Here is a 282,803-nt window from a genome sequence, read left to right as displayed (position 1 = left end):
CCCCACATCCACCTTGGGTAAACTTGCCCAGTTGAGCGGATAAAATCTCAGCAAAGGCAGAACTGCAACAAAGCAGGGGCACTGACTGAGTTTTGCTGCCAATCTCCATCATGACTGTCACAGGGGCAGTCACTGTCCTGAATATCACCTCTTGATTCTGTTCTATCAAGAGAATACGATGAGCTGGAGGCAGAAGGAGTTCTCTACTCGTTCCCGTGGGGGGCTAATACCGTTCCCTGCACTACCCTACTAGAGGAGCACAAGCTGCAAATGAGAGGCTGTCCAGAGAGGACTCCCCAGCCCCACAGTGTGGGCATCTGTACCGCAGGGAGGCTGTTCCTCTTGAACAACAACCACAAAAAAAAAAAAAAACAAAAAGGGTCATTTTTCTTCTTCTTCTCCCCCCTCTTCTCCCTCCTTCCAGAAAGTCTTGGTTTCATCCCACTGTGGAACAAAAACAAATGTTCTAAACCACAACATTTTTCATAAACCGGAATTTCTTGCAGTCTGGCCAGCCTTGGTGGATCAATACCAGGCATTTCTTTCCTCCTCTGCTCTGTCCTTTCCCTTCCAGCCTCCTCCCTGCCACCCCACTCACCAGAGGGAATAAGGGAGCCAGAGGTGTCGAACAGAGGAGTCGAGAACACTTCAGCTTGGTTTTAAAAAAAAACAGAAAAAATACTGGCATCAGCTGGAGCACCAGGGCAGGCACTGAGACCTTGTTTTGGATTTTGCAGAGACTGTCCCTGGGGAGAGCTGTCTTTTTTTTTTTTTTTTAATGCATGGTTTTGTTTGTAAGTTAAAAATCTCAGGATTTGCAGTCTTTGAAGCATGGTCAGCCTGCCAGATGGAATTAGTCAGTGCCTTTCTGTCAGAAATCCCAGGCAGATGAAGCAGGATGGAAGGACAGTGTTTTTCTCATTTACCTGAAAACCCCCTGTGTCAACCCCTACAAATTCAGCCAGAGAGCTCTCCAGGACCCCAAAAGCAGGCAGGACTGAAGGCAAGGAAGCAAGCAGAAGCCCAAATCTTTCACATACATAGATCAGTGTGGCACCACTGGAGTCAGTGGCCCCCAAGCAGATTTATACTGCTCAAGATCCAGCCCAGATGTTTTTGCTGGTCCTTGCCTGAAGCTATAAGATGTCAACAGAGTTTCCTCTGCTTAAAAGTGGTGCTGAATTTGGCTCTCCTTGCTTCTGACTCATACCATCTTTCCATCTCTTCCCACTATAGCCTGTTTCAAATCTTCCTATTTGTGGATGCCTCATGGTGAGCACTCCCACTCCCAGGTGAGCGGTCTTCTTCTCCCATATTAATGAGTAAGCTTTTGCCTTCCTTCACACATACCTTCATCTCGTCTCTAAGCCCAAGAACCCAAGTGCCATCTTTGAAGGTTTACCAGTCTATTTTCTGCTCTTCTCTTTGTCTTTGTCTCTTTCCTGACCCCACTATTCACTGCTTCCCATGTCTCTTTTAAAAGTTTCAGGTCGTTCCTCAGGCAGTCCCCTGACAAAATTGGAGTACATCCACTTATTTCCACATCATCCAAAACACCACCCAAGAGGAGAGTTAGTACTGCCTGTTCCAAACATGAAATGTACGTATGACAGCCCATCATAAAAACATAGAATGGCATGGGGAGAGTTCATGAGTGTTAGGCTGGAACTGACAGTCTCTTCACAAGAGGCTAGAGCTAATCACTCACCAGCAGAGACCTCAGCTTCATTTCTCACAAGGGATGGAAGGGGCAGAGAGACTTGCTACGAAGTTGGTGCACAGTGGCACTATCAAAGCAACCATGCAAAAAAATGCAAACCTTCAAAATTTCCAAATCTTTCAGCACCTCAATGGTTACAGCAACTGGGAGGTCCAAGAAGCACCTCACTTAAGTGACCACAGTGCTCAAATACTTGAGGAACAGATGGAACTCTGCGAGTGAGGGACGGATTTCAGTGATGGATCTCTGAGCGAGGTCTTTTTTAACAAGGCAAGAGGCAACATCTCAAGAGCAACAAGCATGAGGCATATGCAATTTATTACTGGTATTGCATTAATAACTGAACAACCTAAATCAAGGCCAGAATCTGAAACACCTTTTCAAATGTAGCTTTGCAGTCAGCAAAGCTGAAGGTGGATGGAGAAGTGGAGATTGAACAGTCATTCTGCAGGTAGGTCCTAGCACCAAGAACTCAGGCTGGGCTCTATTGTCCCAGGAGGCTGCATACTCAAGGGGCTGATGGCACAAGTTTGGGGGAGCATTGAAACAATGGGCGTGAGCCCCAAGACTTGGCCTGACAAACAGGTGGAAATGACTGCTTCAGGATTCTGGCTGAGTCGTTATAGTGTAAAATGAGCCCAAAAGGATTAGCACTCCAGTTAACAGGAGTACAAGGAGAGATACATGAAGCACAGCCATCACCTGTGAAAATTGCAGAGGCCAGTTTCCAACCAGACTGAGAAGTGCATATGCACATGTAAGATTGAGCAGTACCAGTTGCATCAGACTACAGGATACTTTGACTCCAGCTGAAGCTTAAGAGGGATCCTCCTTTCTAATGCGACATAACTGAGCAGTGCACTGGGTGTTCCCTTCCTAGATAGCAACATTACTCCTTACAGAAGAGACACGCCATGGACCTGCCCTGCCACAAAATCTTCCACAGTCCTAAGCAGATGGGCAGAGGGTAAATAGGCACATGACAGCCCAGAAATGCTGAGGCAAATGTTCCCTTCCCTCACCTCCTAATGGTGATCACTGTACAAAAGACAGAACAGCATTTGGCCTCCACCCACCTCACACCTTCACTCCACCCAGCAGCCTCCCAAACAGCCTGGCCCTACCCACACAAGGAATCACAGAAGGGACCACAGTGGCTCATCTGGTCCCTCCTCCCTGCTGAAGCAGGGTCATCCCAGAGCACATTGCACAGAATTGCATCCAGATGGCTCTTGAATATCTCCAGTGATGGAGATTCCATAACCTCTCTGGGCAATCTGTTTCAGTGCACAGTCACTCACACAGTGAAGTTCTTCCTCATATTCAGGTGGAATTTCCTGTGCATCAGCTCCTGTCTGCTGCCTCTTGTCCTATTGCTTGGCACCACCAAGAAGAGCCTGGCTCCATCCTCTTTACACCTTCCCTCTAGATACTTATACACATTGATGGGGTCCCCTCTCAGTCACCTCTTCTCAAGGCTGAACAGGTCCAGCTCCCTCAGCCTTTCCTCGTAAGAGAGATGCTCCAGTCCTTTAATCATCTTTGTAGCCCTCCGCTGGACCTGCTCCAGGAGCTCCATGTCTCTCTTGTACTGAGGAGCCCAGAACTTGACACGGGATCCCAGGCAAGCCCTTACCAGGGCTCAATAGAGGAAGAGGATCACATCCCTTGACCTGCTGGCAACGCTCTTCCTAAGGCACCCCGGGACACCACTGGCCTTCTTGGCCACAAGGGCACGCTGCTGGCTCATGGACAATTTGTTGTCTACCGGGACCCCCAGGTTCATGTGCCTACACCAAGGAAAACTACATCTGGGCAGGGGCTGCCCTTACCAGCCTGTAGAGGGGCCCACATGGGCTATGTTTCATTGCTGCAAATAGAAGGGGACCATGAAGACCAGTGGTGATTTAATTTAGTGGAGGTCTGGCCCCATTATGTACTACTTTTTGCATATTTAAGGGGTGCTATGAAGCTGCCAGCATGGCCCACAGCTGGGCAGAACATGAGTAACCCTGTTTTAGAGGAAGAGGCCACAAAAGAACCTAAGAGAGGTCTGAAACCAGGAAAACAGGCTTGTTTATGAAGCCAAAAAGAGAGTGCAGCATATTCCAAGGCCAGGGAATTTTTCTCGCAGCATTACTTTGCCTTGGCTACCTGGCCACTCTCACATAAACAATGGAGACGCACCAAGAAAGCAAGGAGACTTCACAGAGGTTATAAAAATATCACTTGTGTAATTAGACTGAATCAAAACTCATGACTTTCTGGTTGGAAGGAATGCGTGTGTTTCCCCTCTCATTTCTTTTTCTCCTCTTTTTAGTTTTTTTCCTCATAAAAATCTAGATAAACAAAAGCCCTAGGATATTGGATGGTTCCTTGCATATTGTTTTAAAGCAGAAACAACAACAACCACCGTGGTGAGGAGGAGCATCTGTGACTGATGCTGTGCAGCCCCTGTTTTCCTCCGTTTGCAGGAGCTGCTCTTGCCTTTCTCTGCCCTGCATGATGTTCATCCACATCTCCTGTCCCCAGACATGATGGGGTGCCCTCCTGTTGTTACGTGCCTTCCCACTCCTCCCACAGCCATGGCACCACTTTGTCAGTGGGTCACATAACTAACTGAGGCAAATTGGATTTACATTCCTCCCTCTCTCCTTGGCTTCATGGGCGATTTGCTTGCTGCCTCCTTATAGACGGATAACTGGAAACAGAAGAGGGGAAAACAGCACTTTAGATGCCCTTGCCTACCGTGACTAGTTCATGAACTCTGCAAGTCAGGGACTGCCTGCTGCCATGCACGAGGAGCCCACAGGCCTGCAAGATGCTGCTTGCAAGATCACCCACACACACTCCTATTCATGATAGCCACTAACATTCACCCACTTTCTAAAATGCTTTGGATAAAAATCATGAGTGTTGCCAGCTTTCGGCTTTCAAAAATGTTGTGTGTGGCCCTAGAACAGAATGATATAGGCTTCAAAATAATAAGACTTAACCAACCCAAAAGTATTTGGAGTATTTTTCATCTGTTTTCTTATTTGGACCCTCGAGGCTTCATATTTTCAAGTGAAGTTGTTTTCTTCCAGGATCAAGAGAGCTGGAAATGTTAGTTTGAAAAAATAAAAATAAATAGAAAGCTGAGAATCTCATTCAGCCTCTTGATTCCAAAAGCTCAAATAAAGACCACAAGTCTCAAATAAAATCCACAAACATCATAAGCTTCATGATGATATTCAACAAGAGATGCCAATATTCAGAAGCATGAAATGATTATTTCCATCTCATTGGATCTGGTTTTATTTTCTTTTTCTCACCTCAGATTCAATGAGTGTTTTTTCTCTTCCTATAGGGATTTCCATCTCATTGGATCTGGTTTTATTTTCTTTTTCTCACCTCAGATTCAATGAGTGTTTTTCTCTTCCTATAGGGACTCTATTTCTGGACAAACAAATCAATTTCTTACCAGACAGCAGAGGTTTCAATCCTATCTATCTGCTAATTGCTTTTGAAATTCTTTAGTCCGTGATGCTTCATGAAAATCAACAATTCAACAGAAGAAAAAGAAACAAGTAATGGTCCTAATGAGAAAAGCTGCATCAAAAGTCCAACATTTATCCTTTATGTTAGTTTACTACTGCTCAGTCAGCTCTTGTGTGCCCCTAAGTTGCTCTCTCATGAGCCAACAGATGATGGATATAGGGACAGGGGACTGGAGAGCAAACTCCTAGGAAATAGAGACCTTGAGAGGGAGAAACTGCAGGCTCTTCTGAGACCTCCAACCTTTGGGGGCTCAGAACAAGACAGTAGGTTTAGCAGGAAGCTTCAGGGCTCCCGGCCCTGCACAGGAGATCTTTTCATATTTTGTCTTTTAGTTTTTTGCCCAACTATCATAGGTTCGGGGGGGGGGGGGGGGAACATTTAGATCAATGAACTTCCTTTGTTTCTGTCATCAGAGTAGCAAAAATTCTTCTCTCTTAGAAAACAGTTTAGAAAAATGGCAATTCTTGCCTCCCTTATAGCTTTGCCCTAAACACACTCTAAAGTCATGCTGTGTTACTTTGGGGCACATTTAGCAGTACACAGAGGCTCACATGTAAAGTACCCCCATTGAGAGGTACATCAAGACACACACTTCAGCTGGGTGACTGTATATAGACACATCATCACTGCCTTCTAGAGGTGAAACCAAGAAAAGATAGCAGGGTGGCATACTTTCTCCAACTATTCAAACTCAAGCAGCTTTAACTGCTCTCAAAAGGTGTTGATCCAAAGAAAACATGAAATAGAAGTCAATGGATCTGAGTGGAAAATATTATAGCAGTCAAACAGGCTGCTCCAATAACACTACCTCTACCCACAGGTATGTTTGAAGGGGATGGAGAGTGAAGGGGAAAAGAGAGAAGGTTCTGTACTGAAGATCTGAGAAGTTTGGGCTTGTTTGGGGACGAGGTTTTTTTCTGCAGAAATCCCTACCACTACTAGGGAGCTGTGCGAGTCCCAGAATGCCAGAGGCTGACGGGTGATGGAAATATCCATGAACTGCTACAAGCAGCCACAGGGCCTTCCCATAAATCACTGCAAACTTAAATTAGGATCATTAACATATAACAAGGTCATGGCCCAACCATTTCTGAATACTGATGGCAGAGCTGTGATGAGTAAAGTTACGCAGCATCACACTCCACTACAGGTTATCTATGCCCACCAAGCCCCAGCCTCCTGCCAAGGGCTATTACTCTGGGTAAAACAGGCATGTGCAAAAATGTGTTCCACAAACAAATCAGTACAAGTTTTAGGCCTAAACATTTAGTTTACAGGCTCTCTCATTCCAGAGAGCAATAAAACTAGTTTTGCAACCAGTAGAAGTCATCCTCTAATATCCTCACACACACTCATACACAGACATCCACAACAAGCTAGACACTCTCCAGCACATGCCATGTGTTTGCCTGAAAATGGTCAGAGAACAGCTCTGCAACAGCCTCCCAGATCCATCAGCCAGCAGAGATGGCTAAGAGATGCTTCACAAGAGAAGTTCTGCTTGTGCAGCCAGGAAGCACAGCTGCTGCGGCCACAGCATTTTAGCAGGTCAAATCTGAGTCTGAAAAATAACACTGCGTCTTCATCCATCCTTGCCTGGAGGGTTAGCAGTTCACGAGAGACCTTGTAGTATGAGGCTGCAATAGTTGTGCAGCACATCTGCTCTGTTATCTCAACACATGCACAGTGCCCACTAGTATAATCCATCCCTTATTTTCGCATGCACCAAAATACATGGAATTCCTCCCTTCCCCCTTAGAAATCCAGCGCTGGCCTAGCTCACCACCTCCTTGTTGGACAGCTCAGTCACTCCAAATTTATCCCGCCAATGCTGGTGAGAGATGAAAGCAGATCCCAAGGCTCCACAGCTGAAAGCTGGTCCCCCTCCAGGTCCCTGAGAAATCCTTTGCGGTCGCAGGGACGTCACTGCTGAGGTGGGATCTACCTCAGACTGAGGAGGCTGCCTCTGGTTGTTATTAGCTGTACTGAGGATTCAAAGGACAAGGAGGCATCAAGCCAGCATCTACTCCAAAATGCAGTGATCCTACATTTGCAGAACATGCATCTGGCCTTCATTAATTCTTAAATGGTCCAACATGGAATCAATGTCAGGGGCAGGGAGGGAGCTAACACACTGCACACTGAACAGGGTGGTCATAGGGGACAGTCAGGCAACAGGTTGTTTTGTTTTGAAGGTGTTTCTGATCAGGGAGTCTTATTCAATATGTGCACACTGTAGCATCAGGAGGACTATGCATGGTCCTAGATGCTTGTGTGGGACAGATAGCCTCCAGTAAGGGCTTGGCCTCAAAATTTATCATCACAAATCTTAGGGTGGTAACCTGGGAGTGCAGGCCAAGCAAGGAGACTGGAAATTCATCCATGAAATGCTGATGAGGTGGTCTTTTACTCTGCCAAAAGGAGGCACTGGACTTAAACATGTTCCAACCCTTCAAGAGCAAATCTCAGAGCATGGACAGACTGGAGAAATGAGGTGTCAGCATTCCTCCTTTCCCTCCACATGGCTGGAGTCACGCCCATCTTTTCCCCATGTCCCTGAGAGTAAGCAGGTGGGTAAACAAACACGCTCCAAAGATCTACATTTCCTCCAAGAGGGAAGAGCATCCCCTGCCTTGAAGGCACAGGGGTGACAGATTGAATGAGAATTCCAGTCTGGCTCACGAGAATCAGAGTCCATCTGCAAGCGTGGCTATGAGTGTACATTGAAGGGTGATTCAGCATGTGTGAATATCTAGATAGGTGGGTCGCTGAGCACGCAGCTGAGTGTGCCTGTGTGGGCAGCAAAGCACATGGCAGAACATCAGGACACAGGCAATCTGTGGATAAACAAGTGTGTCAGAAGTGAAAGGACACAGCACAGCAGGGGATTTGCTTGGAGGAACAAGTCAAGAACTGTGCCAACTTCTAACGTCCATTAAATGTGGAACATCCCATCGGTTTGCTGTGGCACAGCAGAGTACAGCTAATGGAAAGAGAAGGAGCCCTTCTACACTGGGACAGTTCTGTGTCCCTTTGGTGGCATCAGTACAGACACTTGTACTGATCTGGTGCTCAGAAATGGGGCAGACCTTGGGTTGACCTGATCTGTAAATGAGCAGAATGGGAGTTGCAGGAAATGACACTGTAAACAGGAAGGCATGAGATAAATAAGAGATGGGGAGGAAAGAGATCTAATTAAAGTGGCAGTTGCTTTTCAGCTCCATTTCCCTTCTTCCTCTCAGCTAGATAGTAAGGCCTCCACCCTTTTCTGCTCATCTGTCAAAACAGCATATACTTACCACTTACAATTCTTTCCTATCTGATGCAAAGCTTGCTGCACACCACTGTTAACACCACGGCTGAGGTTGTCCAGGAAACTGGGGAGAATATGTCTACATGCTCCAACAACTTGAAGGAGAAGACTGGGTACAAGGTTTCCTGCTAGCTCCTGTCTTAGGTGACCCAAAGCTGTTATATGGAACATGATAACACCCAGGGATCTCCCCTCCACCTCCTCAGATGGAGGTCCTGAAGAATTACGTGATGTAAGATGGTGCCTCCTTCTAAGCATTCAAGGATGTCAGAGGCAACAAAATACATCAGGGAGAGGTGACCAACTCCAAGTGATGTAGTGGAACAGAGGGAAGAAGAGGGAACAAGTCCTTTTCTAGCTCCATCCAGGGCTCAGTGTCTCTAGGAACTGAACCTTGGTCAGCATCAGTCCAACCTCAACTTCTGTAAGCTGCAATCTCTGCCTTTTAGGGACAGTACTCTGCCTCAGTGCTCTCAGAAGAGAGATCAGTCTTTGGCTTCTGCAGCCTGATGCAGCTCTAATTTTAAGCCACTTTAAACATAGCAAATCTACGTTTAGGTATTAGACATCCACAGTTCTGTGCTCCCACTTGCAGGCCAAAAACACACACTTTTCTCATTCTGATGATTTAACAACCAGTAAAAAAAGATGGTGAATCTTTTGGTCAGCCTAAGCATTTTTGTTTCATCCTCAGAACTGGATGTTCCTTGCCTAGAATGAGATTTTATCCCTGACATTTCTGATGATTCCTGCTGTCAACTGTCTTTCCTTTTACTCAGCTCTCCCCTTATCTCTTCCATTAGGGAAGTGGCAGAATGCTGTGCCCAATTTTTCCAGGGCAAACTACAAAACTGTCCCAGTGTAGAAGGGAGAAAAAAGAAAGAAAAAGAAAAAAAAATAGCCAAACCCAACCAACTCAGTCCTGTTACAGAAACCCAGTTAAGTACACAAGCTAAACAAAATACAATTAGGTTTCCTTTGGCCAGCCTGGAACATATGGTATTCGTCAGCCAGTCGTGTTCCTCTCTCGATTCTGGCAGGAGATAGCTAACTTGTTCCAAGCACTAAGAAAGCTCCTGGAAAGTCAGCATGCTGAGCAAACTTTTGGAGGGGGGCTAGCTGGGGATATAATAGCTCACACAGACACAGATTTGACAGCATTTCTTCCACATTGTTCAGCGCAGCTCTAGGCTACAATGCCTCTGGCTTTAGTACATTCCTGCTTCACATTGTTCTCAGTGGTGTTGCATCTGTAAGTCCTTGTTTGCTATGCACACACACAGTTCTGGAGTTGAAGGCTCCTACCAAGTAGGAAGACAAAGGTGTGGAAGGAAGAGAGGTTCCTGCGGATTTGGGCACATAATGAAACCTTAAAATGGCAAATTGCATCAATGAGCAGCATAGCAAGACCTTTTTTTATAATACCTTTCCAATGTAGGCTGAAAACGGCTGCTGCCATCCCAGATTGGATTGGTGAGCAGTTCCCCAGTAAGAAAATGGCAATAAGTACCGTGATGTCACAGAGACTGGTGGCTGCAGAAAGGAATAACCTCTGAATTTGGTCATCAACCAGAAAATTGCTTGAGGAGTTTGGGTCTGTGCTATGAATAGTCTGTTCTGCTGCAGTTTACGAAGCAGTTAGCAAAGAGGTGATTCACAGAGAAATGAGCCTATGTTTTAGTACAGGGAACTGGAAACCATGCTGTGGTGCAATAATATCTGCAAAACAACTGTCCCAGCAAAATCAGTTGTGTCTATGGGAAAAGGACGCTGATAGAGGACTATTGACTGATAGAGGACTATTGATTTATTCCAGTTTCAGACTGGAAGTGAGCAGTGTTTCCCACTATGCACTCTAGGCCTGCATGAGAGTTTCAGCTGCTTTTTGAGTCCACATAGTTCAGCCTTATCATTTCAAGGGTTGGTCTACCATCTCTTGCATAGGTTTACTTGGTCTGCTATAGGCCTTTGTTAGCAAGGAAGCCAATTTTTTTCACTTCAACACAATTACAAGCCAGCCAAGCCAAGTTTCTGCACTGCCTTTTTTCTTCCCATATACAGTTGGCCTTATTGCATATCTGTTTCTCCCCTGTCTCTGTTGATGGACAGCCTGGCTGGCTCAGGCCACTACAGCCTCAGACTAGTTTTCCTTGTGCAGTGAAAAAATGGGAAATATGGTTGTAGGGTAGAGCAAAAGGATTTCTTCTGATTGTTTCTGTGCTCTTTGGCCCACCTGTTTACTGCCAGAGTCTGGCTCCCTCCTTCACTTACCTGCTAGGCACAGTCATTCTTGTGCCTTCCTTGCAGAAGATTGGGGTATTTCAATCTCTGTAACACATGGCAGTGGGACATTTTTGCCACAAATCAGTAACACCTCAAAATTACTTGACCATTTTTACCCCCTTCTTGTAATCCTGTACTCTTTGTAGCAGGAGGTATTCCCTCACTTCCATTTCCAGCTTTTTGGCATCCAAGATCCAACTTAGGCAATAAGTTAGTACATGTCCTCACTGCATCCACCACAGTCCCATTTGTCAGGTTTACCAGGACTAAGCGCACTGGGAAAGCTATTACAAACTTCTGGGTTGCTATTACAAACCAGCAACACTTGCTGTGATCACCGTTTATGTGCTGGAGCACATCAAGCACATCAGGGACTGAGGTGCTTGCAAAAAACATTCACATCTGTTTCTCTTAGTAGACTGCTTAGCCCATCACGTTCAGAACCTTTGCTGCAATGCACAGCTCCGATGTGGCATTTCTTTGGGACTATCTGTGTGCCCTCAGTCAGCTCATCTCTTCCACGCTCTGGCCTATCAGATGCGTTGCTCTTGCTCTACCTTAAGAATAACAGGACCAATTCTCCACCGAGGTTAATGAGCATAGCACACCACTCACAATCGCTTTTGGCACGAGCTTCACCAACGCAGCCAGACAAGCCACCTGCCCTTTGCAGGGAGGGACCAGCTGAGTTTTGCTTTCAGGAACTGAAGAATCAACTGCAGCTTCATCCGTCGAGAACACCATCCATCATCCACTCAGGAGCTCTGTGGAGTGAAGCAAGAGTGCGTCACCATCCCCTCCCCACGACAAGGAGATGAGTGTGGATGGCTTTTGTTCTTATCCACATCACAGACTTCAGTGGAGCGCAGTCACTGAGGGCCATTCATCTCTTTTGCTCTAGGTCCTGCTCTGCAGTACCCTACTGGGCTTTCCTCATCCATCATTACTGGCAATTCCATCTCTGCCTCTTGCTGGGCACTTCCTCCCCTTGCCTTTGAATTGGAGGGGCTTTTTTCCCCTCCCTCAAAGGAGTTTATAACATTTACAGTTGAGAGGTATGGAAACCTCTCAACTGAACTCAGTCACATTTCAGCAAACTTAGACTGGTTTGATCTTCCTCACAGTAAGAAATTGGTCATACTGCAGCTGTCTTCCTGTTTAAACCATCCCATCTTCCTAAGACTCTGTCCTCAGTGGCAGAGTAGCTGAGGCCCGTGGCTTCTGAAACAGGATATAAAATGGCTATTGCCAAAGGTTGTTTGCAAAACCTTTCAAAGCAAGAGGGGACTTCACAATGTTTCCAATCAGTAAGCAGAGTTATAGCACTTGGCTCCTTCCTGCAGTCTCCCAGTATCTCTCATTAACACCGGTTTACTACTGCTCTTCTGGGAGACAGTGAAATTTCACTGGCTTCCAGGCTGGAGCTTTCTAATGCAAACCTGGTGTAATGTCCCTGCATGCCCTATTCCAGGCTATGTGACTTCACCAGAGTCATAGCAGACCACTGCACCCCCTTGGTGTGCTGCTTTTAGCACCATAGGACTTCTTGCATTATTTAGGTTATCTAACATGTTGGAAAGTATCACTCAGTATTTTAAAACTGTTCAATGATTAAACAATGAAACCGCACATACCCAGAGATCTCAAAGGGCACCGTTATGTTGCCTAAGCCTGTGCCGATAATTTTCAACCTGCTGTGCATCCAGGGTTCCTCCCCTTCCCTGTTAGTTCATTGAAGCCACACAATTTTACATGAAAGAGCAGAGTGCCAAATATTCAGGGCTGCCCAGCATGGATTGCTCTCTGGCACGATCCAGAAAGGCACACTATACAAGCTGCTCTTTCACACAGAGATCCACATTTCTCTGCAGCAGTGAGGGGGAGCTTTCAAAGATGGACATGAGCAAACATATGCCATGTTTGTTTGTTTTCTTGTATTGGCATTACTCAGTAGCATCTGCTACAGGGAAAGCACTTATATTCTGTGAAAACACCTAAGTACAAACATTACTTTTATGTATATGAACAGAAGAATTTGAGAGCCTGTGTTAGCCACTTGCAAATGACTGTGCCCACCTCACTTTAAAAACAGGCGCAGCATGCAAGTAAACGTAAGCATAATAAAAAATAATAGGAAACAGACAGGCAATAGAATTAAGAGCAGCAGCCAGCTGGGATCTTCTAACCAGTGACATCAAGGGATTGCTGAGGTAATACACTGATGGGTTTTAAATTAACTGTAACCACTCAGGAAAAAGATCTAGGCGTCACTGTGGACAGCTCAATGAAAACATCTGGTCTATGCACAGAGGCCATCAAAAAAAAAAAGGAACCAAAAAATGTTAGGTTGAATAGGATAAAGAACAATACCAAAAACATTATAAATGCCACCACATAAATCAATGACAAATTCACACTTTGAGAAGCGAGCTGAAGCCTGCTCGCCCACTTCAGAGCAGGGGTAGCAGGAACAGAGGCCAGAGAAGGATGCCAAAAAATCGTTAGAGGCACAGAAAGGTTTCCGAGGTCGTCAGGAGGAAAGATTAAGGTCCAAATTGTTCAAAATAGCTTGCACTAGAAGTGTATAAAATGATGAGACAGTGAAGGTTTTCCCGTTTACCATTTTTTATGCTAAAGAAATAGTGGCCACCTAAAACACTTCAAAAATATTATTACAACATGAAAAAGAAAGCTCGTCAACATTTTGCAGATTGCCAAGTTAACACATGGATCTTGATGCCACAAGGTGCTAAACTGAGAGTTAAGTTCTAACTACACTGCCATCACAAAACAATGAATGAAACGTATATGATATAAATATGCCTGAGCAGCCACTGAACTGCTAGAGCTGGGAAGGGACACAGAGAAACCTATGGCAATGAAGAAAGCCAGCAAGGAACCTGATGCTGGCAGAACTGCAATGAGCAGCTGAAGGAGAAAAAGGTGCCTGGAAAAGGAAAATGGGAGACAAAACACTTGTAACAATCTGGAAAAAGGTAAGGGAGGGGTTTTGTGGGATTCCCTCCTTCACTCTTCTAGTAAGACAGAGGAAATTTTTTTAAGATGCTGCTGGGCTGTGCCAGAGCATTGCCCCAGTCCTCTGACAAAAGGCAAAATGGCAAATGCTGACTACAGGTGAATGTTTACAACTGTAGCCAGCTGAGCTCTGGACAGATCAGCCAAGCCATGAGGAATGGCCCCATTCAATCCTGTTGCGCCTTGCTCCAAACATTAACATCCTGGTCCATCCCCAAGCACTGCATTCCCTTTGCATCCTGGTTCACCATTCAAACTTCCAAAATAAACAGGCAACATCTGAATATCCTACAGATGGGGAATTTCAGGCAGTGTTGAGTATTTTCAGTCTATGGTTTGATTTAGATTGGCATAGAGAGACCAGCTTCAGTGCACACATTCTGAGCAGCATGTGGAAAAATTATTTTTTCTAGCTTACCCACGGAGCCATTCTAAAGCCTCATGGTCTTCAAGTGTATCTGACAGGTGTGGAACAGGGCTTTTCTCCACCATGCAGGGACCTACGACAACACAGAACCTCATCAAGTGCCTGCAACTCAGCAATTACCTCTGTTATGGCAAAGCTTGCACATCAGCATGCACAGTCCTAGCAGGTGCTTAACTACAAAAGCCAGCAAACCTCTTCAGACAATTGGCGCTATGTTTGTTAGAAGAGCTGCACATGGCTCTGACTTTCTTTTCAAGAATGAGTGTATGGATAAGGACAGCAGAAATGGACCCATATGGCCACTGAAATAGAGCAATTCTTCCTTCATATTCAGGGATTTCACTCAAGTTCTCCCTAGATGCAGTAACAAGACAAGTTGGGATGATAATAGGAATACATGGGAAGTATTAACATGACACCACAGAGCACTTGGCCCCATCAATGCTACCTGTGTATTACAGAGCAGAAGATCATCTGCTTCTCTGTCCATCACTGTGACCATGGGATGTCCACTGCAGGGCTTTCCTCTCCTTATGAAGGCCTGGCAGTGGGCTTTTCTGCTCCACTGTGCATGGCTGGTGGCATGGATACCCACTCAGGCACACTACCAATGTCCTTGATGCCTTAAGGTCCTTTTAGTTTTTTGATTTTTCTAATTTTTTTAAGTTTTATAAGTAGTTATATAGCAGAAGTAGATTTAGAAGCAGCAGCATTTCATTCCTTTACCCTTAACACAGAAGCTACATAGATTACCAACCCTCTAACCCCATTCTATGCTCCCCATATCAATTCTACCCCTGGATTCTATTAGAACGTGTTTAGTCTCACTCTAAGATAGGCCTGTTCTGTTTGGAGAATGCTTGTATCTTAGCCTAAACCGCAGAACACAGTCAGAAACTGGGTGACCGTGTACCCATTGTACTCTGAGAAAGATGAAGATGATAAAGAAAGGGTCTTGAAAAGCCCCCAGCCCCAATTCCCAGGGGGCGGGATGGGAGTGGACCAGGGCAAGGGCCAGAGGATGAACGAAACCAGGGACTGGACAGAGAATACTATAAATTGTAATATCTGTAACACATACACGTATCTTGTAACCAAATTAAATCCTTTTCTTATCTCATCTCCAGTTAAATTGCTTTGGAGTTTTTTTTCCTCAGCTCCTTTAGGCGTCAGCCTGAACTGGAAATGAGTCACCAAGCAAGCCATCACAGAGACTTATGGTAGTGGATCTACAAGCACATGCACATCAAGCAGCAGTCCTGGTCCTTGAATTAGACCATCCATCCCCAAAGGCATGGCTCTTGCCAATTTTTTCCCTTGGAAAGAGCAGATGGATAAGAACTTGCCCTATGGTCCTGGGACAGTGGGACTTTTTTTCATCCTTCCCCTCCCATGCGTTCACCTCCTTCTACCCTTCTCCCAGGAAGCACAGAGCACCACAACCAGAAGAAAAACCAACAGTGATGCAAAACACCCAAATAATCCCATGGCTACTTGCACAGCCTTTGACATCAAGTTGCCTGCTCCTGGCTTCCCCTCCCAGCCTGGGAAGCTGGAGCCCCAGTGCAGCGACCCACAGCACGTATCGCCAATTGCCCAAGCTGCTTCCCACCTCCTACTACTAATCCTGCCTGCCCTCCATCCCCACCACTGGTCTGCCAGTGGGGAACTCCACCACCAACACACCGTGCACACAACATAATAAAGCAACAGAGTCCAGTGTTAAGCAAGGCTTTTATGTGCAGCCAGCATTTCAAAAGGCACAGTACATACTGTATGCTCAGTGCCATCAGACTCCAAGACTGAATTCTCCAGTGTTTTAGGAAAAAGGTAGGGCAGGAGGAGAGTGTGAGAGGGGGGAACAGACCATGCTTTGTGGAATTCTTTTTAAGAGTGTATGCATGACTGTATAAAAGGACATTTTTTTCCTGACCTCAAAGAGACAATATTATTTCACACAGACCTGTTTCCAAGAGCAGCCAAGCTATTTCTACATGAACCAGTGCCTGGTTGAGGCAGTGACTGTGAAGGGGAAACCCTCTCTCCAAGTACGACATGGAAATTCCTTGACCTCAGCCGTGAATCCAATCAATGTGTGTGCAATGAGCCAATGAAAAAGAAATTAGAATACCAGAGTTGCCAACGCAGATGAGGGCAGGTGTGTAAGGGAGAAGGCACAGTCTGCTTTTTCCAGTCAAAAGGACAGACAAAAAAAAAAAAAAAAAACAAAAAAACAGAGACATGCCAGGCTGGGAAGAAGAGGAAAGCAGAGCAAAACCAAGGGCCCTGAGACATTGGTTAGAAAAGCAAAGAATTAAAATGCCAGGCAAACAGGTTCTGAATCATATTCTACAGCCTGAAGGCAGAAAGACAGGGTGAACAGGCATGGAAGGCAGAAATAAATATTTATTTTAGGCCATGCTATCATTTGCTGTGCTTCATGGAAAAGTTTGGGTGTTCACGATGAGCCCAGACAGAGCCAAATAAGTTCATCATCAGTCTAGACCTGGTCACACCAAGTAGTGACTACACCACAGACCTGTACCCTACTCTAAAGCTGTGTTTGCTTCCTCCAGGCCACTGGAGAAAACAGCTCCAAAGTGAAACTATTTTTCCTGATTGACATTGAGGACACACCAACATACTGCCTCCAACAAGAGTCACGCAAACAAGTCACCACTGGATAAAGAGTTGCACAGAAACAACTGACCTGCATTAACTTTGTTAACTTCATTAACTTCCAAGTGAAGGGAGACAGAGCCCTTTTGTTTCCTTCTTGGAGAACTGGATATCTAGAATTAAAGCATCTGAACCCTAAAACCCACCTGTGATCAGGGCTGAACCCTCTAGGATAGGTAAAGCAGCATTCTCCCCATGGCAGAAAACCGATGTGTACCACAACCACTCCATGGCTCTGCAATGGGATTAAATATGCTACGCAGTCAGGCCACTCGCTGTGTACATGAACTCATGGCACTTCTGTAACACACTAGACGCAGAGTCTGTTCTCTCCATGAGATAGATGTCAGTCAGAAGGGATCTCCCACTGCCAGAATGATTTGTCTTTTTCATTGCCTGCTCCCAAGTTAACAGCAGGAAAGATGTCCATAAGGTTTGGGCCACAGGCCTTCCAAGCAACCTGCATGAAGCAGAACAGCAAATACAAGAAGTACTAGTGGCATCCATAGGTCAGTTAGGTATGCACACAGGGACAGGGATGCACAGTTTTTTCAGGGGCATGAGCCTCTTCTAAGATCCCCTGTGGATGCAAGCCACAGCTACAAGCCTTATTACAACTGTGCCCATTTCTAAGAGAAGTAAGAGAAGTCCATATACTCTCACCCCTTGCAGAGTCCCAAAAAATATCCAGTCCTTACAGTAAGAGTGACGTGCACCACAGGCAACAAGTTTGCTGGTACTTAGATACTCTGCATTAAATACAAAAGCCACCAGGTCCAGCCAACGAGGTCTGTGCTCCAAGACACAAAAGTGGGTCAAAACCCAGTCCATCTTCAATGAATTCTCAGAAACCCCACCAAACTGCTCATCGGCTGTAGTTTCAGTACCTCCTGGGTTTTTCAGTGAAAGACAAGCCTTTCAAAAACAACAGTGACATACAAGGAACTTGATTTTTACTGAATCTCCAACATGGGCTTCTTTGAGTGCAACACCTGTTTGGTATATATGGCCTTTCCTTTTAGGCATCCAGAGGAATCATGGACCAACCCAGTTTCTCCTCTTCTCCCCTGGTCACCTGCTCCTCTTCTGCTAATGTCAAACTTTCCAAGGTCCCCCAGTGCTCCTGGTCTAGGACAGAAATGTATTTATTAGGACAAAATGAACAGAGTGTGCATGAATTGGAAAATGAGTCCAGTCTGTTCAGCCAGGGTTGGGCAAGCTTGTTTTGCCTAATTTAGAGGCCATTCAAACATTGTGGGTTTGAACACTACTGCATTAGTGTTTCACTTAGGAAAAACTGTGAAAAAAAAGAAAGGTGAAGAGAAGGGGAAAAAATCCAATGGAAACATAAATAGCATATAACGTATATGGGGCACCCACTTGTGCCAGCACAGATCTTCTAAGCCCCAACAGATTGCACAGGCTTCCCATCAGCTAGAAGTTCCTTTAATATAGTTTTAAAAAAATTAAATTCTGAATTACCATAAAGAGGTGGAACAGACCAAAAGAGATGGATACAAATGCCAAGGACAGCTGGTCCTATGCTCTGGCCTGTCTTCAATTAGACTTCAAAATCAAGGTTATGAAGAACAAGAACAGAGAGCTAATTTGCAAAGCTCCAAGTCCCTCAGACCACCTCAGGTGAATCAGAGCCGCCCTCTGCACCAACAGGACAAGGTGCAAGGTCTCCAACAGATCTTACAGTTGGTTCATTACCTTTCTCCATCCCTCAGCTGCACGTGGCTGCATGTAGGACTCCCAAGAGCCCAGCTCTCTGAGGACATATCTCTGAGGACAGGGCCCCAGATAGGTGACATTATATCAGTGCCCATCAACGAAAGAATAAGGCCTCTAGGTTCAACAGCTAACCCTATATGAGAGGACAGCTCGTCTCTTCCCAATCTTTACCTCAACAGCAGCAGCGGGTAAAGGTGTGAGACATCCTTAAGACAAGGGGTAAAAACAAGCAGAGGGCACATCATGAAAGAGTAAAGTAGGCACCAGGGAAGAAACTTCAGGTACTGAGGGAAAAAGGCAGCAAGGCTCTCCTCACCAATCTGATCACTTTAAACCATCTCCATTTCAAAAGCAAAAAACCCACAAGAAATCAAGTGGAAACCAAACTGAGAGTAGCCCACCTCCAGAGGCATTTTCTCTATATCCTAAAGGTTGATTTAGGTGAAAACAGAGACAAGAAACAGAGAGATGGGAGGCTAGCAATGCTTACCTGCTTGCGAGCAAGATCCAGTGGCAGAGAGCATGGCCTGACTGAGCAGCTCTCCCATCGCCAGCATCCTGCAACCCTCATAGTGAGTTCTGCCAGCCCAAGAGAGATCTCACTCAAGGGATTAACTCCACCTAAAATACCACTCTTTCTGCCTTCCCCTTCTCCACCAAGGCCTTTAAAGCTCCACCACCTGAGTGGGTTCATCCTCTGCTCCCATTTACACCTGGGCTACATGCATTCTCATCAGCAGGTCCCATAAGGTGCAGGTTGTGTTTTCACCAAGAAACTGCAGATGAGATACCACCATCATGTTAGATCACCTTTTCACCCTGGCTCTGGGCCCCTCGTGCCCAGAGGATACTGTCAAGACTGAAGCGCAGTCACATAGATGTCAACAGAGCTGCCCCAGCCCTGCCCTTGCCTGCAGTGCAGAGGAAGGTGCTGTGAGCCTTGTATGGCGATGACCCCACACAGGAGGAATCCCTTTTCTTCTCCATAACATCTCTGACTTCCCCCCCACCTAATCTATATTTTTTTTCCAGCCCATGTATACTTTCCAGCTCGTTTCCTCTTGCGGTTCTCATTTCCCGCTCCTAGGAGGTGAGCTCATGCGTTTCTCAATTACCAGCCAAAGAAAGAGAGAGGGAGAAAGCAATCTTATGGAAACAGATGAAGTCATGCCTGTGTAAGGCCACATTACGGCTTGTGCTCACGGAGCCATGATGCTGACATTGCTGCCCCCCAACCCTGGCAGGGCAGCCTGGCTTCCCAGTCCCCAGCTCAAGTTGTTCTCCTTGTGCCGAAGGAAGGTGCTCCACCAGCATGCAGGGAGAGCAGAGCATGTTTGCCTCGCTGGCTTTTCCCTCTCATCCCCCTTCCACCCCTGCTCTCGATCCTACCGCCCTTTTGTCCACCCCCAGTGATCCCCATGGATCTTTGACTCATTCACAGCACGCCACTGAGTCAATAGCGAGCCCACAGACCGTGTGCAAGGCTCCCGGCACTGCACGCTCTGCCTACGGCTATGCGGACGCTGGAGAAGTTACACAAGGGAAATCTAAAGGCAATTAAAAGCATAATACAAGTGGTTGTTTAGAAAAGGTGGTGGGGAGGAGAGAATAAAATTAAAATAAATAAAGGAATGTTTTAATGAGTGCAGCAGTGAAAGCAGGATTAGAGGTGCCTGAATGGCATCTCTATATTTCCCGTATGGAAGGGAGGGCCGCCCAGCACAACCAGAGCTGACAAAAAAAATTAGCTGGGCCTCAGGCTCAGAGAAACATTTGGCTAGAAAGGAAAGAAGGTAATTGCTGCAAATGTAGACTAATTCAGGAAGCAGCCAACCCTACATGGGGCTGGTTCTTGTACTATTCGAGTGCTATGGACTCTCCATGACTGCTGGCTTGAGAGGTGGAAAAAAACACAAGGAAATATTAGGAAAAAAACAAAACAAAACAAGATAGAAAACAACAAATCTCTCCTTCTCACAGTTCACACATGCCTAGTGTTTCTCCTCCCTCCTCTCTCGCTCCCCAAGGACTCTGAGGAAGCAGCCAGTGGGCTGGGTGTCCCACTCAGCCTTGCCTTCACCAGTCTATCCGATGGCCATGAAGGGAGCGATCTCAGCAGCTCCCAAAGTGTGGACCCTTCCCCCTGCCCCAGGAGAGGAACAGGCTGGAAGGTGAGGCGCAGGGCACGGAGGATGTGTTTACTCTCATAACACCCCTGTGAGGTGGGGAAGTCATAGCCTCATCTGACAGATGAGGAACAGAGGCAAAGTGCGATTAAAGGATTAGCCCAAGGTCACACAGGAAAAGTTTGTGGCAGAAGTGGAAATTAAACCCAGGTCTCTAGGTCCAAAATCAGTGCCTTAAACTCAAGACCAGACTTTCTTAGAGCTGGTCAACCTTTTATATTTGATAGTTTAATTTCAAACAGAAAAACAGTTTATTTTCTAAATACATATTTTCATAGAAAAGGGAGATGGAGGAGCTCATTTCCTGGAGGCAGGAGCTGCTTAAGATCTTATTTATTTCTGTTTAGCTTAATTTCTTTTAGGTTTTAGCATTTCTGATGGAGAAAAAAGTGCTGCAGAAATTTCAAAGCACAGGAACACATTTCTTTTCATTTATAATTCATCATGGGAAATACTGCTTTCCAGCCAGTTCTGTCCTGCCTCTCTTTGCCTTACCAGGTTTTTAATACCTTTTTATAATTATTTTTTCAAGTCTCCACTTGCTTAGAAAGCCCACATCTAAACAGGGGCCTTTGTTGGACAATACCTTCACTAAAACCCCATTGATCAGAAAGATACTTTACAAATTAATACAGGCAACAGGTCCATGCCTTGACTTATGTAAGCTACAGGGACATATCTGAGACCTCAGCTGCTGCTGACTCTGCTCATCCAGTCCCTGCCCAGACCATGCCTCCCTCTGCTTCTGGCTCTAAAACTCCCTATTTTCTTCCCTTTATTGTGCCGCCAAGCCCAGTACTTCCCAAAACACATCCTCCTCTTGGCTCTGAAAGCCCCTTGGCAGGGGAAGGCAGTTCCACGCCTCTTCACACACAGGCCAGCTGAGGTCCATGGAGGAGCAACTACTTGTCCATGATCAACTAGGAGACCATCAGTAAAGCTGTGGAAAGTAGACGGGTTTCACTCATACAGAGCCTCTCTCCATTTAGACATGATAAATTCAGCCCTCACAGAGGCCCCTAGGAATTTACCATCACTATCCAAAATCGGAGGTTTTTCACCCTGACATACTAAGCAGCAAGAAAGCCATATGAAGTAAACACGACCTGAGGCTGGCATATTTAAAGGTGACTTAAGGATCCAGACATTCAATCCCCGTGAAAACAAGTGAGAATCAGTAGGCAGAAAAGGGCTGTCTTATATTCATGCCAACCAAATGGTTAAAATTAGTTACAATTGGTGAAGCATTTTGAAGAAAATGTGGAGCACTTATATAAAAGCTGAGTGTTGCTCAGAAACAAAGATCTCTTTTCCCATAATTGTGTTTAATGATCTTTGAAGAACAAGAGGACAATCCACAAGGATGACTACCACCATCACATATGTTCTTCTGACAATAAGGGAATTAGGCTGTAACAAAGACTAATACACTATCCTTACAAGGCAGTTTTCACTTCTGGTTTCCTTCTCCCTTAAATACTTAATTCCACAAGTAGGCAAACTTCACGTATCAATGACGAAGTGTTTCACGAGCAGAAAACATATTACAAACTTAAAATCAATCCAGTTTCTCCTGAAGATATCTAAACACTCACGTACCACACACAAAGGGATTTCAGTCCCCTCCTAACTCCCAGCTAGGCGGTATCTGGTCCACAGTATGTACCCACCACTCTCCTCTGAGCTGAGGAAGGCTAACCTAAGAGCAGAGCTTCGGCAGCATTGCAAGGGCAGGTCCTGGATTATTTAACTGACCTTCATACACTGAAAAGTCAGCTATGAGCTCTTTTTTGACTTGTCTCAGTCCCAAGGGAGAGCAGTTTGTCCCCTATGGAACCAGCTCCTTGAAGTTGGCTGACTTCTGCAGCAGTCCAGAGCACTTTGCACCGCCAAATGAAGAGCTCGCTCACAAATTTTGACTCACAAGAGCCAGTGCAGATAACAAGAGCACAGTACACCATCATGTGCTACCCAAAACATGTTCAAGGCCACCTGGAGATTTTTGCATCTGGGCTGTGACTGCACCCTCTCTCTTTTTTGCTGCTTCTCCTACTATCATTTTAGTTAACAGTGGGTGAGAAACTCAATTTACCTGTATGTCCATGTGCTCACACACAGGTAGCACAAGGGCAGGGCCCTTCATCAGCTCAGTTGATTTGTTGTGGTCTGTCCCTCATGGTCAATTTGTTTGTTTTCTTTCTGAGGATACACCCACAGGGAAGAGGTGCAGAGGTCTGAACACCCTCACAGGGCTGCCTGGAAGCTTTGGGTGCAGCTGGTCCAGAGAGAGACAGGCTGGTACTAATGCACTAGTCTTCATCCTGTTTTGCAGACCAGGTCTGGATCTAGGACAGAAATACCCAGAGGAAAACTTCTCTAGACTGGAGCTAGCACTATACAGGCAGAATGTCGTTTTCACTTCTTTGTCCCAAGTTCTGGGTAAGGTGAAGCGAATTCCTGGAAACTGAAGGGTTTGGACACTAGAGTTGTAGACTTGGAAAAATACTACTTCTGGCTATGCTGATTTATTTATAGTTGCAATTAAAGACAAAAAGCCTCTTCAGAGAGGGAGGGTGAAGTGGAAACAAGGCCAGGCCTAGAAACCTAAGACTACAGGGATTCCCAGAGCAAAATTAATCAGGGAACTGAGTTGTTTTCTTTTTTTTTTTTCCTAAAGGGTCATCTCTTTATTTTGTTTATCTGGCCCATAACTTTGCAACAACTACATTTCTGGACCCTCTCCATGAGCTTTGGAGCCAGGCCAAAAACTAGAATTGAGCTTGGGGATGGGTCTCAAACTCACAAGAAAGACTTGTGAGACTTCAGCCGGAAAGGCCATCCTACACCTTACCCCTGGAGCTGTTTTCCACTTGGCCACAGCAAAGGTAGTGATGGCTTTGGGATGTGGCAGTGGAGCAAAAGAGGAGAACCTGAAATCAACAACTGCATGGAAGAGTAAGAGAGTATAAGAAGGCAAGAAAGAGGACAAAAGATCTTACATTTACAAAAAGAAATGTGTTTGGTAGGATTTTCTCTGTGCTGGCCTTTGATTTACAGCCTGCCAGGGTATATATTATTCCAGCTTCTAAAAGAGTGGGTGTGGTGCAAACTCCCAGACAACCTTTTGAGATTGAGCTCTGTAGATGTCTCTTCATTCCTTTTAGATCCAGTTTTTGGCCCTGCAAATATACACCCTGTTGAATAAAAGATCTGGCTTCAGCCACCATGGCTTGGGTAACAAATGAGGTGGGGAATTGCAGACCAATTCAAACAGTGAGACAAGTCAAAGGAGGTGCTTCTTCGCTGTCTCGGTGGTTAACAACCCCCTCTCACCAGAGGCTCCAATCAAGATCTCCAGGCTAGAGAGGACCTCTGACCTCTGCAGCAATCAGAAAACTGCCCAGGCAGACCGAAACTAGGGACAATCTTTCACACAGAAAATCCAGGGCTGCTTTACTACAAGAGACACTGAAGTCACCTCCATTTGTCCATCCCTCATTCTGGACTCTCAGGCCTCGACTTCCCTCTCTGGACCGGAGTAGGAGCCCTAGACAGCCTGCCATGTGTAAGCATGTGTAATTACCATGTGTAAGCACCTTCAGCTAAAAGGTGCTTCCCCTTCAACCTGCATCTCCCTGTTTACTTAGTGCATTCCATCCTGGAAGAGGAGGCCGCTACTGTCTGTTTATATACACTTTGCTCCAAGACAGGTTTTTCAGTCTGTTATAACTGCCTGACTTCCACACTGTGACAAGAAGTTGCATTGCACCACCTCTGTGCTACTTTTGATGCAACTTTCTCCCTGTGCTGCATCCACTGAAACATGAGTGGACTACTAGCAGCAGTTACCTCTGAACAGCTACAAGAAACACAGGTAAAACCAATAGCAGGTTTTAGATAGGGAAGAAGCAGGACTGGATGAACTCACAGGATTTAGAGAACTGGCTGAAACAATCAGCAAAGCATCTCTTATCAAGCATGGCTAAGGTGAACAAAAGAGAGAACAACGCAAACTTTATGCCTAAAATTAAGTAAGCTTGTGGATTGCAGAAGGAAGAAGTCAGGTTAGCTATGATTCCCAGAAGAAAGTCTGAAACATAAATAAATAATGAATAAATGCCAGAAAGTATTCGTAAGCACAGACGATAACAAAGCAAAGTCTTAGGCTAATATGGATTTAATCATAAATAATTTGCATTCAACCAAGCTTATTTCCCTCTATGACAGGCCGTGTGGATAGCAGAGGCCATTGACATAACATGTCTTGACTTATAAAGCTTCAGATATATAACATCCTTATGAGAGATGAAATAAATGGTCTCAAATAAACTTTCACAGAGCAGATGCAAAAGTGATTGGAAATATGATACTTGGACGCTAACTATCAAAGGGTCACTGTCAAAACGGAGGGATTAACCCAGCAGAGCTGTATTGTGTTTGTTGTGAGTCCAGATTTCTTCAAAGTTTTCTCTAACAACTTGGGCCATTAGATAGATTGCATGCTTGTAAAATACACAGCTGCTATGTAGCTGGGAAGGACTGCCTGAAGACAGGCTTGAATTCTGATCTTGGCAGTGGGGAAAATGTCTGAAAAAATATTGGATCCTATTCAGTACAGATAAGGATAGGGAAAAACTGTCCACAATTCCTCATAAAATTATGGAGAGCATTGAGATGGACTGCAAGCTTAATAGGAGTCAGCTATGTCTCATGGCTACAGACAAAAGACAAGTGTTGGCCTGGGTTGTACAAATGTGAGTCCAGCCTGTAAACCATGTGGAGTAACCCTTCTGCTCTGGTCTACATGGCATGGCCTTAGCCAGAACATTCCATCTAGTCTCAGGACCGCAAACTCCAAGGTGTACAATGACTGTAAACAGCCTGGATGAAAGCAACAGGAACAATCAAAGATTTCAAATAACCTCACCTGCAAGGAGAGCTTTGAACAAACTGGGGTTGTCCATTATAAAAGAGAAACCCATCAGAAGATAATATACAACAAAAGTTTTCAGATTCCTGTAAGTCTCACATGCCTGTCTAAGCCCTGGCACTGAACACCCTCCACCTCAGAAACACAGAGCAGATAATCAGTACACGCTTTAGGAAAATATGCCATGTGGTGGAGGGTGGTCCAGTGAAGACCACGGTGTAAGCAAGAGCTTTTGGCTATTGCTCACAAAGAGCAGGATCTGCTGATAGCCTTTGCTTCCAATAGCCCACCCAAAAGACGTCACAATGGAAGGCAGATTCTGCATCCTGCAAGAGCAGCTGGGCCAGAGTGCGTGAGACCTTGATTGAAAACAGGCCACTCTTCATATTTCAGCTCTGCTTCTGGCAATGTGTGAGAACTTCCTCATTCCTAGAGGGTCTCCTCATCCCAGATGAGGGAGCTGGTGTCTGGGGAAGACCTTTAGTATTCATTACAAAAATGTTTCCACCCTCTCATTGGTCTCTCTTCGCTTCACCAAAGCATGCAGACAATCTTATTTTTCAGAAGCACCCACCAACTCTCCCTTGACTGGCTCTGGCACTGCTACTCGAATGTCTGACTCACTCCTACTGCTGTCAATGGAAAATGATTTCATTGATGTAAAGTGCTCCGCTGGTTTCAGTGGGACCTGTACAGGACCCCAAAGCAATGGTACCAAAACATGAAGGAACCCACAGCTTCCACAAGTGACTCATGAGATTGAAGAGTAGGGGTAAAACTCTGAAATACAAGTGGAAGACCGTTATGCTGGACCACAGTCATGCAGAAGGCACAGAAAGACCAAGCTGCATAGCTCTGTGGGTTTGGGAGTAATCTCCCCTCCCCAGGCAGACTAAAATGCAGCAGCTACATGGATTCTCTCCAGGGGAAAGGATGAAATGCCAGTCCCTGGTGAAGCTGCAGGTTCCCAGCCCTAATTGCAGCGGATGGAACATGCCACGCTCCAGCTGGAGGGAGAGAAGCATCTCCAAGCGCCAAGGGAGGGGTGTCCCCAGTGCTTACAAAGCCTAGAGGAAGGTCCAGTCAACAAGAACAACAAAGAGCAATCAAAACTTTGTGGAATATGAAAGGAAGAAATAAGTAAAAGCAGATGGACTTGTACCACAGGGGGCTTTTCCCTTGCATCTCTGGCATACCAAGAATGGTCACCTCCCCTGCCCAGATCGTCTCTGTCCTCACTGAACTGGACAACTCTGCTCTCAGTTTTGTCTGGTAGCCCTTGTTCACAGAGCCCCATCACAAACATTGCAGACAAATTTTTAACCACCTCACTTGCTCCAAAGCGAAGCCAACCAACCTGGAGTCCCAGCACAATGAATGCACAACACAGTTACAATGCTGAACAGGTCAAAAATCTTTGAAATTTCATATAATACTTTGTTATCTCCATTGTTTTTCCAGGTAGGTTTAAACATGGTCATATGCATTCTGGTCTAGCCATTAATTTAAATATTACTTAATGCAGAAGTTCACGTCGATTCCATTATATCAGGGCAAAGACATGAGAGCAGGGTCAATTTGGCCTGAGCCACTTTCTGATTGATGCACAGTGTGTTACTTGGGGATGTAACTTTGTTCTTTAATAACAACTTCCTCTTAACAAATGCAAGTTTTTGTATAGGTCAATTCTATGGGTCAGTGCTTGGTCTGGACTGGGAAGACCTCCATATGTTGCATACTCTGCTGTAGATGTGTTTATAGTACAAAGACAGCATCCTGAGCACACATAGACCACGCCTGTACTCTCAGTGAAATCCTGGTGTTACTTCATCATGACAAGAAGTTACATTGCTTCAAAGGCAGCAGCCTGGAGCAGTATAAGTTTTTTGCACAAACTCTCGGACCTTTCCCTGAAAGCAGGGGACAGCAGTTACGCCTGAGCCAAGACAACCATGCATCAGTGGCACTGAATAACTTGATTTGGTTTTTGGAAAATTCTGTGTTCAAGCCAGGCCACTAAAAGCCACCCAGTATCTAAGGTATTTTTGCCATTTGTTAAAAATGCTGAATAGTCCTTCCAGCTAATTTACTAGCATAAAATCCAGCACATTTTAATTGCTGACTAATTAGCAGAGGTCTTACTGGGCCTGTGTCTTAGGTCTGCTCTGAAGAAGGAAAATAACAAAAGTGCCTGGGGAAGACCAGCATGGCCTGCAGCCATCAAGAAAAGACCTCACCAGCATAAGAAGTTTGGCTATATCTCGTTGGCAGTCAATGGAAGCCCATGAAGAAGCAAGTGCACTCATAAATATAACTCCACACAAGACACTGGCTAGCGGAAGGTGAGGACACTGCTTTATATTGCAGAGCTGAGGATCTTCAAAGAGATCATTCCCAGTTGAGTGTTTTACATGCACACATAGCATTGCAAAGGTCTACCATTACTATTTATTTTAAGCAAAAAGAATGGCTTTTGAGTGATAAAGATGTGGGCTCAACAAAAAGCACTAAAAACTCCTACTTGTCTATTAATCATCTTGCATGGATATCATGAAAATAGAGGCAAAGTAATTTTTAGTCGATTTTAGGTAACAGCAGCTATGCTTCTTCTGATCATGATTTAACACATCCCTTCTACCAAATGTCTGGCTGGAACCAATTGATGTTGTTCCACTGTCTTTGGTGCTGATCTCCACTAATCATCAATACCAGCCAATGTTTTTATGTTGCCGTCTGTATCCTATGCCAGTAGATGCCCTAGATTTAAACAAAGTTTACGAAGTAGGCATACAGAGAAAGTTCAGGTAGGATTTATGGTTATCGTGAGGGTAAAGGAAATTGACACTCCCTTTCAACGTTGCTCTCTGCTATGCAGTTGTTGTAAAGACCAATCCAGGTGCATCAAGTTTAGTATTTGCATGTGTTTGGAAGACTGAGCCAAGAAATGGACAGCCCAGGAGAATCACCTACCACCTTCTGGCCGCCCAGGATTCACATGCTCAAGTTACAGGAGCAACAGAGATTCCTCGAGCTGACTCCAAACAAGCTGGGACATCCAGCCAGAGTGATGGAGGCCTGTACGGAGAGATCAGATTATTCTGAAGAGCAAGGAGAGCCACACCAGCATGGCCCATGGCCAAGCCCAGGCAGCCTCCCAAGCTGCTTGGCTCAGCTGTGACACGACTGCATCCTTGCAAGTGAGCAAGGAGCTACCTGGAGCATCTCCACAGGGCACTGCATCACACAGGGTAGAGGCACTCACAGTCTAACAGACAAAGGACAGGAAAGGGAACAGAGACTTAGAGTCACTTACCTGAAGTTACAGAGCTGGTTGCAGAGCCACAGTGACAGGAACTGCCCTCAGCTCAAGCCTGCTGTCCACTTAACCACACTGTCAGTCTGCCAGCAGAGAGTTCAACATACAGTTTAAGCTACTTGCACACATATGGTTGCTGCCACGTGGCTCAGGAGGAGGAAGATGGTAACAGACCATCTAAGGATAACATAATACTGTATATCAGAGAATTCTGAAAGGGGCCCAAGCCAAGTAAGCTTTTTTCGCCTCTTCAATGGAATTTTCTCGTGCATGCATGTTTTATTCTGAAGATGATATTTGTTTGCCTAGAAGAGGAGATTATTCTGCAGACTATCTTCTTCAAAGAAGAAAAAAAGAAGAATCTTCCAGGTCACTAGAAAAATGTACAAGTTTTGTGGGTTTTTTTTAAAGGAGAGATCAAATGCAAGAAAGGCACACAATGAGAATATATATAATATATGTAATATATATGTATATAAAATAAAGTGAAATAATGGAAATAATGGGAAGAAAATAATCCTTTAGGTTTTCAGATTAAGCCTGCATTTTCTCAGCCATGCTTAATTCAAGCATATTTTAATATCCTGGTTCTCTTCTGCATCCAGGTCACCTGGCTCTGCCAGGGAAGTTCCTTCCACACTTCACCACTGTTAAGGTGACACCTGAACAAAAACACGGATGAGCAGTTTTCATGGGTTTTATATTTCCAGGCAAGAGTATGCCTTATACTTTTTCATCGGTACTACCTATCCCCACAGTCAAATCACAAACTCACCAGGGAGAGACATGCTAATGGAAAATAAAAAAGGACCTTTTCTCTTCTGTGTATAAGAACAATAAGCCCCACAACACTTTACCAACGTCATTTGGTATAACCATGCTCACTGCTTCCCAGCCTGAAGATTCCTACTCTATTTTTCAGCCCTTTTTTACTGCTAAAGGTTCTTCCAGTAGACACATCTTCTGCACAGTAAATGGAAACTCACAGACAATATATTTACTTTTCTTATCAGCCTTTCACCCCTAGACTGTAGGTTTTTCAAACATAGGTCAAAAACTGCTTATCTAGTTTCTCTCCCTCCCATCCTTCCAGCACTCAAGCAAATTTAAGCCTATTTATCATGCTTGTCAACCATATCTGAATTTTTTATAACTTTGCAATTATTATTTTTAGTATCATCACGTTCTTCTCCTATACCCCAAAAAGTGGTACACCTTAGCATCAGAGACAATTTCAAGTCACAAAGGACCTCCTGAACTCACCTAGTCCTACATCCTGCTTGAAGCAGGGCCAACTAAGAGCAGTTTGCACTAGACCTTGTCCATTCAAGTTCTGAATATCCCCAAGGATATTGATCCCACAACATCTGTGGGCTCCTATTCATGTATCCTACTCACAAGTCTCAAAGTGATTGGCTTTTTTTAACTAATATCTAATAGAAATTGCCCTTTTTGGAACTTGTATCCCTTGTCAAGCACTGTCCGTCTCTGAATCAAACAGTCTGGTTCTCCAGCATCCTGTTGGGTACTTCTAAAGAGTATAACTGCTCACGCAGCAATTTCAGTCTCAACTGAAGGCAAAAGTTGGACTTCATCTAGGAAATGAGAGCAGTTCCTTCTACATCAATATTTTCATTACTTTCAGCGAAGTAAAGCTGAATGCTAAAAGGACAATGCAAAAGAATTCCAAACCAAAAGCTAGTGAAGTAACTGGGAGTCTTCCCATCACTTTCATTAAGCTTTGAGTTAAATCCAGGAAGTGGACAGATACCACAATGAGAAGAAGTTTAGGGATGCATTTTCTTAGTGGCTTAAGGCAAACTGTTTTTAAAAATTGTCCCTGCATTCATGGATTGCATAGCAGAACCCTTTTTAATTCCTACTTGAAAAAGCAACAACAAAAAAATTTCTTACAAAATTGTCATTTGGTACTCAAAGAATGCTTGGCATAAGTTGAGGAGGATATGGTATAATTTTTCATGAGTAATAAATGTTTAAGTCATGCTTGAAGTGCAAAATTCAATTCAACTTTAATTAGGGAGGCGTCACTAAAGCTGTTATTATGATTTTATAGGCCACAGAGGAGATCAGATCAAATTCTCAAGTTACGATGAACAGGGCAGAAAAGGCAAAGAACAGATCACATACAGGATGATTCAGTTCATCAAAACTCCGCTAATTTGTGTTACTATTCTAATCTACCTGATCCAGAGATGACTACTTTTTAAGGATCTCTGGTACAGGCTGTAATGTTACTACACAGGAGGGCTTCATAAGCACTGTTGCCTGGCCTACACCATGCCATGGACTAAATCTTTGGGAGGAGCTGGAGCATGCTGAGCAAGCTCTGCTAGGCTATTAGCCCAAGCATGACCAGATACCTTTCCAGCTGCAGCAGCATCAGCTTTGCCATAGTCTAAAGCTGTTGGTACATGTGCCTGTTTTTTTTTTTTCCCTCTCCTCAAAATAAAAAGGATACACCTGCACTAGTATCAGTATGCCAAATATGCATACATTGTCCTGCACAGGCATCATAAGATGCCAGCTCTCCATGATGATACAGCAGATCAACTGGCAGAGAACAATCACATGAATGCAAAAAATCAAGCTGGTCCTCCAATGCACAGAGCCAGAACTCCAGCAACTGCTGTCAAGGGAAAGATACAGAAAATATATCACAATACACTACCTGGATTGTTTGCTGAGATAAGGAAATAATATTTCTGCTTAAAAATAAAGAACTGGGACCACAGGGAGACAGCCACATGTATGACATCACTGCTGACCCTCAGAACATATGTTAGAGGGAGACAAGGTTCCACCATTTTTTTATTTCTTCTGCCACTTAAGGCAATAATTAATCTCTTAACTCTGGCTGAAGACACAATTTTATGGGAAATGCAAATCAAGACACTGCGTGACTGAAAAGCTGAGAGGATGACTTTTTTTTTAATTAAATACTTTAATTTTCAAAATATTTTGCAGAAAAATGGACGTGTAGTCAAAGCAAGTACTACAATAATGCTTGACAATTGTTCAGTTTTTTGCATGTGCTGCAAGAATAGCTATAAGGAAAAAAGAAAAAGAAAGTAAAGAAACATACAGTAAACCATAGAAAACAGAAGAAAAACGGTGTTACAGAAAATACATCAGTAGGTGTAACAATGATCCAGCTAGGCCAGATCATGATAGGAAAGCATACTTTGGACAGGTCCCATTAAAAATAGAGAGGTTCATGTTGCACAAGCCTATTCTGCAATTCTTAAGAAGCTGAGCAGTGAAGCAGGCTCTCCCTGGCTTCTGGGCTCTAAGAGGCGCTGAACAACGTAGGGCAGGACAGCTGAAACAAAACGAAGATTTATGGAAGGGAAGACTGGAGGAGAAAAAACAAACTCTCTTTGCTATTAATGCCTTACAAGACAGGACATTAAGAGGTGGAATTGTCCACAGGTAAAATCAGAGAACGACAGATAAAAATCCTTCCCTTCATGGTAAGTAAGGGCAAACTCCTAGTAGAAGCAGTAGTATCAGCTATGGATTCTAGAGAGCAAGCTGTGGGAGGGGATATAAGTAACTTATTTTGTATATAGGTCCAACCTGCACAATTATGTCTGCCATCTTTACTTTGAAGGAGCCATTTAGAAGGTGAAGACACTGAAGAGCATTACCATACCAGGAAGGACATAGGCTGCTGAATGTTTCCTTTTAGTTATTCCTCCTTTTTCATCACATGCCTTTGCAGTTACTGTTTGCTCAGTGACAGAATTCCTAGCAAGTATTGGCAGCAACATAGATTAGGAAGGTTATTCCCACAAAGGCTTACCTTGAAAGAAGCTGGTCCCCATGCTGGAATTGCCCTGTCCCATTCCACACACAGAAGAATGTATGCGTGTTCAGCACATTTCTCGGCAAACTAAAGTCTGCAAATTTTGCCACCAAAACAGATAAGGCACCAGATGTTATCATGCACCAGAGCCAGGACAAGAACTCAGTGCTTTGATTCATCTCAGCATCTAGATCCCATTGCAACTTACCAATCTTCATGATGCCTTCCTCCTCCCACCACACATTCCATTTTCCACTTGGTTAAGTGTGCTGTGCTACTACAACCCCTCTCTGTTGCTTAGACAAGGACCCAATCAGTTAATGCAATGCACTGAAACAATTGGACAACTTGTTCACCTAACCCAGGAGACCTGGCTAGTAAAAGAGAATTAACTGAAAACTCTGCAGACAGATAGATATGTAAAAAAGATCAGTGTTTCTTACCCAATCTGTCTCCTGGGATCAGAGAGTACAGTTGTGAAATATATCAGAATTCTGTTTTCTTCTTTCTTTTCCTAAGTTTGTGTCTGAGGGCTTAATTTTTATTGGGATGGTGTTGCAAACAAGCCAGCCAGGGGTTTCAGAAAATGTCTCTATCCCTGATCCTTCACAAGCAAGTCCAAACATTCTCCAATTGATCTTTGGAAATTATCTGAAGAAAAGGGGCTCTAACTCTGATGTGGACATGGTTAAAAGCTGTAAGAAGCTCCCTGGGCTGGAATGGCACCTACAGGCTTAATGTATTTACATTAATCAAGATTCAATCAAAGGCTTATTGGCACTCTCAGTCTGTGTGCCTGCATTACAAATAGCAATACAGATTTCTGGGAAGGTTTAGTCAGGACCTTAGCATAACTTGCAGCTACAGTACAAAAATACATAAACCATATAAGGTTACACAGTTCATTAAATGTTAGCAATATGCTTAAAACTAAAACTAAGGCATGCACTTTATATACAATTTTGATTGTCTATAATCCATGTCAACACAGCTGTGCTACAGACCTCCTAAGTCACTGTTAGCAAGTCCATCTGCTTCACTGAACTGTGTGTAGTTTTCAAATAATGGCAATTTCTTTAACATTTTATGATTCCTGACTGTGAAAACTGCCTTTTGCGTGAGCCCATGTCAAAATCTGACTAATGTTGCAAACTGTGTGGTGCAATGAGATTTTGTTGGCAGTTGGAGAAACATAAAAATGTTAAGACACTTCACAAAAGTTTCACAAAGGAGTCACTGACTAAATCTTTTAATCTCAAGTAGCACGTACTTCATTACATCAGCATTTTTCAAGGAATGTTCCTATTGTCAATGAAAATTAGCTCCAAGAATTTGAAGGCAGGAGGACTTAACAAGGGAATCAGAATCCCAGAATTATGGCTTGTGTGTCAAGCACTCTGTAAAAAAATAGACTTCTGAAAAACTGGCTCTTCCGCTTTACAAACACAGGCCTTTACTACCCCAGTAAGACCAAAGCAGATAATCTTTACAGGAAGATTTTTGAGAGTTCTCAGTTAGAGAAATGTCATCATGCCCATCTGTTCTGCTGTGTACTATATCCACAGAAACTTCCCATCATCGGTGACAGGATTAGGTCAGGGACCTTAACTCCCAGGCTAGACTCCCTACATCCTGTACAGCAGTGAGTGTTTATAATGGTGCTCAGGTTTTTTGTATTTTCAATAACAGTCTCTATCCAAGCGATCAAGGAGATTTAACTATGCAAAAGCTTAGAAGAGCTGGTGGCAAGTTTCTGAGTAGAATGGACACAAATATCAAATTCTTAAATCAAAATAATTTTTTTCTAACATAGTGACTGAGGAGCTATTTTTTCCTCCTCTGACTTCATTCAGGTGTTGTCATTTGCCTTCAGAATGGTCTGGCAAGTCTAAAATCAAACTTGGCTCTCCCAAGGATGGAGAAAAGCTGTAATGGAACATTGCACAGAAGCAAGTTGCAACTTGCCTTATAGGAAAGACAGCATTTCTCCCTAACAACTATGTCTTTGAATAACTCGGTCACATAAGACAAGAGGCCATGCAGCTGCTACCTCTTAAAAGTATCCTTTATGTGGCAAACTAAACAATAAATCCAATCTATTTGCAGACTCAGCAATGGCTGTGGACGTTTGTCTTGCCTGATGTATGGGCCCTAGTCAGTGCTGTAGGTGAGCTCTCAGAGACAGTCTGTTGCACAATTACTGTATGCTTTTTGGACTTCATCTGTTCATTACAGGAAGCATAGACATACCTTCAGTAGACATCTCAGTTATTATTTCAAATAAAATGAATAATATCTGGCCAGCTCACTGCTCAAGCGAGAGAACCAAGAAAAGTGATGCAAGTGAGTCAGCAGTAGAGCTATTGCTCATATGTGGATATTGAGTCTATGCCTAAGACCAGTGCAACACATGCATGGAGGTCTGTCTCTCTGTGCCATGTGCACAGTGGGCTGATCATTACTAAAAAGGCCTTTCTCCTTGCCAAGGACTAACTTGCAGGGTGACATAAGTTCTCCTCTTGGTGTAAAGGCCAAGATGATGCTACAAGAACTTCACAGCTTAGGAGGAGGTACCATCAAACACAGAGCAACTCTGGGGAGAGAGTGTTTCAGTCACCTCATCACTCTCCCCCCATTTCTGTGTCCTAAAGAGAAAGACTCCATTGCTTCACCCTTTCGTGCAAAGCAATTCCCCCCAACATTGCCCTCTATTTTTCTCTTTGGAAAAAGAGGGGCAGAGCAGCCAAAGCAGAGGCCCTCTTCTCTCCTCCACCCACCTGACTCACCGCAGGGAGACGGGCAATCTGTGACTAGTGAGCTCCATCTTAGGCCCTGTGCTCTTCAACATCTTCATAAATTACTTGGACGCAGGACTGGAAGGGACACCAAGCAAGTTTGCAGATGACACAATATTCAGAGGAGCTGTTGACTCCCTCAAAGGCAGGGAGGCCCCGCAGAGAGACCCCGACAAATTAGAGGACTGGGCAATCACCAACCATTACGAAGTTCAACAATGGAAAGTGCTGAATTCTGCACCTGGAATGGGGCAACCTGGAGGTACATACAGACTGGGGAATGAGATGCTGGGAAGGAGTGCCATGGAAAGGGACTTGAGGGCCCTGGTCGACAGCAAGTTGAATATGAATCAGCAATGCCCTGGCAGCCAGGAGGGCCAACTGTGTCCTGGGGGAGCATCAGGCAAAGCATCTCCAGCCAGTCAGGGGAGGGGATTGTCCCGCTCTGCTCTGCACTGTGCGGCCTCACCTTGAATATTGTGTGCAGTTTTGGGCACCACAGTATAAGATATTAAGCTATTGAAGAGTGCCCAAAGGAGGGCAATGAAGATGGTGAAGAGCCTTGAGGGGAAGCTGTATGGGGAGTAGCTGAGATCACTTGGTCTGTTCAGCCTGGAGAAGAGGAGACTGAGGGGAGACCTCATTGTAGTTACAGCTTCCTTGTGAGGGGAGGAAGAGGGGCAGACGCTGATCTCTTCACTGTGGTGACCAGTGACAGGACCCAAGGGAATGGCTTGAAGTTGTGTCAGGGGAGGTTTAGGTTGAATATCAGAAAAAGACTTTTCACCCAGAGGGTGGCTGGGCACTGGAACAGGCTCCCCAGGGAAATGGTCACAGCACAAGCCTGACAAAGTTCAAGAAGCGTTTGGACAACACTCTCGGACACACGGTGTGATTCTTGGGGATGGTTCTATGCAGGGTCAGAGTGCATCTGCAGAGAGTGTGCTGAGACTGTTGGACTTGACGATCTTTGTGGGTCCCTCCCAACTCAGCATATTCTGTGATGACTTTCCAGCTGTGCTGTGACCAACCTTGTGCTCAGAGCAGGAGAGCATGCTTACTTCATGGCACAGCTGTCAGGTGTGCCAACACAGCCCTTCACTACATCTGCCTTGTGGCACCCTAATTGCTTCCCTGAAGGCACAGAAAGACAAGCTAAACCATTAAAAAGGGATAATTCAGGGAATTAATTATTTAAATGTCCACCTCTGTTCTGCTCTTCTACTTTCTCCACCCTTCTCCCTTGTGAATAAATCCATCTATAACTTCCCCTACACTGACACTTTGGATACCCTAGACAAGCATCCTGGGAGATCCCAGCATGCCTGGGTGCTGGGAAAACATCAAGCACCCAACTCTGTCACAAGCCATAAAACCACCTCACCAAAATGCTTTTGCAGTTCTCAGAAAGGGGATGTACTTGGAGTAACTGGAAAGACCTTGACCTGGATGCAACGGCCCAGTGGTACTGCTCAGGCTGGGATCAGAGAGAGGCGGAGGCAGCGCTCCAAGAGGACTGTGCTGTGAGCCAAGATACACACTGAGACTTGGGACCTGTTTTAATTATTGTTTCATTTCTTTCACTGCTCAGGAACATGTAACAAGCTGAAATGTGCGTTGTGCCTGTAAACATTTACTTTCTTTTGGTCTTGTGCAATGCTATGTCTCATTCTCTTGGATGGTGCCTGGAATGCAGGAATAGCCATAACACATTGGCTGAGTGACTGTCGACTCAATCGTCCATCCCGACAGTGACCAGCACAAGCTGCTTTGAAGGAAGTTGCTAGGAACCCCACATCAGACAGTTGAGGATTAGGTTGCCTCCAAGGGAAGTTTCTCTTTTCTGCCGTGCAATTTGTGTTTGACTCATGCCCTAAAAAAATCAGGGAAATCTGCCTGCCCATCCAATAACTATTTTTCCCCGTGCCAACTCATGCACTCAGGGTGCTTTTCACACGTGTGCTTACCAGTTCCTCTTGGTGGTGCCTGACACGGGGTCATGCAGGTTAATCATGCCCTGTGCAGAGAACGACGTACCACGCACAGTCAGGCACGTGGGGCTGCAGTTGCCGTAAGCCTGATGGCACACAGACACAGAAATCTGAGTCAGTCTCAGCACACTCTCTGCAGATGCACTCTGGCCCTTTGTACTCACAGCCTGCGAGCACAAGGCATTTGGGGATCCTGCCCCTCTTGCTTGCAAGAGTGGTTGTTTTTGAACGGCGCAAGAGAAGGGGCATTCACGCCATCAACAACTTGTGATCTTCTCCAGGCCTTTGGCAGAGAAATTATCTCGCAATTTGGCAAACCTCACCAGATGCACAAGAGGCCGGCTGGGGCCACAGTAAAGAGTAGGCTAGTCCAGGAGCGCCAGCCTCCCCCACCCCTCCGGCAAGGCTGTCTGCCTCACACTGAAAGGAAAAGAACCTTTGCCCCTTCTTCTGGGTTTGAAGGAGCATCTGCAGGACTGAAACCAATCAAAGCCAGCTGTGAAAAATGAAGGGGAGAAGGCAGGGAAAAGCTGATTATTATGACTAGGAAAAACGCTATTAAAAAAATAAAGAAAAGGGAAAAACTGATCCCATATGGGAGGTAAATGAAATACAAATTCAAAACAGGCCATTACGCAGTGTCTGTTGTAAGGCTGCCGCGCTGGGGGCTGCGTTCATGTGTCAAGATGCAGTGCCCCCGGGACCTCTAGAGACACTCCTCCACTCTGCGGCAGGGTTAGTGTTACCTTGGAGCATCCTGGGCTGCAACTGGCACAGGACCATTGATTAGACAGTCTCTGCAGACTGACCAAGAAGTTATTCAACTCCTCCGCAGACACACACACAGAATAACCTCAGGTTTGCCAGACCTAATCATTGCACCAACCCTTTTTTGCCTCAGCGTCTTACTCCAGGCAATTTCGTCGCTGGCCTCTTGCTCCTTTTGAGATGAGTTATTGCCCTCCTCAACTCCAACAGGGTCAACCACGTGTCTGCCCTTTTATCACTCCTCTTCTCACTCCACACTTCCCCTTCTTCAGCAGATCATCTCCATCACCCACTCCATCTGCCTTCCCAACATATGCCCTTCAAGCTGTTCCTGAGCTACAGCCAAGTCCACGAAGCCAGGCTCTCTGGGGCAAAACATCTTCAACAACAAGGAGGCTTCTGGGGTGCAAGCAGCAAGCACAGTCCAAGCTCAATACCCTTTAACACTCCTAGGAAGGAGGGAAATGGCCACCCTGTACCAGCCATACCATGAGGCTCGTTCACAATGTTACTGGACCAACAGGGCCAAAAGCCACCTGTCTTTTTCTTTTCAGGTGTTTCTTCCACTGCTGTTGAAGCACAAGGAGATTCAGCACAATGGGGGCTCATTTTTGGTAGTGGTGGTGAAGACTGTACATCCACAAAAAGAAAAACTGGGGGACAGCAATATGACTTCCCATCTCTGTAGCCTATGCTCCTCAGAGATAAAAAACTCTCCAGATCTCAAAGGGACAGATGGCTAAAGGGTGGGTGGCTCAGTCTGCCTTGCTCTTGTGATTCTGTCAAAGACTCACAATATTTGGTACTTACTTTTTTTTTTCCAAGAGGCCCCTGCTCATATGTAAGTCTCAGTCTATTTAAAAGACAAAGAAAGTAATTTCTTTCATACTATAATGGAGAGAAAACATACAAAAATGTGAACTTCAGAGTTCAAACCGCAGAAAGAGAAATTAATCCCTTTAAGAAAATTCATAGGAAGTCCTCCCACTATAAGTCAATCTCACATTTTTGGAGTCCAGCTCATATGGAGTAAAATCCCTCTATCTGCTAATGTGAGGATAGGAGGCCATTCAGAGGCACAGCTCTACAGACCTCCTCAAGCCTGGCTTCCTCACACACCCTGTGCCAGGGACAACATGGACCTGCTTTTTGAGAACCATCTCTCTGGTGTCTGGATCTGGGGGAGAAGTGGGAAGAGAGGGGGCCCTGAAGACACACAATTTCTCAGTACTAGAGTGTTCCACAACATACCCAGGGCCACAGCCAAATGCATTAGACCACAGTACTCCCAGATCCTACTCAAGAGTCTTCCTAATTCCTCTTCTCAAGCCAAGAAAAACAGCAAGCAGAAAACAAATAACAGTGGGCAAGCAGGAGTATTTGTCCCTTACTACAATGACCTTAAGCAATCAGAGAGGTAGGGCTGATGAACCTTTAATTACTTGTGCAATAACGACCTCTGTTTCCAGCATTCCTTGGCAGGCAGGAAGTGGCTGGAGCAGTCAGGGACCTGTTATGCTCTCTTCTCCACAGGCTTGAAATTGATATGAAGGCCCCTCACCCAGCTGGTCACAAGTTTCAAGACAGGCTCCACACAGAGGTTGTTTATAGCTATTGAATCCAGTGAAACCAAAATACAATAAAAATAAAACAGCTCTTTTACTAAGGAGGTGTTACTGCACGGCATGGCTCTACAGCTAAGGTGTTCAAAGCTCCTCTGCTACTTTTCACAGATAGTTAAGAGTGATTAAAAAAAAAAAAGGTAAATTATGAAACCAGCCTTCAACCTCAGTATATTAATATTTTGTGTAGCGTATCATACTCCACCACAGAGGGACTGGAAAGGGAACTTTTCACTAAGGGCCCCTAGATATTAGTCAGAAAGACAAGCAGGGTCCAGAGGAGAGTGATCATCCCTAGATAATTTCTGTGACACAAAATTAAAGTAGAAAGAGATGTTAAGGAATTGAGGAATTGATCTGAGCTCAACTGAATACAGTTTGGAAGTTAAGTTCAATTAGTGATTTCAAGGCCACTGAAATGAGCTTTCTTTGGGGGGCAGGGGGGCATCTTGACATTCACAACTGGCAGCTGAAGAATGCAGAACGTGCTCCACTTTCCCACAAGGTCTACCACACAACTAGATGTACTGTAGCTGAGACAGCTGCCAAACTTGCTGTCTGTCCCAAGCTCCATCTCGGATGGGATTCTGCAACACAACAAAGGCTGATCCAGAGGTCAGAAAAAGAAACCCTGCAAGAGACAGCTCACAGGCTATTTCACTTCCGAAATAAGTAAGTCTCTTCCTATCCCCATCTCTGTCTGCTGGAGTCAGCCTGTGCCTTGACGCATGTGGCACTGACAACTTCCCAAAACTCTTGTTCTTTTAATATTACCACTAGCTTTCTGATATCTTGGTTATCCACAGAAACAGTCAGAGTGTGTCTACATCCAGCAAAGTTCTTGGCCCTGATATTTTGTGGCAAAGAATTGCACAACACTAATCTAACCCAGTGTTGAGGGAAAATATTTTTATGTCAGTTTCTATCTTGCCTTCTTTTTTTGTTTCTCTGACAGTCCCCACTCCCATATAATGAAAAGGGAGGTACTTCTGGATAGTCCATCTCTAATCATGTTGCTTCTCACTTCTCCATCCTCTAGAATTAATATTTACAGGTTTTTCAATGTCTTTGCACAAAGGGTCTTTTTCTGTTTCCTTGACTACAATCACAGCTGGCTCCCAAACTCCCCCTCCTCTTGGAGACAAAGTGGCCAAAACAATATGGTGTGTCCTGGTATTTAAGGGAACCTTTACAACACAGAAAGATGTCCTAAGATTACTGAGCAGCTTTCCTGTCAATTAAAACAGGGAACATAGACATAAAAGGAGTCAACTTCCTCTGCCAATTGAAACTTCTCTGCTCTCCCATGCATTAGGGCAATACAGAACTAACTCGGGTTAGAAAATAACGGCTTTGAACACAAGACTGAAGTTATAGGCAGACCCATCAGTTCCTGTCCTATTTTCACCAGTCAAAAAGGATAAGAAAACTCCAAATGGCAGAAGAGAACATCACATAGTCCAAAGTCTGCTCCACTGGAATTACCCATTGCTTTAATTAGCTGTTCCCTTGACCTGCCTCATTCTGCAGTAGGCTCACTGCCCGCCACATGCCACTGCTCTCACTGCCCATAACCTAGAAGAACGCACATGCAAAAGGTATTCCCAGGCATGTGCCCATCTCTTAACCTAAAGACATTCACCCTGTTTGTGCAGCACCCTTAGTTTTCTCACCACTGTCCTTTCCTAGTTGTTACAGCACCATAAGACATGAGGAAGAACCAGCTGGACAAAGCTGCCTCATCCACTGAGATGTCAGCAAGAAAAAGCGACACAGATCTCCACTTCCCCTCCTCTGTTGGATCTCCAGTCAGGTCACAATCACTATTAAGCCCATCTGGAGAAACTGAAGCATTCAAAAGTTGACTGAGTCATCGAAAGCAACAAAGAGCAGCAGCAGTGGGCTGCCACACAGTTCTGGAAAAGTCCCCTTCAAAACACTAAATCCCTGGACTGAAGGGCTGCATTGGCTCATCCATTAGAGTACTTAATGGCACGTTCAGGAATTAATCCCAAGCTCCATTCACAAGAGTCAACGGGGAGGTGGTAAGAGAGAGGACCATCAACTCCAGTTTGAAAGCAACCTTCAGGAGAGACCTCGTGGGCAGAGTAGGGGGCACCATGGTGTTAGACAGCTACTCAGAGTTTCAACATCAAGTTTTAGGGCTTATTAGGCCTCTTTACACTCACTCTGTAGAGATTTGCCTGACAGGCCCTTAACAGCAGGACCCATCTTTAAGTCCAGGGCCCAGCTATGCCTGCACAAGCAGTAGCAGCATCAGGCCCAACATGCATTGGGCAAAGAAGCAAAAGAAACAGCCCACAAACTCTTTCACCTCTGTTTCAAAAGGCTTGAAAGTTCCTCTCCTTCTTTTCCTCTAACCCTTCCATAAAAACTTTGCATGCAGAGCAGTGTCTCTTGGGTCCCTCATTCTCTTGAGCAAAGTAAACAGACCTCCCGTGCAGCAACAAATGAACAACAAACAGAGGGGGAAGAAAAAAAAATCTCGCTGCCAACTTGAAGATAATTTTTTTCTGGCATGTTTAATTAAAGAAAAAATAAAATGCGCAAGCTATACCCCAAGGGTGACCCTGCATAAATCTTTCTGGCAGCTCCAATGTCCTCCATTTTCCCATCACATCACCACAGTCACCCCATCTTTCCCTGTGCTCTTCCCCTGATGCACACGCACACATACAGAGCCCTAAGAATCCTGGCACCCAGACGGCTTTTTCTTTTTCAAGCACGCCAAAACAAGCTTAGCTCCCAAATCCCTTTTAGAATCTGGACTTGTGTGGAAATGTGTTTGCCTCGATCCTATGTTTATTTTCTTTTGTTTTCAGGTTTGTTAGCCCAAGGGCAAATGTTGTTCCTAGCACCAGTTTTGGGGTTGGGTTTTGTTTTGTTTTGTTTTGTTTTTTTTTTTTTTTTTTTTTTTTTTGGTATTTATCTTTCAATCAAGTGTTCCTCCTTGCAAGGATAAACAGGATGTTTAGAGACTCTGGGTATGACGACCAGTCTTTGACAGCTGTTGTGACACACCACACACTGGGTTTGCCATGTGTGCAAGCGCTGGCACAGCTCAATCTGCAGCAGGCTCTCTTCATTTGAGGAGATGGACTACATGACCTAAGAGGTCTTCAACAGCTCTATGTTTTCAGCGCAGGCTCACAAGAAATGCACCACATAGACGGGATCCAGAACAATTCCCTGGCCTCTCCCTTCACTTAGGAGGATATCACCTGCCCACCCCTACAGCCATTCCCTTTCTAGTCAGCTTATTTCACTTGTTTTGCTACGCTAAACTATTCTCTGCCTCTGAGAATTTTTTCTTTTCCAGGTACATACAGATAGGCAACAATCAAAATACTTCTAAATTACAATTTGACAGAGGGGATTTCCCAAGCCTTTTTTTTAGGAAAGGAAGTTTTTCAAGCCTTGAGTCACTGACACTGGTCTGACTCCCAAACCAAGAACTTTGGAAATGAAGCATAGATAGCACTAAGGGCCAGATCCCAAGCAAGACCTACCTACCTAGAATACCATGTGTGACCTCTCTAAAGTCCCAGTCACCACAGAAGAAAATGTGGTGCCTAATTCTGCACTACATAAATTCTCCAAAATTTTAATCACTTTTTATTTGCAGCGTTTTCTAACAGCTAAAGGTGGGAAAGGTTGAGACTGATAATTAGTCCCATTTTGTAATTAAAACCAATTAGTTTTGCATCAGGCCCTAATCACTGTGTTCTCGAGCCACAGAACAAGTGACTGTGATATATTTCCTGAATTCTGCAAGTTGGGTGTGTCCACAACAGCAGCACACACTTTGATAAGCCGTACTATACACAAAGAGCAAAATGCTGTCTAAACAGCCATAAATCACTCCAAAAGAAAGGGCTCAGCCACTACGTCATCTTAGCTAGTCCAAAACGTTTTGCATTTAAAAATTACCCCTCTTCTCTACAAACACGACTTCTAAGCAGCAACAACGTTCAGTTTTCCCCGTTACAACCACTTTACCTAACACACAGGACAAATGACAACATGTTGGTGGCTTTCATGCTGTTTGGGGCCAGTTTATTCAAGGAAACTGACTTGGTCCTACAATGCTTGTCAAGTTCAACCCTTGAAATCTATTCCAGGTAACATTCCACCGCAAGCTTCTGGCCTACGTACAGAAAGTACAGCACGAAATTTTATGGTCTGTGTTATTCAGGAGATCAAAAGGGATTATCACAATGTTCCTTTTTAGACATGGTACCTATGAGCCTTGGCATATAAGTAACCCTGGAAAGCCATTCTCAGACAACTGTTTTAAATTGGACTCTGAGCAGTCCTTGAACTCTACTTCGGGAGAAAGCAGCATTGTCAAGATAACGGTTTTACAGCTTTCAGTCCTCCCAGGAAAAATAGTGCTTGCTTTGTGTACCTTGCCCTGTTGCACATACACTAAGCAGACGTCCTCTATCCAACCCTTACCGCACTCTAAAAGCCGTTCCACAAACAGGTCGGAGCAGAAGAAGCAATAGTCTGTCCCACAACCTGAAAATTCAAATAAGTAAAATAGTTTTTCTGAAATAAAAACCCCAACTTTGATGTAATTGGGATAACCCGGATGGAGCAGGAATTCCCCAGCCATGAAGACATTTTCCACAGCAAGATAGCATTGGATAAAGTAAGCAAAATTTTCCTACTGCTTCATTTATTCGTTCAGCACTGTTAATGACAGTGGGTCAACAGTGGGTCAAATCACTGAATACATCTTTCTGTCACCTGATGCATAATTTGGGGGGGGCCTAGTATGGGAGAAGATATCAGAAACTCTGATTACCCATTCTCAGGCATGTTCAGCCATGAAGGTGAGCCATCTACCCTCCCTGTACCTTGACTTCCCTTTGCCCAGAACAAGGATATTTGTTAAACAGTTTAGCATATACCTTTTCTGGAATCCACCACAAGGTCGTACTTACTTCTTTCCTGCAATTTAGCCTTTTGTCTTTTAACCACCAGTAGCCTGACAAACAGGGAATGATGGACAGAACTGTAAAACTGGCCACTGATATTGCAGGCTACACTTAACCTTTAACATGGTGATGACCCTCAGGGGTCCATATTGGGACCAGTTTAGTTTGACATCTTCATCAGTAAGATGAACAGCGGGATCAAGTGCACCCACAGCAAGTTTCCAGACAACATCAAGCTGAGAGATGCAGTTGACACACCCAGGGGATGGGATGCCATTCAGAGAGACCTCTAGACAAGCTCAAGAAGTGGGCCCCATGAGAACTTCATGAGATTCAGTGAGGCCAAGTGCAACCCTTAGTTGGATAGTATTTATTAATACAGGCTAGAGGATGAAGGGACTGAGAACAGTGGAGAAGGACTTAGGGGTGCTGGTGGATGAAAGGCTCGATATGAGCCGGCAATGTGCACATGTAGCCCAGAAAGCCAAATGTGTCCTCGGCTGCATCAAAACCAGCACGGTCAGCAGGTCGAGGGAGATTCCACCTGGAGTCCTGCATCCAGCTCTGGGGCCCCCAGCACAGGAAGAACATGGACCTGTTAGAGTGAGTCCAGAGGAGGGGCATGAAGATGATGAGAGAGATGGAACACATCTCCTGTGAGGAAAGGCTGGGAGATTTAAGGTTGTTCAGCCTGGCGAAGAGAAGACTCCATGAAGACCTTATCGTGCCCTTTCATTACTGAAAGGGAGCCTATAAGAAAGACGGGGACGGATTTTGAAGCAGGGTCTGTTACAATAGGACAAAGGATAATGGTTTCAAACTAAAAGAGAGTTGATGTAGATTAGATATAATGAAGAAGGTTTTTACAGTGCAGATGGTAAAACACTGGAATAGGTCTCCCAGAGAGGAGGTGGATGCCCCATCACTAAAAACATTCAAGGTCAGGTTGGGCAGGGCTCTGAGCAACCTGATCTAGTTGAAGATGTCCCTGCTAATTGCAGGGGAGTTGGACTAGATGATTTTTGAAGGTCCCTTCCAACCCAAATATTCTATGATTCTGTAGTTTGGGTAACACACAGTAGATAAAGCTACCACAGCTTTGTGTCTAACCACCTACCAGCTGTGCTGTACCCTCTTGAGGTCACATAGCAAGGCTCGGGTGACAAGTGGTGACAAGACACAGTGATTTTGTTACCTGCAGGAACCTGTCCCTAGCACCCAACTGAGCATGATCTACAACACAAAACTCATTTCAAAGCTGTAATGTTAGGAGAGTCACTTAGATAGTCACCTCACTGTCTCTGTAATTAATTTGGGTTTGTTTCTAATAAAATACAAGTAAAACAAAAAAGCAATTGTGTGTTCCCCCTGAAGTGTCCTGGTATTGCTGGGACAGCACTCATCATAGCTGGATGGTATTGCCAGGATAGCACTCATCACAGCCTTCCTCCACCAGAGTGGCCAACACAGTCAGCTGCGCATCTGCCAACTGTTCCACATTCCTCTCTTTGGGGGGTTGCACACGTTCAGAGGGGAAAGAAGTTGTGTTCAGCATCTCCCTCGCACGTCAGAGAAACCAGCAGCTGCAGAGCTGCGTGCGCCAAGTGCAAGACGTGGCTTCTCCTGCACCACAGTGAACATCAGTCTCTTCAACCAAGTCATTACTTTGGTCCTTGGAGAAGTTATTCACGTGTATATCCATATCCTTGGCCCACAGGTAGGGCCACTGACATAGCCAAGGACAGCTCGACACCTCAGACAGCAGGGCTAGATGTGACTTCATAGGATCTACTGATCCGTTACATCACCCAAAACAAACATCAAGATGTGCTGGAAGGAGCACAGTACATTGAACAAAACTCAGAAAAAACTCTGAGCGCCTGTCCTAGTTTCACAACTCCTTTGCTGTACTTCACTCTGGTACACGATGCAATCTCTGCCTTCATATTAAAGTATAATCTCTGTTACCTTTTAGCCCACCTGTACATCTTGGGGAATAGGATTTGTGAAGCATTAAAATACCAGATCATAATAATCACTGGCACTTCCTCAAAACCACTGATCAACAAGGGACTGGGAAGGACTTAAGATCTTCTTAATCCCACTTCCATGGCAATCAGGAGCATTTAAGCAAAATAATGTTGGGTCAGGGACTTTTTCTTTTTTTTTAATCTTTCCATAATTTTACACAAATACTGTTTTAGAGTAACATGTAACTGGTAACATTGAGGAAAGAGTCTCTGCCCATGACAGGGGCTAGAACCAGGTGATCTTTTAGGTCTCTTCCAACTTAAACCCTTCTGTGACTCCATGACTGCTCTCTTAAGCAGCTTGAGTATCTGCCAGAATTTGGTTGCAGCAACTTCATAACAAATATGGGTATATTTGTATCTCTGTTTCTTCCCTTTTATGCCTTTCTAGAAAGAAACCTGCCTTGAACATGAGCTAGAAATTTATCACCCATGGAGAAATCACAGAATAGCAAAGCATGGTAAACCTACACAGGGGTTTTTGATACTCGCTCAGCCTAGAGCATATTTGGGACTGCAAATAAATTCCACTCAGCTTGGGTCCCCAATGCCAGTACAGAAGCTGGAGACTCCAATGTCTCCTGAGGACCATTTACAGAGAGGCTGATGGTTACACCTAGCACATGGAATACAGCCTCATTTGTCCAGAACTATCACATACCTGACTGTTTGCTTGCTCAAGGCTGACCAACCAGTTAGGAAGACACATGGCAGCACTAGATCAGTTCTTTTTATCTTCACCATGGTGAAAAAGACAGTTACCTATATTGGAGGTAACCACAAAGGAAAGTGGAGAAAAAATAGCAGGCTCCATAACATTATATTGTAGGAACAAAGTCCCAGTCCCAATATAGATCATCTCCATCCTGATCTGTGAGTTTGAAAAACAGCCCCTGTAAGAAAATGTATTAAAAAAAGGAGGGGGGGAGTGGGAGATTGGGTACAGCAGAGGTGAGACCTTTGAGCCCAGACAAATTCAGCCATCCTACTTTAAAACTGCAGGCCAGCTCCTGATCTAACCTGAAGTTTCACATGTCACTACAAAACTCTGGAAGTGTTGCCTTTGCAGATATGCCAAACATATGAACTGTTTTCAGTGAAGTCAGTATTTTTCCACATCTACTATTGTAAGTCTGCTGGCAGGCTGGGAGTAGCAAATCCTCCCTTATCTCCCTCCTCTCTGAGAGCATCTCTCTGTTTAAACACTGGCTAACTTAGATCATACACGATCCCCCCCCTTGGATTCCCCCTTGGAAAGTGGACAAAGAGGAGGGTGGGAGAGTCACTGGGGTTGTAAGCAACAAACCACAGAAGATGGACTGTCGTGCAGGAGGGAAGTAGCAGGGGGAAAGAGGTGACTAATGAACAGAAGGGGGTGCGTAAAATCCTACTTGGATTGCCTCTCTGGAGAACAGCTGTTTCCTTGTAAACATCTTGCTAGCTGTCCAAACAAGAAGTTCAGACACAGAACAATAAACGAGAGCACCCGGGTAGAAGCACTGAAGGCATGGGCTCATTCACTACCCTGCCAATTGCTCCAAGTGGCAGAATTCAAAAGCCAGGGAAACATTAGCTATACATTTAACCCTGTGTATGCTGTGTTGTAGCAAACGGTCTGAAGAAATATCCTTCTCCATCTGTGGTGAAACCCTTCCTAGCCCTCCTTTTCTCCCATTGTTCCTGACACAACACCAGAGCACATTATTTGACAAAGGAAAAGAGGAAATATCCTCAACAGATTGAGGAGAAAGAGCCACAGAGCCAAGAAATGAAAAAAACTTAATGTGGCAGCCCTGAAGGCCTTGAAAAGTACTACCACTGCACTGGCATCAGCAACTTGGAAGTAGAGGGAGTTATACCAGAAAAAGCAAAAAGAGTCTTTTTATTAGTCCTCAGCACAAAACAGCCTACACTGGTAGAAGCTCTTCTATGCCAGTACAACTGTGTCCACACAGGGCCCTTGCCAGCACTGCAAGGTAGCTGCGGATAGGGGAAGGAATACCAGGATAGGGGAAGGAATACCAGCGCAACCAATCCAGTAAACATTCCTAGGGCAGGCAGCCACAGAAGGCAACTACCTGCACTGCACAACAGCGAGCAGAGACATGCACCACCTTTGTCTGTTCCTTGATGCTTCTGGGGATCAAACACATACGTGCCCAATCATAAGCCTGTCCTATAAATCCTGTCCCCAAAATGCCACACAACTGTTACAGGACTGCAATAACACTTCTCCAGGAAAGAAGGGACCAATGCAAGGAAGGCAATACACAGGATAGTATAACACAACAACTAACAATAAGGGAACCCTATGTCCTGAGCCTACAGTCCAGTTATCTACACTTCCATGTTTACCTCTGACTAACCTATCTTGACTTTTATACGTTCTATTCAGTGCAAACTGCACGCATCCTAGGAAATGAAATGCCTTCTATTTCTACTCAGAAAAACCTGTAGAAGCAGAAAGAAAGTAAACACAATGATACTCTCAAAGTCAGAAATGACAAGAAGGAATTCCACACTTTAGAAATAGTCCACAGCAAGTCCAAGTTCACAGAAAAGTCCTGATGCAGTCAGATTTATTTTACCTTTTTATTTCTTCAGGGCCATTTTGTTGTAGTCATGCACACATAGCCAGGAAAAAAGACCCGCTAACAAGAATAAACATTCAGTCATTACAAGGAGAGAAGAGTGCAAGTTGTGCTAATCAAAATCCCTCTGAGCCTAAAGGAAGGCAGCTGGCTTGTTGCATCAAAGTCCAAACCAATCGGGGACTCCACCTCGTCTGGGGTCACCTTCCTGCTTCTGCTTCTCTTTCTCCATATATTTACTCCTGAAGTCATCAAAAGAGCGAGTTTCTGTATCTTGTTCTTTCTCTGGAAATAAGTTGGGAAACTGAAAGGTTTGTCCTTGGCCCTAAAGAGAAAAAAATGGTCAGAGAGACATTCCAGCCTTTCTGCAATAGCTATGATGCATATACTTATAATGAAAGACCACCCTGAAGTTTCAGCTAGTGCAAAACGGTACCTTGTAACCTCCCGAGATCTCCTTCCACCCATCTCCCCAAGATACTTGTATATCCCTTCCCCCCAAAAGCTAACTTGCAGCCTCTCCTCTTTTGTGTGCTCTTAAGACACTGACATCTTTTTTTTTTACAGATGAATGATCAGGAGATGGACACCTCTTCAAAGACTTTGAACCAGCTCAGAGATGATATGTGAGTCATACAGTAAAAGCAAGATAAGCAAAATAAGTGATTTTGTTAAAGTAACTCCACTGGGAAAATACACAGTGGATCAGGCATTCGTTATGTTAACACTCAGGATATGAGAACTGATTGCAGTTGTTTAGATCCTAGCTAAGACAGAACATTCCTAGCAGCTGTTATTGTAGGGTGTAATGTGGGCATACAGAATAACAGATATCAGAGGTCTCTTATCAACAGACATAAAGACTACAGTGTAAAACAATTAACAGTGAGAACAATATGCCTAATATATCACTAATGAGATTAAAGTGATTACATCTGCATTGTCGTTCTGCTTAACAGACAAGTCATTTAGTGAAACATCATCATCAGATCTATGTCTCCCACTTGGAAAATAAACATTTGCTTGGTCTCTGACTTTTATCTAACAGCAGGAAATCATTATTGGGTGGAAATGTACTATCCCATTAACATTACCTACTTGCTTTTTAGTGGCAAGCACAACTTCATTAAATTCAACATCACTGGCACTTCCATTCTGTATGGGCCCTTGCATAATAAAACTTGCAACTGATCACTCATAACTCTAAAATTACTCTCCAAAAGACTTAAAAACGTTACCATACGTTAACTTCTTTGGCAGCATATTGCATACAGAATTCTCAAGAAAAGCTTTTAATTGCTTCAGATCAAAACAGGTGGGTTTGGTTTTTTTAGATCAGCCATTCTTTACATTTGTGCAATGAATATAACCAAACAAGAGGCCCAGTTATTAAACAGTTCCACAAAGGACATGAAAGGAGCCTTCCACAACACAGCTACCTACTCTGCATTTTGGGATCAGAAATATGGCATAATTAAATCCAACAGAACCGTCACCACGTCCCTGACCCATCTGAATGTGTGCTATGTTTCATTTACTCAGATATATTCAACCTGGTAAATAACAGGTGTGAAAAAAATCTAAACCTCAAGCATACGCTTTGGAGAGAAAAAACATGACTTATCCCAGATGAGATTATCCAGACTGGAATCTACAAAATACCAACTCATACCCAGCAATGCTTCGGTTGTTTTTGTAGTGCATACTTCTTGGGGGTTTCCTAAGAGTCTGACCATACTACAAAAACAACAAAGGAGCTGCTGTGTACATAGCTTGATTCCAGCCTGGACAAGCTCAACTGGAACATATCAAGGTTTTCCTTTCCACTGGTGTACACTCTGAGGTTTCAACTCTTTTGTACCTTTAAATTACCAACAGGTATGCTTTTAATAGCTGTCCTATGACAACTAAAGCATAGTTCCATTTCACGGCACAGAAACTGGCCTTGAGCAATCCCCTCAGTGTCCTTGAGCAATCCCAAAGCTGCAGCCTACTGAAACTCTTCCTTTAGCTGGATCAGCAACAAACACCCTTGAGGCCAAGCACTGCCCAAGATTTTAGCACACTGAAGCATTTGGGAAAGAATTTGTTTATATTACAAAAACTAGTGTGTTTTAACACAGTGCCACTCAGCCCTGTGGTACCTATAGAACAGACAGGGCCAATACTGAAGACTTGTCTGCCCTGAAGAGGAAGCCATTTTAGTCAAACAAGACAGAAAACAATTCAGGCTAACATGGTAGGCATACCACCTACACTGAAAATCTGAGAACTATTTATATTGGTAACACTGTAGTAAGGGACTGTTCTTGTTATGGAGCACTTTCATTCTGGTATGCTTCCAGGACCAATGCATTTCCCTCACTGGAGAATGAAGGAAAGCTGTCCCTAAAGCATACTAACAACATCCACGGTAATTCACTAAGCATTGCAAAACAGTTATTATTTTAAAAAGAGGGAAGAAAACAAAAAAGATACACACAGAGTCTGTAGCAAAACCAGACAAACCTTTAAGCTGTTTATCAAAGTGCTCAGACTTCCCATTTCAAAGCTGGTGAAAGTCAAATATTGAGCTGAAAATGTCAATCTGTATCTGGAGTCTTTTAATAAATCAAAATCAGCAGAGACAAGTTGGTTCTTTCCAGCTCTTGTTTTGTGAAGAAATTCTGATTTTGGCTGGCAGCCAAACACGATTCGAAACAGCCAAGACATTACACCCTGAGAACTGAAGGTTGATAAATCTTAAGTAACAATACTCTGCAGTAATACTGCACTGTAAGGCTCTGGAGCGATGAAAGCTGTATGAAAAATAGCTGTTGTGCATGCTCAGTAGCTAGTTTTCAGAAGATGCCTGCATCTTGGGTATTTCAAAATTTCAAAAATACCAAAAGGTATCAACTTACATAAAGGACTGTGAGTCTGTCCAGGCATATTTATACTCAGTGCATCCTCCACAAGATGCCAGAGGCTACCGAGGTTCAAGCTCATATGCCACATCCTCAAAAATAAATGCCTACCAAAGGAACAGAGGGGTTGGCACTTCTTTACACAGTGCTGCTTTTTCTTACACTTTTTCTTTGTAAAAGTTTTCCCTTCTATAACAGCAACCATTTGACAACCCCATGATAAATGCATCCTCAGAATAAAATCCTCACTGGAGTAAAGTGAACAATTTTTACTAAATTCATGAGGGTTTATCTGGTTTGCAACTGCTGGAACATGAAATGCTGGCATACTCAAGCAGAAAGCAAAATTTTGGCTTACTCAAAAACCTTGCATTTGTTTACAGTTTTACCTTTTGCAAGCTCTTTATCCGCAGTCTTCCTTTTAATTGCTGAATTATTGGAATTCACACAAGCTGAAGTAATCTCTAAAAAGGCTAGGGCTTTAGAACTTTAGAACTTCTGCCAGCACAATTACCTTCGTTAGAAGCACAGAGACAGGGGGAGAAAATAAGCACACCTTTCTACCCAATATAGCTGTGCTAAGAGAAGATCCTGTAAGAAAGGACAGACACTGGAAAAAAAATAATTTTGCTCAGATAATTTAGTCTGTCTTGGAACTGGGTGCTGCACTGCCACCAAAAGAACTTTTTCACCAATGTGAGGTGATGCACTGATATTCTGTCAGGATAAGCTCTGCCACCACAGGCTCTTATATGTAAGGAAGCCTTACAGTGCTAAAAAAGGAACAAAAACCCAAACAAAGCAAGTCAGGGAGGCAGTATTGAAACACCTAAAAAAATAAAGACAATATGATGATTTTATGCATTGCTATTCTCAATTTAAGGTCTTCACAGAGACCTCCCTCTTTCCTACAAATTTTAAGGATATGTACAAGTAAGATGTGTGGTCCAGTGTTCAGATAACAGAAATGGGAGGCATTAAACTTCTTGTCCTGCACAACTCTAATCCTCAATTCAGCATTACCCAAATATACAAGGCCTCATGAGAATTCATTTGTTAAATGCCAGTAACATCTTTCACAATAAATAGTGACCTAAGCATCAATTATGTATTTTCCCTTTAGATTTCAAGCCTTTGTCATTAGAAAGGGTGAAAACACACCTTCTTCTCAGAGTCTGTCTAAGGAGTTATCACATGGAGTGGTACAAATTGCCTCCATTCATTTTTTAATGAGAGGTTAAGTGACCATAATTGGGCCTATGAAGTCAAGTGTTAGCCTTTCCACTGCTGAGCCTCACGTCACAAAATTGCTGGAAGGATTATCCAGCACAAACTCAGCACAAACTCGCTTATACTTCTCTGACCTTTGCGTCCCTTGAAAAGTTTATTAATGGAAGGTCAGCACAGATATTACTGTGCAGAAATGATGCAGCAAACACTGATCATGTAAACAGCTGTGAGATCTTCTGGTTATTTAGATAATTGAAGCACTTACTACTGTCCTTCAGAATTAGCAGAAAAGTGATGTTTACAATATCATTAAATAAAAAAAAAGTTGGATTCCCAACAGCACGGAATTCAGTCCAGCAGTAGCAGCAAATGCAGCTAAGTTTAATAATACAGTGCATTTGAACAATTCTTCTACTATTGTGGTGGTAATGTCTGATGTTAAAATGTATAGCAAAACAGCCCAGAAAGCAACTTCAAAAATCCATTCAGGAATGACACTGCACATGGAGCATCCAAGTTTTCTCTGAATTCAAAAGAAAACTGCTCTCACATCTGATGTGCAAATAGGTTAATTACTGTGAAAGTACAGGACACTCTAAACAGGGTTTGAGGAGAAAGCCTTTGCAAAAATGTTCCCACTGGTGCCATCATTCAAACAGCTAAATAGGTGTTAGTCCTAATGTTGACAAGGTCAGACTCCTTTTTACAGCCATCTCTGTTAGATTTCTCAAAACAGGTTTAATTAAAAATAGGTCTGGATTCCAGAGGCTTGTCTACAGTTGTGGTCCCACGAGTGCTAGCACCTGTTAAGCTAAAGCAGTGAGAATACTGAAGGAGGAGGAGGAGGAGGAGGAGGAGGGGATGTTGTCGGGTTTTTTCAATTTTGCTGATGTTAATGCAACTGTAAAGTTTCCTCCTGGCTTTCTTTCCTTCTTTTTTTTTTTCATTATCACAATCATAGCTGTATTGGAGTAAGGAGACAAGTTGCTGTATTACATTTTTTCATATCTACTCTGCAAAGATATATAGCTTTGGCTTTCATTTAAAAAATAAAACTATGTAGAAAAGTAGCATTTGATATCTGAGGCCATAAGTCTCTAACTTAAACCTTTCTCACTGCATTCCAAAAGGGGAAAACACGCAGGCAGGCTTTGGAATGGCAAGATATTGTTGATCCACAGCCTTCTATGATTTGAGGTATTTTTTAGTGTGAAAATATTATGCTTGGACAGATCACATATTTGTCCAGTTACCGCCTGAGAATAAAGTAAACAGCTCTGAATCTCCAAGAAATAGTATTTGGAAAAGAAAGGACAACAATTCTTACATGTGGAACAGCTGGGGTACTAGTCTGACACCTAAGGGTATGTTGACTATGACTTCATACACCTTCCACCTTTGAGACACTTGAAGTAAATTAATGGATATGTATCATGTGCTGGATTACGTAAGGTGATGCTTTATGAAGCAGGGAAACATAACTAGTCATGAGAATATACTCAGTTTCATTCAGGTAAACTGCACCACAGCTGCCACCAACTCACACTGGAAAGAGCAATACTTCCACCTAGTGGGCAACAGAAAGATCAATGCAAGACCTACCAAAAACTCATCCATATTTTTCCAGTCATAAGCAGTTTTAACTTCAAACTGGATTAATGAGAGAAAACACAGCTGGTAAAAATGGTGGGAAAGCCCAGCTATTCTGACTCACGGCAGATGCAAACTAATTCTCATGAAAATAAGGATTTTACAGTGGTTACCAAAGACTTTCCTAAATTAGGCAGATATTAACAATGGACTGCATGGGGCCTGTTACAGCCTGAATCACACCATGAATGAGAATGAAGGCAAACTCTTCAGATTCAGAAATGACACTGAGTTCCTGGCTTCGCCCACTGTTTAAAGCCAGTGTGAACACAGGACTGGGAGCTCATTGTCTGAGACATGAGAGCTAGTGATGAAAAGCTACGAACAAAAGGAAAAAGGGGGAGGAATAAAGAAAAAGGGGGACAGACAAACCCAAATGTTAAAGGAATTAACAGAAAACAACAACAATAGGAAAAGCAAAAGAGCAAAAGAGAAAAAGAAAAGAGCAAAGAGACCAGGAATGAGGTGAGGAAACAAGCAGACCAAGCTTCACTGACAAGAGTTTAGTAAATGGCCAGGATTCCCTCCCTTGAGATGAAATACAACACCAAAAGGTGGTCCCCTGATCCTGTTCATGGGACGGATGGAAAACATGGCCTTAAGAACTTATTATGGTAACTATATCATAGGGCAGTGCAGTGAGGGACTCTTGGCTGCCCCCATGTACTAAGAGCAGTCCTCAGCCAAAGCGCAACAGGGCTACATGCGTTGCCCAGAAGACAAAATGGGAGGCTGAAGGACTGACTAGAGATCCTGCTGTGCACCTGCCTTCAATACCAAACTAGTTTGGGTACATCTCCATTCCTCTGCCAAGCCACCCTTAAGGTAATGGCAACTATCCTAGGTCAAGAGGTTTGATGTGAAAGAAATGCACACAGGTATTGCCTTAAATAAATGTCTTGCTCCACAGAGGAGCAGCATTCTGCTTCCCACTCAGTCCCCCCAAGTATCCATGGGTTGCAGACTACCTCCTCCTCAACTCAGCAGACAAGAGAAAAAAAGACTGCATTAAATACAACTAAATAAAATTTGAGAACTGACTACAGTTTGCTAGAGACCCGTGTCTACTTCAGTTTTGGGAAATGAGTTTGTAAAAGCAAAGACACTAGCGGGAGGCTGTGATAATGGAAAGTGCCTGTAATTACCTGCTAAGGAACACCTCTCAGAGAAAGCAACTTGTGAGATAAAACTTCACTCCAGGCATTCAATTCCTCAGCTGTGTTCTTAACGAATCATACAATCCAGATCTCTAGCAGACAAAAACCTAACACAGACAATCCAGTTGGGAGAATGTGCCCACCAAAGCAAAGACTCTTCCTTGAAAAAAGAATGTGCTTTTTAGCCATTGTAATGCAAAATCCTCACAGAGATAAGGTTGCCTCTAACTTCAGCACAGTAAATCAACCTTAGTCCTTATCTAAATACAACTCTGTTACTTTCTAGCAACATTGTATGCATACTGTTCTTTTAAAGGTAAGGGCTGTCTAGAAAAACAGACTCTCCTCACTTTTCTTTCCACTCTCTTTCTCGGAAAAGGCTTAGAGGAAAACTTCTAAACACATATAAACTTTACAAAATTAAACAAAAAAATATCAGAATTCCCATTGTCTGTGCATCTTGACTTTGACCCCAATGCCACATGAAATCTTTGGTGGTCTTTAAGATCATACGGTGCTCCCACAACACTGAATCCTTCCCCAGGATGGAATAACACTGAGGTTGTGTTGTCAACAGCAATTTTGAGCTTATGGTTTTACAACCATAAGTAGCATTCCTTTAATGTAATTTTGGTATGTGAAGGGGTTTTCTGTCACTGATTGCACTTCTTTTTTGCGTAAAGACAGGTAAGCCCAAGAGAAGTCGAAACTATAATATGACCCTGTTGTGAAAGAAACTTAGAAGCACACGAAGCTCCTTTTCCACTGGGCAAACAACACATGTTTCAGAACCTGGTTCAGCCACAAAGCATGCTTGTTAGACATGACTAAAGGCTCTCCAAGGATTATGCCTTAGTCTTCTCTGAAACCTTTAATAAGAAGTTCCCTAACCTCACAATATATTCTTTCACTTACTGGATGTTTCAGCAATCAACCACACAAGTCATGAACCTTCCAGCACACAGAGTACAGGGTCAGCATGAAACTCACTGGCAAAGCAGCACCATATGACATCAGACCACAACCTACACACAGACCTCAAACCAATACGGGACTTGAAAACTAACCACTTGTTTGAATTTGATCTTCAGACTGAGTCATTTAAGTCTCTTTATATTCTGGAATGTATTAAAGAAACTGTCATTATTAAAGAATTGGCAGAAATATTCAGCCAACCAGGACAATTCACTGGACATTACTTCTAGCTTGGCTGGTTAACAGTCCTTTTCTCTTTCCTCACGAGCAACTATGTTAACTCACCAGCTGTACATAGGCAACCTTGTAATCTGGTTTCTTCTCTCTCTGATTCCTGTGATTCCTCTTGTTGTTTGCACCTGCAGAAATGAAGAGAATCCCACCTTTTACTTCCCAGGACTTCTGAGTTCTCCAAAGCAAGGCCAGGCTGACTTCATTAGCTCTGATTTATTGTTAAGAGGAATATGCTTCCTTCAGTACCAGCATAGCATCGCAATTACTAAAGCGTACGAAACTGAGGGACACTACTCTCCTTATTTACAAGCAGGGAACTGAAGTATCACCAGCCTGCTGACAGCCACTGTGCCTTCACCTCACACACGAAGTCTGCAAAGAAGCAAGAAGCTAAGTCTCTTGAGTAGGGGGCTAGGAGTGGTAAACTGTCCTCCCAACATCAACAGCTTCAGGAAGACAAGGAGAAAATTACCACTAAACAGTTTTAAGCTTGACAATTTTTCCTACCTAGCTAATGTGCTAGGTATACTGTTTATACACCAGGAAATTATACTCCACATCCAAACAGTTCAAAGCACCCCAACCTTCTCCAAGTATGCTGGTCAAAACTGAGTGGGAAGTACAATTTATTCCCTGCATGTTAGGCAGACATTAAACCTCTCAAATTATTAGATATTCTAACCCTCTTTTATCTCTGACTATATACATTCTACCATGACCTAAAATTCGCAAAGAGGGACACAATAGTTATAAGGACAAGCATGACTATTTTTCAGTGCTGTTTGAAATCACATGTGTTAGGTGTTTAAGACTTTACTTAATTCTGTTTTGCACATAAGCATATTACAGATGGTATTTCCAGGTTTTTTTCTTGTTTTATATGTTCTGAGTTTTACAATCTTATTTTGAAGCTTTTTTTTCATTCTCCATTTTTTACTACTACCGCTTTTTTTTCCTATTCTTTTTAAATCTTACATTACAAACACATAATCTATTAGACCATTATCTACTGGTCTAATAGAATATTTTTCTTTGCTCTGCAAATTTTGCCTTTTGTTAGATCATAACACCTCCTCTGTGTGCATGCAAGGTAATCTCAATTAACATTATTTTTTAAAAAAGGCTATGGCTGAAATTAAGTTTAACTACTAATTGTATCAAAACACAAGAAGTAGTTCCTTCTGAAGGGAGACACCCACTGGTCTTCAAAGAGAAATAGTACCAACTACAAAAGCACAAGCTAGATAACTGACAGGATGATAAGGCTTTTTAAATTCAGATTTTTCTTTTTAGAACTAAACTTACATCATAATTTAATCAACGCATTCAAATATGAAGTGGTGCATATCCATCCGAAGGAATGAATAAACAACTAAGCTGACTGACGTCACCAGCTAAGCCCTGGAACTAAAGTTTGCTGAAATCTAACAGACCTTTTGATAGCTGTAAGTCCATTCTGGCTGCACAAGGATGCTGTATTCATCCCTTTGGATTACTCAACTGCACTTACCATACTGTATCCTGGTCCTCACAGCAGCTACCGGCACATTGTATAATCTTTCAAGGTAATTCCTGATATCCACTTTTGTCATTCTAGGCAATGCAAAAACATTTTGGGGAAAGAAAGAAGAAAAAGTGTAAATATTTTTAAAAAATAAACCAGAGACTGGTTGATACTCTGGAATAAATATGTTTTCTTCTTCTTTTAACCAGGGTAGCTTTACTGCACAAAAGTATAAACTCAACAGAGATCACACACTGCTACAGCAATTCATTATCCATAAACTGTAACAACTGGTAAATATGTTATCCTCTGTAGCCTCAACAGTCAAAGTGCCAGATATATTCTGTGTTCAGCAGGCTTTTTCACTGCCTGAGCTGAGAGCCCTTTCTTTATCTTCTGAGTAGCAGTTTCTGGAATTACCAGAACCTGCCACAGGCTTGTGGGCTCTACTGTGTGCAATCAGACCGGTCAGGTTGGAAGAGTCCTGACAAACACCTGGACATCACCTTGCTTCCTCTGGATCAAACTCACATGCACTTCCTTCCTCTAAGCCCGTCCCTGGGAAGGCTGAGCCTCGCTAACCCTCGGTGAGAGGAGCCACGCAAGGCTCGGCACAGTGAGTGCCCTCGCTGCCTTCCGCAAGGTCTCCGCGGCGCAGAAGCCCCTTCCCGCTGCCCACAGGGGCACTCCGCCCTCCCGCCCCTCCGCCGCCACCACCAGCTGCCGTGCCCGCACTCACTCCATGGAGACGCGGAACTGGACGGTGTCCTCGGGCTGCGGGACGCCGGGCCGCACCGCCAGCATGAAGAAGTTGGGACGGAAGATCCGCAGCTGCGGGCCGCCCCTCTGGAACAGCGGGTACCTGCAGGGACACGGCGCCGCGCACTGACCGCCTCACTGACCGGCCCCACACGCCGCTGCCCCGGCCTGAGCCCGCCCGGCCCCCCATCCCATCCCATCCCACCCCATCCCACCGCATCCCCCCGCCGCCCGTCCCGTCCCGCTCACACGACCCTCCTGGCGCGCGCCGCCATGGCCGAGCCCGGCTGGAAGCGGCGGCGCCAGAGCGGCTCCCGGCGGCGGCAGCTGCGCCCCCTGCTGGAGCGGAGGAGCGCGGAGGGCCGTGTGAGCTGCGGGTGCGGCCGCGGGTCCGACCCTTCGCCGCGGGGAGCGGGACACAGCCTTGGGGCGAGGAGGGTCCTCTAGAGGAGCCGCAAGGCCGGGGCAGGAGGTGGGAAGTGTCTGCAAAAGGCCGCATCTGGAGTACTGTGTCCAGTTCTGGGCTCCTCAGTGCAAGAAAGACAAGGAGCTACTGGAGAGGATTTAGGGGAGAGCAACAATGATGAGGAGGGGTCTGGAGCATCTCCCTTATGCGGAGAAACTGTGAGAGACAGAGGGGATCTCATTAGTATGTATAAATATCTTAAAGTTGGGTGCCAAGGGGATGGTGCCAGACTCTTTTCAGTGGTGCCCAGCGACAGGACAAGCAGCAATGGCCATAAACTAAAACACAAGAAGTTTCACCTCAACATGAGGAAGAACTTTTTACATCGAGGGTGGCAGAGCACTGGAACAGGCTGCCCAAGGAGATCGTGGAGTCTCCTTCTCTGGAGTCATTCAAAACCCACCTGGACATGTTCCTGTGTCACCTGCTCTAGGGAACCCTGCTTTGGCAGCGGGGCTGGACTAGATGATGTCCAAAGGTCTCTTCCAACCCTAACAATTCTGTGATTTTGTGAAAATGTCACCTCTGTGGGAGGTGCCGCCTGCATTCCACGGAATCTTGAGGACAGGCTACTTCCTCCTGTCCTTTGCACTGGTGACACCCCAGTGGTGGTACAGTCCAGCCTGGGGGCCCTCAGCACAGCAAGCATGGAGCTGTGGGAGAGCATCCAGAGGAGGCTGTGGAGATGCTGGGAGGGCTGGAACACCTGCCATGAGAGGACAGGCTGGGGTTGTGCTGCCCAGAGAAGAAAAGGCTCCAGGAAGCCCTCATTGTGGCTTATAATACTAAGGTCTGTCATGACAGGACAAGGGGCAACTGTTTTAAATGGAAAGAGGACAGGTTTAGATTAGATATTAGGAAGAAATTCTTTACTGTAAGGGTGATAAGACACTGTAACAGATTGCCCGGAGAAGTTGTGGATGCTTCATCCCTGGAAGTGCTCAAGGCCAGGCTGGATGGGGCTCTGAGCAACCTGGTCTAGTGAAAGGTGTCCCTGTCCATGGCAGGGAGTTTGGAACTAGATGATCTCTAAGGTCTCTTCTTACCTAAACCACTCTTACAAATCCATGATGCCACAGCATGTGCCAACAGAGAGCCGTGATGTACATGTAGGCACCAGAAACAGGCTGAAGAACCATGGGGGAGAACCACCATCCCTAGTGGACTTCCCTCCAGAAGGGTATTTCAAGGGTTGGCAAAGGCAAGAGGCCCTACAGAATAGCTCACATCTCAAATTTGGTAACAATCATTTGTGTTTTGACATCTACATTGAATTAACCAAGTAATTCACACTTCAGTATTGGGCTTTAATATTGTATGCAGGTTAATGGCCCAAATAAATATTCTAATATAATATTCGAATGTGTCATACTCTATTTTGCACTGTGATTCATCTGCATCTATGGAGAGGTATGTGCTGAAAACTATCACTTGTAGACATTTTGCCCTTTATTCCCAATTCTCTGATTCACTTCATCACTCAAACTTTCAAGTCAATTTCAACAACATTTGGCACCCAGATCATGAGCTCGCCCAGAAGAGTCAGGTTTTGGTATCTGCCTGTAGGATGGCTGTAAAACAGCCCTAGTCCTGGGTCTCAGTATACTGAGTCTCAAGATACTGAGCCTCATTCTCAGTTGTAGAGTCAGAATAAATGATATTAAATAAGGATTTGGACCAACTCCAAAATCCTTGCAAAGTGGGATGGTGGTAGATAAAATATGAAACACCACTCCAGAGGGCTGTCATTGGAGTAGGTACTGGTTGTGCTTTATTTACAAAATCCAGAGATTTGTACACAGCAATCTACAGGAGAGCATAGGGCTGGTATCAGGAGGATAAAGGGACATGTTCAGCAGGAATTGAAAATGCCAGCAAGGAGTCATCTCAGTTCCACAGGGAACCTGCTTCCCCTTGAGGAAGCCACCAGACCCCTCCAGGAAGAAAGAGAAGAAAAGCAGCAGCAATAGCCAATCCAGGCTGATGCGATTTTTGTTATCATTGAGGCGTGAGAACACAAGTGATCGGTGAAGGAAGAAAGAGGAGACCAGCAAGGTTTCAGCACACCACTAAAGGCCATCCTGCCTGGTTCTTTACTTCCAGCGCCCGCCAACCTTGCCCTTGGCTCCTGCCTTCTTGCTGCTACAATACAAAAAGAAAGAAAAACATGTCAGTATGATGGAAGTGGTGGGGCTCTGTGGCCACTCTGCATTTCTGACTATTAGATTAGGTTTGAGCTGCTTTTACTTCTAACAGGTTGGGCACGCCCGTCATAGACCACATCCTAAGAAAAATATTGTAAATACTGTGGAAAGAGATTCCCCCTGGGGGTCTAAGTGAAAGACCAGGATGTGCATGCCTGAAAGAGGTGGACCCTTCCAGATTTCCTGCATTATCAGGGCAGAAATCCAGGTGGTCTCCAAACTAAATGACAGGCCTGTCCAACCACAGACTTGATGTTTTTCTGAATGCAAATCTGCTATGATCTGGATTTTAGGATTTAGAGCTCTTTTTGGAAAAATTTCCTCAGTATCAAAAAGCTCTGATCAAATTCCCCAGATGCTCTAATCATCTAGTAGTAGAGGCAAAAAGCTGAGCACTAATTTAAATACAACTAAGAACTGCTCTGCTTTAGCAAAGACGGAGCGGCTTGTCACTTACATCATGAGAGCAAGAGCCTCCAAAGAAATCCAACCAACTTTTTAGGCCTCCTCTCAAATCAGTATCCCTGTCTTGCTCATGGTGTGTGGGAACAGTCCAGTTAAACTCCCCACTCAAAGCACCTGAGGCAAACCCTCTCCAAGAGCATCTTCTTGCACACAGAAGGGCAATCCTACATGCAAGCCACTTACCTTCTGACTGAGAAGCAGACACACCGGGAGTCAGCATGGGGCTAGGTGTGAAGTTAGTTGAGTTAGATTCCGCACTAGTTCCCATTAGCAGCACCGTGGTTTATGGGGCTTGGCACACCCCCAAACCTTTTCATCTTACACACACACTGATGAGGCTGCTTCTTGAACCAAAGCACATGCAAACTGGGGGCAGCTCTTTGACACAGAAGAGCATGCGGTTGGGGGCCAAGCACAAGGCGGTGGGGCCTTGCTATCAACAGGAAGGCCTTCTTCAGAACCACTGGTTCCACCAGGAGCAGAGAAACATGGGGATGTCACATCTGGGGAGATTTTTGTTGTGCTGCCCCATGGATTGGTTCAAGAGCACCAGCCATATTTATGGAAGGATGTAGCACAGTGACAGAGACATACACATGTGTATACTTTACCTTTTGACCAAGATAGGCTTGGTCTAGTTGAAAAAATTTACCTTTAATGTGAGAGAGAGCATGCTTTTTCTGCTTATGTTACAATTAATCTCAATGTCCCTTTTGCCGGCCTTTCCGAAGGTTCAAAACCCAGTATAGTAGCTGCATAACTCCTCAAACAAAGGCAGAGTCCTTTTATCTCCACAAGCACCTGTGATGTTTGATGTTATGCCTAACCTTTAGACTGTGCTTAAGGAGCCTTAATAATGTCTGAAGCAAAAGACTCACTTAATCCTTGTATAACACGTTAGCAGGCAATGCTTTGGAATGATGGTGTCTAGACTGGATAGAAATTTAAGCACATAGAAATCTCATGAGCTGTGGACTTCTCAGTGCAACCTTTTCAAATGATGTCCTGAGAGAGTATCATGTCCTTTGGGGAGCAGGCATGCAGTAGCCTGTTGTGGGTGGTGTGGTAGTGCCTCTCAAGAGCAGCAATGTCCAGCCAAACTAGGGCATTCTTCTGCAGCTGCACATTCTGCTGAGATTTATCAGCCTACAGCTCTGTACAGAAAATACCACGTGAAGGTCAAGCGTTACGTTTGGCATCCACAGACAACCAAGCCCCCAGTGTTCCATTTATCTGTTAAAGCAGGGGGCCTTGGGGAAGTGGGAAGGTACTGTCTGGTCACTCCTATCATTCAAAGATGTCACCAAAGACCACTGCTTCATTCCTGGCATGACTTTGCTAAGATACAGAAGCACAGAGAAGATCAAATCCCACCACTGGAGAGTTCTCCTCTTTTGCTTCCCTGCAGTTACTTCTATGTGGCTGTCAGTTTTCTATGTCCTAGCCCCCAGGCTTCGTCTACACCTGGTCTCTCATAAGTTCATTAAAAATACCTAGAATAGTTAAAGATATAAAGCTCAAAAAAGTCTAGTGAAATAGTCTTGTAGTGAAGGAAAGTGGGAGAGAGATGATGAGTGAAAAGAACTCACTACAGTAATCCCATGATGTTAGTCTTGTTACACACCATTCCTTGTAATCTTAGCAACCACTTGTTTACCCTTTGTAAACAAGGGTTGTATTCCCTCAAGTATTCAAAGCACCTCGGTCAGGTGTTTGAAAAACCCAACAATAAGTGGATGACAATTTTGAAGTCAGGGTGTGAAGAAACATGGGGTTTTTTTTCTTGTTAGGTGTTACATTCACTTCAGTTTCCCCTTCATTTTCTCAGTGTGAGGCAGGATGGGAGTCGCCCTTCCATCTCCAGCCTCATTCCATTGCAACAAGAAAATGACGGTGTTGAGGCTGAAGTGACTAATTTGAACACTGAGAAGATATCCCCAGTCCAGGAGCTAGGAAGGGGATATAAGTACTTACTGCTTCTGGGCCTGATCAATCCGGTTCCTGAGGGTGACAATCTGCAAACAACATACATGACCAGCGTTTTTAGAGATCAAGAAACATTTTTCCCTCAAGGAGAGGGGAGTTTTACCTGCTGAAGTGCTGGAAACAGGTGCCTATAGTAGGAATAAATACTTCCTTTGAAATAAAAGCTCACCCACAGTTGAAGGAGAGAAATGTTTCTTCTTGGCAATAAATCTGCAAGCCAGCTTCACACATCAAGGGAAAGAGGAGCTAGAATTTTATAACCCTTACTAGAAGAGTTTTACATATTCAAATTAATCTCCTATGAACTCACATATCAAACTGTAAGAGAGTGAACCAGAATGAGTTCTGCCCAGCTGGAAATGGATGCCTCCATCATCTGCATGTGGTGACCTCACCTCCTCACTTTTCCCTTAATCCTACATATTAGGAAGTGTGTAAGCTCAAAGAGTTTCCATAGTCTTTGGATGGGGACCTCAAGAATGGAAGATGGGTGTCACATTCTGCTGGAGTATCTTTGCTGGGCTGGCAGAGCAGGAGGCTCGGAGCTTGCAGCAGTCACCACCTTCCCAGCCACTCATCTGATAAGAGAAGATGACTTTTAAAGGGGCTGAAGAAGAAAATATTCAAGGGGAACCTCAGGAACAAAAGAGGAGAGGGTTGAAATGGGGGCTGTGAAGACCTTCCCAAGCTCTTTTGATGACTGCAAGCCTTCAGAGTGCCTATTGTACCAGATGAAGCATCTCTTCGTTTAGCCATGAGTAAACTGCATATCTCAACCTGATGCATGGGAAACCAAACACCTACCTTGCACAGGATGAGCACCTTATGGCCTGACTTAGCATCTCAGTCCTGGTTTGTAGGCTTAGACTTGCTACTGAAATCCTGGGATTCTTCCAGCTCAGGTACTGGAAAAGCCCACAAAAAGACTAGGGTGTGATAGAGAGCCCTCTTTTGCCCCTTCACCCTCTCATTTGGAACTGAGTCAGGGTTCTACTTCTTTTCCCTGAATTGGAAAAATGCCTTTTCTAAGATGTACACTTTGCATCTGCTTTTGGTGCAATTTTAAGTTCTGCACTGACCCTTGAGGTCCAAGAACTGGTGACCCAAAATTTGAATATTTGAAGTCGCGCTTGACATTCCCCTCATGCAAAAGAAGAAAAAGAAAAGTCATACATTCAGGTTGTCCCAACAGCTGGTATTTCCTGGCTCATGTCTTTCCATGGCAAACAGAAAAAAAATAAGAGACTGAAACATTACCAAGAACACAATGAAGGACAGATCAACAGATCACCTGCTTTTGTACTTACTCGTGGAAGTTTTATTATCTGCCTCAGCAGTTTAAATTGTTTTTTGCAACCAGGTATTTTTCCTGAGTGTGGAGGAGAACCAGTTGTCTTCAGTTTGACTCAAAAGACTCAAGACTTACCTTCAGTGATAACCTTGTGATTGTGACTATAACACTCACTCTCCAATGAAGCACCAAAGAGCAACAGACACTAAAGAATGGCTCCATTTCTGTGTGTCCCAGTTCCTTCCTTTGTCTCTCCCTTTTGCATCCTTGCTTGTGTTTCCTTCATTCTCTTTGCTATTTTCACTTACCTTTCTCCTCAATTTTTTCTTGCTATCATCTTCCCTTTGTTCTTTCAACTTTCTTCTCCCATCTTAGCTGTGCATTTTCCTTCTGCTTTCCTCATTCTTTGTATTTTTTGTTACTTGCTTTTCATCAGTGGGCACCCCTCTCTTTGTTTATGCAGAGGTTTCATTACCAGATCATGTACCCATCCCCTGGCACTGTCTTATTTCCTGTTTTTCCACACCCACTTGACCTGTTATCCTTAAGCTAGCCCTCTCCAACACTTTGGAACTGGATAACCATGTGCCACAAGGTAAAGAGGCTTTCTAAACCCTATACTATTCTTTTTTGTGAAGTCCAAGCTATTACATATGTATCCCTAAGCTTTTTTGCGTGTATCCCAGGTGCATCAGGGTGACACCCCATGCACACAATACCAGAGGTTTGGATAGGGAATTATTTTAGAGGTGCATTGGGTTCCATGCTCACTTCTTCAGCCACATCCCTGTTGGACTCTTGACTCTTTTCTAAATTACCACTTTATATCTTTTCAAAAAATGGAAAGGGAGAGAAAAAGGAAGTGAATGGAGAGACACCAGATCCAGTTTTCTCTTTTCTCTCTGCACTTGGAGCCAAGTGCCAGTTCCCATCTGGCTCCTGGCCTCTGACCATGCGGCAGGCTCATGCATTTGGTAGCCTTTGCTGCTGCTGTTACACAGGCAAGTTCATTGTACTTACAACTTGGAAAGCTCCTGCAGCCTGCAACGCATTGTTAAAATCTAAGAGAGATTGAGATAGTTACATTGGTGTTGCTCACTCCCTGTCAGCATGTGTCTGTGTGATTGGAAATTAAAAGTAGAGCGAGACATAGAGAGATCCGGTAGGATTTCTCAGCCACTGAAACCTGAAATGGGTGAGTGCAGCCCTATCCAGTGACTTTGTGAAGGAAACATGTCCACTTCCTGTTACCGTATGACACTTCAGTCAGATGCTCCTGTCTGGAGACAGTTTTCAGTGACTCCAGAGAGCTCAGCCCACAGGTATTCTGTCTGGGATGGAATAAAACTCACAACGTTCAACTTTGAAATCAAGGATGGATGTAAAAATATTACTTTGCAATGGAGATTAATGAATTGAGAGTTACTGAATTTTTAGGCCACAGTTACTTATAGATAAACAAGAATGAATCAAACGTGTTTCAGCAGAGGGCAGGGAGTCTGTTTTCCATTGGGATTGCCTTTCCATGGGGCACTGAAAACCTTGAGAGTGATTTATCCAATTTCAGACTGAAGTGTGAAATCCAGTTCAGGTATGTATATTAGGGGAATGCAGTTCCAAGCATCTTGCTGCTTAAATATTGCAAAAGGGCATTGGAGACCCAAATGATGTCACGACATGGCTTTTGCCAGAGGAGTTACAAAGATTTTTACATTTTGGACCCAGTGCCATTAGCAAAATGGTCTCTCAACTCACCTCATATTTTTTCCTCTTGATCTGCTCTGTAAAGTCATATTTTTCGGTCTCCAGCTGATATAACCAGTCCCATAGCTCCTTGGCCTTTTCCCTGTGTGTTTATGGGAAAAGGAAGATGGGAGAAACATGACATATTTTCCATGGTTTTCACATCACTAGTAACCAGGCTTTTTACAGTTTATTTAATGCAGTTCACACATCTTTCTGTAAACCCTTTCTGTTCTCTGAAAGCTACTCACCATTTTCAAGGCCACATTTTCCCTCCTCACCTGCAAAGCTTTTAGACTTGCAGTCTTGCATGTGTCACACATTAGCATAATTCCCCTAATTTTCCCCCTAACTCTTACTGAAAGATAAGACTCCGGTGGAATCAGAGGAGAAGGAAGCGGGACTCTGAAGGTCACTCAGATAAGCAGAGCAGCTGCCATTGTGCAATCTTATCTGTGTCAGGGCTGAGGTGAGCCAACTTCATCTTTCAATCATGTGTAAATTCCAACATGTGCAGTCCAGACTATCATCTGATGACTGCTCTGCACAGAATACTCAGATTCCAAATCTCCAACCTTCATAGAGATCCATATTCATACCTTAGCAGCTCTAAATCACCCCTGGGAATGTTACAGATACCATTCTGTAGGCTTGTTCAACTAATCTCAAAGCTAGTCCTGTAAATGACCAATCCTAACTAGCAGGAGAGGCTAACTGAGCTATGCCAGGACCATGGCTAGATGGCTATCAATCCATTTCAACACTTCCTTACATCCCCATTTCCCCTCCATTCTCCACATCAAAGAAGGGCACAACTTCACCATGTCCTGTGATGAATTTCAGGGCAGACCCCCTCCTCTTCCTGATTTGGTCACTAGAGAAGACTCCAGTAAGACCAAAGTTGCGTGGATTACATTCAGTAAGTTAGGATAAGCTTGTTACCTCAGCTTGTCTTCGTTAAGGTGGTCAATGTTCAAGGGCTTGCGCCTCTCTGCCAGGATCTTCTTCTTTGTCTCTCTAGCTGTTTGCTTCTTTCCTCTCTTCTGATCAGCCTGTTTTCAGAATATTAATTAACATTAGACTGCAGAAATTAAGCCTGAATGAAACCATTTCAGCGACAGAGCATGTAAGACAAGCTGCTGGGGATCCAAAAGAAGAAAAGTTGGGCTGTTTTCTCAATTCTAATAAAGCCTGTTTCCAGCCAACCCCATGATTTAATGTTTTTATGTTTCATCCATTGATATATGATTTTTACCTTAGCCAGATAACTGCTGTAATTTGCACCCATGGAGGACAGAGCCTTCTTCTTCTTCAGATCATCCTCAGCTCTTCTCTTGGCATCTTCTTCCTCTCTCCGTGCCTTTTCCTCCTGTGGAGTGCAACACACAGAGCAGATTACTCTAGGGGATACTCCCAGCTTCCCCAGCAACCAGCATCACTGCAGGAAATGTGATCAGAGAAGTATATTGATGACAATTGGCAACTCCTGTTTTCTGCCCTTGTTTTAAGAGGGTGGTCATTTCATCTTTGGACTGAGACAGGCAGAACCTGCAGTTTTTCCTGTCTCTAGAGATCTCCTCCAGTTTGATGTTGGGACAAGGAGAGAGAAGCAAAGACACTTACCGCAAGCCTTGCCTGACGCTCCTTCTCCTTCTCAGCCCGGATTCTCTGTTGCTCTGCTCTTTCAGCTCTGCGCTTTTCCTGCAAGAAGCAGTGGCAGAGGCATTGGATCATCACTGTGGCTTTGTCTGCCTCCACTATTACACACCACTGCCAAGAGTTTAGTTTCATAAAGAGTGAGCCACCTTCTCCCTTGCTAGAACATGCAAAAGGGTCTCATGTACAATTCCCAGATATAAAAAAAGAGGCTGAGAGGGGACTGATGTGGGAAAAGGCCATTAAATGGTGACTTGAGCAGTCACTTCTGTATATGGCAGTGCAGCTTTCAGTCAAGGTCTGTCAGTGGACTAATGGATTGAGCTTCTCATCTACAGATGATCTCTCAGTCTAGTACAGGGAAATGGCAGTTCAAGGACTCACAATTCTCTCCTTGAGGGCAACAAGCTCTTCCTCTTCCTTTCTCCTGGCTTCAAAGTGGCTGTCAATCAAGGCCTGCAGTTCAATCAGATCTTTGTTCTGCCTTTTCTTTTGGATGTCCTAGAAGAGCAGGAAAATGCATTAAGCCTATATTGCTCCAGGAACATGCCCTGGACATTCCCAGCACCCTGCATATACACAGAGAAACAAAAGCAGAAAGTGTCTGTAAATATCCATGAAAATCTATGGGATTATCTTAAAAGGCTGTTGGTGCAATCAGTGACTCATTCCAGGTGACAGTCAGAAGCCCAGAAGGGTAAAGAATCCAAATCTCCCATTCCCCTATACCGTATTTTATCCTTGCTTTGCTTACATACCTATCTTTGCATATACTTATCTTCCTCCTCTTTGCTTTGGAATATGAATCTTACTTAGAAAATATTCCTGCATTTTGGGCAAAGCAAATATTTCTGTGGAGGCTTTCAACACCAGAACTTCTTCAATTTTCTATCAACTTTCTAGGAAGGTATTTGGATCTCTCTTTTTTTATTGTAATTTTAGCTAGTTTTTCTCAGCAATAGCTGAAGGCCTGCAACTTTCAAACCGTTTACAAGGATGGGACAAGGGATCTGAGATCTCCTAAAGCATTTGCTTTTTCCTTCTTATATTGGCTTCAACTATTCAAGGTGAAAAAAAAAAGAAATACATGATTTTAGCTGAGTCACATTATCAGTGAATGCATCCAGACAGCTTCAGGGAGCAGAGAGCAGCCTTTTACTGAAAACAAGTGGCAAAGCAACCATACTTTGGTCCTTGCCTTTATCCTCAGCAGTATCCAGTACAGAAAGAGTTATGTGGGTTTGCACACATGTGTATGAATCAGGTACAGACAAACACCACCAGTCTCAGGAATACTCACATCAAAATCTACTTTCTCACCCTCTGGTATTTTTGGAGCAGTTAGTCTGCAGAGAGTTGAACACAAAACAAAAAGAAAATAAAAGAAAAAGGAAGGATTTTCATCTTAAAGAACAGGCAGCTTTTTAAGTAGCATGTCCTGACCTCACCAGACCTGCCCTCAGAAACAATGCTGATAAGGAGGAGTGTTGGTGGAGATACAGAGGGGTGAAACAGTAAATCAATGGCAAACTACTCCAGGATAGTACTAAGCAGCACTGTCCTTCCTGGAAGGCCATGCAGGTCAGGTGCTACCCCTAAAAACCCTTTACACTCCCAAAGCCTATGGTCATTCCCTACCACATGGAAAGATGTTGGTCTGTGAGGCCGTCTGCACAGTGCTGCACACTCTGCTCTGGGCAGCCAGCAGAGCGGGAAGGGAGGGTGCTGGGGCCCAGAGCCAGAAGGTTTATAGAAAGCTTTAGTTAAGCTTAACTCAGCCCAGCCCAACATTTGCCACCCTTCCTACTGTCAGCAATCCTGGAGGGACAGGTAGTTTCCCAGCCGTGGCCTCTCAGAGAGGATTTACTCTTGAGCTGCCTGTATTTTGGGGTACTGTGAGAACACTGTATCTCAGACAGTTCACAAGCTGTCTGATTCTACAAGGAACTGGTCTTAAGATCCAGACCAGTAACTGCTGCTAAGGCATCCTCTGAAAGAATCAGACATCCTGGAAAGGCATGCAGGAACAGATGAATGTTGCATGAGGGAGAGTTGGATAAAGGCTTCAAGTGGCCATTTGCCTAATAGACAATCTAAGAGCTTCTGCTAGACCAGAAAAATGATCCCAGGGTTCTGAAACTCCCTGCCTCTTATACTTACTTTATTCTGGGCTTCTCCTCTGTATTTGGAAGGATGGAGCAAAACAGGAAGGGAAAAAGAGGGAGAAAGTTAAAACAACAGAGATCACGCCAGCTGCTAAAGTAAAAGGAGGGAAGGGAAATATGATCTTAGGGGAAACATCCCAGAGAAACTGGTTAAATCTCAAGCACTTCCAAAAGAAATACACACACTCACACACCCCTTTTGCTAGGAGTGAATCTGTTTTTACCCTTGAAACAGAATTTGGCAGAAAAGAATCAAGAGACTGTATAAAAGTCTCAAATATAGCATCTGGAAAGCAATGGTTTTGTGTAAATGCAAAATTATTTTCCTCAAACCATCCTAACCAAAGCTCTAAGGAGGATAGCTGGGCTGGAGGATAGAAGAAAATGTTGCCTTTTTCAATCAGCACTTCTTTTGCTAAAGGCAACCTGAATTCACAGTCATCTCAATGATAACTAGGCTTTACCAGTTTAGTTCAAATCCCTCACATGGAGGCCAGGACGGAAAAATCTTTATGACATACATTTTCTCCAGGTTCATTGGCTTCCAAGACAGCTTAAGGCACATGTCCCTGAGATACCTTGGTGCCATGGGGAGGATGCTTATTCTTCTGCATTGTGTGGTGCTCCTCAAACCCAGCTTGGAAAGGTCATCCTCTCTTAGCAAGCATCCTCTCCTGCTTGAGGTACATGCAAAATTCCCATGGGCATCAATGGGAATGATCTTTTCATCTCCAGGAGAGGCATAATGCCCTGATAGGCAGGCTAACCCATCACAGAGACTGTCACCTTGGGTTCTCTGGCTGTCAGAATTGTTCCCTTGCAACAAGTGACCTTTCCCTGGCTCTCAGAAATGTGCTGGTCTTATGAGTTACTTGCTTAATATTTGTGCTTGTGATCAGCTCCCATCCCTGCTCTGCTTTTTAAACTTTAGTTATTAACTCCAGTGTAATGCCAGCAAGTTCAGCACTGTTATTCTCACAAACAGAAGTAAATTAAACCTATGTGTTTTTTCTGGCTCATTCTCTCAGAGACCCAGGTTGACTTTCATAACCACACACTATATTTGAACTTTCAGGGATGCTGATGGATTCTGCAGTACAAGACTCTCCCTGTGTTGGCTCAGTGGGAGGAACTGAGGAAAAACGCTCACAGCCTATTGAATCTGGTTTAAAAAAGAAAACTAACCAGATTTGTAAATTAAAAGTAAAAACAGCCTCCTCAGGAGTGGGTACATGAGGCCTGTTATCAATATCATACTACAGAAAGATATTACATTGTTTCAAATGCTTAACTGCATTTTGGGACTGATGGGGGAAATTTGGAATAGCAAATGGAACAGAGCAGAATAAAATAAAATGAAACATTGGGGTGTCCTGAACAGGGCCAGAAGTTGGACTCAGTGATCCTAATGGATCCCTTCCAACTCAGCATATTCTACGATTCTGTGATTGTAAGAGGAAAAAATAGCAAAAATCTTACACTGGAAAATATTTAGTGGAGGAAATCAGTTGTGAGATTGTTGGATAACAAAAATTTGAGAGAGTGGTTGGAAATGGATTATTGAGATAATTAAAGGAAAATACATGAGAGATGCGTAAAAGAGATCAGAAATCAACCTTTCCTTTCTCTAACCCTTTCCCATATAAATTTCATTAATGACATTTTTGGGGGGGTAGACTTTTCTCATTTACTGCAAGAACTCCGCCTACCAAAACATATCTCAGTTGAGGCCTCTAGATGCCAGAGCGAAGCTAATAAAATAAACAGCAAGTAATTTGAAAAGTATTTTAGGCCACTCTACTATAAAGGAAGTCACAAATTGCTCCTGAAGAAAAATACCATTAGCATGCTTCTGTATTTCTCCAGTTATATTTTTAATTGTTTTGCTTCTCAAATAGCCAGTGAGCTTCTTAACACGTTAGTTAAATTGCCTTTTACCTGGAGAGAGGAAAAGTAATCATGATTAACCAGTCTATCAGGGATGTTATTTACACAGGATTCCCTTCCTTCTTGACATACACAGAGAATTTTCATCACCATTCCTGTTTAGCTTAAAGCTGCCAGTCAGTAACACTTCAAAGAGAGGGGGGGGGAAAGCAGACAGGAAATGACTGGTTTTGTTTGTTGACCTTGGTTGCCAGGATCAACACCTGTCTGTCAAAAACTCTGAAACTGGTTTCAGCTCCCACCGAATCAGCACTTTAAGCTTCATTAAACCAACAAATGATTGTAAAAATAAAAAGAAAAATTAAGGTTAGTTGTTCTTGAAATAAGAATTCTAGTTAGAATACCTAAAGGTACCTCCAGAAAACCAGAAAAGGGGATGTTTTATTAAAAAGCAAACAGTAATAAATCTGTCCTTTGCAACGCATGACCCAGCATTGATCCATACTGTATGCACCAAAAGCAGCCCAGGGATGGGATTTTTTTGAAATGCCCCTTCTTTCAAGAGTCAAGGAACTGGGCCAAAATTTGTTGACAAGCAGGAATTGCCATAGCAAATTCCTGTTCCTATGGTGGATTTTGACATTCTGGTCATTCTGACTATGAACCATGGGGCTGAGACAAAATCCCCACATACAACCCTGCCAAAAGAAGGCAAGAGACACTGGAAATCCAAGTTCACTGCCCTGGTGATTAGAGAATCTCTGAGTTTCTGGTTTCCAAAAGGCTAGCAGAGGGAGGGGACACACCACCATAAATACCACCCCGCTTTCTTCTTCCCAATCTATGAGATATTCACACGTGCTCCCCTTCTCTGGGAATCCATCTGAACTGTCTTTACTTCACTCAGAAACCCCTAAACACCCTCCCTTAATTCCACTTCTCAGAAGCAGCATATCTAACTCACACTGTGTCCTTGGGAAAAAAAGAAAATCAATATGCTATTAAAAATAAAAGGAAAGAATGAAAAAAAGAAGGATAAAGAGGGACTCAGGAAGGTCCTCAGGGTATTTCCCTAAATTAGAAAAAAGCCTGAAAAGCAAGCAAGAAAATTAAAACAAATGAACAAAAAAAAAAATTACAAAAGCAAAACAAAACAAAACAAAACAAGGTAGCACAGAAAATTCAGGGTGTTTTCAAGTGATGTTGGGCTTTGTCTTTCAAAGCAGGTGGCTGGGTGTTCTAGGGGCTGGGACAATCAGAACAGAACTGACTTCAAAGGCCTCTAAAACTCTGTGACAGTCTTTCTATACATTTAAACTGGCCAAGTGAGGGGCTAAGTTATCTTGCTCACATACAAGAGTAAAACATTTAGATTTGGTCCTTTCACATGTGTACTCCAGTGCCCACTCAGCCAAGTATTACAACCAGACTATCTTAAGCCCATGGCCTGCCCCACCCGTCTGAATAAATTAATCCACATTTGATGTTTGGCACAATTTTAAATGTGTGGCTTGGGCAGAAGTTTAAATTTCTGTAGATTCAGACCTGGAGCCCATGATCTGCTCAGGCTGAGTGAGGATGGCATGTCTGTGCAGGACTCAGCTCCATTTTCAAGTATGCCATATGATTTAAGAGATGCTTTCCTAATTTTTTGGGGATGAAGAAGTTTTGCTGATGAGAGCTATAACACAACAGGTTCCAGCTAAAAGACAACTCCAGAGCAAGCTTCTGGAGTTTGATTTTCATCATCTACAATCCTGAGGAGGATGTAGAAGCTTCTCAATACACTAGTTACCCCCCAAGGGTGATTGGATATGCACAGTGAGCGATTCTTTGCGGCAGAGATGTTTTGGCCCAGTTCCTGAGTTTAAATTCAAGTGAGGAACAAAAACAGACACAGAAAAGAAAGTGAGATGTTAGGAAGATGACTTTGTTGTCCTAAGACAACACTAAGCTACCATCATTGTATTCACCTTCTTCATCAGCTGTAGGTTGAAGGATAAAAGAAAAAGAGAAGAAGCACGGTAGTCAATTCACAACCAGCACTGTTCTGAGAGCAACTGTCCCCACTCCCTTCCTGCTATGCTGGGAACCTTAGACCCTCTGGAGATTGAATGAGAAGAAAAAAACACCTTTTTGGTGACCTGATTTGGCAAACATACGGCCCTTTTCTCCATGTTCATCCAAATCCATCCAGAAGGATCATTTCCCTCCCCTACTCTCTTTGCTCTTGAACGAGGTCAGTGTTTTTAACACTGTTTCCCCAGCACTGAAAGAGAAGAAGGTTGAGTCTGTAGGCACATCACATACCTTCCTCAGGAGCTTCCTCTGCTGTTGTCATGGTGCAAGCAGTGATGGAAAGACAGGAAATAGAAAAAAAAAACAGAACAGATATTTAAAGCTCTTGGAATCCCGAGAAAGAGACCAGGGAATGCATGAAGGGGGGAAAAAATAAAGGAATTAGTGAATTAAGGGAGAGAGAAAAGGTATCTGGAGAGACTGTCAGGAGTTAAAGACGCTGTAATGTTAAAGTAGTAGTAAGCATGGAGGTTAAAGGAGAAGAGGGCTGCAAATAATCATTGTGGTTAATATTTGTTTCTCTTGTTTTGTTCTCTTCTACCAGCCCAGGACTCCTGTTCTCTCTCTCTCAGACACACACATACGAACCTTCGTGTTGCAACTAGATGGAGTAAACCAGAAGTCGTGTCACATACCTGGCTCATGAACTTCAGGTGTGAAGTGTCATGGAACAAGTTGCGATGGAAAGCAAGAGAATGAGAACGAGAAACCTGTTATTTCACACACCAAAAGAGCTTTTGAGCCAAAGGGGAGGAGGGGTAGAGAGGAAAAGGGGAGCCAAGAACCAAGTTAAGAAGTAAACCTGAGGTAAAGCAATAACATTTGAAATAACATATAAACAGAAGACACAAGTCAGGAAAAGTGAAAGAGGCAGATTTGTGATAATAGTGCAGTGCTTAAAAAACGCTTCTAAGCATAATATGACATAAAGCACAACCTGACAGCACAGTACCAAGGTTTACCTTGATTTGAAATATGCACATGAACATAGTCATCACTTTCAAGGCGCTATTGGATTCACCTTTTACTGCAGCAGTATTTCAGCCATTTGAAATAAATACAGTGTGGTTCAGAAACCTGCTGAAATGCCTGCCATAACTCATCATCAACGTTCAGCTAACCTCCAAAGGAGCTCAGTTCCCTTCTAGATCTATGGCTCAGGCCATTTTCTTCCTTGAGGAAAACTTTGATGTCTATATAAATGTACTGCTGTTCTTCACATCCATTTGCAATGCAGAATTACAAATGGATTATTTCATAGGAAGAAAAGGTTCATTAAAAGTCTGTGCAGGCCTACATGTCATTCTTCTGGGATTTGACAAAACAAGAATAGATCAGCAACGTGAATTTGCAGGGCAGATTTTGCTTTTCAGTCATACACACAAACCACTGAATATTTTGCAAAGCAGGCATAAAAATAACACAAAATCTCAGAGCATTTATATTCCCTGTGTACAGTCAATGGGCCAAATTCTGCCCCAAGATTTGAAATAAATCCTTCCCTATAGGAAGAAACATTCATTCTCGTATCACAGTGCAGAATCTAACCCATGCCACAAGGACAATTTTTGCTGAGCTACTCTTTCACAAGCATACATGTGTTCGCCTAGTTTTTAGTAAAATGTTCGTGCAATGGGTAAGTTTCCTCCTCCTTAGTGCTGATTACACTTTACTGAGAAAAAATATTAAACTAAAATAGAACCACCCCAAAGGCATGCAAGTTACAATCGATCATTAACTAATGGGTTGTTATCCCCTGTCGCCTTGTATTCACACCACCATCATTCACACACACCATCCCAGCAGACAGACACTGGGGAGTTTAGAAGTTAAATCACATACCTGGAGGGGGGGCTTCATTTAGTAGGAAGTGTCAGGGGAAAAACACAGGAAAGGAAGATAAAAGAATTAGAAATAAGTTATTCAGGAGGGGATCACCTCAAACTTTGGTAAGACTAGGCTCAAGAAATATCATTTGCAGACCAGGTTATAGGGATAGACTGTTAATAAGAGTAGAAAAGGAGAGTAATTACAGTGGGATATGAAGTAGACAGGAAGGAGATGCCATAGAAACAAAAGATAAAGGGAATTTGAATGTTGATGAATTGCAACAGTTTAAATCATGCAAATATATAAACCATGGGCAAGTATAGTAACACTGGTGACCCTTAAAGTTGAAAGAAAACATACCCAAGAAGAGAGTTTTACAAGCATGTAGCGTTACCTAGATTTCAGCTATGTACATGCCCTTTTAACTATCAGTGCTAGCATGAGGATGTGAGAACTACTGCAAGGAGGTGCTGCTTTGGATGTATCTCTATGCCTGCATCTGAAGCTCCACCATCTAAGAATCCCTGCTGGCAGATTCAGGGCTTAGCTCTGCAGAACTGGAAATATTTGTGTCTACACAGAGCTGGTCTCTGCTGCAAGGGACTAGAAACTGCTCGAGCCGGCATGCTAGGATCCTGCTGCAATCCACTCCCTGTGAGTGGAAGCAGCTCAGGTTCCTGCAGCTCAGGTATCTGCCCTCTGTCCCAGCTGTGGTGTAGTCACAGCCCCAAGAGTTTTCAGGGGCACTGAAAAGTTTCTTCTAAGCTTCTTAGAAGGTGACTTTTCAGTTACGAACAATATATATACTTTCTTACAGGGAAAATAAATTTTAGGGAATCTTAAGAATGGATTGATTCTTCATGATTCTGGTTTTCTTCAACATCTTCAAATTCCTATGTACAGGAATGCTTCAGATTAATACATAGGAATTTAGATGTCACAGACATGCGCTTGGTTACATGGAAAGAGTCAACAAGGAAAAATAAAGAAATTAGAGCAAGAACTCCACAACAGCAACAATGCTGAACTTGTGCAGGCCAAAGCTGTGACTTAGATGATGTGGTAGGTAAAGACAGCATAAATAACAGAGAAACTAATGCAGTTTCATGCAGTTATATGAAAATCTAGGATTGTCTCCTGACATAAAAGTTTTCTGTTAAGTTTGTTATATTTACATTGTCTTTATAAACTTTTGGTTTTGTTGTGCTTTATGTTATAGAGGGAAAGGAAGACTTAGGGAGGGTGTACGTATGGCTTCACAAATTTCAAGCTCATACATCTGTCAAAGCTAGAGACCAACACCTGAGTAATGAGTAGCAGTTCGATAACTATCAGGGAGAATAGGTACAGAGCCAGGCAAAGCAGCAGGGATGGAAGCAATGACCTTTAACTTGTGCAAATCAAAGTCAGCAAAATCTTAGGTGCAGATTAACAGACAAGAATGAATACGGTTAAAAGGAGAAGAGAAAGATGTGAAACAAGAAGTGACAAGAACAGGAGAGATGTAAGAAGCAGTGCACAGATGAATGTTGAAGTATTAAGTCATGTAAAAATCAATCAGGTAGCTTTCACCAACCCTGGCAAAAGCATTGATCTGGTCTGAACTAAGAGGCTGGTTTCCCTCTGTGGACAGCAGAGTGAAATAGCTGGGGTGAGTGGCTGCTGAGATGTGACTGCTTTAATAATGCTACTCCAAATGGCACAGAATAATTTTCATGGACAGTTTAGAGGATGCTGCAAGTTCAGTTTCTGTTTTTCCAGGTAATAAACATTAAAACATTCCCGTACACACTGCGAGATGACTCTGAGTCCGGTCAGTGGCTATTATTGCAACTTACACATTGAGATGTTTGTCTTCAAAAAATGTTATTACATTTTTCATGCAGCAGTTAGCTTTATCCTCATTATTATGCATCACAGAGTGGGGGAAATTATGACTGGTGGAAGGTGTAAGGAAGCTGCAAGTTTCAGTTTATCATTAATATTTGATTTTTATGTTTACTTCCACCATCTTTGAATTCCTGAGTATAATATTAGAGTTACTGCTATCATTTTCCAACAGAAATCATAGCTCAATTAAATTTCAATATTTCAGAACTCACATAGATTTAGATAAGATTTTGGTTAAAAAAAATAGAAACTGTTTCACAACTATAAAAGGTTGCAGAGATATTAACATCTCCAGAACAAAACTTTTTCACTTTTTGCCTGGTGGCAATCTCTCATTCCAGATTTGTTCTTGCATTACACTATATATACCCCACATTATCCATAAAGGCAATGCTTCACAAGCTTCTAAAATAGAATTTTCATTTCAAAATTTGGAAATCTTCCATAGAGGAAAGAGGGAAAAGAAAGTTGGAACATAATGTTTTAACTAAATAAAAAACATATTTTTCAATAGCTGTCAAACAAGGCGTTCCTCCTTTTTTTCTTGTCTTTCTCTTTTTTTTTTTTTTCCTTTTTGGTTGGTTGTTTGAAAAGTTTCCATTTTGTCCCAATTCAGCACATGACCCAATTGTGAAATTGCCAAGCAGAATTGAATTTCCAGAACACAATAACCCTTCAGATTGACGCAGAGGAATTCAGAAGTCACATACCTGGTTCATGGACTTCTTTAAAAGGGAAGTAGCAGGGAAGGAGATGCAAAAAAAAGATAAGAGAATTAGAGCAAGAAACAGAGGATTATTAAAAAACCTTAGACTTTTCTTAGCCAGGGTGGAGGGGTTAAAGGGATAAAAATCATTAATAAGATTAAGTGAGAAACAGAGGGCACATATTGATGGCAATTAGAAAATCGTGGAGGAAGGAAAGGGTTGTTGGGATATTAAAGATGCAGATGACTAATACATATGTATTCATAACGTTATATAAATCAAGTGCCACTGGTAGCCTTTGGCTGACAAAACATTATTGTATTTAGAGCAAGTCCATTACCCATAGGTCTGAATGTGCAAGAAGGGTATAAACAACCCGCTCTTATTCATGTGCATAGAAATCCCAGCCACCGCAGAAATCAATGGGCTCCCAGGAGCTGGCATTGATTTCCTTAGTGCCCAGGATTTCACCACGGGTGTGTAGGACTGCACACCGATGTGGGAAGGTAAGTATGAGCATGTTACTGCTCTCCAACCTGCAGGATAAAGCATTCGATGAAAGCCTAGCTGGGCAAACAGAGAGAGGCAGGCAGAAGGGCAGTTGAAAGGTAAATGGGTTTGGGCTGCCAGGTTGATGCTTTAATAAGCATGACCTTGTATTTTGCTAATCACACATATTGTCTTACCAGAACTGAACTTTAAAATAAAATTAAGTAAAAATGCAACCCTGCCACCCCCCTTTTTGCATAATGCACATTAACCCAGAAACATACCAACAGTTATGGAAAAAGCAAACACTACACCTTTTCTCAAGTATGCTGCAACCAAAATGATGCCACTCAGTGCCATCCTTAGCCCAAAAGAAAGCTAGGTGTGACATGGTGCCACTTGTTGCTTATGACTTCAGGTGCAAGTCCCATCACCATACATTGCTGCAAAAGGGAGTTCTGCCTCTGCGCAGTGGCGAGAGGACAGGAGGAAGAGGTGCACCCAACTGAGGGACACAGCATTGCCACAGGACACAGCTGTCCCACCTCTAACCCCGGTGTATGGCACAAAGGAAATGGGTTTGGAAACACTCTCCTTGTACCAACTGGTGTCCATACCAATAGCCTGGTTAGAGACATCAGGTGCTGGGGAATACATAAGCAATGCCCAGCCTGTGCTTCAGACATTGTTTCCAAACAGCAGTTAGTACTTATTACTCGTCACACTGCTTATCCTACAAGAGCAAAGCAGCAGAGGGTATTTTTGCATCGTCTCATCTTCAACCACCTCCAGAATTCCTGCACGAGTTACCGCTCCAGACAGAAACAGAGGAATTCACAAGTCATGGCACATACCTTCCTCATGAGCTTTAGCGTGTGGGAAGAGTCACAGAGCAAAATGCAAAGGAACACGAGAGCGTTAGAAACATCAGAACAACTTTTCACTTGTGCAAAATGGAGGGGGAGGGAAAGACCGAGAATACGTGGCAAGGAAATAAAATGAATACGGATATGAAAAGCAGTACTGGAAGTGAGGGTACAAATGATCTGAGATATTAAAAACATAAAGCTGATTTAAGCGGCCGTATCAGATGACATTTGTCCTATGCGCCCATTCCAGCAGTCCTGCATAAAGCCCAGAGCAGCATGCTGTTTCACAACCCTGACACTTGGATTTATGACCTGAGGCCAGCAGGTTTTCGGGGCCTGTAAGTACTACCATGAGACAGTGGTCTAGAAACTCCATTATATGAACAAGAAAACCATCTTTAATCATTTGCAAAGCTAAAACATAAAATTTATCACCATTTGCTTTATACCACAGGGTTTAAGATGAGAAAAATATGTGGAAAGGCTACTGTAAGAATGTCAGCCAATCATGAGCACATCTGCACATCGTCTGGAGGCCAGACCCACCCCAAATGGTCCAAAATAAGTCTCCCAGGGAGACCCAACCAAACTCAGAGTGAAGGCTTTTCAACATTCATCCTTTTAAGAGGTTTACATTTCCCAGAAGTTTTCAGGCTTTTTTTTCATGCAACAATGACCACATAGCATCAACAGTCAATGTCAAGACAGAACATGAAGGAAGACAGTACAAAAAACAAAATGGTAGCAAGTTTTAGTCTATATTAATATGCCTATTTTTAACTCCTGTTTTCTTTTACCATCTTACGGCTTACTGGCTAAACCAGAGCTTACTCTGAAAGACGGCAATTCAGGAGTCATGTCACATACCTTCCTCATGAGCTTCTTTAGGTGGGAAGAGCCACAGGACAGGATGGAAAGGAACATTATGAGAAATACAGTGTTACATAAGCTGACATTACACAGGCTGAAAACTCTGCTCAGAGGGAAAAGTTTTACCCTAGTAAGGGATGTGCTAATGGCCAGGAGGGGAAAGAATTTGCAGCATGTGTGGTTGGGAAACAACTTCACCTTCATGAGAAGGAAAGAGGCAAAGACATATCAGAGAGGGGAAATCTCACGGTAAGCTCAAATAATACATGCTGAAATTTCTCTCTAGTTCCAGTTTTGGAGGAACAATTCCTGCCATTGCCCAGATTGGTTTTATGGTGAGCTCTGCACAGGTCAGGAGGGGCAGAGAGGCCAGGTTACCCCTTGGACTGAGACTATTCCTGTGTGTGAGCCTCTGCGAGAACCTGTCACAGAGGTGAGGTGGAAATCAAAGACAAAGGGAAGCAATAAGGCAAAGTAACTGGGTCCTGATCCTCTTGCACCACCCTTGAATCCCCACCACCACCAATAAGGAGATGGCGGGGAGCAGTTTGGAAGGCAATAGCACGTACCTGCCGGAGCAGCTTCATCAGGTGTGACATGGCAGGAAGCAAAAGCAATGAGATGGAAAACAAGAACAGTTAGACTAAAGAATGTGTGAATGTAAGAGGGTCTAAAAAAACCCACAGAGGATATGCAATAGAGAAACAGAGGATGATGAAATGGAGACAGGTGACCAAAGCACACATAGATACAAGAAATGTAAAGCCTTCTGAACTTGGATGCTGTAAAAACTCTGCAAACTGCTCAGAGTGGGTCTCTCGTGGCACTATAAACAGGTTTACCCTTGTTTAAAATATGCCCAAAGCATGAAGCTTTGCAAATGCAGAACCGACACGCCCTTTGGTTCCTTGTACCCGGAGCACCACATCCCAAACCCCTCGAGTGGAAAGGGTGGGTTTCTGTTCCAGCCCCTCTTCTGCCCTGTCTGTCCCCCCTTGCTAATGTTGTATGCAATGTGAGGAGCTGGGGTTACTTGCCAGCATCTACATACATATAATTATGATGTATTGTTTATATTATATATAATATTATATATTATAGTTTATAAACTTATAATATATACAATATACTATATATAATATGACATATTATAGAATATGTGCTATGTACCGTAGGGCTACACACATATTTTCCACAGATGGATTTTGACTTCAAAATCCATCTGATCATGATCTGCCAGGCCACGTAGGAGAAACCAGTTGACACTTGATAGAAACCTTTCTAGACAGACCTCAGTTATTCCATGGCACGTGTTACAAACACCCAGGGCTAAAAATCAGCCTTGGAGACTGCTGTGGCTTAGGTGAAAGGATGATGTCCACATTTCCCCTGCTGCTCCCTCCCCAAAAACCAGAGCAGAGGTGTCTGCACAGATACTCAAGGATTTGGGGTACCCTCAGTGAAACTTGTGCAAGGGACAAGAAAAGCCCTCTGCGTGCAGGTAGTTTGTCACAGCATCTTTCTCTTGCCTCTTGCTTTCTTCTACCACCTTGCAAAATCGAGGTGCACATCAGCACCAAACTCTGCTGCAGGAACGAGCAGGGCTGAGGTGCTGCTTCACATACCTTCTTCCTGAGCCTCTTCTGTGGGTGGGAAACGTCACACAGCAAAGGAAATGGGAGGAGAAAATTAAAACAAGGAATATGTTATTGGAACATTCTTGAGGTTTGCCAAGCTCCCAGGCCATTATGGGCAAGAATACACAATGATGGAATTACAGGGTGAGAGAGAATTAAAAATAACATTTTTATGGGGACATTATGGGGTTATAAATGTTACTGAAATATGGGAATATGACCGCAAGTGAAAACCACATAAAAAGGTATCCAATATTTTATTCTTTATTAGAGCTGGCTAAAATTTCCTAAAACTGGCTTTTGGTAATTTTTTAATCAAAAATAAAACTGCTGTATTTCTTTTGCTTTACATATTTTTCTCAGATGGTGAAAAAAATTCACCAACATTAATCAATTTTTGAAATTTAAAACAAACTCATTCCCAAATTCTAACAGATGAGTATAAACTTTGCAGGTGTCCCCCTCCCTTTAAAAAATTTAAGCTTTTGGAGAGAAAGGAGAGGACTTGACACTGCTGTGCCAAAAAAAGTCAAGCAGTTCAGTAAAAAAGGTAGAAGAAAACAAATACATATATATTTTTTTTCCACATACATATATGCATGTATATACACATATATGTATATAAAAATATATGTGTGTGTATATTATATACATTTTTTATACATACATACATACATACATATATATATATATATATATATATATATATATATATAATGGTTTGGTTTGGTTTTTTAAACAAAAAAAAAGGCCACATTTCCTACCAGCTCAATAAATGACATCAATGTCCATCATTGCATTGATGTCTATGGCTCAAGACCAAATCTCAGCCACTGAGTGTGAATCATTTGCTCTGGATTTCTGCACACAAATTCTTCCTCCACACTGAGAGAGAAAGAAATCAAAAGCCATGTCACATACCTTCTGCCTGAGCTTCAGGTGGCAAGTGTCATGGAACAAGAAGCAACAGCAAGCAGCAAAATGAAAACAGAAAACTGTTAGAAACTAGTATTGAGGTGAGCTAAGGCCTGGAGAAAAAAAAGGTAGTTAGAAAGTGATGGAGAAAAGTTATATGGAAATGAAATGGATGACTTTGGAAGAGAAAACAAAGGTCAAGCAAAAGTAAGGAGCATAGAGAAGATACACCTCAGAGGAGATAGTCATGCAGATTAAAAAAACAAAAACAAAAACAAAAACAAAAAAAAATAAAATTAAAAAAAAAAATACCAAACAAAAAAAACTTGGAAGTCACCTGCCTATTAATTTCATATCAGTCATGAAATTCTTGAAACCAAAAAGTAGACAGTTAGGGAAGAAAGTAAAAAAGCAAGAAATGCTTTTCCTTTAAGGAAGGCTTGTCTGTAGGAACAACACCCTTTGCTTGCACCCTTTGACATTTGACAAGACGAAGGATGGAGCATGAATAACACCTTCACCTTCCTGGCTCTGGCTCTGCCACTCCATGCAGGACTAGAGAGACATTATGATGACTGAAGCTCTACAATCCATATTTTCTTTCTTTTTTTTTTTTTTTTTTTTTTTGAGCCCTCAATCCCTTCAGAAGCAATGCCAGGAATGTCAGTACCTTATGGCAGGAACTACTCTTAACATGGTCACTGTTCCCACCACCACTGATGGAAATTTGTCCATTGCAGCAACTTGGAGGAATCCAGGACAAAAACAACCAACCAATCAATCAAAACAAACAAAACCACTAAAACCACACACACAAAACCCCAGAAACAAACAAACAAAAAACCAACCAAATACAAAACCCAGCTGTGTATAAATTCCCAAAAGAGACATTTCTACACAGAGGCAAGTCTCTCTCTCTCAGTTGGTCTCATACCCTCCACATGCAAATATTTGACCTCCAATATAGGGTTTTGCTCTTGACCCCTTAGAAGATGTCTGAGACACTAAGGGCAGATCCTGGGAGAAAGTCCAAGAGTTTGGCCCTTCTCTCTGTTCCAGACACCTTGGGAAAATGAAGGATGACAACTGGCAGCTACACTTGCCTGAACTTAAGCCAGTGTGTCAAAAGTGCCCAGCAAAGATAGTGATACATCTCCAAAATCTTCTTCTCCCTGCTGCCTACAAAAGGTGAAACAACTTGGGTGAGAAGGGGTTTTCATGCTCCATCTTTCCAGATCAGCACTCTGTCTCTCACAGCTTGTCAAATCACATTTTACCAGCTAAAGGTGTGTTAAAAAACTTCATCTTTGCCAGTTGGTTCTCTGCCTTGCCTTTTCTGTCCTCAGCAGTGCCCTGTTGGGTTCTCCTCAGGAGCCAGCCAACCTGTTCTTTTCAATTTCAAAATTTAAACTCAATCTGTGGATATTGTCAAAATGAGAATGGCAGGATTTCACTGATGATACGTTGTGTGGGCTCTGCACCAGTCCCTGCTTTAAAAGGTTCTGAGTTTATGAACAGGTTAGTCTCTAGCTTTTTCACCATCCCCAACAGCTCATTCAAATACTCCATTTCACCACAACGTGAAGGCTCTGCACGTCATGGCCTCAACTTGACTGTTTTTTTGTTTCCAACTGGTTTACCGATCAAGTGTTTCAGATCACCTTTAGCAGCAAGCACAAAAGAGAAGGGTGAAGTATAGACAAGGAAAAGCAGGACCAAGATTCAAAGAAAGATAAATTACATTCCACTTTTTTTTGTTACCTTCTTCTTCGTACTCCTCTGCATTGAAACGGGAGAGGGGGGAAAAAAGCAGACAAATGAACCGTCAGCCTTGACACATCGGTACGACATTACCCACGGCAGAGCCCTTTGCGCTCACAGGGACGCCGGGCAAGATGGTCTCTGAGAGGCCACTTGCAAATCAGCAAGTAAAGTAACAGACTAAATGACTTGGAAAATAAAAAAGAGGAGTCATAAAAAGGGGAAGAAGGTGATACAGCGTTGATTTTTTTTCTTGGGCAAGGGGAACTCAGGATTATGTACGCATTAGAAGGAAAAGGGTAGCAGAGAGGGCCCCTGAGAATAAGAAAAGCTTCTATGTATATTGCATGTGTATATTATGGGGATTTATATTTTAAAACAGAAAATATTACATATACACAAGCTTCAAAATAAATTGCCAGCAGATGGCAGTGCCCCTACAAAAACTAGAGGCGTCCCCTGCAACCAGGGCATCAATGTGGGGCTGAAACCCCGCAGGATGCCCCCAGCAAGAACACGGCCAGGCTGCTACAGGTAGTGTAAAAACACCAGAATCTGGTGACAGTCAGACAGACAGAAGCACAGAAAAATAAACCTCAGATTTGTCTAACTGTACCAGCTGACACGGCCAGAGAATGCTGCAGGCTTGCATGGAAGCAACTAGAGACAGATATAAGACTTACCCTCTCCTTGTTCCCTGTGAGAGAGGAAAAAAGGATATTGAAACTAGATAAATATTTCTCCCACTCCATATTGTCAACAAGCTTTAAACCATATACTGAAGCAACACAGTGTAGCATTGTTTAAAGTCTGTTGTTTCTTCTTTCCCCTCTTCTCTCTGCTCTTCCAGGAGACATTTGGTTTTAAGAGTGGTAAAGTGACTTGGTTTGAGTTTTATTTTAAATAGTGCTCCTGATTCTGAGGGTGCATATGAATCTATATCCAGGAATAATCCTCCACCCCAGGGCTCTAACGTGATACCCATACACGAGTGCTGTACAGGTGGACCTCAGCCCCAGGGTGCCAGGCAAGCCAACCTGCAGCCAAGGGCCCATGCCGACCCAGATGTGCTACAGGCTCCCTGAACCCTCAGGCTGTCTAATAGAAATCTGGCATAAAACAGATGCTGCTCAATGTTTCTCCCATGGCTGTAGCTACACCAGTCTCATGGTCTGTTCCCGTTCCTTGCCCACACTTCCCAGCTTCTCCTGCTCTACCATGCCCTTGCATGACACCCAAGCCTCAGAGCAGCCCTGGGGCCAGATCCCAAAGGAAAGACATGTTAGTCAGTGATTGCTTAAAAAAGGTACCAAATTTTATCTTTAGAAAAAAAAATGTTAAGAGCTGGGCAAAATGACACAGGTTGAGCTGAACTTATCTCCTAGCAGAGGAGAGGGCTAAATGACCACTGTCATGTCCATGATTCCTCTGATCCCATGACTGCTCTAAATCTCCCCTATGTACATACTGATGCATTAATGTCAAATGGCCCCATTGGGTTTGGTCATATTACTCTCGATTTGTTAAACCAAGGCAGAAAGGGGCTCCTCCACTGCACTGTGTACTTCATTCCCCCTCCTCCAGGGGTAGTGCCACAGCCACTGAGGGCAGGCTGAGCTGGGTGGAGGTGTTTGGGGGATGTCCTGTATTGGACAGGGAGGAAGTCAGGTGAATTTCCATGGGTCTTTCACACTCAAAGTCAAGATGCCCCCTCCTCAGTGCCTCGGGGGGCTTCAGGCTGTGCACAGAGCAGCACCCAGCCTCTACTCCCTGCTGGGATGCCCTTGCTCCGCTGCATGGAGCAAGTTGAGCCAACGAGCACACACACAACTTTCTCTCTACTTACACTTCCTCGGTATCAGACATGTTGGCAGTGAGTTTCTAGACAAAAAAGGAAAAGAAGAAGAAAAAAAAAGTGTTACTAATGAGAGTACCTCCTAAAAAATTCCAAGGCAGAAGCAGATGGGTTGACATTTGAGGACAAAAAAAGACAGGCACCTGCTTTCCCACACATCAACCAATCCCCCACCAACACTGACATTTTGGAAGAAGCACAAATCTTTGCCAGCCAGGTCAGAGGACAAGGAGAGAGGAGGAGGAAAACATCATCTGGAAAGACATGTCCCGTCAACTCAGCTGTGTCCCACAGGGACTGGAGGAAATCTGGACCTGGCTTTAAATTACAAAATCTCCAGAGGGAGACAGGCACAGGCCAGTGTCCTCTTGCACCCATCTGACATTTCCATAGCTCCGGAAAGATCAGAGAATTTTTTCCTGACTTTATGCTACCACAAGTGAGAAGGTGCCAGCTCCAAAGCATTAGTCAGAGCTAAAAGAATAACTGAAACTACCAATATACCTAGAGATGAGTCCTTATTTGTCAGCACCCAGAAGTGTGTCTGGTTTATACAAGTGAACAATATTCTGTTGATTAGTTTAAGATGAAAACCAGCCACATCCCTGGTTAGGCAGTTCACATGGGTATAACCATTTCTATGTAATACAACACTCTGGTTTTTCTAAAAGCACCAACTGCCTGAGGCCAGGGGAGGAGGTGGGAAAGGGCCCCCCAAGACTTCCTCCAGATCCACAGTCAGTCTTAAATTAGAAAGCCTGGCTTCTTTTTGTTGCCCCAAACCCTGACTTTCATGACTTCATTATTCAGCTGATATATGAGAGATGTCTTGAAGGAGCAGGTGGGCTGACTTAGGTTCAAAAGGAACAACTGCAGCTCAGTAGCTTTCTATTTCAGAGGAAGGCAGTAATCCCACAGGCTCCAACCCTGCCCTATAAGGGATTCTCTCCATTCCCCAGCAATGACCCTGGGCACCATACATTAACACCAATGGGATTTAAAACCCCCATGAGAGATAAACAGCCAGCATTTTTTTTCTTCTAGTTCCTCATTTATCCTCTTTCTGAAAGTCAGAGTTGCATTGGAAGTAGTGCCAGCAGTGGCTGTGTTATGACCTGACCTGAGAAGCAGGATGGGAGGGTAACCTACTGCTAGGACATATGAAATTTGGGTTCAGTGATTTCTCGACCACAGGCTGCTTTTAACTTGGTGGCTGCGATTGTCCACTGCTCAAGTGCAACAGCCATCCCAAGGAGTACTTTGGGGACCAAAGGCAGGCAGAAGGAATCTGTGGGGAATTTTGTGTATGGGAAGAATTTCAGCTCTGCAAAAGGCTTTTCTTTTGCACCAATTCATGCTGCTGCTTCTGTTAATTACTTGAATGCTACAGCACTGCTGGTCTCTCTCCCCTGGTCTTTTCTATGTAGATCAACAAATCCTCAGGACAAAGAGTTCCACTTGCTATCTGCACAGTGGCTAGCATGTTAGCAGTCTCATCTCAGCCCCCGAAAATTATTCAAGGTATTAGAAATAATGCTTGACAGTATGTTGGTTTATGCAACAGGACAGCTGAGCTTCTTCAGGCAAAACCCTATGGAGGAAACCTGTCTAATGCCCAGATGTTGGCTCCTTCTAAAATACATGATCTGTAAAGACTCAGGGCAATGGCCAATCCTCCCATGGATTCTGCCTTTAATTTATAAATGCGTATTTCCTTCTTTCCAGTACGAGGGGGGAAAAAAAGAGGAGTTTTAAAGGGCTTTGGGCTAAACTCCTCTGTTATTCCAGTGAGAAGAAGAGTAATACTACTCAATGGTGGAGAAGAAATCAGCTCGAGAACCCTGGGTGTGCACACAGAGAGTGAGCGTCTGTTCAGTGTGCGGTAGGCACGTAGCGCAGCCCATGCTGATCTTTCCAAGGCAATTGAAGTCAACGGGAGTCTTTGCAATCAGGCTTTCCATTAGCAGTTATTGGAATGAGCTCATCTAGTCTCCAATTTAGCTCTAAGGACATCTTGCTGAGGGTTGTCACATTGGCTGTTCCCCTACAGCCTTCCATATTTGTTAATCCAAGCGCTGCAAATGCGAATGGGATTTTGCATGGCATCTGCCCGTGTGCTATAAAAACAGAATGAGAATGCCAGCATCCCTGACACCATAAGACCCCAACCCTGAGGGGGTTTCTTGGCTCTGGATAAAATGAATTAATAACAAGTGCACTGGCAGACTGTGTGCAAAGATGAGCCAGACACAGGAACCCCACAGGCTAGGGCAGGGGGTGGGGGACAAAAAAATCCAAGGGAAGACCGCAGATTTCAGCTTTGCAAGGGTCAAACATTCAACCAAGTTTGGTCGCTCTGTCAGGAGGAGTTGGCATTTAAGGCTGTAGCTGACTGCCACTGCCCTGGCTGGAAAGCCAAAAAGGTCTCGCTCCAAGAAAAAGAAGGTGTCTGTCTACTCCATGGCATTCAAAAGCCATCTGGTCCCTTAAAGCCAGGGGCAAAATACAGACCGTCATAGCTACAGCCACACGAGACAAGGAAGGTTCTTTGATGCCCAGCACTATCCACGTAGGTCTGTCATCAAAGCAGCCAACAAAATTGAACTACAATAACATCCAAAAGGCAATAAAGCAAGCAATCTGTAAAGAGCAGTATTTTTTGCAGTTAGGACTGAGTTTGCTGAAGGCAAGTGGAAAGTCTCCAGCTGGCTCAGGATTACCCCTCGGTGGAAATTACTTTACACACAGCAAACGCAGCCCAAGATTAAGGCTGTTAGCACCTTAAGGCAATAATTGGGCTTTGTTTGTACAGTGGCAGAAAAACGGATTCTGGTCTGAGACTGGGTTTAGAGATGTAATAAAATCAATTAGTTAATACTGCCCACCCTTTAGAAGGAAATCAAAACATGTAGGAAAGTTTCACCAGACAGAAAACTTCCTACCTGCTCCCACCCCTTAAAGGTGAAAGCAAAGGTTATTTTCTGCATTTTATTCAAGCCAAGCAGGTCATGGCTGGAAGGACAAACACACCAATCCTCATGAGCCCCAGGTGGGCAGGAATGCCATGTCCCTTTTGGCCCCAAATGCTCCTGGCCTTGACTGAAAGAGCAGAATCAGCACATCCCAAGAAGCCTCTTAGCAGCTGAGAATGCACCCGGGAGGGGGAATGGGCTGCCTTGCACCTCCAAGCCATCCCTGGAAATAACCCACCCATCAATCATCCCCTCCCAAGCCAGGCCATACAAGGTAGGCAAGGTAGCAAGAGCCATTTTGAAAGGGGAGAGGACAAAAGAGGCCATGCATGGGCAATGGGTCCTGGCAGGGACAGCTATCAGGCAAGGACTAGGAGTATGATCCACCAAGAACCACATGGACACACTTTCCTACCAGGAACCATTGAAAACCAACTGCATGGATTTGTTAATATACATACATATCTATATTAAAAGATATAGGTGTTATATATAATATATTTAGTAAATATATAAATATAATAATATACTTCTCTCTATAAAAAGTATATACATATACCTTTTTCAATACATATTTCTTCCATCTCTCTGCCTCCTCTCTTTGTTTCTGAACTGCTCAGTACTTTCCAGCAGAAAGGGGCTGGAAGGTGAAGCATCTGCCACAGCACTGATGCTGAAACAGGGTCACAGGACCCAAGCGCTGCTGCAGGGTCCACTGACACATAGGAAAATCCCAACTCCCTGTCCCAAGATGTACCCTTTATCCTTGTCTTCACGGTGGTATGATCTGCCTGATCTCCCTGCATAGTGTTTTCTAGGAACAACAAGGCTGAGATAGAGGGCAAAAAGCCAGTGACCGTGCTTAGCTTATATCCCCCTTTCCCTGATCCTAGAGTCATCAAGGTTGGAACAGACCTACAGGATCATCCAGTCCAACCATCAAAGCAGCACTATCGCTCTAACCCCTAAACCACTCAACCATATCACCCAGTGCCAGATTAAACACCTCTTGAACATCTCCAGGGGTGGGGACTCCACGATCTTCCTGGATCTTGTACCTACGAGGGATGGCTGCCTGCCCTGGCAATCATCTACAGCCTCACTGGAGCTCCCCCACATGAGCAGCACAAATTGCTGGCACCAGAGTCACCTGTGTTGGTGTCTCTCCTGTCTTTGTAGGATACTTGCCACCCAACAGCAAGAAGCTGATCTGAGAAACATAAACAGGGTCATGTTCAGAGTGATGATGGTATGCTCCCTGTATGCACAGCTTCAAACTCCTTCACACTTCAATGACATGAGCACCCAGTGTGGGTGACTCACAGTTTTCTTCTTTTCTGTGGGAGAGGGCAGTTTTCCATGACCATATTTATGTTTCTCAGATCTCCCTCTAGCCCCACACCCCACAGCCCTCCTCACCTGCCAGCAGCTCCTCAACAGTCCTGCCCCTGCTACCTCCTGTCTCGGCCATCCCTTTCTCTGGATGACAGGGGAGGGAAGGTCAGCACTTTCCTCCTGCTGCTGGAGGGAGTTTCCCCCAAGTGTCCCAAGAGATAACTCTTAATTTTGAGCCCTACGTCTTCCTTTTGAAAGCATCTGCTCTCCCATTACTAATCCTTGAGAGTTCAGAGCACCCAAATCTCCGTACATGACATGAGATTTGTGTGATGCCCAACCAAAGCCAGGAAGGAAAAGTGCCTTTTCCTTAGGATCCTGTGCCAGATCCCAGATCCGGGAGACCCCAACTCTCCCCTGATTTTTCTCTATTTAAACCAAGGCTCAGCCCCTCTGTAGTGTTACCCCCCAGCAGCATCCCTTGCCAGGGATCCCACTTACCTGGAGGAGTGGAGAGAAGCACCAAGCTCCTGTCGAAGGGGACGGGCAGGCTGGGATCTGCGAGCGTCCCAAGGTGATGCAGCTCTCAACTTATAGTGACATTTGATCGTCTGGAAGAGCCGATTGGCCCCAGACTCGTATGCTGGCCAGGGAAGGGAAGGGAGCAGGGATGGGGCGGGGAGGGGGATGAGATGGAGGGGGAAGGAAGGGAAGGGGAAAAAAAAGGTCATACCATGTATAGGAGCAGCTGGAGGAATTGCACAGATGATGCTAAGATGGAAGGGACATGTTTGGAGAAAAAAACTCCAGGGCTTATGTTTCTATATTTACAACCCGCCAGGCAGGCAGAGCTCAAAGAGGGGTATCTGAGGCAAAGGCACCTCAGAAACAAATTGTGGGGCTCCACAGCTCCGTGGTGTATGGTCACTGCTTAAAACCTGGTCTGCAAGAGCCTGGTTCTTGCAATCTCAACACTCAGCAGCAACCTCCACTCTCCCATTCGGGCAGGGGCTCTTCCCTGCTGCCCCTCCACATGCAAACGGTTTCAGCTGCACTGCAGGGTGAGCCTGAGGAAGGTTCATGGACCTTCCGTGTCCAGTGCTCTTTGAAACCAGCAGTCACAGGCGTGTGAGAAGTCAGAGGCACACAGCACATGTGGGGGGGGGAAGGTGCAAGTGCTGTGCAGTGCACACCCATCTCTCACTAAGACTACCAGGGCTCTGCCACACACCAAGGCTTGAGGAGACCTGGAACAAAAAGTAGGAGAGCAGGAATGCAGCAAAAGATCTTGGTTGACTCACACCATGCTCAGAGCCTTTTTTAGCATAATATGAAAGCATTATTTAAGTAAGAATTTCTTAGAGACGGCAAATCCCAGATGGCTGGACCCCATCTAGTATCCTCCGGGTGCCTGGAGTGGTTTTGCTGCCTGAACTCTCTCCACAGTTGCATGGCTATTCCAGCAGAGGATTGCAGTGTCTCGCACAACCCTCCGGTTCATGGTTTCCATTTCACTAAATCTCACAGGCTTCAGCTTCCCATCCCTTTCCTCCCGCCCCTCTCCCCTTGGCAGGGTTCCCCAGCAATGCAGTGTGTGCCCTCCAGTGTGTCTGGCAGCTCCAGCACCCCCTTTCTCCCAGCCCGTAGGAGCACAGGAAAAACTTTGGGAGCTGCAGGGCAGACGGTATTTTTGGCCCAGGTCACAGATTGATTCCTGCCCACTCTTTCCCTGCTGCTTGCAAGAAAGGGTTCCTACCGAGGATGTAGAGACAAGTTTTTAAAGCTGTGGAGTGGGAGCACAGCACTGCAGCCTCCCATTCACCAGGTAACATGCACGAACTAAAATCTCTCCAGCTTGCATTCTCCAACTGGCCGGCAGCTTATTCCCTCGCCTCCCTTCTGCAACCCAGCTCCAGCCAATGCTTTTGTTACTTGTCAGGTGGGAGGGGGACATTGTATCCATCCTCAGCACCCTCGCTTCATGTGGGAGTTTGCCGGGTGGGGGAGGCGGGGAGGGCACCCCGCGCTGCCGAGAAGAGCAGCGTGTGCGTGGGAACACGCGGCCGGACCTGGTATCATCACCTCCACCCCCCCTTCCCAGATCTGTTGAAAGCACTAACACAGCAAACCAGCTTTCACGCTGCATTTTCAGCACCAACCAGTAAAGAAGTGGTGTCTTCCACTGGCTAATTTTCCTCAGGTGCTCCACCAGCTGGGCACATCTCCAAGAAATACCGTATTTGCCCAAACTAGCAGCAGAGTGGGGACGTATGGGGGGAGAGTGTCCCAGCTGTTTCTCCTTTTATATTTGTGGTGGACCCAGTTTGGCAATAGCATTCACCAGTCTCCTTTGCCTGCCTGCCAGTTACAGGCTGTTCCTGCTGCTGGTGGGGCATCGTGACTCAGTGCCAAGGACTGGATCAATCAGTTAAAAAGAAACCGTGTGTGTGCAAGTGAATGCGAAGCCTGGCCTTACACCAGGGTGGCTCTCGGCAGGTGTGGGCCTGAACGCTCCTGTGGGTCCATCTGGCTCACCTGCTGCCAGATATTTGGCAGGGGTAGCGTGAGCATCTTGCAGGGTTGCACAGCCTCCACCACAGCAGTGTTGCTCATGCACACTGGTAGGGGAGCGCTCCACATCACTCCAATTTTGTTCTAAGCATCTTCACAAATGTGACGTTGATACAAGCGATGGGAGGGACAGGTAACCAGACTCTTCTCTCTGCCACAGCTCTCTTTTCAAATAGATGAGATGCAAACATTACAGCCTGCAGTATCCTCTCAGTTCTTGTGCTCAGCTCAGTTCCTCACCTGGACATGCCAGGCAACTGCTCCAGACAACATTCATCTTTACATCATACATCATGTCCATGCTCTGTCTTCGCCACCACCACCCCCTGTGAGTATGGCACTTCTGCTTAGTACTGTCCCAAAAGACATCTGTGCATCCCATGGGCTGCTTCTGTCAAGAGCGCTCAATGTCCATGTTATGCATCTTGTTTCCGGTCCCAGCATAATCTAGTTCCCTCTTTTCATGGGGACTGAGGGTGCCTTCTCCATCTCTCTGGAAAGAGAGCTTGTCTGATGCACACGTCTTCCTTTTGCTCTGCTGTCGCCTTGTTCACAACCAAGGCTCATTCCACACAGCCCAATGTATGTTTGTCCTTTCTTCCCTTTGTGGATCTCTCTATCCCCTTCAGCACGTGATTATAATCCTCTCCAACATTTGTTTCATGCCTTAGTTGCATACTTTGTGCTTTTCACACCCTCCCTGCGTCAACTCCTTATTTCACCTCTTGATACCATCGCACAGCAATTTCGTTCACAACCTGTGACATTTTCATCATCAGCTTTGTCTCTCTTTACTGTTGATTCTCCTGCTCTAGGATTTATATTTTGTGCTGTCTTGACACCATCTCTTCCCCCTGCATCAGCAGCAAGGTTACTGGGACTGTCGCAGCGCAGCCACACCCTAGAGAGTGAGCAAACCACCACCAACTACCTCCCAGTCCCTACTGATCACATGGACAAGATGAGGGAGGGATGATCCCAGCTGTGGCTGCACACCTACTGAAAGCTATTCCCTTTTGTTAGGTGGATGTGCAGCAAGCACCTGTCATTGGAGAAGCCCCTCTCACCAGGTGCCAGGTTAGGAGACAGCACCAAGGCCAAAGAGCAAACACGCAGGTCACAGACATGAACCAGGGTCTCAAACCACGAAAAGTCCATCTGCCTGCTGACCTCAAGCCAGAGCCTGGCATACTTTTACAGTGACAGCATCCCCACCTGGGAGAAGATACAGCAAACCAGTGTTCCTCCTTGAACAGAACTGGAGGCTGGGGCAGAGATCTAGACAAGTATCTGCTAGGTAACCTAGTCCAATGTCACATTTCTTCTTGGTAGGTAGGAACACCCAGACTGGTTATTTGAGATGGGCCACAGGAATTTATTGCATTGCAGGGCCACTTGTAGGGAAGCTGTAATCAGCCCTTCCAATCTTTTCTGGCTATTGGTTGACCTATTGAAGCAGCCAGTGCTCTGGGGGAGATGCCTTTAAATACAATTCACACACATTAGCATGATAATTTTACAAACTGCGTAAAGATGGGCATTTTGGCCAAATACTTGTGTGTGTTTTGTTTGTTTTGGTCTGTTTTTTTTCTCAAAATACCCTTTCCATATTCTCAGTGCACACCAGTCAGTGGGCAGCATTTTCATGGATCATTGCCTCTTAGGGCTCGATAATGCTCAGCCCAGTGAGCTGAAAAAGCACTGGAAAAGTTCATCTGAAAACCTCTACAGCCCTGGAAGTCTGAAATCCTACCCACGTTCATTAAAAACTACGGAGTTTGTAAATAAAATCAGCTACATCCTTCCCATAAAACAGGTACTCTTTCACAACCCAGGAGATATCCAATTTCTGAAATAAATGCCTACGCCTATCCACCACCTACTCTCCAATGCTGAACAAATGGATCTAATTCCAAAGCAAACCTTGCTTTGGCCCATAAGTCAGGAAAGAGGACCTCCTGAAATGCTTCCTCAGCCAATCTTGCCCATGACTGCACTTACACCTTCACAGTAGAGCTACAGAGGAACTTTCACTGACACCTTCTGTCATTGAAAAATGGTTAGAGTTATCCAAAGTGAATTTATTTATAAGGAAAATGTGTTCTACTTGAGTTGTTTCATCATTCACAGTCTGAATGTTTATTCCCCTTCCTCTCCAAAGTTATTTGAATGCTTTCAAAACAACACATTTTACTTTTTTGGATGATACAGATATTCTGTTTTTGGCACGTTTGTCCACTTATACAGGCATTAACCTTGAAATAATTGGAGGTATCCAGAAAAATGCGTTGATTAAGCTGACTGGGAAAGGGTGGGGATGTGTTTTTCTCTTTTGTGACATTCAGTTATAAATATTTTACCATGATTTAGGGCATGTGGGAAATGGGAATCACAAAAGCCATTTGGGAAAGGAAAGTAAATTTTTTATCCAGTTCCCCCCACACCCTTTCTTCTCTTTATCCTCCCCCAGAGAAAGGGATTCTGCAGTGGGGTTTAATCAGCAGTTCAAGGTTATTGTAGATGCCCTATATTCACTGAACACTCTTTCCAAGTTAATTGAAATAGCTGTCAATAAAAAGGCAGATCAGATAGTGGCTAAGTACATTCAGAGAAAGGACAGAATATATATATAATTAATTATTTTCTGTTCCTGGGTAAAATCTAATGACCGGTTATGCAGCCAGTCAAGCAGAGATCAAAATAGCCTTAAACTTCATAGTCAGCTCCTCTAAGTATCAGCAGACCATTGTCATTTTACTGGGGCTAACAGGATCCTGAGGAATGTGAAACAACTCAAATTGGCTGAGCAAAGACCATCTTTCCCCCCCGGCTCCTCTAATACTACCTGCAAGGCATTTGGGCTCAGGGTCTCTGTCCTTGGTTGTCTCTTGTTTTCCCCAGAAGTGACCTGGTGCAGTGTTTACCATGCCCAGCGATGCACCTCTTGCAGCAGTTGCTCAGATACAGGGGAGAGCAAATAGTTGCCAAGTTGTGGGTTTACCTACCTGAATCTTGGAAGGTGGCTGGGGAACCTCAGGGTGCCAGCACCTTTTCCTGATGGTGGCTTCATGATGTCTCAAAGGTTCAGGGGCATAAAAAGGAGAATAAAGGGCAACAACCAAGCTTTCTCTTATTAATGACCAAATTACCTATGCATGCCTCCATCCATCTTCCTGTTACTGCTTTTCTCCTACTTGCATCTGGTGGGAGGGAACCAATCAATACTTACGTGGAGGACTCGAGTATGTCATCCCTTCTGTGAAACTCAGTAGGAAAATCTGTTCCTATCGTATCTCCTCTTAGCCTGTAAGAGCAGAAACTCTACATCTTTTCATAAGAAACAGGAAGTGATCTGGACACTTCCTACTTCAGCATGGGCAAACATAAGCTCACCCTTTGCATCATTCATACAGTGCATCCTGCAAACACATGCATGGTTTCAGTGGTGACAGCAGCAGAGCAGGGTACAAGGTATCCCTGGACATTTTTAAAATCTTTTGAAATATTCTTATTCATAATGGGGGTTCTATGTTTCCTGTTGGGTTGGCTCTGGTTGTTACTGTCTGGGTTTTTTTCCAGCAACATTTTCAGTGTTGGAGACACAGAGTCACTAGTACTCCTAAAAGACAAGAGCAGTTTTGAGATGTTGAAGTCATCAGTCAAAGAGGATTTAATTGCATTAGGGTATTTGCATGAAGGATCAAGCACCTATCCCCAATCCTTCCACAGGTCTGCACTGCACTAAGGAGCAGCATATCCTACAGAGCCAGACGTGAGCTCATCAGTCATCAGGGAGGCAGAGAGGGACAAAGCAAATGGAGAGCTCACCTCCAACACCAACCCAGAAGTACCAGCATATACATCCCCGATGAGAACTGGTCTCATCAGATGGGCCACAACCCTCATGGATGTAGGAAATGCTTTGCTACCTTGATCCAAAACAGAGTAACTCCAAGTCAGATTAGAGATATATTAGCACAGGGGGTCAGTGAGCAACAAGGCTTAGCAGTGTGGTACTGGAGAAGCAGCAAGAATTTGCCTTTAGAGCTGGCTTTGTGGTATAGCTCACCAGCATCTCAAAAGCCATATGAAACAGGCCAAGGTTAACCTGAGCGTAAAGTTGCTTTGTAAACCTCCAGGAAAGTGCTCATATATGTCCCCCTCTTCCCGTGAGTATATTTAACCTCCCAGCTGCCTTCACATCCACACTTAAAGGCTCCTGAAAGGCTGTGAAAAAACAAAGCCCAACCTGGGAAGTCAGCTGGAAAAAGGGATGAAATTTCCCGAGGCCAAGAGGCAGTAAATAACTGCATAGTGTCTGGGTAACTCACAGGTTATCCACGACAAAGGCAGGCATTGGGGCCATCCTTATCAGCTCACCTAAGCAGTCTTGGCCCAGATCTTTGAGTCAAACTGCACACAAACACCCTCGACCAAAATTCACCATACTAATCAACTCCAAACCCCCTCTGCTCCCAGTGCAGCATTTTCTGCTCTTGCACTCCCTGCATATAAGCATGTCCCTCACCAGGAACAAGCAGGGACAGAGCCAGCATTTGCTTTCTTCTCTTTTTGGGAAGGTAACAACCAAAGCACAGCTCCAAATTTGCATTTAGCAACCCTGACTTCTGCAAAACAGTAAATCTGACAGCCAACTTGAAAAGCCTCCAACTGGTTTCATTGCCTGGAGCTACTCTGCTAGAATAGCTGTCCTGGCAACATCACCATCATCTGCCCTTCACCTCTCCAGTACTTGAGATGCTGAACTTTGCAGGGCCAAAGTTGGGAGCATGCAGTGGTGTTACTCGATAGCCCTTCTTCATGCTAATTTTAGGTGATGGAAATTTTCATGCTTTGAAAAAGTGCCTTTATTTATTTTTGAGAAACTGCTTGTACTTACTGGCTACTGTAAACATTTTTCCATCTGGTGTTTTGAACTTACCTACAGGGCTCTAAAAATCACAAGAAACCAGCACCTGACATGATCTTGAAGGAACAATCACCTGTTAATTTTGTAAACTGGACCGAGTAACACGATGCACCCAACATGCAAATGATTTCAGATGGAAACAAATTACACATCAGTAAGTAGTGAATTTCTTTTTCCTTCAGTCAATATTGATTTCTGATTTTTGTGGTAGATTGTTTCTCCATCACTTGTTTGCTTTCGGAGATGTGCTCACTGCATCTGCTTTAGACATCTAATCTCCGGGATTCAGGAGACCATCCTTGGACACCCTAGATCTAGGCTAAATGTGTCTCCAAAGATAAGGGATCAGGCTTGACCATTCAAGACATGGCCTGGGTCTCACCCTCAGACTATTTACACACAAATGGATGAGACAGTCTGACAGTGATAATGAAGACTGAGTAACAGGATGGGAGCCAGGACCAATGCCTGAAGCTGCTGTTTTGGAGTGTCCCCAGAGGAGGTGAGCAAGGCAGGACACCAGTCAAGGTGTTAACAGCAACCACTCACACTCTCTCCACAACCATGGGGAAGACCTCCCTACCCAACCAAACACCTCTGATTGAGTAATTACACTTGCAATTTGCTGCTTTTATGCTTTAGAGTGCTTGCTCATATAAATCCCAATGATATCTCCCCCTTACTTCGCTTCAACCCCCCCCTCCGTTCTTCCCCTCATCCTCAGAAGCCCCAAGTCCATGATACTTTTTTCTACTTATTTGAAGAACAAAGAATGCATATCTTGAGCATTGCTAAACCACCATTACTTAACAAGAAGAGATGAAACACCTTTCTGAAAATTTGTGATCTAAATCAAATCATTCCACTGCAACCAAAACCCCGAGGGGACTCAATGCAAAAGCACAGGAAAAATCACCTCAGGTCTGTCTCATTATCAGGACCCTTGTAATGGGTCATCATTACTGAAGTAAAGGGTAGCTCTAATTACACTTCCTGTCAACATGAGATTCGTTCTTTACCTGCTTTAAAATACGTACACGTGTACATATGTATGTATGTAATGCAGTATCAGGGAAAGTGTGTTGAGCTGCCAAGAATTACCAATAGGCCAACCTCAGAACCTTGTTCAGCAGCATATCAGCTGCCACCTCATTATTTATAGCTGCCCTGCTCTTTAAACTTGTTTATTTTCCTTCCTGAAGGTGGCTGTGGCAGGAGGCAAAGCTCTGACATTCAGGCTCAGGTGTCTCTGAGGCTGACCTTTCTTTCAAAGAGCAGAAACTGCAGACACATTTCAAGGAACAAACTCCTTTGGAAATTCTAAACTCTTGTGTCCATTGCTTCACTCTAGGCCCAGTGCAGAGCTGCGAGGGTTAAGCAGAGATCTGTTAATTAGTGAGTACATATACATAAGGATGGACATAAATATAAGCCTATAATTATTTTACACATGAAAAGACTACTAGATGAAGTCCAGCCCCCAGTCTCAAGGCAGAACAAGTGCTGCATAAAAACATAACATTCAAAAGAGACTTGAGTTTTCCACCAGATAAGCTTTCCCCATGTTTAAATAATACTGGTTTATGGCCTGCAGGAAACAGGCACTGCAATGTTTTTCAATTCCATCTTGCAAACACTCATGTAGAACCATCTGTTAAACCCTGTTGGGAAAAAAAAAGCAGCCCTGAACCCTGCCACAAGCAGCACATTTCAGTATTACCTTAGCCCTCCACATTTATTTCAGAGCAGATGCTGGAAGGATGTTCCCCTTCTGCATAATCTAGCCAAGATGGAGAAAGAAGGAACTGCAGTGAAGCAACACCTTGAGGGGTGCCTCAAGATCAGAGCAGTGACATAGGGTTGCTACTATAGAGGGGCACCAGCCTGCTGTCCTTCGCTCACACGAGCGGGGTGAGTCCCCAGAAGCCCTTCCTAGGAGGGCAGAGGTCCCAGAGACAAGCAGAAGAGCTGGAAGCAGGAGGGCTTTGCAAAGGTCACAGTGTAACTTCACACCACACAGTGGTTTCTCCACAGCAAATTCACCTGTGGGAGCTTTTCATTCCAGCAAGAGATAAGCAGAAACACTTCACCGATGCCACGTTTTCTTGTGAAGGGAGCAACTGAAGTCCCTACAGTTTGCTGCTGAAGGGAGAAATGAGTCTCCATCCCCTCTTAAATACTAAGATGCATATCCAGTATATTACCTGGGCTGCAGCCTTCTTTTTTCTTTTTTTATTTTTTTTGGTGGGGTGGGGGTGGGAGGTTTCACCATTCTGGTAACCCCTCTGCCACTCCCACCACCATGTACACACCATGTTACTTTGGGAGGAGAAACAGCAGATCATAAAGTTAATTTAACTGTGGAAACATTTCCCCTGGAACATATAAGTACCTCATAAAGAGCTACACACATCTGTTCCAAGCCAGGTCTTTCCCTGGTTCCTGACCACCACTAGAGAGCTCTGGTCTCCCATAACCTGCTCACTTCTCTGCTGTGACCAGAACCTGAATTACAGCGGTTGTTTACTGAAACCACACCTAGGTCCACGTGGGCTTTACGTGGAGAAAACATACTTCACAAATTAACCCTCCTTAGAGAAGGACTCTCACAGAAGCAGCCTCTAGGGCCTTGTCTGCACTCTCCAAACTGGCAGGACACAGGAATAGTAGCTGGAGAACTTTCCAGCCATCTTTTCCTCCAGTCAGCCACAGAACAGAGTTGAAAAATTGCTGCAACCAGTTTGCACACATGCAAAGTAGTGCTGTTTTCACCTCAAGCCAGGATATCTCTATACCCCACACTACTACTGCTCCAGCCTCACTGGAAAATCCCAGCATGGCAGAGGAAGGGCTTAAGGGAAGATGGGGCCAGATGGTGTCCATGCTTCTCAGTGCTGTAAGGAACACAGACTCCTTTAATTCCTACCTCCAGGAGCTAAAGCAGAGGATGGAGAGGACAAGGGTACCAATAAGCAGAAAGATAAGAGCAACAAGTGGTATCTGAAAACTTTCTTCTTCCTAACACTTTAGGAAAGCATAGGTAAGGACAGCAGAAACTCTTTACTGCCACAAGTCGTAAAAGTGTTATTACTTGGAAGGTCATCTCCATAAAAAGGTTTTTCATGAAATGGTTCCAGATAGAGTCATCAACTCATTAGCATGCTGGGTTCCAGTACAGACAGCTATATTGACCTTATCAAAGCTGGATAAGCAGGCTAGACAGGGTTTGTTGTTTGTTTGGGGTTTTTTTAACAAAGCTGACATCACCAGTGATTTTGGATAAAGACTGTGATGTTGCTCAGGTCTACTACCTGGGGAGGTAAGCTCTGTGCTTCTAGCCGACCACACCCTAGAAGTCTCTACATGCTGCTCCATCTCTCACCCAAACACAACTCCTTCCTGTTTTACAGTCAATTACCCCCCATGAAAAATGCAGCAAAATGACAAGTATCTAAATGGGGCAGGAACACAGAAATCCCCTTTCCTGCATATGTCAAGCTTCTTTTCCTCTTGCCACTGAGCCTGATGTTCCTTCTCCTCCACCTTACACTCAAGCAGGGACTTGCAAGGTCTTGGAAGACAGCTTTGCTGGAGAAACTCCTACACAAACAAAATTCTCAGAGTTGCCATCATTACAACATCATCTTCAAATTTTATTAAATGCTTACCAAAAAAAGGAAAATTCAGGAGACAAAATTTAAGCAGAAAGCACACTGATGCAGGAGGAGAGACAAGCTGTCCTCCCTCCAGGAGAGCAGAAACAACTTGCAAAATTATGTTGACATGGAAGAGAGTAGGAATAAGATTTTAAAGAGGGGATGGGGGACATGTTAACACCACAAAGTATGAAGGAGTGGGAGAGTTCAGAAACAGCCCTAGGAGCTAATTTGCACTTTCCCAGAGAAGGGAGATAATACCAGTGGTCAGCACTCCTCACGCCTGGGAAAGGAGACCTCCAACCCATCTTCTATAGGTAGCAGCTATTTGAAACAATGCTGCTATTGCCACTGTTGAGACAGAAAAGTGGCAGGAACATTTTGGCATAGGTATGTAACTGTGACTAAAGGATGATCTGGGAACTAAAGAAAAAACAAAACAGGACTAAGTTGAAAGTGATTTGATGTACACAGAGAAACCAACAGATGGAAGTCCCTCAAAACAGATGTTGTAGACGGACAGAGGCTGCATTGTAAACAGGGGAAGACCTTACCCACAGTTGGCACAGGGTGACAAGTGGTCCTTGCACTCTCCTTACACTCTCTGTGCAGTTTTCTCACACTCACAATCTGCCCATTGCCCTCCTTTCAAACACCAATTCTTTTACCAGGTTACTGTTGAGCTCTCTCTCTGCCACCACAGGCCACAAAAGGAGAAAATCATCACATAGCAAAAGCCTTGCCTGCTCAGCAGGGCAGCAGATCACTCTCTTCCAACACTTATAAGAAGAGAGGGAACAGAGCCACAGCCTCCCATCTCCATAGCAGAGAGAGATTAAAAAAAAAAAAAGCCAAAGAATCACATAGAAGGTTAAAACAGAGATAGATTTTGCCAGCTGATATAGTTCCTTTCTTCCATCTGAAGGCAGTGTGGGGTATTGCTCACAGCCCAAGAGGAGTCAGGCTGTACCAAAGCAGACTGACATCAGCCAGAAGAGAAACATCCTTCAATTATCTTCTGTGGAGCAGAGGAAATAGTGGCATTGAGGGTTGCATCGAGCCAGGACCAAGCTCAGCTGCAAGACAAGAAAATAACAAGGTTATGGATACCATTTGACCTCTCATGAGCAATACCATGGGCTGTGTCTAACAGTTACAGGTGGTTTTCTCCCACCCACTTTCACAAAGCCCAGTCAAAGTCCACCATTCTGGAAATGTCCATGCTCATGGCAGAGCAGGTGCCAAGGGCTGCACGCCCAGCAGAGGTCACAGCTGCACTTCTGCCAAGCTGTCTCCCACTCCAAAAAGGAGGAGATTAGCAGGTTTGCTCCCAAGCCCAAGAAAGCAACTAAAGCGGAGTATGTTCCTACAGCCCCTGGCAGCCACAGCTCGGTTTGGGACCATCTGCAGTGGTGTTGGGTTCCTGCAGCTCTCCATCTGCTCCACGCATGACAGCTGGTGCAGCCAAGGGACTCCAGGACACAAATGAGTTTTCCATCACTTGATAAATGATTCTCGCATGCTGACACTCTCCCCACTAATCTTGATTTGGGGCTGATTGCAGATGGAGTGAAGTCAGGAGAACAGTTGAGGTCCAAGTGTGGGTGACGACACATCCACCCATGGGCACTCAACCACCAGCAAGGAAACTTAACCCTTTGAAAGCCTCTGGACTTCTATCTTTATTTCCTTCCAGCTTATCACAAACCCACACAAGTTTCTCAGGCAGTACTTCCCCCATTGTCCATGAGTTTTCCACTGGTAATAAAGCAAGCCTGATTGTCCCTTTGCCACATAATGAAACAAAAACAAGGGGGGGGAAGACAAATCTTGCTTGTTGCAGAATTTCTCCTGAGCACACAAAGCTCTGAAGGAGGCTCAAACAAAGCCAAGCATGACAGGGAAGGCAAATAAATTAACAGCTGATTTCCTTTTGCTGTCCCTTAGCATCTCTCTGCCTCACTAGTCAAGCACAGAGACTCCAATACAGTCACGTGCCATGGAAGTTACTACACACCACAAGGTCTCCAAGATCCACAGTACAGCAGGTTTCAAGTCAGATGGGATACTGAGACAGCAAGAGTGATTTCAAGAGCACAGACTACTATAAGAGAACAAATCTTGATGTTATAGGGCACAAGGCAGCCTCTAACTTTGGGAACAGAAGGAAAACCTTCCTTGTGCATGCATATTGTATCTAAACTTCCCACGTCAAGAATCCCCATGCCCTCCTCTGTAGCATCTGGCAGTTTACAGCAAATCCCAGGCAAGATCCTTCTCTGACTCACATGGGAAGCTGCATTTTTCTGGGGTGCAGCAGTCCATGGGACAAGCAAAGCAGTCAATGAGCTGATCAGTGGTTGGGAAGTTTGCTGCCCTACCTCTTTAGTATTCCCAATACAAGCCTGAAGCAGGTCAACCTTATAAATCTGGTTTAACAGTGCTGCTAGACTATAGCTCATCTTGTAAGTACAGGCTGTCCGTGGGACCACATTAAACAGGAGCAGATTAAATCATTCCACAGTAAATCCTACCATCAGATGCATGTACTTGCTCCCCCTTCAGCAGATTTTAAAAAAAGCACAAAAAACCTCAGCAAGCAATTAGCAACTCCTACACAAACAGAGCCAGAGTGGTATTGCACAAAAAAAAAAAAAAAAATACATACCCCTCCAACAGACATTTTGGCTTTCTGACCCAGAAGAATGTAAAATATCCATGAAATTGGGAAGGAGAGCAGATATATGATGAAGAATGGGGTCTCAGCCTTTTTTTGGGGACAGTGCAGACTTGCTTCTAAGAGTAGCTCTTAGAACAAAGCAAATCCTAATCCCAGCCTTGTGCCTAAGACATGAAGTTGATAAAACACTGGGAATGCCTGACAGTTGTCACCCCCAGCTGGCACAAATCCCCTCCAAGCCCCCTCACCAAAACTGCAGGAGGTTTCTCATGCCTGCAGCCAAAATAAGTCATAGAATCATAGAATAGTTTGAATAGGACCTTTAGTTGAAAAGGACCTTTAAAGGTCATCTCATCCAATGCCCACACAACGAGCAGGAACATCTTCAACTAGATCAGGCTACTCAGACCCCCATCCAACCTGACCTTGAATGTTTCTATGGATGAGGCATCTACCATCTCTCTGGGAAACCTGTTCCAGTGTTTCACCACCCTCACCATAAAAAAACTTCTTCCTTACATCTAGTCTTAACCATCTCAATTTAAAACTGTAACCCTTTATCCTATTACTACATACCCTACTAAAAATCTGTCCCTATCTTTCTTTTAAGTCTCTTTCACATATTAAAAGGCCACAATAAGGTCTCCCTGGAGCCTTCTCTTCTACAGGTTGAACAACCCCAACTCTCTCAGCCTGTCCTCATAGGAGTGTTCTATCCCTCTGATCATTTCTGTGGCCCTCCTCTGAACTTGCTCCAATAGATCCATGTCCTTCCTGTACTGAGCGCACCACTTGCTAGACACTGCCCAGACCCTGCCCACCACAGCCTCTGCTCAGCTCATCCAGCATGGTGAGGGCTTGATCTTGAAGAGATAGCGTGTAGTGTTCAAAAGCTTCAAGTGCTTGTATTTGCTGCTGCCTTTTTTTTTTTTTTTAAGAGTCACCCTTCTCTGCTGATTCACAACCAGTTTTGGCAGATACACCACCTGCTTGCTCAGTTTGGATCACCTTCCCAGCCTAGTGCTGACAGCAGCACTGCAAACCCAAAGCTAACACCAGGCACTGAAGCACAAATAGCTGCTCTGCACTTTTGAGAGTTTGATTCAGGATAGCTTTCCCACACAGTAGGTATCATGCTACACACCCATACTAACCAGAGCAGGTTGGGAGCCACCAGGAACCAAGCAAAATATATGCAATAAATAGCCCCTCTGAGCAAGCCTGACATCACCCCAGCCTCCTCTTCCTTATTTCAGGATGCTCAGTTACATCCACCACCAAGGACTACGGAGCTCAGTGATTTATGCCTTATTTCATAGCAAAACTCAGCAACTCTGTGCTGAGCAAGAGCCAGGATTGAGTCAGATTTCTTTCTAGTGGCTGTGAAAAAAGTCATTGCAGGTCAGAGGCTGAGTGTTTGGTGCTCCCCATCTTGCTCAGGAAGAGAAAGGGGAGAACTGAGAGCAGCTTTGTCTTTCTATCCCCAACACAGACCCTTAGCTCCATTGTCAGGAAGTCTGACCAGTGCTTACCAGAAAGAAGAGGAGATGGTGGTGAGTTAGCGACAGAGCAGGAAAAGCAGCCATGCTTCCCCATAGGAGCAGCCCAGTGTTGGCCAAAGGGCTGCAACTGCCATTGGAGATAAGACCTGACCCAGACCACAAGCCACTTCTGTTTCACTGAATAGTAAGTGATAGAGGCAAGACAGTGGCAAAGCTTCCCAAGGGAAAGAGAAAACTTGGTTTTATCTAGAATGGAGTGCAGGAGGAAAAATTTGCCCCTGTGCTCCATGCAGCAAGAAAAGATCAGTCCAAGTTAGTGCTGTGACAAAGCACTTTCTCACTGATAAATGCAGCTTTTGAGAAGCCCTGCATTTCACAGGGGTGTCTTCAGCCAGATGAAATCAATCAAGGCAAGTGTTGACTTTGACTCAGATGACATATGTAGTTTATGACTGTTCTGTTGTATGTAACATTGTATCAGAGTATTAATAACCAAAATTTGGAAAGCCATGAAACATTCCTGGTTTGTGCCTCTGGAGATGTTTCAAAGCTTCAAGATTTCAGACCCACTTTGTTTCCCCTCAACGTTTCCTTCCAAATCCCATTAGGACTTGCCAAGACACGAATGTCTGGGGTCCCAAAGAGCTCTTATTGGATTTTGTGCTAATGCCAGGAGAGGAAGAGCTCCAGATTTGGCAATACAGCTTCCCCCAGTACATCTCTTGCCCTGCCACACCCACCCTCAAGACTGGCTTAGGTTATGTCAGGAGAGTAAGGAAACCAAGACTGATGCTCTTCTCCCACAGTACTTCCTCCATACTCACAGCTTTTAGAGAGAGGAAGAGGAGGACTTACGTATGAATGCTTCAGAACCTAGCCCACCAGGGCTAAGCCCACACCACCTCTAAACTTTGTTCTTTTTTTCCACAGGAAATGACAATGCTGATAACAGTATCATCCTCCATCCAGCCTGCTCCCATCCACCACCACCTTTCTCCCCCTCCCACCCTACCAAAGCCTGGGAAGGACAACGTGCGGCTCCAACGGCTGCTGAAAAAGGCAGCCAAAAAGAATGCTGTCTTCGCTTCAGAGCAAGCCAAGTCCTTCCGGTCCAGCCTCTCACCTGTGAACGAGGCCAGCCCTGACCAAGAGGAGTACGATGAAAGCACTCCCCCAGCAGAGATCCCTGAAACCACAGCATCCCCCTCTACCAGCCTGCCCACTCACATATCCATCAGGCCCATCAACCACCGCGCCCCCTCCCCTTTCCGAAAGAGCAAGCCTTTCACACTGAAGGTCACTGAGCAGAGGCGCATTGCTGAACATGTCCTGCTCACAACCTCCTCAGCCATGCCTCTGCTACACAAACCAGAGGCTCCCGAGACTACACATCAGCCAGAAGACGTGGGCTCCCACCTTCCCTCCCCATGTGACCCATCTGTTTTCCCCCAGCCTCCTCCTTCCAGTAAAGAAAGGGCACCAGAGGTTACCTACGTCACCAAGGTGAACACTTATTTCCACAGTGTCAAGCCACCAAGGGCTAAGACTCCCACATCAAACCTGACACAAGGAACCGTAAGCCAAGAAGACAAAAGGCCTTCTTCCCCAGCACCTCAAACAAGCTGCTCTGAACCATCTCCAGAGCACATACCCACCTCACTTGATGACAGCAACGCCACACTTCCCTTGTTGGAACCTCCCCTCCTTCCTGCTGCAGACACAGAACCTGCTGCAGACACAGAACCTCCTGATCAAGCTCCCAAGCCTGTTCCTATTAAAGAGTCCATCAAGGCCCCTTCACCCAAGCCAAGCACCTCTGATGCCCACAGCAATATGCCTACAACTCATGGAACTGACACCGAAATATCTGGATCAGAGACAGCTTCTGAATTAACCAAGGAAGACAGAGACATCCTAAAACAAACGACATCCAGTGCTCCCTGGAGGCAAGCACGCCCACCAACAGCAACGCCAGCACAAGCTGATAGTACTGGGTCCACCTCCACAGACACCAAGGCAGAAGACATCATTCAAACTCAATTGACCCCCAGCTTACCCAACACCGGCCTTCCCCTCAAAGCTGAGCCAGCACCACCATCAGTAGAAGCAGCAAGACCATCTGGAACCAGTGCCAGTGGCTGGCATCGCCTCAGGAAGCACTTGATGGTACAGCCAGAAGTACCCAGCTTCCCAGAGCCCAAGTCAGAAAAGCTGGAACAGGAGGAAGGGAGTAAAGAGGACACTGCTCAAGCAGCCATCAACCAAGACTGCATGCTGTTTAAATCAAGAGCCATGAAAATGTGGGATGCTATTTTATACCAGGTGACACTCAACAAGGAGACAAAGCAGCAAGCAGAAGAGAAGAAGCCACGGAAGGAAGAAAACGTCTTTCTTCCCCGCCGCTTGCCCATCCTTCTGCATAAGCCACGTTTTGATGCCCGGAAACTGAAGGAACTGGCTACCAAACCCATGACAAAGATCAGCACTGTGTTTGAGCTGAGCCGGTTTAGACCCAAATCAGCTGAGGAGCACACCAAGAGCTTTAACAGAACAGCATCAGGATGGTCAGCCAACTGAAGCCAGGCAGCTCCATGCCTCTGGAGATTCCTACAGGGCACCCAAGCAAGAGAACACCTAGGACCAGGTTTACTGTCCATTGAAGCCAAGTGTAAGGAAAACAAGGAAATTAAATAAAACCCCTCAAAGCCAGCAGCCTCATGCTGCAGGTTTAAGGGCTACTCTCTGTATGTTTATAAGCTTAAGTGTATAACATACCACATCCACAGGATAACAGGTATGCGCTTGTTTTAAACAGAGCCAGCAAGCAGCACTGGATGCAGTAACAGAGGGAACGGAGGGGAAGGACACAGTGAAGGTGACAAGTTGCCAGTAGAAAAAGACCAGTTTAAAGAAGGATAATAGAATCTTAGGGTTTTTGTTGTGCTTATCTAAGACCTATCTTGATCCTGGAAGCAGCAGCAGTTGCAGATGAGATATGAAGGAATCTGGGTTGCTCCATATCTCTAGGGAGTCTTAGAAAACACACACAAAGAGAGTACATACATTTTGAGCTATCTTCTCTATCTCCTCCACTGAAAGTGGACCCCTCACCCATTTGCTGAGAACAAAATAGAAACTCATCCTTTCACCAGCACAGACAAGGGACAGCATAAGATATCCCGCTCTCACAAAGCGGTTCCCCTGGCTAACAAAACGGGCATTATCACTTGACATCCTCCTAGGTCAGTCTACTAAATCATAGTGCACAGAAGACTATTTCAGTAATCAAGTTCTGTTACATATTTTATCGTTTTCTCAAATACAGATGATGGTTTCCATAACTAAACGAGCCTTCTTGAGCACATTGGTATCCAACTCTGTGTATTTAACAAGATACTGGTTTTTTAGGGGCTCTGCTAACCACATGTAGTCTCATTTTCAAGAGGAACATCATGGTATTTGCCTACCTGCTTGTCCCTGATGTCCTGAAAAAAAGAGGGTATTTAAAAGGAAAGTCCCCAGCTCTGCCCATCCAAGAGACAGCTGTGCTTTCAAGTATTAGTCGCCCTTTGCAACTTCATTGCCAGCACGTTTATGAGCCTGAAAGCTGGGAGATCAGCTATTTCTGTTTCACAAGGGACTTTGTCATAGGCTAGGGTGTTCCTACACAGCTAATATAGGATTGCCATGTTTAGTCCAAATAGGAAACTCCATACACAGCTCTTTATATTCTTTTTGTGTATAGAGGATACGGAACTGACCAAAATTTCCTCAAGCCAAACTGTGAAGAGACTTGGAAACAAAACAAAGAACCCCTTTTGCTTTTTTGAAGTCTTCCCATTTTGTAATGATGCTATAAGAGCAGCTCAGTTATCATCAAACCTTCACTTAAGTTTTCACTTTGCTGGTCTTATCTTCTCTATTTTGTAACCCCTTTCCTATTCAACGCGGGGAAAAAAAAAAAAAGAGGATAACCCAATTATCTAAAGATAGGATTTCTCCAACCCCCCCCCCACTTTTCCAAGAAAAAGCTGAAAAGAGGTAGGTTGGAAACACACCAGTAGTCACAAGTGGATGCTAAGTAAGCCTCTGCAGGATAATTTAACATTGCTGGGAGAGAAGGCTATAGAAAGAGATCCACACAGCAACACAAACACTGAAATCAAAAAGAGTGCTGTGTAAAATGTGGAATGCCTAATGCAGATAAAGATGAGCAATAAACGGCACCTTACTGAAGCACAGTGGATGGATGCCTATGGAATCAGCATGCATGAGATCCATAGAATTAACATGAGGGAGAACAGCCAACATCAGTTACGTTTGGGAGAGAGAGTGAATCTGGTCAGAGAGGATGGTTTAAGAAGCAATTGTGCTTTAATCCAGCTTTTGTCCTGAAGCAAGGACAACCACCCAGAACAAACCAGCAACTCTCACTTAAGGCTTACATGTTTTGCATCTGCTGTGCTTTCAACCAGGCTGCATCCACAAACCCAGCCCCACTGCACAGGGATGAAGGATGGAGAAATGCCATTGGAGAATGATTCCCCCAAACAGAAGGAAGGAAGCAAAGGAGGCAGGTCTGGATGCATGGTTTAAGCCCTTTTACCCCAAAAGCAAAGGACAGAGACACACAGCAAGCATGGCAAGTTCTGCAGAGACAGACCCTGACATGAGAGTATCACAAAGGACAGAGTCTTGTAAGCAGCAGATTTTCACCAATGGCTCTGCATTGGAAGTCAGTGCAGTATGTCCCAGTCTGAGCTGCTGTGCTGAGCAAGGGAAGGGGGATGCTAATGGGCACAGAATTTGGTTCTTTTCAATGTCAAACAGCCTCAGGCAGAGGGCTAAGAGCCCAAACTGCCACTTAGAGAAAACCTTTTGCTTCAAAGGCTGCACTGAGGTCCTGCAGCTCAGGAAGGAAGGGGAGGAAGAAAAACTGTACCTGTGCTTAAGCAACTAGAAAGCTGATAAGATGGTGTTAAGGAAGTGACACAGGGGTAATCCAGAAGGGTTTGGGAGCAAGAAGGCAATGACAAAGTGATCCAGTAGTACGGAAAAGGATGAACATAGTTCAGGGGGTGGAGAGGAGTTGGGGAGCAGTGAGTTCACAGCATACCAAACAGCCAGCTAAAAACCTAAGAACAGAACCAAGCCAAGCTCCTTCAGCTATTGCAGTCATTTTGCTATTCACAGTAAAAAAAAACCAACTTCCTTTTGAACAAACCCACAGTGCAACAGTGTTGTGCCACAGCTGTTTGGAGTACTGGGTGGATCCTAGAGCACATGCCCTGACAGTCCCTGCCCAGCATCCTTTCTTGAAAGGCAAAGACCAGAGCCAAAGGCACTTTCGTTTGAGCTGCTTAGAGAAGCTCAGGTAAGGCAAACAAACCTGCTGACAACCTAGCAAAACCTGTTTGCTATAAAGAACTGAAGCTCAGTAGGCTCCCACTTGGTACACTGAAACAGACTTCTGGAAAATGAAGAGACTGATCAAAGACGAGACCTTAAAATAGGTTTCTGAAAGTCACAGGCAGAGAAGCTGAGGATACAAATTCTGTGGGCTAAAACATATCACCGGGCACCCTTGAGTTTTGTACTGCTGCTCTTCTCAGAGTAGCACTCAAAAGGGCTTCTCCTCCAAATGGGCACTAAAAAACAAAACAAACAAAACAATATGCTGCACTCAGAAGCCATCTCCTTAAGGGGGGGAGGGGAAGGAAGGGAAGGAACACAGGTCCCAGAAGAATTCAGAAACAAAAGGTGTTTTGTAGCAGACAGAGCTATTTATAAGCTTGGCTAAGAAATAAAGCTTCTTTTTTATAGTAGCAAAAAGAGAGAATGAGCTTGTTTTCACCCTCAACAACTTCCTCTCCACTCATTGTGCCAGATGCTGCCCAGTTGGATCCAACTGGTTATCACCTCCCTCTACACCATTCTTCCTTATTGATGCAATCCACTGTCATCCACTCAAGATAACACCAGGGTGTCTAGGAGCACAAACACAATAGGAACATGAGATCCAAAAGCCATTTCAAGAGAGCACAGAGACAGTAACCCAGCCCTGCCTTCCCCCTTGCTGCATATCAGAGAGTAGTTCTTTCTGCTCTGTTGGTCTACCCAGCACAACAGCTGCTCACATCCTCCCTGCTACAACCTTATTATCGACTCGTTCCAAGAGGCTACTGGAGCCATGAAAAGTTTTCCCCATAATTAATTCAGTAAATCTGGGAATTAGACCCCAGAAACACTTGAATTTCAGAAGTACATCAGCCCCGTGCTCAGACAGAATGACCTCCAAATATCTACTTCTCCTTGCAACATAAGAAAGCATAAAAAAAGAGAGCTTATTGAGACTGTTCCTTTGAACTAGCAAAGGCAAACACATCTTCACCCAAACAGCAGCAGCTAAGGGACTTATCCTGAAGTTTAAACTAACACAGGTATCCAGCTTCCTATCAGCATCAGAAAGTCAGAGGCAAAAACAAACCCCTGCTGTGTACCCACACTGTTCCAGCTCAGACAGTCAGGCCCAGAGGAAGCGAGGCTCCAGATGTTCCCATACAGGACCTTCCAATTCACCCAAAGTGCAGCTGGCAGAAATAACCCAACATCCTGCCAGAAGAGTCCAGGACTTCGTTACACAGTGCAAGGTCATATCCCACCTACCTGGTTAATGAGTTCTCCAGGCATACTATTGCTCTGCAGTGTCATCTATCAACACCTTCTTGTACTGGCCATGGCCTGTTGCAACAAATTTATACTTTTTGCCAGAAGGAATGGACTGGACAGGAGAGAAAGAAAGAGCCAAAGTCAGCATTTTTCTCCATTAAATAGACAGTCAAGATCAAATAACTGAAGCCAGATGAATATATGATACAGTTGTTTTTAATACCAGAAGCCTTGGAGACAGCCTGCTCTGTACTCCCTTCTGGCCCCTTCCACACAAGTTCTTTGCACAGATCCATCATCACTTTCTATAAGCACAGGATAACACAGCAAGCACAGGATGTGTAATAGGAAAGAGAAGACGCAATGCCAGGCATTGTGAGGGAAGACTCACCTCAGAGCCCAGACCCCCAAGCCAGGGTTGTTTTTACCCATGGCAAAAATTGGTTTTATTTACCATATACTGGCAGCTCCAAGCCAGGAACTGACAAGATACTTTGATTTTCCTCTCCCAGCCTGGAGAGTTTGAGCAGTTGCTCCTTGATGCATTTTAAAAGACATTTCTACAAACATTCCCACAAAATCCCAGATCCATCTGCAAATGTTGATACTGCCTTAGGTTCAGTTCCACTTAGTTTTGCATGTTTTGTTTACTTGCAATACTAAAAAACATAACAAGAGCAAAGTAACTCAACATTTGCAGTTCCATTGGAGCCTAGAAGGCTGAGACTCCCAGCTCATGGGCTGAGAACAAGCTATTCAAGAGACCTTACAGCATTACTGGATATAAAACTAATTTTTGCCCCCATTTTCACTAGGGCTGAAGCAATAGTATTTCACTGTTAGGAAGAGCTCTTAGATATACAATTGCTTTGATAGGTACAGGTAGCCCTTGTCCCTGTAGAACATCATCATCTTCTCAATACCTCCAATCCAGCCAAGTGCTCCAGCCAAGTGTTTTTCAGCAGAGCAAGTGCTCTCAATACTCACAGACAGTAGCTCACCTTGATACTGCTCTCAGGTTTGGGATTGCCCTTCTGTTCCCAAAGACTTCTTTTACTCACGATGTCTCCAGCCACGATATCCTGAGAAGATGATGTTCTCATTACCCTTCACTGCTAACGCTGCTGTACGTGCCTCTGTTCGTGTCCATTTCAAACCCACACATCTGACCTCCTTTTTTATTTATATCACATCATCTGACCTATAACAGCTGCAGCTAAAACCTATGATCTTGAAAACTTCTTCCTGTTCCCAGTATATATCCTATGTTTTCCTCTAAGTCTCTTCAATGAGAGTCTGAATCAGTTCCATGATGTTTATTTTCTTAAGTTTGCTAACTATTTAGGACACATTACCATCAAGGTTTCTTGAGTGGAAAGAATTTTGCTCACATATACACAGATTTGCAACCAATGTGTTACAGAATCAGCCTTAATCACAACAACCAGAAAGTGAAATCATTTAGAGCAATACATAATATTGTATGCGTTTTCCAAATTTACAAGATTTATCACCTTGGTACTAGATCAACTTTGTGCTCAACAACTGGAGCTCAGCCCAAGCCCCTGCAGAAGACAGATGCATTCTCCCCACCAGCCAATTTTATTCCCATTTCGAGTTGGAGCCTCAACCAGCATCACAGAGGCTTTCCTAGCTGCACCACCAAGGGACAACTGGGGACCCTAACACAGACAAATTGAATCTCCAAGGTAAGAGGCCTTGCAACTTGGTAGAAGAGATTGAATCTCTTGGGAGGTGTTGGGCACCATGAACGAGCCACACCAACAGGTTAACACAGGAGCAATGCACATTGTGCCCAGGGGCCAGTCCCTCACCTCCTGCACAAGCAAGGCAAGTCCTCCACGTGCCGTACCTTACAAGCAGAGGGCTTCACAGCAGACTGAGTTGTGACTTCCCCAGACTCCCAGAGGCTTTTCGTGCTGGCTACCATCATGCTTGTGGTGGGAAGGTCAAGAGAGGGCTGCCGGACAGGTTTTGGAGTCTTTGTGGATGTCTGGAAAACAAATGGAGATACATCACCATTAAAGAGTGTGCTTTTACTTTTTTTTTTTTTAACCCCTGTAATTGAAGGTCCTCAGGGATGAGGGGCTATGAAAGGAGACTTGTAGAGTTTAACTAGTTCCTGTCAGAAACTTCCATCCTTTTAGCAGGGAACATAAGGAAACAAGGATGGGACAGCTTGCTTTAAAAAACAAACAAACAAACAAAAAAAACTACTTTGTGCTGTGGAGGGAGATACAGACAGGAGCAAGCAGCACTCCCATTCAGAGGAGACAATTTAGTTGTCATCTCCCAGATGGTAAAGCTAAGAGGCACAGGAGGAGAGCAACACCAGGAAAGGGGGCTCCTTGGAGGGTGGGGACAGAGACAACACAGTAGCCCACCTCAATAGCCTGTGTGTACTGCTCCAGCCTGTCATCAATCTTTGACACAGGGAGGGGAGGCTGAGTCTTCTTTATGCTGTTACTGGAGAGCAGAGGAGAGAAAAGGATTAATGTGTTCCCCCCAGCACTTCAAGCAGAAGGGAGGACTTCAAGGGCCACAGGCAGCCTGTCACTTCTGCCCTTCCCCACAGCAGGACCTGCTGGTATCCTCCATTTGCAGGAAGTGACCTGCTTTACCCTGAGGTCAACCCTAGAAATACCTTTTCTGTATTGAGCGGTTCAGCGACTCAGTTCTGTCCGTGATCTGAAGTGGAAGAAAAAAAGACAAAGATATCACTTTTTTCTATGGACCCCAGATGAATGTAGTCACCCCAGAAGACCATTTTCTTTTCCCTGATCCCTCACCCATATTTTGGTTAAAAATGCCTCGCTCAGTCCCATGTTCCCATACTGCTGAGAGACAGTGAGCATTCCCTTTCCTCCTTCTTTCCACAGCAGGTGAGCAGAATCCCAACCAGTTTCAGGGGCAAACCAACAATGTGCAGCTTAACTGACAGCTGAAGCAACAACCAAGACCGTTTTCTCTACTCTCTCTGATCAGGAAGCAGGTTTCTCCCAGACACTTGATTCCCTGGCCAGACACAACAGGGAAAGTGGCAAGTGTGGAAAGACAACGGGGAAAAATAGAGGCACTGCCAGCTACATGGAAGAAAAGCCAAGCATGGGAGCAGCACAGGCATGAGTTAGATCAGCTTAGACCAGAGAAGCACACAGACAGGGCAAGTCAGCACATGGAGCCACCTGCAAGGCAGCTCTTCATGTCAAGCCATCAGGAAAGAGTTTTGCACCAGATGCTTCTGTGCAATAACTCTTTGGCCAAGACAGGAAGGCAAGCAAGCACTTCACAACCACTGCAGGAAAGGAAAGCCCAAATGTTGCTAAACATCGCAACTTTTTCATGCCCCAGAAAACAAGCATACAGAGAGAAAAATCACCTTGAAGTCAAAGGGGAGGCTTTCTTAACACCAGCTCCCACAGAGTCAAGGAGCAGCAACCAAGTAACAAGGAGCCTTCTCCCCCTGTAAAACTGCTGCCTGTGCCACAGGAAACATCACCTACCAAGTTAGCAGATAAAAAACAGCACTGAATGATCCTTTTAAGATGCTTTCAGGAAATCAGTGCTAAATTCTAGCTAAACAGAAGACAAGACAGTGTCACATAGAGGACACATTTACCAGCTGTGCCAAAGAGCAGAAGGCCTATTAGAGAACAACTAAACAGTGCAACCCTGGTTAATAGAGATGACATGGGGAGAGCCACTCTGCAGGGTCCCAACACAGCAGCACGAGAGAAGTCCATAAGCCAGTTCTTTCTGCCAGGCAGGCTGCCTGCCTGCTGCCAGTTCACTCCTTCCCTTGGTGTTACAGGAAGTGATGCTTGCTTCTGAGCCATGACTTCAGACTGGACTGACCATCCAGCTCATTGATGGGCAGGCTGCTACTTCATAGTGCATAACAGTAACCTGAAAGGGCAACCTGGCAGATCCCTGCCCATGTCTCTGCTTCTCAACCACAAGTACGTATCAATAGCAAAAAGCCTTGAGAGGTGCAAACCACCCACAGGGGCTTCTGAAAGGTTGTAAATGGGCATCAGGTTAAACAGGTGTGGTGGTGATATGGTTTGAAGCTGGCTCCCTGCCAAGTCTCCAAACCCTACCAACAGGGGTTTTCTAGGGGGGCTTAGAAAAAGCTATAAGCGACAGTATATCCCAGCATGACAGTCTAGGTAGGAACAAACTTTCACTATGCTATTTGGAGACCACCTCCCCCTACCCTGTATGGCAATTCCTTGCAGCAAGAGTTGTGTATTTCTCTGGTCCAAAGCACTTTCTGTAGGCCAAAAGAAACCACAGTTGTTTACTCAGCCAACCTCAAAGCTCATAGCTCACAAGCAGCCTGGGACAAAACAGGACTGGAACAAGGCTTCCCCCTTTCCACCATACACCTATTCAGCCCCTCAGGCCACAGTGACCCTCTGAGCCCTGGACACCCCAACCAATCACACTGCAATCCAACATCAGCCCACCCCAGATGTGTACCTAGCCTCCACCAGCCACAGCTGGCAAGGGAACACACTGCTGACTGCAGATGCTTTTGTCTTTCCACTAGAAGCAGGGTTTCTGTTGAGCTTCCTGTGCCAAAACACCTTGGTGGTCAATGTGTTTAGTTCTTAGTGGTCACAAAGCCCTGCTGGCTAGGGTGTAAAGATCATCCTTCCTTTGGAAAGATTCCAAGTTCAGATTTTTCCTGAACAGCTTTACATCCAGCTTGGCGTAGGGGTGAGCTCTGACATCATCATCATCATAAAACACAGACTGTATTTCTAAAAACCTTTCCCTGGGCTAATCCAAGCAGCAGCAGTTAGGCTGAGGTTAAGAAGTTATGTGTGTTTTGGGATTGTAATGACAGAAGTTTCATAAAAGTTGCTGAAAGTGTTTCCCACATTTCCCCACCAGTCCCATTCCAGGAACACGCTTTGGCTACCCCCACCCCACTTTTCAAACCTTACATAGCCTGCATCCAAACCCACCCTGTCTCCCCTCTTTTTGATTATAAAAAAGGTTTGTCCATTAAGAGCAAGAATCTGATGGTTGTAGATGATGAAACCTTCCTCTTGCAATCTATTTACTGATGAAAAAGAAAGTGCTCATACAATCATCCCTAGCCAGGAAATGCTGACTAAGCAGCAAATAGCACAGATCTAAATGCAAAAAAAAGCAAAGATAATACCAACAAAAGATTAACAGGCTACACAGACTCCTCACTATTTCCCTCACTGCTACAATCAAAAAGCTTAGGGCTTACAAAGACAAAAGAACATTCAGTGCAGAATCGCTTATCTGTATCTATTGTATTTAAAAGCACTCACACAGAACTGAGAATCTATAGGAAACGCAATGTAAGTCACAAGGTGCAAGTCAGGTGGCGCTAATAACAGAAGCTTCACAAGAGCATCAGTGCAGACAGATGTGATTGGGAAGGACACGATGCTTCAGGGATCAGGAATTCCAGTTTGTTTAAACAATTTAAGTCATACATTTTACTCCAAGTAAGATAGAGAAATGCTAGTGTTTCAGTTACTGGGGCTTTTTGTGGGGGTTTTTTTTGGAAGGGAAATTTCATTTTCTGATTGAGTTCTTGTATAGCTTTTAACCAAATTCACAAGTTGAAAGCACAGACATCTTTCTCAGTATTACAATATTCCCTGGAGTCCTCAGTGAACTTCAGACTTTCACAGTGATTGCCAAACACAGAGACTGTTACAGCCTTCAACAGCTCAAACAGGCAAAGTAGGAGGAGAGAAGGTGGACAACCATGGAAGATGAAGCAAACTGCTCGAGTGGTTAGTCCCAGCCTGTAGCAGGACAGATAACACGATTCACACCCCACATTGCCATAAGGCTGGGATCATTCTCCTCATCATTAGTTAGGTGCTCTACTACAATAGTTGCTGTGCCTCCAGAGGGGCCCCAGGAACACAAACCTTCGTGGAGCACACTGCAGTGTGGTCAGAGCACAGCTCCTCCTCTTCCAGGCTGGTAAGGCTTGGGGCCTTCTGGCGTTTCTCCGGTGTTTCTTCTTCCTCATTTCTTCTTCTCTTCTTTTCCTGAGTGCAGAAAATTAACAAGCCAGGAAGTGAGATGGTCAAACTGCTTATTATGCAACAACAGTGATTTTTCCTGTCTCCCAGGCTTCCTGCTTTTCACTAAACAAACATGAAAGTGCAGAAACTTTGAGTTCATATAATCTGATTTGGAAACATTCAGGAAGAAGCTCATGTATCATTTGGAAGGGAGGGCAGAAATCACAAATTTTGCAGGTTCAAGGTTCCCAAATGGTATGAATAGGGGTCCTTGCGCCAGTTAATACAGACTTCTTACTTGACTGAGATAAGAAACCATGAATTTCTCATTCAGAGGCCACAAGGAGAGAGAGAGAAGCTGCCCTTAGAATGAAGGGCTGGAAGAGTCACACACAGTTCAAATGCAAAAATCATACCAGCCTCAGACAAAATCCTCAGTTAAAATCCATTTAGAACAAATGACATTTAAAACTCAGCCACCCTAATGGACTTGCACACCACTCAAGTTCCAGCTTCGTCTCTGTCTCTCCTTAAACAGAAATTATCAGAGCAATGAAAGAAAACCTCAGCTGGGAGCAACACAAGACTAAGAGATCTATCAAGACAAAGTGCTACAAAAATGTGACAAAGGCTGGTGAGAGAAAAACAAGCAGTACAATTTAGATTTGAGTTCTCCTTTAAAACTATTCACTGCCCTGAAACCCACAGAAGTAGCTTTCCCCCTCAATATTGCAGGGACATGGCAAAACCACCACGAACTCTGGCAGCAAACACACCACCCTCACAAAAGGGCAGAGGCTGCCTGCAGTGACCCTAAGAAGGCACGTAGGCAAGAGTAGCACAAGCCCCAGGTTACGCCACGAAAGCATATCTAACCCTCTAATGGCTCAGCACCCAGCAGCATAAGTAGCAATGGTGAACTAAGATCAGGGAGAGCAGCCCCCGTACCAGCTCTCCCACCAGTCCTCTGGAAGAAAGAAAGTCAGCTCCTCCTGATCCCACCTCTTGCTTGGCTTGCTCCCCTTCCTCCTGCTCTTGGGCCTGTTCTTCCTCCTGACACAACCTTTCTTCCTCTTTGATAACCGCATTCTCCTCCCGGATCTCCTCCGGGCTTTCCCGATCCAGCTGAAGCTGCTCCAGTTTGCCTTCTGCTTCCCTCACACCACCATCCTCTTCTTCATAAGACTGTCGCGGAGACCTAGAGGTGGGGGAGAGATCAAAGAAGAAAAACACATCATTATAGGCCTACAGACACCATCAGGTACCTCAGACCTCTAGAAATCCAGTTTTACCACTTCCCCAAGCCTACAGTTTGTTGGGTATTCGACACCAGGGCTCACAGCCCAACATAACAGGCACTCAGATGTAACAGCAGTCATGTCACACTCCCACACTTCAAATGTCCAAGACTCAGCTCAGCTAAGAGCTGTGGCAGAGCTGAAGGTATCTGCACATTACCAGCATCATGATGGGCAAGACCCACAGGAAAGCAGAGAGCTGCCCTCTGCTCAGACCCCTGGCAGAGGGCAGCTGCTCAGACCACTGCCACCATGATGTGGTGTTGGCTCAATTCCGTGCTTGGCTACAGCTAAAATCCCAGGTGAACCAGCATGTCCTGCGGTCCTGCACCCAGGACACAGATCGGATGCTGTCCCCACAATTCCCAGCATCAATTCAATGTGGGGCACTAAACACAACCCTTCTCTGCCTAAACTCATCTTCCATGTTAACAGTCTTTTGCTGGAGGAGGATCCAACCAACAACACATGGACATGCTTCTTAAGATTCCTCTTTTCTCTAGCTGAAACTAAACTGCAGGGCAAGGCTGCACAGCCACTCACCTGGAGGTTTTTCATTTGCAAGACACAGTGCTTTGCAAGCAGTGCTATATCTACACTTGATCCCAAGCCCCAGTTTTGCCCACTAGACTAAATTACACCTCTACTCACATTCCTCATCTCATAGCCCAGCAAAACACAGGAGTTCCACAGCAGAGGGGGTTACCCCTTGGTTTAGGGGTTCAGGAAAAAAAAAATAAATCAATCAGGTTTGTACAACAGAATTCCTTCAGCTCTCCGAGGCTTCAATAGGAGACCTAGGAGTATGTTTATGCAATCACTTTGCAAAAGCAGAGCAGCCCATGCCTTTGGGCACAGGGCAGTGGGAATACAGAACCCCAGAACTACCCCTGGCTCACAGCCATGCCGTCTAGCTGTCCTCTGGCTGGGGAAAGTTTTCTCCTCCCACCCATTTCTTGGAAAATCACCTGGCTTGTGAGAGCAAGGCTAGAGAGCTGACTAGCAGGCAGCTGCCAAAGGGCAAGGCTGACTCACCACTTCTGCCTCACCAGCCAGTACCAAAACACAAAAACAAGTTCAAGCAAGACCTTTCCACCCACCCCCTTGCTGCTGGGAAGGCAGCTCACAGGTCAGCCACCATCCAACCCTCCACACTGACCACATGGGGAAAAAGATGACGCATGTTCTGGCTCGCTTGGCTGTTGGTGGGAGGATAACAAGTCAACAAGCTCTGAAGGCCCAGGAAACTAGCAGCTCTTCACCAGGACGGCAGCAATGCCTCCAGCTCAAGCGCCAGCTCACGTTAAAAATTAGGGCCAGCAGATACAATGCAGTCTATAGAACATCTTTCAGACCACAGCAGTTTTGTATAGGGGGCAGCTAGGCTGGCACAGCTACACCTTCTTCCGTGCAGCTGATAGCATGGATCTCCCACCACAAAGCAGTGAACCAGAACCAAAAAGAAAATGTGTCTTAGCATCAAGGCCCTCAGGGGATGCAGGAGCTGGTTTAGCTCCATTCAACAGAGAGCAGCTGTCTCCATCCACTCATTCACAGCCACCACTTAAACAACCTTCACATGAAAACCCAGAGTTTGTTCCATCTTCAGTTAAGCAGGAGAGAGAGGAGTTGGGAAACCCTGACCACAACACTGGTTGTCTCAGCATGGGGAATCAGACACACAGCCTACCTGTGCTCGCACCACACTCCAAGCTTGTCCTTTGGATGAGGTAGGTCAGCAAGGGCAAAGCTGCTGAAAGAACTTTATAGGGCACAGCCACCTGCCAGGAAGCAAGCCCAGCCGTTGCAAAAAGCCTGCTCCCAGCAGGCCCACAGGATCTGAGCCCCTTTAGCTGCCTCCAATCAGCCAGCCTTTAGCCAAGTGCCCATTCAGCTACAGCCCCTGCTTTTAAAGGACCACCTCCTGCTGATGGGCTTCACCTGCCATGAATACCATCCCCCCTGCTCAGCACCTTTCCATTCTGCTACAGAATAAACACAAATATCACATAAAAACCCAAGGAGAAATTTCTGGAGAGGATAATGCTAATTCCAGCTAATTCTCTTTTGAAAGCCAAGGAGGGAATAGCAGTAGCCTTTCTCTCCAGGCAAACTCTTTGCAAGGGGGGGCTGGAAAAAGAGGCAGCATGCTGAAAAGCACATGATTCCTAATTGCTCCCACAGATGTTATAATCAATGCTGCTCCTTGGAGGCAAGGTGCTTGAACAGTGCTTGTGAGATCAGGGCTGCAAAGGTACAGCTTGCAGAGTGGTTTAGCCATGACATTTGGAAAAAAAAAAGTAACAAAACTGTGAGCTCTATTTATTTGTTCAGCAGTAAATATTAATCTTAAGCATTTTTTCAGTCATAGAATCATAGAATAGTTTGGGTTGGAAGGGACCTTTAAAGGTCATCTAGTCCAATTCCTCTGCGGTAAGTAGGGACATCTTCAATTAGATCAGGTTGCCCAGAGCCCCATCCAACCCAGCCCTGAATGTTTCCAGGATGTGGTATCCACCACCCCTCTGGGCAAAGAATTCTTTGGGGTAAAGAAGAGGCTATGTCAAAAATTCCCTACAAAATCAAGCTGCTAAGAGAGCTGAGTCACAGAGTTAATGAGCAGGTAGATGTTGTCCAAGGGAAACGGTTAAGGCAGAAGTTTGGTTCCATTCAGCAGGACGGGAGTGATGGGAGATGGGAACTAAACAGCTAGCACATAGGCACTGCTCAGGGCTCTTTGCTTCTTGTTTTTCCCTGCTCAAAGAGGAGTCAAGCACAAGGTGGGCTGGGGCCATAACACTCACTATGCTGACATGAGCCAGGAAGCAGCAATAACTTAGAACAGCTTTTTAGGCTGGCCTGGATTATGTTAGAGGTCGTTTCAGCCCCTGCAACAGCTCAGGTGGCTTAAATCTGCTGTTGTCACTCCTCCAAACCCAGGTGTCCTGGCAGGCTGCCATTGCTTGGAGTGCAAAGCTCAATCCAAACATCCCCAAAGCCTGAGGCCATCCCTGGGCCATTCCCCCGAGCTAGCCCAAAGGGCAGGAGAGAGCATCTGTTCCAGCGGTGTGGGGCCTGTTCTGTCCTGCATCTGATGCTCAAGCCTCTGGCCTCATCCTTACACATGCTAGACTTGACCTCGGTTTGGTCACCCCTCCTCAGGGACACTTCTTTTGCTGAGCTCATTGGTACCCCTCCCCTGGGTTCATCTGTGACCTACCCACCTCTGTTTGCGCTGCTCCAACTTCTGGGACCAGTCACTGAACCCCTCATCTTCCTCCAGCTCCGAAGTCCCAGATGGCTTAAAGTCATAGCTGAAACACCGCAAGAAGGAAAATTAGGATGAGAGGCATGCAAAAAGACCTAAACCTGGGCTGGAAGGGCCACAGCCTGACACTGTCCTTCTCTCCTTCAGCTATTCCATCTTCTCTCCTCTGGCTGCTCCTAAATCCCATTTGAAGCCTTATCCTCTGTTACAGGAAAGATGCCTTTACCATGTGCTCAGGAGCACCCTTGTACAGTGGGGGTCTCTCGAGGTATTATTGCATGATGGAGAGGAAGAAGCAGCAGTTCCGTATCTCCAGCAGGAGCACCCCACTTGCTGCTTGTCTCTGAGGCCATATGCAGGCAAAGGCAAGCAGCACATCAGAAACAAAAAGTCCATGGTTTTCATCTGCACTGACACTGGCCCTAGCTTGTTCGCACCAGAGGTGTTTCAAACTCAGCTGCTGCTTGTCCTATGCTTGTAGGCAGCCCCAGAGATAAGACATCAGCAGGAGCTGGCCTGAACAGCTTGCTAGAACAGGAAAGCATGAAGATCCAAAGATTAGGACACTGGATCCTCACGTTCCCATACAGCTTTAAGCCAGGCACATGCACTTGCATGACTCCAGCTCCCCGCCTGTGCATATCCTGCTGCTGTGCGGAGCCACAGCCCTCCCGGGGTTGCACAGCTGTCGGCACCAGATGTGGGCTGGCCTTGCACAGGGACTGTTGGGTTTTTCCTACTTCTTTCCTTGTGTTTCCAAGAAGACTCGCCTCCCAGTGAGGGGTCCTGGGTGGGAAAGCATCATGCTGCAAGCATCGGCCTGAGGAGATGGCTTTTGGGACTCAGGGCAATCACATTGCCTGGGAATGGGAATTAGGATGTGCAACTCGGAGATTAGTTTAGAACCCAGAGGTCCAAAATATATAGTAAATGTGGGTAAGTCTTTTTTTTGCCTTTCTGAGCTCTTAGGAGATGCCAGGAGATGCACAGCCTCCTCCATGACCCCAGTGGCTTGAAACATGAAGAATTCTCCGAGATCTGGGAGTCTTATATTGAACTGACTGCAGGAGCCAAGGATTTACAAAACGTATGTGCTCTCACCAGGGAGAGAAGCAGGGAGTGCACAATGAAAATGGCTGCTCAAGCCACAAGACTGAGCACAGCCCAGCTCCTGCCATGCCTCAGCATCCCCTTGGACTGCCAAGCAATGATGCTACATAGGTCTAGGACACTGCAACCTGGGCTGGGTTATTTTCTGCTGTGTGTGTAGTGGCCGCTTGTGGATGCCCCAGGATAACACCCAGAAAATTTGATGTGGAATCAGGACAGGGCGACAAATCTGCTGAGTCACTGGTCAGGGCTTCAGGCAATTTGGAGTGCTGATGGTGTCCAAGGCAGAATCATTCCAGTATTTGTGGCCCTGGTCACAAATGTGTGTTTGGGCTACCAGAAAAACTCCCAGGGAGCAAGAGAGACTGCCTGAATGCTCTTAGAAAACTGGTTGCTTCCCTGTGCAAACACGACCCCAGGAGAAGCATCAAGCCAGCACAGCCCCAATGTCACCACTTTAGCTGATGTCCATCCCTCTGGCTCCCAAGGACACGCATGGCTTTCTTTAGTGGGGAGAAGGAAGAACAGGAGATTCAATCTGTCCGTTTGGTGCAAGGAAATGCCAAGGGTTGGTTTGAACTAACAGGAGCAATACCGTAAGTCCCGGCATGGGAAGAGCCAAGGGAAGGAGGGGCCACTATTTACACAAGAGAGAACAAAGCTTTTCAGAAGATTAACAGCCAGGGCTGACCCCAGCCACATGAGCAAGCCCAGGTGGCTGTCAGCAGCCATAAACAAGACCAGGGAATGGCCAGAGAAGAAGAAACATCCTTTTGGTTGAGCCTGGCCCAGCAAGCTTAAGCATCATGGAGCAGGGACCAAAACCCTTCATTTTAAGAGTTCTTGTCATTGCCTGCTTAAGCACTCAATTAAATCTGGGTAACACCAATGGTCCTGTGGGATTTGCAGCATGTCTGTGCCCATGCCAATGGGACTGGAGCCTGCAAGCTGGGTTACTGGGGCTGCTGCACACTGCTCTGGGCCTGAGGCTGCTCATAGCATCTCCCAGCAAAGCAGAGACCAGAGATCCTGTCTGCTGTTTTAAAGACCTTTACAAATTATTTTCCAGCTCCCACGTGAAGGGGGGTTTGGAAAAGTCAGTGATTATTATAACTGTCCAGATCTTCTGTTTGCTTTTAGAGCAGAATGCAGTGGTTTTGTCTGCAGAATATCACCGTGTGTATTTCCACAAAAGATTGTGAAGGTGCTCTGCAATGCTTTCAGACAAAAAAAAAAAAAAAAAAGGGAAAAAAAAAAAAGAAGTCCTGCATAATTTTGAAAGTATCTAAGAAAAAAAAAACTTTTAATGGAAAAATAATAGATTTTTATAAATAACTTCTGCTATTTTTCCAATAAAATGAAACTGTTGCTTCTCTCTGACTATAATCCCATATAACTTTTCCATTGTGTTCAATATATTTAGAAATAAGTTGAACACAGTGGGAAGACTGAGGTCTTTGAGACAAGAGTTTGACAACTCAGAGAGCAGACTGGTTTTTGTGCTAGTCCCAGTGCTGCCACGGCATCTGGGCTTCTGAACCATGGACATGGGGAGGCTGTGGTAGGAGGCTGTGGTGGGATGCTGGGGATGTCATCCTATCCCTTCTCCAGGTGTTTCCTCTTTGACAGTAGATAACTCAACATCTCCATAAATGCCTCCTGAGCTACTTCCATTTAGGACCTGCTCCACTAAAGCACAAAGTTAGTTTTAACCCTCAGAACTGTGAACTGCACCAGGTCAGGGGCTGCTCATGCTCCCAGTGCCAGGGCAGCATCCTCCAAGGGAGGAGTGGGGAGCCCAGCCAGGATAGGTGACTGCTTGCTCGGGCACCAGCACTGTGATCTGCTCGGGGTTGTGCATCACATCCTCAGGTACGTGTCCGTTTTTGCACGTATCAGGAACCTCCATTGCTTTCGGTGTAGGATGATTCACAAGTTGAAATTTAACCAGGCACTGAAATCACTGGCAATGAGGACTTCCTGCCAGAGCTCAGCCTTGCCCAAGCTGTCCCAGTGTAAACACTCAGGGCCGTAAAACACCCAGCCTCCAGCCAAAATAAAAAAGAGCAAAGCATGGCTTCTGTGTTTTTCTGCCCAAATAAGTTTTTCTGCTAGTGTGGGCTAGATCTCCAACCTAAACCTATTAGAGAACTTCCCCATCTCCTCAAGCCACCCCAAACAACTGAGACACACGCGCTGTGCATGCAGGAGGGTTTTGCTGCAAGGAGAAAGTGTGTTGCTGAAGGATTTATCTGTGGGTATTTCTTACTGGTTTTCCTGTGCTGGACTCGCACTCTCCGAGCAGGAGACAGTGCCATTCAAGCCCTCTTCTGCCTGGGATCTCAGCTGCTTCTCCCGCTCCCGCCGCCGCCGCTCTCTTGCCGCCTCCTCCTCATCTTCCACGCTCCACTGTGCTGTCAGCCTGCCAAGAAAGAGGGAAAACTCACCCTTAATGCCATCAGGCAGTGTTTGTGAAACCCAGTAATAACCCTCTGAGGTATCTGTGCTCCCCCCGACAAACAGGAGGCTTCTGCAGAGGAGTGCTCCCATCATGAGCGGTGCCCTTCAAAGTGGCATCCTCACCTCCATCAGCAATGCTCCACACTGGGACTGATGGATGTGCAAGGATAAGGTGGGACACATAGACTAGGAGAGGGGTGCAGAAAAGCCTGGAAGTCTCTCCAAGGAAGATGTGGTGCATATCCCCTTCCTTCCAGACCAGCCACCTTCCTGCGCGCTGGAAGCCCACTGGGAAGCACCATTCCCTGCAAAAACAGCTTTGCACCCCAGGAAGGGTTTGTAAAGGGTCTTGCAGTGCTGCAAGATATCCAACATCCCCATCTCAAGCTTTGGCCCAGGGCAGGAAAGATCTGCATTCTGGGGGTGAGTTTCCTCAAGCAGTTGAGCTGCTCCTACCTGACCAGGAGCCAAGTGCTGGAGGGCAGCAGCTATGTCCTGCTCTGCCCAGCCCGGCTTTCTTCCACCCCTGCAGAGAAGCAAAACCTGCCTTGGCTTCCCCCAGACATATCAGCTGCTGAATAATAATGCCTCTGTCAGTAGAATGGCCTCTTGCATCCCCAAGGAAGCAATGCCACATTCCTCCTCTGGTGATAATGCCAGTCCAGTCACTCCCCACATGGGATCAGCTCCTGCTCCACCTGAGCCGCAAGCAGAAAGGGACATGCTGCCATGGGATGGTCACCACTCATCCAAAGGGCCTATGATGGCAGCTGGAGCTGGCCAGGTCTAACTCATGGTACTTGGGACTGATGCTGGGGCAGATGCTTCCTCACCCCACTCACCCCGACTCAGCCACGTCCAAAACAGACCATGAAGGCTGTTTCCCCTGGTGTTTGCAAACCTATTTACAGAAATGCTCTTGAAGCAAAGCATACACATGGGAGTCAGGAAGGCGATCTCCCACCAGCAGCAGGATCCAGCCCAACCTGAACTTCCCCTCCTCAGGCATGCCCTGAAGACTGCAGTCCCCATAAGATGAACCTGCTCAATAGGAGACACAGTGCAACATAGTTCAGATGGGGGCAAAGAGCTTGTGGAAAGGAAAAGGGAAAAAAAAACAGAAATGCCTTAGTTGAGACTTGTTTCAGCCCAGTTTGAGTGAATGAGGAACAGGTTTCAGCTGCCCCCAGATGTGCCACTCTGCCAGCCTGCCTGGGTTTGCCCATAGTGTGGACTAGCAACCATGTGAAAGGGCCTCACTTCACCAAGGGTCTCACTAAAATGCTGTTTTCATTTGAGGTTCAGGACAGGTACCTCCCTCTACAGCAATGGGAGAAAAAAAAAGCCCATTGGGATTAATTGATAGATTTTGTTCAGGAAAAATTTGGCCTTTCTAATTACATTATGAACCTTGGTAGCCTTTCCAGGGAGACCCCCTCGGAGCCTATTTTACTCTGCAGTGGCAGCAGGACTGTCAAGCTTAGCCCCAGCAGCATCCCTTTCTGCAGTGGTCCCACCACTGGCCAGTCAGCAAGCTGGGGATGACCCTAAATCACTGCCCTCTTGAACTCCCACCTGCCCCAAGGCAGCAGAGCCAGGATGTGGAGCCCGATGTAGAAAAGTTGCCCATCCCAGCTGCGCCCATGGGGGAAGAGGGAAAAAAGCAAATCCCAGGACTAGCCCAAGAAAACGCTCCACTGCTGTGTAGTTACTGCCTGCCTTATTTTGGGTGGGGTCTTTTTGCAAGCAGCAAATTCAGCTCTTTCCCCTTTTACTCCCTCATCACCCCTTGCCACCTTGTTCTCCATGGGGAACAACGTGGATCTAGACCACAGCCTGGGCTCCCCTCCTCCCTTCCCTACTCATCCCACACTCCTATTTATTATTTTTCCTCAGGTTCCCATAGAAACCCTTGTCTGTGGGCCTGGCAGGAAGCCACTGTGTTGTTGTGTTTTTTTTTTTTAATATATAAATGAAGTCATTCATTAAACTCTGCCATGATCTCCCTCCCTTGTGCGACAGCCCCAGATAGTCTCCAATTCAGAAAGGCTGTTAACCCCCTCTCTCCCATATCGCCCCAGTTACAAGAAGCAAGGTCCATGTTCATGCCAGAACAAGTTAGATTTCAATTAAAATCCTTCACCCCCTCCTACAGCTCCTTGGGAAGCTGCTGCAGAGGCAGTGCTGCACAAACCCTCCCTGCTTGCCCAGGGTGCCCAGGGGAGCTTGGAGGGGGGTACCCTCTGAAGCATATGAGCTTTCCACACTGAGAGCAACGTTGGTTGGCAGCCCTCTCCCTTTCCCAGTTGGATGTGACTAACTCTCTCCCCATGACCTCACCGGCTCGCTATTCTGTCCCTGCATCCTTCAAACAAGCTGAGGACAGAGCCGGGGGCGACTGTTTTGGGGAGAAGGATTTTTCTGCAAAAGCAGGGAAATAACTTTCCCAGCTCCCTTTGCCACAGAGCAACCCAGCTTCCAGGTTGTCCGCCACTGTGCTGGGATGTGGCTCAGACACACTGAGCATCCTGGTGGGGCTGAAATGCTGGGAGCACCATGCCTCTGCTCAGCAGTAAGGGCTGCAGATAAAGCCCCCACCAAGCCCCCACTCACTCTGCCTTCAGGAATACCAGCACTCTCCAGCAAACACCTAAAACCAGTTTATTTGCAGATTCTGAGCTCTCTCTCATGCTCAAACAGGCTGGTAATGGAATGAGGTTTAATAAGTGATGCTTTGGGGTTCAGTAATCACACTGACAAGCAGAGGAAAAAGGATGATTACTTTTTGACTGACCTAGCAGCACAAATATTTGTCTTTAGTGAAAAACAACCAAACCAAACCAAAACAAAAAACACAAGCAGATGACAAACTAAGCCTTGCATTTGTTTTTGTGTTTGGGTCAGCTACAGGGGTTTGTTGGACCCCAGACAAATGTGCCATTCCAATTTGGACAATCACAAGTGTGAGCAGGGGGTCAGCTGTTAAATTGCCTTTCGAAGCAAAAAGCTGGAAAGATTTAATTTCCAAACGGTTCCATTTTCTAAGAAGGGACCATGGTTTTCCGTTTGCTCTAATTGTTCACAATTGCATTCAGCAGCTCAACGTGCTCGGCCCACAGTGATATTTCACAACCGTCTTTCCCACTTCTAGAAATAATTACCCAGTGCTTCAGGATGAGGCTGATCCCACGTATCTCTGCTTTCACCCCCAGCCAGCACTTTCCCAGGTTGATCTCAGGCTGGGGAGGTTTGGAGAAGAAGCAGACTCATAGCTGCCAGTGGGACCAATAGCTCTCAAATTCATTTCACCCATCACAGGATAGGGAAATGGAAAGTAAGACAACTTGAAGTTTGAAGAATTGCAAGATGAGCTAGAGCGTGCTACATTCCGGCATCCAGCCACTTACCTTTATAAAACCCCTATACAGAGGGATTTTCATGTAATGTGAAAAGAAATTCACCCCCTCACGCAAACTTTAGGGTGACTGGAGAAGGGATGAGGAAGGGTAGGGAGACCTCTTTGTGGCCCCAGCAGCCTGGAGCTGCAGCAAGACTTGCTCCAGCAAGACCTTAGCACAAGACTGGGTCATTTCTCTTACACAGTCCCTACAACTCTGCCAACAGCTTTTGAAAGGTCATGGTTGAGCCAAACACACTTTGTGGAAGGGACTTAACTCTTCCTGAGGAGGTGAGAAGATCCAGCAGGTCTAAAGATGAACTGAAAGCACCCTGGTTCAGCTTTGGCCACAGAGTCACTGCTTGCCAGGCGTTTGGGATGCTTAGGCTTCTGCTCTGTTTGGGGCCAGCTGCCCATTTCAGATCCAGCTCTTGACTTCACCTCCCTCTGGACCCCCAGCCAAAGGAGAGGTTTTGTTTCTGTTTGCACTACAAAACACCTCTTTTTGCAGAACAGCATTACAAGCAACCAAGCCCTGGCCTCACTGTTCCACATGGCCACAAACACCAGCTCCAGACAAGCCAGCATTGCTGGAAAGGTCACGTTTCCATTGGGCAATTCCTCACCAGCACTAGAGGAGATTATAATATTCAGGCAAGGGAAATTTCTGGCACCAGATGAGCTGTGTTTAAGGGAAGCTCTGCAGACTCAAGGAGTCTTTTGCATGGTTGACAGCTCAAAGGAAGTTTTGCTGGCCCAAACCCAACCTTCAGCACTAAAGCTAATTCCAGAAAGGAAAATCAAATGCCTCCCAGAGGCTTTGGGCTTTGCAGACCTGTGCCAGAAAAACTCAAGAACCCTCTACCCGCACACTGGACATTCCTGTCTCCTGAGCTCGCTGGGTTATCAGGCCAGGAGAGTGTTGACTTTGGTTGCTGCGTCTGTTGGGTAGGTTGCCCCCAGAGCCAGGGTTCACGAGGGAAAAGGTTTCAGGAACAGGATTTAGGAGGAGCCACATGCAGCCCTGGCATGACAGCTGGTGTTTCCCAGAAGATACATTGCCCCACCACCTGCAAATAAAACAGTGTCCATCGCCACTGAAAGAATCACCTGCAAGTGATGGGGCTGCATGAATTAGAGATGAACTGGGAAGAACAGCCCTACTTCCCCCAGCAGCCATCCCGTTGGCTGCTCTGTTGAGAGTAGGGGAAAGAAAGATGCCAGAAACTGATGCATGGGACCTTCCCCTTCCATGTAATCCACCACAGCCTGCGTTGCCTTGTCACAGTGCCAGATACAATATCAGTGCAGAATATGGATTAGGACTGTCAACAAGTTCATCCTACTGCCGAGTAGAGCTGCCAGGCTTTATTTAATATTGCATTTATCACACATTTCTAAAGGGCCCTGACAACTGGCAGGGGTACGGAGACATGCAACTCACCCTGCCACATGAAATGGAGGAGGACACCCTCAGAAGGCTACAATCAAACGCCTTCCTCACCTACTTGACCTTCTGCCAACAAATTAATCACTTATTAATCTCTTATAAATGGCATATAATGGATCTGTGTGACAGTCAAGTATGCTGGAATACCCAGATAATGCCTCTGTTCATGCCACTCAGGACCACTGGTGTCACGCCACAACAGAAGTCATGGCTGAGGACACTTGCCATGGCTCAAAGCAGTGTCCCAGGCGATGCCTCACACCACAGGCACCAGTTTTGGGCATCAGAGTTCAGCCGCTCAGCCCTTTCTGAAGACCTCTCTGAAACCCAGGTTTACCTCCACCTATCATGACACCTTCAGAATCCTGTCCCTAAGCCTGTCCCTATGTCTTGTCCAAGGCCACCAGGAAGACATAAGGAATGGAGCAGAAGTCCAGCTGGCATCTTGACCCCCAGATTAACTCTATGCTAATAGGCTGCTGCTGAACGCCAGCAACCAAGACTGGGCTCCGTGACACCAGGGAACTTGGGCTGATAAAGCATCTGTGGTACAGCCATCACCATATCAGACAACAACCAAGAGTCACACTTCCTCAAGGATGGGTTTCCAATACTTAGGAGTAATGTGACTGGATAGGAAAGACTACAGCTGGGTCATCATCCCACTGAATAAGGAAAGGGGTGTGGATAGCGGTATGATACAGGGAGACTGGGAAAAGAAATAAAATCAAAAAGTATTATGTCACAGCCTGGAGTTTATTTCAGCCTAGCCTCAGGAGGGTTATCCCAGCTCTGAAACAGCAGCGTGTCAGTCAAAGGCAGCCACAGATACTGCACAAGCCTCTCCCTCCCATACATTCATGTAATTCCTCAGCTGCATTGCTCCATTCAGAGTCCAGGCTACAGAGTTTGGATAAGAAGGGGGGCAGGGGGGAGAGGAAAAAATGCATCTATATGCTTCACCCTTAGCCTTTTTCTCATACCAAGCTTCCCCACCCCACACGTAGCTGCACAGTCTCAGCCACGTCTCCCCATTTCGCTTATAAATCACGGGTCACCTTCAAGATGTGAACAGCAGGATAAAGCTGCTTCACACCCAGGGGCGACCGCAGAGCCCATCCCCACCATCCACTGGAGCTGGGGGTGTGGAAATGCAGCACCCTGGGAGCAATAAGGACACACCAAGGCATCTGAACAGAATATGATACGGTCCAAACTTTTATCAAGCAGAAATGGAAGAAAAACCACATTCAGCACGGCAGAGAGCTATCTCTCTTTTAAAAATAAAAGCAACTCTTATTTTTTTTAAAATGGATCTTGGATTTTCTCCAAAAAACCACATCCCATTTCTGCCCAGAGAAGGATGTGCAGAGGTGCAGCCATGCATCCACACACACCAGGTATAAAACTCTGCCTTCATTAAATTCTCTGCAAAGACTGACCTGTCACTGTGGCATGTCGGGCAGGGAAAGACTCTGATGGTAATTTACTGCTTCCACAAGCAAAACAAGACACATTTGAGAAAGCTGGTGGCAAATGGCAGGAGCAGACCCTGAGGGAGGGACGCAGGCAGGGCTGGTCCTTCATCACAAGCTTCATCTGTCCCCTCCTGCCACTCACAGGACACTGGCTCCAAAAAGGTACAGGGGATGTTCCATGCTTCCAGACAGCATAGGTGACGCACAGCCACACACAGAGGCACAAGGCAACCAATGGGAACAACTGTTTCTTTTTATTATTATTGGTTTTAATGATGGCAGACAGAATCCAAATGAATCCCTTACAGGATGATGAATTGCACTCCCAGGACTGTGGGTCCTTAGCGCAGAGATAGGCTGGTGCAGTAATGTATTAACATCACCGGTCAGGAATTTGGCAAGGGGGAGGAAAGGGCTGGAGTCTGAGCCCTCCCAGCACTCCACTGTATTCTGTAGGTGTGAGAAATTGGTGCTGTGTACAACCTCAAACTATGGCTCTTTCTCACGGTCTCTCCATCTCAGCCCTAAGGTTCAAAAAATTGGATTTTTTTTTCTAAAGAGCAGGAAGTCTGGGCTCTGTTTTTGCAAGGGAGAAGCATGCTGGAGAAGAAAATAGATTTGTCAAAGAGGTACAGACTACCTTACCCAGCTTTATTTTTTTCCTCTCTCAGAGGGAAACAAGCCTCCACAGTCTCTGTGCCTTAGCTACAGTCAGCCAGCATCCTTGATACACTCGTGCTGGAAAACAAGCCTGAGCCTAGGAAGGTGAGCAATAGCTTTACCACTGCTTCAAGCCAGAATTAAGAGTAAGATTCATATCAGCTTGGTGCTTTTTATAGCACCGCTGGCTTGGCTACGAGTCACTCATTTTGCAGCCCCTGGGACAACAGTCTCCCCAACAGCAGGAGGGAGTTTTCAGTCTGAGCACTGGCAGGAGGCAGCAAGGGAGGCCGTGAGAACACGCTGCTCCGCTCCCTGGGAGAGTTGAGGCTTCGTTTATGGCCACTGCTGAGGAGTTGTGCTGCAACACGAACCCGAGTCAGCAGCAAGCCCTCGGCCCCCACTGTGCTAAGGCAGCAAGTTTTCATGAGGAAAAAGGGTCTTTGCACCCCAGCCTCTTGCCATGGGACAGAGGCATGCAGCAGCCCCAGCTGCCCTCTGCCCACAATAGAGCTGAAGGACCATGTTGCTGATGTTTGATGACTGTTTGGTGCTCCATCAACAGAGTTAGAAATGGTAGGAGAAGGGGAAAAAAAGAGAAAAAAAAACAATCTGGAAGCTGAGAATTAGTTCTTACACACCATTTACACACCATCCCAGCTCCAAAGCCTCAGACCTCAGCTTCTCCATCCAGTGCCCTTTCTAGCTGAACCATGCTCAGATACATGTGGTGTTCCTTCTCCACTCCATCAGAGGATGCGGATAACCTGTGTTTGCAACCCTGAGGGGCTCAGAGGCTCACTACAGCTCCCCAAAATTTCCATGGGCTCAAAGTTCAGGCCCTAAATATCCAATTGCTTAAGAGCAGGTAAAAAATCGAAGTCAAGCCAGGCTAAAAGCAAACAAACCCCATCAGCTGGTTTCTGGGAAAGGTCAATGGTAGGTGGAGTTCTGAAAAAAACAAGCCCCAGGGCTGGGAAAATATGGGAATGGATCCACAGGATACTCAGAGGGGACAGATGAGCTGCAGCAATTGGAGAGAGAATGATGAGCTGCTGTCTGCAGAGTGAAAGCAGAGCGTGGGCATCCCATGAGGCACCCAGGGAGGGGCTACCCACCACACACTGGCTTAGCCCCTTACCCTCACCCTGCCCCACGGCTCAGCTGGGTTGCAAATCACCAGGTCCCTCCCGACTTACAAAATGTGGTGGCATTGCTCTGCAAGCAGCTGGCACCAGTGAAGCCTCACCAGGATGTGGAAATCCCCCAGGCATGCCCCAGCAACACTGGGCGATCAGTGTAGCCAAAGAGCTCTCCTGGTTGCTCCTCCCTGCCAGCAGCATCTGGTCATGTCTCCCTTCCCACCTGCTCCCCACTCACAGGGTTTGCGAAGGTGCTCACTAGTTCTGCCCTGGCCGAGGTGATGGGACACAGAAGGATAAAATAAAGGCGACTAATAAAAACGTCAAAATAGGGAGGATTTGGGAAAGGGAGCACTGTGGTGGGCAAGCCCTGCAGGGACCATAGGCTCCTCATGCAACATTTGAGGCAGTATTGCAAAGTATGAATCCCATTGATGAAGGTCCTGTGTCCCCTGTCCTACACCAGCATCCCTCCCTCCTCTCCCCATGCAACAGCTCTGCTACGGGCTCGTTCCTGCACGTTCATTTTTCCCATCTCCCCTAAAGAGCTGCCTCACTTCTTCAGAGCAAGAATTCCTCGTTACCCATACCTATCCACAAGCCAGAGAGGTGGACTAAAGCAATGCTGCAATAGCCCCCAGAGTAGTTATCTCCCAAACAACCAACAGTGCCCAGACCATGTCAACCACCCCCAAAAAAAAAAATGTTCTTCCCCGTCAAAGCACTATCCAGCCCTCCCAAGTGCTTCCAGCTCCTTGTTCCCAGCTCAGCATTCAGGAGGTCAAGACAGAAATACTGGAGTAGCATCTTCCCTGCTGAGAAACATCCTGGCAAGCTTCAGGAAACATCACATGCAGACAGAAAGGAAGGTACCCCACAGAGCTGGGGAGAGCCCCCATATCCTGATCAAACTAAATATTACACTCATGACATACACCAAAATTCAAGGAGTTCAGAAAATTTTAAAGCTACCCCTAATGCTGAGGAACTCTAAGCATTGCCAAGAGCATTGTTGGACAACGCAGTACCGAGTTGCAGGGAGAAAGAAGGAGCCATGCAGCTGCCTCATGGGTGCCAGGACATGAGTGTTGGCATCAGCTGGAGGTGGAAAACATCTCATCATGTATGGCAGGCCAAAATGCAAAGGCATGCAAGATTCATTTCAGATCTCACAGTTTGGCTTCCCATGTTAATGGCTTCACAGAAGATAAAGCAAAAGTCCCATCCTATAGAGTAAATAATTAGCTCTATCATGTGATTCAATTTTCTGACTTATAATTAGAGACACTCATTTATTTGTTGCCTGTGCAGCAGCCATGCTCTGGAGCCCCTGTTCTGGACCAAGTCCCCATTGTCCTAGGAAGCATACAAGCAGTGTGCAAGAAAACTGTCCTTTTTCCCCCCAAGAACAAATCACAGCTCACTTCCGAATGGTACCCAAGGTTCACCCACATGCTGCATAAAAAACAAACCAGCCGAGACAGGAGCAGTACTCCTTCTAACTCACATCCATCTGCATGCACACTTCACCCCACAGCTGCACACTCCAGCCAGGCATCGACAGCCCAGTTATGGGGACACAACTGCAGCAAGGCACCGCAGCACTTAGTGGGAGCAGCGTCAACCAAGAGGCCCAATAATCTGGTTTCAAGGAGCGGCACAGCTGATTTACAGAGAGGCTGATTTGTAGGTTAATTAAACAGCCATATTCTTTTGTGAAACACTTGAGGCTCGATAAACAGGGGGAGAATAAAATTCCAGCAGGAGCAGATAATGAACTGAATGAATCGACATAAGAGGCACTGGATCCCTATCTTATTTATAGGAATTCATTAAATGGATAAGGAGAAAAGAGACCTCGATAACAAGATAAAGCAGCTCATGTTTGGAGTCTTGTGGGTGTGCAAGGGATCATCATGCTACAAAAGGAGAAATCTTTCCCAAGTGATACCCTGATAGAGAAACTATGCCGGATAAGGGGAGTGGAGGTAGATAGCCCTGCAATTGTCCATTCTTCTCATGCCTTTCCCAGGTAATTATTCAGCCACTCCTGCTCTGCAGTTGCAAGGCATAACCCTGGGCTCTTTTCAGTCTCCAACTTTTCAGATGTAAATGGCACGTTCCTGCCTGCACCTTCTGCAGAGCACCTTCTTCAGTGAGGAAGAAGGAAGGCTAATTTTTCCAATCCACCTCCAGGCTGGGCAGAGGGGAAGGACGTTTTCCAGAGTGCTAGCTCAGCACTTCAGCCTGAAGGTGTCTCCAACATGGTCCGGTGCTCCAAAGCACATCAAACCACTCCGAAGCACGGCATGCACTAAACCTGTCAGCAGTCAGTGGAAAAGCCTTTTCATGCAAATCAGGCTCCTGGGACCAGTGCTTGGGTGATGCTCAGCACATGGGCATGGTCCCCTTTGTCTGAAATGCTGAGGGTTTGTATCAAGCATAAGGCAGGATGCTTAAAGCATTGGAACTCAGCTCTTCAACCCAAAATCCACAAGACTTTTACACTGGTTTCAGCTCAGGAACTCTGAACGCAGCTGTTGGACAGCTGACAAATAGCTCCCTTAGCTGAGCCATGCTCAGAGAAGGTAATTCCCTGGTTATCCCCGCTGACGACCTGCAGCAGGAGCAGTCAGGTAAAGCTTGACACCACATCGAAATCCCAAGTGCTTGCAAATATGGCTCTGAGCAGCCCTTTTCACTCTTGTGCTCCAGGTCTTGGACACATCAGATGAGCCCAGGACCTACGCACTGTAACCGCTCTGCCTGCAACCACCTTGGGACAGACAAAAGCAGAGCACAGCAATCTTGACAGCAATATATCTTCAAGCCAGATGCCTCAAGCCATTCACTGACTGAAGCAGCTTGTTCCTGCAGCCAAGGTGGTGGGCTTGCAGAGCCAGCCCCACAGTCGTTCTTAGCAGGGAAACTGCTGCGGGAGAAAATATAACTGCAAAACAAACTATACTGTGTATGGAGCAGACCTGCCCATTCTGTTGGGCAGACCTGCTGTTGAATCCTGTGAACATGAACGAGGCTATCTGCGTGTAAACCATGGAAATTCCTCACACCCACACCCCACTCCCTTCCTTGTCTGTAAGCAGGACTGGAAAACACAGCCACAAAGCCAAACCTCAGCCAGATTAAGTGTAATAAACCCCGCTCAGCACAAATGTCACCTTGTAAAAGCCCCTCTGAGTCTCTGGGACACGAAAAGTCCCTTATGCACAGCAGGATGAACTTGGAAACATCATTAAGGACAGGAAAACACCTCTGACTTGGGCTGTGTTGAGGACAGTTCTTTGGACGCCCCTTTTCTTTGCATGAGGCACACATGCTTCCCCCTGCTCTCCCCCATCTGCCACCCTGCAAAATAAATTGACACTCAGCTGTGAGCAGTTCATTTGCCTGGCCCTCCTCAATACCAGCTGGCCCCAAATCTGAGCCCATCTCTGCCTTCTGCACACCCACAAAGAGATTTCCCTACCCCTCAGGAGCCCCTGACCAAGCCCTTTTCTGAAACAGGGATGTGTAACTGAGATCCCAGTCCCTCCGGGCTGAGACCAGGGAAAGAGTCCAACAGGACAAACAGGAGATGAATAGAGAGGAGTCAGCTCCTCCTGCCCGCTTTCCACCCAGGGGCCTGTGGAACCAGTGGGAGCTTTTCTGCCGACTGCCCTGGGTCTAGAACGGGAGAAGGTGGCAGGGACTGGATGGCTGTAGGAGCCTGTTTCCCTTCCAAGGTGGGAAACTCATTTGAGAGGTGAGGTTTAGAGGCTGCAATACTAGTCAAGGAGATCCCAAACTGACCGGAAAACGCCTGTCAAAATAAACCCCACTTTGACATCCTCCACCTCTATGCTGGAGACCAGCAGGCACAGTGAGGACAAGGGAGCCAAGAGGTACCCAAGATGCAGAATGTGAGTCCAGCACTCCCTAATTCCACCTCTCACCCATCCAGCTGCTCAGTTAATATAAAGAAGTGAGAAGTGCCTCTCTTCTGTCCAGTCAGAGCCATCAGCATGGCACACCACCATTGTCCAGACCCACAGAGGAAAGCAGCATTTCCAGCCCGCAGGGAAGAGCAGATTGACCGCATGGTAGGGAATCCCAGAGCCAGCAGACAATGTAGCCATCCTCCCCAGCTCAGCCCCGGCTGACAAATGGGAATAAACCCAACTGAGCCATCCACCTCCCTGCCCTGGCAATTAGACTCTAAGAGAAAGGTTCAAAGCACTATTGTGATCAATTAAATCAAAAAAGAACAGTGTCAGCTTGCAGCCGTGGGAGGATCCGGCCCTTCACTGATCTCTGAATTGAAAACGCACATCACAGCGTGCACAACGTACAGTTCCTACAGGGAAAAAAAAAAGAAAAATCCTTTTTCTAGGCAGGACCATTCAGCGCTCAGGGGACACAAAAAAGACACGTACTGAGACATCCCTTGCACGGAGAGCGGATGGGGCGAAACCAGCCGCTCAGGTGAGTGTCACAGTACAGTTGTGCTCAGTTATTTCAGTTGGGAGCTCCTGGAAAAACCATCAGTAAGTTCAAATCTGCTTTTCTCATACAGCTTTTGGGGAGGAGGGGCGGGGGGGGGTATCTATTATCCTCCCTTCCAATGCATTGAGTCTGCTGGAAAATCAGGATGAGGACGAAATTCACACGATTTAAAGGGACACGAAGATGGTCGTTGCGACACACACTCCCCCTTTCCCCACCCGGCGCCCCCCCACCCGCGCCCCTCGGCGCGGGCAGCGCCAGCCGGAGCCTGGAGCGGGTCCCCCGCGGGCAGGTGGGTGCTCACCTGATGAGGTTCTGCAGGCCCTGCTTGCTGGAGTTTCTCCTCAGGATCGCGCTGGTCATGGTGGCCACAGGCGCGGCGGGCAGGGTCCCGCTGCCGCCCCCTCCCCAGCGCCGCAGGCAGCCGCCCGGCACTGCGCGCTCCCGCGGCCCCCTCTCCGCCTTCAGGAAGTTCTGCAGCTGGTTTCCTTTTGTTTCTGCTAGCCCCCCCTGCTCCACACCCCCGGCTTGTCTCCTCCACCTCTACCTCCTCCTCCTCCTCCCCCTCTGCCTCGTGGAAGTGTCACGGGAGAATCTCTGCGAGCGCAGCCGCCGGCGGGCCCCGCAGCACAAAGCCCGGCGCTCCCCGCTCCCCTGCGAGAGGGATTCTTTTCTCGCTTTAACTCTCTTCTCTCCCTCCTTATCCTATTCAATCCCCCCCGCCCCCATCTTTCTTTTTTTATTCCCCCCCCCCTCCACCTTTACCACTGTTTTCCTGATTACACAAAGCAACTAGGGAACAGAAATCCAGGTTGGCAACTTGCACTAGGCGGGCTGTAAATTACTCCTAGTCCATTCACAGCAGAAGTCTTGCATGAAGGTTTCACCTCCAAACAGTCCCCACACACCCGAAGGTGAACCAAGAGTCAGATTAATATGAAAGGGGCCTTGTGCTGGGAAATGCCATACCAGAGAAAAATGTTCTCCTGTGATGGAGATAGCATTTGTACTTTGGGGGAATCCTCAGAGAGGCAAGCAGCATACATCCTGCTTCTGCTCTTAGACTTCACCTGCCCAGGTGACCAACTCTCCCATGCCTGTTTTCCCAGCCATCAAATAGGGCAAGGGAAAAAAAAATCTGGCTAAATCTGGCTTGCCTCCATGAAACACTGATATTTCAGGAGATTAAAGAAGTGTGTGAGTGTTTGATGAAAGACTAACATTGCCACCTGCTAAAACAAAATGCCCATCTGCCATGCATTCAGATTCATGTTCATCATGGGAGTACTATCGGGGCAGGGTTTGGGGGGGAAGTCTTCTTCCTTACCCTGCATCCACATGTGCTTTTTCTGAGGGGAAAACATCTTTTGCCATGCCAAACCAACAGGTGCCTGGACTTGTACCTAGCAAATTCCAGCCCTGCCTTATAGTTGCACATTGTGGTGCTCCTGGCACGGCCTGCCCATGTTCCCCAAGGTACGCGGGAATATTCATCTGGATGTCTCCAATATAGAAGCAGTTATGTGGAATCACCCTGCTTAGACCCTTACCCTCTTTCTTCTTTCAGTCCCTCTCATCTCATTTACACATTTCCTTTCAATCACTTCTTCAGAAGTGTTTTTTGACACCTGATAAGCTGAAATGGGGAAGTTGCCCATGAAATACACCCAGAAGTCTCAATTAAAAATAAGGAAGTGCCTGCCCTCTTTCCACTGTCTTTTCATTTTAAAACAGCTTATTTTTTTCTGCAGGTATTTCCTAAGCATCACCTAGGTGATTATGAACAACAAAAACAACAAAGCACAGACATTGATGCTGCCCTTACTCTGTGGGCTGCTCAGACAATATCACACTACATATTTTTCTTTCTAAATTTGGTGAGAAGATGCAAGAGATACACCACAAAAGCTCTCTGTTGCCGAAAAAGAGCTTGTCCCAGCCGTGCAAGTGCTTGCAGAAGTAATTAGGTTTAAGCATGTTGACTTCACCACAATTGGCCACAGAGTGGAAATGAAGTGTGCACCTACAGGGTTTTCTTTTTGGAGAGAATCAGCCCAAACCTGCCAGTGACTTCCATGGTCCAAGCCAGACAAGGATGCAACTTGAAGGAGCCCTGGCAGGCAGAGACGTAGTTAGCAGCCATGGGCTAGCAACAATGAGGGGCTGAATGAAATCACAGCAGGCACTTACTTCAGGCAGAGATGCCAGGTGATCCTCCGGGAGGTGAGGAGGGGCAAGGAGGAATGCAGCCACTGTCACCAGGAGAAGGCAGGAGCCTGCTAGGTGTGGAGAGGGAAAGAGGCAAGGGCACACCGCTACCTACCAGAGGCAAAATCCTCCATGTAAATGGGCAGAGGGAAAAGCTGTTGATTCGCCCAGCAAGAGAGCCTTGGCTCCACACCTGGGTTTGTCTCCTTGAGGATGCCAGCATGAGCTCTTTGTCTTGCAAGCACTCGGCAGACTTCCACCCCAATTCCAGGCCTGACTGCCTCTCAGAGATAGGGCTTTCAATGAATAGGGCTGACAAAACCCATGCTTGGATGATGAAATCCAGGACCAGAGAGAGGTCATGACATTAGCTCTTACTGGTCTAAGATGTTAAGATAATTTGGAAACACCAGAAGTGAAGCAGTTAGAAAAGAGGTCCCTTAATTGCAACAGGCTGAGCTCTGTGTTGCTCCCAGGGAGAGACATTCCTGGTACTGAACTCCACCTAGAAAAATCTTGCAAGATGTCTGGGCTCTCGACCTCTGGGAAAGGCTTCCTGCCCTTCTCCCTGGCTTTCATCTTTGAGAAGGATACAAGGTACAACAAGAGAACTCATCCTTCCTCCAGCAGGGTCCTGCAGTACAACAGGGAATGGAGAGCAGAGCAGGACCCACAGCTTGCAAGAAGGGAAGGAACTGTACACCAAGTTACACATGAACAGAGTCACTGTCTCCATCTCCATGGGGCAGGGACCATTTAAAACTATTATTTGAAGGCACAAAGGCTGTGAAAGAGAAAGAGCAGTGCAGGAGAAATCCCACACCATCATCTTGCAGTACAGATGTGCCTTCAGTCCCCTCTCCTCTCTCTCGCTGCTGAGGCCACGTGCATCAGTCTGAGTCACACCATGTATCCAAGAACAGTAAGGTCAGCATCAGTCCCACAGCTGCTCATATCCTTTCACAGAAACAAACCTCCTGGTCCCAGCAGGAAGCGAGTAGGAGTACAGTGGACACAGGAAGAAAAACAAAGAATTGATTCATCTGTTATTTTTTGGCACAATTTGAGCTAGGAGAACCACCATAAATCTCTGCAGCAAAAATGCACACCACTGCAGGACCTGGGATGGCTGGAGCACCCAGGAACACATTGCATGGCACTTCCCAAAGCTCTTCCCAGCAGCAGGGGAAGCAGAGAAGGTGAGATGCTAAGAGAGAGAATGAGTCTGTCTCCATCACTGTGGGAAAGAGAGCAGGAGTCCCAGAGAGAGATAGGGCCGCACCAGTTCCCGGTAATTACACAATCATTCTGCTATGTAGGACTAGTTGCAAAATCAGTTGAAGGCTCACACATGGTCTAAAAAAGAAAAAAAAAAAGAAACAAAAATACTCTAGTCCTCTAGGAAATGCAGCCCAAGCAATTCTTTCCAATATTGCTAGGATGCACTGTCAGCATAAGCCCCAGGTACAGTCACTGTGAGGGCCAGTCTCTTACGATTGCCTTCATCTGCCAGCATGGTTTCCAGAGGCCCATGCCTGCATGTCAGTGGGGATCTCACCCTGAGAAGATGTTCTTGCAGGAACAGCCTCACATCTTCAGCAAGGACTGAGAGCCCTGTCTCAGCTGGAGACCCTGTGCTTCCACCAGCAGCCCCGCTAGGACAATGGAGTAGATGGGGGAGTGTCCACTTTGTCTTTTAAGTGAGGCATCTTTCCCTCTGCCATCACAAACCTGTCTCCCTCTCCTAACATCTCACCGGCCTCTCTTCACCATGCACATGGAACCCCCACTTTGAACCAGCCCAGCAGACATCAGCATTTGCCCAGCCCTTCAGGAGCCCCTGCTCTTGAAAGCAGGGAAAGGGGCACACCATTTGGTACATCAGGTGCATAGATGGTGTGGTTTACACATTAACCTGATGGATAGGGTTTGCCCACCTTACCTTCACTCCAAATTCTCACTTAACTCAGTCCAGCTTACTCTGCCAGCACTCACTTTTGGGCAGCCAGAGACCAAAACAGGCAGTCAGAGATAATCCCAAGGAAAGAGCACATCTAGCAGCCAAAAGCAGCACGTTGTCTCCTTCACACCAGAACAGCTCATTACAAGCTCCAGAAGTGTGCTGCCAAGAGGGCAGGGCACCTCGCCTGTGCAATTAGCTCAGGGTGCAGGGGAAGGAGTGCAGTCCCAATGATGCTCCCTAGCAAGCCCTCCTCTGCCCTGGCCACAAGTCAGGAGAGGATATTCCCAAGCCAGCACATGACCCATGGGTGTTCAGGGAGGGGGGGCCGTAGGCAGGAGCTGTCTTGGCTCAGAGCTTTTGCCAGGCCCACGCACTCAGAGGAGCACCATGAAGAACATGTATAATTGTGGGCTGGGTCAAAAGAGCCAACAAACACTGTGTCATACTAAGTCTGAAATATTTGGCATGGGATCAACGATGACTTTCTTCCAAAGACATCCAAAGAGGCAGAAATGAGAGGGAATCAGAAGCTGGATCTAGAAGGAACATCCTTCTTCCTCTACCCCACTGCTACCTCTCAGCCTTACACAGTATGGAAAAGGGACTCTCTCTGGGGAACTTAATGGGTATATCCATAAACCTAAAATCCCAAGAGTTTGCTTTATTTATCAGTGAGAGGGGAAGATACAAGCTTACAAGCATTGTAAGAGAAGAGGCTTTTGTTCCAGGGGTCATACAAACCAGTACAAAGGATGGATTTTAAAAACAGGAGAAGGAGAGAAGCATTAACTGGGTAGCCCAGCATAGTTAAAGGATATCTGAGCCCCTGTTGTGCTAAGTGCTATGCAAATAGTGAGATATTACCTGAGCCACTGCAGTGAGCCACCATCCCAGTTTTCCAGACCGAAGCCAAGGCCAAGTGACTCAGCCAAGCCCTGGAGGAGTGCAGCTGGTCCAGCATGTTAAGCCAGAGTCATTACTGATACTGTGCCCCATATCTATATATTAGGTTAAATCAACAAAGCCATTGGGAAAGAGACAGGAAGACAAAACAATGACTGCAGATAAGACACTCCCATCCTATGTAGGAGGGTCATTACAGGACAAGAGGAGAACTATTGGCCCTGAGGAGACAGACTCCATCTCTTTAGGATGCTTCTCCACTGCAGGGCCAAGAAGCAGGACAAAGGACTCCAGCCAGGATGGATAAGCTATAGGCAACTGCTGCCAAGTGGTTGTCTTTCCCCAGCAGACACTGTAGGAAATGCCTAAAAAGGCCTTCTTATAAGCATCACATTGCATTGTCACTGGTCTCTGCTCACCAAGGTTTGGAAAACTGCTGAATGAATTTGAATTTTGAATGTCTATTCAAAATAAATGGAGTGGTCTTTGATTTGACTAGCTGGATTAGATGGGAACTGGGCAGCTGAAGACACCTTCAGACATCTCCCACGTTGGGTTTGAGAGGGGCATAACCTATAACAGAGGCACCACCTTCCTTCACCAAGTGGCATCTCTGTGACATGTTTAAGCATCACCCAAAGCCAAGCACCACATTTTGTTGATAGGCTTGTAGGACAGTACCACTGCACGAGTGCAGCCCTGTCAAGCCATGCTGCTCAGCTGACCACACAGCTTTCAAGAAGCAAAATACAGCTTCTGCCCAATATAAACTTATTAGCTCATCTACAGCTGGTTTGAGGCCCTGATGTTGTGCAATACAAGCAGTTTTAGCAATTTGCTTTACACTGCTGGGCTGGTTACTTTAGTTGGAGTCCGAGTAGACTAAATGGATAGGAAGGAACTCCCAAGCACTGTTTGACAATTCCTGCTTCCAAGCTACACCCTCACTTTAAGTCCCTCCTTGTGCTGGGGAAAGGCATCTAATATCACCTTGCCAATATCCATCCATGCCTCCCTCGCTAAGCTGGGCAGAAGACAGGAGCTGTTTTGAAAGGGCCCGCAAAAGTATCATCATGTATCCAAAAAGCTTGAAGACTCGTGGCTCCATCAAGTGGGGCCAACAAAAAGCTGAGATGAGCCTTTCTGCACACAGGGCAGCTAAGGCTGTGTGCAGGAGGGTGGTAACTGGCATGGAGATGCAGCAGAAGAGACAAATGCCACCCTAAGGAAGGAGAAGTCTCACCAGAGCAGGGGAGCATAGTCTATCTCATTAGCCTGCCCTTCAAGACAGCTCAGCTCGGGCACAATGCTGTCAGCTCATGTTATGGGAAGCTACGTGACAACTGCAAGGAGGCACTTATTTTAAGAGGAAATTATTATTGTCACCAATTTTTTTGGAGGAGAACTTTGCCCCTCCCAAACAGCTGGCAGCAGTGATTGCTTGGGGTCTGTCAATAGTTCAGGGTTTGTCAATGCTAATAGCTCCAAAGCAAGCTTGCACTGGAAAGGAAACTGCTTCTGCAGCAGAAAAGCACAAGCATGCACAAGCACAGTGGAAGAGATCATATTTTCCAAACTATCTGGCAAGGACTTGATAAAAGGCATTACACATACTGTCTGCTCAGCTGCAGCAAGCAACAGATACCTAGAGCCTTCCTGGGGGAGAGGCTCCTTGATAATGCAGAATTAATCCCTAACAATCTGTTTTCAAAATGAACATGTAAGTGAAAGAACTGAAGGCCTCCAGCTGATGCAAGCTGGCACTGCTTTATGGCAGGAAGAGGGATGGTGCTGATGTACACTGGCAAAAGCATTTGGGCCTACACATCTGTGCAATAGCAAGAGAAATCCAAATAAACTGAGATTCAACTAAACCAAGTCTTGTACGTCTCCAATCAGTTGCCCCCAGATGGCCCCAAGTTTTCAGATCATTGGGTGCAAGTCACCAATCAAGCTAATAGAAGCCCACTGACTGCCATATCCATTCATTAATAAAACCAGCTGGGTTTCCTCATGCTTCTTCCTCTTTACTTGGGTATCCCTTGGACAGTTACCAGATGCACCAGGCTGTGGTGGATGCATTGCTCCCCTGAGACAGGGTGAACTCAAGTAGTTCCTGCATTTGACACTCCCCTCATATGACTGAAGATGGAGCTGTCAGCATCAGCTCTGCTGCAGCAGCCCATCCCAGGAGGGACTTGTTTAAAGAAGAAAATAACAGAAAATATTTTGCCCTGCCTTGCTGCAAGTTCTCCTGCAGATGATGTGGGCTGCAGGAGTGGAAGCCACTGCAGACCTGCCCGTGAGAAAGACAACTCTGAGTGCTGAAACCTGGGATTAAGACAGTCCAACGGCTGCCTCACACATCTGGTGCGTGTTAGGATGGATACACTGGCAAGGAAAACATACATGGGCTCCAAGCAGGGCTGGTTAACCCACTCGTGACTGAGCCTCTGTGGAACATGCAGACAGGCTGAGGACTGCGAGATACCTGGCCAAACCTCAGAAGAGCAGGGCTATGGCCTTTGCTTCCTAGATGATACTGGGAAATTAGGGAGCAATTCAGGTGCCTAAACATAGGTGTCAAGCACCACTGATGATACCTTGGGTTACCTAAGACAGCTGCCAAGGCCTGGCAGATGTCATACAGGTCCAATAGGAAACTCTCTAGGGTAGTAAAAATATAGTGGGCAAGTTCTACAGTTAGGGCATCCCTTCCTAAACATCTCAACTGTCCAGCCTTGCAGTAGAGTTAACCTGTCCTCTTTTCCCTGAGGCAGTAGGCCATCAGGACAGCCGCAAAGCACTCACCGTGGTGACACTCTGACCTTGGTTGGGCACTGGAGATGCTCCTCTAGTACTGATCATACCAAAGTCATGCCACGCAGGACAGCTGCCTTCCCAGAATGTGCAGCACCTCCTAGGACATATTTTTTTACTCATATACCAGATGACCATGATCCAGAACAAAACCTGGGCAAAGAGGCCCCTGAGTCCCTATCATAAAAATATAGACCCATGTCTTCCTTGCATTGATGTACATCCTCAAGGTTTGTCCTTATGAAGGACTTCAGAACAGAACAACCCTATGAGAATCCATTCCCTGTGCATTTGGCTTCAAAGGATGCCAAAGCACCTCGTCAGTCAGCCCAAAGGCTCAGCCTGATTAGGAGTCTGTTGGACATATTAAGGGAACAGAAACTGTGGCTACAGGAGGTCAAAGCTGCTGTGCAAGCTGGGGTGAGCACCATCCCTCCCAGGCAGGTTTGCATAGCTGGACTGTAGCAGGAGGGCTGCATCGAGAGGACGAGGGGAGGGCATCAAATCCTTGCGGCCTTTCCTCTGAGCCCCTGAGGGCCACTGCTGGTCTGCAGTCAGTCAGAGTCAGATTACAGTCCCAGGAGCCAGGTGGTCACACCAATGCCTTCTGGAGCCTGGGCAACAACTTTATTTGGGTCAGGACTCCCACCCCTTTCAAAGAAAAAGCTGTTCCTACAAAAACACGGCACCAGTGAGGTCTTGGAGCACCTCCTGGCCAGGTGGTCTGGCCAGATGCCAGTCAGTATCCCGGCAGAAGCAGCAGCCAGGCTGAGTGCCAGGGTGAGTGCCAGGGTGAGTGCCTAGTTAGGAGCAAGCCCAGCTCTGGGGAAAGCACCAATGCAGAAAGGAGCCAGCTCAGCCACTGTGCAAACCCACAGCTGGGGGGTCACATGGGTCACAGGGGTGATGGATGCAAAGATGGGATGCAGGCAGAGCATCAGCCGGGCTGGATTAGCAGGGTCAGTGAGGGTCAGAGCAGAGGGGCCCAGGATCCCCAGGGCATGCCAAGGTTAAGCACTTCCTGCCACACCACCAGCCCCTTCAGTTACTGCAAGCAGAACAGTTTTCAGATTTTGGGAAAAACTCTAAACCCTCTGAAGTAAGTTCGCCCTACAAAATCCAGGGCAAGGGATTCCCACAAGCTTCAGAGCCAGACTTCACACCAAGAGTTTTAAAACAGCCAGCCTTCAAGCCAGCAGAGAGTCTTCTGAGTTTTAAAAAAAAAAAAAAAAAAAGAAAGTAAAATTCAAATGAAGGCTCCTGGGCAATCTCTTGCTTTAACACACACTCCTCCAAACCCATAGCTTTACATAGCAAAGTAAGCTCAGAGGCAAGGCAAGGCAAGGCAAGGCATGCCAGGCTTAATTTATTTTTTTACCCCCAAGGAGAAAAGGGCAGTGAAGGTACCTGATACCTCCTATAATTAGAGACAGTTCTTTACCCCTAATGCCACTGTCAGACCACCTATATCCAATTTGGAAACCATAAGTATAACCCACCCTCATTAAATAATCCATCTGGTCCTCCCCTGTTTATTTCCCTACTATTTTTCCACTTTAATGAGCCCAGCTGGGTCAAACTGTGACCAGTTACTCCTGAGCAGGGATCAGCCATCCCTCCATCCCACCCCAAGGAATCTAGTGCACTGAGGGGTCCAAAGACTCTCCAAGTATCAGTTTTCCCAGACAACCTCCTTCCAACCATGGATATACTTAGCAACAGCAGTCATTTTAGCAAAGACCCTTGAGAGTCCTCTAAGGATCTGGAGAATTCAAGACAGCTGGGGACAGACATGGCAAGGAAACGCCTGGGGCTTGCTGGCACAGCAGAGCCTCTCCCCAGGCAGTGACCATACATGGGCCACCAAGGGCTCCCTACAGCTCATGGGGTGGGAAACCCCAGAAGGAAGGAGATGGGAAATTTGTGAAAAGCCAGTCTCATCTCAGACCCCACAGGAAAGAGAAACCTGCCACATGAGCCATGCTGCCTCTGAGGTGCAGATATCCTGCAGAGCACAGCCCAAGCTGTGGGGATGTGCACTGCTATGGGTGTAGGAACCAAGGTCAGAGGCTACCTGAAGCCTCCAGAGTTTTATGGAGAGAGCTCTGAGTAACAGATCCATTGCATGCTGGGCTCCCAGCCTCCCACTGTCAAGGCAGGGCAACCCAAGCAGCCACCTCCCCAGAGCTCCCTCCAGCTTCTCGCTTACTTGGGAAGGCTGACACGGCAGCAGTTTCCTAATGCAGCAATTCCAGTTCATGGAAGAGAGTGTAACACCAGTCTGGTTTAAGTAGTGTTACACTGGCATCAGCAGGACTTAGCCAGCGTGTCCCAATTTGTATGGGGAAACAAAGTGGGCTATGTTCAAGTTAAGATTTCTAGGACATTTTCTAATGCAAGCTCCTCTTCTATATACACTGGACAGTTAAATAGACAAGCACCTATACTTTTCTCCCAACACCTCCCACTGTGCATTTACACCCAGGAGCCTTGGGATTTACTTTCCTGGCAGCTCTATCACAAAACTCACTGCTCACACCTCCATCATGCTTTAGGCTGTCTTAGAAGCATTGTCCTGGCTCCATCCGTACACAGGTCAGCTTGAAAAAAGCTTTTTCATCAAGGAGAGGAGATCAGAGAGAGCTGAGTTAGCCACAGGGTGAGAAAATGTAGCACCAAACAGCAAGTAAACACTTCCTTCCTCCATTTGGGGAGTGGTAATCACCTAGAAAGTGTTTAAATAGCACAAGTAAAAACAGGAGAAATTTAGAGCTGCACATGAAACTATTACATAAATTGGGAGGGAATGTAATTCTCCTGATTTTTAAAACAAAGAGGAACTTATTTTTGCTCACTACATTTGTCATCAAGTTTCATTAAGAAATTTCATTAAGATCCTAAAACACACACAGCTAGAGAGGAAGGGATGCACCACCCTGCTGTCACTGATCACATATACTCTTTTTAAACATGTTTCTAAAGGCTGTAAGGGTCTGAGTGCTATAGAACAGACTCCTCCAGACAGCTTCTTATTTAGCGGGAACTCCAGCAGGAAACAGAAAAGGGAACAAGCTGACCCTGCTCCACCAGCAGACCCCAGTGGTGGCCCTGCTTCCATCAACATACCAGCACCTACAGCAAGAGGGGAGCAGGAAAGTTTGATTGCCTTGGGCCACGCACAGCACCTGCTCCTTGCTACTGCAAGGTGAGCTGAGCCTGCAAGAGAGGCAAAGCTACGCTGAAGCAACGCTGGGAATTGTGTAGATTCCAGTGCTGAGGAAACCCCTGTGCTCCCCCAGAAACCAAGGCTTCCCTTTGTTTCAGCAGAGAGTCATGCACAGAGCCTTCCAGCACCTTTTGAAGTTTCCAGTCAAATCTTCAGCCAAGGCTAATTGCTGTCAGGTGTCAGCCTAAACACTTAGTGCAACCACTAATGACAGGAGATGACACACCTTTCTCCTCTCATTGTCACTCAAGATTTTTTTTTCCCTGTCAACATTAACTGTGCTGGCTCTCAGAAGCCTTGGGGAGAAATGCTAATGCAAGCTTTGAAGCTGGAGGTGAAAAATCAGGCAACCCCCTAAGCTCACTGGATGCTCAGCCTGAATCCAGTCCAAATCTGAGTACTTCTGGGTGATGCACCTTGGCTGAGTTTATCTCTGTCTGCCTCCACCACAGACAGATGTGGTCTCTGCCACTGATCTGTCTTCTTTTAACGTCCATGGAAAGCTGCCTGCATTGGAGCAAACAGATCCCAAATTTTACAGTCTCTGCTGATAAAGCTATAAAGCAGAGCAGAGGCATAGGGAGATGTATAACCTTACAGCAGCTAGCCTGAAATACTGCCAGGTTAATTTGGCTAGAGAAATAGGGCACACAGCAAGAAATCAGATGTGCCCAGCAAGCAGAGGAGGCAGCTGATCTCTACCCACTGGTCTTAGAGATGGGACTGATTTTGGCTGTGGAGCAGGTCCAGGTCACCAGATGCTCACTGAGCTTGCCTGCTTCTGAAGCTGTCATTCCCCACTTGATCAACCCCCTCCCAGGGACTTTGAAGTTCAAAGGGGATGAGAGCTTTAGAAAAATCTAAGTCTCTCCCTACCTGGAGAAGCTTTTCAAAAGCCTGATGGAACATCTGACCCATTCCAGCCTTGTGGGTCATCACTGTTTTGGTCGCGCATCCTCCTTGCCCACCGTTGCCCTCCCCGTTTCCCAGCCTCCCAGTATCCCGGGACTGGAAGGCAGGTGTGGTGTCCCCAAGCCTCACCTTTCGCTCTCCCCAGGGGATTCATCTCCCACTTGGCTCACACCTTCCGCACCCTCCTGACACCCCTCCGAGTCTGACATCTTCCCTCCTGGCTGGCGCGGCGGCTGCACGGACAGCTCCAGCACAAGGGTGCTGCCGCCGTTTCGCTTTTCCTGTGCTCAGCAGAAGTGAGCTGTGCCGGAAACTTCATGGTCTGAGGGTTTGGGGGGATGGGAGAGTGCAGAGGGAAGGTTTCTTTTGTTTGTGTTTTTTTTTAAAAAACCATTGAGACTGACTTAAGGTTTTACCCGTTGGCAGCTAGGAATTTGGAAGTTCTGGGCTAACCCAAAAGGAAAGCAGGGGGCATGGACATCTCCACTGTGGCAGGAGAGGCACTGCTCCCCCAGCTGCCCATGCCACTCTGGTGATAGCCATCATCTCTAAACCACAGCACTCTACACTGCACCAGTCCTGGGGTGCTGCCACAGGTGCTGTCAAGGTTGTCTTAAATTCGCATCTCTCAAAGCCCACTGGAGCTGAAGGATTTGCTTCCGCCCTGCAGCTGTCACCCCTCTTCTCCCTTCTGGGCTCTGCTTCTTCCCCACAGCTTCCTGCTGATGCCATCATGTGTTGAGGTTCTGCAACACCTCCTGAGGCTTGGACTGTTATCTTTTTGTCTCTTCGCCACTGGGGAAGGGCATGAGCATTCCCAGCTTTGGAGGGGGACCAACAGAGAGGTTCCCCTCCCCACAGCACAGTCCCTGTCAAAGCCTCCCCAACTCTACCAGGAACCCCACTGGAGGGGCAGACCCTGCTGGCACCATGTCATGAGTCAGGGTCTGGCCACCCAGGCAGGCAACAGCCACCTCTCCCACCAAAGCTTTATTTACATCACTGCTGCCACGATGCAGCTCTTCACAAAACTAGAGAGAAATGGCACCCAGTCAGTGCCCCTGAGCCCGGCGGGCAGCAGGGACAGCAGGGAGAGGAGGACAGGTGTGGAGAGGCAGGTGCTTAGTTCTCGCCAGCCTCAAACATCTTCTTTCTGCCCTCCATGCCGGACTTCTCCTCAATGTTCTTTCTCCAGTCACCGACATCACGAAGATCCTTCTCCTGAGGGAGGGATGGTCAGGTTGGTGTGAGTGGTGCCCTCCCAGTGTAAGAGCCCACCTGAGCAGGGCCCCTCACCTGTCCACCCATGGAAACCCCCATATCAGCTAGAGGAACCCAGTTCCACCCATGCTATACATCTTTTTGGACTGCACCCTCCTGTTTCAACATCATGGGTGCCAGAGGAGGAAATACTGAGCAGGAAGAACATTATGGAGAAACACTCACTCTCATCCCTGTCTATCACACAGGGAGGTGTGAGCCCTGAAGAATGGGGGCCAACTCCTGCTACGGGCACAGAGGAGAGGGAAGGAGTACCTTCTCGGTGTCCTCCTTCTTCACTTGCTTCAGGTTGGCTCGGAGGTCCATGCAGACCTTGTGCTTGGAGCCCAGCAGGGCCCGCAGCATCGCATCAGCCGACATGCGCACTCTGCGCAGGGGCGGCCTCTTGAACTTGCCACGCAGGTCAAAGAGTTTCTGATTCAAGTCTTCCAGCTGAGGGGGGATGAAATGAGTGGGGCGGAGGTAGAGCAGGGCATGGGTTTCATGAGATGGACCCAAGCAGCGCTGCGAGGCATGAAGAATGGGCTAGAGACTCCCTGAAGGATGGCTCCAGGGGAAACTCACCTCCTTGTTAGTCTTCTGTAGCTTCACTTCTGTGTCATACCTCTCTTCATCCACTGAGTCTATCTTGGCATGAAGCTTTTTGCACAGCTCCTGGGGGGAAAGCAGAGAGGGGTGTTGACTTCTGGACCCGCACACATGATTCCTCCCTCCTGATAGCTCTGGCTCTGAAAGATCCCAATCCAGAAGACTAGGTGGGGTCGAGACCAGCTGGCAAAGGGTGGCTTGTCCTAATCTCCATGCTACTGTCTTCACACAAATGCTACCTCAACACATCATCAGAAACACATCTCGCATGCCAGCCAGACCCCTTTATTTTTGCAGAGAGACCCCACCTGCCTCTCAAGCCAGTTCCACATCCATCCAGCTTCAGGGCACCACAGGTGAGAAGAGTGTCAAGATGGGAAGGTCAGTCTAGATCCACCAGGCTGACTGATGGAGTCAAATCTTTTCTGCTCCAGCACTGTGAAAGGTTTAAAGAAGTCTTTACCTGAAGTTCCTGCATGGATCCTGGGAGTGACAGGGGAGGGCAATGCTCTGCCAGGTAGTTTTGCTTTTCCACTTCTTTAGCAGCTGCTTCTTTCTCTATTTCAGTGACAGCAAGCTGGAGCATAGCACTCTGGAAGGCAGCAGGAGAATGGTCAGTGCAGGGTGGAGGCAAGGGAGGAGGGAAGGGGGCTCAACAAGGGAGTGGGAGCCCTGATGGAGAGGCAGCTTGGGGTGTTCCTGTCAATACCACCATCTCGAAGCAAGCAATAGTGGTGGGGACACAGTAAAGAGTGGGGTGGGAGGTCCCCACATTGTGCATTATGGCTTCTTCTAGGAGAGGGAGTGCTGAGAGCTGGGTGGCTTAGGATGGGAGGTGGGGTGGTCGAGACACACATTGCACAGCCACAGCAGTGCCACGTACCTTCAGGTGCTGCCGACGGGCAGTGGCTGCCCTCCTCTTTTTCTGCAAGTGGAAGAAACAAGTGAGAAGCAGGTCATCAGGTGCCCATTCCCCTTTCCATTGCCCTTCCCCATGCAATGCCACAGTCCACTAAGGACCTGCAGCCCTGCCAGAGAGCTGCTCCAGACAAGAGCTTGACACACAGTTGGTCTCCAAACCAGTGGCACTCAAAGAAGAGTCTACCTGCTCAATCCAGCTTTGCCAACCTCAGGAAGCTAAAACCTACAAAGTGCCTCAGGAAAAGATAACAAGGGTGATGAACTTAAAAATATGCATATAAAATATAACTTCAAACTTGCTTCCTTGGGACTTTTAGCCTTTTCTTTAATTTCCTTTTCACTCAGACACGTGTTTTACTTTGCGCTTAAGCTCATGGCCCCAGTGTCTCTGGGTGCTAAGGAGCTGTGGGATGTCTTTCTGAGCGGTCCATGGCACATGCCCCGACACCCTAGTGAGAAGGACAGGCAGGCAGGTGAAAACATGAAGGCTGTGTAATTTCTTGGAGCTGAAAAGACCCAGTGCGAGAGATGCTGAAGGGTGTGTTTATCACAGCTGGAGGACAGACACGACTACAGGCTTCTTTTCTATACCTGTCATGTGCTGGAACAGCAACAACAGGAATTTATAAAAGAAGCCACAACTTCTGCATTTCAGCTGTTTTCTCAGCATGTTGCCCAGAAGACCAGGCAAGGCTGAGTTGGGCTGGCACAGGACAAACACACCACATCTGATATGCTGAGGGGTGGGGAGCAGAAAGCAGCACTTGGGTGTGAGTCTGTGCTGCATAGAGGGGGAAGTGGATAAGGATGTGCAGAGCGAAATATATAATAAAATCTGACATGTCTTTCGTATGCAAATGGTGCCAAGGCCCTCCTGACAGGGCTGGAGGGCTCTGCAGAGGAAAGGCACCCAGCTCAGAGATGCAGCACACCATTAACCAGAGGATAATCAGGCGCCTTGAGTGCTGTTAGCCCAGGGCTTATTCCTCATCTGAATACTGGTACCATAGCAAAGAGTGTCATCACAGCCTTTTCTGGAAGCTCTGGGTTTGATGGGGAATGAAAGCACCTGTTGGACACCAGCACCATATTGTGGAGTTTCTATGTGTCCCTGACATACTCTTTTCTCTCAGTGAGAACAAGCTTGAGCTTGTGGTGTTTCAGACATATGGGGAGGTGCCAAGCAGAGATGAAGGATGGAGCAATTTCCTAAGAGGAAATGTGGAGTGACAAAGCCATGAACAATCCTCCCACACCCTCCCCTGCATTTCTCCAGCCACCTCCAGCCCCACCTGACTCTGCCAGAAGCCAGGGAAAACTTGCTAAGAATGCAACCTCCACCCTGCTCACACTCCCCTGGATCCAGGTCTCCCTGGATTGCCTTTGAGAAGCGGTTTGGCAGTGCTCAGCGGGTAGACAATGAAATGCTAGATGTGGGGAAGGAAGAGAGGATGCTAGGCCAAGGGCTGAATGGTGGATGGACGATGGAGGAGAGGTCGCTCTGGACCACTGCCTTCCCAGCACCATCTCGTGGCCAGCTGAGGAAGCAGGAATGGAGGGAAAAAAGCATCTAACTCCAAGTCAGGAGGAAAGAAAACTCTTTCAAAAGGGATTTTTCTTCTCCTTCCCATGTTTACCAGAAGGAGTCAGCAAGAAAGCTTTGCCATGAACCATTCTTCCCACACACACATAGAGCAGCTGATTTTCCTAAGGAGGAACGGTGAAGCCAGGACTGATGCCACGAGCATCACTGAAGGAAAAACCCCAGCAAGACACACTTACCTCTTCACTGTTCAGGAAAAGCAGATGGACAAGTAAAGGAAGGAAGAGAAAAGGGAAAGGAGAAAAAAGGCAGTCAGTTAGGATCCTAATTGGAAACAAGCAGAGGCATCTTAACAAACATAAAAAGTTGGCAGTTGAACAAAAGTTTTTAAATGCCAACAATATATTAGAGACAGAAAAATGGGAACTTACTCAGACATCTTGGTTCAGATGGTTGTGAGCCTGAAATGAAAACCAAGAAAAAAAGTTCATAATTACTCATGCTGGTTGTCACTTTCTTGGGTTTTAAAAACAAAGCAAGAATCCTCTAGAAAATAAAAAGAGGAACAGGCTTGTTCTTGTTTCCCAACTTCACCAAATTTTCATCATATAGGGAACTAGGCTGCAGTTTGTAGACAAGAGCCAAACACATGCCTCCTCATAGCAACACAAATCTCAGCATCAGGGGACTTCTGTAAGAGACCAAGTGAGGCCAAGAAATACCCCAAAGCCTGCAAAGGGTTGGCAGTGACCCTAGGTAAAAAGGAAGGACCTCAGAGGATGCTGCTGCCAGTGCACACACCCGTTGTGTGGGGCAGGGGAGCCTGTTGCAGCAACCTCAGCACAGGTGACATGAAGTGGGGTTGGAAGTTGTGGTTGACTTGGTAAAGGCTCAAAGAGTTTCCCCAGATAATTCCTTGCATTTGCCTTAAATGGAAATTTTACAGGTACGACTCAACATACTAGAGAAGAGATGGAAAACCACCTTTGTTTTGCTGTAAGTTATCTCCACCATAAATAAAATTTTACTTTTCTAGCAGAGCAGTATCTCCTGCTTTCATCTCCTAATCGAATGATGCAGGAGTGTCAGCCAAGCCCAAACTGAGTAGTCCTTTGCAGAGCAGACAAGCCCCCGAAATGCAGGTGTCTGCAAACCTGGGAGGCTCTGTTGGGAGGTGAAAGTGTTAACAGGGGCTCATGCCCGAGGCAGGAGGCACAGCTTGCAGGGCCAAGGAAACTTTATCCTGGAAAATGTGCAGGCCCATCACATTACTTTAGGGAGGAGGGGGGGAAAAGTGCTTCTAAAAATGGCCAGGGAGCTGCAGAAGGAGCTGCAGCTGTCTCCTCGGACGCAGCCTTTCCCCGGTGCCAGCCTCGTGACTCAGGGAGGTCGGAGCGATGCGAAGCACAAGCCACCGCAGGTGGCTGAGCTACAGCTGAGGGACGGGGCGGCCGAGGAACGCCGGCTATTTTTACTCCCATCCCTGCCCCGCGCACATGCACCCACTTCGGCGGCAGCGACGCCGAGGAAGCAAGCGGACAACGCCAGGCTGCAGCTCGCTGCCTGCCCTGTGGGCTTTAAATCATCTGTTTCTGGGGGAGGACACCATAAATTTGGATGTCGGTCCCGGTTCAAAGGTGGTTTTGGGGAGGAAGGCGCTGCAAGGACCAGGTAGGGAGCTGCAGGAAGGGGTGTAAATAGGGAGTTATTGCCGAGTTACCGCAGGCAAGGATCCCGAGTCCTGTGGCCCCAGGGAAGTCAGCGCTAGGGAGCCTGTGGCTCTGCTTGCCCTCGCCACTCAAGCTGAGAGCAGAACCAACCAAGGGAGGGGAAGGCATGAAACCAAAAAGAAAGAAGCTCACTGGAACAGAGGGAGACTTTCCAATGTGCAGACCTCTCTAACAGGCAAAGGATAGAGCATGTTTTACTAGCACCCCTGTTTCTCCCAGCAGGTCAGCCCCTCCACCTGGTATTTATATGCCTAATACTCAGGTGAGTAAATCTGCTTCCCCATCACCCCCTAAGAGCAAGCTGGGTCATTAAGAGATATGCAGAAAGGCTCACCCAAGTCTGGAGGAGAAAATCAGAGTCCTGCGGGCTGGACGGAATGGACAGACGAGCCGCAGGCAGCTGGCTGAATAAGGAGGTATAAAAGGGCGTCTCGGGTGGCTCAGCAGAAAATCCACCTTCTCTTTAAGGGCATGGAGACCTTCTCAGACCAATGATGTGCAAGAGTCCCTTGTGCACCTCCCTTGGCTGGAAGGACAGTCAGGCAACCCTGGAGGAGAGGGAGAGCCCCCAGGGACGGAGGAGTGGGGAGAAGGAGAACATCTTCTACCCATAGGGTGGGCAAGCAGAGGCACCCTGGAGGAGCCAGAGAGGTGTTTTTCCTCAGAAGTGCCAAGGAGGGACTTCTCCCTCCTCCTACCACCAAGCAGTCACAATAGATATGGCTTCAAGATTGTTTGGAGCACCAGCTCCCTGCACACAGCCATCCTTCTGCAAGGCCTCTAATAAAAATTTGTCCTTAGAGACACAGAGTGGCTTTTCTGTAGACAAAGGCATGGCTCAGTTCACCTCCAAGGGCTTGTGAGCAGCTCTGCCCTTCAGAAAGGAAGAAAGAGCCTGCAACCCAAAAATCCACTGCCGACAGCATGTGCAAGAACAATCCCTTAATGAGCCATCCATCATTAGCATGCTCTTTTAATCTCACTTATTTCCCTCACGTGGGAAATATTTGCAGCTCCTCCCTGTGTGAATATTTCCACACAACTCAGGTTTTTTTAAAAGCAAGCTATGTAGCGGCAGCTTCAAGGCTCACAGCCACCAAGGGGCTGGGGAGAGGCAGCAGAGCATGGGGGAACAGCCCAATGCTGCTAGCAAAAAAGATAATCCCCTCCGTTGGATGACCCAGACCCACATTTCCATGGATCTGAAGGAGAAACAGGTGGAAACGTAGCTGGAAATATTCCCCAGCCCTGGTCACAGCGCATGTAGTGCGTGTGTGTAGGGGATCCCATGGAGACAGGGACCCAAACAGCTCCTGCCCTCCTCCTCCAGCCCAGGCATTCCCTCCTCTTCTAGCCGGGGTTTTTTAGGCTGATTCAGCCATGGCCCTGACAATATTTTCCAGCTGCCTCCCAGACATTATAGAGATAGTGGCAAATCAGCTGCTGAAGGCTTCCTGTTCCACCACTCTTAGCACTGTGCAAGTGAAGGACAGATGCACAGATGCCTGTGAAGGAAAAGCAAGTCCTTGGGATGAGCTGGTGTCTTGCAGGGGCTTGCCCTGGTAGCACGTGGAGGAGGGAGAAACCCCTAGCGTGGGCTAGGCTGGGTCCACTCAGCATTTGTCCCACTGCAACATTGCAGCTGCACACATTCTGGCCAGTGCTGGCACATCATTCCTCCAGAAAGTACCTCAGCTCTTGGTGGAGGAATCAAAACTGGGGGAGTTCTCCACTCAAAAATTCCCCACAGCCAAGCAGTTTCCTTTCAGCCCGGTGAGATGAAGGCTTTCTGGACCCCCTGGAGTCCAGGCATGCAGCACAGCAAATGAGGTCTGCTCAGAGTTCAAGGGTTTGATTATCACCTTGTGATAGGGAAGTGTTGGCCTGAAATAGTTGAATAAAGAAGTTCAAAAAAAGAAGTCCCATAAGCAAAATTTTGGCCCACAGATGTGTTATTAGGATACAGAAGGAGTGGATAGTGAGGTATGGTAATAGGATGAGCAGAAGGTCGAGCCTCCAAGTCTGCATAAGCCTTTCCATGGAGCTGCCTTGCACAGAGGCAAGGCAGCTGTAGGGCAGATCTCCCAGAAACAGAGAGGCACTAGACCCAAATGTCATGAGGAAGAAACCCAGTGAGGACCAGGAAGAACGGAAAAACAGAAATGTGCCAAAGTTAGAAGCTATGGTTAACATTAAGAAAGACAAAGGGCTTTTCCAAAGGAATTATGTAAATGTTTGAGTGATGAATAAACAAGTTCCTTGCAGAAAAATTCAAGGAAGACATAAGAAGGCTCCAGGCAAGTCCTTCGGAGAGGTGCTCGGCTCTGTGAGTATGAGGTGTAAGTGAGAGTATTACACAGGGGCCAGCAATGGATGCAATGTTCACACTTGGGTATCTTCATGTGGGGCAGCTGACCTTGTTCCCTTCCCTCATTCCTCTTCACCTGAGCTAGAGGAATGCACCACAGGTATGGTCCATCATTCCCAGAAGACTTTCACCATCCTGTGAGGCTGGATAGAGGGAAGACCTGTCATATACAGGAGGTTCTGCACTATGTTTTAGAGAGACTCAGGTGTGGCTCTTTTGGGCCAGGCTCCCCCTCCGTGGAACTACCACATGTTAGAAGGGCTAGGCTGATGAATCTATGCAAACTGTCCCTCGTGGCACTCTCCTACACCTTTACACCTTGCCTCCTCTTTAACATCCTACAAGCATCAAGTGGACAGGCACTGTGGAGTGACATAACACCAGATGATACTGTGTCTTATTTCCAAGAATGATGCTGTTAGCAAAAAACAAGAATTATGCTCAGCAGCAATTGCACTCACAGTAAAAGGCCAGGCAGGACCGCTGGGGAAACCTGTATCTGACTGCCCTTTGCTTTCCCAAAATCACATCGGACCAAAACAAAGCACATGGCTCCCATCCTGCCCAGGACATACCTTCTCCCTCCAGTGTATCCCTAAAAAACCTCCCCATCCTCTACTTCTGCTGACACCAGCCTCTAGGAACTCTACAAAGGAAGGCCATCACTTCTACATCTTGTGCCAATGCTGTCCTACATAATCAACAGCTACAACCACCTCATTTGCCCATGTAATGGGGTTAAGGTTTTCGGCTGTTCCTACTCCGGGCTGCTGCCAAACAACACGGCCACCCCATCCGTTTAGCTCTATGCTATCTTCCTTGACAGGGAATGCTTCAGGCACATGATGCTGATGCCCTCAGGCTCCAAACCCACCAGCAGGGTGATTTTACTGATGATACTCCTCAACATTCAGCTGGTACCTTAAAAACTCATAAGCTGACAGCAGTTTCATGTTGTGTTTGACCATCACCTACAGAATGATGTGAGCAGGACCTAGAGAGAAGCCATTCCAACAGTGGATGAGGACAAACTTCCCTTTCTCTGGCAAGGCTTCAATGCACTCATTGGTGTCCCAGAAGCAGGGTTGCCCCATTCCATGATGATCCCCATGGAGCAGAGCCCAGATGTCAACCTTGAGGCATGATCTGAACCCTCCCTGGGGCAGATGTAGGGGATGCCACTCAGGCTGTGGTCACTGACCTTGTTTTTTGCTAACAGGTCAGTGATGCTGCCAGTGCTGTTCATGCTCAGCACCTGCCCACTGTAGATGAAATTGAGGTTCCCCAAGTAGATGCAGTCAGTTATCTGAGTGATAACAGGTCCTGTGAAGGGGCAATGTGCAGGTTTCTGACCAGTGGACTCCTTGGGATATGGGTTTTTCTTCCAGCTCCCCCTGAGGGATTTCTTGGAGCTGGCATGTGGAAGGGGGCTGGAATCAGACTCAGAGCCCCACAGCAGTGGCAAGAAGAGGGAGAAGTGACTGGAAAGCTTGGTCTTGAAGGGGAGTCTGCTGAACAAAGCAGGGGAGGAGCAGGGGTGGAATTGGATCTGTGGGCCTGCACCAGGGACCCCATGCTATGGGCTGACCCTCTGCTCTCAGTCTCTTCCACCTGTAAAAAAAAAAAATAAAGGAAAGGACTGATGATACTATGGAAACTCATCTCTCCAGCTGCACATGCAAGGAGACATGAGCTGGTAGCTGGCTTTGCCCAGAGCAGCACTTAGAGACACTAGAGGTCCTGGAGACCTTGCACATAACCAGCCATCCTCTTGCCCTGGGACAGGTACAGACATGCCATAAAGGCTTGCCTGGACCTGCAGACTACTCTGCCAGCACTGGGGTGCTGGCTTGCTGGAGCAGTTGTTCCCTCCTGCTGATGATGCTAAGCAGAGTGACTAGGGTATCCTGCCAAGTTGCAGGACTACGGACACCACATCGCCACCCTTCTCTTCATGCACTTCACTTTTATCATCACCAAGTTTGGACAAGGAACAGAATCACTCCATATGGTCACCCATAAGTACTAACATAGGGATGCTTTCAGCATAAGCACTGGCCTTGAAGAGAAACAAGGCATTTTAATGATCCCTTCCATTTCAGAGGGACACTCTTTGGTGCTGCTGGAAGTGTTTGCAACTCACTGCAAACTGGAGCCTGGAGGAAGGACAGCATTTCAAACTGAAAACACAAAGAGGGGAAGAGCAGCTTCAGGGAGAGGGCAAAAACCAGAGAATGCCTCTGGATGAAGCCCCTTCTGACCATAGTAGCACACAGGGGCTTCAGTCTCCAGCGATGGAGAGTTTGTGTTTGTAGCCAGGGTTAGGATCACTTGGATCCCAGCTCAGCCCTGGGCACACAGCTCACTCCTCTCAGAAGCTTTTCCCACTTCTGCCCAGGACCAGAAGTTTTGGACTCTGCCACAGCGTGGCCCTTTCTCCATGACCCCAGGCTGAGTTGGCAGCTTTCTGGAAAGTGAACACGTCTGCCCAGTGCTGGTGCATGCTCAGGCTTTCAGCAGTTGATGTGTCCAGGAGGTGATCCCTGTGGAATTACCACCAAGCTTGCCCCTGGATAGCATTACTGAAGTGACCCAACACCTGATCACAATCCTTCATCTGTATGTGCATCCTCAAAGCCTGGTTAAGATTAGGACATGACCCAGAACATGTCTGGAGAACAAACTGAGACTTCTGTGTGCTCAAATGAGTATGGCTGAAACATGTCCCTGCTCTCGAAAGGTCTTTCAGGCTCTCTGTGCCAAAACAAAGCAGCAGCAAGAATATGGTGTTAGTTAAAAAAAAAAAAAAAAGTGGCCATAGAGCTCAAGAGAAACAGTAATAAATCACAAAGCTCTTCTCTCCCCAGGGTCAGAAATTACCCTACAAACCAGTAGCCATGCAAGGAACAATCCTCTGGAATTTATCTATTTCAACACACTGGCTTTTTGTAAATGCTGTGTGATCCCAGACACCTAATTTTTCAAAAAAGATGTCAGCTGCAAAGACCCTTGGCAGCCTCACCTACCTGGACAACACAGAGAGCCATGGGAGAAGACAGCTGCAAGAGGATGGGCCTCTGGAAGGTCTTCTGGAGGTGCTTCTCTGTCAGGCTTGGGAAGGGAGGGGATGAGCTCAGAGTACAAGGGGGCTGAGCCAGGAAAACTCAACACCCAACCCCAATGAGCATCTTTCAAGAACACCCCTAGATGCTTAATTCAGGGGGTATCTGAGACATGAATTTTCCCCTATGCAGCCAGACCTGAGTTTAGCACATGTGCAAAAGTCAGGGGTGGTGTGGGATGAGTGCATCCAAAGCAGAGAATCCTTCAGTGGAGGCCTTTGTAGATGTGAACACACCCCTTGTCCCATCCAGAGTAAACACCAAGGCCAAGTGTTTTAACTGGGCTGTCTTAAGTGACACCCTTCATGCCAAAATTCAGGCTTCTATGTCTAAACTGCTCTGTCTTTTATGTAAATTAAGAGGAAAATGCTCTCTATCTAGGGCAAAACCAGATGCCAGCTGGGCAGGTCTCCACCCTAGATGAACCTCTCCTTGTCTTCACAGGCAATGGGCTTCACCGGCTCTTCCAAGGGTACAATGTTTCTCTTCCTAAGGGAACGATGACTGATTCACAGCTCCAAGTGCCCATTTCCTACAGAGGGCTTTTGGGGCTCAGACAGGGATATCTGCAATGTCTGCGTGATGTCAGGGTGATGAAACACTTGTTTGCAAACCTACCATCTTCCCAGATGCTGCTCACAGGACGTAAAATAAGATGTGGGTTGGGTTGTTTGCAGGCCAAGGCCTCTTTTCAAGCTCAGTTGAACTCCTCTTGCTAACATACTTCGTTCTTGTTTCTGCTCGAATTGAATGGCAATAAGTGCCAATAACCTCACACAGAGGTTTCATCACCTCTGTGTGAAGTCAGCAGGGCTGGTTGAGAAACTCCCATCTTGTTGACATGCAACAAGTCATCACTGATGGGTACCCACTCACCCGTAATGATGAATTTCTTTGGGGAGCACTTCTTGCCTGGCAGCATAAAAGCTATGAAATCCTTGTGCTGCTTCTCCCTGGGCTCCATCCTGCCTATGCTTGAAGTATGGAGCAGTGGGAGGTCTGTTTTTACCAGGTATGTCCACAAAGTTCAAATGGAACTTCGGGAAGCACCTCCACACATCCATTATCATTCCTGGTCCTCGGACCGGACTGTTTGGGGCAGGAAGCTTCTAACCCCATGAGGAAGATTCTCCTGCCTGCCTGCAAATGGCAGGGCAAGGTGCATTGAGATGTAAAGTGGTCCTAAAAATACCTCCATATACAGAAGCAAAACAAGCCCAACCTGGGGCAGGAACAGTCCCAGATATAACAGACCCAGAAGCAGTCAGGGCAGGGAAAAGGGGCTGGAAAAAGCAAGCAGGATAAAGGGGGAGGAAAGAGTAGGAAAAAGGCAATAAGGAAAGGGGACTAGGGATAAGGATAGGAATAGGGACAGGGCTCCTTGCATCTCTCTCAGAAACTGAGAGTAACATCCACAACAGACTCGGATGGGGCAGAGGAGGAAGCAATCACCCAGAAAGGCAGCAGCACACCATCCCACAGCCCTCCTCCCGCTCTCCTTTCCCCCACCCTGCTCCTGGCTGCAGCACAAAGCCCCCACTCTCTCCCTCCCATGTGAGGCCCTGGAGACCCCAGCACCCAGGCATGACCTCTCAATCTCCACCCCTTTGCCATCAATCCCAATCAGGGATGGTTTCCCAGCACCCCTTCCCAGTGCCCTCTTTCCTACCACAGTTTCCCAGACACCCCTTGGCTGATGGCAGCTGTCCCTCCTGCCTTGTGTTGTGCTGCTGCAGTGCTGCTGCTGTAGGCAAGGGCAGGGGGCCGGGGGCCAGCAGCTGCCCCCTGACTGTACCACTGACTGTGCCAGCTGAGGGGTGCTGGCCTTCCCCCCACCCAGCTTGCAAACCTCCCCATCACACATCACCAGCCTCCCACGGAAAACCCCGGGCTCACGGCATGGCCAGTGGCTGCCAGGGCCCCGCTCCTTTGCAAGAGCCTCAATCAAAAGCCAGCCACCCTCCCACTTCGCTTCTGGGTATTGAGCTGAGAGGCTTCCTCATATGTTTACACAAGCACACAAACAACCACAAACGTGCTTTAAAAGAAAAAAGCTGCAAACTTGCACAAGACCCCACGAATCCAGGAGCTAGAGCTTTTAAAAAATAAAACCCATGCAGGACAAAGTACCCATTTTGCCCACAAAATTGCAAGATATAAAGATGCTAGCTAAGGCATATTTGTAAAACAGGCATGCTTGCTCCTAGTGAGAAGAGCTTAGATACTCTCCAGCTCTCAAAAACTCTAAGACTAGCCAAGAAATCTGCAGCTGGAGGACAGCCAGTCCATACCCAGGCCGAATGATGACAGCCTGTAATCATTTTTATCTCACGGCAGACGACTGGTTGCAAGCACATATGAGGCTCAGCCTTCTCCTTGTGCAGCTCTCCCATTTGATTTCTTAAAGTGCAGGGACAAATACCATAAAAATCACTGAATATGGGAATAATTCACTTTGGGAGCGACTTCTGGAGGTCAGAAGTCTTGGATCTAGATGTAAATAATTGAGATTATGAATCTTAATAGCAAACATCTCAATTTTCAGTACTTCTTGTCTCCTTTAATAGACCTCTGCTTGGCCCGAGCCCTGCTTTTCACCTTGACACCGACCTGCAAAGCTTCTAATTAAGTGCAGAGTGACAAAATCCACACCCACTACCTGGGCACCTTGCACCATGCAGACTGGCTTTGGATACCTACTTTTGTCCCCCTTAACCCACCAGCAAACCCCTCTTTGCCCTTGAGGTGCAGGATCAGCCAAAGGCTGGCTCCTGCCTCCTGGAAAAAGCCACTCAGACACCCCCAGCTTCCAGCCACCAGTTGGCTACCAGCTGGCTCTATGCCCGTGGTTTCTCTCTTGCTTCTTTCTCCCCTTCTTGCAAACACGCTCCATCTCCAGGAGAAGAAATCTTGGCTGGTGAGGCTCTAACAAGGGCCACAGACCAGAAGACAGAAACACGCAGCTTTTAGAGCATGTACCTGCCCTGCCCCCTAGATGCAGACATGGGAATCCAGCACAGACACAAGCTGAGGAGGGGTTGTTTTCCCCCTCCTTTAACTTTTCTTTCTGTTGCATCTTCCACTCTCCAAGTGCATGAGCAGCATTGGTCAGGTAGAAGATAGTCAGACATCTGGCCTTGGTGAATGAGGGACAACCAGCCTTGCTGAGGCCACAGGGAGGTGAAAAGGAGACGGCTTGCAGACAAGACAGGGCTGTTTGCCTTCCTGTGAACAGGCTCCCAAGCAGGCTGTGTTCATTTCGGGTGAAATTAGCCATGAAATGAAGCCCAGATCCACCAGCCCTGCTTCAAACAGCTGCCAGCAGATACTAAGAGGATCCTGCCAGAGGAGGAGAGTGCTCAAAGCCTTGTTGTAAACGCACAAGGCATATTGAGAAGGAAAAGCAATGACGGAGGGAAAAAGCAGCCTCGGCGGTGCATTAAAAACTGGAGCTAGGTGGAGAACATCCCCACGTGCTCGCCTCTCCCTCCTGAACAAACAACTCAGATTGCTGAGTTTTACTGCACCAAGGCTCACTCCAGGCTGCCCGGAGCCAGTCCAGCTGGGTGCTCGCTTCCGGGTTCCCTGGTCTTCCCCCTAAAAACACCACGGGCTTGCCTCACCAGCTCTGCTCACTCAGTTCAGGCACTGAGCAGGGCCAAAGCTGGAGAGAGAAGGGGCAGGCACTGGTACAGGGGGTAATGTTTCTCAAGGAGGTGATGTCCCTGTACATTCTTCAACTGCATCTGTTTTGGGAGTAATATGCACATGCTTTTATGCCCAGCCCCATAAATTATGCAGTGAACCCCAAGGCTTTGACTTCAAAATAGGGGAACCAGAAAATATGCACGCACACACGTGCACACACAAATGCCTGTTCCAAACACCTCCAAAAGCCTTTCTGGGTCCTGCATGGCCCTAAATCATCACATAGCATCACCAAAAACCAGCCTTGCAGTAAATTTTGGACCCCAAACCCAATTCAGAGATGTTCCCTTCTGCACAGCCTGTTCTAGGCTGAGACTGAAGGCTGAGGCTTTAAAACATCCCTTTACAAGTCTTTCTCAGGTGACTGATTTCCTCCTCCATCTCATTAGCGGCTGCCAGCAGATGCTGTTTCCCCAGCAGAAGCCACACTTCACTTGTTAGTCATCTCGAAACCACCCTGTCATTTCTTCCCTCCTCACGGCCACAGTGAAGCCTGGAGAATATTTATCATGGAGCAGACACAGCAGGTTTTTATGGTTAAGATCAGGTCATTAATCTCTATCGAGAGTTTTCATAATCTTCTTCAGCTTCGTGTTTGTTTAACTCTTGGATAGTCGCTCCGTGGAGCTCTGGGTAATCGCAGATTAACCGCTCTTTAATATTAATGGCTTTTCATTAATGCACTGGGCTCTCTCCCCTCCACAGTCCATGCAATAGCTATTAGCACTGTGCCTGCAGCTCCCTGTGGTGAAAAGGACCTTTGTCTTTTGGGCCAAAATTCTGAGATATGAGCCCAGATCTTGTGTGTGCTGTGGCTGCTTTGTAGCAGAAGTATTTTAGAGCAAAAGCAATTTCCTCCTCCTCTAGCCCAATCCAAGGAGCTTCCTCCTGCAGATGGCTCAGAGGAGCTGCTCTTGAGCCACCCCAAACTGTAGTGTAATCAAGGGCATGTAGAGGCACGGCTCTGATGCCCTCATCCTCCTAGGAGTGATCTTTACTTATGTAGCCCCCACCCTGCCCCCACAAAGCAGGGCAGGGCAGGAACGTGGCCACAAAAACCTTCCAGATCACACGAAACCTGCCCAGGAGTGACGTGAGGGCTGCAACCCAGCCTTATTAGGGTAGTGTGATCACACTATGAAAGCAAGAGCCTCAGCCCCTCCACCCTGGCAGCACCTCCAGGTGCCAGAGGTGCAAACCTTGCTGTGCCACTACTGTAGGGCTGTGTGGGGCGAATGGACCTGACATTGTGCATCCTCATCTGTGTGGTCCATGGGGATGCTCACTGATGAGTCCCGTAGCCTGACTGACATCTTAGAGTGCACAAATCATCATGGGCTGGGAATGAGCTAAGAGTGAAGCCACGTGGACAATCAGTGCGTGATTTTGCTGCCTCATTTAGCCTCTAGCCAGGACACAGAGGACGTTTAAAGCAGAGGCACTAAAGAGCTCTCTGTTGGAGACGTAGTCCTATGTCTCCAAAACCTTCCTCACCAACCTCTACTCTTTCTCTCCTCTCAAGCCTCTTAGGTGCTTCAACATCTTGGTCTTGTTTAAAAGCCTTCACAGGACACGTAAAGCCTTTCCAAGAACACACCTCTTGTCAAATTATTCACAACCAAAGAAACTTCCCACCCATGCCACCATAAAGTTAATCCTCTGCTTTATAAATATCAATGGACTCAGTGTTTTTGCATGAGCCTGAAGCTCTGTGTATTTTTTGCCCCCGGCCCATGAGCAGTTGAGGTGAGCTGGCTCCTGTGCCCATGTCATCTCCTCTAGCATCCTCTGCTCCATGTCCAGCATTGCCCTGGGATACCAAGCTGCCCCACCCCAGGCATTACACAGGGCATGAACTGCACCAGCAGCCAGATCATCTCTTAGCCAAAAGGAGTCCCAGTGCCCTCTTTGCTGACACTGAGCTGGGACCAAGGTGTTGCTGAGCAGAAGCCCCTCTCTCCTCCACAAGCCCACCATCCTGCTCCATGGGTGGAGAAGGAGACCCCCACTATCTGGAGGCCAGGGGCAGCTTGAGGTGAGACTTCAGTCCCAGGGCTTTGTCAACCACATCGGGGGGCTGCAGGATGTGCCACTGGGCGAGAGGCCGGCGTGGGTTGGACAGCATGTCGGACCAGTGCCGCAGCTGGTTGCCTGTGGCTCGACAGCCCAGGAACAGTTTGCCGATGGGCTCATTCTTGGTCACTTTGTCGTGGTCCCAGACAGAGATGACCACATCCACATTCTGGGGGGGACACAAGAAAGAGGGTCAGTGGGAGGGGGCTTGCTGCAGTGGGGACCTGCTCAGCCCTGGGTGCTGCAGGGAAACCCACCTGGATCTGATTGAAAGGCACCTCAAAAACAAACACCTCATTGAAGTAAGGGCTTAAGGTGTTTTTCTTCACACTTGTCTTCTTCTTCTTCCATTTCTTCCTGTTCAGGATGAGATGCACCTTGACAAAAGGATCTGAGGAGAGAGAGGACACAGCTGGCACAAGTGACAATTTTTGACTGAGAAGCTCAACCACGAAACAGGTTCCCTGAGCCATTCCCAAGCAGAGCATGGCATCTACTTGTCACTCCTCATGGTGAGCCAGCCACCCCAGAGCTCACCTCCTCCTGCCACAAGCTTCCTGTACAATCCAGCCATAACATCTGGAAGATATCTCCAGCTCTGCACAAAGCTGGAGTATCTGTGCTGGGAAGGCTGGGAGTCAGCCAAAGTTTGGGTAGGGTGGTGGCAGCAGGAAGCAGGTCTTAACACCAAGAGCTTTCAAGGCTTTGCAGCTCTTGGTACCATCATTGAAGCCTGGGCAGGAGTAGGAAGATCTGAGCACAGCAGCCCCAGCTGACCTGAGAGTCCATGAGAGTCCATTCGCTTCAGCTTCCTGGCTTCCAGGATGAGCACCGTCAGCTTGCCAGTGTTGGGGACATAGCGTAGTGAGAAGCAGATCTCACCCAGCTGCTCTTCCTGATGGAGTGATGCCAGCAATTAGTACCAGGCAGAGGACCCAGCTTGCCTGGGGTTATGACACCAGGCCCCAGGTTTCCCGAGTCTCCCCCACTCTTGTGCTTGCCCCTAAGGGCTTGCTTCTTGGGGTGGTGGCAAGTGAAGCAACAGTGCATCCCTCCTGGCAGAGTTTCCCACCCAACAGGACCGACCTCCACTTTACTGGCCGCCGCCAGTTCACTCCACTGCTCGATAACGTGCTGCAGGTTGACACTGGCCAGGGGCAGCCGGACCTCACCAATGATGTCATGCTTGGCAAAGCGGTTGAAGTCATAAATCTGCATCACCAGTGTGCATTCAGGCACCTCTGCCTGGGGTACCTACAGGGGAGGACCCAAAAGCCAGGATTTACTCCTCAGTGGCAGCCCTTCCCCGTGGGATGTGGCAGTAACAATGCAATAACAGATATTTCTCTCTGACTCTTCCCCATCCTGCTTGCACAAGCATCCTGCTTGCACAAGCATCTCCCTGCCTGGAGAGGTTTTTGCCCAGGGAGCAGTGCCTATGCAACAACACTCTTGATGGGACCAAAAAGCCATCATTGGCTGTAGTTTTCTACCTGGAAAGTAAAGCTCTCGTTGAAGATGGGGTTCAGGGTCTTGCGGTAAACCTTGGTCTCGTATCTCTTCTTCATATCAGACGTTAGGTAGACGATCACATATGGATCGGATGTGCCTCCACTGTCCATGGCCTTTAGCTCAACTGCCTGCTTCACACCGACTTTCAGCTTGAAAGGAGTGATGCACAAGGTCACCGGGTGGAGGAGGACAGGGTCAGACAATTGAGGGCTCAGTGGGAAGCGAGTGCAACAGGGAGGACGCCTTCACACCATGTGGGCATGAGAGCTGGCAGGCTGCAGCCAGGTGGAAACCTGGGCCCACCTCAGTGGACAGCAAAAAGGGATCATGCAAGAGCAAAGCTGTTTCCCTGCTGTGCCATGGCCACAAACATCCCCACCTCCTGCGTGCGGAAGTTGTACTCCAGGGAGTATTGCAGCTTTCCTCGACGCATCTGCTCCACTCCTCGCTCCAGGTCCTCCATCTCAGGCTGGACCTGTGGCAGAGAGCAACACTACCCTCAGGATGTGCTCAGCCATGTCCCCGCCATGCCGTGCTCCCACAATCCCTGGGACTGGGAAGTGCAGCAGCAAACCTCTCAGGGAGAAGGGAGGTGGGACTGAGGGGAAAGCAGGACGCACGAGGCTGGCTGTGGTTGAGTTGCTGACAGGGCACAAGCTGATTCTCTCCTTCTTCTTGGGCTTTTTCTTGCCACAGCAGCACCTGATGATGCAGATAAGGAAGAGGAGGAGGAGAATGGCCCCTGCCACAGCCACGGTGATGAGCGCCCATTTGGGTACTGGTGTGATGTTCGAGGAATGGAATTGGACAGAACAGTTAAAACCAAGCAATACATATGGAGTGCATTTAAACCCCTTCCTGGTGCTTCAGCATTAAGGAGTTGTACTTTCAAAATTGCCCCTATATTCCTGGACAGTCCCCATTCAGGGAGGCTGCAGCTGGAGACCATTCCCCAAATGAGCAGCAAGGATGCCCTGCACTCCTGGAGCAGCATGGTACCGCTCTGCAGCATCCCCACCCTGAAGGACCCCACTAGAAAAAGGGATTTGGAGGGAGAGAGCCTCAGAGTCCTCATAGCCTCATAGCCTCAGAGTCCAGGAGCCCCACCAGATAATGCTGCCTGAGAGTAGGGCAAGAGCTGCTGTACTCACATGGGATCCGGCTAAGCCAGCTGTCCAAGAAGCCTGGCCAAGCTGTGGTGGTGATGTTGGCATGCGGGGAGGTCGTAGTCCTGACTATCCTGGCTGCCACTGCCATGGCTGGCGTGACCTGGGGACACAGGTAAAATTAACAGGGTGGGGATTTCCTTTCCAGTAGCACCTGTGCTGCCCGTGGCCCAGGGCTCTAACGAGAGCAAACACAATTAAAATACAGAGCCCAGGGTAAGCGGTTAGGGCTTGGCCACATTGGCAATGAGCTGTGAAATGGAGCGGGAGGGAGCCGCGGGCAGGGAGGGCTCTGCGCCAGCCAGCCCTTCGCATACAGCCTTCTCGTTCATATCCCTGCAAGTCTGCTTTCTGAAAGGAGAGAGATGAGGGGGATGGATTAGGGAGTTTTCTGGTGGTTTTTTGAGGAGTCGCCCGTCTGTAGGGGACAAAACCAAGACCTGTTTTGGTTTTGAGCATGAGCTGAAGGGTTTGCTCAGCTCCAGGAAAGCCCCATCACTAGCTAACACCTCTTTTTGGCTATTTTCCCCTCTCTCACAGGGCTGAGGGGCAGGATGGTTGGCTCCTGGGCTTGCAGCAGGACTGCTGCCCTCGCTGCTGGTGGCAGTGGCACCACCATGCTGGGTTCACAGCGATTTGGAAACTTTCTGTGATCCTGATCTGTGCACATGGCAACGTTGACACAGCTTAAGGAAAGGCTTGAAATTTAAAGCAGGGTGGTTTTACAGCACTGCTCTCCCCATGGCAAAGCTCTTATTCTAGCATTAGTGCTTCCTCATAGCGAAATTCCTTTTGCGTCAGCAGGAGAGATGTGCCAGGAGTCAGGCTGCCTGGTGAGAGCGTCTGCAGCCACCACGGCAAGGGTGGCACCCAGCCTCACTGCTGTGAGCAAGGCTGGCAGGTATGTGCCTGTTTGCCCTGGCAGCCCCAGCCTCCTGCCCTGCATCCCCGTGGGTCCCTGCTCAAGCAGTCAACACCACCTCACCCTGCCTGCACTCTACCCACGTTCTGCCCATTCCAAGGTGCTCCTTGCATGGGGTTCTCCTGGGGAGAAATCACATCTGCACTTCCCTCTGCTGAGCCTGCAAAGCCAGCAAGACCCTTTTATTTTTCCAGCAGTGAGCTTTGCTGCATGTGGGCATAGGGCTGGAGAGACATGGGAATTGCTGTCATCCCTGTGGCATTGTTGCTGGGACAATGAGGTGCAGGTTAAGTGACTTGTCCAGTACCACCTGGGACATCTGTGCCATTGGACACCCGAAGCTCTGCTCAGGTATTTAAGAGTTTCAGCAGTTTCAGGTGCCTGCAGTTTCAGCCGAGCAGGCACCCACCCAGCTCAGAATTAGTTGTCTCAGTACTTCTTGCCTGCCACCAGATCCCCACATTAGTCTAACATTAGCCCTGTTTAAAAAAAACTCATCCCAGCCCTGCAGAATGATCTGAGCCACCATTTTGGGAATGATAGTTACAGCCTTGCTGCAGTCTGGGAGAGGCAGCATAGTTTCAGTGGGCAGTCTGCAGGGACCGTTGAGCATCCATGCTCCTTGAAAAGGGTCTGGGAGAATCCTGATTCTTGCTCCCACCCTGTGCTGACTGAGTTCCCAAATCCAGACTTACCAACAAGTATCTTTCTCAGCTTCAGTCTCCCTTCCCTGCTGTGCAGGATCCAGGTCAAGCCACCATGCGTGGCAGGGACATGCTGTGGGGTGAGATGGGACCCCACTGGGCGTGGAGCCGAGGGTGCAGAAGGGATGGTGACTGCACTGCACAGCCGAAACAGGAAAGTCTGCTTTGCCAGCTCAGGAACCGGGTGGCCTCAGCAGCTCTGTCAGCCCCACCTCACCGCTGACCCAAGCAGTGTTCATGCAGGCGAAAAGCCAGTAGGGAACTCCCTGCTGGACCAGGAAGCAAAACCTGCCCTCCTGCCTGCGAGAAGTTGATGGGCATCCTTGCCCAGCTCTGTGCACCGGGAAATTCACTTCTCCAAGTTATCCCTGCCGGGCTGGACTGTGTGGCTGCAGGCACTTAGCACAAGAGAATGGACACTTGCAATGGGATGGGTGCAGTACTGTATCCATTCCTGGTGAGCTCTGTACTTGGAGAGCCCAGCTCACTGTCCCACAGGGCATGCACCACGTGAGGGCCTTGGAAATGTGTGCAGCAGTGGGGATGAACAGGAATGCTCTGCTCCAACACATCAGGGAGGACAGACAGGGTAAGGGAATACTGCTTGAGTGGCTTCATCCCCCAAGTGCCAACGAGTGCAACACTAGGCACATAGCCAGGAGCAATTTCATGGGCATCCCTGTTGCATTAAATTTATGCTTGTAAAGTTCTTCCCTTGCTGCCAGTTCAGCAAAGTCTGCCCAAAACCTGCCTTATCACCACGTAAATTTGGTGTGGTGTCAGAAGCGGGAAGCAATACTGCCAGTGCCTGATGGCTGACGTAGTCGTGGGAGGAGATGTCCCGGAAACCAGACCTGTCCCAGCTCTGCCCCACAACCCTGGCTCACCGGTCCTGCCAGATTTTCACATGACCACCAAGGCATTGCCATACCAGGTGCCCAGCCATGGGACAGGGGCTGGGGCTGCCCCTCAGCCATCCAAACCACAACCCTACTCACAAGTGCCCTGCACTCCTGCTGCTCAGAGAAGCATCACCTCCAGGAGCAGGAGATGCTGCAGGAATGATGCTGCAGCAAACCTCAGGGGGGACTTTTTGCTCTAAACTGGCAGGCCCAGAGGATGCACAGGAGAAATGCATTATGGGGATGGGGGAAAAGGGAATGTGTCCAATAAAATCAGTCAGGGAAAGGGGGTCTGCATAAGCATGCTAAAAGCTGAGTATATCAGCAGTCTTTTCAACAGGCTGTTTGCTAAAGACAATTAAAAGATAAGAGATTTAGACCTTAGGAAGAAATTCTTTACTCGGAGGGTAATGAGACACTGGAACAGGTTTTCCAGAGACCCATCCCCAGAAGAGTTCAAGGCCAGGTTGAATGAAGCCCTAAGCAACCTGATCTAGTATGTGGCATCAGTGCCCATGATGTAGGGGTTGGAACTTTAAGATTCCTTGCAACCCAAACCATTCTCTGGTTCTATGATCTCAGTGAAGCCAAGTGCACAGGACCCCAGAGGCCTCCCACATTTTCAGATGAGATTTGGTGATACTGGTGATAACCTGGTGCCATACAGGGAGACAGCTGCCTTAGTGCAGGTGGGTTTGGTCTCCTTTGGCAGGAGCCAGGCTGGGCAGGCTGCTGCACTGGGCCTTTTTCCAGCAGTGGGGCAGGGACATGGCCTAGCTGGGCAAGGGAAAAGCTGCAGGATGGCAGCAGGTCATGGTAGCTCCTTTCCCCTTCTCCTTTCCACCCTGTCCCCCTACCTCCTTCTCCCCCCTCCCCATCGCCAATCACACTCTTGCAGAGAAAGGGGGTGTTGACATATTCCAGCACCATGAGCCTCACAGGGCTGGGTGCCACACAGCTACCCAGAAAAGCAAGATCCTAGCCCAAAAATCACCCCTGCTCAGGGCACTATCTGAGAGACAGCTTTCAGAAAAGAAGGGAGAAGGGAACCAAAAACTTTACAGGAAAATTGTAAATATGGTAAGCTCCCTCTGCACCCTGCCACACTCTGCACAACCCTCTGCTCCCCACATCCCTGCAACCGCTGCGAGCCACTCTGGTGCAGGTACCCCTATACTTTTGGTCAAAACTACAACCACCGTGTATTCAGAGACTGGGAAAGGAGAGGTCTAGAGGCATGCTATAAATACTCCGGCTACAGAAATAGATACCGCAGCAGCGCTTGTGGGCAGTGCGCGGCCACTGAGCACAAGCTCCGAGGGAGCTCCAGAAGCTGGAATAGGGCTGAGCCGCCTCCCCGGCTTGGCCGCGGCTGTCCGTGACCAGGCCCGGGTGACCACGATCCGCCTGTGCAACGCCAGCTGGGAAATGCAGTCTGGCCCGGGCACGACGCCAACCACCTGGCTGCCTACAAATCCCAGCACGCCGGGAAGCGGAGCTGCACCCCATCCTGGCTCCTGCCTGCTTCCTGCCAGCGCGGGGAGGGGGAAATATAAACAGCGGCGTCTTGGGCAGAGCTGGGATGCTGCCGCTGGACAGGTTGTGCTGCGGAGCAGAGGCAGCGCTCGGGGTGAGTTTGGGCTTTTCTCTCTGACAAAATCCTGTCTGTGTCTAGGGGGGGGTGACATCTGCCCCCCGCTACGCAGCTGCGGGGACCAGCAGCACCCGCCTGTGTGCGAACAGCACTTGCGGGCATTAGGGGCATTAGGGGCAGGGAGGTGGAAAGGAGAAGTCAGGCTTGGTTTGCAGCGCTTGGAAGAACAGACATTAGGAGGTGGGTTCTCCCACCAGGAAGGGCTGCTCAGCTCCTTTGCCTCCTTGCATTAAATTTTGACTTTCAGAAAAGTACTTGGCTGAGATTCTGTCAGAGGAAAGCTTCTCCCTGCTCGTCTAGGGTGGTGGTTGCCACCCTCTGCCCTGGTCCCTGGGAGGAGACCCTTCCCAGTATGGAGTATGGGATGGAGGAATCAGAGGGATGCTCAATATCTCCTGGCTTTCCACGCACCCCTGGCTGGGGGAGCAGCCCTGCCGCAGGACTCTCCACCCCAGAGGCAGTCAGGGGGTGCACATGCAAGCCCTGAGCTCCCCATGGCAAGGCTCTGGCTCTCAGACAAGTGTATTGCCTACCAGCCCAGGCAACACTTTGCAGTCCCTGAATAACAAAAATCAATTAAAGGACATTGGAACAAAAGAAAGGTCTCCCTGAAGACCCTGACTTGCCCTTCACACTGCATGCTGGCTTTGGTCTATGCTTGCACAACCCCCAGCCCAGTAAGTAGGTAGGGCATGAACTGATAAATGAAGTTTTAACCCCCTTGCCATTCCCAGCAATCCATGTAGAGCAGTCATTCTTCCTCTGCTCTCCAGAGAAACCCCGCAGTGTTTCCATCCTGGAGCTACTGGATGGAAATAACCCCCATGGGATCCCACTTGGTGGGAATGGGAACAGCTCCCATCCCACAGGCTGAATCCTAAAGGTCCACTTTTAGCACTGACTAGTGCATAGAAGTGGAGCGTACAGCATGGTGGTTACAGAAACCACAGGACCTGGGTGTACAAAAATAAATGGGATTATGATTCAGTTACCCTCACAGGCAGACCCATGTACCTCCCCGAAGATTTTCATCTGCCAGACCTGGAGTAGCACTGAGACCTTCAGTGTACGGCCTGGCTGGCTCACAGGGCTGTGGAGGGGCAGACCAGCCCCAGTCCCAGCCTGCAGTCAAGCCCTCACCACACATCCCTACTTACTCTGGCTTTTTACAGCTGCAAATGAGGTTCTCATGCAGTGAACTCATTCATTTGTAGATGCAAATTCACCATTCGAGCAAAAGTAGCAAAAAAGGCAATAAGGATGTGAACTAGAAACCTACCCATAAGATCTGATCTATTTTGTCTTTTAAGGACAGCCTTATTTTCCCGGGAAAATAGCTCCACAACAGCTTTCAGCAGTTCCACACAAAGAAAAGTACCCTTTGAGATAAATAAAAATAAAGCAATGATCTGTGTTTGAAAAGCCACTTTTCCACCATATTTAATTGGAACTATTAGAACAGTTTGCCTGGGAGCAGAGCTGCTGCCAGCAGAAGCAAGTTCATTCGGACTGCTCCACTTGATGGGTAGGATGTCCCCTGTCTCCTTTCCACTCTTCCCCTTCTGTAGATTGGCTATATTATAATCTGTCAGTTTCATTTTATATTTTCTCTTAGAAGCTGAAAACTGAAGATGGCAGAGCCTGAAAGCACAGTCATAAACACCAATGTGAAACAGGTAAAAGGTTGTTCATTACAAAACACATATCCGGTATTTCTAAACCAAGTTTTGAAATGCTGCCACAGGAGAGGACACACTGCAACCCAGAGCTGTGGTGGCCTCAATTGCAGCCCAGAGCTGTGGTGGCCTCAATTGCTTGTGCCTAGGTTTTATCAGAAGTGGCCTGTCTCAGGGCTGCTGGTCCCAGGGAGGTCCATGTGATTTCCACATGGAAAGAAGTAGCGGGGCTGAACCTCCAGTTGCATGGAAAGGGCAGGTACATTTGCTCACACTTAAATTTTGGAGTGGCCAGGGAGAAAGCAGCAGCTTCTGTATGTACACAGAAACTTTATTAGACTGTCCAGAACAGACGCAAAGGGTAAAACCACCAGCATGTGCAGAGAAACCCAGCAGTGCCCAGCTCAGCACAAACCATGGCTGTACTGTGCCCACAAACTGCAAAATTATGAAGCAATCCCCTCTGTATGAGCTGTCCTTGGAGGATGTGGGACTTACCAGACAGGTTAGGGTTTCACAACTGCCAGCCCCATCCTTGGTGTCCTGAAGATGAAGACTGGGCTTCGTACCTCTGGCATCAGGAACCGTGACACATGGGTGGTACTTCCAACACCCAACACCACCACTCTGGTCGGTGGAGCCCTGTTCCCCCTGCTCACCCCACCTCCATGAGTCCCTTCTTTGCTGTCCCCTGACTCCTCTTTCCTCCCTGTCCTGCAGAAAGATCCTAGCAAGGCACTGGTCATTGCTGTGACCACCAGAGCCATCTTCAACTTGGAGAAGGAGCACAAACTCTACCTGGAGAAGGGCAAGGAGGAGTACACAAGGCACCAGCAGGCCAACCAGGACAAGCCCCTCCCACCAGGCACAGCCTTTGCCTTCATCCAGGTGAGCCCCACACTTGGCTGGTGGCACATGCAGACACTTGCAGGATGGGGTGAAAGCTCAGCTTTCTCAGCTGTGTCAGCTCCCATCGTCACAGGGTGCAGGCCCCGTGAGGGTGAGGCCCTCTTGGCCTCATGGCAGGGCATAAAGACCTGTGCTCCTCATCAGTCCATCTCCCCCATGGTGAGGTATCCTGCTCCCTGCTTCCCTAACGATGGGTTTTGCAGGATGGTTGCTCCGTCTGACTCTCCATAACATGCCAGCTTTGCCATAGCTGACACAGCACAAACCACTAAACTCAACTGCAGAAGAGCCCCCACAAAGCCACTGCAGTCATGCCTCTCCAAAAGAGTCCCATCTTGTCCTCACAGGCAGTGCAGTATGTGAACAAGAAGATGCTGGAGAGCAACCCAGCAGAGAAGGACCTCTTTGACATCCTGGTGCTCTCCAACAACAGCCCAGAGAGCGGAGCGCGCATCATCAACAGCGCCAAGCACTACGGTAAGAGGGACCCATCCCCGGGGGTACCTGCTTCCCCCGGGCGGCTGTGAAACAGATAAGGCACCACAGTGGATCATCAGTGGCAAATGGAGAGCCAGGGGAATCAAGGGGAAGGGGTTCTCATGGAAACAAACTCAATTCCTGCCAGCCCTGTGCTGCTTGCCCAGGGTGCCGGAGCACACCCAGGGCGCAGGCTCCTTGGCAGAGCCCAGCTCTCTCCAGCCATATCCTTCGCACCACCAGGAGGTCTGGCAGCATTTTGCACAGCCTGGACATCCTCAGTCAGCTACTGAAAAAACCCAGTTCTTTATAAAAGACCCCTAAATCCCAGAGTACTGTCATGAGGAATGCTCATTTAAGGAGGGATGGAGGGAATATTTAACCACACTCCACAGTTTTGTAGGAGCAATAGAACAAGAAGATGCAGCCAGAACATGGGCAGGTTCCCCATACAGCACTGGGAAATCCATTGCCCTGAGCTCCTGCAGCAAAGCATGCCAAACCCAGGGAGGGACTGGGGGGCTGTGAGGAGGATGTTGCTCCATAACAGACTTTTCTTACATTCCCTGACCTGAAGGCCTGGAGATCTCCAAGTTCTGCTTTGTCAGCGATGAGGACTCCACACAGTACCTGAAGTCCCACGGGGTCAAGCTCTTCCTCTCAGCTGACAGGACAGATGTGTGCAATGCCCTCCAGAGAGGTGCGTTCTCCTCTCCATCCCACGTCCCCAAACACACCACACTTTTCCCAAGTAGCCCAATACCAAGAGGCAGCGCCAGACCCGAGGTTTCACGGGGGCAAGGGGTGGATGGCATTGAATATCAGTAAAGTCCTGAACAGTTCAATCTCCTCTTCTGTCCTTTTACCAGTAGCCTGTAAACACACCAGGGTTGCTCAGATGCCTTCACAAGTCACTGAGTGCTTGATGCATTGTTCTTGCCATAGCTCTGCCATGGGCTGGTCATACCCTGCCTGACATTTAAGCCTTTTTAACCAGAGATGCAATGCCATGGCTGCTCCCTGGATCAATGAGTGTGCATCAGTGATTCCCAGGGCTTTGTGAGGATGCCATAGAAATTTGCTGCCTTGGTACATGCAGAGTTACTGTGTGCTCAGAGATAGATGAAAGCACGTTTGACCTAGATGGGAGGGAGTGCAGTCTCCCCACAGCTCTAATGGGGTTAATTGCCTTCTTATTAATTCACTTGGGTATGAGCACATCAGCTGGCCACATTCTTCAAGGTCAGGAGCAAGACATCTGCAGCCTGGACTTTCCTTGTCTGCACAGGACATTCCTGGAGCCTCCTTGAGAGCATCATTGCTCTGACAAGTGTCCCCCATCTGGGGACCTGGATCCATGGATGAGGGCGGGCAGGGTGCAGCTTGTAGGAATTAAGCCAAATTAAGCCAATTACCCCAATCAATGGAGATGCCCGTCTGTTATTCACAGCACAGAGCTAAATCTGAACATTAAAGCCAGGCTTGGCAGGGTGAGCAAGCACCAGGAGGAGGGCTGCTCATGCCTTGACAACCACACACCATCTCTTAGCAGAGATCCCTTGGTCTCTGATCAGCAGCACTTCCTTATCCATCCCCATGGAGGCATAACACAGCCCTGGAAAGGCTGGGCTGACTCCCACAGAAGGCTCCATGGCTTCGAGATCCTGACATGGTGGTGTGGGATGGGGCTGCAGCAGATGTGTGGGGAAGAGCTTGCCATGCACGAGCTGCCCCCGGGGGGCGTGTCCTTCCTGACCCCCACCTTGCTCTGTCTCACAGGGGTCTCAGCAGCGCTCATTTTCCAGCAAGAGGTGCGGGCCCCCAGCACCCCACTCCGCGTGGTGTTTGACGGGGATGCCGTGCTCTTCTCCGACGAGACAGACCAGATCTTCCAGGAGCACGGGCTGGAGGGGGCAGTGCGGTACGAGCAGGCGATGGAGGCCGTGCCCATGGGAGAGGTGAGCATGCCACCTCCCTTCCTTGGGCACCCACAGGCTCTGCCATCACTGCCACTTGGGCTTTGCCATGAGCAGCCAAAAAAGCGCAAATCCTTACAAATTCCCTAGGCATCCACCATTCAGTCCCTGGTGTGGGCCTGATTTGGAGCCCCCCTGGAAATGGATCTGGCCTGTTTTCTCCTATAAGTGAGCATTAGCTCCCAAATATCCAGGGTTGTGGTTATCCTCAACATCACCTTTTGTAGGATGTGACCACTTGCAGGACTCAGACCCAGAGGCACTGGTCACTGAGATGTACCTTCCTGGTCACTTTGGGATTAGGATGAGCACCACAAGGCTCACCTTCCTCCCAAGCACCCCAGTGCACCGCACCCGTCCCAGACTGCCCAGTCCTGCAGCCCCCAGGCATTGCTGTGCTCTGCAGAGCCCTGAGGAACCCTGGAAGAGGAACAAGTAGCTTGTACAGGCAGGGTAGATGTCTCCTTATTTTTCACCCACTCCCAACTGTCTTGCTGTGCTTCCAGGGTCCCCTGAAGACTTTTGCCATGCACCTCGGGAAGATGCGCAGGAAGTTCAGCCAGGAAAAATCCCCCATCCGCACCTACCTGGTGACTGCGCGCAGCGGCCGGGACATGGGCATCCGAGCCATCAAGACGCTCCGGGAATGGGGCCTGGCCATCGATGAGGCTTTCTTCATGGATGGGGCTCCCAAGGGCCCCATCCTCGCCCAGATCCAGCCTCACATCTTCTTTGACGATGGGCTTCATAACATCCAAGGGGCTCAAAATGTCGGTGTGCCCTCTGCCTGGGTCCCCTCCTGCTGCTGATGGGCTGCAGGCCAGCGGTCCTCCCCCCCAGCCACACAGGGGACTGGGTCAGTTGGAGGCAAACCTTCTGGTGGAGAAGGAGAGATTTCCTGACATGCAGCAAGTAAATCTCAGGAAAAGGGGACAAGAGCGTGGACTCCCATGCAAAACTTAATGCTCATTTCTGCTCCTGATATGAGGTCCTTTAGGTCTTAGGATAAAGTGAAAAGATGCAACTGCTCTAGGAGAGAAAGACACCTTTGCTGTGACACTGACAACTACACCTACCTGCCCGGTAGGACCTGCGGACTTTTCTCAAAGAATTAAGTGAAGCTAATGCCACACACATGAGCTAAAGGAAGCATGAACTAAAAATGGTAGCTTTGGCTGTTCTCAGACAGTCTCCAAGATGGAGCAGCACAGAAAGGACATCAGCCTGTTGAGACAAGTCCAGAGAAGGGCCATCAAGATGAGTAGAGGGATGAAACAGCTCTCCTACGAGGAAAGGCTGAGAGAATTGGGTTTGTTCAGCCTGGAGAAGGCTTCAGGGCAACCTAATTGCAGCTTTCCGGTACCTGAAGGGGCCTACAAGAAAGATGGAGAGATTCTGTTTACAAGGGCCTGGAGGGACAGGACAAGGGGTAATGGTTTCAAACTGAGCATAGGTTTAGATTAGATATTAGGAAAAAATTCTTTACTATGAGGGCTGTGAGGCACTGGAACAGGTTGCCCAAGGAAGGTGTAGATGCCTCATCCCTGGCAGTGTTCAAGACCAGGTTGGGTGGAGCTCTGGGTCTAATCTAGTGAAAGGTGTCCCTGCCCACCCCCTACCCTCACAAGGGGATTTGGAACTGGATGATCTTTAAGGTCCCTTCCAACCCAGGCCATTCTATGATTCTATGATTTATTCCCAGGTTCTCTGCCTAAAGGGAGCCCTTAAGACCCTGCCTCACCAGACACACTCAGCTTGGTTTCCTGAGGACACTGATGTGCTAGCAAGTCCTTCAGGCAGCTCCAGCCAAACTTAGAAGATTTCAAAACTATAAAGGACCTACAAACATTTTAGAAATTGGTGAACAGGTTGAAGAAAGAAAGCCCTTATTAAGTTATTCCCCCTTATAAAAGAGATTATAGCACAAGTCAGTTTTCCTTAGGCATGCAGGCTGCTCACAGAGTGCTCTTAGGAGACACAGACCTGTAGGACACTCAGCTCCAGGAGCTACAGGACAGGGACAAGCTGCAACCCAGCACTGAGGTCCATCCAAGAGACAGAGCTGCCACATAGCTCCGATGTCCCACCAGGAGAGGGCAGTGGAGATGGGCTGCCTGCAGCACAAGCCATGCAGGAGCCAGGGCTGCCAGGGCTGCAGACCAGCCACCGAAGGGGCCAGGGCAGGACTGGGTGCCGTGGCCAAGCTTAAGTGGGTCTCCAGAGCTGTGTGTGGAGGGCATGGGTGGAGGTCTCGGGAGCAACTGCTCCCTGCTGATGGGGTTCGAGGGTGTGCTCAGTTCTCTCTCTGGCATCATGGCACACCCCATGCAGGGGAGCCTCTCCTCTGGCAATTTGGACTCTGCTCCTAATTTTCCTTGGCAACAAGTAGCCCCCCAAGGTTCCGTTGCAGGTTTCTTTCCCCAGGGCCGTATGTGAGTCGCCACTAGGGGCCACTGTGCTGCCTGGGGACATGGCACCTCAAATCCCTGTCAGCTCTCCAGAACTGCCTCGTAAAAAAAACCAAACTGGCTGCTCAGGTGGCAGTGGGATTACGGGCTGAGGACATAAAGACAATACTGGCTTCGTTTTTTTAATCTCAGCGTAATCAGTAATTTTTTTAAAGGCTTCAGAAGTGTTGCTCTCTTTTCAATGCTTTTCCCGCCCAATAAATAAATAAACAAGCATCCCATTGTGAGTGCTTGTTCCTCGTGCCTGTGTTCAGCAGTGTGGGAGGAGGGGTGGGATAACTCGGTGCTCCTTAACAGACATTCAGTTATTTATTAGGTGTTACACACGTTCATCAAGATGGGTTAAATACAAAATAAACTTTCAATGGGCTTTGGATTAAGCTTCTGAATGTCGTCTTGTGTCTGTGTCCCCAAGCTCACTCCTGCTACCTTAGGCTTCGGGACTCTGCACACCTCGGCCCAGCAAAGGGCGCTGCTGGCCCCACCATGCTGCCAGCACAGGCCCTGTCCCTACTGTTGTGGCTAAGGGAGGGCAGGGATGCCTGTGTGCAGGGTTTTAATAGGAAGCCACCTCCAAAGCAGCAAAGCCTGGCAGAGTCTTGGCACCAGGAGTCTGGCCCCCTGCCCTTTTGCTCAGTCTAGATGCTGAAATTAGATGTTTCAAGGTAGCAACATCAACAACATCAGCTACTCATCATCTGCTAATAACGCTAAGCAGCCGTCAGCTGAGCAAACATTAATTACAGGATGCTCAAAACACGACCGGTAAGCAGGTACAGATGTTCGTCCCACTTTCATGCAGGTCAGACACCACCAGGCTCCGTGCGGTGATCCAAGCACCCACCTCCAGCCCTTCTCACCGTGCACAGCTGGCTGCTTCGGTGGCAACTGGTGGTGGGGGCACGGAGCCAGTGGTGGGGGTGACGGTGGTCCTCGACATCCTCCCCCACTTCAATCCATCGCATTTGCCGATGCCTGGACAGGGCCAGCTGGAGCTTGGTCAATGCCTTGGGCAAGAGGAAATCAGCTGAGTCAAGAGTGGTGGGAACAGGCCCACGTGAGCCATCGCAGTGCGTGGGATGCTGAGGCAGGGGGAAAGTGCCACATGCCTCCCTCCAGCACTGTCAGCACAGTGGGGGATGACAGGGCAAAACGTGCCCAAAATAGGAAAAAAAGGAAGGAAACTCAAGGCTTGTAGGGTTGCATCATATAGGGTCAAGTGCAGCTGCTTCAGGCCTTGGCTCAAATGTGTAGCATCAAAACTGCCCTTATTGCCCTGCTCTGAAGATGGAGCATCAGAAACACCCTCCAGAAAGGACTGATGCAGCTTCGTGCCCCACTGCACAGACAGACTTGCTGTTTCTGTCTTAGAGGTGTCTGTAATAAGTTCATTAATGCTTAGGATGCTCCTTAGGTTTTGCCTTTCTAAAGCATCTTGATCTCCCTCCTTCAAGGGGTTGCTGATGCCCAAGGGTCTCTTGCTACTGCAGCCCAAAGAGGGTTTAGCTGCTAGGGCTGGTTGTGACATGTTTCTCTCATATCCATCTCATGTTTTGGCAGCTAGGGCAAGGCAGGAGCACCTGTGTCACCATCAGGTACAGGCTCCCTTTGAACTCTGCTGGGTTTCACACCTTTCCACTCCAGTAAAAGAAGTGCAAGGGAGTGAAAAGTGGACTCTGAGGACCTGCACTTGATTCTGACCATTGCTTTCCAACAAACCCCTTCAACCCCAGCCAAAGCTGCCTGGTGTCCAGGTGTACCCCTCTGGCACTGCTTGGGACACCCCCAAGACACCCTCCTGGTCCAGAGAGGTAAGCGGGCAATGTCCTCCTCTGCTCAGCCACAAGCAGACCAGCTGCCTCCTCTCCCAAGCCCAGTGCTGCCAGCGATGTCAAACAAGTGGCCCTTGTTTTGGGGTGGGGCATGTGACCCCAGGGATCAGAGACTGCAGCTGCCTGGCCCCGAGGAGTTCACAGGAGACCTTTGCCCAGGACCATGCCCTTAATCCCCCACTCACTTCACCAGTCAATTCAGAGTTGCAATGCTAAAAACAAAACAACCCAGCACTAAGGGAGAGAAAGGGTTTTATGAAATGGTGGTAGTGCAGGGAGGGAAGATTGGTGGGTATTTATCTGCTAACAGACATCTGCAGTGGCAGTGTCTGAACTGTTCAGCTTCATTGACTTCTGGCTGCAGCACGAGAGGATGCTGGAGGCTGCAGACCTGGGCACAGCTGCAGTGTCTGTCAGGGATGTTCCCACACCTCCCTCCACCCATAACCTACAAGCACCTTTGGCCACAAGCACGTAGCAAAGCATCTTCACATTTTTGACCATAACCCTAACCCTAAGTCACCCTGGTGGCAGTGCTCCTTGGGAAACACTCAGGGGTTGTTAGCCAGAGAGGCTGAGATGCCACATCCCACACTGCAAAAAATTATTAACAGGGTGTTTTGTGTGCAGAAGGTCAGAGAGACACAGACTCTGTTTGCCGACGTGCTTAAACTTGGGTTCAAAATCTTAACCCCAGGCAGTCACACTGGATATAATGGCTGTGGTGGCATGTGAAGATGGAGCTTAGGAGAAAGGTGACAATCAATTAGAATTCAGAGCTTATGTGGGCATACTGACCCAGCAGAAACTGCCCCAGGAGGTCCAGATTGATTCACCAAATCACCAGTGGAAGCTGATTGCTCCCAGTCCAAGAAAACAGATTGCAACTTTAAGCTGATCCTTGGGTTGCAATGGGGTGTTGACCCTCGTCTTCCTGAGCCCACACTCCTCCCAGGATCAGAAGTCTCAATTGCTTCAGTGTTTTGTCACTTTGAGGAGACATGATTGCACAAATGATGGCCTTCTTGAGGCAGCTTTGCTGGAAATTAAAGAAAATAAATGACATCTAGTGCTGGCTAAGAAAATGAGATGGATGGTGTGCTTGGATGTGGCTAGAGACAATTCTCTTCATCATGCATGAAAACCCCACCAGAAAGCCAATACCCCCCCACCCCAAGCTGGGCTCACATGGGGACTGCAGCAGGGATTGCTCAAGGAGGTGACAAGGTGAGTTGGGTCCCTGTGCTCCCCATCACATCCTGGCGTGGGTGGGGATGAATCAATACCATCATTGCCACTTACCACCCCATCCCGTCAGCCGCCAGTCACGCTGCCTGCTGCCAGTGTCTGCCAGGATTGTTGTTGCCTGTCCCTGGCAATTTCAGCCTGCTGCAAAATAACTCAGGTGAGGCAAACAACACGAGATCCCTGCCCCGAGGAGCAGACAGGGCTAGCAGCCAGGGAGAGGCAGGTCCCCTCCTCCCCAAGGTGGGTCCCAGGTGTGTCACCAGTCATGCAGAAGGATGGGCCAGGGGATGACGAAGGACATCTAATGCCGAGCAGGGTCAGGAGCGGGCAGGTGGTGCGGGGGTGGCAAGGATTTGGGCAGGGCCACAGAGTGCCTGGGACACAGGGACAGGCAATGCGGAGTTTGGCAGCAGCCCACTGAGGCAAGGTGGTGTGCAAGTAAACCCTAGTGAAGACACCAGGACAGCTCACAGGCTTAAAGACCATAAGTATTTTGCCACATAAATGCTTTTGGTTTTTTTTCAATAGCTAGAGGGGAAAGGCTGGAAGAGCAGGATCTGATGGAGAAGTCCACTGGGGTGAAAGCACTTCATGCTCAAAGGCTGCTGCAAATGGCCCTGATGGGGATGGAGCCATTCTCAGGGGCCCTGCCTGTCGTGACACCCAGTTGTGTCACCCAGCCAGCGGTGAGCCGTCCTCACCTGCCACCAGGACAAGGGTTTTTGCAGCATGAGAGAGACCAAGGGAACAATTACCACCCAGCCTAAGCCTTTTGCAACTCCAGTTAGCATCTCCCCAAGGTCACTGCAGCCCATGCTGGCAGCCAAAACACATTTAAGCAGGCTGCTGGCCAGCTGCCTCCAAACCAGCCCTAGTCAGCCAACACCAATGGATCGAGGATTGCCCCAACCCACGATGCCAAGGACATCTTCCCCAGCGCCTACACAGATGGGACACAACCATCAGGGCCTGCATGAGTCACTTCGTTGTGCTCAGTGCAAACCCTCCCCTGCTCCCAGGTTTCCCATCAGACGGAGCTACTACTAAACCACCTTCAGGTTTGCTTTTGTGGGTGTCACCCAGAAAGAGGGTGTAATTTGGGATGTGCCAGTGCCACTGGAAAATGCACCCTCACCTTGTGAATTGTACATCAGTTTAGGAAATGGTGTTGGGAGTGGGCGAGGTCTTGGCACCGTGCCAGGAAAAAGTTACCACTAATACATTCAGAATCCCAGGGATGGTGAATCAGGCTCTGCTAATGAGCTGCATCCAGCACCTTCACACTGGCACCAGCACCTTGAGTTGGAGTCAGGCTGTTTGAAAACAGACTTGCCCAGGCTTGTGGCTCTGCTCAGCTCAGACAGAGGAGTAGTTTTCTCTTTTAGCAACAAGCTTTGAAATCAGAAACACATTTTTTTGAACTTGAAGACATTTGTCCTCTAAACATCCCACCTGCAGCTTGGCAAAAAAAAAAATAATCTGCATTTCTGAATGGAAGCTTTCCTTGCCCTTTAGATCACTGCAGCTCAGGGCATTGGCTACCATTATGATAAATAAATATAGAAAAAAAACAGGGAGGAAAGGGTGAAGGCAAACACACGGCTATCTGTAAGGACAAACAGGTCACCGTAGCATCCCTGACAAAATGCTGTCAGACTGCAAATGGAGCCCCCCAAAAAATAAGGTGTTTGAAACTGAATATGAGCTGGCAGTGTGTCCAAGTGGCCAAGAAAACCAATGGCATCCTGGCCTGTATCAAAACTAGTGTGGCCAGCAGGGCTACGGCAGGGATATTCCCTCTGTGCTGAGCACTGGTGAGGCCACACCTCAGGTCCTGTGTCCAGTTCTGAGCCCCTCATTGCCAGAAAGACATTGAGCTGCTGGAGCATGTTCAGAGAAGGGCAGTGGAGCTGGTCTGGAGCACAAGTCCTACGAGAAGCAGCTGAGGGAGCTGGGGGTGTTCAGCAAAACGGAAGTTCAGGTGAGATGTCATTGCTCTTTACAGCTACCTGAAAGGGGGTTGTGGGGGTTGTCCTCTTTTTCCAGGTAGCAGGTAACAGGATGAGAGGAAACAGCCTCTAGATGTGGGAGGGGAGCTTTACAATGGATATTGGAAAAATTTCTGCCCTGAAAAGGTGTTCAGGCATTGGAACGGGAAGTGGTAGAACCACCATCCTTGGAGGGATTTAAAAGCAATGTAAATGTGGTGCTGAGGGTTTAGTGGTGGACTTGGCAGTGCTGGGTTAATGGTTGAATTCAATGATCTTGAGGGTCTTTTCCAGCCTAAAGGATTCTATGATTATAAACTAAGCTGCATCAGGTCCCTGCCCATGTGGCAAAGGGCAGGTGGGACACCCTGGTGTCACTTGACAAAGGAGACCCCAATCTCCCAGAGTTGGGGCTGGGGTTCTCTTCCCAGCTGGAGCCTCTGGAGCTGAGTCATTTGACCCCCCCTTGGGAATCCTCTCAAGCAGGGATCAAGGTTGCAAAAGCATGGCCAGCTCCCAGGGGCGCGTCGCCCCACACCCACAGCTGTGGCTGCAGGGGACAGTGCTCTGGTTCACCCCCTGGAGCCAGGGGGGATGCAGGGGGCCAGGGAGACAGACGAGCAAGGAAAGGGGTTCATCCACTGTGACAAAAATGGGAGTGAGGAGGGATGGATCCCTCAGCTGTCTCTCACACATCTCTGCGTTCTTTAGGCGCCTCAGCCATGGCACTCCATCTTGCTCCACAAATAAGGAAAAATGTGTAAAAAACCCTGATCCCAGGCTCGTGCCAGTTTATCTTGTTAAGATAAACTCTCACAGTCCCAGCCTATAAATACTCAGACGTGCTCCCAGCTCCTGTTTAAACATACCCACTGTACCTCTCAAGGCTTTGACATCAGGGCAAACATTCCACAGAGGTGCTGAGGGAGCCCAAATGCAGAAATCCTGACTCCTTGCTGGAGCCACCACTCCCCCAGCAAACAGGCACAGCAGTGTCAGCTCCAAAACCACTGGTGCCAAGAGCCAGAGCCAGATTAAACACTCTGGGGAATAAGCCTCCCAGTCCCTTCCCATCCTGCAAGCACCCAGGAGAGAATTAGTATTGTAACATTCCCTGACATAGCCCCATCCTCACTTTTTCCCAATAAACCATTGGGAAGTGTCTGGCCTCACTGGTGCTATGGACACATAAGTCACTTGGAGCAGCCCATCTAAAAGCAGTGACCCTCTTGCACTGGTATGAGAGCAGCTCTGGATGAAGACACAAGCCCTGTTACCATGAAGCTCAAGCAAAGGCTCGTTCATAACAGCTTTGCTAACAGCAAAGCTTGCCTTTAAATCTCTTGGAATTAACAAAACAGACACAGATGGGTCCAGACTTCTTGACTCTGCTGAAAGACTTTGTTCTACAATATGTGATGGTACGGGGCATGCCGTCCTCACCTGCATGCTGGAACCCAACTCCGTAGCCACAGGATTCTGGTAGAGACTGGCCAAACTGGAAACCCTTGAGGAGGAGCTGCTGTAGGTGCTCAAGCCTGGGGCCCAGGCGGCGTTGCCTGGCCAGCTATGGTTTCCCAGCCACTTCAAAGAGCAGGGAGGAGGGCTCCAGGAAAGCCTGTAAGGGGTGAAGGGGAGCCCTGGGCCTGGCATCAGGACTATCCCTTTTGTCTCCAAAGTGCATTTGCAAAGGGGTCTAGAGCCCTTGGGGAGGGTGGATTTGTTTGGGTGGGACCACAGTTGGGTTAGTTTACATCTGACCCACTCCTGCGGCCTGCGGCACTCAGCACAGGGCTGCCAGTACCCAGGAGGACAAGAGGAGACCCGCAAGCTGGAGCCCACAGCAGCAGCAACAATGCCTCTGCAGTCAGGCTCCAGATGCTGGGGACCCACTATGCCTTGGCCCCTTGCCCAAAAGAACCACACGGGGTTTTGCTGAGTCACACAGTGCTGCGGGGCCAGGAGGGCGCCGGGTTTTGCTGACTCATGGTCAGTGGCACTCGCCTTGACCACACGCCCGCAGGGGCAGGAGGGAAGCAGGTGCTGGCCGAAGTAACGGGACCCACCAGGTTCAACCAATGCCTCTGGCCATCATTCCAGAAAATCTCATCCCAATGGGGAACCATGTCCCCACGGGGAGGCAGCAGGATTCCTGATACCCACCAGCTTGGCTGCGGCACGGCAATTTGGAGAACTAGTGGGACAAGAGACAGTCCAGGGCAGAAATGTCCCCTCAAAACAATTGGCATGGACCTCACTTGGGGAGTGGCAGGCATGGACCCAGGGATGCAAGGATCCTTTGTGAGGCCATGGGTGGATGGAAAAGGCTCAGGGACAGCGTGTGGGAAGGAGATGGTGCAAGTGAGGTGCCGGCGACGTGACCCAGCAATTTTCCAGAAGTTGCATGAATGTGAAGGTGACAGGAGAGGGACAGGGACCTCACCACGAAGCCAGGGGTCCCCCACTCCAGCAGTGCCCAGCTCATTCCACAGGCTGCTGCTCTCCTGTCCCCAAGACTGCACACAAGCAGAAACAGAAAAAAAAAGTGCCCCTAGCCCTCAGGACTTGGAAGGAAAAATGTCTGTAAATCCAGTTTCATTTATATTGTTTTTCCACTGGGTCTCGTGGCTCTGTAAAAGCTCGGTCGGGGCAAACCGGGCAGAGATTAGCTCTCCCAAGCCAGCACCGTGGCACCTATAAGCCCTGCCGTGATACCCCGGTGGGGGCAAAGAGCCCATCCCGGTGATCCCTGATACTCAGCCCTGCAAATGGGGGAGGGGGGGATTGACCGCAGCGTGCTGGTGGCCAGTGCCCTCCCGGCACTGCCACAGTGCATTTTGAGGGGTGGCACATATGGCTTGGCACCCCTCCAGTGCCACCCAAAAAAAAAAGCTGTGGCCAAGTTACATGCCCATCTTCCCCAGAAACCCCCAGCTTGGAGGGATGAGTCCCCCCAAATTGGAGATGTTCTGTGGCCAGGGAGAAGCACGGAGCCTGGGGGGGCTGCCACGGCCCCCCGGGGTGGGAGGTGCAGAATGAAACCCCCCTGGTGAGTGACCGAGGTCCGAGAGCAGCCTAGGCCTCGCCATGCCCGGCTCGGGAGGGCCCTGCGCTCCGCGGGGCTTCGGGGGCCGCTGGCTGGGGAGTGCGTCCCCCCACACCACTCTCCGGGGGGGCGAAAAAAGGCCGGAAAACCTGGAAAGAACAAAAAACCACCCAAGAGGGGGAAGTTAAAGTCAGGGCAGAAGGAGCGCGCGCGGCCGGGCGGGCCCCTCGTGACTGATTTCATGCTGTTTATTCCCGTTTCGCGGGGGCTGAGTCACGGCCCGAGGCGCCGGGGGTCAGCCCGGGGGGGGCCGTGAGGCGGCGCCCCAGGTCCCGCTCCCCGCCCCGCCCCGGCCCGCCCTCACGTGACGCCTCCCGTTGCAATTTTAGACCGTCAGCTGACTCGAGAAATCCCTGGAGAGGGGCCACCGTGCCTACAAAAACAGGGACGGCAGCCCGGGAGCGGCGTCGCGGCCTCTCAGCGTCGGGACCCTCCAGCCTCTGACCGCCGTCACCGCCGCCGCCAGCGCCATTGCCGCCATGGGGCCCCGCGGCCTCCTCTTGCTGCTCGCCCTGGCCGGGTCCTGCGCCGCCCTCATCAGGTGAGGCATGGGCGTTCCTCGGGGGCTGCTGAGCCGCCCGGGTAGAGCGGGGGGCATGGGACAGGCGCCCCCGGTGCTGCTGCAGCCTTGGCCTCCGGGCTTTTCTGGCAGCACTCCCACACGGTGCGGGAGAAGGTCTGGGACCCCCCCCATGGGTGTTTAAGGGCTGAAGCTCTCCCTGCTCATGGAGGGGCCTCGCTCCAGCTTCCGCTACACCTGGTGACCTTTGGCAGCCACCCCCACCCCTCTCTTCTCCCTACTCCTCCCGGCTTTGGGAAAAGCACTCAGCACAGCACAGCGTGGGGGTCCAGCCCGGGATGCTGGCAGGAGCCCAAACCTCATCCACCTCGTGCTGGCATGTCCCCTGTTTTCAGTGGAGCCCTGCTGCCCCCCCCCACGGGCCCCTCTCCCTTTACACACACCTGTTTAACAGGTGGGTGTTTGCCTTCCCCACACAGGATCCCCCTGACCAAGTTCGCCTCCATGCGGCGGATTTTGAATGAGGTGGGCAGCGAGATCCCAGATGTGAATGCCCTCACCCAGGTCCTCAAGTTCAAGCTGGGCTTCGCCAATAAGGAGCCCACTCCAGAGATTTTGAAGAACTACATGGATGTGAGTAACAACCCCCTGCCAACCACCCCCTCACTGCAGTGGACCCCAGCACAGTGTCGGGCAGCAGCTGTCACTTCTGGGGGTACCCATCCCAAGGGCGTGGTGGGACTTGCCAGCCTCACTGTCCCACCACAGCTGGGAAGGTAAAGGAGGGAGAGATGTTGGTCTCATAGGACAGATTTCATGCACCTCCATGGCTTAGTGGGTGGGTGTCAAAAGGTGCTTCCCATCGTTACTAAACCAAAAATACCAATACTAATAATTATAATAATAATGACAACAGCAAACAACCCCCTGCCACCATTTCAGTTTGTGACCTATTTCCTTTCCCCTTTGCCAGTAATTAATGACTGTAAATAGGGGCCTGCTCACTTGCAGTCCTTCCTAGCCCATTTGGGTATTACTTTTGGCTAAGACAGGGGCATAAAAATCATGCTCCACTCCTTGAGGCGTTGGGACATAAAAGAGTGAGCACGGGGTAGAGGAAGAAGGCTCAGACTGGGAGCCAGCTTGTTACGGGACTAGGGATGCAGGACCCTTCCTCTCACTATTCTTCATATTCCGCACTGCCTTGGGAAAAGCCACCCTGCACCTCCAATTTCTTCTCAGCAACTTAGGGAGCAAGGGGACCTTCATGGTGGTGAAAAGAGAAGCGAGATAAAGGGCGTGAAGTTTGCCCTTGCCCAGCTGCCAGACACATGTGGGGTTTACTATTTCTGGGTGCCTCACTGGGTACCTTCACCGCTCTTGGCAGAGTAAGATGTGAGCACTGGCTCAGTCAGAATAAAGCTAGCCCCAGATATCTGGGCATTAATTCAGGATATTTCCCCCTGCTTCCCTTCTCCAGGAGCTCTTGTCACCCAGTCAGCACCGTCCTGTGCTGGGAAGGGCCACCGCTGTTTCAGTTGGTGGTGTTGAAAGCCAGGGCACTAGCGGTTGTGTCACGGTGTTGTCTCTTGCAACCACAACTCAGACTGCTTTAGGGAAGGACTGTTCTCCCTTGTCATAGGGCCACCAGCACAACCTGTGGTGGGAGATAAGGAACCTTTGGGTCCCTCCCGGCCTGGCTGAAAAGGCTTTTGCCGCTGGAGGAACTCTTGGGACAAAAGGTTCAACCTGCCCTTGACTGCCTCATATGTTCCATGCTAGCCCTGGGACCCTTTGTGGGTCTGTGTATGTGAGGTACAGGGCCCCCGTACGGGGGGTTGATTTTCAAGCCCCAGCAATAATTACAGAAACACTGAAAAACAAGTGCTGCCTCCCCATTTTGGCTAATTGCAAAGGATTGCTAATTACTTGCAAACTAAGTGCACAGGAGGTAAACAGCTTTGATAATCCTGTTTTCTCCCTGCACCTTAATTAAGTGCATGGGGGGTTTGGAAAGGCTACTGGCTGACTTTCCTTACTAGCAGCCTTCTCTCCAGGACTCTGATCCAGCTGCTCACCAGGCATGACACAGCCCTCTGCCTGTTCGGTAGGACTGGGATAAAATAGGTCCATAAAAATAGGCCCCAAAATGGGAACCTGCCTGTTACTCCCCATTCATCCTGTCCTCTGCAGGTAGAGGGATGCCTTGCAAACAGCTCAGCCATTCAGGTTTTTTCCAGTCCCATCAGAGGTGCGGTCAAATACCTGTGCCAAAGGGACATCTCCCAGACTTTCACCCTGCAGGCCTAAATCCACCTCTGGTGGCGCTGTTGATGCCCTTTGCTCCCACCACTCCTCCAGTCTTCCAGGTCCCATGGCTGAGCAATTGTTTATTCCTCCCCACCCTGGGAACTCACCAGCAAGTGCCAAAAGCCCCGGCAGCTGTACCTCACCTGTGGTGGGCAGAGCTGCTGCTCGCTGCAACCCACAGCTCCTTTGTGAACCCACCAGCAAAGCTGCTTCCCAGCCAGTTTCAGCTTTTCAATAATGCAGGTGTTTTGCTTGGCTTCCTTCCATCTTTTTTCTCTTCCTTATAGTGAACTTCATGCTAGCCTGCAGACCTTCCCTCTTCTCTTCTTCCCTGTTTCCGTGTCCCAAATGCCCTCCCGCGCACACACCCATCCCAGTTGTCCCGGATTTATCCTTTTCACACCCACTGTAATGAGTTGTGAACACTGAAGGGGAGCCTCCCTTCCAAAGAACAAAGGCTGGGAGCCCATCAGTGCCAAAAACAAGAGGGGGGGAGTGTCTAGATAAGAAGCTGATCCCCTATTCAACCCTAAGAGATTTTTGGTCTTTAATCCCTGCTTTTAGCCAGCTCCCTCTGCTCATGGCTTCCTTCACCTCATTTGCAGGCCCAGTATTTCGGCGAAATCGGCATCGGGACCCCCCCTCAGAATTTCACTGTGATCTTTGACACTGGCTCCTCCAACCTCTGGGTGCCATCTGTGCACTGTTCCATAATGGACATCGCCTGCAGTAAGTGTTTACAGGTGCCAAGAACTGCTCAACATCTTCTTCCCTGCAAAATGCAGATCCCTGCTTTGCAAGAGGAGAAACTGAGGCAGCAACGTGAAAGGGCTTGCCAGAGGCTGATGGGCTCTTTAGGGTTAGAACTGGAAACGCAATTCCAACCTCCTGCACCCATCCTTCATTAGTCCCTTCCTGTTTTTTTTTCCCCTTCCAAGTCATCCACACACAGGCCAAATCTTCTCCAACAGCTTTGGCACTGCAGCAGAGGAGCAGCATCGTAGGTTGTGATGTTTCTCCCCAGATTATAGACCAATGCTGCTGTTGCCCCATTGCGCAAGGCTGACTTTTTTTAAGTCAGCCTCTTGCCAGATCTGATACAAACTGTCCTAGTTTCTGGTTTATTGCTGCACAGAGCATGTGCATGCATGTTTATGGAGTTATAATTAACAAGAGCCAGGTAGGCACAATGAGATGAGAACATCTTAGGGACTACAAGTTTTTTTGCTCTGTGGCATTCCTATGCAATAAACCTCCGCAGCCGAAGGTGTCAAACCTGGCTATGGCAAAATGCCATTTAAAAGCCACCAGCTGTGCTGCTTAAGCAGAGTGGAGAAACCTGTGGAGTCAACAGATGCAACCATGAAAGGCATTCCACAGTGCTCATTGGGAGTAGGGTGGAAATTTTGACTTCTTCTATGGCCCTGTAGTGCCCAGAGAGGAGACAGATCTCCTTTTTGCATGTGTGAAATGAGATTTAGGACACAGGTAGGGAGGTCCAGACCTGGTCTGTCTTGGGGGTTCCTGATGTGTAGCAGGGAGAAGGTTTCTCAAGGCAGTGGCTTGTGAGGTGCTCGGACCAAAGGGCTCATTTTATGAGTATATGAGGATTTTAACCTCCTGCCAGACTGGGAACCAAACTGGGACCCAGACAGCCTAGCCAGGGAAAGCCCTGTCTAGAATGTTGGTTTCTGTACGGCTCAGCTGGTCCTCAGCCAGCATCTGCTCTGCTCAGCAAGCAGTCATGGAGCTGCGCTGGCCAACTCGTGACTTGGGAGGAGTCTGTGGAGGAGGAATCTGCCTGGCCATAAAACCACAGACATCTTACAGCTCCCAATCCATCCAAGAGGAAAAACAGCTTAGACTAGGGGAAAACCCTTCTCCTCTGCAAATAAAAGAATATTTTGAGCCCTCTCTCTACAAAAAAAAAAAAAAAAAAAAAAAAAATTTCAAGTAGTCTTAGTAAAACCAACAGGTAAGTCCATGAGGAGAAAATGCTCATGCCCAGAGCAGGCTGCATTTGAAGCCACCCTAGTTCTCCAGGACATGGAGGGGTACATGTTTTGCTCTGCTAACGCACCCTGTCACACCAGCCAGATAACTGCTAGGCTTTTAATAACCAGTGGCCAAATCCAATTTAACAGCCTGAATTGGATCTGCCCACCTAATTCCCCAGACATTGGAAATGCTTTGTTAGGCAGTCTGGGCTTGGTAAATGCTGGGTTCAGGCCCACCTTCACATCATTGAGTGTCCATTTGTCCGGATAAGCTGGGTGGTGTAGGGTTAGGTATCGGGGAACCGTAGGTATCAAGGAGCACTAATGCTGTGTGTCCCCGTGTCCCCCTTCCTGACTGCAGTGCTGCACCACAAGTACGACTCCTCTAAATCCAGAACTTACGTGAAGAATGGCACCTCATTTTCCATCCACTATGGGACAGGGAGCCTTACTGGGTTCCTCAGCGAGGATGTAGTCACGGTGAGTTACAGCTGCCCTTGCCCCGAGCTGCCCCAGACTCCGTTTGGTAGAGTACTTGAAGGTGTTTGACTTCAACAGGTCTCCCTCCTTGAGTGTCCTGCTCATATAGAGCATGCTTCAGTGCTGTGTTTCCAAGTGCTTTGAAATGATATGGTGATTATGACTGTGGAGGTGACAATGACCATGGCAGGCAGACAAGGGGGAAGGTATTAATCTGCAAGTCAGCAGGCTGGGAGCAGGGACTGCATGCGTGGTGCCCTGCAAACATGGTTTCTGGCCGTCTCTCCAACCCTCTTCCTCATGACTGTAGAAACTTCTCAGCCCAAGCACGTGCCAGCACCACTGCACAGGCTGCTGGTGGTGCTCAGCTTGTTCCTGGACAGTATCCACACATTAGTGGATGTCCACATGGGCAGCTTCCCAAACACAGGCCAGAAGTTGTCTCTTGACTGCCCCATCCTGGTCTCGTGTCAAGAACCGATGCTCATGTTTGCAAAGGCTGGGTAACACCCTGGGGGGAGGTTCCCCAGCTTGAATTAGCTGGGGTGTTGGTGGTTGCTTCTCACAGTTTCCTTTTCAGTGAGCAAAGGCTGAGCTTTCTGTCTTGTGAAGGGCAGGTGCCTTTCATGGCTTTCTCGCTCCCAGGTCCAGATGCTCGTAAGAGTTTGCCAGCTGCTGAACCTCAGTGGTGCATGTGCTCTCAGATTACTCAGTCTCCTGGCAGGGTTAAGAGCATATGTTTGCTTTGCAGGGGGGGAAAGACAAAGCAGAAGTTTTGAATTAAGCACATAAATCTAGGGATTTGGACATTTCTGTGTAGGTTCAGCTGAAAAGTATTGGCTTACCAATTTCATAAGAATCAAAAGGAAAATATCCAAGAGAAGCCTAAGGCATGTGACTCAGACAAGGTGCATTCTTTAGCTCATCCTTATTGCATGAAAATCTCAATCTAGCCTGGAAGCACCAGCCTTTGGCTCTACAATGCATCCAAAGAGGCAGCAAGGCAAACAGCAAACTTTACTGTCCTTAGAAAGTGTGGGCTGATTTAGGCGCTTTCCAGCTTAGTGCAGGGGCTGAAGTGAATCAGAAGGAAAATTGCAGCATTTTATCTTTTTTTGGTTTGTAATTGTCACCGTATTGCCTGCTTGCTAATTAGCTCTCCACTTCCTGGCAGCTCAGAGTGAGGATTTTGTGCCTGAGTTTGTTTGGGAAGTGGGGATGGCTCTTGGCAAACAGCACAGCTTGTAGCACTTGGTTTCTGTCTGCGCAGAAACAAGAGAAACCTGCCGCGTGTAGCTGAGCAGTGTCAGGCTTGTAGTACGCAGGAGCAAGGGCAGCTCAGAGGGTTGGGGAACTTCAGCTTGGACACTAAGATGTGTCCTCTGATTCACAGCATGCCATAGGCAAGCTCCCAGTCAGGTGCAGTCTGGCAATACAGGCATTGGAAATAGTGTTCAGTGTGACCTACTTGGATCCAGATATCTCACCAAAAGGTGTTGATTGTCAGGTAGTCCAGAGTCCCTCAGTCCTGAATTTCTTTTTGAGAGGGTGATGAGCTCGCATGAAACGTCCTCTCTCCTTCTGTGGAGGAGCGATGCCCTGTAGCACTACACTCTCCAGTGCTGCTTGCTCTCCCAAGAGCAGCGGGTTCAGGCAGCCCTCTGCTGCTCAGGCATCTCATCCCTTTGTCACAGCCTGACCTTGGGATGTCCTTCAAGGACAGCAGAGGGAATTTGCTGGCCATGGGGCGTGAGGTCTCTCCCATGACTGTAGTGTAGATACACCACACAGGAGATGCCCTTCCTTGCCTCTCCCCTGTGCCTCTGCACCCTGAGCCCTGGTGCCAAGCTGTGCCACAGAGGCCCTCACCTCATAAGTCTGCCTTTGCCATCCAGCGCTTGCCCACTGCCTGAGGCCCCTAACAAGGAGGTCAGATGAGCTGTGGGGTGCCAACACCTGTCTGCAAAGTCCTGGAGGGCAGCCACTACACAGCCATCCACTGATCATGATTTCCGATTGCTCTGTGTCTGGGCAAGAGCCAGGAGAGCGACAGAGACAAAGATCTGTCACCTGGCAGCAGCGCTCTGCTATAGATGGTCTTGGGTTTCTGTCCTGCTGAGGACCAAGCACAGGCAGGATCTGCTGAGACCCTATGACTGGGCAGATACCTGCCTCCCCCTTGGGATGTGCAAGCAGGGCAATACCCAAACAAATCTGGTGCTCAGTGTTATCAATCCGTTGCATTTTACTTTCTTTTAAGTGGAAGCTTTATTGAACTTTCTGAGCTGCTGCAGGACCAGCCGTGCCGAGTGGTGGCTTTTGTAAACCTGCAGCAAACAACTGGAGCACTCGCCACGTGCCAGCGAGCGGATGCATTGCTGTACTCTTTCACCCCACATCCTGCCCTGTGGCTTTCAGCTTTTGTAAGGCTCGATCACCCTTTCCTAGTGCAATCCTCCAATACCATTAAAGGCAGCGCTGCCATCCCAGCCTTGCAGTGTCTAGCCCTGAGGGTATATTAGTAATTTACAGGGATCGTTATCTGCCATCAGGTAGGAGAGGCCAGCTTGTCAGTCCAGCCTGGTTCACTACAGGGCTGCCGGCTGCAGGCTGAGAGGCTGAAATTGTCCTAGCATGGATGCTAAAATTGCCTGTGGTCAGCCAGAAACTCACAAACCTCCTGAACTGCTCGAGCCAGGAACCAGCAGATGCATTCTGCTCCTCATCAGCAGAGCTGTCCTGCTTTCTGCAATCTTCTTTCCGGGGATCTGCCCTTGCAAGTCGTTTCAGCTTTCCAGTGGGGAATGCCAGTCCTTCTCATGGCTGGCAAAAGCGGTGACCTTTGAATTCTCAGTACTCCACTTGCTATTTTTGTGCTTCGGGCTCAACCTCGCTTTCTTGGCTGGTCTTCTCCCTTCCCACGGGAGGTCTCTGCAGGGTGGTGGCTCTTACAAGAGATGCAGCAATATCCTGGAGATATTTCTTATGTAGAGGAGATCATAGGGGTTATGGGCAGAGGTGAGAGGGATTTGTGCTCCCAACCACTGATGGGTGCAGCACCCCAGGAGGCAGGATACAGAGATGACTTAGAAGATGTCCAGGGTGGGGAAGAGGATTAAAGATGCAGCACAAGAGCTTTTCAGACAGGGAGGAAATGATGAAGTAGGTGATAGGGGAAGGGATGTAGGGGGGACAAAGCGATATGGGTCCCTCTGTGCAAAGAGGAGGAGCTGCAGAATAGCATGGCCAGTGCTGGGACCCAGGAAAAGGCTAAAAGGGCTGAGTGAGGTGGGTGAAGAGCAAAGGAAGGCTCCTGCCCTTAAAGGTGTGCTGAGCCTTGCAGGGACTGAGGAGGTTCCGCTGTGCAGCCAGAGTTGCCTGTCTCTTCCCCTGACAAGGGTGGTACTGGGGTATCTGGTTTTGGCAGCTGCCTACAAACGCAACAGTGAAATCAGGCAAGAGTGTGGCAGCACACTGAGGGACGCACTGCAGCCTGTGTTCAATGAGATACCATTACCACCCTGGTCCCCTGTGTCAGTTTTCTTTACAGTCTGCTTTTCCCTTCCTTCCCCATCTCCCCGCAGCTCGGTAACTTGAAAATCAAGCATCAGACCTTTGGGGAGGCCGTGAAGCAGCCAGGCATGACATTCATCGCTGCCAAGTTTGACGGCATCCTGGGCATGGCATTCCCAAGGATCTCTGTGGACCAGGTCACCCCTTTCTTTGATAACATCATGCAACAGAAGCTGATCGAGAAAAATATGTTCTCTTTCTACCTGAACAGGTAGTGTTGGATTTGGTGGATTTGGCAGTACTCCACTTGCCCTCTCATTGTGAGGGCAAGCCGAGAGGGCTCTTCTCTGTCTCCCAATAGTACCTCTTGTCATCTGCTATTTTACACTCTGGCCAGCACTTCCCAGTTGAGTAAGCTTCAGCAAGTTCTGCTTGCAGGAGCAATCAGGCCAAAATCTCTTCTTTTTACTGCTTTGGAGTAACAAGAAGGGAAGTAGAAATGCAGCTATTTTACTGATAAAAAGCTGGGTAGATCTGCAACCAGTTTTTTTAACAGATGAAGAGAAAGGATGATTCCAGAGGGAAGAGAAAAAAAAATAAACAGGACTGGAATCATGAAATTGCACGCTGCTTGTGCAGTCCCCTTTAGAGGGGTAAACACTGCCCCAGTCTGCTGCCAAAATCCCTAAGCCACATGGCCACCCCCCAGGCAAGTGTGCCCCCCACCAGTCTTCACTAATGATGGGGATAATGTTCTCTCTCACCCCCGGGAAATAATCTGCAGCTTTTAGCACCTTCCCACCCACTGCTGCTCCCCCCAGGACACCCCATCACCCTCCTGTCACTGCAGCAGGGACTCTGAACTACTTCATCTCAAAAAGTAGCATGTCAGGAGTGGGGAGGGCAGAGAGAGCTGCTGCTGGCTGTTCAAGCACCAGCCCTCCCCCATCACCATATTTCTTCCCATCTGCTTGGCAGTGAGCTCCTATCCGATGGTAACCTTGAGAATTCACTCCAAGGCTGCTGGTTGGCACAGCGTCAAGTGCAGATAACCTAACCCTGCATCAGCCTTGTCCAGCCCTGCACAGGCACTTTTTACAAGCAGATATTTGGGGGATCCTTGTGTCAGTGCTCAATTTCCCTTTGCCATCCCCCTTCTCTGCCACGAGTTTCGTCAGGTGTCTGTGAGAAAGCACTAGGGGAAAAGCTTCAGGATGCTTTAGACCAAAATATTCCCGTTTCCCCAGCCCAGTCTATCTCACAGTATCTGTCCTTCTGTTGACATAACACAGCTCAATGTAAGTTGTCCATCTCCAGTGCTGCTAAGGCTGTGCTTCACTCCCAAGCATCCCAGCATGTATTTTGGAGTCACGTTAAGGGGGGTTTTCTCACCCTACCTCTGATGTTCACAGGTTTGGGTGTTGTTTTTCAGAGACCCCAGTGCTCAGCCCGGTGGTGAGCTGCTCCTGGGAGGGACCGATCCCAAGTATTACACCGGCGAGTTCAACTGGATGAATGTCACGCGCAAGGCTTACTGGCAGATCCACATGGACTCGTAAGTTCCCCTCTCCACCAGACTACATTCGTGGGGTCATGTGTGCAGACAGCACATGCCTGGGGCGGGGCTGAGATCCCCCCAAAAGGAATCATCTCTATCCCTGCAACACATCCACACCAAAAAAAGCAGATTAAAATCCCAACCTGGGTTGTTTGTCGCTGGGAGGAGAGGCAGAAGCCATAAGGAGGTGTTCTGCAAAATCCGTTCCTTTTTTTTTTATGGCTTGACCCTTAAAAACACCTACTGCGTCCCTGCAAAGTGGGGGAAAAACACCAGTGTGTCCTCCTTGCAGGCAGGGCGAACCTCATGTGTTAAACCCCAGTTTTGCTCAGCTCTTAGCAAGGCCTGAGCTGCCTGGCTCACTTGCAGACAGCTCCAGAGGAGAAGGATGAGGTCGCAGGAAGCCAGCCCTTGACTGAAGGGCACGGCGCAGCAATCAGCGCGCATTGTTGGAGGCAGAGGGGAGGAGAGCAGGCTGAGCTGCCGTCCGCCAGCCTCGCGGTCTATTCTGAGCTTTCCCACGTGATGGGAACTTAAAAGTGGCCTGTGATCAGAGTGTGTCCTTTTTGCTGGGAATCGCATCCCTCCCCAGCGCAGGGTTTTAGTTCTCATTTTCCCCCAGCCCTGCTGCGTTGGCAGTGTGGCAGACCCTTGGCTGGAAGGCTTTGTTTGTCTGCACTGCTGTGAAATGTGATGCGGGTGAGGAAGCCAAGCAGCTCCTGTCATGCCTCTTCTTTGTACAGGAACCCTTCCCTTGCGCACAGTTGTTACACCACCCCTTTAACCCTTTGGTTTTTGCAGTAGCACAAGCCATACAAGTCCATAATGCATTGCCCTTAGCTCGCTCCCTTGTCCATCAGCTGCAGTGCTTGTTCTGGAGTGTGGGTAGCAGGCACGGTGCGCAGGAAGTGGTCCAGACTCTCTGCAGAAATGCAGCAACACCTCAAGGCACCTGCTCAATCATGAGGGAATGACAGGGAGCCAGGGAGTCTGTGCACTGAGTTGGTGCTGCATCAGTATTTCTGGGCATCTCTCCTTCCTGGGTGTCTGTCACAGGTCTCCCTTGTGTGCCTGTGTACTTCCTGGGCTCAGCCATCAACTCTTTGCCTGCTGCTTCCTGCAGCCTTCAGTGGGAGGCCTCTAAGGATTGTCTTCTGCCTGGGCATCTCTCCCCAGGTTGCAGGTTGGCAACGGGACAACTGTGTGTGACGGAGGCTGCGAGGCCATTGTGGACACGGGAACCTCACTCATCACTGGCCCTAAAACAGAAGTGAAGCAGATACAGAAAGCCATCGGTGCAAAACCACTCATCAAAGGCGAGGTGAGGCCAGGCTGACAATGTAGGTATCTATGGCCACCATAGCATCTGCTCTTACACCCTACTTTGAACCCAGATGCTTTTTGAGATGCAAGTCTTCTGCTCCCTTTGATCTCCATTCCCAGCCTGTGCTCCTGGAAAAGTCTCTGGCACAGCAGGGACTCCTTCATCTTTTGACCCTGGGTACCATTCACCACCCTGCTCATGCTCATGGTAGAAGTCCTGGGTCCCATGAACTTTCGGAGACTTTGGGTCACCTCTGCCACCCATCTCTGGGAGGTGGAAGAGAAGGGGTCTGAGTTGTAGCCAAGGCCGAGGATTCACATTAATGTGAGTCCAGAGACGCTTTAATACAAGTATATTTACTGCAAATGACAACCCTTTGCTGCGAAGTTTTTAACCATCAGAGCTAATCTCACAAGGTTATCTCTCCTCCCTGAAATTGTGGAAGAACATGGATTATAAAGGCCCTCTAGAAAAAATGCCCTGCTCTGAAACCCCTCCCAAATCACAGAGCCATGAGCACTTGTAAGGCATTTCTGCAGTGTCAGAGACCCCATGCTGCAGCAACAGCTGGCTTAGGCCTGCCACCATCCCCAGGACTTGCCAGTGTTAATGGAACTGGCTTTATCTGTTCATTACATCTTGAGTCCCTATGTATGTCTGTAGGCTGTATTGAGCCACAGCTGCCTCTCCTGTGGTAAAGACCCCCAGCTGTGCCACATCAGCTGTTGCACCCTGGGGCTCAGCAGAGCCAAAAGCTGAATCCAACATTCTTTGGCTCCATCTCTATCCATAATGTCCTCTGGCCCCTCAGCTTGCAGCCCTAGGCAAGGAGCAGCCTACTTAACCCAGCTCAAGCTTCTCCTGTACCCTGAGATGAGCTGGGTTTGGGGAAAGCCACAGCAAAGATATGACTGTGCCCAAGAAAGACTGTGCCCTTTCCTGAGAGAGCGTGGGAGCTCCCATCTAAAGCCTTTATTGTTGCCATTTCAGTACCTGGTCCCCTGTGATAAAGTGCCAACACTGCCTATCATCACAATAACACTAGGAGGGAAGCCCTACGATCTCACAGGAGAGCAGTATATCCTCCAGGTATGTCCAGGCAGCTTTTGCCAGACTTATGCTTCTCCCCCAAGGCCTGACTTTACCTCTGCTGCTCAAACCTCAGCCATGAAATCCAAAACACAAGAGCAGCCAAAGCAGTTCTGGTCCTTGGGAAAAAGTCTGAAAGATTGGTGTGTTGGGGTGGTGGCACAGATGATGGACGCAGGCAACCTCACCAAAGTCTCTCAGGGATGAGACCCCATGCATAATTCTCATGAGGGATAGTAGGATGGGAGAGGAAGGGGTGGCAGGCTGTTGCATCACCTTATACAAACATTTAGCTCTTTCCTGCTGGATTGTGGTGCCTTGAGGCCAGTCTTGTCATAGCAGAGGCCACCAGCCTGTTGTTTAAGCCATCAGAATCAACTTGCAAGGACCATCTTGCGGACACTTTCACCAATGTCTCTAATTCAGAGCTGTGTGGGCTGGGAGGTTTATGGTCACATGCAGCTTTACTCGATGCTTTATTGCTTAAGGGAGGGAGAGCTGGGTTTGGAGCCATAGGAGCTGCGGGCTGGGAGTTACTTTTGCAATCTTGGATCTCAGACTGGGAGAGGCTGAAGCGAAGCCATCCTTGCAGGTGTTCTTGCCAAGCCTGCAAGGTTGAGGGAAGGGAACGGCCTGCTCAGATTGAAGCTCTTGCTCTTCTATCTAGGTTTCTTCAGGAGGACAGACCGTGTGCATGAGTGGCTTTTCAGGCCTGGACATCCCACCCCCTGGGGGCCCACTCTGGATCCTGGGAGATGTCTTCATTGGTCCCTACTACACTGTCTTTGACCGTGATAACAACTCTGTTGGCTTTGCCAAAAGTGTCTAAACACATGACCCCCACTGCCTCTGCCACACACACACTTACACACACACACGGGAGCTGTAGAGAAAGGTTACCAGTATTAGAAACCCAGTGAGTGGAATGGGAAAAAAAAAAAAAGAAATGGAACTAGATTTAAAATTACATGGAAAATAGTCATTAGTGCCCTGCTAGCTACTTTTTCCACTCCATTGAGTAAGTGGTGCTGAGAGGTCTCTAGCTGACAACTCCAACTGGAGTAGTCCCTTGCTTTACTGCTAGGTCTTCCAGTAGTTCTTTTTCAGAATGATTCTCAGAGCTGAGTGAGGCCCTCTCACCTCTCCCAGCACTGGTGTCTTTCCTTGGGGAGGGGCAGCTGGCTGGAGCCAGCCCCTGGTACCTCTGTTCCTGCAGAGAGGCTGTGCTGCTGCTCTTGGGTTTGAGCTTCTGTGCTGGGGGAGAGGGATAGGGAAAGCTGTACAGCACATTATTTCTTGTTTTTTCACTCATGAAGTGGGGGAGTGGACGATGGGGGAGAATCTGTCTTTATGACCCCTCCCCAACAAGTTGAGGCAGTGACCAGTAGGTCATTCTCAAGGGTTTGTGCTGGCTTGGTCCTAGGAGAGCATGTTCTGGGCTGGAGCAATGGGGGAATCATGGTAGCGTGCCGAAGAGATGAGTTTCAGAGCTCAAGAGCTCTTGTGGTGTGTTTTGTTTATGGATGGCACTAGTGAGAGAGCTGGCAGGCATGGTGTCCATGTGCCTGACCTAAAGGGGCAAGGATTTGTAGGGGATCTCTAGCCAGTGGGACTTTCTGGGCAGTGTGATTATTAAGGGGGTCAAGATAGGTTTTAATAGAGGTTATTTGAATTCAGGGCCATGAATTCAGCCTTCTGCTGAGCAAAGTTATGTGACACAAGTTCTCTGAAGTTCGGTGAACTTCTCCCAGGTTCCCCAAAAAGCAATTCTTCCTAGCATCATCCACAACCAGTTCAGTTGAGAATAATGTTTCCTAAAGCAACTACGTGACCTACAAGCTGAAATCATACTGATAAAATCTGTACCTGTTTGTCAGTCACGTAAGAACTTTTGGAAACATGATTCACAGCATTCTCAAACTGCACAAAACCCAAGAGACAGTTGGCAGAGCCAACAAGGCTTCTGGGCAGGAGCGTGCTCTGGCAGCTGCAGGACTTGGATTCGCTTTTAACGCCCTCTGTACCTGCTTTCTGCTTTACTAGTGCTGGTGAGTTCTGTTCATGTCCACCCTGTGTTGCAGATGGAGTGAGGCACAATCCTGCTTTGGAGAGGTTGTAGCTGATTTAGCTGTGCTCACAGATCCTCCCAGAGAGCTGAGACCTGCGCTTATGGAGCCACTTGCTTCACTGGGCTGGCATCAGTAGGCAAACACTGGTGAAGCTGGGAGGATGATAAAGTGAGCTCTAAGCAGTACCGGGAAGCAGAAAAGAGCCTGCCAAGAATCCCAGCCCCTGTGCTAGGAGTAAAAGGCTCTCTTCATTTTCCTAGTGTGCTGGATCAGGTCCTAAAGGTAGGGAGTGGTAGCAGGTGAGGGGCAAAGCTGAGTGTGGCAACACGACCAGATCAGCAACAGCCATGACCCCAGAAAAGGCTAAACAGACAGCAAAATCCTGACTACCCAAAATTCACTGATAATCCTGCCAGCAGTACTGGTGGGGCCAAGGAATTTTCCAAGAAAGGTCTTTGGGCAGTGAGTGAATAGATGGTTTTGCTTGGTGAAGTGCATATACATCATCCCCAGTACTGAATTCACCATGAGCATCAGAGGCATAGGTGGGGAAGAAGTCCTGAGGTGAGTGGTGGGAGCACAGAGCCTGCAGGTCCCCTGTCCCTGTGTGCTGCAGCTGATAAGTTTGGCATTATAACTATGCCTTGCCTTGGAGGCATTTGACATGGAGACTGGGACAGACATGGGCACACTTAGGACATTGTCCCCTCTATCCCCAGATGTGACAAATGCTGCTCCCAAAGTTTTTTTTTCTGCCTGGTCATAATCTTCATCTGGAACCCTGTGTCTGAACACCAAAGAACATCTGTTGCAGACTGGCCAGAGAACAGTAGCATGTTACCAAAAGAAAAAAAAATATTCAATAGGTACTCCAAAATCAGCAGATACTCAGCATCTCTCCAGAGATTCTCAGTTTCTCACCAGTTAAATGCCCAAAGCTTCTCCAAGTCCTGCTACATCGTTTCCCAGCCGCAGGATTTCTTCAGTGTGGCAAGATGGCCTCTCAGGTACCCGCTGATCAGACCTGATGTGAAGGGGAGGCTTGACGTGGACCTGGCAGTGGGTTTTGAATGTCTGCAGCATCAGATTTAAGCAGGATGTGCAGCACAGCCCCAGACCCAGCCATTGGGCCGTGGCTGTGCTGGGTGTGCGGTGCCTTAGGCCATCTGTATCGTACCTCTGCGGTGACTCCAGGCCAGGCTGGTGGCGGTCGGCAGGCAGGCAGGAGGCTGCTGCCTGGGGAAAGAGCGTGGTCCAGAGCGATGCCCTGAGTGACAGGATAGGCTGGAGGACCAGTTCACTGCAGTGTTTCCTGAGTGGGTCTCCTCCCCTTGTTCTTTTATTTGCATTTTTAAACCAAACTCTATAATCGTGTGACTGGTTTTTTTTAAATTAATTTGCTGTCGGAATTATTGTCTCTTCATAGAAAATTGAAAATAAAATAACAGTATTTCCCCCCTTAACTCTGAGAGTGGTCTTTCATTAAGCAGTTTGAGATGCCAGTCTCTTAGTCAGTGTCCAGAGACTGTGTCTCCCCAACCTGTTGTCCCTGGACATCTGGTCTCCCACTTGAGTGGACTCATGCATGTTTCAGAAGGGCTCCTTTCCTTCTCTCTGATAAGGGAACATGCTGGGAGCCTGTTGGATTTGTCTTGTTCAGTGGATTAAGACATAACCCAGCCTTTGCAGGGTGACATAACAGTGTCACCTGCCTGACCCAGCGCCACCAGGGCAGCAGGCACTTCTAGCATCCTTCCTACCCTATGGCCTTCTGGGGCCTCACCTCCCTAGCTGAGCATTGCCAAGGGTAGTCCACCAACAGGGAACTCAGGCTGTCCCCTGGTCCTCTGGGCCAGTTAGAACAAGCTCCTGCTTGACTTAAAATATAGAGTGGTCCTGTAGCAGCCAAAGTAGAACTTCAGTTTCTAAGTCTGGCCTAAAAAGGTGTAAAATCTGTGGAAGTCTCAGAACCCAGTGACAAAGAACATGGTATGGGTTTTTTTTCCCAATGCAGGAAAAATCCACCCTTCTTGCCTGGCTGTGTAATTTTTAGTCCTAGCACTGCTGTATGGGAGCTGGAGACTCTGATGCAGAATAAAGGCCCCATGTGCCAGGTGGAAGATAAGAGCTAATCCCTACTTTGAAAAAAGCATCATCTACATAAGCAAGATGATGCAGCCAAGTCCCATCCCATCTTCTGAGCACAGATCTAAGCAACAGAGAGCTTAGCTGATTTCCCCACGAGCACATCCCGAGCCTCTGTTCCCCTAGGATGCCTAAATACCCAAATCATCTGTTCTCCTGCGTTAAAGAGATGGATTTAACCCAAAAGGGCTAGCTAGGTCCTGAAAACCAATCATGCAGCCCACCGTTCCTCAATAGCCCAAGGGGAGAACAAGTCATCCGCTGCCAAATATTTATTGACAGGAATACAAGGGCGCTGTTTCTGGGCGCTGGGGGGATTGTGTCTAAGCCTTCAGTCATATTGTGGGTACTGAGCATTACATCTCACTGGGAACAATCACAGGCTTGATCTTGGCCAAGAGCTGGAGAAGCCAAGAGCCAGAATTGCCCACCCATGTTTTTTCAGCAGGGAGCAGAGCACACCCCACCCCAGGAGCAGCCTGCATGCAGCCCCACAGTATCTTGACCAGCAAATCCTCAGGTTTACACCAGCCCCACCCCCGTTTACTGCACCATCTCTGCAGAACTTGGTGCACATGGCAATTTGATAACTCACTCTTTATTAAACGTCTCCACTGATGCAAAGAAGATAAAATTTTTCATTACAAATACCCTTGAGTAGCAGGATGCTTGGCCTGACCCTCAGGGCTGTCTTCATGGGCCTGATCCTTCTCCAAGCAAATCTGCTCAGGGCTTTACCAAAAGCCCACTAACACGAGAACCTTGTTTATGGAGTTGACTTGTTCATCTGGTTGGCTCAGCAATTTGTTCATTTGGGAAACTATTTTTATTCATCATGAATGACTAAGCACGTTGTTTTGGGGGCTGGTGGCTTTTCCTTTTTCCGCTCTTTCTTGGATTTATTTATTTTTAGGTTTCTTTGGGAGGGAAGAGAAGCAGAGTGCAGACTGAAAGCTCAGAGAACGGGAGACAGAGATCAAGGGAGAGTGAGAAGATGAGATTTACCCCTCTGAGTCTCAGGCCACCTTACTGCTTATGGAACTTATCAACCTATTGAGGAATTTTATAGGGGTAATTCAGGAGGCTGTGGAAAAGAAACAACCAGGGTCAGGTTCTGCTAATGGTTTTCTGAAGCACTTGAGTAGGATTTGAGATGGAAGACTTTCTCACGGGTCTTACAGTGCTTGGTTATGCTACAGCCGACATGTCTGTAACACGATTACAGGAGAATTGCTTTGGGGCAGGAAACATCTTTCCGTTCTGTTTGTCCTATGCTTAGCACCAGGGAATGCCAGCCTTGATGCCATAGTAATGCAGGCAATTATTCATACTCACCTTTTATTTGAAAGAAAAGTAGTCCTAGACCATATGGTTGAGGACTTACATGCATGACCTTTAAAGACCCCAGAAAATTGAAGGAGGGTTAATATAATACAGAATGTTGTGGAGGTTTATTCCTTGTGTCATTATTTTTTATTCCAGTTTCCTTATTTTGAAGGGTCACATGAATGGTTTTTGAACTGGTGATGCTGCCTATATGCTGTTTTGATTCACATAATAAACCTCTCACCGCTTGCAGTTGACATGGAGAAAGATGATGAATCACCCACCCAAAGACCAAAAAGTGCTCTGCAAACTGTAGGGATGACCTGCTACCCAGAGAAGAGAAAAAGCAGCCATCCAACCTCCCTGACCTTTCAGTCTTGTTCATACCAGAGAATGTGTCCACCTCTGTTGATCTCACACTCCTCTACACCACCCTGCTGCCTCCTCTTGCCTGCTCCAGACCCCCTTTGACCTTTTTCTCTGCTCACCCTCCATCTCAGCCTGACATTAAGAGGAGAAGCTCTACCTACACAACTTTCCCCAGACAAAGGAATAGCAGACTCCTCAGTAGCTCCCATGGAAGGCAGCATTCTGCATCCAAGGGGTTTCATTGTTCCTCCTGAGCCTGCAGGAAGGATACTCTGCACGGTTGCAGGTTGCCTGGGTTTGTCCAAGTCATCCAGACAAGCTGACGACAGCTGCCTATGGCTCTGCCTCTCCTGCAAACCTCCTAATCCCACAGGAACATCACTTTCACCCCAGCACTGTTTCTGTTTCTCAGCAGCTTCTTGGAGAGAGTCCTGAATCTCATCACAGGCAGTTGTAGCCCTAATAAAACCATTTTCACTTTAGCAGAACCCAATGCCACTCCAGCAGCAATAAATTCTGAACTTGTTTTAACTAATGTGGGCACCTTCAGAAGGATAAACTGGTCTTGTGGAAACTGGACCCCCTCCAGCCTCAGAGAGCTGTGGATGCACAAGAAGTTCCCCCACCTCATACCAACCCACAGGGATGAGCACGGGATGGGTGCCCCTATGCTGGTGCTAAACCTGCCTGTGAACAGCCAAGTGAATTACCATCCTTATTTCTTAGCTCAGCAGTTTGTGGGTAGGCTTAAGGCATTTCTAGAGGATTTCCCTTCCCCTGCAGTTTCTGCTCACACAAACTTTTATTTTACTCACCCTACTTCCAGTACTCTGAGGATTTCTCTGCTATCCTTCCCCAGCACCACAGCTGAGCTGGCTGCTGCCCCAAGGCCACCTGCGCCAGGCTGGGCTCTATCACTGTGGGGTGACACAGGGTGTCTTCATGTCCTCACCCTCCCTGTGCCACAGCTGCATCCTCCCGAATGACCTGCAAGCTGTCCCTGCGCGGCGCCGGCTGCTCTCCATCATCACATCCCTGGGGGGATGCTGCCGCAGCACCCTAGAATTGGGATTCCAAGCAGCTCCCAGAGCACTAGCAATGGGAGGCAGCAAGCATTTCCCTGATGCTGTGCTAAGCCTGGGCATGGCCAAATTCTCCTAGTCTTGACCATCCTTTGTGACATCCCCACCTCCCTCCCCTAAAGCAACCGCATGCTCTGCATTTTGCTGCCCGGCTGCTCCCACCCCTGTCTGCGCTGGGATTTGCTCAGTGTTGAAGGATTTATTGCCCCCCACTCAGGTTATGGTTTTATTCCCTTTCCATTCGTCTTCCCATGACCAGAGCCCTTCTTTCCCCACAGCATTGCATCGCCACCACCTCCCCTTGTTAATTCCAGTTGTCCCCACGCACTCCTGCCACACTTGCTTTAGTTTTTCACCCAGGTTCGTGGAAGTGAACCCGCAAACAAGGCTGCAGCGAGTCCCCTCTGCAAAGGTTTCTGTGGGTGATGCTGGGTAGAATCGGGCCGACCATCCCCTTCTGATGCTCGGGGAAGCCGCTCGACCGAGGCCCAGGAGATGCCCCTCTCCAGCGGGGCGCTACCAGGATGCTCCAAGCAGGAGGTGACGTCCCAGTGGGGGGGACACGAGGAGAAGGGCTGAGACGCGGAGGAGCTCTCCTGCGTGAAGCATGTTCGGGGGGAGGGAGGGGGCTGCAGGTTGACCTTCCCATTCCCTAACTCCCTCTCTGCCCATCGCTAGCCCATGGGTGCCCCCCTCCGCCCCCTGCCCGCCCCTAGTCCATGGGTGCCCCCCCCCGCCCTCTCCTCCTCCCGCAACTCCACCGCCGAGGAAGCCGAGCCGGAGGCAGTGCTGAGCCGGATATGCAGCGACTCCCCGCATCCCTCCTTGTGAGTATCCCTCGCTCCTCCTGATGCCTTCGGAGGAGACGGATGGACGGACGGACGGGCAGTGAGAGGTGGACTAGTTTCTCCTATTTGCAAAGCTAGGGTGGAGGGGAACCTCCTCCAATATCCCTTTCCCCATCCTCTGTCTAGATCTCCTCTTCCCCTCCTCCTCTCCGGCCACAATATTCTCAAAAAAAAAAGGGGGGGGGGGGGAGGTAGGGGATGGGGGGGCGGAACCTGCTGGCAGGTAGAAGGAACCGGGAAATGCAACCCTATCTGGAATCCCGCAGAGACTAGGACTCAGGGAAAAAAAAAATCCCCCCCAAAATACCCACTTTCCCCAGGAGAAACGGAGGGAGGGCGGAGGGGCGGGTTGCTCTGCCGCACCGGGAGACCCGTTCCGCCCGCAGCCGAGCCACCCGCTCCCATCCTGGCATGGGACAGAGAGGAGAAGGCCCCGACAGTCAGACCGACAGACAGACAGGCGAGCAGGGAGGGCTGCGGGTGGCTGCAGCGCAGTCGGGCTGGCAACTCCCCCGCAGCCCCCCGGCGCCTCCCAAGTGTTTCTTTCTGCTTTTATTTGTCTCCTTTTTCTAAAAAAAAAAAAAAAAAAAAAAAAAATTAAAAAAATATTTCCCTACTGGTGACTCGGGCTCGGGTCACGCAGGACAGCGGGCAGCGGAGGGGGGAGGACCTGGAAGAGAGGGAGGGATGGTCCTGCCGCTGCCCGCGCCTCTGCCCTCGCCGCGGGGCCGGGGCCGGCGGCAGCTCCGCGCCGAGGCGGCGGCGTCGTGGTCCCCGGGTGTAGCGGTGCTCCCTCCTCCCCCTCCTGCCTGCCCTACTCTCCTCCCTCTCTCCTCTGCCCACTCCCTCACTCCTCTCCCCGCTCTCTCCTCTGTCTCCCGGTCCCTCTCTCTCTCCTGCCTTCCCCCCACGTCTATCCTTTTCTGCTCCTTCCCCCCTTTTTCTTCTCCCTCCCCCTCACCTGGCCTTTCCATCCCCTCACCCCCATTTTTCACGGGGGTGCTTTCGCTTTGCCAGGGCAGAGCGCGGTGACGCCGCGGCAGCCACCACGGAGAGGACACAGGACCCCCCGCTGGGCCCGCCATGCCCCTTTGAGGGGGTGGCCTGGACCCCGAGACCCCCCCAGGGTCCCCCACAGGGCTGCTTCGCCTGCATTGCCAAGCCCCCAGCTCTCCGGCAAGCTTCGCCCGTCCTGTCTCCTTCTTCTGCCGTTTATCTCATGGAGAGCAAGAGCTGCAAAGGGGACAGCCTGCGGCCGGCAGTCCCGTGCAAGCACTCGGTGGAGAAGAAGACGATGACCAACCCTACCACCGTCATCGAAATCTACCCTGACACCACCGAGGTGAACGACTACTATCTCTGGTCCATCTTCAACTTTGTATACCTCAACTTCTGCTGCCTTGGCTTCATCGCCTTGGCCTATTCATTGAAAGTGAGTACTGAGCACAAGGCATGGGGTACGGGGTGACCGGAGAGGGGGGAAGCGTTTGGGGGTTGCGCCTGATGTGAAACACATCTTTGCTACCCAAATGAGAGGTTGCAGCCAATGGGGACGGGGATGGGAAGAGCCGAGGTGTGTTTTGGAGCCTGGGATGTTACTTCAGGTGGGTAAGAGGCGCTTTGACTTGCTCCAAGTACCCTCAGAGGCTCCTCTGTACCACAGCGGCAGCGTGACAGGCAGGCAACACAGGGCTGGCTTGGCTTGTGCTGCACCCACAGACACAGTGGCACTAGGTCATTTCTTCGGGATCCTGTCTGTTAGAGATCATCAGGATAGGACCCAGCAGCACTGGATGGTCAGGCAGAAGCAGTAAGAAGCAGCTGATCAGGATCAGCCATTGCCTGGCAAGTTGCAGGGGGGAAGCAGCTGACAAGGTCCAGGGCAATCCTGCCTGTTTCTTTCTTGCCCTCTCCCTAATTAAAACACCGGAGCTGCTGGCCAGCTTTCCCCACCCCAAGCCCTGTAAATCCCAGAGTGAGCCCTGACGACCTGCCAGCATCATGGGAATGAGGAGGCAGAAGAGAGTGCAGGGGGCTTCCCACAGCATTGGGGCCGGGGGAATACAGAGCCGTGTTGTTGGAGAGCGTGATGGCGTGGAGCACAGCCCATGATGGGAATGGGACCAGGTTATTATTCCTGGTAGCTGCAGGGGAGAGCAACTCGGCAGGGATGGTGCCCGGCAAACAGGCAGCCCCTTGGCAGCTGCCAGGAGTGAGGGGTTTGGGCTGCCCTCCCCTTCCCTGCCTGCCAGATGCAAAACTAACTGAATGGATGTGCAGAGAGCCCGGGGCGGCTGGGTGGCCTGGAGAGAAGCTAGCTGATTTGTTTTGGCAGGCAGCATTTAGAGGAAGGCCAGGCACAGACAGGCTTCGTCACAGAAGCAGATCAATTAACCCCATCCAGCTCCCCTGAGCTGGACTGCGAGCACCCAGCACTGCAAGGAGGCTGCTCCCAACCTTGTCAGGGTCTCCATCAGAAAGGCTTGGGGACCTGTGTCCTGGGCTCACTCAGCACCGGCACTATGGTGTCTGCCTCAGTTTCCCCTTGCCCAAAATGGGAGATGAGCACCCATCCACTGCCCATGCAGGAGGCATCACTGCTGCCTGGGTGAGGCATTTAATAGCCTGAATCATGCCAGGGTGAAGCATCACCAAAAGCAGGATTGACCAAAGGGCAAATCCAGTCAGTAGCAGCCTAACACAAGCAGGTGGAGGGAGTCCCTTAACACTTCCCTCTCCTTTAGCTAGCAAGGGCAGAAACTCATTTCCTCCTTATTTTTTAAGCCTTTTCTCATCCGTATTTGCCTTTAATGATGGACATCTTTCACGTAGAAGAGGCTACAAATGAGCATCTGAGTAGATGTGGTCCCTTGCCGCTGCAGCAGTGGGGCAGGAGAGCTCGAGGTCAAGGCTGACCCTTCCCCAGGAGACAGGACAAAGCAGGGTCTGCCACCTGTAAAGTTTTTAGAGGCTGGACCCTTCACTATCCCTGACATGGGGTAGAAGGAAGGTCAAAGCCCAGAAGTAACCCGAGGCCTGCAACAGAGCAGAGGTGTGGGCCCAGCATCTGTCTGCAAAGATCTAGAGGACAGAAACTCCATCATGAAAAAAAAAAGCAGTAGTGAAGGAAGGTGAAAAGGCAAATTTGCTCCAAATTAGGGAAAGGAAAATAGAAGATGGCTGTCAAAAACGAGCCTTGGCTTTTGGACTGAGGGGGCAGTAGCTGGTCAGGTGTAACCACGGTACCCAAAAAGAGGTAATGCTGACCGGGTAGAAATAACTCTGCTCTGATCTTGGAGATCCCCAGTGGCTGTGACTGTGTGGCAAGGGGAAAATAGAAACAAAATGTTCCTCAGAGGCAGAGGACAGAGCGAGCAAGTGACTGAAGGGATGCTGAGTGCTCTCACGAGCTGCTGTTGGGATGGGCAATGAGAGGCAATGGGGATGGGTGATAAGAGGCAACAAGGATGCTGGGGCAGTAGCAGGTCTGATGTGGGGAAGACTGATGTTCAGAAAGGCAGAATACTCACTCACAGCTACTGCAGAGACCTTCACAACATCTTAGCCTGGCTGGATGTCAGGGTTATTTCTCCTGAAGCATGTTTTCATCTCTTTTACCGTCAATAATGTTTCTCCCAGGAAGTTCAGAGAAAGTAGGAGCAAAAAATGCCCTAAGGACAGATGTCCCTTTAAACAGACTTCTCTTGTTCTTCTGCAATTAAATGTAAGGACAATTGAGCAGTAGATACTTAAGTCCCACCCTTTCTAGGATGTCTGTGCTCTGAAGAGACTGACTAATGTGCTGCAGGAGTGAGAAGAGTGGAGTGGCACCTTCCTCTTCCTGAGCCCAGCAGAGCCCTCAGCCAGTGGAGCAAAGGTTTCCTGGCTGAAGGACCATCAGTGCACTGATGCCATTAAGCGGTTCCTGGGCTACACTTTTTAGATTTCCTTTAAATAACTGAAACATCTAGCAACCTCAGGAATTCTTGTTTGCATTATCAGAAATAGCATTTTCAGTTCCCTGTCATGAAGGTCATCTGCTTTTGACAGATTCATACTGTTAATAAAGCAGTACATACTTTGTATCCCAAGTCCATGAGATGTTTCAGTATATATCTGAGCACACCCTAGTATTTCCACTGGTTTCAGCAGCATAATGCCCACACTGGAAGCCAGATATATGCTTGGTACACTTGAATATTACTGTAAAGCTATCTCCTTCCCCATGCCCTATTTTATTGGTTTCAGCCACATGTGGGAAAGCAGGCATGTCTGCCTGGCCTTTTGCATGAGAACTACAGCCTTCTAGATTTCTTTCTGCAGGAAAATGCTACTTCATGGTGATGACCATTTACTAAAAAATGCCAAAAACCACTACCCCAGCACCAAAGAATTTATGAAGAAAGAAACACATGAAGTCAGGTGAGGGCAGAGACTGTGACATCCAAGCCAAGTCCTCTGTGTGACAGACATCCCAGCCAAGCACTCTGAACAAGAGTGTGACTGCCTGCCTCATCTTCATTTACACTAATAGCAGGCCAGATCCTCAGCAGCCACAGCTTGCTGGGCTGTAATGGTGTCACACCAACTCAGGTATCCCTCCAGGAGTCATTTCTAGCACCTTAGGCTTCTCAAGGTCAGCCTCACAGAGTGCAAGCAAGGCACTCACATCTAACTGTGTGTGGGGGGGGTGGGGGGGTAGGGAAGAAGAGATCAACAGCAGGACCAGGGAAGTTAGAAACCCTAAAGTAACCTTAACCCCAGCTCAGCACAGATGTGATGATCACTCCAACAGCAACACTTTGGATTCAGTCAGTTTTGATCAGAAGCAAATGTCATGGCCTGATATTCAGCAGCTCCCTCCCTCCCTCCCTCCTTCCCAGCTCCAAGCAGTAATGAATGATGCATCAGTGCCTGGTGGCAGGAGATCTCACTTCAGTCATTAGAAGGTCTGTCTCTGGAGACTGCTGGGGTGAGCCAAGTCCTTCTCAGTACCCATTATGCCATGAGACGGTAGATCAGAGGAGCTGGGGTCTGAGATGAGCTGTGGTACAGATGCTTCTCTGTGGCTGTATAGAGATGAAGATGCCAAGAAGCCCTGCTGGCTTTTTAAGCCCCACCAGCAGCCCACAATGTTGCTTGCAGAATTTTCCTGTCCCTTGAGGTCACCAAAATATGTCGAGCTCTCTTGCCGGCTTTCTGCCCAGCCCTTAGCACACAGCTCTTGGCACAACTGTTTGCCTTCCCCTCTTGCCACTTGTTGATCTTTCCTGTTTCGAGTGGAAGCAGACCAGCACAAATCCCTAGCTATTTATTAACCCTGAGAAGCAGAGAAGCTGCCGCACCCAACCTCTCAGGCAGCCTCTCAGCCTGCTTTTCGGGAGGAGCAGGAGTTTATGGAGGTGGGTGAAATGCTGGGGTGACAGTCCCGTGATGCCAGTGCCGGTGTGGTGGAGGTATGTGGGCTGGAGAGCTCTTGAGCAATTCACAGAGCAAATAAATCCAAGGATCCCCTCCAGAGCTCCTTATGTGTAGGGACACAGAGCTCTGCATAGAAATGGGTTTACTGACAACAAGCTGTGGACTGCCAGGCTGCCTTAAATACAGCCTCATTAGACTCGTTATCAACAAACCATTGGTCTTCTTCTGCAAGCTGAGGCAGCACTTTTTACTAGAGCAGCAAGTTTCCTGCTCCTAAAAATGAGAGGGTCCAAGCCCCAGGGCAGAGAGAAGGGAGGTGACTGCTGGGGAAGGGTATGTAGCAACCAAGAGCAGCACTTGGAGAGGAAGCAGAAGGCAAAACCCCAAGGGAAGAAAGGGCAGAGGATGGTGATCAGGGAAGGAGAGAAAGAACCCTCGGGCACTGGCATGCTGGAGGTATGGGAGGACGTGGTAAAATGGAGATGCTGGAGGACAAGGTGAGCAGCAGGGAGGTGACAGTCAACCATGGATGAATGGAAAGGCCATCACCACCTTTTGCCCATGGGAGAGGAGAGGAGAAAGGTTTGCACATTACAGCACAAAGGCTGTATTTGTTTCATGTGAGGACAGGCATGGAAGAAGAAAGAAACTGTATAACTTGTCAACCTGTATCAGAGGTGAGCCCTGCCTTGTCCAGGGTGGGATCTCCAAAGAGGCCACCACACAGAGCTTTGGGGTGCCCAGGGAAACCCCATAGTCAGCAGAAGTAATTATCCTCACACACCAGTCATCTCAGTGCAAAGCAGGGCCAAAAATCCCCATCTAATTTTAGGCAAGATGAGGTTAAAGTGATGATAAGAGTCTGTGACTAAGGAAACACACAACCTGGGTCTGGGATGAGGGTTCAGTCTGTGACCTTGAGGACCTGTCCCTGACCATGCCTCATCTCATTGGCTATGGAAGGAAGCAGCTTCCAGGGCTCCCAGAAGCTCGTGCACCAACTGTCAGCACATTATGATGATGGTGGCCACAGGAGCATGAAAACAGGAAAAGCTGAGGCTAGGCTATGATAAAGACACTAGCATCTCCTTAAGGACAAAGCAGGGAAGGAGCTGAAACACTTGTCTGCTCTCCGGGAGAGCTCCTCCATAGCCCAGCTCAGTTACCACAGCAGGACTTTAAAGGGAGACATCTGGAAGCACCTGAGGGTGCAAGGCCATGCAAAAGGAGATGATGCTGCCCTGGAGAGATGTGGGAGGCTGAAGCTGTGAGTGGTTTGTAAGGAGAAACTCCTTTTCATTGCACTTGTGTGCCACAGGGGCCCTTGCACTTGTCTGGCAGTTCAGGCTCTGCTGCAATATAAATTATAATGGACAATCGTGGATGATTTGCATGAGGGAGACCATTGAAGCTGTAGGTGCACAGGAAAGTACTAATGGAGGAGGGGAAGGGGACCAAGGACTCAGTGAGGATGGGGATTCCAGACAGCTAAGGCCAGAACAGCCGGAGAACACCCAGGGTAGAGGTAGGGAAGGGAAAGAGCAGGGGGCTGCTGGAGATGGGGAATGCAGGCGGAACTCCGTGTTGGTAGGAGTGGGTAGATGGAACCATCTAGAGGTGCAGAGAGAGGAGGCCATTGGGTGCCCTTAGGTAGGAGTCAAAGGCAGCCATCCTACCATTGTTTGGGCCAAAAAACCAAAAAGAGAAGAGTTGGAAGGGACAAAAAAAGGAACTGTGAGGAAATGGTGGCATGGGGGAGAGGGCAGCCCCAGGCACCCCTCACTACAGACGCTTAGCAGCAGCAGCAAGACTGGAGCAGGGCCAAAGGGAGAGCCACAGGAAAGTCAAGAAGAGGTGCTGCTGAAGTGTGTTGTTAAAGCACTGGTCCCAAGTGTGAGCTGGTGGGAGGGGGGAGACACTACTGGGAGAGGCTGCTTGGAGCACTGGGAGAGGGCTGGGAATGGAAATTAGGGTGGCAGGGCACCCCAGGGACAGGGGGAACATGAGACAAGGAGTAGGAGAGAGCTCCTGGGGCCAAGAAGAACCGGCCCCACAAAGCTAAAACGGCTTGGTTACAGGAGGGTTGCAGAGCTCGGTGTGCCGGCCATGCCGGTCTGCTGGAGAAACCTCTGTCTGCCTGGTAAACGCTGATGGCAAACACTGCCTCACCTGCGGCAGAGAGCAAATTCTCCCAGCAGTGGCTGGGTTACAGCGGAGGAAGGGGCAAAAGGCATTTGCTCCATGTAGGTTTTGCCTGAGGCAGCCCCATCGCTGGGAAGAAGGAAGCGCGTGAGAGCTTCAAAGAGTCTGATGGGAGCAGCAGGCAGGATTTCTGGCCTGAATCCAGCACCCCTGGGGCTCTGGTTGCAAGGACCTCTTGCTTCTCACCAGTGGATGAGAAGGTGCCAGATGCCTGGCGCTGCTGAGTCCAGGCGATTCTGGGAGGATGCTAAACTTACTGAATAATTTCAGATGTGAGTCATCCCGGACATTCAGCTGACACAAAAAGGCATGTGGGCTCCCATGCTGCCGGCTTGCTGCCTTCCCAGAGATCATCTCCACTGCTGAGAGCTCCAGCAGAGCATGCCACAGAGCCACATGCAGTTTTGTGACTGTCCCCTCTTTTGATCCCAGAAGGATGCTAAGCTGAGCACTCAGCAGTGAAAAGATGGGTGGCTGGCACCAGCTCCAGCTGCAGGCTCCCAGGAGTGGGGCACATCAGAGGCCGAGGGCATGGTACCATAAGATTTAATATGAGAATGAAAACAGAGCTCTCATTCTTGCCCATGTGCCTGCCAGCACCACGTCCTGTGGGCCTCGTGCCAACAGCAGCCTCCCTGCCCACAGTCCGGGATTAATGAAGATCAGGAGTTACCTTTGCAGAGAGGTCCTCACTGGTGCGACAGAAGAGAGGAACATTTCTTGAGGGTCTGAGAGGTGGTTTTGGAGGCCTCGTGAACCAGCATCATTCCAGGGGAATGAGGGGTTCAGCAGCCCTTTCCTATATCCAGCAGCTTGCAGAAGGCTTTCAGGACAGTCCCATGCGTAAGCACTGCAGGAAGAAGAGAGAAAAAGTCTGTAAGACGTGGTCTGAATCCATCACAGAGTCTTTTCAGAAAGCTCCTGGTCGATAAAAGCCTTTTAATATTCCTTGGTATGACTCTGGTGCTGGTTTTTGCATCTTGCCACCAACATCTAGTGTCCAACTGGCAGCGCCCAGCAGGGCTTTCACTGCCGGGAGCAAGACAGGCTGTGAAGGGCACACAGCCCCCACCCAAGAGCGAGCAGTGGGGCAGGCCCTGCCAGACCCTGGGCTTGGATATGGAAAAGGGATGAGGGGTCAAGTCTCCTGGTTCTTTCATCCTCGTGGCTCCAGCTGCCTGAGTCTGCTGAGTGCTGGCTGAGGGGGCAGCTTGGGGACAGGGACACATCCCTGCTAGGAAGGGATGGAGCCTGGCGCCTCATCTGCTGGGATCAAACTGCAGAGCTGCTACTGGTGGACAGTGCCATCAGCTGCCTGGCTGTGCCATCCACTGCCTCTTAGTGCCATCCCTGCCTGCTAGTGGCATTGCTGCCTGGCTGTGCCATCTGCTGCCTTGCAATGCCATCGTTGCCATATAGTGCCATGCACTGCCTGGCTATGCCTTCTGCTGCCTTGCAATGCCATCGTTGCCATATAGTGCCATGCACTGCCTGGCTATGCCTTCTGCTGCCTGGCCGTGCCATGTGCTGCCTGGTAATGCCATCACTACCTGGCAGTGCCATCTGCTGCCTTGCAGTGCCATCTGCTGCCCGGCAGTGTCATCTGCTGCCTGGTAATGCCGTCGCTGTCTGCCAGTGGCATCACTGCCTGGCAGTGCCATGCACTGTCTGGCAGCCTGGAGGAGGTGGGGACAGGCCACTGACATGGACCTGCGCAATCATTGCCATGCACTGCAGAGCTGTCCCAAGGCAAGCCCATGAAAGTCCCAGCCTGCAGGATATTGAAGGGAGCAGACTGTGCTGTCAGAATAGAGACGCTACACAAGCCGCATAAGACCTGCAAAAGGAAAGGAACTCATTAACCCAGGACTACTTAATATGCTGGAGGCTCGTGCGCAACCCTGAAGCTGCAGTAGGATGCCGTGCCAGGCTTCACCTGCTCAGCCCCTCAGTGCAGATGGAGGCACAGGGATGCCCACTGGAACAACAGCCAGTCTCCTCACTTGTGGGTTGGGTGAGCCAAAGCCTGGTGCCGCAGGGCCAGGGGGTTACAGCACAGCAGGCACTGTGCTTTAGTGCCAGTGTGCCTGGGATGCACAACGGCATCTCAGTTCCCCTGTGCACCCTCAGGCTCAAAATTATACTGACGCACTCTGGGGACCACAGGGACCTGGTTTGCCTGCTTGGTAACAGCAATGGGTCACTCTTCCAGGTCTTCTCCGCTCCCAGAAATTTCCAGCCCAGAGTACTTGGCTTCACAAGCTCAATCCATAGCAGAGGCAGAGTGCAAACCTCACCACAGGGTGTTTTATGGCACCCCAAGTATTCAAATACAAAGAGGCACAGCCCAGCCCTCACCTGCTGTACATATAACCATGTACAGGTGCACTGGGTTTGCATTTAGCCAACAAGTTATATCTTTCATACATAATACAATTACTTTATTTAATTATTTTTTGTCTCAGGTCCGGGATAAGAAACTCCTCAATGACTTAAATGGAGCAGTTGAAGATGCCAAGACAGCCCGGCTTTTTAACATCACCAGCTCAGCCCTTGCCACCTTCTGTATCATCCTTATCTTCATCTTCCTGCGATACCCTCTCACTGACTACTAGAGTGAGGCCAACAGCAGCGGCCGCCGCCAAAATGCCTCTATGCCAGAAGTGTCTGCAGTTGTTTCTTGTAACAAGGACACACAAAAAAACCCACTACACCTTGATTGCAAAAAAGAAAGAAAAAAAAGTACGTAAATAAAAGTTATATTAGTTTATCAACTGAGCATACCCTTCCTGCCCCAAAATGGTACGTGAACTGCTATAGGAAAGGGTTTCACTCTTGCACATGTACAGGGACAAAAACAGACCAAGAAATATTTATTTTATGGCCAACAAGCTGTGTGAAAAGAGTGTGGAAAGCCCCGAGCGACAGACATCTAGTGGCAGACAGCTGAGCTCTGTGAGCAGGGGAATCCTGTGAAGCTGGAGACACATGCAGTGATGGATGGGGACCAAGGCAGGGCTGTCTCATAACATATCAGGTGTGTTCAGACCTCCCCACCATCCCCCAGCTTAAGGGGATTTCTTTTCCTTTTATTCTCTTGAATTTCATCCACTGGTTCAAACAACTCCCAACCCTGGAGAGCTGAGGGTGTTAGGAAATTCATGCTGGGAAGCTCCAAAGCCTCTAGAGAAGCCCCAAAGTGTTAAAGGGCAGGTTTCTCCTTGGGATCTCCCAGCAGTGCTGAGAAGGAGGGCACCTCCTGGAGAATTCACCTAAGTGGAGTGCTACTGTATTTCTGTGAACAGTCAATAAAGAGATACCTCTGATATGTGATGCTGATGGGTTAATTCCTTCCTTACGAGGGCTGGGCTCGTGGTCTCTATGGGCTGGCAAGAGAAAATGCTAATGTCACCAGCAGCTGCTTGGGAGAGATTTAAAGCAGGAGCGAGGGATGCTGCTGCAGGTCAGGGCCACATGCAGCCATGAAGGAGAGTGCAGATCCAGATTTGAGAGCAGACACCTTAGTGACTCCTGTGGTGGAAGATCAATGGCAAGCAGACAAAGGCAGCCAAGTGGGCAGGTTGCCCCTCTCCTGCTTGGACCAACGTTGAAGATAGAAATAAATCGCCACAGTCTGAACATGCTGCTACTGCAGCACTTCCCAGGGTCATTACCAAGAGCCAGATTCAGAGATGAAGTGCATTTGCCACTGAACGAGGCAGGAGCTCAGAGCCCTTTCTGATAGCTGCCGGAGGCTGCCTGTGGGGCTGCAAATCAACATGCCCTGATTTGAAAACACCACAAATAAATGGCTAGACCAGGACTAAAATACAGCTTTTCAGCCCCTCTGATCCTTCAAGTCATCTCATATGCCACAGCTGCCTCATCTTTTTCCAGCTGCAAGATGACCTCATGCCAAGGGGCACCAGTCACTGCCATGGAACTGGGAAAAGGCAACGCCACCCACCTTTGCACCCACCAGGAAAGCGAAGATGAAGAAAGAGAGAGGCAGAGTAGACAGGCTGTCATGGGACACTTCATCATCTGCTGAGTGCATGGTTAAATCAGGCTGTCTCTGGGCTGTGCTCAGTGAGGATGTGCCATAGCAAGGTGTGGGGGCAGACATGAGGATGCTTCCCTGAAAGCCTCATGAGGTGTCACCTCCTTCCCTCTCAGGTCTCCCCACCTTAATCCCAGCCTGGCCTTCATTTATGGGAGGACTTATGAGCAGAAAGACCTGCAGTCCTGCCTGCTCCACACTCGCTGGAGGGTATTTCCACACCAGAGCAGATCAAGGGGCTGTTTTGCAACAAAGTACATGTTGCCCTGGAAGTATCTCAGCCATGAACTGCTCTATGATCATTCATCCAGAGGTCAAGACTCTTCCCAACCTCTCTTGCATGCTTCTCGCTCCCTTCCCTGAAGCAAGACCTGAGCAGTCATAGCCATCAGCATTTCCATCCTGGCATACCTAGAGGCTATATCCAGTCCTTGTCTCAGGCAGAGTAAGGAGGTGTCCTGCCATGATGGCAATGCCTCCAAAGAGGGTACAGACAAAATTACTCATATTGCAGCCTGGGGGATAACTCAGGCAGGGCGACCATGCACGCAGTGCCAGGGGCTCAAAGCCAAAGGCTTAGAACACTGTGGAACCAATGTGCCTCCCACCTCTTGGAATAAGGAGTGTGTTCCTTTCTATGAGCTGGGACTCGCTGGAGCCATGTTGCAAATGCTTTTGCACTCAGAGACCCTCACCCAACTCTATGAAACCTTGTGGGGACAACACCACTGTTCCCATCTCCCGTGCTACACAGGAGAGAGCTGCCCTGCTTGGCATGCAGGCACGAGGCTGCTCAGATTAAGGCAGAGCTGATACAAAACTGGAAGTGACCCAAAGCCAGCCTTTTCTACATTTAACAAGTGTGACAAATGAGCTACTATCATCCCTTCCCCTGATGGACCACCTTATCTGTGAGAATATGGATGCTGGTTTAATGAACCAGGGGGAATATTGAACTGACTCTGCAGCAATTTTGCATGTATAAACCATCAGGGATGGAGAGGGAGGGCTAATACTATTAATCATCATATTTATTATTTGTTGCCATGTTGTAGGAGGTGAAATCACTGTGCTGCAGGTTGTAGGTCCACCTGGACCTGCCTCAAACAAGAACAGAGCAGCAGAGAAGGATGCAGTAACCCTGTGGCTGGAGGAAGGGATGACTGACCCTAGGCAGATGCTCAGCTCCACCACAGCCCTCACCTCGGCTTCATCTGCAGCTCAGGGCTGGGGGGCAGCAAAGCCCCTGCACTTTGCCTTCCTCTCTCTTAGTGTCCCCCCCCTTCATTTTAATGGACTCCTCCAAACTCACAGTAGGAGGAAAGCACCCCCAAAATGGGGAAAATGAGAGGGACACATAAATTTTTCCAAGCTTGCTTAGCAGAAAAAAAAAAATAGTAATTTATTCATGCAAGAGTGTTCCAAGTGCAGCAGCATCAAGGTATTCAGCATTCATTTCATCTTGTCAGTGTCACGGAACCCCAAACTGAGACAGCAAAACTGCGTTCCCATATACTGTCAGGCAAGTACATCCCAGATTGCACCAACTGTGCTGTTAAGTGAAAGAAAGAACTTTTTTTTTTCCATTTTGAGGGAACAAGGGAAAGAAAAGCAGCAGCCAAATCCGACAGGTCCTCTAATTGCTTTCCTTTTTTTTAATTTTGCAAGAAAATTCTGGAAGTTCAGGTTTTGCCAAGGCTGACACCCGCCGCAGCAGAAGGCAGGCTTTCAAGAGTTGCTTCTCTGCCTTTTCACTTCTGCCACTCACAACGTCGCACCACACTCTCCAAATCGCACCTTTTTTTGGCTGCGAAGCCGCAGCCTCTGTTGCATTCAGCGGCGGGAAGGAAAACTGAGAGGAGGGGGTGGAAGAGCGGAACAGCCGAACGCAGCTTGAGAAGCATCTTTTCATATGGGGAAGAACTGACGGTCACGTTGCCATATAGAGATTCGATTGTATTCCTGCGGGAAACTGAGCCTGACAGCTTGATGAGGATTGCTTTTTGCTTTTTCTTTAGCTCGAGGGGAGATATGGGGAAGGAGGGGAGCCATTGTTCCCCTTTAGGTGACATTGTACAGTTCTGCCTAAAACACTACCGCTGTTTTTTGCCCCTGGTAGCTGAAAAGTGTTTGGGATGAGACTGGAGAAAGGTCACCGAGTCTGGTGAGGGGCACCCAGCATTTCCTGGGGAGGAAATGCTGCGGGACGGGGCTCGTTCAGGCCGGCGATGAAATGGCTTCGCGGGTACCCTGATGGCAGGCCCAGCACTTCGGAGGAGGTCACGGAGGCAGAGAGGGGGACGTCCCAGCCAAGCTGGAGCTGCCCTGCTGCGGGAGGCAGGCAGAGGGCCCCCTCACACCGCTCCACCGCAGCCGGCAGCACACCGCCCATCTCCGCGGCCTCGGGGCGGGCCAGGAGGCTCCGGGCCCTCGCCCCTTGGAGGGAGCAGAGGTCCATCCACGCTCCTCGGGGACTCCCCGCCCCAAGCCTCACCCCCGGAGAGTTGCGAGTCCCTACACAGGGCAAGCGCTGGCTTGTGCAAGGAGCAGCTGTGGGGTGAGGGTGGCTCCTGCGCCCTAAAATCAGCCAGGAGCGGGTCCCCAGCCTCCCGCAGGGATGTGCCCCTTCGTGCCAGCCGGGGCGCGTGCGTCAGGCGAGGTCCCGGGCGCTGTTACACATTCACCCTCCACGCTGGCAGGGGAAGGTGGCTGGGGGCCAAGCAGCGCGTGTGAGCAAAGCCCGCGGCGCTTACGCAAGGCTCAGAGCTCACCCGCGCCTCTGCCCCGGCTGCCACGCACGGCTCAGTGATGACGCTCCTGCGCAAATGCCACTGAACCAGTTTGCAGACAAGAGCACCTCGAATCCCGGCTGGGGAGAACTGGTTTGGGTTTCGTTGGTAAACGCGACCCCACAACTCCCCTTTATCTATGGGCTGGCAGTAATAAACATGGTGAGATAGAGCTAATTCAGGCAAGGACCTCCTGGCATCTGCGAGTTCCCTTATCAGGGGTGAGCTGCCAGGCATGAAGGCAAAGCATGGTGAGTCAGGGCCAGAGCAGCCTTCAGCCTGGATACCCAAATTAACAGAGAGAGAGATATGCAAATGGTAACCCCTGTTCTTCTGCATGGTGTGTAAGCCACCAGCAAAAGCTGACACTGAGCTGTAGCATCATAGCCCTGCTGCCCAGGCATTTCATGGGCCGGGAGGCAGAGTCACATGTCCAGCAAGTAGCAGCTCTCACCTCCCTTTCCAGCCACGTGCTGCTGTACTGGGTGACCTTACCAAAGCCCTCTCATCTCTGTTTTCCCCTCCAGCACTGTCTCATGGCTTGATATCTTCTCAGAGGAGGAACTGCAGCCTTGCTTAGCGCCACCAGGTTCTGGGACCTTGGCACTGTTGGCATCCTGTGACTGGTGCAATTGCAGCAGTCAGGTATGGTTGGCAGATACAGGGGAAGAGCAGGGCGCTGATGGAGCTGCCCCTTCCCTCCTCTCCATCCCCAGATACGCGCGGCAGGTTGGACAGTGAGGAGTGCCTGGCTCTGCAGGCAGACCACGGCCCTGCCGGTGGGAGGAGGGGGAGGCACAGATGGCAGCAGATGCTCTCATCAGTGAAAATGATTGAAGCAAAACAAAAAAAACCTAGCAACTGGTGAGCAGCCTAACAAAAACCAGCACAAGGGTAGAGAAAAAGAGTCTGGACCTGACAGACCCATTCACAGAGCCTAGCTCTGTGCTGCCTGCTGGCCCAGGGTAATGTTTTTCTCATCCCCAATTCACATATAGAGAAGAAAGCACTTGTCTGGGAGCACTGGGCAGAGATTATTTTTTAAGACTTGAATATACTAAAACAAAACCATTTGGTGTCTCTCCTCATTCCCTTTCCCTGTCCTCTCTCTTATCCCTCTCCCACTGCCTCCGGAGAAGTGAATATGACCCTGGACAGCTTCTAGGCACACCTAAGCCACTCGCCTACCATCACTGCCTAGAGCAAACCCAAGTGTGTGCCAACACAGCACGCCGTTTCGGCACTGGGGGCGAAGGAGCAGGTACACTTCCTGCACCTGAGCACAGTTACTGTAACACCTCCGTGCAGCTCAGCTGACGCTGCCAGCATGGGCTCCTCTGTCAGGATAGATTCGTGCCAGTGCAAAGGTCCTGCTCCTCCACCCCTCCCATCCCCTGACTTTGACCCATTGTGCCAGCACTCAGCAACCTTGCCCCACATTTGGCACATCTCCACGCTACAGCCCAGCTTTTCTGCAACATGTCCAGGGCGGAGGGAATCAGAGGGAATTTATTCAGTGTATGATGGGTTATTTTTCCTTTTTCCCTCTGGCAGGAGCGCCTGGCGGTGCAGTGAGAGCCACAGAATGAATGTTTCTGCAGCATGCGCGGAGCTGAATGGCACAGCACGCAGCCCTCCAGCCTGCTACTGCTGCGATTAACTGTGCCGTGGCTGCTTTTGCGAGGTGCACGCGCAGTTCAGCACCCTGCCAGTGCTGAGCCACTTCTACTGGGAAACGGGAGATGGATCCAGGGAAGCCCCTGTGTGAGAAACACACCTGCCTGGTGATGCTGCAAGTGCCTTCTGCCTGCTCAAGCACGTCAGCTTTCTTCACTGAGTGACACCATTTGGGGCTTGGCAGGAGGAAGGTGGCATGCTGGGATCCACTAGGGATCTGTGCTGGGCTGCATCCTGGCCATGAAGGGAGAAAGCTGGGGAGAACATGGGCAGGTGTGAAAGAGGGGAGCGATGCCCTTCCTAAGGTGGATTGAGAGTTCACCCCAGCCAATACCTTTCTTTACAAAACAGGACAATACAAAGCCTAGCGAGCCCCTTCCTCTAGCATCATGTTGCGCCCCACTCTGAAACACTGCAGTGAAGGTGAGAGGCACTCACATGGCAGAACCAACCACATGTGGTAGAAGCAGAGCCATGTCAGCCCAAAGGTTGACTCTGGTCTCAGCTATCAGCACAGTTTTGAGGTGCCGATGCCCCCTAAAGGGGGGAACAGTGTCCTGTGCCACAGTCAGCCCCGCTGGATGGAGGGTGACTGGAGCCTGGCTCAGCTGGTGCTTTGAGGAACTGCATCTGAACACCAGAATAGGTTAAAAAAAGACTATTCACCCATTTAAAGAAATTGCAGGTTGACAAAACATCTCTCCTTTTCGATGGATAAGAAAGTTGGTTTGGCAGTGATTCCTTTTTCCTAGTTTTAGTTTCCTTCATGATCAGGTTCTGATTTTAATCCCTGCAGGATACAGGAGGATCTGCTGCGCTTTTCTGCACTTGGCCTGCCATGGCAGTTTGGAGGCCTGGAAAACATTTTAGCAAGAACCACTACGTGTACAAGTGTAACTTGCATCTGAAACACATAGATGGGAGCAACCCATCTTTGGATGCACCTGAAATCTGGGAAAGAGGAAAAACCTGAGTGGGGCGAATTATTTTTTAAGGGATTTACCTGAAATTAAGCACTTTCCTTTAGCAATAAGCAACTTGCTGCATAATTTTTGCTCAGCTCATGATGGTTGGCGGGGAGGGGGGTGTGATGGCCCTGGGGCTGAGACAATAGATTCACATCTGGTAGATGGAGCTTAGAGACGAGGCTGCTTTGTTCTGTTTGCCTGACCATTACAGCATTACCCTGGCTCTCCCAGCTTAATTTCCCCTGGGGAAAATAGGGATAATAGGGATGGCTGAGCCACCCAGAGCTGACCAGGTGTGCTCACAGCACTGTCCTCGCTCAGGCTGGCTGCCCACTTCAACGTAGCAGTGGGTCCGCACCTGAATGGCAGAATGTCAGGTTGAGTGGGATTGGAATCTAAATAGTGTCAGCTCCCAGCTTTGGGGAGGCAGGTGAGGTTTTGCAAGCCTCAGCCACCGCCTGCTCCTGGTCCCTGTGATCCCGGGAGCAGTTTAACGGCAGTGAATCATTTGTTTTGGTTTCTCCCCACCAGGCGCTTGGCTGCAGCGCCTCGCACAGAAGCAGTGGGCGTGGGAGAGATGCAAGCTCCTGGGCTGGAGCCTCTCCCGCTGGTCGTGAGAATCGGTGTCCCTCTGGTACCCAGCCCCGCTGAAGCAGCTCCTCCTATTTGCTGGCAATAAGGATTTTGTGTGGGTCAAATCTCCCGTGTTCTCATCACTCAGGGATGCAGCAGGGGGTCCATGGGGTGGCTGAGGAGAGGTTGCCAGGGATGAAGGCTCAAGAGGGAGCTCAGCTTGGTCTGTTGTTGGAATGAACAGTCCAAGGCAGGTGCCTGGCAGTCCCTCAGGACATTCCATCCTCTGTCTCTTTCTCACCATCTCCCCATCCCTTGTCTACTGCAAGCCTGAATCCTTCTCCTATCTCCTTTCCCACACTCCTCCCTTGCACCGTGCCAGGGAGCGATCTACCTGACAGCTGATCTGGGATGCTCATCTGGCAGTGATATGCCAGGTCTAGGGTTGGAAACATTGATTTTAACTGGGATCTGGAAAGAAACTGTTTAAATCCTCTTCCTTTAGCAGGCTTTGTGAGCTCATGGCTCTCTGCCTAGATAACAGCTTTTACAACGAAGCTTTGGGATTTTCACACTCATTCCTTTCCCCTTCTTTTTTTCTATTTTACCCTTGAAAAGGGGTGTTGGGCAGGGGAGGAAACAGTCTGAAGCTGAAGCAAGAGATACCTTTCTCAGATTTTCCCCATCTAGGGTGTTTTGCATGGCTGCAAGGAGGGAGTTGGGCAGGAAAACCAGCAGGAAAGGCTTCCTTCCAGCCATGTCAAGCATGGTCCAGCTCCCACCAGGACCAAGTGCTACAGAGCTGCTAGAGAAGTGAGTGCCCATCCTACCCCAGTATCTTGCCATCAGTTATGGTAACTGGGCTGAAATCCGTGCATTTAGCTAGAGTAGCTCTGGTTTTGTAAAAGTTTCCCTGCTGACAGCTTTGGGTGAGCTGATTTCCTGAGGTAGGAGAAGGGCATGAACTCAACATTGCTTATGCAATGGGGAGAGTAAGACTTTTTAGCATCCAAGGGTTTTATACCTCTGGTGCTTTATGAGAAATGACATTTCTGGGAAAGATTTTGCCAACAGTTACTGTGGGAGCTTGACATTCTTCTTGAACAAGCTGCCGGCCGCACGTCTGGAGAGATGAGAGTTAATTTTAAAACATCCGGCATCTGTATCAGCAGGGAGGAAGGTTCCCTTCATTTCCTAAGCACCAGCAAAACGTAAGCTTCTAAATCCTAATCCCTCTCTAAACTGGAGCTGCCAGGCCAGGGCCAAGGACAGAGAAAACCCCCTGCTGTGTAGCCAGGACTGTTGCGCCCAGCTCTTTGGTGAAATCGCAGCGAGATGGGGGTGAGCCCATTCCATCCATCCAGGAGCCGACCTGTGGGTCAGGCTCCTCCTGAACGCACAGCTTTTGGGTCACTCTTTGCCATGCCGTTCCCCGAGACCGCGCTGCCTTTACATCTGTTCTTCCCCAGCTTGGGCGCTCCAGAGCGAGCGAGCCCCGTGGGGCGCCCCGGCGGCCCGCCGCTGCCCCACGCTCAGCACCGCGTATTTGGGGTGCGCAGCGCCGGCGGGCGGGCGAGCCGCGGGCAAGGTGCTGGCAGCCGACAGGGGCGGCTCCATCTGCGGGAGAGCTCCTGGCTCAACCTTACCCGCGCCTGGCAGCCCGGGAAACATCCATGACCCAAAAACACACGGCAGTGCGTCTTTTGTCGGGAGCAGCCGCGGCTCTGGGGGTATCCCCCGGGGACCTCAGCGGCCAGGAGGGTCACCCCCAGAAAGCGCTACGGTGCCCAGGCCGCTCTCTACGCGGGGTATCCCGTCTCCCAGACCCTCCGCTCCGCTCCGCGCCCGCGGGGCTGACGTCACCCTGCCCTGCGCCGCCCGCGCTGATTGGCTGCGGGTGACGTCAACGCTGTCTTCCCCCCCCTTATTTTTTTATTTTTTTTTTCCCTTTTCCCCCCCGGTCCCCCCCCCCCCCGCTCCCAAGGCATGACCTCATCGCCGGCGCATTCCCGGCGGCGCGCGGAGCGGCGCGGAGCAGCGCGGAGCAGCGCGGAGCGGCCCCCCCCCCCGCCCGCCGGGGCATGCGGGCCCTGCGGCGCCGGCAGCGGCCGCGCCGGCGGAACGGCCGCGGAGCGGAGCGGGGCGGCCCCGCGCCCGCCGCGCCGGGTCAGTGCGGCCCCTCCCCGCGGGGAGCCCGAGCGGGACGGACGGGTCCGTGCGCCCTGGGGTTGGGGTGAAGGGCGGGCGGGAGGAGCGCGGGGGGGGGGCGGTGCGGTGCGGTGCTCCCCGCGTGTGCGGAGCGGAGCCGGCATCGCGCCCTGCGGCGGTGGGACAGCATGTACCGATCTATGTACGCGCCTGTGTGTATGCCGAGATACAGGGCTTCGCGTTTGCAGTGGGGGGCTGGAATTATTCCGGTGCGAGGGAAAGTGATGCGTGTGAAGTGCTGGGGCTAGGGAGGGAGCAGCCCCACCGCGGGGAGTGGGGAAGGGGGGGAGCTGGCGATCCGCGGCCGCGCATATCGGGGGCGCTGCGCTTGTTTTCGGAGCGGGGGGGTGGTGGAAATCCCACCCTGCCTTCGCGGTGCGCGCTTGCCGGGCGGCGGTGGTGCAGGTGAGGAGTGGGCTCGGGAAGCGCCGGGGAATACCCGCTGTCCTGCCGCGCCGGGGGTCGCGGATGGAGGGGTTTTCTGGCGGGGCTGAGGGCTGGTGTTTGAGGAGCCGGTGTTAACAGCGCTGTGGTTTTTCTGATGATGAAAGAGGTTGGAGTGTCGCCCTGTGTCCTTGGCGTTTAAACGAAGCCGGCATGTGTTCAGCAGCGGGGGTTTTAATGCAACACTTCACTGCTGCGGCTCCAAAGGCGCTGCTCGCGATTAATGAGTTAAGCTGCCCGTTTAAAATAATCCCTTCCACCTCCCCTAATGTGCCTGGACCGACTTATCACCCCCCACCCACTCCCAATTATTACATAGTGATAAATGTTGGTTTATGTGCTGAGTGTTGTTTGTTTTTAGAGATTCCTGGTTATTTCCCTTATTGATAAATAAGTTCCTTCTCCTTCCTGCTCCCCCCTCCCTTTTCTCCTCCCCCAGAATTAAATTCCTGAGCAACAGCAAAAGCTGATGTCAGTGCTTCAGCTTGCATTGGGGGAGCTCTGTGCACAGGTCAGTAATTTGCGGTTTCGTTAGAAGGAAGAACGCGGTGCAGTGCTGTTCTGTTAGGGATATTTGGATTTTTCTAGGCATGGACGCGTTTATCCTTCATATTGCGGTAGTTATCGACAGCTCCCTGGTGGGAGCTGGGCACTGCATAAGCATATGTGGAAGAGACCATCCCTATCCCAAGCAGCTAGCGATGACGAACACATTGGGAATTGTTGCCGGAGGTTCCATCTCCCTCTAATTTGGGGTAATAAGGTAGACCCCCTTCCCCCAGGAAACAGTTGGGATATCCAAGAAGCCTGAACAGGTAGTGCTGAGGATTGTGCCTATTGGTGCAGGAGCCATGATAACCTTGAAAGCAGCTTGCCCGTGGAGCGGTGTTTAACGCTTGCTTGCATTGTCTCATCCTCCTGCGCTAAGGTGAAGGGCTCAGGGCACGGCTGCCTAAGCGCCCAAACGCGGCTGTGGGAGAGCTTTGTTTTTGGAAGGACTCAGTGCATGGGAATTGGTCTTTATAGGTTTGGCCTTGCCTCTGTGTGCCCCTGCGCTCATGCTGTCGGAGGGCATCCATGTCGGGAAGTCTCTCTCTGCGGAAGAGGTTTGTTGGGGGTTTGGGTCTGGATGGGGATTCCTGCGCTTGATTTGGTTTTGCTTGTAACAGTTCCCAAAACAAAATAAGCTGTAGCCCCAAGAAAACCCTTCTGGCCATAGTGCATTTGGGATTTTATAGAGCCGGCAAGCACCTTGCAGGTGTCTTGTCCCCAGTTTTTCCTGGCACAGCCACAGTGGCAGAGCCTGGATGTGTAGGACTACCTGAATGGCTGGGACCAGAGTGGACAGGCAGGTGTGTAAGCAGCATAAGGATGCCCAAATGCCTCTTTGCAGTGGCAGTAGGCAGAAATTCCTGCCCTCAGCCCATTGGCAACACAACTGAGAAGTGCAAACCTGAGGCTGGAAGGTTTCCAAGCTGAGATGACAGCAGCTCATACCAAAGTCTTTTAACCCGACAGATTTGCCTCCTTTGGCTTTCAGTTGTCCCTGCCTAGACACAAGGTAAGAAGTAGGGAAGGAAAACCTGGATCTAGCATTGCTGTTTGAAATTTAGCCTCAGCTAAGTTTGGGAGAGCTGAGCAAAATGGCCAGAGTCCTTAGGAGCGTTCTCTTGGGGCACTGCATGGAGTTTATTCTTGCAAATACTGCACCATGTTTGTCTGCAGACTGTGTTTTTGCTGGGTGCCAGGTACCTCGCTGAGAAAGCCACTGAGGAGCCTGCCTTTGGAGAGCTTAAATTCACCTAATATTAAATGCAACATCACTATTACTACCAAAACATCCTCGAGGGCTGGGTAGGACTAAGCAGTGGTGCCTGTCCCATGTTGCCAAATTGGATCTTGGGACATGATAGAAAACCAGCTTCTCTCCTGTGCAGCCCTATCCTCCCCCAGAAAACCTCCCCAAAGGCTGGAAACCCATTGTGTCTCTGGATTTCTGAAATGACTTCTCTTAGCATGAATATGAGCAAGTCCCCACTCCGTCCCTACTACCCCTTACCTCTGCACCAGCTGCTTTAAGGAATAGGGGGTGTGTTATAGTTGGTTTTCCTCTTTGGATTTGCTTCCTTGCCTTTAAGCAAGGCTGTTCTTAGCGATCAGAGGTTAGTTTCTCTGGTGCACAGCTTGGCTCCCGAAGCCCTGGGCACAGGCAGGTGCAGAGCATGTTAACGCTGTCAGGAATGGAAGGAGGAAAAGGAGGTGCTCCAGCACTTGGCAGCCTTGATTTATGGTGCAGGCTCATAGGACGCTGCCATCATACTGAAACAGTTCCAGCAAACCGAATCTAGTAGAGAAGGAGCTGATAAATAGGAGCTTGTGGATGCTGACCGCTCTCTCCCAGAGGTTGCGCTGGGAGAGTTTGCGGGCCTTTCTCCCCTCCACCATGTGTTCAGTGGCAGTGTTAAGGGGGGAGATGGTTGCAGGCATGCCCGGGTGCTCACACTCCCCTAAGCGCAGCCCCTGGGTCTCGCCGCACTCTTTCCCTTGCTGCTATGCAGAGAAGCTCCTGCAGCCAGAGCGGCAATGCAGTCATCCTGTGGGGAAAGCTTCAATGCTCCTCTGCATCCCCATGCCCTCTGGGTTTTAAAACCTGTTTTTCAAGCTTTGCATTTCTTCTCTGAAGATACACCTGTCCCGCCTGATGCCAGTGGGAAGGAGGCACCTGACGTAATTACGGCAGGCTTGGGGAAGGGAGGTGAGTGGCCTGGGAGCATTCATCAGATAAGAAGCTAAACAAGCTCTCTGCTCAAGATTTTCTCAAGCTTACTCAGGAGATCTGGGTGTACTTTGTGTGCAGGATTATAACACAGACAGGGGAATGTGAGAGGGGGTAAAAACTGACCGTGCCAAGATGCTCTGCACTAATGGCATGAGGGGCTGCCGTCAAAGCCAGACAGTTTGCGGTGTGTTTAGTGGTAGTGCAGGTTCCCTCAGGGACAGTGGGTGGTGTAGTGCACCCTGGCGATGCGTTTGCCTGCTCACCTGATGGCGGGGGGAGACCATGGCATGTGTCTCATGCCCACGGGAGAGTTGCTTTGCCCGAAGTGGGCCAGCAGCTGAGACCGTGGGGGAACATGCCAAGCTCTGGCCATGGCAGGTGCCTTGGTCACCTTGTCTCCCTTTTACCTTGAGGTCACGAAAAGGAAAACAGGGTCTTCTTACCTCTTCCTCTTCCAAGAGATGTTTGTAGACCTTCTACTCCAAGCCTTTGGTTTCATGCTGTCCAAGAAGCTCCTTTGGCTCTCAGCCATCTCCGCTTTTAAGTAAGGAGAGTAAGAGTAAGGGTGGGCCATGTTGGGTGGACATGCCTGGCAGAGAGCCCTGCCCAGCCTATGTTGTAAACTGCCATGGCTCCTGTAGGATGACTTGCTCTGTCTCTCTGCTATTTGGCTCTTTCTCTAAGGTTTTCTGGACCCAGCTGGACAGGGTAATCTAGCTTGGTGTGTAGGGTGTTTCTTCCTTTGCTTTGCCCAGAGCTTCTGTAGCATTGATTTTGCTGCTCTGGACTTCCAGTTTCCCAAGGTGACAGGTGGTGCTTGTTTGCATGGTACCTTGTAAGGATCAGTGTTTCAAAAGATAGGTGCAATGGTAGCCCAGGCTGGGTTTGGAGGAGAACCTGGAGGTGCTCTCTGGAAACTGGTCCAGTACACAGAGTATCTTGGTGCAAATGGGGAGCAATAACAGGACAGAAATGCAGGGACTGTGTTACATCAAGCTGAAATAAGCGTTGCATTTTGCACTGACTTAAAATAAGGGAATCCCAGCAACCTATCTGGGGCTGGAAATCCTTCTTTGATTCCCTCTTTTCTTCCCACTCCTCTTATGCCTTTTTCTCTATTGTTTCTGTGTTTATATCATGGTTTCCTGAGGTGTGCATTCATGACTTGTCTCCCTTCATTGTACGTTTTTTAAACTAAGCCCTCTCTTGGGGCAGAGACCTTGTATTCTTCAGGAATTTCTCCAGAGCCCTTCAGGGTCCTCTAGCAATTTGCAGAAGTGGCTCTCTATATAGCATTTCTGCATCCTGAGTTATGGGGAGCATTATTTTTGAGTCCACTGATGACTGGGAACAAGTCATTTGGTGACCAGAAGGGCAAGACAACCTGTTCTGGTGTTGATGTTACTTCTCCTTTAAGGGAGAGAGGGGTTGGACCAGATGAACTGAGATCCCTTTACACCTACATTATTGCGTGACTAGTCCATAAGTACCCACTGTCTTGCTTCTCACAGGCTTTTGTAGAATACCTGTTATTAGGAAATGATGGTGAGGGGATGTGAATGAGGTGGACCACTGCTTTGATCCTGTATGGAGATTCCAGTGACAGCATGACCCTGGCATCCTCCTCTCCACCTCCTCCAGCCCTGCTAATGATGCAGTGCGTCTTTCCGGTTCGTCTCTGTCAACCCACATTACTCATCCGGCATTTGGATGCGCGGTGTGCCCGCATCCCCGGCTTTTCATCTCGCCTTTTTTCGTCTTTTTAATAGGGGATTTAGTTCTTTGAGGAGTGCTGCTGTCTAAAGCTAACACATGGTAATTCAGCTGATGCAGCAGAAGCTCTGAGAGAAATTTCAGTCTGTTAGGTGATTGCAGGTTTTTTGCATCAAGTACGTCAAGACCTTCCCACACGTTAAACCTGTGCCTGCATAAATCACATATCTGTTGAAGTCCAGACCCTCCTGGGTAACACCAGGTGATCTTTGCTCCAGATAAAGAGGGCCCATCCATCTCTGGGGCGCACTGTTGAAAAGAAGCAGCCAAGAAGTATCTACATCATCTGATTGTTTTTTCATTGCCTCTCACAACCCTCATTTTCAAGCTCGCGATGGCAGCCTGGTCCTCCTTGAGCTGTAGCTTGAGTGGAGTTATTCATGCCATCTTCATCTGCCTTGGCTGGCAGCCCTGCCTGGGGAGCGGACAGACACAGCCTGAGTCTTGCTTGGCACTTGAAGCTGTTGAGTGGAGGGCTGGTGCAGAGAGGGTGCCAGCACTGCTGACTTGAGCTAGCCCATGAAAAACCATGTTAACTGCTTTGCTGCTGTCGGTGGACCTTGCAGAGATGTCCCTGGCAGCTGTACTAGCTCAGCAGGGCTGAGACCCAGAAGCCAAGCAAGCCAGGAGCTGTCCTTTACGCCTTACCTGTGGCTCACCTCAGGTTCAGCTCTTCTGGTGGAAAGTCAGAAGGATGCAGCAGGGCAGGAAGGTGACCCAAAGGAATGAGCCTCCAGCCAAAACTGAGCCGGGGCCCTCTGAATTGCCATGTGGGGTGGTGAAGAGACAAAATGCCTCCTGCACACTGACTACTGCAAAAAAACCCCAATGCAAATCTCTGACTGGGCAGAATCTCCCCAGACACATCCTTTTGTAAAGCGCTCTCATTGTACCATTAAAAATAGATCTCCGCGTTCTCCGCTTGCTTGCTGAATGCTGATGCCTGTTAATTCTGTGTCATCCTCGCAATCCCTTCTGCTTTGAGCTTGGCTGCCTCTTTGTCTGGCACCTGAGCAAGGTTCATTCAGCAGTACCTGATACAAAGATAAGAGTGAGCTCTGTTGGAGTCCAGCAGGACAGGTGGGAAGGTGAGGATGACTGACCTACTCTTAGCTGGGGGTCAACCAGCTAAAGGGGCAAGGCTTACTTGGTGTGATCACTCGTGCTTTCACTTACATGGTCAGAAGCAGGGCTGAGTGAGACCTGCTGTGTAGCAATGAGTTGGAGGATGCTTAAGCTCTGGGTGGATGTCATGATATATCTCGAGAGGGATTTTTGCAACTGGGATTAAAATACATATATATCATGCTTCGACATCTGCCTGGAGCTCGTGAGGGGAATATTGCTGGTTGTTTCCTCCAGCAAATGAGTTCATCTAGTTTGCCACCCACGATAGCAGTGATAATATGGATTAAGAGAGAAGACCCATGTTACAAAGTGCTGTAGGGGGCTAGGTGGTGGGCTTTCATACACAAACAGCTGTGGCATATGACCAGCAAGCCATGGCTCAGCGTGGTCAATGGGCATGTGCTGATCTGCCTGTCCAGGGTGGTGAGGATAGAGGAAGACCTTTAAAACACTTTGTTTGACCCCTGTGTCACCTCGGATTAACAGAACAAAACCAGCTGGTAATGAATCACAGCGCCCAAGGGAAAAGGAGAGAGTGGGGCAGGAACATCAGCTTGGGCTTTGCCTGTCTTGTGTGTTTTTTCTAGATAAAGGTAATCCTCTGAAACTCTGAGCTGGTGCCTCCTCCTTGGGGTTGTGGTAAGAGGTGGATCCTGAGCTGACACATTCTAATTCATCCCAAACCTGTGAGCAATTTGGCTATTGTGTGTATATAGGAAATTCAGAAAGCCTTGAACCAGGTCAGAAAAGTCTTGTAAAATGTATTTACTGCCCTGAGGAATGCCTCATCCCATGGGATACCAGTGTAGCCCCTTGCATTTGTGTTGAATTCTGGATCTCCTAAGGAGAGTCGGAGTTTTGTGGGTATGGGGTGGCATAACTGTGGATATTGGCTTCTGCTGACTGGAAACCCGTGCTGGGAACTGCACCTGCATCTCAGTTTGCACTGGTTAGCATCAGAAACTGCGGGAAAGCTGACAGAGGGCAACAACCTTTTGCCATTTAAATATGGGGGCCTAATGGCACTGCACTGGGCAGGTGCAGTGACTGCCTCTGTGTTTGCTAGGTGCTTGCTTCACCAGCCTCAACCTCACCTGTGACTGTCTCTGGCGCTCTGCTGAGATGGACAAGCTCATGTCAGTGGGGATTGTGCTTAAGAAGTGAAACGCTGGCCTATTTATCTGCAGCCTTGAAGAACCACAGCTTAATCCTGTTCTTTCTTTCACTTGGTGTGTAGGTGTAGCAGGAAAATAGCATGGAGGTCCTGGAGACCCTTTCTCCAAGAGACTGCAAATGCACCCAGCAGGTATTTATGGTGTTTGGTGTCCTAGGACAAGAGAGCCAGACCAGCCCTGCGGAAGTATCTGAGTGCATACCTTTCTGGGCTGCCTCTGTCTGCTCTTGTTGCAAAAAGGCAAACAAGCACCTTATCCCCAGGATAAGCCTTCTGGGCTCATGGAGTCATGCAGCAAATGATGGGGATACCAAGCGGTGGACAATGAGGGCCCTTGAAGCATCAGTAGGACTAGATTTCCCTTCTCTAACATGACATGTCCTCTGTGATATGTGCCAAGCTGCTCAAAGCAGAAGGTGCATTTAGCTCTGGGATGAGAGGGTGGCCAGCTCTCGGCTTGGCAGCGTGAAAATGGAAATGGGATAGCTTTGGTATTAGAAAGCAGCATGCTTGGGAGCTCTCTCCTCAGCATGGGCAAAGGCAGTGATTAAATGACTGGGTGGTCATGGATAACCTTTGGTCTCGGCTTTTGTAGGCTTTAAAATGAAAGCTTGTGTTTATACTGAAGGGGAAAAACATATAAATCATGTTAAAAGCACAAGCCTAAGAGGAGGAGATACTGCTCTTGTCATCTAGACTCCAGCTAAATTCCTTTCCCTCCTGTCCCTGTTGGCTCTTCCTGACCAGATCTTCAGACTGACCACCATGACTGCAGTCAGAAATTTTTCTGGGAGTGGCCAGTCTGTAAATCCTTAACTGCACACGGGTTGCTTTGGTGAAAGCTGGCTAGGAGGCAGTTGGATTTGCAGTCATAACCTGTCCAAAACTGCTGGCACGAGATCAGATGGTAGGAGAGGATAAGGGACCCCTTCGCTTGGGTTTAACTGCAACCAGAAGAGCCAGCCTGTCTTGTGGGGTGAGGGGTGCATGGGAAAGACTCCCTTGCAGCTTGGTATGACTTGTCCCCTTTCCTTTCATCCCCGCGTTCCTGTCTGTGGTTCAAGTGTGAGCAGCCCCATACTGCCAGCCGCATACCCGAGGCTGACCACCCCCATGCCAGCACTGCCACGTGCCTCCTTGCCACATCCCTCCTCTGGTGTGAATGCAACATCTGGCACTTTGCTGAAGGACATCCTGGCCCTACAGCCACGTCCTCTGGTGGGAAACACTTTCTGGACCATGGCATGCAGGTGCAGAGGGCAATGGGAGATACAGGGAGACAAGTGGGTGCTGTTTGGGTGCATGCAGCTCCTTGCAGGGCTCCCTCACATGCTGCTTCCAGCCTACGGGAATTGAAGGGAGACTGCGGCATAGAAAGGAGGAGCAGAAAGAAAAAGAATTAAAAAAATAATGAGATCAGCAAGCCTGAAACCCTGGCAAAGGTGCAGTGGCTGCCTCACAGTGATGTGCTGTGGGACAATGGGAAGGCTGCCCTTTCCCCCCTTCCCAAAATGCTCCCTCCACGGAGGGGCAAGCACAGGGGCTCTTGTCCCAGAGGGAAGATGCCTGCCTTGTGCAGGGAGCCGAGATGGGGTTGTAAGATCAGTGTGGATGAGGCTGTGGGGGAGTCCTCTGTCTACCTGGTGAGTGTCGGGGGTTCGAGCAGGGCAGCAGACCTTAACTTGGCTTAACTGCAACCAGAAAAGCCACTGCCATCTCCCCTACATCTTAATACTGCTGGGTCTCAGGAGATGTCGTTCCTCCCCATCCTTGAGATTCACCAGGAAAAGGTGAACAAGCAAGCTTTGTGTCGGAGTTAGTGTATGTGGTTAGCGGTGTTTCCCAGCCTTATTTTAAAGAGCAAAGGAAAGAGCCCCACTCCATTTTTCCATCGTCAAGCAGAGAAATCTTTTGTGCTGCCTCTTAAAGGGACCTTGAATAGCTGCTAAGGAATCGTCAGCAGTTACATCACCTCCAAAGCAGCTACTGCAGGCACCTGACAATTTTGTCCCACTGTTACTCTGGGGCATCATTAGTGCTCCAAATTCCTCCCCCTTGGAGAAAGCCTGCATGGCTCACTGAGAGGGAGAAGCCACTGTGCAGTTTATGATGCTGTGAGTGGCAGAAGACGATCAGGAAGATGGGCTGAGGCTCACTGAAGATGAGGTAGAGCAGGGGACACATCGTGGTTTCCTAACCCCATCCCGTTGGTGACGCTGGGTTCATCAGCCCGTGCAGAACCTGAGCATCTTTCTGGGAGTGAGCTGAAGGCGCTGCAGTAGCATTGCCTCGGGCCGGAGAGCTGCCGTTGCCTGGCAGCTGCAGGTTTCCAGGGAAACCAGAGGTGCTAACTTGTTAATGAGCCCCACGTCCCTGATTGCTGCTGCAAAATAATAATAATTAGTAATGGGCCTGTGATTTAGGAATCCCTCAAACAGTGTGAGCCTGCCGAGGGGAGTTTGCAAAGTACCAAAGCACTTGAAAGAAATGAGGGGATAGGGAAGAAAGAAGGGTGTGGGGATTGGAAAAAGTGACATGTTTTACATCTTAGTAAGTGTCTGGAGAGCTGGGGTTGGGTGGGGTCCTGCCAGTGTCCCAGCAGTAAGCCTGGGGCTGGTGGCAGACCTGACCTGGATGAAGAAGCCCTGGCCAGGCAGCATCTCACTGCAGGGCTCAGAAGGCACAAATATTTCCCCAGATGGACTGCAGGGGGAAAAGCCAGATCACTTAGCTCAGTGCCACTGGGTCCTGGTGGAGATGGCAGTTCTTCGGGAATGGCTGCTTTTAGATTACTGGGGACAAATGAGCAGGTGTTTCCTGAGGTGCTTATCCCTTGGTAGACTCAAGATGGAGGTGCCACCAGAAGAGTGTGCTCCTAGAATGACCATCACAGAGAGTGTGCTGTAGATCCAGTCTCGCATGATGGAAATGTGTTTGTGCAGTCAGAGCTGCTTCCCACAGCAGAGCTGTCCTGCCTGGGACAGTGAGGGGAGCATCTCCTCAGCTGGACTGCATGGGGAAGGTAGAGATCTCCAGGGCACAACTGCTAGCTTGGTGCAAGAAATGGGCATGCTGGTTAGTGAGGTTTGTGGTTGATGCAGAGACCTGCTGCTCTTCCAACTGATGTCTCCAGTAAAACAGAAACCAAATCTGTGCCCTTCCCTTCTCAGCTGGGGGCCTTGTGCAAGACGAGAAATTGAGGGAAGTGGCCTCCACTTGGTGATCTGTGTTGGGCCGGCACAGGGAAGAGTTCCTGTGGCCTGGCGTGCCACATGGATAGACTCAGGCTGAGGTGTGTTTCAGGTTTTCTTGCTCTCTTGCCTGGCCTGCCCAGAAGATGGTCACAGCCAGGTTGAACGTTTGCCCTTGGCCTGGCTTGCTGTGTGTATCTCTGTCACACTCATGACTCGTGCCCAGCACCCCTCACCTGACATGCACATTTGTGGAGGGGACACCAGGGACAGAGTCCCTGTGAGTGGGCAGTTGGCCCACTTGTGCTAAGCTCTGCAGGTCTTTCTGTCCCTCGGCTGCAGTGTGGCCTCTCCTGCTGGCTGTCCCCATTCAGCTAAGCTGTGTGCCCATCTCCTCATTACAGGCACTCCGGGAGAGGTGGGATTAAAGGATTAAGGGAGTGTTCTTCAGGAACACTCAAGAAGATTAAGATGGCTTTAATAAACTGATAAATGAGGACACACAGCTATGTTTCTGAAACCCTAATTTAGGTTCCAGGTTAACCTTTCCCCCTGGTCTCCTCTCACTATGGTGAGATCTCTTACTTTAGCAGTCCTCCATGTAGTACCTCTTCCTTCAGTTTTCCTTCTGAGCCATCTGAGCAGAAGCATAAAGAGATCTTTCCTCCTTCTCTGGTAGTCTTCCCAGGTAGGGCAGTGTTACAGCTCATCTGAGAGACCATCTCACATACAGCCTGCAAGGTACTGTGAAGGTCTCAAAGCCTCTGCTGGTACCTGGAGTACCTGTTAGCTGGGAATGAACTCACCACCCCTCAGTCTGGCTTCAAAATGTCCCATGGTTGCTGCCAGAGAAGTTGCTTGTCTGCCTTTGACCTGGCTGAACATACACAGAGAAGTCTTGGTTCTAACGCCAAGGTTACAGCTCCCTATGACCGCACTCAGTTGGCCAACTCCGTCCCCTGTAAAGGCTCCTGGAAGGAGAGGCAGAACAGACTATCCTTGCCCTTCCTTCCCCCCTCTCTTGGATGGAGCTTGGAGTGGAACCTGTTTGACGTGTCACACGTGTCTGCCACTAGATCCACCTGGGCATGCTGGAGTGGTTGTTCTGTACGAGAGGGGCTATTGGCTGACCTGGGAAACCTTGTCTGTCTTCTCCAATCTCTTCTACCCGGGCTTCTGGTCATCTGCCAGAACTTCATGCAGGCCTTTTCTGCTTGGACTTCTCTCAGAGTGGTAAAGCAATCAGGCTCTGTTCTCTTTCCCAGACCCCTCTGTTTGCATCTGAGACCCCCAAAGTTTACCCATTTCTCATTGTCTGGAGATCGGATATCGTGTTATCTCTAGAGGAACTGTGCAATGTTGGCTCACTCCTTCTTCCCACTTGAGTCCTTCACTCTCATCCCTCTGCCACAGTATTATCGCAGTCTTTTTTGTCAGTCGACTCTTTCTATTCCCTTTTTATTTCTTGGATGTAATTGTAAAAGCCAAAAGGAATTCACAGCCTGGTGTCCTGATTGGGAAGGGAGGCAGAAAGTGATTTGGGGAGTGGGGTGTGAAAGGAAGACGAAGGGGAAAAGCTGGCTAATTTGCATCCTTTCTGAGTGCCCTGGCTCTATAGCCAAGGTACAGCAGGGGGTCTTCTGGCAAGGCGGTAGCGACGTAATGAGGTGTGTCATATCCCAGCAGGAGCCAGCCTCGCTCCCCCTCAGACCCCCTAATTAGAACTGTTTCAATTTTTAAGCCCCCTGAGGAGTTCTGGGGGGAGCGGGGTTCTTGCCGTGGGGGGACTGCCCGGCGCCCACTGAGGGGGCAGCTCTAATTGGAGTCGCCACAAGGAGCCGCAGAACGATACGTGGGGCCAGGGACAGCAATGCCATAGTGCTGCAGGGTTGCCAAAATGCTTTGTGCCAGGAGGGGCCGTCACTAATGCAGCTTTTAGGGGATTTTTTCCCTCCCATAATTTGTATTAACACATTGGCAGAGGCAGCAGGGGTGTGAGACAAAGGGCAGAAAAGCATTGCACGTCCTAGTGTGGCTTTGTACTGGGAGCTTGGATCCTTAGGCTGAAGCCTGGGACATCTACTGCTACTTTGGGAGGCAAGCCTGGTAGTGCAGGGAAGTTTGGGCTTTTAATGCTGATGTCATGAGCCAGAGCAAATGCTGGAATCCGCATCCTCATGTTCTGTGGCTTTCCATCCTTTTTCTACAAGCTGGCTGTGTCCTCCAGGTTTGGTGACTGGTAACTGAGGTCCCTGTCGTGTCACCCAGTAGTGTGTCCAACTCAAGCATCTGACAACTCAGCTCAAGTATCTTGAGCTACCATTGCAGTAGGTGCCCACACTACAGAGGCTTCAGCTGTAGGAGCTAACTTCTGGCTTACTTGGATCAGGGTGACTCATAAGCCTCCTCTAGTCTATGGACCAAATCCTGATCTTGCAGAAGTCAATGAAAGTCTTTACGCTGGCCTTTTCAGGCACGTTATTCATAGTCCTCCTAATTCAGATGCATTAAAGCTTCCACGAAACAGCTTGTGGGTTCTCTCTAAAACACCGTCTGGCAGGAACAAGAGGAGCCTGGTAGTAGCCCAGGCTTATTTTCTGAATGACTGCAGCGGCATTAAAACCTAATACCATTAAAACATGCCTGCAATGACGTGTTCCATTAAAACCTAAGAAGACACTTTGAGCTGAATGCTCCCCAGCGTGCCTATTACTCTTGCAGACCCTGTGGGGTCCTTCCCCATGGAGGAAGCTTGTTCTTCTGATAGCAGTTCAGAGAGCACCAGACTCGACCCCCTCTCAGCTCCTAAGATGGAAACACAGGGTATTTGTACACAGGATCCCCCCATATATGAACCCCCTTTCTAAGTCTGCACAAGTTAGATGCTGCAAAGCAGTAGGCTCTTTGGGGCCATCTCAGTCCGAGTATAGCTTCCCGGGCCCTCTGTCCTAATGCCTGGGCTGTTCCTTGAAGACGGGAGTAAAGGTCAACTCAACTTCTTGTCTTCCAAGAGAGGTCATCTTCTCTTGACTTACCAGGAGGCAAGCTGGCAAAGATACCCATGAGCAGGCTCTGATAAACAGGCAGGTGAAATCCAGTGTGAAGTGATGGACATGAGTGAGCAAACCTGATTTGGTGATGTGTCTGATGGGCCCTGAACTAGCTTTTATCATGCAGCAGCAGAACCTTAGAGCTGAGCTAAGCTGCTTCTGTGAAACCATTAGCTCTGTGCTTGGCAGAGGTCAGAAAAAGCAAATTGAGTGCAAGGAGCCATTGGGCTGGGAACAGGGAAAGGAGGTGACATCTTACCCCGTGCAGGTCCCTGGTGTGCCTGCCTCTCAAACATGGCACGTGGTGGCTGGCCAGGGTGGCAAAAGGTATCTGTGCAAGAGGCAGCTCTGTAGATGCTTTGACCTGCAAGGCTCCTAAATGAGGTCTAGATGTGGTAAGAACTGTGGGGAAGGTGATTAGGAAGCAGGCATATGTGGCCTTTTCTGGTGCAAGTAGTAAGGGTCACCCAGAGAAGCCATCAGTTAGCAGATTTAGAGCAAACCAGGGGAAGGACTTCTTCAGTGTAGCTGACAAACCATTCTACTCCCTGCCCCTGGCCACTGTGCCTGTTAAATTAAAAGCCGACATGGCCTCAAAAAGCAATTAGACAAATTCATGGAAGAAAGTTCCACTGAGGGCTATTAAATACAAAGAGAAAACCTTTGGTTTGGGCAGCTCTGGAGCCACAGATGCCCTCAGGCTGGGAGAACGTATTTAGAAAGTGTGGATTGTTACACTCTTAGGCTCTTCTGAAGACATCTTCAGAAGGCCAAGCCCTTGGGGACTCGGCCCAAGGTAGATGTCATCCTGCCCAGCTGACCAGTTGTCATCTTCTTCTTCTCTTTCCAGGTTCAGCACAATGAGTTGGCACTCTGCGTGTTAGCAGTGTGGGGACACTAGGACAGGAGCTGCCCTGCTCATCCTTTACCCCTTGCTCATTCCCCTCTGGGGAGACGGGTGCTGGCGTCCCTGCCCTGCCCTTCCACCCCTTGCCCCCCACTCGCCATAGAGGGGACAGGCCCGTTATGGCTGGGGACAGGCTCCCACGTAAGGTGATGGACCCCAAGAAGCTGGCCAGCCTCCTGAGGAACGGAGCGGAGGGCACCCTGGTCATCGACAGCCGCTCCTTCGTGGAGTACAACTCCTGGCACGTCCTCAGCTCCGTCAACATCTGCTGCTCCAAGCTCGTTAAGAGGAGGCTCCAGCAGGACAAGGTCTCCATCACGGAGCTCATCCAGCCTGCCTCCAAGATGAAGGTAAAGGATCTGACCCTCACCTTTCCTGGTGGATGCTCACATCCTCTTCCATGGTAGCATTCAGGCTGGCCTAAGGGCCACCTGATACATGCATCCTCCTCCATCCCTTGACCCCAGTATCTGCCACCATCTCTGTGACACCCTTTGGAGAGCTGGAGCATGAGCTCATGTGGCCACAGGGCTGTCCTCAGGGACCCTGTTTGTTGCCTCTGCCCCACTGACGTGGCTCCCTGCTCCAGGACAAGCAAGTCTAACAGGTATATCGGCCTTAGGACTTGTCTTATGCCAGCAAACAACCCCCCAAAGCCTTCCCAGAGCTGTAAGCTTAATCCCCTGCTAAAAACTCTTCCCCTCCCCTCTGTCATCTCTAACTCCATTCAGGGACATGTAATCCTCCTCCCCTGTGACGCCAGAAGCTCTTATCCAGTGTCATGGCATATTATCTCTCCCAGGCTCCTCTCTCTATCGCTCCTGGTTAAATAATAGAGGTGGCTCTAAGCCACGGAGCTGGGCTGGAGTCCCGACCAGAACAGTGCCGGGTCCCCCTATGGTGCCATGGGCTGGGCCCTGCTCTGCACTGAGGTGCTGCCGGAGGGCTGCGCCGCTGGGTGCCGAGATGCTGCTGGAGAGCTGCGGCGGTGGGTACCGCGCTGGCTGCGGGACGAGCTGGAGGGTGGTTCACCATCCAAAGGGTGGTTTGCCATCGCAGCCCGCCCTCCTGCCGGTTCGCTCTTACCGTTCCCCCCCTCCTGCCTTGTAATTTTATGGCAAAGCGAGGGTAATTCAGGCGATTAATCAAATGCTCGGCCCAGCTGGAGCCATCTGCGTCGTGTCCCCCCCCCGCCACCCCGAGAAGCCACCGCTGCCCGCATTGGCTGCCGGTGACATCACCCCTTCGGGATCAAGGGGACTGGCAGCGCGGGGGGGCCAGCCTCGCGCCAATCTGCTTCGGTGATGCTCTGGGCTGGGCGATTTGGAGGGGATTGCAGAGACTGATTCCTGAACGGCTTTAGCTGCTCTTAAATCCCCGGGAGAATAAAGCAGAATAATCAGTTTTTCGCCAGCTCTGAGGAGAGCGGTGCGGCCGCCCTCCTCCCGGCGAGGGTCACCTCTGCAGTGGCCGCCGTCACGTGGAGCGGCAGCAGCAGCAGCAGCAAAAGCGATGCGCAAGGGGGAGGAAGAAGAGGAGGAGGATGATAGGGAAGGGGGAAGCATGGAAGAGTTAACATCAACTGATGCCATCCCCAGCTTTCCAGCTGCAGAGGAGCAGTGGCTCCCAAAGGGGCTGGTTGGTCCTTCCTGGCATTCCCTGCTCTGTCCCCATGGAAGGAGCATGGAAGGATCACCTCCTTCTGCTCCTGGATCATAATGGTTCACGTACTGGCTCGGGACATGATTATAACCAGGGATGACAGGGAGACAGAGGAGAGGCGATGCCACCGTTTTCAATTCATGGTTTTTTCCTTTTTTCCTTTCTTTTTGATACGGCTTAAATCCCTCCTGGCACATCCATGGGAGGAGGCAGAGTGTGCCACTCTGCACAGCCCCTGCCATGCTCACTGCTTGCATGCTGGCTCTCCCAGCACACGCAGCCCAGGAATTAATTAAGCTTCAGGACACCCTTGAGAGGTTAAGCCACTTGTCCTGGGAAGCTGGAGAGGAGAACCACGGTGGGAGGGGATCATTTTGTATTCTCATCTGGCATAAAGCAGGAGTGGTAGCTGTGACTCAGGGTATCCAAGCCTTTATGTGCATGCATTTGTGTGTTTGCATGAACTTCTCCTCCCATTTCAGCCACTCGGGTCATGGTTTTGGGACCCACAGAAATCAATATGGTCTGCTGCTTCGACGTGCACAGACCCTCCTCAGAAGGGGACGCTGAAAGCTGGTTTAGACCTCCAATACCTTGTGTCATTTCCCTGCCTCCACTGCCATCGCTGGCCAACACCCCCCAGCCCTGCTCTGCCCCGGGCTCCGCGCACCGGGGCTAGTGGGGGCAGTGGGCCGAAGCGGGGGGGGGCGACGAGGGTGGGCGGGGGGCACAGCCTGCGTTGGGAGCAGATGGCAGGAAGGGTGACATCAGTGGCGCGATTGTCCGGCCCCATTATTCCTCTTGACGGGCCTCCCGCCCTCCTCCTGTTTCCTGCTCCCGGCCGGCCGGGGCTGCCGAGACAAAGGCGGCTGGCAGCGACGCGGAGCTGCCCGGGCAGCCAAAGGGCAGCCCCGAGCCCTCGCCTCGTCCCACTCCTCCTCTCCCGCCCTGGGCAAAGAGAGCTGAACCTGCACATCCTGCCTCGGTGTTTCTTAGGGTGGTGATGACCTTTTGGGGAAGGAGGCAGGGGCAAAGCATTTGGGCAAACCCCACTGCCAACTCAGCTGCTCCCGCCTGCGTGCTGGCAGGGGGGATGAGAGCATTTGTCTAATCTGCTTTTCCCAGGACTTACTCTCCTCTTTTCTTTATTGCTGCTAAGGAAGGGTACCATTAACAATGCTTCTGGGAGCTGCAGTTTGGGGTGATGCTGTGGGATAACAGCAGCTCCTGGCTTTTTTGGTGCAAGGAAAGGAAAGGACCATTTGGGAGGAAAGAAGAAATGGAGACATTAAAAAGCCCTTTCTTTATTTTAATTAAATGTGCCTGTGATACTACAATTGAGGCAGCTATAGCTGCCATAGCTGAGCTACTGCTCCCCAAGCTCCTGGTGTGGACCATCTTCCCATGGTGCTTGAGCTGGCAAAAACTGCAGCAGCAATTCATCTCCCAATTAGCAGTAGTTTCCCTCCACACAAAAATGGTACCAACATACTGCTCTGGTTGGTTTTTAACCCTTCTCCCAATACTGACAATAATAAACTCTCACAATAATAATTTCCAATAACAACTGGAATCATTCGACTCCTTGGTGCAGTTTGGAGAGCGGAGGTTATGGAAAATTCCCACTTGGGGTTTTCACTAGCATCTCTTTAGGGAAATGTTGAAAATTTTCCTCCTTCAAGATCCCCCTGGAAAGTCCACTTCTAGACGGTTTCTCACTTCCTGAAATGGAGCTATCTCCAGAGCAGCTATAGCCTCGGTTTGAGGCAAGACGTGGGTCTCTTTGGGCGATGGGAATATTGATTTATTTGCATTAGGAGCATGGCTCTGCAAGCAGCTGTTTTGCTTGAGGGAAAGCCGGGGCTTATTTTTGAGCTGTGTGCCTGGCTGCTCTTTATGTTGATGGAAGCCCTGTTATTTCAGTGGGGTGATTCACTGTGTTTTGAAACAATATGTGGCTGAGATGTCAGTAGTAATTGGGATAATAATAATAGCTGGCTCTTATCTTAGCCTGGATCACCTGTAGAGCATCATTATCCCTGCTTGGCAGCCAGGGAGAGGCGAAGCAGGGACCTGGGCTGTGTTGAAGCACCCAGTGCCGGGGACTAATGTCCATAAGGAAGTTACCTTCGGACAGAGCTGGAGAGGGTAGTGGGGAGCACAAAGACAATGAATGGATGATCTCAGCTGGGGTTTGGTTGGAACTGTTGGCTGGGTGGTCCCTGCTCCAGGCTGGCCATATGCCTCTGGCCGAGATGTTAGCAGGGAGGAGGTTTGTCCCTGGGGAGCTGCTCTGGGGCACCTCCAGCAGTGGAGTGGGCCAGCAACTTTTCAAAGGTGCACGTGAGTTTGCAAGTCCCACTCAATATCTACTTGGAGCCAAAGGACTTGCTGCATCTTGGCCCCACTGTCCCTTGCTGGCTGGATGTGGGGACCTTGCCTGGAGGGTGATGCCTGAGGTTTGGTTACTTCAGCAGTCTTGGGATTATGGCAACCCCTTGGGAGAGCTCCCACCATGGAGGTGCCGCTCCTCAGAAGGATGCTGTGTTGTCAGCTTTGCCCCTGCCCTATGTCAGCACCTGGCAGAGGCAGGAATCTAGCACAGAGTATCTCTTCAGCTCCTCTTCTGGCCCTGTTAGTTTTTAACCTCCCTACATTTAAGACCAGAGATGGGGTATATCAGGAGAGCATGAGACTAATAGAAGACCCATGGACCTGATTAAACATCTCTCTCCATTTCTCTTTGTGATGAGGAGCCAGGATACCAGTGCAGGCTCCTTGTATGCTTGTCAGGACCATCCTACTGACATCCTTGTCCCAGCAAGCCACATATTTATTTTGCAGCCAGGCCATGCGAGGCCAGCACTTGTTTGGCATTTACATTGAGTGAAACCTTATAACTTTAATAAGATGTAAACCGTGTCACACATCTCTGCTGTCGCTCAGCAACCCTGTAGTAATGGCCCAAACAAAGCCTCCCCGTGTGGAGGGAACACTAAATCCTATTGTGGAATAACTCTGCTTGGCCAGAGCTGGTATCTCTCCTGTAGCCGCCTCAGCCTGGACTGTGCAGCCAGGATAAGCCCCTGCCCCACCACAGATCAGTCCCTGCCTCACCATGCTTTTCAGGAAGATGTTTGTGCTGGCATGGGGCTTCAGGCTGGGAACTGGGTCTTTGGGATGCATTAGGAGGACTTGAAGAGATAGCAGCCCTCTTAAGGATTGATGGGCTCCCAGCTCCAAACAGGCTTGTCAATCACCATGTGTTCCTCCAGCTGTGCTTGAGATGACCTCCCACAAAAGTGCTGATTCAGGGATGGCTAAGGAAAAGATGCTGGAGTACATCCTCATCTGACTTATCCCGGGTGGCTTCAGTCATTTTTCAGTGTCTTATTTTAAAATTCCTGTGTCTTTTTCTCTTCCCTCTCATCCTGCCTTTTGATCCCTCCTGTCATCCTGCTGGGGACAGTTTTTCTCTCCAGTGCCTGGTGCCAGGCTGGGGGCAGGTGGGTCCTTTGAGCCCCCCCCTTCCCAGCGCTGAGCAGAGCGTGGTGCCCCGAAGGGGATTTCTGTTGGTGCGGGGCAGTCCTTCTGCTGCGGTGCAGAGATGTGATGAGCTCAGCTACATCAGTGCGCCCTGCAGGTTTATTTGGATGGTGCTCACGTCGCCGAGCAGGGAAGCACTTGCAGGAGGGTGTGAAAGCAGCATTAATAGCAACAGCAACCCTGAGTGAATCTGCTCTGGTGGTAAGATAGGGCTAGGCAGTGAGGGCTAGGCAGTGAGACAGCAAAAGGAGACAGGCGTATGTGAGTGGTAGCTTGTTCAAGAGGTCTTTTGAAGAGATTTTGGAGAGGGCTGGGCAGGGGGTGGGCAATGGGCAGCTCCAACACTAGCTGGAGAAGAGAGCAGCTTGCAGGCACATTCCCTCCTTCCCTGCCTGCCACTGCCTACCCCTCCTCCCAAGACGTGATGAATGTGTCTTACCCCGCCGGCTGGGAGGGCAGGTGCTCTCAAGCCAGGCGCATGCCATGCACCCAGCTACTCAGCAGATGTGCTGAGCTGTGCCTCTGTGAGGACTTTTATCTTCTTTTAATGCTCCCTGAACATTCACCAAGTGAAAGAAGATATTTGCCCTCTTTCAGCCCTTAGGGGTGATGTGCAGGTTTGGAGTGAGCTTACAGAGTGGTAATGCCTACAGAGGTGTTACTGTGCTGGGCATGGTGTCTCCAGCCTGAATCCTGAAGAGCTGTTGTTCCAGTTGTACTGATTCCAGCCACAGCACAAGGGCTTTGCTGGGAGCACCCCTGCCTGCAGAACCACTGCCCTCTGACACCAGCCAGGCTGCAGAGGAGTATCTGAGGGCAAAGGTTGGCTGGGGAGGAGGTGGTGAAAGAAATTGCATCAATTTCTGGGATGCAGTTAAGTAACAGCTAGCTGAGGGTGGGCGATGGGGAGGAGTGACCCTATTTTGGGTAGGATGCTCAAAAGTGCTTGCAGTTGGTGGGGCTGCTCCAATGGACATCTGTACTGACACACTCCTTTGTAGCTGTGGATTAGAGTCCCAGGCTGGCTGGTGAGCAAAACTAGCTCATGGGGATGGTGTGGAGCTGGAGTTTTCTGCTTGTGCAACTACTAAATTTATCATTGCTTCCCATGGTGGTGTGGACAGCAGCATCCTCAGTGCTCAGCCTGTTTCTCTGATCCCTGTTTCACTGCTCCCCTGCAGGTGGAGGCAGAAGAGCACCAGGACGTGGTGGTCTATGACCAGAGCACACGGGACGTGACCGGCTTGGCTGCCGACAGCTTCCTCTCCATCCTCCTGGGCAAGTTGGACAGCTGTTTCCACAGCGTCTCCATCCTCACAGGTAGGAGCCCTGGGTTACCACTTCTGACACTCATGCCCTTAGCCTGGAGCTACAGAGCTGTGGCTGTTCACATCAGTGTGCACCTGCTTTCCTAGCCACCAGCTGCTGTGGTGGAGGAAGGCAGCCCTGTGTGCAGACTGAGGAGGCTCGACACACGTTGGCATCACTGGGTCCTCCCCATGCCTTCGTTCCTTGCACTGTCCATCTCCCCTCCACTGCACCCACCAGCCAGGGTGAATGAAAGAGGAGGGTATGGTGGAGTTGTGGTGGCATGGATCCAACCATCCAAAAGCTACCCTTTGTTCTCCCATCCCTGGGTTGCTTCATCCCTGGTAAATGTTCCAAGGACCCGACCCGATTCAAGCACTTTGTTCCCTCTTGTTGCAGTCAAAGGGAGGGCAGGAGGAGAAATCCATGTGTATGTGGTGGGAAGAAGGGGAAGGAGGACAGGGGCAGAGGGTCATCACTGAGTGAGTCAGGGTCTGCTGGAGATGATGCTCTCCAGGCACAAGTGTGCAGGCAGGAGGAGGCACGTGCTGCCCTAATTACAGCCCTTCTGCAGTGCAAAATGTGAGGCAGGCGACTGATGAATGAAAAGGTCTGACCCATCAGAGAGGAGGAGAGAGAGGCAGCAAACTGCCTAAAGGAGAGCTAAAGCTGTCTTTAATTCCCCATGTCTGGGACAGTTGGATGGCTGCCTGGTTGGCTGCCTACCTCTGAGCTTTCTACCCATGGAGGGGTGGGCAGGCACTGCCCCTTGCAGCCCCTCAGTCCCACTGAGCTCAGCCAGGTTCCTAAACAATAGCAAAAACACGGAGATGGGAATCACCTCTGTCCCTCAAGCCTGTCCTCATCCTGTGGCAATTGGGTACTGCTTTGGGACTCACAGTCCAGCAGGGTAACAGACCCTGGGAAGGGGTAGTTGTGATGGGGAAGGTAGCACAAACAACGGGCATTCAGGGAGCCTTGCCCATGCGAGGCAGGGGTAAGTGCCGATGAATTAGAGTAGCTGCATTGTGATGGGGAGAACAGAGCAGAGAAACAGCGGGAATAAACCCACTCGTTCAAGGCTTTCAAAAGAAGGCAGGGACTACATGAAATCACATTAAAGCTAATTAATGTGGCCTGGGTTGCAGGAGCTCAGCTGAGGCCAGTGCTGGAGGATGCTGCCATGAGCTTGCTATGGCAGCCCCTGGCCTGCCCCAGCAGCCGTGCCTGTGGTTTCAAGGTCATTGTGGCATAAACAAGGGCACAGCTTGGTGCATGGTGCAGGAGAAGGAAAAGGTCGATTTGGTTGCGTCTGGGAAGGAACATGCTTAGTCATGGGGATGGGTCAGGGAACAGCTTTGGCGGCATGACCTTGGCACCCGTAACCCACTGCCATTTTCCCAGGGCTGGGCAACAGGCCATGCTGTACGGTGGCTGCAAACCCCCACCCCAGGTCCTCCTGGAGCCAGAACAGGGATGGGTGAGGTGGCCCTGAAAGTCCCAGAGACTGTTTCTGCCTGGTCAGGCAAGTGAATGGACTTGGGGGACCTTTGAAGTACCAGTGCACCCTAGCCACATGCCCAGCATACCCCATGCTAGGTGAGCACTGGCAGCATGCCACCCCCTCGGCCATCAGCATCACCACCACCGAACTCCCTGCTAGCAAACTGCTGCTCCCTGCTTGGGAACACGCATCCTCCATCTTCAGGGCGGCCATTTCCATTGCCCTGGGCTGCAGGAGCCCAGACCCCCAAGCAGGAGTGTGGCTGTGCTAGGCACCAAGCAAAGCTCAAACCTCCCCAATTAAAAGCGCCGCAGGGCCACCACCTCATGTGGAACGCGGGCCACCAGCAGGTGGAAAAAACTGGAACTGAAATGTAGAACACTGGGTCATGGTGGTGGTGCTTTACATGGAAATCCTGACTAGAAGTGGCTGCGCAGAGCTCCGGGGGAGGCTGGGCGCACTTGCCGACAGGCACAGCTTCCTCCTGCCTGCTTCCTCCTGCCTGCAGTGCGGGCAGCAACGGGCTGTTTTAGAGGCAGCTCTGGAGGGCTTGGGAAGTCTGGGGCAGGATGTGTGGGGGGGTGCCTGATTCTGCCCCTTTGCCCTGGTGAGGTTTAACCCCTTGGTCTGTCCACTCTGGGCTCAAGCACCTTGTCCTGCCCCAACCCATTCCATGCCTCTAGCTGGGGGTGGCTTGTGACCCCAGCAGGCTGGCAAGAGCTGCTGAAATCTCAACCTGTCCCTCAGTGGATGCCATCACCTCAGGGAACCCTGTCCTGAGGGTCCCCAATTCAGTGTGGCAGCCCTGCACAGCCCCTCTGTGATCCCCAACTCTCAGCCCCAGCAGATGCCAGAGACCATCCAGCCTCCATGTCCCCACCTCATGTAAACACCACCCTTGGCCTTTCTTGCTCACCTTCAGACCAGCGACCTTCTGACCCTTGAAGCAGCTGATGGAGGATGATGGGTGAGGACAGGGGAGCTGGGGGTGGCAGGACTGGTGCCAGGGACTCCTTAAGGGTTAACAGCCCAGAGCAGTGATTCCAGCGGCTGGGAAGGAAGAATCTGAGTCAATTATTCCCAGTCTTGGAAATCATCAGCTTCTCTTCTTTTTTCCCTTTTTTTTTTTTTAATTGTGTAAGTATAAATAGTGCTGCTTGCTGCCCTCCATCCGTGGGAGCAGAAAGACTGTTGATTTATATGGTTTTCCTGACATCACATGAAGTGGTGGAAAACTGAATGGAGCCAACATTTTTCCTGCATTACGTAATGCCCCCTCCCTCCCAGCCCAGCTCTGCTATTCCTGCAGGAGCCTGACTGTTCTTTAACCTTTGTTTACTTCAGCACAAACCCTTGCTTTTTTTGCTTTTTTTTTTTTGCTATTTTTTCTTTTTTTTTTTTTTCCTTCTTTTTTAACTTTGCCTTTTTCCCCCCCTTTCTTCTTCCCCTTTGCAATCTCCTGCTTGGTTTTTATTAACAGCCATTATCTGCTTATGAAGCAGCAGCAGCAGTCTGGCTCCATTGCTCCCTGATAGCTCCCGCATGCCGGCTCTTGTACGGAAGCCTGGCCAGATCCGTACAGTGGTGCTGAGCTGCTGGGTGCTGAGCTTCACCAGCTCCTCTCCATTTGTCCAGCTGCAGTGGGCACTGGGGAGATTTTCTTTTACTCCTGTTCTGTGGCTAAAAGCAACAGCTGAGGGCTTGGGATGCTCATCCAGATGATGCTCAGGCACCCATCCTGTCCCTACTTCTGGTTCTTCGGCTGAGCGCTGGGCTCTGCTCTCCTGCGTTTGAAGCCATGTTCCACACAGATTAGAAACCAGGGTGGAAGTGTGACCAGTGGCAGTGGTCCCCACAGCCTAGGCTGCTGGGGTTGGGACCCCCCTTGCACGACAGAGACTCTTTTCACTGTGGTTCCATGTGCTGGGGGAGCTTTACCATTGCAATATCGTGCTCCGACCTGAAACAGGCCCCTCAATTGCTTTCTGAACTCGAGTCATGAGCTTTTCATCTGGCTCGGGAGTGTGTGTGAGATCATCTTCAGTGCCCCCCTCCCCCCGCTTTTGTACCAATTCTTCAAGGAATGTTTAAATTTTCCAGTCCTGTTCTTTCTAAATTTGGAGCGTCTGTTTACTCCCAGGATTCGGAAAGAATGTAACAATATCATCAGCGACAAATCCCTCCCAGCCCTCCGCTCGCCATCCTCCTCCTCAGCGAGCGGGCTGGCCTCGGCAGTGCTGGCCATGACCCAGGTCCTTTCTAGCCCAGCGGTGCCATGGCCATCAGGCATGGCTGGAGAGAACTGCAGTTGCATGGCAGCAGTGATCTGGAGGGGGCTGAAACTTGGGAGATTTTGGGGGAATCGACGTAAGACAGGTGACTTCAGTGAAATTTGGGGGATTTTGGGGGAATCTACCTAAGACAGGTGACTTCAGAGCAGGCAAAATGAAGTAGTGAAAAAGAAAAGGGGATTTCCATTGCAGGAGCTGACTTGGGCTGCCCAGGCATGAGTGGGTTCAGCACTGAAGCACTGGCTAGAATTATTTTAGAAACAGGGACTCAGGGACAGATGATTTTAATTAAAAAAAAAAAAAAAGATGAATGAAAAAAGTCAAGCTAGGCAGGTGTGAAAGCAGCACATAGGTAGTGCAGAAAAGAGGGGGCTTGCCTTCAGTCTGAGTCTTAGGGGCTGGAGGCAGCATGTACATCTGAAAGGCAGGAAAAATACAAATGAATCTGCAAAGCTTGTCATGGCAGAAGCTGAAGCTAAAAGCTTGGTAAGATCCAGAATCAGAACTGAGGTGTCTTTACAAACCCATTGCAAGAAAAAAAAATAACCTAAAACCTAAGAAAGAAAATACCCCAAACTGACACTTAGGTTGTCAGTCACAAGCTCTCTGGTGGGAGTGGGGAAGCAGGACCCAGCTGCACTGGCTATTTGATGGTCACCATCCTCATTGCCCATTCTGGAAAGCATCACAGTTTCATCTCTTGACTTTGCTGTGTGAGTGTGTCTACTGGGGACACAGCACGTGCAGAATGCACTAGCTAGGGGATTTTGTCCTCTGACTCCAGCAGAACCTCTGCTCAGTATATGGGCCTGAAGATGCACATGTATGTCAAGCATTAAGGCTATTTCAGGTACCCTCAGGCTGTAATATCCAAGAGCACTGGTGGACTTGGCATGAATCCATCAGATATATCTGCAAGGTTTTCTTTTAAAGTCTAATTACTGTCTCTGAACCTCCAGCAAGCACTTCTGTCCACCTGTGGACGCCTCCATCCCATGCCATACTGTGATGAACCAAAAGAAGCAGATCTTCAGCTGGCAGGAGTATGGATATGAATGAGGTGGGCACAGGGGTGGGATAAGACAGGAAAAAGTGCTCACGTTGGACTCTCAATTTCTTGCTTCTCCCAGATTTGGGAGTTTTGTAGAACGAGCTTTGCAAATAATGTGACTGGAGCTTCTGGTTGTTCTTCATCTACAAACTGCCCACATGATAGTCGGGAATGGAAAAAGAGTAAGAAGGGGTGTGGAGGGGTTTACCCCCAGCTTTTCTTCAGGCTGTAGGTGGTGGAGTGCAGGGGGATTACCTGTGGTGATGTTTTCCTTTTGACTGTCCAGAGGACTGGAGGTAGGACACTGATACCAGCCTAGTGGGAGAGGTGTTTTTTAAAAAACCAAATGATAACACAAAGGTTTGTGATTTTTACAATCCTGGAGCTTTAGGTAACTCTCCAAACCTCCCTCCCTCTCATGCAAAACATCCCTGGAGGAGTTGCCTTCTTTCCTACAGCAAAGCCATCTGGGACCACTTTAGCCTGGGCAGCAGTGTGTTTTCTTGCCCTCTAGCCCCCCTCTAGTGGGTGCTGGCATCCAACTTCAGACACCCAGCCCAGCAGGTGCCTTAGGGAGTGCTCCTAGTCTCCACAGTCCAAGGCATGGAGGCGGAGTAAGGTGCCCCCTTCTCACCCTCAGCCACAACCAGGAGATGCCTGGGAGGCTTTCAGCCCCGGAGGGACCAGTGACTGCATCTCTGGGAAGGGTTAAGCCAGGTCATGTATGTGCAAGGCTGATTGTATTCCAGACCTATGCTCTAAACCTCCCTGTTTAGCAACGCTGTCGTCAGACAACTTGTTTTCCCGATTCTATAATTACCCTGAGGAGCTTCCCCTCCCCCTCTGGCTGCGTTTTTAACCATTGGACCCAGAAAAGGCAAGCAAAAGGGTCAAAGGCAGCGGGGGACAGAGGAGAAGGGGCTTAGGGAAGAGCAGCTCTCTGGATGCTATGACTTACAATACTGCCATGTAATTTCATTTCTCATTTCTGGAAAGTCGACAGAAGGAAGGCAACTTCCCCGGTAAGAGATCCTGATGGGCAGGAGTCACTGCCCAGTTACAGTTTCCTTCCTTTTGAGAAACTTGCCTCCCCTCATCCACCTCCCCCTTTCCCTGGGCCTGCGCTGCATGCTTACAAAAGGTCATCACTGGCAATTATTATAAGGTCCCAGTGCTGGGTGGGGAGAGGAATCACTGGCCGCTGCCCAGCTGGGCTCGTGACAGGCTATAGGTGCTGTCATGACAGGGTGTGTAGGTGCTGAACAGGGACTCATTCTGCTCTGTGCCCTTGCAGGCGGGTTACATGAGTCTCTCCAAGCCCTTGCAGCAGATGTTTTTCAGGGGGTGCTGTGGCAATGAGAGTGAAGTGGGGCCCACCAGACTGGGCATCTCTCCCTGGGTGATGCACCTCTGTCTACTAAATAGGGGCTGGAGGCAGGATGGGTGACAGCCTGGCCAGGAGGAGCACCTGTGAAAAGGGGCCAAGGGGCAGCAGCTGATATGTGCAATGTACTCCTGCACTATGGACATTGCCTTTCATCTCTTTATGTGCCAGATGCCCCCTGCCCTAGAACTAGGTGCCACCCCCTATCCTGGCCCTGCCAAAGGGGTGAAGAAAATGGAGAAAGAGCAGGGAGGAGGATGCTGCCTGGGGAATGGCAGCTACAGGTGGGATCTCCATGTGGCTGGACTTCTCACTGGTGGAGGAAGAGGGTTGCTGACTACTTGTGCTCACTTGTCTTTTGCTGAGGATCAGAGGGATGTGGGACGCTGGTGAACCTTCTTCATTGAGGTCTACTTTGTGGTGTCATGCCCAGCTTCCTACCTGGGGCTACCAGTAGCCCTGAACTGAAAACTCAGTCCAAACACATCCTGAAGGAATCTGGCATTACCAAAATAATTTGTGCCCAGGGCTCTTGCAAGCCTGAGGAAGCTGGGCAACCAGAGGGCAGCAAGGGGAGGCAAATGCAGAATTTTGCACTTCTGGGTCAGGGGCAGGTTGAGAATTGCACCCCCTAATTCACCACATGCTTCATGCAGCATCCCCCTCTTCTGGCACAGTGTGTCCAGCCAGCCACTGCCCCTGCATGACCTAGTGACTCCAGTAGAGTCGTTAGGTCCACCCCAGTAGACCCCCAACCACAGCCACTGGAGCGAGTCACAGCTGAATCACCCACCAGCACAGGTAGAGCACTGCTGGCACAGTGGTGGTGGGATGTGGAGGCATCTCCATTGCTGAAAGACACTGGTCACCAGCATTATGTGCCCTCCCTTGTAGTGACAGGGGTGGCAAATGTGGGGGACCACAGATACCCTGAAGACCTGCTGTGGTAACCACTTCCTGAGTGGGGGAAGGCTGCTCCTCTCTCTTCCAGCCTAGTTGGAGCACGCTTTGAATTTTATCCAACCTCTGACCCACATCTGATAATAATCAAACCATATTTGTTACAACAACAAGGCTCGTTAGGAGGCTGGCTCCGCTCGGGATGGGGGGGAGGAGACAGCACTTAGTTAATGCCAATGACCTCATCTCATGTGATGTCATTCAAAGGAAAAACACTGAAGTCACTCACATATGGCTCAGCCTGGGGTTTTTCAGCCCATAAAGCTTCAGATTTTCAAAGGCACAATACATGCACCCCTCCCCTCCCTCCTCCACTTACTATAATCATGAATGATTTTCTGGAGGCCTGAGCTCAGACCAATAAACTCGTAAGGAGCTGTGTGGAGATGTATTAAGGAGTCATGTGCTTTGGAAGCAGAGGGACAAGTAATTTTCTCGCCCAGGACAAATGCAAAGAAGAAAACACATCAACTTCACGCACTTCAGAAACCACTACTGATGGATAGACCCTAGTAGGACTAGGAAGGCCCATTCCTACATGTCCCCTCTTGCTGGAGTTTTGCGTGTGAGAAGGCTTTCAGAGAGGGTACATTTCCTCCAGACCAGGTCCTGCTTCACTGGGAACAGGCAGATAACTCCATCTGACACAGCCATGCATAGGTGTGAGCAGCCCAGTGCCAGCCTCTTTTCCTGCCAGCTGTTGAGACCCATTCATCTCCAGCTGTTTGAAACCACTCCAGGATGAGCATCCCTCCTGGGTGATGCTCTCAGTGGAGACATTAAGGGGAAAGATGAGCTGGTGGTTAGAGACCTGCTGTCTGGTCCCCAGCTCTGCCCTGCAGCAGAGAACCCCAAAGAAGTTATTTAATCTTTTGTGGCTCAGTTTCCCTGTTGAGGCATTGCCCTTCTTGACGCTGGGGTTCAGAGTTAAACATCACCCAAGGGATGCCCGTTGTCCCGCCAGGAGCAGCCGTGGGGTGCCCTCACCGGACAAGGGGACAGCAGGGAGCAGGGATGGAGAGCGGTGCTGCATCCCCCCCCTCATCGCGGGGGTTTCATCATGCACCGCCCTGGCAGGTGCTAAAACGAGGTGTGGGCACGAGCTTCCTCCCACCACACTCCTGTTCCCGTATTAACTGCGCGGGGCCAAACCCCGGCGTGGTGCAGCGATCCATCTCCTGCCGCGGCTGCTCGCTGCGGGGGGCTTTGGGCGGGCGAGAAAATCGCGGTTGCGCCTTTAAGCAGGGAGCGAAGCATATGTCAGCCCGGCGTTGTGCTGCGTGTCTGTGTGCTGAGTAAGGAATGCGGCCGCATGCCTGACCCGTTAGCTATGAGCGCGGTACGGGCGCGCAGCGAGCGCGGCGGCGGATGGGGCGGCTGCTCCCGGGCTGAGCTCACTCGTGCTGGAGCAGGCGGCGAAGAGGGGGGCGGACGGGGAGAGGGGGCTACGCCGGGTCCCCCTACCCCGCACGGGTTTTTTTTAATGCTTTTTATTTTTTCAGCCTGAAGGCTGAAGCCGGGGGGAGGCTGGCGTTGCTCTGCCGCAGGGGCGCTTTTTTGGTTTTTTTAGTATTTTGTTTGCCCGCCAGCTGTTGTTTGGCGACGGTGAGAGGTGTCCCCGCGAGCCGCAGCCCAGCTGCCTGGATGCCCGTGGATGTAATGATTGCTCCCTCCGAGGACCAGTTCTGGACAGACATGCGCGAGGGGCAGATGAAGCTGAAAATAAGGGTGCGGAGGATGAAGGAGAGCAGGGACAAGAGAGGTTTGTCAGCCGGCCTGGCGCCTTTCCTTCCGATGGGGACGGAGCGGGAAGAGAGGGCTGCGCCGCCGGAGCCCTGCTTTGCCCGGGGGCCGGAGATCGCCTTTGCCGAGCGGCCAGCGGGGAGCGGAGCGCGGTGCTGGCGGTACAAAGAGCGCGGGCGGCTGGCGAGCGGGGAGATGGACGCGAACGGGGAGCGTGCGGAGGGGCGCGGAGCGGACCGGCGGCCGGTCGCCAGCCAGGGGCGATGGGTGCAGCGCTGGCGGAGGCGGCCGGGCTGGCACAGGAGCTGCACAGAAGAGGGCAGCTCCTTCAGGCAGGTGAGCAGCTGCCTGCAGCGGGCAGGAGCATCTGCAGCGGGCCCAGCGTTAGGCAGCTTTCCCACCAGGTGCGGGAGCCGATGAGACTGCCTGGCCAGGGGGTACCGCTCCCTGAACCCTTCGCCGTGCAGGCAAGCTTGGGGAGAGCGTGGATGGAGCGGAGAAGGGAAGGAGGAAAGCTGAGGAAGCCAGGGCAGGATCTGCCGCCAGCATCTCTGCTCCTTCGGGCGCCGGGTTGCGGGGGGGGGAGGGCGCCGCGCCCCGGGCAGAGGGCAGTGCGCGGGGAAAGGACGGGCGAGGACGGCGGGGAGAAGAAGGAGCCATCGGCTCAGGGCGCTGCGCTGCTGCCCGCACCCAGGCAGCTGCCCGCCGGAGCCATTTCGCTCCACTAGCGCTGCGCTGCCTGTCCATCTTCGAATGGTTTCTTGCAGAAAGGGGGTTTGCAGTGTTTCCACTCCCCAGTGCCAGGGCGAAGGGCAAGTGGAGGAAGGGGATATTAACTGGTGCATCCTAAAAACATGCCGAGCCTGGGATGACCTAGATTACCGAAGGGTTGAATCAAGGAACTTCCCCTCCATCACTACTTAAAATGGGAGGCTGCTAAAAGTGCTTGACAGGTTTTTGTGGCATGAAGCACATAACCCAGTGATGGTGTCATTAGTAATAAGTCACTACTGGAAATGACACATTTTTCTTTACTTAGAACCAGTGAGGCTGGTCCAAAGCAGGCACAGTCACCAGAGGAAAATCAAGCCCGACTCGAGGAGTGTATTCATGGTTGTGTGGGCGGAGGGCTTCCTTTCTGATGCTTTTCCTTTTTTTAAGGATATTTTCCGCTCCTTTGGGAGAATGGGAGCGGGGTCTGGGACCAGCCTGCAAAGCATGGGGGGGCTGGCGCAGGTTGGGAGGCAGCAGTGCGGTGTAGTAGCAGATGGGCAGAGGCTGTTCGGGGTGACCGTTGGGGAAACAGGGAATGCATATGAATCCATAATAGGGCTGATTCATCGGCTTTCTCATCCCTACTGCCTGGAGAAAAAAAAAAAAAAGAAAAAACGGAGCCAGCAGTGGGGTGATGAAATTTGGTGCCAAGTGAGGGGATGGTGAAACCTGGGCAGGGGAGTGGGGGGGGGGGGGAATAAGGGACTAGCTGAACACTGCACATGTCTCTCCAATGCACTGAGATGGATGGAAGTATAAGAGCATCAGCCAGGAGAGGGCAAGTTGGCCAGGCTGCAGAGCACCAGGATTTCACCAGGCATGTGGGAAGGATGACATGCAAGCAAATGGGCTGTGTCTGTATCAGGCATCACTGGCAGGGATAGGGAAAATCAAAGGGGATTTGATTTGAGAGGGAAACAGTGAGGATGGAGGCAGGGGTAATATTCAGAAACGTCCTAGGCAGCAGGAAATGCTGACAAAGCCCCAGAGCTTCCTGCAGCACAGTGAGTAAGGATGGCAGTAATCGGTGTTTCATCACGCCACCCAGCTTAGCTACCGGCACCAACAGGGTCCCACCCAGCACAAGAGCCAGGGAAATAGTGTTTTTAAAAGAAGGATTATCCCAGCAGCTCTGGAGGTTGGCATGCAGCATGCCTGGCCCCTCCAATTTCTGTCCATCAACCTGCCACAGAGATGCTCAATCAACCACTCAGGCTCATTGCCATAAGAAGGCTGAGCATGATACAAATGAGGGCTGGGGTTTTGCAGGTCCCCCCAGCTCTTGTCATTTGCTGTACCTCCATCCAGCAAGGTGGTTTAACACTTGGGGATGGATGTGTCAGGGTGCTGAGAGCAGCATGTCCCCTGGAGGCTGGGGTGATAAAGAGGGGGCATCCAGGCAACATTTCGGCCACAAAGACAGCACAGCAGTGAGGGAGCCATGCTGGCGTGGCGGCTGCTCCAGCAGCAAGCCGAGGCGCGTGCTCACTTGCATGCCCCACTGCTCCTTGCCACGTGCCGCCCTGGCAGCAGCTCTCAGCCACCACAGGCATTTTAATGAGAGCTGGGCAGAGCCTAGCCTCTCTCAGCCCCCTCAGCCACCAGGAGCTTGATCGGGGCAGAGGGTCTCCAGCACGCGCACAGGCGCAAAACCCGATGGTGGAGCTGCGGTCTGCCACAGAAGCTCCAGCAGCTGCACAGGGAACCGGTCTCTGAACAGCTCCGGCTGCTGCTCTTTAACACTCGTTATAGGAGCAATGAGGGTGGGCTGTAAACCACCTCTTTAATACCCCTGTCGGTCTCCTGCCAGCTCCCGGTGTGAGAGCTGGGAGTGAGGAGTGGGGTGCGGCAGCTGCTGGCCCAGAAAGGGTTTGCAGCTCTGGCTGTGCCTGTTCCCCTCCTCCTTGCTGCCACAAACTGATGGCACAGCAGAGTGACATGTCACCTCTTCTTCCCTGTTTCTTGATGAGGAGCCTTTGAGCCCATGATGCACATGGGAGGCTGGCAAACAGGACATACCCCTGCTGCTTGGTGTGTCTCTAGGGGGATATTTAGGAGACTTATGGGGCTGGGGGTGTTCAAGAGACATGTGACTCTCCTGAAGAGCAGTTTTGGGGTGAGGCAGGTGCCCTGGGCAGCCCTTTCGCAGCCTCTTGCCATCAGGGGGGCACAGTGTCAAGGCCAGAGCTGTTGGGTTGTTTCACAGGACTCTGAAGGAGGTGGTGAGTCCATGGAGCTGGAGATGAACAGGCAGTCTAGAGCCATCAGAGCAAGACATGAGAGGGTTTTCAAACCCCATCTCCACTTTACACCTCCAGCCTAGAAAGACAGCCTTGGTGCAGGGAGGGACATAGGGAGCAGCAGGGAGCTGGGATATCCTTGCTTCATGTGTCCCACACCTTCCTTTTATCCCCAGCAGCATCTTCCCTAACATCTCATGCAGCTTAACGGATTGCAAATCCCTAAAGCTGGGGCTTACCACCAGAAGGAAAACAATGCCACACCACATCCCTGTCTCTAGCCAGGACTTTGTCACCTTCCCTGCATCATCACTGCTGCCCAGCCTTGGCAGAGAAGGGAACAGCTCAACTTGCAAGTGATAGATTTTGCCTGAGATGTTGTCAGTGACCCAACCATGAGTTAGATGTCCTCAGAGACCACCTGAAGGTGACAGCCAGAGCAGTGGAGGGGGGTCCCCAGGTGCATCAAGGTCCCAGCTCAGCAGTCCAACATCTCTGTCCTTCAGCCTTCTGATCTCCTTCCGTGTCCGTCAGCCCAGTGCCAGCACCGGGGCTTTTTGTTCATTTTGATTACAGCCATCTCAGGGCCGTACGCACACAGTGGTGCAAAGAGAGACTGGCAAAGGGCATCCCCACTGTGCCGTTTGCTGCTCAAGGGGAGAAGTCACAGGGCTTCCCAACAGTTGCAGCAGTGCTGGTACCACAGGAACCTCTTCAAAGATGCTACTGGCATCTTCCTCCTGGGCTAATGAATGGGCTCAGGAAGGATTCCCAGGCAGTCTGCCTTCCCTCTGCAGCATCTGTTCTCCCAGTAAATCCAGTTTCACTGGGAGATTATCATAGATGTTCAGCTGGAAAATGTGCAGAGGTGAGAACCTAGTAAAGATGGGGATGGGGGAGAAGTTGTGGGGTTTTTCCACTCTCCTCGATATGACACAAGGGCCATGCAGAGCAGGGCTGGGGGCTGGCCCAGAGGTGTCTGTGCAGAGCACAGCAGGAGGTGGAAGGGTGGTCAGCACCCTGTGAGCGAAACCCAAGATGGGGGAGATACAAGCTTTCAGTTGTTGCACTCTTCTGGCACTAAGTTGCTACAATACCCCGTGCCTCAGTTTCCCTCTTTCCTCTAGCGGGTGACAGCACTCCCCTTGAAAGCTGCATTTCTCTTAAGCCTCACCATGAGCTTGACATCACTCAAGGTTTTTGTCTCTGGGGGCATGGCTGAATGAACTCCTCAAAGCCTGGGGGATGATTTTCACCTCCTAGCCCTCACAGAACCTGCCTGATGCTGGTTCTTGGGTCTTCCTTCCTCCATCTTAAGCAGGAGCAATGAAGGCATCCCCACTTCTGTTCTGGTTTCCTTCTCTTCTGGTTCCTACTTCTCCTCCTGGGCACCCCTTTCTGCCTCGGGTAATTGGAGTGGGCAGGAAGACACTGTTTTTTCTAGGGAATGGTTTTGAGAGCCCTCAGGAGTGCTGGAGTCATGAGTGGTTCACTGGGATGTGCTGCACGAGGACTAGCTCCTCCCCAGCAAGCCCTCACCAGGCTGGAGGGGAGCATCAAGAAGAAACCAGAGATCTCCAAACACCCACTCCATGACAGATACAAATCCTTCCTGTAATTCCACACATGCCAAGAGAAAGGACACTCCTGGCACCAGCACTGTGAATAAAAAAGGAAAGGCTAGAAAGATCCAGTGCTACCCTGGCTCCTCACCTCACTGGGCTCTGCTGCTCTCTCCCAGCAAAATCTGGGATCCATGGCCTGCGACATAGAGTGGGGAAAGCCCAGGTATCAGCTGGAGCCCAGCCAGGGACAAATGCTGCCTTTGGGATTGTTTTGAAGAGCTGCTTTGCTTTCTGAAAATGAAAGGCATGCTGGAGCAGCCAATGCAGGGTGGGGTGATGTTGGGATGGTGTCGGGTGCCCGGCTCCATCTCTAGGGTTTTCCCCAAGCCCAGGCTGCCCTCAGCAGCTGCAAGTATGGAGGAAACGAGGACAGGCAGGCTGGGAACATGCCCGGGCTCCCGGACTCAGGGTTGAGGCTTTGCTTAGGAGAAGCGAGGTGAGCTGTGGGCATCATTTCAGGTGCTGACATCCTGCGGTTGTGGCAGTCTGCCTGGGTAGGCACTGCAGCTGGGAATGCTGCTGCCACTCTCTTGCAAACATCCCTTCCTGCTTCACAACCCCCTCAACTCCTGCCTGGACTTCCCCAGGCAGGGCTGGCAGAGGATCTGCAACTGGGTGAGTGCTGGTAGAGGTGGGCAAGGGGGAGAGAGCAGCATGCCCCGACCTGCTTGAACTATGAGATCACCTTAGAGTCATACAAACCCATACACTGCCCTGGGCATCTCTTGATGAATGCAAGTGAGCACAGAGGCTGGAGACCTGTGGACCAGAGCAGGCACTGATCCCTGGGGCTGCGCTTGTGTGCACTGTGTTCCCCAAAAATGTTCGTTCAGAAAAATTCCCATGCTGTTTTGCGCAAGCCCAGGGGTCAGATCTGGGCCTCACACAAATCCAAGTGCTGCAGGCTTCCCAGGGTGGCAACTGAAGCAAACACTTCCCCAAGGCATCAACAGTGTGTGCTCAAGCACAGGGCAAAGCAGGGAGGTCGCACGTGTCCACACAGAGCTCTGGCTAGTGATTGATGTGTCTTGGCAATGGGGACACAGCACAGGGATGAGCAGTAACCAGAGCTATGCTGCACCTGTGCTGGGCCTCCTGCTTTTTCTCTGATTTAATGTCCCAGTTGAGAGGTGATGTCATTTCAGAGAGAGCCAGAGAAAAGGAAGTGCTGAAAAAGATAAGGTACTTTAACTCTACTCATGCCGGTTTGACTGGGTTTTGAAGCCGGGAGCTGTGTTAGCTGCCAGCCAGGAAAACATAAGAGAGGGGAGGAGAGAGGTTTGTCGAAGGACACTTTTCTCTTGGGCCATTGGGAGCTGACACCTGGAGGTGCTGAGATAGAGGATGATGGAGGACCTTGGATGTTCCAGGTGGTGTGAGCATGATTTTGTGCACTGCTCTGGCTTCTCCATCACCTTCATCTCACAAACATGTCAGATGGGTTTTCTGCAGCACCAGTCATACCTCACCAGAGCCTGGGTGCCACAGCAGTAGGCAGAAAGGTGCTCCAGGAGGATCAGCAGAAATGCTGCCAAGATGCTGGAGAAGGTAAATGGAGAATATGCCAAGGCTGCCCTGCTTTTAAAGGGGACAGAGACTGTCTCGTTAAAAGGTCTTGTCTAGCAGTGGAGATGGGACACGGCTTCCCATGGTGCTGAGTCCAGAGACTTGGATTTTCAAAAGGGTCTTGTGGGGGCATCCTGGTCCTTCTGACAGTCAAAGGCGGTCAAGCCCCAAAGTCCTCTCTGCCCTTTGGGTGATGTCAGGCTGCATCTGCTCATTCACATGACTGGGAAAACCTCAGGGGAGGCTTGAGGCAGATATGACTCAAAGTCCCCTCCATTGCATGAAGCTGCCACCCAGATGTCCTCAGCTGGAAGGGAGTGAGGTTAGGCCACTGCTAGCCAGACCTGGCTCTACCCTGGAGTACGGGATCAGTGAGTGAGAGCAAATCAGGATCACCACTGGTCTTATGCAACCGTGCAGGACATGTGACAGCACTGGGGGTTTTCCAGCTCCCCAAGCTGCCCACCATGCAGGCTTGCTGCCCTGCTTAAGTGCTCTTTCCTCTTGAGCTGGCAGCTGACTTTCAGGCTTTTGACCATGCCAGACACCATAACAGTAGCTCTGGCTGCCACATGCCACCTACTGGAACCTCAGCTGGGGGTTTTCTCTCAGCACTGGACTTCAAGATGCTCAAGCTGGATGTGACTGCCCAGCAACTTGGTGCAGTAAACTGGGTGCTGCTTGCTGTCACATTAAGTAAGGTCAGAGCATGAAAAACAGCAATGGCCTGCAGGTACTGTGATGCCTGTGGTTCAACATGGTAGAAATCATGGGCTCAGCAGGGCAGGGCAGAGAGGGCATCTCTCGGAAACCACAATGTGTAAGTGTAGCTAATGGAGCAAGGTTTGGGCTGACCTCCCCAACCCAGGGAGCTTTGCACCTTGGTGGGCTTGCTTGTCATCACCCTGCCCTGATGGATTTTGCTATTAAAAAGTGACCCTGGCTGTCCTCAGAATAATAGGCGAACAAGAAAAGGACTTTCTCTTCTTGTTATTTGTCTGAATGGAGTTGCAAAGAGCCAACTTCATTGGAGAGGGTGAGGGATGCTATGTGCAGGAAAAATCAAAGCTGGATCTCCATTCCTTTTTCCATGTGTATGTCACAGTCATCACAATGTATCTGCACTGATTAGCAGTGGCTGCTGGCTTTTTGCTCCTCAAGGCTCTGTTCTCAGTGCAGCGGGGTTATCACCACTTTGTGTCCAGCCTGGGTCTTGGGGTGCCGGGTACTGATGATCTCAGCCTTGCTGTAATGAGCTCAGTGTCCCCATTTTCTCCACAGGAGGTTTTGCCACCTTCTCGTCCTGCTTCCCGGGGCTCTGCGAAGGGAAACCAGCTGCCATTCTGCCGATGAGCATCTCCCAGCCATGCTTGCCTGTGGCCAACGTCGGCCCCACGCGTATCCTGCCACATCTCTACCTGGGCTCCCAGAAGGACGTCCTAAACAAGGTACAGCTCTGTCAAAGGGACACATCTGCCCTGTCCCATCTGGGACCTCAGCCATGCAGAGGGGTGAAGGTATTAAAGACTCCTCTCCTGCCCAGTGGGAAGCCCATGTGTGGTCAGTTGGAGCCTACCGTGAGGCTGAAGGAAGGGAGTGCAGAGCATGGCAGAACTGAGGAGGGTGGTCACAGGAAGAGTTGTCTTACACTGATGAGCTCTGGGGTGATCAAACTCTTCCCAAGTGCCTGTAGCAAACTCAGAGGCAGGAGGAGCATGTCCAGGAAAAAATGTGGGCTTGGAGGGGGAGTTACCGCAGCTGGAGGGAGATGTGGGACAGGAGCTAGCTTTGCACCCACCCGCCTTACCAGCCAGGCTGCCAGATAACACCAATTTCAGCAATCCTGTGATCCCCTTGGGAGCCAGAGGGAGTAGGAGCAAGCTGGGGTATTCAGCCAAAGCAGCGTGGGGATGGGCATCTCTGGCCAGGGACAGGGGCTTATTCAGGAGGCCCAAAAATGAGCAAAGTTTTGCTGTGATGAGAGAGGAGAAAAGAGGAACAATGCCCTTTTAAAGGTGTCAGAAGGGCTGTGTTATGATGTCATGCCAGGGAAGGAATTTTGTTTAAGGGAAAAATAATGATGAGAAGAAAGAAAGACGAATTGCTGTTAAATTGCTTCCAGGCATCTGCCTACCATGGGCATGAGGGAGCCAGCCAGGCGTCCTCATCCAGGGCAGGCAAGTAGGAAGAGGGACCACAACACCAGAGGGGTGTTGGAGGCAGAAAGGAGGGAGAGAGAAATTATATACAGGGAGTAGAAGAAAATGAAAGAGAAAAATGCCAAGAATGTAAGCCTGGAAGCTTGGCTGGCTCCATCGAGCCTGCTGGGGTGGGCAGGAACCAGCCGATGGAGAGCCAGGGCCAAAATCCCGGTGCTGAAATCCTGAAGAGCCAATGCCAGGCAGGGATATTGATGTTTTCCTTCCTTTCCCACCTATTTGGAGGGTTTTGTTTATCTTTTGGAACTATGTTTTCTGCCATCCCCACAATGTGGCCACGTGCTGGAGAAGAGAGAAGCATTGCCCATGCGTGGTCTCTGCACCTGACCTTGCTCTGTTACCTGTGGATAGAGCATCTTCTGGCCACTTTGGTTAACGTAGGGTGCTACCAATGATTAACTCCACTCTGTTGGTGGGATGTCTTCTCTCTCCCTCAGCTGATACTTTCACAACCTTCAGCCAGAGATTTTGCTAATTTCCATTCTTGTATCTTCCTATTCCTCTCATACTGGGGTTCTTGGTTTTTCCCCTCTGAAATCCCCTTCCAGGTGTCTTTGGCCCTGCTTACTTTTACTTGGACCAAAATAAAGATCTGCTGAGGTTCAAACCTGTGTCATCTAAATACACACAACCTTCTCAGCTGGTGTCTGCTGTATTATCATCAACTAGGCCAAGGCAGCAGTAGGAGACCCACAGGAGAAAATATTGGGATGGGAAAAGGCAGGGAGTGTGCATGGCAAGACAGATCTTCAGCACTTGGTGCTGGCTGAACTCAGCTGATCACTTGATGGCTTGTTTCCCACCAGGATTTGATGACGCAGAACGGGATAAGCTATGTCCTAAACGCCAGCAACTCCTGTCCCAAGCCAGACTTCATCTGTGATAGTCACTTCATGCGCATTCCTGTCAATGACAACTACTGTGAGAAGCTGCTTCCCTGGCTGGACAAGTCCATTGAATTCATTGGTGAGCTTTTCTTACAAGGGTTGCAGACCCTCTGGTTCTCAGCCTTCACAACCTGAACTGTTATCCTGTCCTCCATGGTCTTCCTCCCAGCAACCGTTGTCCTTTCACACAAAGGGGCTGAGGGTTGGGGAGGGAGGATAGAGTCATTTTGCTCACCGTCTCTGTTCTCTGTTTCCTCTACTGTGCTCCAGACAAAGCCAAGGTGTCCAGCTGCCAGGTGATTGTGCACTGCTTGGCTGGGATCTCCCGGTCAGCCACCATCGCCATCGCCTACATCATGAAGACCATGGGTATGTCATCAGACGATGCTTACAGGTGAGTTTTCCCCTGAGGGCAGGGGCGGTTATGCCGGTATGCTTCACTCCAGGGAAGGAAAGCAGGCTGAGCCCAGAAGGACAGGGTCAGGGCTCCTTCAACCTCCATCTTGCCTTGGCTGAGTCCCAGTAAAAACCAAACCATAAAGTGCACATAACAAGGAATGGTGGGGAGCAGTAGAAGGGGGTGGGGAGGCAGTCCCAGCTCTGATCCTGGGGCATCCCAAGGCCCCATGGTTCCCCAAGACCTCTTTCTTTGAGGGTCTGGTCAGAAGGTTCTGGACAATGCCTTTTCTCCCCAAAGAGGCTGAGAGAGTAGGGGTGACCTACTGAATGACCAAGCACCAACTGGGGCTGTCTGTGTTTCTCGGCAGGTTTGTTAAGGACCGTCGCCCGTCCATCTCGCCCAACTTCAACTTCCTGGGCCAGCTCCTGGAGTATGAAAGGAGCCTGAAGCTCCTGAAGGCCCTAAAGACAAAGGGAGACCGGGGCGAGGGGGATGCCCAGCAGGACCCAGCAGAGGTGGCTGAGGGCAGCCGGCATCCCCTAACACCTACCTCAGAGAAGGCCGAGGACATGCCGAGAAGCACCAGCTCGGTGTCCCCCCACAGTGACCCCGAGTGGCAGGGTGGGACCCCAAAGGTCCTGTCGCCCACCACCCTGCAGCAGGGGCTCAATGGCTTGCACCTCTCCTCCGAGCGCATCCAGGACACCAACCGCCTGAAACGCTCCTTCTCCCTGGACATCAAGTCTGCCTACTCTCCCAGCCTGCGGCAGGACCCCCCTGGACCCCCTGGACCCGGGGAAGCCCCCAAACTCTGCAAGCTGGACAGCCCCTCGGGCCCTGGCAGTCTCAGCCCCTTCTCCCCAGGGGCAGAGAGCCCTGACCGGCCAGCGGGGCCTGAGCTCCTGCTGGAGGCCAAGGTGAGGCAGCGGCGGAAGCACCGGCACCCGGCGGGCTCGCCAGCCCACGGGCTCAGCCTCAACGTTGGCGGGACCTGCGCCACACGCAAGAGCCCCAGCGCTGAGGACGGGCTGCCACCACGGCTCGGCCAGCCACCCACCACACCCGGCACCACCACCGCCACTGCTGCCTGGAGTGGGGTGCACCTGGAGTCCCCCAGCACTCCCTCCGGCGAGGCTGGCTGGTACTTTGGCAAGGACTCTGGTGGTGCCGGCGGGAGCGGCGGGAGCCTGTTTCCCAGCACTGGCCCGTATCCGCCGCCGTTCAGCTGCGGCGGGGTGGCGGGCGGCTGTGAGATCAGACTGAGGGACAAGGCGCGGGCCGAGCCGCGGGACGGGCGGCACAGCTGGCATGAGGAGGCCGGCGCTGAGAAGCAATTCAAGCGGAGGAGCTGCCAGATGGAATTCGAGGAGACCATGTCTGAGGGCAGGGCTCGTGAAGAGCTGGGCAAAATCAGCAAACAGTCCAGCTTTTCAGGCAGCATGGAGATCATCGAGGTGTCCTGACACTCACCTGGGGCACCTGGAAAGATGGGTTGGGGACAGGGCGGGGGGATATTTAAGCTGGGGGCACAGGGGAGGGGGGTGGTGGGGTGGGGGGTGTATTTATACTTGCGCGTGCATTTTCGGGAGCGCAAGCGCTGAAACCGAAGCAAAGGTGGATGAGTCTTTCCAAAGTCGGGAAACATAATGGCGGATGCTTAGTGTCCCTTCTGCACTCACCTCGGTCCTTCCCTCCCATCCGCACGGAGTCCCAGCCCTCAGAGACCCGCACTCAAAGTTTGGGCATAAAACTCAAGTGGGAAGAGACAGGGGTGGCAATTTTGGCTGTGGGGATGGGGCACAGCATTTGGAGGGGGGACCACAACTGCCCCTTCCTGGCGACCTGGTGCACTAAGCATGCTCCCTTATGTTTCTCTGGCTAAGTATCCTAAAAATGCTGCACTGAAGCAGCCCTATACATATATAAATATATATTATATATAATATAAAGAAAAAAAAACCCGAAAACACACACACGAAAGAAAAGGTAAATGATTTTACTGCGATTTTTATTGATACGTAAATAATATTTCAATTTTTTTGTTTTGTTTTTAATTTATTGAAGCTGTTCATTCTGGCAATGATTTGCAGACAATGTGGGGCGGTACTTTCAGCTCTATTTTTACTGTGTATGGTATTTAAATCTGAAATACGAGTTTCTAAGCAATATCTGAGGCCTGTGGCTCCTTCTGTAGTTCATATCCAAGACATAGATTTCCCCCCTTCCCTCTGGGCACACCAACAAGGGGACAGGAGACTCTTTTGGACACTTTTTCTAGAAATGAACAAGTAAACAAGCAGACCATAAAACCTTCTTACAACACAAACTGAGCCAGAAAACTCTTCTGGAAGCTGCTGCCTCTTCTTCAGACCTTGGTCTCTGTTTGCTTCTCCTCATCTCCATCTATTACTGCCATCCTAGGCATCATCCCATCCCATGCATTGTCCCCATCCTGGTCGTCACTCCATCCCGGCCATGCCCCGCTCCCCTCCCCTCCCTTGGGCTGCCCATCCTCACTGGAGTGGGCGAGGAGGGAGTCACCTGAAATGGATAGAAGGCTGCAAGGTGTCATTTCCAGCTGCCTGGGGAAGGCATTGGAAGGTGCCACAGCGGAGGCAGGGAGGCTGGTGGTAGTTGGGATTTCTTGTTGGGAGGTGTGTTGCCTGCCTGCTCCAGCCCCTCAGCTCCCCCTCGCCTCAGCCACCTTGCTTGGGAGCTACGGGCACTGCTTTCCCTTTGGAAGCACTGGTTTTTCAGGCTTTCCTGCATCCTTTGTTTCACATCTGAGAAACTCAAGGGGAGGGGGGGTGTTTGCAGGTGCTGGGGCTCCCCTGGTCCTGTTCCCCTCCACGCTGGCTCCCCTCTTTCCAGCAGATGATATGCTGTCCAGACACGAAGCTCTGCAAGCACATGGCGGGGCACAACTGACTTATTTTCAGAGGTGGTTGGCTGCTTCCTCCCATCTGGTGGGAAGCCAAGCTCCTGCCCCCAAACCCCAATGTCAGGATTGCTGAGAAGCTGCTTTCTGAAGCTGGAGGCACTGAGCTGCCTCCACTGCAAAGCACATCTTTCCCTGTGGCTGTCTTTGCTTTCTCCCTTCTCGCACTAGTTTGCAAAGCTAATACCTCAGGGGTCTGTGTTTGTGCATGTCTGTGTCCTGTGTCATCCTTGGAGTGTTGGTTTGTTTTCTTTACTGGGTCCACATGGTTTCTCTCCCTTTCCCTTGTTCCTCCTCGTGTCATTCGTTTCTATCTTTAAATCAAACTACCCGTGACAAAACCAAATGATCTCAGGTTTAAAACTGAACACAAAGCAGAGGCGTGAGAAGCTGCAATCATGCAAGGAGGGGCTGCTCACTTCAGCTCATTGCTTCCTCAACCACCTCTGTGTTTGCAGTTGAGGCAAGTCTCCCTGGAGACTCCTTGCTCTCTTCGGGCCGGCTTTAGTTTTTCTGGTTTTCCGTGGAGCTGTTTGGTGAGATGCTGGGGACCCCCATGTGCTCCTGCCTGGTTCCCTGAGGTGTGGCGGGGAGGGATGGGGGTGGCTGGAGAGCCAGGGACCACCTGCCTCTCTCCCCACATCACTTTTGATGAGGGTGAGAGATCTCAGTCAGTCCTCAAAAGCCTACCACCACCCATCTTTGCCTCCAACAACCACCTCAAACCTGCTCAGCGTTGCCAACCTGAACATTGCTCCCTTCTGATTATGAAAGGGTGATGACACTATTTTCTAGGCTCCCTTTTTAGATTTCAAAAGGCATTTGGGTCCATCCCATGAGTCAGGCAGCTATTTCAGGAGCTCCTCTTGCAGCAGGGTCTCCTAAGTAGGCATTGATGTCAAGTCCAAGGAGGGAGGGTTAAAAGGCTTTGTCCTCCTGGTAGCCCACCCACTGGGCATAGTGTTAGTGTCACCTGCCTCCTGGTCCCTCTTCCCCTTCTGCTGCCTCAGTGACAACATCTCTTCCCCAGCATGCCAGTGGTCGTTGTCTGCTGATCTCTGCTCCATAGGACTCAGTTCCTGCCCATTCTGTAGCCCTCCAGGGTTGGTGCCAGCATGGACTAACTGAGCTCAGGTCAGGCAAGTTTGCTGGCAGGAGCTGGCTAGGTGTAGCTTTGAGCAATGCAGAGGGGGCTAAATGTCTTCCCAAGGGATTTAATAGAAAGAGGACAGCAGGTCAGCACAGCCAGGTGGGGACATGAGACAAGCTCTCTGGTGATTCATCCTGTTAGCTGACACTGTGTTACAAGCTCAAAAAAGCAGATGGAGCAAGTCAGGAAGGAGAGGGTGCATGTTGTAAATGAGACCCTGAATATCTGCAAGGAGGCAGATATGTGGTTTGCTTTTTGTCATCTCCACTCTGCCATCACCTGGATGCTCCTCAGACATGCTTGAGGTGTTAGGCACTATGGACTCCTCTCTCCTCTGAAACCAGAACAAAGATAAGTATATTTTAAGATTAGTAGATCATGAATGCCAATAGACATTAATGATCCACCTCTGTAGCCTTATTTTGATGTACTTTGCATTCATCCCTCTCCTTTACATTGGGCATGTGCACTAGAAGCCCTCACATATACAATATTTGAAATCTATATCCAGAAAATAAGCCTTGATGGAGCAGCCCTGCCTGAGTGTCTCCTGCCAGCGCTGACCCAAAGCCATCAGGGTCACCAAGTGGCTTGCAATTAACTTAAATTATTTTTTTTAGATCAAACTCTGTCTTAGACCACTTTGTCCGTGAATCAGAGAGCTGTGAGTTGTCATGAGGATGGATGTGCTGGCTGGTAATCCTCCCCATCATCTGTCAGCCAAGTCTTTTTATAGGCTCTCACAGCCAGATGACCCAACCCAAAGCCTCACTGGAACCAAACATCACCTTTCCATGCTGGTCTGATAAGAATGCATTCATTTGTAGGGATCTACAGTGGCAAAGTGTGAGCAGGGGAGAGGAAAGGTCGCTGCTTTCAAGGGAGGAACCAACAAAGCTGTTGAGTGTCCAACAGCAGAGGCAATGAGTGGATGAGCTTTCCATGACACGAAGGACTGAGCAAACAACAACTCTCCTTCGGACTAGAAAGGACATTGCACCTTTCCTTCCAGCCTATCCCCAGGGCTGAGCATCCCAGACACCTTCCCGGCTGCCTTTTGCAGGGGCTGAGTGAAGCTGGCAGGAGGGCAGTGATCAGGTTGGCAACACTGAGCCAGAGGCTTGGGTCAGAGCAGGCTCGTCCCTGGCCTCAGCAGCAGCAGCATCCCCAGCCCCCGCTGCTTTCCCAGCCCTTCTATTTGTCTGCTTGTTTCTTTGGACATCTATCCCCTTTACATCTGCCCCTTAGGAGACAATGCCCCCCAGAATCCCCTTTTGCTGTCCCCTTTACCCTCCCATCCTTAATACTAATGATAATAAGCTATCAGTGTTGTCATTGCAATCTATGAATGATAGATTTGAGTATTTATGATTATTATTATTATTATGATTATTATGGTTATGATTCTGTACCTTTTTGCTTCTTACTCTTTGTATGTTGCTCTTTGTTTCTCTGTTGTGAATAAAAGCAAGGCCCCATCACACCTTCTCTCTGCTCCCCACAGCCCAGCTGTGGCTGCACTCTGCACAGCTCCTGACTGCCCCAAGCCTCAAAAGGCAAACCCTTGTCAGAGGAGCTGGAGGAAGGTGCTTCCTAAGGATATTAAGGCACCCAAACCTGGAGCAGATCTATTCTCTTAACTCTTCCCTTCCCTTCCTGCAGCTCCTCTCCCCCATACAGGTGCCTGCTCGTTGATGCAAGAGGCGGGAACCTACTGGCATAAACAACGGAAAATTAAATAGCAAAAGCTTAAAGCTTTTGTAACAGCTTTAAGGGGCATTGTCCAGGCATCCAGATCATGGAGTCAGCTCCCTCCAGGTTGTGGGTCATCTCACCTTCTTCAGCTGGCTGCACCTACAGGCTGCACTTTCACCCACAGGGGCTTCTTGCTCTGGTATCACAGGTGACTTGCAGAGCTGCCCTGCTCAGCTGAGCCTGGGCACGCTGCTTTAGCCGAGTGTCCTGGGCTTTCTTGGCTTGAGTGTCCTCCTCGTGCCAGTCAGCTCCCCTGCCCAGGGACAGTACAGCCTGGGGAGGACGTGGCCAGTGCTAGAGCAAGCTCAGTGGCAGAGCAGCAGGGAGACATGTGAGTGGCCTCTGGTACCTGGAGGGATTTAGGAAAGGGATGGCTCCCAACATGGGACGTGATACGGCTTTTATCCAACGCTGATAAATTGGGGTGTCGTAAGCAGACAGAGTCTGGTGCCGGTTTTTTGCACCCATTGCCTGTGCTCCTTGTACAACCCAGAGGTTTCCAGGTGACTGTAAGGTGGAGGAGGAGACACCAGGGGAAGGGAAGAGGAACCCTGTCTGCACTGTGGTACGAAACACTCTCTGTACTGCGCCAGCCCCATGAAGAGTCATTTTAATTTGTGGGGTTTAACTCTGGCCTTCTCCAAGTGGCCCAGGCACAGTTTCTTGTCTCTGTCATGACTTTGCTTTGTCATGGGTTGGGGTCCTTCTCATCACGCTGTGCTGAACACATTTCCAAGGTTGCTCTGAGACCACAATGGAGAGGAGAGAGCTCAGGTCTCACCCCTCTCTCAGGGGACCCTGGTAGACCCCTCTTGGGGTCCTGGTCCAGCATCACCCTTCCTACCTCACCTGCCTTTGGGGCAGCCGTGGACAGGGAGGGAGCAGGCAGGTTCAGACCGTGCCGGGACTGAGCCTCCTCTCCCACCCTCATCCCTGCAGGATCAGACCCTTCTTCAGCAAGCACAACACAGAGAGGGGTCTGCACGCACCCTGGTGTACCAGGGTGTACTTGGGGACTCCCAAGCAGGGAAGAGAGGGTCTGGCCATCAGCCCCACCACGCTCCCTTCCTCGCTGTCCATTCGGCCAGCACCGGCATCGGACCCGGGGAGACACCCTGCCCCTGCCTCGTCTTTATTTATTTATTACCAGAGGCTGTAAACAGCAGTGCTTTTCTACCCTCTACTTTCTTTTCCTTTCTTTTGTATTTTGGAACAACGTGTTGTAATAAATACCCAAATAGGTGTTTTAACAGCTGGTGTCAGCCTTGGTTTATGAGGGTCAGACTTTCTCAGGATGGGGTTGGAGAATCCTCTTTGGGGGTCTGGGGAGGGAGGTGGACCTTTGGCTGCACTGATGAGGGCCAGAGCTGGTGGAGAGCTGGACACAGAGCCAGGCCTGGACACAGCCAGACCTGTATCTATGTATAGGGCCCAGCAGCTGAAAGCTGCAGCTGGACTAATTCAAAGCAGAAGTAAGACTCATGGCTGAGAGAGTAGGGGCACAAAAATTAATTGGGGCATTCATGGGCTCTCAGACTGCAAACGGCCACTCTAGGGACTTCTGAGGGTCCAGTGTGGCTCTGAAGCTGTAGAGCATCCCCATTCTAGTGGAAAGGGCTGGCCAAGTCCTGCTCTGGATGGGTATACATGAGTGTAGGGAATGGTACAGAATCAGGGAATGCTGAGCTAAAGAGCACAAAGGCATGGAGTGTTGGCATTGACATTATTCTTGTTACTACTACTATTACCATTATTGTTATTATTTTTCTTCCCAGCTATGTTCTGTTCCCCCCTTCCTCCTGACACGATGGCAGCGTGTAGCTGCATGTTTGCTGCGCACTGCAGCTAAACCGTGTAAACATTCCCCAACCCCCCATGGCCAAGTGAGCCATTCTGGCCAACCAGCAGCCCCATTTTGGCTGTCCTCAAGTGGAAGCTGGTGGAGGCACTTCCCCGCTCCCCCCTGCAGCAGGTTTTCTTTGGAGGGAGGAGAAGGTGTGAGCAGGCTCCCTGCAGTTCTGGCTCCAGAAAGCCTCAGCACTTATTGACTTAGACGGAGAAGGGACATCCATCCCCACAGCTGCTTTCCACAGGCTGGGCTAAATCCCCTGGTCTTTTATAAATCCACTCCCCTCATCCAGCTGCAATTGCTGAGTCTTTTGTAAAACCTCTTGAAACTACTGCCATCAGCTGCTGCTGGAGTAGAAATGACACTGCCCAGTGTGAAGCTTCAGCCTCCTGTGCGACTGACACCATCGGCAGCTTCAGAGAGGCTGTTTGCATGTCCGCCTCTCTCAACTACTTGTTGCCATGCATGACATGGGAAGGGACAATTATTTATTACAGAAACATTAGCACTGCTCCCATCTCCCTCCCCATTTACATGCTCCTGGCTTAGTTTTTCCAAACCTGCTGCCCCGGAGAAGATGCTGCGGCTGAGTCCCCAGAGCTACTTCCACAGGCACAACTCAATCCCCTCGTGTTCTAGAGAGAAATGCCCTCTGGGCCAGGAGACTGGCAGTAGCACCCACGTGGGAGGGAACCCAGTTGAAGCTGCAGGGTGCCTGCTTTTAGCTGGGGCTGGGGCTACAAGTATGCAGAGGCTCTGTCCCCTGGCAGAGTCATCCCTGGGTGTGCAGCTGGCACGGCTTCCTCCCCCTGCCCCAGTGCTGAGGCTGCCTCTCCTCTTGCTCCTTGTGGTTTGCACAGCAGAAACCATTGCTGCAACAAGAAACCAGAATCGTCCTTTTTCCAGCTCTCTGGCTTTTATTGACTCAGAATGGCTGCCAAGCCTATAAATAAATGTTCCTTGAGCTAAATATAGCAGCCACTGAAATAGGCTGCTGGCTATTTATTTA

The 282,803-nt window shown here is 48.8% G+C and overlaps 9 protein-coding genes across 14 annotated transcripts; 4 read left to right on the top strand and 5 right to left on the bottom strand.

The window, feature by feature from the left end:
- Positions 1-49,725: 49,725 nt before the first annotated feature.
- Positions 49,726-60,466, bottom strand: MRPL23 (mitochondrial ribosomal protein L23). The gene is made up of 5 exons (XM_027724120.2): positions 60,419-60,466; positions 60,150-60,272; positions 59,417-59,499; positions 57,958-58,031; positions 49,726-50,079 (listed from the first exon to the last, which is right to left on the bottom strand). The coding sequence occupies exons 1-5, from the start codon at positions 60,442-60,444 to the stop codon at positions 49,915-49,917; spliced, it is 471 nt and encodes a 156-aa protein (XP_027579921.2). The 5' UTR covers positions 60,445-60,466; the 3' UTR covers positions 49,726-49,914.
- A 1,921-nt stretch (positions 60,467-62,387) lies between these two features.
- TNNT3 (troponin T3, fast skeletal type) lies at positions 62,388-100,372 on the bottom strand. Its single transcript, XM_039381421.1, is given in 22 exon segments — positions 62,388-62,777; positions 67,602-67,642; positions 68,337-68,427; positions 69,267-69,376; positions 69,580-69,693; positions 69,948-70,025; positions 70,365-70,481; positions 71,281-71,326; positions 72,141-72,159; positions 76,343-76,363; positions 76,747-76,758; positions 77,954-77,965; positions 80,542-80,556; positions 82,764-82,778; positions 83,336-83,381; positions 84,393-84,409; positions 85,325-85,336; positions 87,763-87,776; positions 88,926-88,960; positions 93,739-93,879; positions 96,637-96,642; positions 100,257-100,372. Coding segments are annotated over 22 exon segments (1,086 nt in total). The 5' UTR covers positions 100,332-100,372; the 3' UTR covers positions 62,388-62,728.
- Positions 100,373-104,365: 3,993 nt separating this feature from the next.
- LSP1 (lymphocyte specific protein 1) lies at positions 104,366-154,322 on the bottom strand. Its single transcript, XM_027724098.2, has 11 exons — positions 154,224-154,322; positions 129,242-129,394; positions 125,819-125,908; positions 122,299-122,494; positions 121,198-121,320; positions 117,915-117,958; positions 117,655-117,736; positions 117,123-117,263; positions 116,251-116,331; positions 115,247-115,361; positions 104,366-105,474 (listed from the first exon to the last, which is right to left on the bottom strand). Exons 1-10 carry the CDS (start codon positions 154,301-154,303, stop codon positions 115,272-115,274), a joined length of 1,080 nt encoding a protein of 359 aa, XP_027579899.1. The 5' UTR covers positions 154,304-154,322; the 3' UTR covers positions 104,366-105,474; positions 115,247-115,271.
- A 721-nt stretch (positions 154,323-155,043) lies between these two features.
- TNNI2 (troponin I2, fast skeletal type) lies at positions 155,044-160,596 on the bottom strand. Its single transcript, XM_027724119.2, has 8 exons — positions 160,492-160,596; positions 158,859-158,888; positions 158,667-158,673; positions 156,847-156,888; positions 156,427-156,555; positions 155,940-156,029; positions 155,631-155,807; positions 155,044-155,315 (listed from the first exon to the last, which is right to left on the bottom strand). The coding sequence occupies exons 2-8, from the start codon at positions 158,864-158,866 to the stop codon at positions 155,217-155,219; spliced, it is 552 nt and encodes a 183-aa protein (XP_027579920.1). The 5' UTR covers positions 158,867-158,888; positions 160,492-160,596; the 3' UTR covers positions 155,044-155,216.
- Positions 160,597-171,107: 10,511 nt separating this feature from the next.
- On the bottom strand, positions 171,108-175,784 carry SYT8 (synaptotagmin 8). The gene is made up of 9 exons (XM_027724097.2): positions 175,724-175,784; positions 174,092-174,209; positions 173,561-173,718; positions 173,320-173,415; positions 172,922-173,089; positions 172,515-172,682; positions 172,206-172,323; positions 171,686-171,819; positions 171,108-171,597 (listed from the first exon to the last, which is right to left on the bottom strand). Exons 2-9 carry the CDS (start codon positions 174,195-174,197, stop codon positions 171,364-171,366), a joined length of 1,182 nt encoding a protein of 393 aa, XP_027579898.1. The 5' UTR covers positions 174,198-174,209; positions 175,724-175,784; the 3' UTR covers positions 171,108-171,363.
- A 1,433-nt stretch (positions 175,785-177,217) lies between these two features.
- LOC113989515 (cytosolic 5'-nucleotidase 1A-like) lies at positions 177,218-184,264 on the top strand. 3 transcript variants are annotated; one of them, XM_039381427.1, is made up of 8 exons: positions 177,239-177,323; positions 179,599-179,813; positions 179,904-179,964; positions 180,685-180,852; positions 181,221-181,350; positions 181,928-182,050; positions 183,130-183,308; positions 183,833-184,264. In XM_039381427.1, the coding sequence occupies exons 3-8, from the start codon at positions 179,920-179,922 to the stop codon at positions 184,133-184,135; spliced, it is 948 nt and encodes a 315-aa protein (XP_039237361.1). In that variant the 5' UTR covers positions 177,239-177,323; positions 179,599-179,813; positions 179,904-179,919; the 3' UTR covers positions 184,136-184,264. The 3 variants fall into 3 exon arrangements, with proteins under 3 accessions (XP_027579984.1, XP_039237361.1, XP_039237359.1); XM_027724183.2 differs by lacking the exon at positions 179,599-179,813 and having other exon boundaries at positions 177,218-177,323; XM_039381425.1 differs by lacking the exons at positions 177,239-177,323; positions 179,599-179,813 and adding an exon at positions 178,052-178,264.
- A 9,891-nt stretch (positions 184,265-194,155) lies between these two features.
- Positions 194,156-210,291, top strand: CTSD (cathepsin D). Its single transcript, XM_027724133.2, has 9 exons — positions 194,156-194,509; positions 194,968-195,121; positions 197,404-197,527; positions 199,157-199,275; positions 202,860-203,059; positions 204,221-204,343; positions 205,523-205,667; positions 206,661-206,759; positions 207,427-210,291. Exons 1-9 carry the CDS (start codon positions 194,448-194,450, stop codon positions 207,586-207,588), a joined length of 1,188 nt encoding a protein of 395 aa, XP_027579934.1. The 5' UTR covers positions 194,156-194,447; the 3' UTR covers positions 207,589-210,291.
- A 4,059-nt stretch (positions 210,292-214,350) lies between these two features.
- IFITM10 (interferon induced transmembrane protein 10) lies at positions 214,351-225,554 on the top strand. Of its 2 annotated transcripts, none has more exons than XM_027724131.2 (3): positions 214,351-214,577; positions 215,616-216,030; positions 224,687-225,554. In XM_027724131.2, exons 1-3 carry the CDS (start codon positions 214,432-214,434, stop codon positions 224,834-224,836), a joined length of 711 nt encoding a protein of 236 aa, XP_027579932.1. In that variant the 5' UTR covers positions 214,351-214,431; the 3' UTR covers positions 224,837-225,554. The 2 variants fall into 2 exon arrangements, with proteins under 2 accessions (XP_027579932.1, XP_027579933.1); XM_027724132.2 differs by lacking the exon at positions 214,351-214,577 and adding an exon at positions 214,586-214,645.
- Positions 225,555-234,426: 8,872 nt separating this feature from the next.
- On the top strand, positions 234,427-275,661 carry DUSP8 (dual specificity phosphatase 8). 3 transcript variants are annotated; one of them, XM_027724125.2, is made up of 7 exons: positions 234,427-234,499; positions 248,886-249,292; positions 255,332-255,470; positions 271,878-272,044; positions 273,622-273,781; positions 273,973-274,096; positions 274,470-275,661. In XM_027724125.2, exons 2-7 carry the CDS (start codon positions 249,062-249,064, stop codon positions 275,563-275,565), a joined length of 1,917 nt encoding a protein of 638 aa, XP_027579926.1. In that variant the 5' UTR covers positions 234,427-234,499; positions 248,886-249,061; the 3' UTR covers positions 275,566-275,661. The 3 variants fall into 3 exon arrangements, with proteins under 3 accessions (XP_027579926.1, XP_027579923.1, XP_027579931.1); XM_027724122.2 differs by lacking the exon at positions 234,427-234,499 and having other exon boundaries at positions 248,780-249,292; XM_027724130.2 differs by lacking the exons at positions 234,427-234,499; positions 248,886-249,292; positions 255,332-255,470 and adding an exon at positions 263,933-264,410.
- The last annotated feature ends 7,142 nt before the right edge of the window (positions 275,662-282,803 follow it).

This window comes from Pipra filicauda, unplaced genomic scaffold (assembly GCF_003945595.2).
Source record: "Pipra filicauda isolate LSUMZ 115617 unplaced genomic scaffold, ASM394559v2 scaffold222_size1277272_pilon, whole genome shotgun sequence".
NCBI lineage: Eukaryota > Metazoa > Chordata > Aves > Passeriformes > Pipridae > Pipra > Pipra filicauda.
The sequence above is the reverse complement of the archived record's forward strand: the minus strand, read 5'-3'. Positions and strand labels throughout refer to the sequence as shown.

Excerpts from the sequence above, each read along its gene's own strand:
- MRPL23 (XM_027724120.2), bottom strand. The coding sequence starts at position 60,444 with ATGGCGGCGCGCGCCAGGAGGGTCGT. Across the intron at positions 60,273-60,418 it reads GCGCGCGCCAGGAGGGTCGT|GTACCCGCTGTTCCAGAGGG; the intron begins GTGAGCGGGACG and ends GTGTCCCTGCAG. Across the intron at positions 50,080-57,957 it reads AGGTTGCCTATGTACAGCTG|GGCCAAGGACAAACCTTTCA; the intron begins GTGAGTTAACAT and ends TTTTCTCTTTAG.
- LSP1 (XM_027724098.2), bottom strand. The coding sequence starts at position 154,303 with ATGTCAGACTCGGAGGGGTGTCAGGAGGGTGCGGAAGGTGTGAGCCAA. Across the intron at positions 122,495-125,818 it reads TTGGAGCAGCGCAAACAGAG|GTCTCCGCGACAGTCTTATG; the intron begins GTGGGTAGGTCA and ends CCCCACCTCTAG. Across the intron at positions 117,959-121,197 it reads CTGCAGTGTGCTCCACGAAG|ATCACGGACAGAACTGAGTC; the intron begins GTTTGTGTTCCT and ends CTTCCACTTCAG.
- TNNI2 (XM_027724119.2), bottom strand. Across the intron at positions 156,030-156,426 it reads GATCCATGCAGGAACTTCAG|GAGCTGTGCAAAAAGCTTCA; the intron begins GTAAAGACTTCT and ends CTTTCCCCCCAG. Across the intron at positions 155,808-155,939 it reads TACAGAAGACTAACAAGGAG|CTGGAAGACTTGAATCAGAA; the intron begins GTGAGTTTCCCC and ends ATCCCCCCTCAG.
- SYT8 (XM_027724097.2), bottom strand. The coding sequence starts at position 174,197 with ATGGCAGTGGCAGCCAGGATAGTCAGGACTACGACCTCCCCGCATGCC. Across the intron at positions 173,416-173,560 it reads ACTCAACCACAGCCAGCCTC|GTCCAGCCTGAGATGGAGGA; the intron begins GTGCGTCCTGCT and ends TCTCTGCCACAG. Across the intron at positions 171,598-171,685 it reads TGCCTTTCAATCAGATCCAG|AATGTGGATGTGGTCATCTC; the intron begins GTGGGTTTCCCT and ends TGTCCCCCCCAG.
- LOC113989515 (XM_027724183.2), top strand. The coding sequence starts at position 179,920 with ATGGCAGAGCCTGAAAGCACAGTCATAAACACCAATGTGAAACAG. Across the intron at positions 179,965-180,684 it reads TAAACACCAATGTGAAACAG|AAAGATCCTAGCAAGGCACT; the intron begins GTAAAAGGTTGT and ends CCTGTCCTGCAG. Across the intron at positions 182,051-183,129 it reads GTGCAATGCCCTCCAGAGAG|GGGTCTCAGCAGCGCTCATT; the intron begins GTGCGTTCTCCT and ends TCTGTCTCACAG.
- CTSD (XM_027724133.2), top strand. The coding sequence starts at position 194,448 with ATGGGGCCCCGCGGCCTCCTCTTGCTGCTCGCCCTGGCCGGGTCCTGC. Across the intron at positions 194,510-194,967 it reads TCCTGCGCCGCCCTCATCAG|GATCCCCCTGACCAAGTTCG; the intron begins GTGAGGCATGGG and ends TTCCCCACACAG. Across the intron at positions 195,122-197,403 it reads TTTTGAAGAACTACATGGAT|GCCCAGTATTTCGGCGAAAT; the intron begins GTGAGTAACAAC and ends CCTCATTTGCAG.
- IFITM10 (XM_027724131.2), top strand. The coding sequence starts at position 214,432 with ATGGGTGCCCCCCTCCGCCCCCTGCCCGCCCCTAGTCCATGGGTGCCC. Across the intron at positions 214,578-215,615 it reads GACTCCCCGCATCCCTCCTT|GGCAGAGCGCGGTGACGCCG; the intron begins GTGAGTATCCCT and ends TCGCTTTGCCAG. Across the intron at positions 216,031-224,686 it reads CCTTGGCCTATTCATTGAAA|GTCCGGGATAAGAAACTCCT; the intron begins GTGAGTACTGAG and ends TTTTTGTCTCAG.
- DUSP8 (XM_027724125.2), top strand. The coding sequence starts at position 249,062 with ATGGCTGGGGACAGGCTCCCACGTAAGGTGATGGACCCCAAGAAGCTG. Across the intron at positions 249,293-255,331 it reads AGCCTGCCTCCAAGATGAAG|GTGGAGGCAGAAGAGCACCA; the intron begins GTAAAGGATCTG and ends GCTCCCCTGCAG. Across the intron at positions 274,097-274,469 it reads TCATCAGACGATGCTTACAG|GTTTGTTAAGGACCGTCGCC; the intron begins GTGAGTTTTCCC and ends GTTTCTCGGCAG.